At 41.1% G+C, this 231,303-nt stretch overlaps 8 protein-coding genes and 1 pseudogene across 11 annotated transcripts; 8 read left to right on the top strand and 1 right to left on the bottom strand.

Moving 5' to 3' along the window:
* Positions 1 to 34,520: 34,520 nt before the first annotated feature.
* Positions 34,521 to 35,486, bottom strand: LOC133000476 (olfactory receptor class A-like protein 1). The gene has a single exon (XM_061070421.1). It carries the CDS (start codon positions 35,484 to 35,486, stop codon positions 34,521 to 34,523), a length of 966 nt encoding a protein of 321 aa, XP_060926404.1.
* Positions 35,487 to 40,388: 4,902 nt separating this feature from the next.
* Positions 40,389 to 41,330, top strand: LOC133000665 (olfactory receptor class A-like protein 1). Its single transcript, XM_061070617.1, has one exon. The coding sequence runs from the start codon at positions 40,389 to 40,391 to the stop codon at positions 41,328 to 41,330; it is 942 nt and encodes a 313-aa protein (XP_060926600.1).
* A 1,180-nt stretch (positions 41,331 to 42,510) lies between these two features.
* On the top strand, positions 42,511 to 49,739 carry phtf1 (putative homeodomain transcription factor 1). 3 transcript variants are annotated; one of them, XM_061069368.1, is made up of 17 exons: positions 42,511 to 42,682; positions 42,914 to 43,062; positions 43,782 to 43,838; positions 43,920 to 43,989; positions 44,177 to 44,335; positions 44,713 to 44,893; positions 45,072 to 45,192; positions 45,879 to 46,067; positions 46,171 to 46,416; positions 46,715 to 46,843; positions 46,955 to 47,224; positions 47,612 to 47,743; positions 47,843 to 47,929; positions 48,031 to 48,186; positions 48,344 to 48,439; positions 48,749 to 48,874; positions 49,068 to 49,739. In XM_061069368.1, exons 2-17 carry the CDS (start codon positions 43,033 to 43,035, stop codon positions 49,086 to 49,088), a joined length of 2,070 nt encoding a protein of 689 aa, XP_060925351.1. In that variant the 5' UTR covers positions 42,511 to 42,682; positions 42,914 to 43,032; the 3' UTR covers positions 49,089 to 49,739. The 3 variants fall into 3 exon arrangements, with proteins under 3 accessions (XP_060925351.1, XP_060925352.1, XP_060925350.1); XM_061069369.1 differs by having other exon boundaries at positions 42,511 to 42,800; positions 45,882 to 46,067; XM_061069367.1 differs by having other exon boundaries at positions 42,511 to 42,800.
* A 926-nt stretch (positions 49,740 to 50,665) lies between these two features.
* On the top strand, positions 50,666 to 66,642 carry pfkfb2b (6-phosphofructo-2-kinase/fructose-2,6-biphosphatase 2b). Its single transcript, XM_061070479.1, has 16 exons — positions 50,666 to 50,762; positions 58,028 to 58,153; positions 58,812 to 58,908; positions 59,843 to 59,909; positions 60,056 to 60,130; positions 60,374 to 60,430; positions 60,539 to 60,663; positions 60,838 to 61,045; positions 61,893 to 62,039; positions 62,255 to 62,359; positions 62,450 to 62,579; positions 62,661 to 62,723; positions 62,805 to 62,873; positions 65,109 to 65,275; positions 65,874 to 65,896; positions 66,573 to 66,642. The coding sequence occupies exons 1-16, from the start codon at positions 50,666 to 50,668 to the stop codon at positions 66,640 to 66,642; spliced, it is 1,626 nt and encodes a 541-aa protein (XP_060926462.1).
* Positions 66,643 to 69,999: 3,357 nt separating this feature from the next.
* On the top strand, positions 70,000 to 84,435 carry LOC132999441 (6-phosphofructo-2-kinase/fructose-2,6-bisphosphatase 2-like; annotated as a pseudogene).
* An 8,956-nt stretch (positions 84,436 to 93,391) lies between these two features.
* Positions 93,392 to 165,562, top strand: cntn2 (contactin 2). The gene is made up of 23 exons (XM_061070418.1): positions 93,392 to 93,590; positions 101,257 to 101,408; positions 117,578 to 117,719; positions 118,463 to 118,638; positions 118,871 to 118,966; positions 119,335 to 119,547; positions 120,535 to 120,637; positions 120,870 to 121,051; positions 121,190 to 121,326; positions 123,773 to 123,902; positions 124,890 to 125,040; positions 131,718 to 131,845; positions 142,733 to 142,908; positions 144,368 to 144,488; positions 145,651 to 145,809; positions 146,147 to 146,296; positions 148,861 to 148,931; positions 155,018 to 155,252; positions 158,863 to 158,978; positions 159,282 to 159,468; positions 161,803 to 161,915; positions 162,895 to 163,063; positions 164,425 to 165,562. Exons 2-23 carry the CDS (start codon positions 101,351 to 101,353, stop codon positions 164,529 to 164,531), a joined length of 3,120 nt encoding a protein of 1,039 aa, XP_060926401.1. The 5' UTR covers positions 93,392 to 93,590; positions 101,257 to 101,350; the 3' UTR covers positions 164,532 to 165,562.
* A 5,741-nt stretch (positions 165,563 to 171,303) lies between these two features.
* chia.1 (chitinase, acidic.1) lies at positions 171,304 to 175,660 on the top strand (the record flags this gene model as incomplete). The annotated part of the gene is made up of 10 exons (XM_061070419.1): positions 171,304 to 171,367; positions 171,470 to 171,674; positions 172,380 to 172,436; positions 172,575 to 172,740; positions 173,383 to 173,507; positions 173,797 to 173,920; positions 174,351 to 174,533; positions 174,832 to 174,948; positions 175,117 to 175,243; positions 175,452 to 175,660. Coding segments are annotated over 10 exons (1,377 nt in total), but the record flags the coding sequence as incomplete, so codon positions are not given.
* Positions 175,661 to 184,883: 9,223 nt separating this feature from the next.
* LOC133000209 (acidic mammalian chitinase-like) lies at positions 184,884 to 188,198 on the top strand. The gene is made up of 11 exons (XM_061070078.1): positions 184,884 to 184,908; positions 184,997 to 185,023; positions 185,132 to 185,336; positions 185,634 to 185,690; positions 186,475 to 186,640; positions 186,720 to 186,844; positions 186,931 to 187,054; positions 187,140 to 187,322; positions 187,426 to 187,542; positions 187,629 to 187,761; positions 187,951 to 188,198. Exons 1-11 carry the CDS (start codon positions 184,884 to 184,886, stop codon positions 188,196 to 188,198), a joined length of 1,410 nt encoding a protein of 469 aa, XP_060926061.1.
* Positions 188,199 to 200,460: 12,262 nt separating this feature from the next.
* Positions 200,461 to 217,503, top strand: arfrp1 (ADP-ribosylation factor related protein 1). Of its 2 annotated transcripts, XM_061070182.1 has the most exons (8): positions 200,461 to 200,813; positions 207,797 to 207,884; positions 209,477 to 209,559; positions 213,960 to 214,046; positions 214,868 to 214,949; positions 215,243 to 215,313; positions 216,676 to 216,776; positions 217,106 to 217,503. In XM_061070182.1, the coding sequence occupies exons 1-8, from the start codon at positions 200,721 to 200,723 to the stop codon at positions 217,191 to 217,193; spliced, it is 693 nt and encodes a 230-aa protein (XP_060926165.1). In that variant the 5' UTR covers positions 200,461 to 200,720; the 3' UTR covers positions 217,194 to 217,503. The 2 variants fall into 2 exon arrangements, with proteins under 2 accessions (XP_060926165.1, XP_060926166.1); XM_061070183.1 differs by lacking the exon at positions 213,960 to 214,046.
* The last annotated feature ends 13,800 nt before the right edge of the window (positions 217,504 to 231,303 follow it).

Raw genomic sequence — 231,303 nt, 5'->3', positions numbered from 1 at the left:
ACAACAGAAGCATTGTGTTAAAGTGGCCTCACATGCGTTCTTACTGCACCGAAGTCTGTTAATGGAGTAATAAAACTGCCTGCATAGGAGGACAGACCATAAATTAAGACAGCAACATCATCCTAGATCCTGTGTGCGTGCCGCTGGGAGTTTCTCCAATCCGCCTCCCAAAGGTTGTTTCCATCTCCCCCTTTGTTCTCAACTGTGCCAGAAGCTCCTTCACACTCTTTTAATGATATTTAAAAAACAAATAAATAGTATTCCTCTCTGAGTCAAATGTCTTAAAATGGCCTTTCATGGATTCCCTGCCAAACGCAAGACGACTTTAGCTCAAAGGCAACTGGGTTTTTGGCGGCAGCTAACGCAAACAGGGTGTTTTCTCAGTGAGACTTCCTGGTGTAAGTAGAGGTTAAATGAAGACAGCCATGTCAGAGCCTAGCGCCGGGGTCATGAAGCGGTGGGTGCTCTGCACTGGCTCGCTGACAAAACGTCCGGCTGGTTTGAGCAGGAGCCAGGGATGAAGCGGATGGACTGACACTGAGCCGGCTGGGTCGACTCCAGCTCCCACTACAGCGTCTCCAGTCCATCTGTCCCCACCGCACTCACACCGGGGGAGAAGTCGCTCGAGTGCCTCGACCTACTCTGCTCAGTTTGGCCGACTCAGTGTGTGAGCAGCTCCCCCAGTAATTGGACACCGAAGAGTAATATGTTTCACACACTGTTTTGCTGCGTCTAAATCTGAATTTGCTTTTCTTCATTTTACAGCCAACAAACACTCCTGCACTCCGACATGAATCAATCTCAGGGATGCTCAGATCCACCGTCTGTATCCGTCTCTGCCGGTAATGTTGGATGAAAGCTTCTTCATTTTTTTTCTTGAATGGACACAGAAAAATCTGTTTCCTTTTATTAGTTCTCTGAAAGCTGAGATTTGGCAGAACACATTGGATCTAATGGATTCTGTATTTTTGGCGATGTCCAGTAAATTCCTCCTTAAAATCCCTCAACTCATCTGCTTTGCAGGCTGATGAGTTCCCTGAACCAGTTTCTGTGTCGACGTTGCCACAATTCATTCATTTGTCCTTTAATATGCAGATGAAAAGGGTATTCAGACATTTCAGAAATGCTCTCAGAGGAGGCAGTGACATCTGAATGCCGTGACGGCTTCTGGGTGAACTGAAATATAAATTCTTTGAGGTAATCACGCACTTGTTTTTAAATAAAACAAATAGATGAAATTACTGGTCACTGGGTTCCTTTCCTGTGGTGGAGTGCAAACCTTTTCTCCTCAGCTTTTTGATGCAGAATGTTTCTGTGTGAACGGCGATGCTGGAATGAGATGCAAGTCAACAGAGTTGTTTAAAAGTGGGCGTGTTAGAACACAGAAATCTGACTCAACCCTTTGTGCGTTTTCTCGTTCTGCCGCAAAAAGAAGTAGAGAAGTGAACTTTCTGTTTGTTAAATCAACCCGGACTGTCATTCCTGAAATAACACAGCATGTTTCCAGGTGATGTGCATTGTAGCCTCGTCACAACCTGCAGCTCTGTCCTGTTCCCGACTAGAAATAATAAATAGGACGCTGCACTTGAGGTGCAACAGCAAATAGCAGAAGAAATTATATTTGGGGAGGCAGGCTTGAGTCTGGCATGACCTTAAACAACAGACACCAGAATTGCCACCCAGAGGTTAATTCAGTGCTGAGAGTCTCCAGTCGAACCCTCAGAGGAATTACAAAAAGCAGGGAGAAAAACAAGAAGATGAAATAGGAAGTGCTGGTGGCAAACGGCGCCGGGCGAACCTGCAGGCGAGCAGCAGCAGCCTCGTCCTTTCATTCATTTCGGTTCTCCCGGCATTGGTCACGTCTAAGGCGTGCAGTCATGCTGCTCAGTGTTTACCCTGGATTATAGAGACAGCTCTTCGCCCTGCACAGTCCTCCCCGCTGAATTCTACGCCTCGCCACTCAGACACGCTCCAGCCAAGACATGACTCATTCACACTCGCGCACAGGAACAGGGTTTGCCGGGGCCTCTGGGGACACCAATCACAATCGCAGGGCGCAGACGAGAGGAGAAGCCGGCCTCTTGTGCTGCACAGACTCGACCCCTTGACCTGGATCTTGATCAGTGGAACCAAATCCATCCCATGGGCTCAGCTGTTATTGGGGTGAAATGCTGTCAAAGCGACTGCAGAGCCCGGTTAGCCATGATTCATGGGACAGAAGTTTTTTTTGTTTTTTTTACATCTCTGTTTGGTTTGACCCATCTGTCATCAGAGATTATCTGAATTGTACATATGGGGATATTTCTATTTTAAACTGTCCATGCATCACTGTCTCTGTTGACTCGAATTTGTTTGTGCGGAGCTCTGCAAAACATTTTCTTATGGTAAATTTAACAAATTTTAAATAACACTAATGAGCACTCGTGGTATTTTTGGATTATTTGCACATTTTCTGGTTCAGAGATGACTTCAGAGGAATGGGTTCATAATAAACTCAGTGCAGAATAAAAAAAATATATATATCTTTAAATTAAAACTGTCTTGACATTTTTTGGATATTATATTTTGCAACAGCACAAAGACGACTCTGTAAAAGAAAGATGGAAGATTTAGCACAAACATCCCAGCTCATCGAGTGTTCAACTTCAACTTGTTTGCGTTTTGGATTATAGATTCATGTGCGAGTTCTCTGGAGCTGTGTCGGCAGATGATCTTTCTAAAGGTCAGAAGAAAAACGACTCTGTTCTCACACTTAGTCGACAATAGTTGTCGACTCTGTTCTCACACTTAGTCGACAATAGTTGTCGACTCTGTTCTCACACTTAGTCGACAATAGTTGTCGACTAAGTGCACATCCACGTCAGAGGTGATAGAAAACTTTTTTGTTGCTGTTGTTTGATTTTCTCATTTTTTTTTGGTGGCCTAGATTTATCGAAAAGCAATAACGCTGTCGGACAGTGGGGTTGGGAAGGTGAAGTACAATGGTTATAACAGCATCTGTCCTCATAATTACAAGCACAGACAAGTGTATTTTTTGACACACGGCTGCTAATGGAAGTTAATAAAGTTCCTCCTCTGGGGGGATTTCAGATTCGTTGATGGAGCTTTTTGGCTGAAACTCTCCTTCTCGCTCTCCTGTAGGTTTTTATTAGCACTCACAGCGTGTGAACTCCCAGGGCCTGATGGGATACTTTTGGCTGGGGGGGGGGGTTTCTGCAAATCTACCCGGACGAGTCAACGTTTGGGGGGGAGGGGCGGCATTGTAGGCATTACAGATGAATGAGTTCGGAGGGCGCCAGCCGCAACAGAACTTGACTTCCAAATGAATAAATGAAGGCAATTAGTGGAACTGTTTACAATGTTGTGGAGACAGAAGTAGGTCAAACGTGGCAGAGACGAGCGGGAGGGGGATGGGGGGGGTGGCGAGCCAGAGCCAGGGGCTGTCGCTGGTACCTACAGTGATGAGTCGGGGAATTAGGACACGAAAATGCCGTCTTTATCAACGATGACTTTTAAGTGAATGTCATATTGGATCTCCAGGGAGTGGTGTAGGGTTTATTAGTAAAAGCAACATTTTATAATCATTCCAGCGTGTTTTATCTGTGGCTGTGTTGTGGAAGGGCTGCCCGCGGGGGGGGGCAGCCCTCCGACACGAACACGGGCCTCTGAGGCCACGATGTGCAGCGTGGATGCTCATTCTGCACACACCCACAGGATATCAGTGGAAGTCTGTTGGCCTGTGGTTAATTCTCATCATTATGTTCTACAATGTAAATTCAAACAGCAGTGCATCCTCCGGGCAACCCCCCCCCCCCCCGTCAGGGAGAAACCATCCTACATTTGTTTGGATAAATGAGACAATTTCTTTCATATGAGTACGCTCCTCTGGAATGATCCATGTGTGTGTCGGTATGGTTTCATATTAACAGAAACAAACCGTAATTGCTTTTTTTCCCCCAGTCTTGTTGTTTGGTTTATTGGTCAGTGCAGATATTGCAGCCTTTAGGACTCTCCAGCCAGCCACTAATTCTGACGGCGGAGTAGCAGAGGCCGTCTGCAGGGAACGGTGAAACGATGAAACGCCACGATGTCATCGCAGCACGCTCTGCTTCTAATAACTGCAGGATGCTAAGAGGGACCAGGGCGGAGGGAAATGTGACATCGGGGACCAATACCAACACGTCACCACAACACAGCCAGCAGCCTCCTCCTCCTCCTCCGCGCATGCCATTATCTCAGGGCAGATGCATTATACATGCAGATACAGAACCATATATCTGAAATTGCTGTTAAGAGCAGCGACCACATGAAGGGCACTGCTGCCACAGTCAGATTTAACCATGCATGGTTTTCTCCTCCCATCCCTCTCCACAGCTCTCTCTGCTCGTCCATAAATCTCATTGTCGTTCCTCCCCGCTTAATGGTGACCTCAAGCAGGCTACCCCCCCTCAACCAGCCGAAGCCCTCATGTTGCATATATGATGAGCGCAGAGAGGGAGAGTCAAAGTGACCCCCAGCACCGTGATGAAAACCCATGCAGCTCGAGTGCAATAGAGGGGTCTTCTATAATTCAGCAGCCGCAGAAGAAGACAGAGCGAGCTGCGTTTCCTTCGGAGCCAAACAGAAAGTGAGCGAGAGCTGCAGCGGCCGCCCGGCGCCACTCGTCCTTAACGTCACTTAAGTGCAAAAAAGTAAAAGAACAAGGCATAAACAGAGGAGCCCAACTGTGGCTCAGAGTGATCCGTGGACGGTGCGGCTGGAAAGAATAGAGAATTAGGTTGGTGAAATGTGAGCTCTCATCTCAAGCCTTGGGACGAGCAGAGAACACCTCTCCAGTTGTGCTTTTTCGTACCGAGGAGAATCTCTCAGCCTTCAGACTAACAGCCTGCTATTCACTCTCTATTGCTGTAATTTCACTGTGTGCTGCCATCTTCTGAGTGGCTGTCATTTTATTTTTTTTTTCATCTGAGCTGACATTGCTCTTTGTGGAGAAGAAAGCTATATTCCTGCTCCCACTGATTCAGTTACAGATGTGTAAGGCTGAATTGCCTTTGCATGCACAAATCATGGAGACCCGACAGAGAAAATGCATTGCATTTGGCAGACACTATAGACTGAATGAGAAAAAGAATCAAACACAGCGAAGCAGAGGATCCACGTGAGGCTGTGAAGCACATATGTCCGTATTTCCCAGACCACTGCACACAGAAATCAAAGAACCCGCTCCAGAGAAGCATGTTCTCGCCTAACTCCCTATTTGCCCATATGGCTTCGTCGGATGGAGGACGCCAAGGTTGGAGGAAGCTGGCACGAATAATTACGATCAAAGAAATTACGGTGCAAAAGGAACAGCTGCTGCATCCACTGCTGACAAATCACTGTGAGCGAGAGGAGACGCCGGTTGACAACGGGCGAAGGGGGAGAGGAACAGGAAAGAGGAGGAGAGACGGCCCATGTTCCACGATACAACAACTTTCCCTCTAAGTATCCGCGGCTCCAAAACCCATTTCACATTTAATCCGCAGTGCAGATAAGGCCTTTGGTGGCCATTCACCCAAAAGCTGTGCAAATACAAGGATCTGCCCAGATTATCTCAGCGCGCCTCCACCGTCGGGCCCAGTGCGGCCCTAGTTTTAACCTCAACTCTGAAACTCAACCCCTCTTCCTAAATCTCTGATTGTGATTTGGGGTAAATGCATTGAAATGTCCACAATGCTCAGAAGTAGAAATCGCCTGGTTGAAAGGAACAGTACCCCTGTGGGCCAGAGGTCTATCAGGACTGCAAACACAGGTGAATGTCTTCAAATAGAAATTCACTGGAGGGCAAATGGGACCAAAAAAAGCTCTTTCGGGTTTAAGACGTATTGGGCAAAATCTACAGTGAATGGGACTTGATCCTCAAATTAAAATGTAATTCTCCAAACTATTAAATACCGTCCCAGGTGGTTTGCGGCTGCAGGGCGGAACGCGTCGGCAGAGTCAGATGTAGTCCAGGTGCTGTGGGATCGTTGGAGGTAGAATCTGATGGGAACCATTTTGCAGATGTTCCCACTAAGCAGAGACACTAAGGGCGAAGTGATGGCTCGTATTTGGAAGACGAGCCTACGAGCAGCTCGTACTGCAGATGTTTGCTGAGTTGTTTACATTTCCACTTTGTGAAAATGTATATGTTCTGTCATTATAGCTTCCAGGTGATGGAGGCAGGGGTATGGATTCCACCTTTTCCATCTGTTCAGTTGTTTGCTGGGTTGTTGACAAAAACAAGAGTAAAGGGCTCAGATATTTTCTGTGAAACTCCACATTTTGCTCGAAGGTTGTAGTTAAATAAACACCACAGAATGTATTTGGAGTCATGGATCGTCACAGTAAAGCGCCTGCTTAGCCTCTTAGCAGCATTTTTCATGGACAGTAGTTGCTACTCTCTCTGTAGTGCCAAGTCAAAAGGGAAAAGCAATTATAAAGATTTCTCTTATCTATTAAGTTGAAATTGCATAAACCCAACATTCTTTAAAAAAGCCTCTGTGCTCAAATTCACCATTTTAGGGAAGTTAACAGTCTTAATGGCTGAATAGGATGGTTTGTGAAGGGAACTACTGGTTTTATTATCCACTGGAGATTCCACCTTCTTCACCTACTAACATGCAATGAAGTAAGTATGAATCTTTCATTTTCTACAAATGAAAATTGGTTTGAGTTAGAGGCGCTTGCTGAAATTGAGGGAAAGAGTTTTGAAGCGATGAGATAGATTTGCCCTCACTCCACCACATTAAAAACGATTTCCATCCATGTTTTATAACATATTACATGACCAGTATTTTCATTTCTCTTTCAAATTGTCCCATGATTCAAATCTTTTACATCATGAGATGTATGAATTCTAACTACACCAATAACCAGAGCGATGACGATTTTAATGGGCAGCCTTCAAAGACCATAAATAAAGATGCATCGCCACTTCCTCCCACCGTCCAGAAATTAACCTAAATACCCCTGATACCTTCACTGCCATCTTTCACATTTACAATAGAGGGATGGAGCTGTTGTCTCACAAATCACAAGCCGGTATCTGCTGTCAATCAGGACGTTTCATCACGTATTTAGAAATCAAACTTACTACAAAAATTACACTTAAACAAACCTATGTTTAAGAGCTTCCTAAAATGACCGAGACCAAGATTCGAATGGCAGGGGAGCTGAGGGGAGTTCGGTTCCCATGAAAAGGACACGGGTTCTAAACAATTGTTCACTTTAGTGACACAGATTATATTTTCTTTTACGTACATTAAGGTTCTTGAAAAATATGTAAATGTTTTTGTGTTCACTTATCGCATTGCATTTTCAGAACATCTGTCTCCACTAATCACTGACTACTACTAAATGACTACAGTTAACCCGGAGATGATTTGAGTTCAGTTTTTGGAAGCTGTCATGTCGTCCATCTTTCTCTAAAGGTTTTGATTTTGTAGTAAAAAGGTCCAGTGAGAAACGTGATATCCTCACTTTCCTGATTCATAACATGAGTCCCGCTTTGAAAACACTGAAACCTTTATTTCCCATGTTCAACTTAAAAGCATCTGTCTGTAAGCCCCCCCCCCCCGCTGCCTTATTAAAAACAGTGTCGTGAATCACATCCCTGAAGTTTGCAGATCGGTTTCCCCAAATCCCGATGGCATCATCTGGGCTTTTTTCTCAAGCCTCCTCCATAACCGCAGCTGACATTGTTACATCTGTTCTCATGAGCCGAGTCGTGATGAGAAAACTGCTCTTCGTGTATAAAAACACTTTGGAGGCTCTTCGAGAAAAAAAAAAGCAAGTTCTGCAAACTTAAATATGATGTGTCAATACTTTCCCAAGAAAAAAAAGAAAAACTTCATGTGACGTCCCTCAGCTCTGTCAGCTTTTCTCTGGGACCATATGCCGTCTGCCCGGAAGAAAGTCAAGCAAAACACACACATCAGCAAAGTTATCGCACTGTTTGTATCAACGCCGGTGTGACAATCTGGAGGCGCTGCACCATATTGCATGGTGAGCGCTGCCAAAGCTGCCATCTGGTAGGTGAGCTGCACACTTTCCACTTGTACCTCTCCTCCCTGTCACTCCTCTCCTCCACCGCCACCTCTCTCTCTCTCTCTCCTTCCCTCTGTCTGCTCCTGTCTTTATTAGTCTCTCTCACTCCCGCCTCATTTCCCATTTCCACCTCTCACTCCCCATTCCACCTCTGCACCGTCCCTGTTCTCCACCTTCCTCCTCTCTACCTGCACCTCCGCCTCCCTCCGGGCCCGGATCGCATGCTGAAACAAGCCAAAGTGTGAAGATTGAAAGAGGGATGAAGGGGGGGGGGGATGAGTTGGGACAGCAGCGTATCGCCAGTGATTGATGATACGCAGCATTTTGGTGTCTCTTTGTTTCTTCCTCTCTTGTCAGTGTCAGTTTAATTTGGCATTTGTTGTCTCTTTTCTTTCCGCCTATCGTATTTAATAAATACACTCCGATGCACAAACAAACCAAATGCTCACACGTACAGTACGACACATGTGTATGAAGACACAGACGTACAGTAGAGGCGCACACACACAGGACACACACACACACAGGGGTCTCTCCTCCTCCTTCCTCCTCGGGCTGTAGCATCTGAGCAGTCGTGTTTAATCAGCTTCTCCGTGGGCAGCCGGGGTAGCAGCTGGGGGGGAAGGGGGGTGGCGATTGGAGGTGGGGTCTCGGGCTATGGGTAGTAGCAGAGAGCTGCTGTGCACTCACACGCCGTGTAATTGTGTTACATACACTAATTCGCCTGTTGTACTATCACAGTGAGCGCGAGCGGCCCCGGCCCCTGACCCACATCCTGCTCCCTGATATTCAAATGACCCCAGAATCAACCTCAAGGAATTGAACTGGAGATCATTTCAATCCAAAAATCTGTTATTTGCAATGTAGTGTTGTGTTCCTGATTCCATCCTTTTTTCTTTCTTTCCCATATATATTCACATACAAACAGTAGAGCCCATTAATCTCCTCTGAAACTCTGAGATAGCACTTAAATCACGGCGCGAAAAATGTGCCTGAAAATGACAGAGACAGATGTTCTGAATTATTTCACCTACACTGGTTTTGGAATCGCCTCCAGGATCAAGAGACTCCAAAAATAATGCTGCAAATAAACCTGCAATCACTCTATATTCAAAGTAATCTCGAAAAAAGGGAGTACAAATAGCAGTGTTCTTTTTTTCCTCAATTCAAATCTGCTGGTATTTGATGTTTGCCTCTGGAATATAAGTCACCACCAATGACGCATGGATTTTTTCTTGTGTCCCTCGAAGCCTTGAAAAATCCGCATTTTAAAACCTTGTGCACAACTTTTCTTTCTTTTAAATCAAAGTTATGGATGATTCACAGACTTCAGATTCCATTATACTGATTGCCTTTAAAGCAGTTCCAGGGGAAAGTCACCACAGCTCCGTCTGTTACTGTTACACAAAACACAGCCGTCATCCAAACAGGTTCTATTGTGTTTGTATCAGAGACGGATATCTTAAAAAGCCTCAGCATGAAAGATCAAAATCAATCTGTGTGTATCCTCGAACCTAAGATGGAACATATGACTTTTTTTCATTTTGGATAAAGTGACTCTTTAAGAACCGGTCTACTTCAGAGTCTGCTGTGGTTAACTCTCTGCTTTACCAACAGGAAACCATCACATGACCAGGAACCATCACAGCCTCGAACCTCAGTTTCGTTTACAGTCAAATGCTGCACAAAAAGAGCCACTGAATTAATGTGGAGATTCATTTAAATTCTATAATTAGCAGGCAAGTGGTTAAGTGCTGGAGCGCCTGACTGGCATGGACCAGAACAGAGAGAAGCCAGCCCATCTCTCTCTCTCCCTCTCCCTCTCTTTCTCCCCCTCTTTCTCTCTATCTCTGTTAGAGGCTTTACCCACTTTGGAGGGGCCAGGAGAATAAAAGCTCGTCCAACTGGCCCAGCCAGATAAGCCAGAGCACACAGAGAGGAGAGGGCTTCATCTGGTCTGCATGAGTGGTGAGAGGCAGAGACGGTCCAGCAGACAGCCCTCCACCACCCGGCCTCCAGACCGGAGCTCCAAACAAAGATTCACTCTGTCAGCAGCATTGTTGCAGCTGGCATTGAAACAACATATGTGTGTGTGTGTGTGTGTGTGCTTTAGTTTCTCCATCTGGGAGCTCCAGCCCAGTCTTATCAGGGTCCCAGTGGCTCCTGCTCTGCCAAGGCTGCTGAGCTTCAGCTGCAGGAGGCAGGAGGTAGGAGGCAGGAGGCAAGAGGCAGGAGGCAGGAGGCAGCAGGAGCAGCAGCAGAGGACAGACTCTCTCCAGGCTCAGTTCTTCACTCTGCTATTCTCCCAGTGGCCAGTTACCTGGTGGCTGCCACATAGAAAACCCCACATGTGTCCAGACTTCTGCAGAAATCTGCATATGCAGGCGAGTGGATTCATCCCACTGATGATGAAATGATTTGTTGGCACACCTACAGAGCAGCAGCTGCCTGTGGATCAGATTGGCACTGAGGCTGAGGCGTTTTCTATTCGCTCTCTATTCGGCAGCATCTGGACACATCTGCAGGTTGCTGCAGGTGACCAGTAGATATGATAAAAACACACAAACACCGCGTCTTCCCGTGGGCACCGTCCCCGGTGCGTAAAGTCTCATCCAACTTTACGCTCGTGCTGCACGCTGCCTCTCAGGCGGATGCTGCTGCTGCTGCTGCTGTAAAACGACAGTGTGCTCACCTTGAAACAAGAGGAGACTCGTCCAGGAGGAGAAGAAGCAGATCCCGGGTCAGTCAGCGGATGCGTGCGGACTCCGGATGCCAGATGCAGCGAGACGAGCTGCCGGTTAATTCATCTCTCAGGGCGCTGCAGCCCGTGAAGACCCCCGGACACTGTGAGCATCCCCCCGTCAGCCGCTGAGAAGGAGCCGGTGTCAAGTGACCCTCCCGCCTCGTTTAGGGATTGATCATCTTTCAGTAACTGGCTGCCACATAACCTCCCTCCCTCCTCTCTCTCTCTCTCTCTCTCTCTCTCTCTCTCTCTCTCTCTCTCTCTCTCTCTCTCTCTCTCTCTCTCTCTCTCTCTCTCTCTCTCTCTCTCTCTCTCTCTCTCTCTCTCTCTCTCTCTCTCTCTGTGTGTGTGTGTGTGTGTGTGGATGCCGGTGCTACACATGAAGTCACCCATCAGTTCACTTGCACCTCACGTAGCCTTTTCAGACCCAACCTCCATCCATCGCGTCATCCCCTTTGGCACAACTTGCGCGCACTGCAATAGATTCTATGGGTCCTTTTTAAGGAATGAACGTGTTTGTAGATTTTTATACAATGAGGGAAAATACACATGGATAATTAATGACAAATAACCAATACAGTCACAAGAGAAATATTCTGGACTTTGAAGTGAATATGTATATGAATAGAAATGGGACCTAGTCTGTTTGTGCTATCAGCTGCTCACAGGATGAAGATGGTGTGTGGAACAGAGCTATTTGTCAAATTGATCGTTATCGTCATGTGCTGACTGACCTGCACATGTGCAAATAGAATGTGTGGTCTTAAAAAAGGAATCCTCAAATCTTCTGAAACAAAAATGATGACGAATGACATTCATTCATGAATGTTTTATTTCCATCCAGAGTCCAGATGAATGCGCACAGGCTGCGTGCAGAAGTTTCCTTTGAAACACTGCCATCTATAGGCGGAGTCATGCAGCTACACACTGAAGCAGAGCGATAAAAAGTCATGTTTTGTTTCTTTCCACCTCAGGTGAAGGATGAAATATGATTCTGACTGAGATGTAGGAAGTTGTGTTGTATGATTGTCTTCAGAGGAACACATGCACAGTCAATAATGTGTCTCTGAAAGTGCTGACATATTTGAAATCCCCTTCTACAACACTTATGACAGTTTTCTGGGTGTTGGTGTGTGTAGGTGGGGGGGGTACACTGGGTCCATCGCCCAGCTGTGTGCTCCTCCCTATCTGCCGTTTGGTGATTTCAGAGATGAGTAGGAGATGTCAGAGCATCCTACCTGTGTGAGCCGAGCAGCTCCGGGTGGCCGGCGGACCCCCTCAAGACCGACCAGATGGCAGCCACTCTTCACCGGCCCACGTGTCAGGTGCCGTGGTCATGAATCCCCCTGTCATACACAAACACTTAACATGAGCCTGCAGACACACAAACAAACACTGAGGCTGTGAACGTGCACATTTACAGTGCTGGAAATAGGTATGAAGATGTGTAGAGAGCTGGAGGGACGTGCAGCTTCAGGTGAGAAAGCAGAAAAGCTGAGAATAAAGACTATTCCAGACGTACTCTGTAAGTGTTCAAGAGGCTTATGGCACATAGTGGTTTTATTCAATGTTGGTCAAGGCTGGGACGTAGACTGAGAGTTGTAGGAGTTTGTTATGTTCATATCACGGTTGATTCAAGGGCAGGTGTAATTTAGTTTTCAAGCAAACTCATGTTTCTTTCTCCAAGAGCAGCAAATGTATGTTGACAACCCTGGAGAGAGCTCAGGAGAAGCCACAGGTTTTTCTGTTCAAACTCAAAACATCTGAAGGTGCAGAGGCAGAATATAGACGCTTATTAAAAGTTATGTGTGGATCTTGTTAAATGTTGTGTTTAGTTTTCCCATGTTGGTCTCAGTACCAGTTACAATGTTCAGGATGTCTCCTTGATTTTTGAACTTAGCAATTTAGGTTTCCAACAAGAAGAGGTCATCACAGTAAGAACCTGACTAATAATGTTATTACCTTGACCGAGGAGGTTACATTTCCGACCCCATTTTGTTTGTTTATGAGCAAGATTTCACAAAAGCTACCGGACAGATTATCACAAAACTTGGTGTAAGGATGTGAAATGGTTCAGGGAACAACTCATGACATTTTGGTGAGGATGTGGACCAGGGAACGGGTCTACCAGGGTCTGTGTGGGTTAGGCATAAGCGATTTAGACAATGGATGTATGGATGGACTTTAATGACAATTTTTAATCTGTTCTGTTGTAAAGTTTTGATCATTAGCTTGGCCGCCTCTTGGAAATGAACCCTGACCTTACACAAATGCAGGATCTCTGCACACCAGTGGGTGTGAGTGAATCAAGTACAAACTGAAAGAAAACTGCACCTGAGGGCAAACAGGGCTTCGTCCGTGTTTTATAATTAGTAACGTAGGTGACCACAGTGGTCATCGAATTGGCTCTAGTGTGTGATGTGCTGGCGTGCATGATATTTTGCTCTGGCATTGTTCTGATGGGTTTATTATGATTATTATGCTGTTGCTTCGGGCTCCTCTCTCAGACAAGACCCAAGTGGAGCAGCCAGCTAGATGCAATCTACTTCATGAGAATTACCATAACAACACAAAGCTGTGGAAGGAGGCAAAGAGAGGTGCATGCAAATGGAACAGCAATGAAAGAAGACCGCAGGCCCAATCAAGCTGTCATAACACATAGAATAATAACAAGTGAAAGCCATTAAAACCTTTCACTCCGAACCGTTACACCTCAGCGTGTAAAGAATAGGATTGAGAGACCCTCGTATCTCTCATTTTGCCTAAACAGTCAAATATAAACACCCGGCTTTATTCCTCTCACATCCATCATCTCCAGAATGTAATGAGACATTCATCAAAAGGAGTCGTGTGCTGCAAAAACAATTATCTATCCCCTTGTCACTTGTTCTTGTTTAGACTTTTCATTGAAACGCCTCCTTCCTTTTGTCTATATAAACATTTTTAGACATGTTTTCCATCCAAAGGGAAACTCGAGCCAGGAGCTTTTTCAGGTTTGACTGGTGTTTTTTGTAAGTGTGTCTTTGTGTGTGTGTGTGTGTGTGTGTGTGTGTGTGTGTGTGTGTGTATGGTGTGTGTGTGTGTGTGTGTGTGTGTGTGTGTGTGTGTGTGTGTGTGTGTGTGTGTGTGTGTGTGTGTGTGTGTGTGTGTGTGTGTGTGTGTTTGTGTGTGTGTGTGGATGGTGTGTGTGTGTGTGTGTGTGTGTGTGTGTGTGTGTGTGTGTGTGTGTGTGTGTGAGGGGTGGTGTTAATGTGTTTGTGTGACAGCTTAAAATCTCCACTGGATCTAGGAACATGCCAACGAAAATGTGAGGCTTCCACCTGCCTTGGTTAGTTGTTTTGTTTGATTGGTTGGTTGGTTAGTTGGTTGGTTAGTTGTTTGGTTGGCTAGTTGGTTAGTTGTTTGGTTGGTTGGTTAGTTGTTTGGTTGGCTAGTTGGTTAGTTGTTTGGTTTGTTGGTTAGTTGTTTGGTTGGTTGGTTGGTTAGTTGTTTGGTTGGCTAGTTGGTTAGTTGTTTGGTTGGTTAGTCGGTGGTTGGTGGTTGGTTGTTTGTTTATTGTTTGGATGGTTGGTTGGATGGTTGTTTGGTTGGTTGGTTAGTTGTTTGGTATGGTTGTCCATCTGTAGGATTTGGTAGTATGTAGCAGTGAGGTTGCAAATTGAAGCCAACTGAATACCCCTCCCCTCACCTTCCCTTTTCCAAGAAAATAGGAGAATCTAGTTTGTTACTCAGGTCTTGTGGAAAATATGGAAGGTCCTTTATCGTGCCACTGCTTGATTTGTCTGGTCTGGAGTAGAGAAATGCTTCCCTATTACAAAGGTAATCGTTTTAAAAACGTATAATCAGACTGTGTAGTGAACCTGCCCACGTTTCACTATTTACTATGCAGTGTGAGAATGTGTTGCAACAGTGACAGGGCAAAATAAAATCATCCGGAATTCTCTTTGACTCAAAAACCAAAAGCTTGGTTATACCTAGAACACTAGTCGTAGCCTGAGCAGCCATGACGTGGGGTTCACAAACTATCACAGTTAAGGAGGATGACAAGACCAGATGCACAACACAATCATGCTCCCAGATGATAAAGCTCTTCAAAGCAGAATAAGGTTTGTTTTACAAATATGACTCACAACTCAAATCAACTCCAGATGTAGCTGGAAGCACTTTATCCGACAATAATGACCCGAAGTTTAAAGGAGACATATTATGCCTATTTTACCACAAGTTGATATGGTTCCTTGGGGTCTTAATGAAATGTCTGTAACATTTTTTGGTCAAAATACCACAAGGATCATTTAAAACAGCAGCCTTCTTACCCTGTCTAAAACAGCCCCCCTCAGATTGACCTGTTTTGAGTGCCCGCCCGCCCCCTCTCTCACCGCCCCGCCCCCCTCTCACCGACCCGCCCCCCCCTGTCACTCACACACACACACATCCACTTTCACGTCTTAAATCTCCCCTTAGCATATTCATGGTTGTTAAAATCATTTTAAGTCACTGTCCTACACATATATTTCTGTATCAGTTTGTTGTGCTTCTTCATTGAAGCTACAATTTTCAAAACTACTACACCTTATGATAAAGATGTACATTTATTTAAATACATGCTTTAGATATGTGTGTATACAGTATATAATTGTATGTGTATATTTATTCATACAGGGCATATATTCTGAGCGCGCACACACACACACACACAGACACACTCACACACGCACACACAGACACACACACACACACAGACACACACACACACACAGACACACACACACACACACAGACACACGCACACACACACACAGACACATGCACACACACAGATAGACACAGACACACACACAGACAGACAAAGGGATGTGGGGGCTATAGACACGTTCCCGGCTGCCTCGCTCTCCCTCTCCTCGCTCTCCCTCTCCTCGCGCACCTGGGCACCTCCACCTCTCCCGGTGCAGCGAGCACCTCGGCCGGGCTCCCTAGTCTGTCAGCCGGGGGAGCGCGAGGCAGCCGGGGGAGAGTGAGGCAGCGAGAGCGAGGCAGCCAGTGCGAGGCAGCGAGTGCGAGGCAGCGAGTGCGAGGCAGCGAGAGCGAGGCAGCAAGTGCGAGCCGGAGCGCGGAGCGGAGGTCCGGTCTGAGTTCCGGCCGGCCGGAGCTCCCCGGCGTAAACAAACACATCCACCAGAAGCGAGCAGCTGACATGGAGCCAGCAGCCCCCCAGCGAGCCCGAGCTGAGGAGGGAGCTGTGGCAGGTAAATCGCCCCAACCGCAGGCTCTGTTTCCACCGCCTCTCACCCAGCTCCCTGGTTGGTTAGCTCCCCAGCTAAGCCCCATGAGTAACTGTATTCCGTTACAGTTACAAAATAAATAGATGGTATTCAGAATACAGTTACATTGTTGAAATCAGTGGATTACATGACGGTACTTCTCGAGTTTATTCACTCTCTCGTAAATCCACCGGCGGCAAAGCCCCCAGGAAGCAGCTGGAGACCAGGGCTGCCGTAAGAGCGCCCCGGCGGCGTGAAGGAGCCTCACCGCTACCGGCTCGGGACCGTTACAGGCCCGGGACCGAGGCTCTGAGAGAGTTCCGTCGCTACCAGAAATCTACGGAGCTGCTGATCCGCAAGCTGCCCTTCCAGCACCTGGTGAGAGAAGACCGACCTGCGCTTCCAGAGCTCTGCTGTCATGGCTCTGCAGGAGACCAGCGAGGCACGCCGGTTCACACTGGACGCTGAAGCGCCGGGCAGCGCTAATAATATCACCCGTTGACCCAGAAGTATAAAAGCATATAGTCACTTGTTGCTCCAACATTAACTGCAACAGCGTCCCAATTTAATGTCATCTATCTTCAAGAACTTCTCCGCTGTTCGCTCCGTTCAATGTCGGGTGTCGAGGGTAAATTACGTATTCTCCGCCCCCCCCTCTCTTTTTATCTTTATGACTATCACTGTCTGCCCCCTCCCTCCTGCAGCAGCCTGTGAAACACCCTCAGACTCACTGAGGGTAATAAACTGATGATAAACACTGTGCTCACGTACAAGCAGATCAGAGAAGTTCCCTTACACATGGCTGTAACTGAGGAGAGGATCAATTTACTCTCAATTCAGTGAGGAGGAGGCGGATTGTTCACAATAGTATGTAAGGTGGAAATCTTTTGAAATATTTCTCATCTGTCAACAATCTGTGAATGGGGACCTTGTCATTAGTTTATAATTTGGACATTTAATTCAATTTGTGAATTGAGTGAGCTGAATATAAATAGAACAAAGACCTTTGAGAGTGTAACAAACAAATGTGATGGTTCTTTTTCATTTCACTACTTTGTTTTACCGTCAAAATCACAGACTGTATATAAAGATGGATGACGCATTATTCCCGTAGTCAGGGTCTGCACAGTAGTTATTCTGCGCTTTGGTTTTTTATTGTGGTCCATGTCCGATCCATCAATATGGAGGAGGCTTGATTTATTGATCTTTACTGCAGCCAGCCACCAGGAGGCAATGAGGCAACCTAGGGGATCTGTAACATTTTCCATTTCTATCTACAGTCTATAGTTTACACTGATACACAAGTATCAGTCAAAAAAAACAAATAATACTGATACAACAATCAATAAGTATAATTTATGTGCAGGTGGTTTAACAATGGAGCAATTTCCATGTTCAAATTGTGAGTTGTGCAAATGAGCTCATTGTGCTAAATTTCAGCGGAGTCAGCTTTGATTGTTAAGCTCCTGCTTCCATTACAAAGAGAAAAGGCAGTCTCGGAAGCAGGCGTTCAGATGGTTCTGTAGTGTTTGGTTTAGTGGTGAGAAGAGGGAATGAGCTGAGTGTTTATGTATCTGATGATTGGACAATGTCCTGAAGGAGAGTGGAGATCTGCACCACTGATTTTAGTGGATAATCCTTAGAATTCAGGTTATTACCCAACTGCATTGTGATGCCTGCAGTTATCGTGCTCTCCACACTGCAGCAGTCAATTAAGTCGTAGAAGCCCTTCAGCCTCCTCAGTGAGAACTCTGCTGAGCTGCAGCCGGTGAGATGGAGTCGGTGAGTTGGTGACTCTGGAACTTGACGCCGCTCACGGACTAGACGGATGAACCTGGACACCCAGGGCTTTGAGGTGTGGGCCTCTGTTTCATAAGAGGTCACTGATAATTGCCGCTGTTTTATCAGTGTTGACAGAAAGGTTGTTGACCCCGGCACCATGTTGTCAGGTCAACAACCTCTCCCCTATACGCTGGATAATCACAGTCCCTGAAGAGATTGATTGCGGTTGTATTGTCTGTGAACTTCACCTCATTGTTACCCTTGAACCTGTAAGTGTTCACTGTGTACAGGTGGGGCGGCTGACGGCTGTGTTGGGGAGTAAAAGAATACAAGTGACAGAATCATGTATCAGTTTCTCTATTTAGTTACAGTAGGTGGTGATCAGAATGCAGATGAAATCAATAGACTACATGTACATCATTATTCCCTCCACTAGGGAGGTTATGCTTTTACCACTGTCCATTTGCTTGTTTGTTGGTTGGTCAGTCAGTAGATTGGTTTTGATTTGTTAGCAGTAGTATGCAAAAAACACTGAACTGATTTCCATGAAACTTGGTGGAAAGCTCGGACAGGAAGCAAGACAGAATCTCTCAAATGTATTCATGGATCCAGGTATGTTTCTGTAATAGCATGTGAGATTGAAATTTTTTGCTTTACCTCGAACAAATTTCCTACCTAGTGAACTACCTACTCTAAAGCTACTCGATAGAAGATTAGCCTGTAAGCATTGTCATATAGTTGCCAGCTCAGTTGTTGAGTACAGACCAGCCAATTTACGACATGATGACATTTACAAAATCTACTATGTTTTTTTAGCTTCCTCGCTCTGTGAGATTCATGTTAATGTTATATATATATAATTTTCATCCATTTGATGGCGTGTGGCAACAGAGAAAGTGAAAAGCTGCCTTTTCTGGTGCTGAATTTTATTTTAAGAGATTTGGTTGCAAGGCAACAAAGTAGAGACAATATGTTCTATGAAACATTCAGCTTATTTTTCATTGTGTTTACTGGTTTTCATTCGGACAAAATGATGTGCAAAATAAAAATGTTTTGTCCTGTTTGCCAGAGGAAACATCAGCGTCACAGTGACTCATGGGTTCAGTCAACTTTGTGCAGCAGCAGTGTGTGAATGCATCATTCATTCACATTCAGATAATTTAATGATAATTTAATACATCATTAAAATGTATGAGGTATTGGGGGGAAAACCTGCTGTAACTTTGGACTAAAAGCAACATCATAGCAAATATTAAATACAAACTGTATTCAATTTTTTTCTCCAAGTTGGAGTCATGGGTCAACACATGGTTTGTGATTTGAGTGAATAGTGAATAACGTGAATAGAAAAACCTAACGATCAACATTTGAATAAATATTTGGTGAATTTAATGCAGCCTCCTCAATGGACAACATACAAACAAGTGTGACGGCATATTAATCATGAAGACGATCAATAATCAATCAATAATAAGCTGATAGAGAAACAACAAATGACCGTCCTCTTAGTTGTTACTGCTTCATCAGTCAAGCTTTCCCGCTCAGTGCAGCACATAATGCAGTCGACAGTCCAATGCTAAGGCATTTGTCACTGGAACTCTGCTGTTATTCTTTGACTCCAATGAGACTTTGATTTCAGACAGAGATAAACAAATTGAGATTTCTAATTTGTAGCAAGGGCCAGTGGATTTATCCAGGTGAAACCTTACCTGCACGCTTGGCTTGAGCATGAACTTATCCTGCTGCGACGACTACCTGCTCCTGGATTTCATTTCCTCAGCGAACAGGTGGACAGAACTTGATGGTCTCACTCAGCATATTCCCAATGTATATCCTGTGGAGCAGGATGCACTTTTCCAGCCAAATGGCTCTGGTGCCCTGCCCACTGCACACGTCTGAGCCCCGTGCACACGCATGAGCTCCTCGTAAAAATGTCAACCCCTTTTTTTTCCTGAAGTGCATGAATTAGATTTGTATTCATTTATAGTAAATATAAGAGAAACCATATTTTGTCAAAGGCTATTAAGAATGTGTTACAAGCCAGCACTCGTGCATCGTATTTTAAGAGCACTTCAATATTTAGACCATCATCCGACCCTGTTTATTAAAGAGGGCTTGAAAGATCCTGAATATGTTTGACCTTCTTTACTGGAAGTCATTTGCATTTGGCTTATTGAACCAAAAACAGTTTTTTCTGCCACATAAATTGGCCTTTCGTGTTCGGGTGAAGATACTGCATGTGTGAATATTCAGCAGGAGCAAACAGAAACCTTCTCTGGGCTGCAAATGAATGTGGCTAAGTTTAAAAATTGGGTTCTTGAGTGTAAGATGGAGTTAGTTGAGGGGGTAGAGGTGCGTTTTGGCAGAGTTGAGAGGGGAAATGAAGAAAAATGTCTCTCATTGCCATTTAACCACCAGCTCAGCGAGATTTATGAATTGCCCGTGTGCAAAAGTTCTGGGGGTCGCCTATTGAAACCTCAGCATTAAAGTCAGAGGTGATCTGGTTTAATTGGTGCTATAATAACTGAATCTCAGACCTGGAGTGATGATAATTCTTAAATTGGCCTGTGAAGATGTCTGCTGATGAGCCCGGTTCAGGCACACACGGACCCTCTAGTCACAATACACAGGGAGGAGGAAGCCTGTGAACAGAATCCAGTTTAATGTTTGAAGCCTCTACCTTGGCACAGGAAATCATTGCACAGTGGTTGAGCAAATAGAAGGAAGCGAGGCAGAGCGAGGGGATGTGCAGCAGCATCCAGCCCTGCTTTCGTTTGGAGAGGATTTGTGCGATTCATCAATAGATTTATTACATAAAATAAAGCCGAGCGGACGTATCAGGTGGTATGTTAAATTTTCAGTCTATAAACTTTTTAGATTGGCTTGTCTTTGTTTTTTTTATTACAGAGCCGCAGTGTAGATGTTAATATTGTTTTTAATAGTCTGTGTGCTCTGAATTTCAAATGAGCCCATATTTATCGTTGCATAAATATTTCTCCATGCCTGTTCATCCAAACACTGATGGCAGGGGGCTATTCATCACTATTCATCTCACTGTGGCACAGTGGGGCTGGAACGAGCTGCTTACATCAGCAAGTTGACATGTTCACAATGATCAATGTGCTGATGTGTGCCATGTATGTTATCCATCAGTTTAGGCGTAGCATGCTAACCTTAGCTATTCAACTAAATACAAAATACAGTACAGTCTGATGGAGATTTCATAGCAGTGCGAATAATTTGTGACAAAGCAAAGAATTGGTCAAATTAAATTGATCGTACAGATCCTGGACTGTACAGATCCTCAAAGGAAAGAAAAGATAGAGTGAGAAATTCTCCACGTGTATCTCCGGGTGCTGATAAATCTCACAACCTCCAACGAACAATAAAACTAATGAAAGTAATAGAAATACATTAAAACCAAGCATGTTCCCAGTGTCTTTTCATCAGGCTGCAGTTGTGTAGACGCTTTTAACGCTGCAGCCCTCTCATCTGCTTATTGGGCACTTTGCCATGAATGCACTTACACAGATAAACCTGTTTTTATTAATCAAACCACACCAGAGTCCCATTTTCATATGATTTAATGCACACGGGCTGTCAGCGTCGGACCTGTTGATCGGGACACGCACGTCAATTTCAGCACCACGGACAGCTGCACTCACTCATCTTCCTCCGCACTGCATTTTGAAATTGCCAGACCAAAGCAATCACAAAGTTCGGATGAGTGTATATATATATTTATATCTGCTGCAACAAAGTTCTGGTGTGACGCACACAGAAACAAGGGAACTCACACACCAGAGGCCAAATCCATATTTCCTCTAATAAATAAATAATTACGGCTCTGACAGTCCTCTGCGGCCCTCATATCACACCAGCATCCCAGCGGTTCCTTATCTGGTTTGGTGATGCGACGGCTTCATTTTCAGAGGATAGGTGAGGCTCGGGTTTGCTGTCACGGCGGGAGAGATGATGACCTGTGCATCGCGCTCCACCGACAGTCCTAATAAGAGCAGCCCGGCAACCAAGACCTGCAATATCAACCAGCTGATCAACAGGTCAGCCGGGGATTTGTATCCTGAGCCTCGTCTGATGAATGAATCATTTCCTCCCGTCTGTCTCTGGAAACACAACGTGTCCAAAGGCTGCATTGCGAAGGACATCATATCCAGATGGGGATGTGAAGAGCGGACGTAGATGTGGTGCTGTCGTGAATGTGTGGAATAAAAAGTCTTCAGGGAGGATCAGGTTGAGGCAAAGAAAAATGAATTCATGTAGGTTGTCTTCAGATATTTATCTCCTGAGATTGATACGAGACTGCAAACATTATTTCAAGCAAAATTAGAATTTACTGTAGTAACACTCTTCCCTCTGCTTCTCGTTCCCCGTATCACTTTTCATGTAATTGATTTTTATTAGCACCTTGAAGTAATTGCATCTTGTTCCTTTGCGAGCAGGCTGATTTGATTATTGCCCGTGACTGTGGCTCCCTGTTTGACTTCACAACTCAGGAAATTCAAACCTCCAAGGAGAACGAGAATTTAATCCATAACAATTATTACAGTTTGAGAAATGTCTTGGAAAGTGGTAAGCCTTTTTTTGTGAAATATTAAATTATATATTTATTAACTTTATTAAAATAATGATTTAATAAGCACTAATAGGTTTTGAGTTAAGAGGTTGGAGGAAGAGAAGTTGGAAAATAAGACTCTGGTACATTAATGGTTTTGGTCTTTACGTGAGATTTGTTGATGAAAAAGAAAATAAAGAAAAACACCAGACATATAATTTAAAGCAAATTTATTCCATCACATTTGTCCCAATGAGTCATCACCATTTAAAACATATGCTTCTCTTCTACAATTAACAAAGGATAACATGTCTTAAATGCAGGATTTCAAGCTTCAACCTCCTTTAGCTTGAATTAATCCACATTCATATTCCTCATGCTAAACAATGAGCAACTTAAGATGCCGCTTTTCCACAGCAATAACTTCCACGAGTCGGCTAATCCCAGGTTTTCTCTCTGAAGACATTTTATCAAAGGTAGAGCTGCCGCACAGAAACAGGTGGAGCACGTAGAATTCAAAATTTCTCTTCGGGTTGTGTGCGGATGCTAGTGAGAGCTGAGGGATTATCTGGCCATGATCGGGGCAATTGGAAGGTGTAGCCAAGCATCTTGAGGCAGAGTCGGGCTGTGATGTCGGCCGGAGGGAAGGACGGCTGGAGGAGAGGAGGGGGAAACAGCAGCAGGGGAAACAGCAGAAGCCCGACACATCTCAGTGACAAGCTGAAACGCTCTGGGTCACGCAGAAGTGGTAATTCCCACAAAGGTCAGAAAATGGCAGTGACCAGCATTAAGCCTGGCACAGCTCTCTCTTCAGAGCTATAATCTGTCTGCCTCATTTTTCTAGCACTGCTTGTGTCATCCCTCACGCTGCCGTCACCCCCACTGAAAGCACCTCCGACAACAAGAGGGCAGAAAGGGCCGATCGGTGTCACATCCCTCAGATGTAACGTTTCTCCAGCTGACTTAAAGGTGCAGCCCGGTGGCGCGTGTAACACCGGCCAAATCAATGAAAATTGATTCTGCGGTGAACGAATATAACTTTCTATTATTTTTTATATTACCTCAGGAGGAACAGTATATCAAGGATTTATTGAGGCCTTAGTATTACAATGCTGAAGCAATTTGGTCAACTCCCCCTGTAAATTGGCTTGTCACAAAAGATAGCATTAGCGAGATGAACGCAAAATGCCACGGTGCACATAAAATTATGAATGATGGGAATTATATTAACATTTAAATGAGATAGTCACAGTCCAGTGGGAGAACAAGTTTTCAGTGTTTATGGAGCGGATTGATGTATCGCGAGGAAATCAGAAATGAAATTTAGTTTTCTATTACATGCCTGTGGTTGTTCTTTACACAACAGCAGTTTGTGTCTAAATAGCGTCCTTATGAAACTGATGTGATAACTAAATATCGTGATAGGCCCATTAACAACTGGTGTGGTGCAGGATGTAAATGAGAGGAAGGAGAACAGCAGCGGAGACTCCACAAGTTCACATGTCCTCTCATTCCATCATATCTGCTCCTCCTTGTTATCGTGTGGGTGTTTCTGTGAAATCGCCGCCGCAGATTCCCCAACACTGCAGCTCCGGCTTGCTCTGAGCAATCACAGCAAAACATATCCATGTGGGGGGGGACGGAGAGGGAAAACGTAAGCAGAAAGTAAAGGCAATGACCTTTGCAGACGCCTAGCATGATAAATGTCAAAGGTTTTCTGTTTTTAATTTGTCAGAGTTTCCAGAGAAGCCTGACCTATGCCTACATGCAGCCACGGCGTTTCCATCACAGCAGTCACTGAAGCGGCGCCTCAGAACCTATTACTACCCGCCTTCGCTGAGGCTGCCGCTGTCAAAGCTGCAAATTAGCCCATTTGCAACCTTTCATAATGCACTGTAGCAGGGAACAGTACGTTTTTCTCAGGGAGGGCCGGCGCTGAACGATGTCGTGTATTGCAAATGTGACACATTACCGACAGATGAGAGAATGTACATTCAAATTTGGCAGGTGTCACATTTGTGCTGCTTTGCAACCCATTGTGCTTCGTAAGTAGATTCTGACATTTTTTGTGTTTTCAGAATGTAGAATGTTAATACAGAAAAACTGCAGCATTGTGAGATTGGTTATTAAAAGTAAAGACATCTTCAAAAGTCTTCTGAACTTCTCTTAATTCTGTGTAGAATACAAGTATTATACAGCGTTGTCTGTATCCATTAGAACTTCTCCAGAGGAGCTGTACCTTGAACTCACTCTAGGCTGATATATATTAAAATATTTCAGTTCTTCTGATTATATTGCTGCTTTCAGTTTTGGAATATTATTTTGAAAAAGAAGTTCCAGGAACAAAACAAGTCCTGAGGTCAAATACAAAGACGCAAAGCAACACAAGAATCCAAGGGAGAGAGATATTTTCAAATCAATATCATTCCTCTGGTGCTGCTGCATGAATACATTTTTATTAAACACTTTGTTATGGCAACCTGGCGAAAAATATTATTTCCTTGATTGTATAACTGTGCCGGCGCAATGAGCTCAGAAACTAGATTTTTTGGCAGCAGTCTGTCTCATCTTAATGTATGATTGAGCTTTAACACATATATAATATCATGATTATCCAACATCGATGTGTTTTTGGACACAGAAAAACTCTCACTATCACTATATTGTTAGTATTTCTTAACTTCTCTTATCTCTCTGTTTGGTCTCCTCCACCCCCTGAGTAAAGTAAAGTAACTGCGGCTCACACAGTTTATTTATTGTTAAGTTAAATGTTGATTATAGGAATTTTAAAGGAAACACTCACTTAATGTGAAGACCAGAAAACAACCCTCAACAGGTAAAATGCATTAAAATATGAAAAATATTAAAAATTTTCAGATCGATGAGGCTAAATGCTAACATGCTCATGTTCAGTGGATATAATCATCTAACATGTTCACTGTCCTAGTCTTAGCATGCTAACATTTGTGAACTAGTTTTAACTCTAAGCCTAAATGAACAGGGAGGTTTTTGGGACTGAACTAAAACCGTTTGATGAACATACATTCTTGCCATGAGGAGGAATCCTCTGGGGACCATGACTGACAGCAAAATTATGCTGCTGAAGAAAATTTAATTCACCATCTCCCCCCTGCTTGCATCTTAAAGACATTTAAAATGGACCAAATCATACGATGAATGGATTTTCGAGTACAGTTCCAATTGAGATTCATATGAGAGACTTTTTTAAACCCAGAAGAGACGTCCGAGTACCTTTGGTTTTCTCCCTGATTGTTGAAGAAGAGGCAGGAGCCGAGGATTCGTCACCCTCACAGCTTCCTCTGTTCCTGCCTCAGAGTTCTTAATCAATGAACAGCCAATAATCAGTAAAAGAAGCTCTGGTTGATTCCACAGTAGACTCCAGTTTCCTTACTAATGAACTTTTCTCTCACTGCCTCCACCCGCTAACTGAGAAAGTGTAATTTTAATGGTCGTCAGCCTTTATATTCCAACTGCTGCTCGTAGGTCTGCTTCAGCTGTTGGATCCAGTCTCAGCCAAATACCATTAATTTTTTTAAATAATAGCTCTGGAGGTGACATAACACGTCCGATAATATTTCATAAACATAGAATCATTTATGAACCCGGGCTGAAACCGAAGCCTTAAAAATTTCGAACGCAGAAAGTCAGAGTGTCAGAGGGATTCATGCCCAGGTGCTGTCTTTTCCATCAAACATAGAAAGGGAGAGATCATAGAAAACTCCTCCTGTCTAGAAAGCAGCAGAGCTCCTCAGCATGCACGAGGCCGCGGCACGCTGACCTTCATCCCATAACCTTAACCTCGCTCCCCTCCTGAGGCCTGATGCGCTGCCGGCTTGGACGCTTTCCAAGGTGATGTGGAGTGACTCAGTCCTGCAGGGAGGTGCCGAGCCGATGTGTCCAATGCCCTCCACTGTTAATGAGTGTATCTTGAAGGACCACAGGGGGCAGAGGTGCGGCGAGGAGCTCGAGGTAAAAAGGGTCTCACACAATCCGATGAAATGAGCCAGATGTGTGAGCTGCTGATGGAAAAATAACGTACAGAAAAATGAGCCGTTTTTTTCTCTGTCTCATTTTCTTTCGGCTGCACAGCTGCGAGAGAATCACAACAGTTTAAATGAAATTTTGAGAAAAAGATCACTGCTGTGTAATTATCCATGAGGGCAAACCTGCCAGCAATTATTTCTACGCTCATTGATTTTCACGGAGCGGGATGGATAGTTTTTTCTTTTTTGTAATCATGTCTTCTCTTCTCCTCTGTCACCTGTCTGAGCTTCTAGTTTTTAACCAGACACTGTATGTACAGATGGACAACCTGCCTTCACCTGCTTTCACTATCCAGGGATTAAGTAAAATATCCCTGAAACCAAAACCATCAATCCATCATCTATACTGCCAAATCTTTGGGACTGTGGGAGGAAGTTGGAATACAAGAAGATAACCAATTGCAGACAAGTGGCAAACTCCACATATAAAGGCCATCAGGTTTGGGCCCAGAACCTTGAACCAGAAACCACTGCATCATCATGCTGCCCCAGCAGAAACCATAAAATACAGAACTCAATCCCAGTAGAAGAGGACCTCTCTGGTGTCACAGGTTTTGTCGAAGTCTCATCTGAATAATGTTTTGACCGATGTCTGGGGAGGCACCACGGTCTCAATCAATCGCACAGCAGCAACTTTCTCATATGCTCGAACAGTCTTCTTTGTTGTCCCAGTATTCGATAATGTAGTATTTTATTTTGTATTATTATTCATGTCCTGTAAGCGAAGTGATGGACAAGTGAAGGTGCAGGGGAAAACATCTAAAAAAGTATTTTCGAGAGTTGTGCCAGATGTAAAAAATTCCAAGAATTCAGCACATTGTCAATCACTCGTACTTTAAAGTCAGAATCTAATCAAGTAGAACTCGTATAAAATCACAGCCCAGGAAAAAGAAAACGATAAAAGGGTGATTTATATAGCGGGTTCCTGAAATTGTATTTTATTATTGCCCAGAACCATCCATCCTCTCAGAACTACAGCAGCATTTATCAATCTGCCCCTTTATTGTAATACCTTAAAGAATCAAGAGGTGGTGCCCTCTCCTGCCCCATCCTCACATACTTGAAGGTGGCATTGTCAGATTTTGTCAAAGCGCCCAAAGGCAACTCTTAAAAATGTTCTCATTAGAGGTTAGAGTTTTGAAAGTCAAGACAAAAGCGAGCTGGTCGGACATTTTCAGATTTACGAGCACTGTGAGGCAGCTACATCAAAACCAGCGGTTGTGTCTTTAATTTGGAAAGTGGTCTACCTCAGCTGACCGTGGACAACAAATTCATTCCACCCTTTGATGCAGTGACACACACTGGATACATATGAAGTTTCTAAATGTCTGTGTGGATGCTGCCCTCGTGCCTTTTTACAATGACTCTTACAGCAGCTGTATGATGCACAGAAGATCCTTCATATCTGCTGTATTATTCAGATTGAAGTGGTGGGAATGACACCGCTCGGTCTGCAGAAGCACAGGGACACTGAATTTTTCATAGTGTGCTGTGGAGAGACGCTTCTTATCATCACACGGCAACAACTCCCCACCGAAGGCAATTTGTCATCTAATGTACTTCCCATTAAAAATGTAACGCTGTGATGTACATTAAGTGGTGTGTACATGTGCTGTATGTGCAGTATGTGGAGGAATGATTTCTGCTCCTTCCTGTCACAGGCCACCACAGATGGTAATTCTGTCTCCGACGGAACTCGATGTTTCAATCATTTTTCTCCAGGTATTATTCTTCACTTCCCTCACCTGTGTGAGGGGCGGTAATAGCGAGATGAGATATGTGCGGCTGTTATGTCAGCACATGCCCCTGTTGTATAACTTAACAAGGTCTGTTGCTCCGAGGCACAGATGGCAATCTACCACTCTTTAATAGAGCAGTCGTAAACATCTCCAGCAGCTTTGAATCGGGTTGAAACATCCTGCCGCTTTCAGGACTTTTTTGCAAGAGTTCCTCAGACATAGAAACATAGTGGATGGTGCATTTAGATAACAAATCACTAAATGATAACACAATCAGAGAATGTGCAGCGAGTACAGGATTTGGACCAGGAATCTCATGAAATCCAACAGCAACAGGGGCAACCGCCCACAGGACAGATCAGGGCAGGGCCACACAGTGCTGTAGCAAACTCCCTGAAGGGAGAATTAAAGAGGTGGACATGATGTGCAGGAGCTAAGCACCTCAACGTGCTGTTACTGCCGAGATGCCGCGGCTCGGCAGGCTTGCTCCATCTTGTCTGCATTCCACAGCGAACACACTGGAAGTGGCTCGTGGAAAATTCCACCTTTGTGGCATTTAGAAGGGAAGATTGGAACGATAAAGGGCAGGAACCTGGTAACTGCTGCAGTGAAGTGTTGACATGAAGAGGCTTGTGTTGCTTTTTAATTAAAGGTCTTTGTTGGATCTGCCCCTGAATTTATGACCAATGTTGTATCAGCGAGTGGTGGAGGTACTTGTGGACAAACACATTTTGGAAATTACAGCCAAGAGACCTTAAGCCATGAGGCATAACACAAAGACTGAAGACAGTGGGGAAATCCTGCAATATATATTGGTTGTCTGACTTAAGATTTAATGAGAACAGGATTTAACATGCTAATTAGTTTACTATCCTCATGCTACACTAGGCTACACAGCTAAGCTGCTGGTGGAAGGAACCTTACTGTTGTGGTGAAAAGTTGTCAAGAGGTTTGTTGCTTTTTAATGAAAATGTCGGTTTTGTCTGTGCTTGTAATTGTGAAAATACAGATGTACAGATTTTAGAAATCAACACTTGCCTGACATACCACTCACATATCGTTGTGGTTTATGAGGCTAGACAGCCAAGAAGCCGTTAGCTTAGCATAAAAGAAAGGCAAAAAAAACGAAACAAAAAAGGAAACTAATAGCCTGGAGGCTCAAGTCACAAAAAGGTTTTGTACAGATTGAACAAGAACAACATGCAAATTAGTGTTCAAACTTGACAGTAAGGTAAGGTAAGGAAATTCGACTCTGAAGGTCAGAGGAACCGCACTAACCACCTAACAATGGCTAGCTGTCTAACATAAATATTGCTCCGGATCTATACTGGAACACTATCAACTCGGTTATTTGGGTGTGATGTCATTCTGAGGGCCGAGCTCCGAGGTATAATGGAACGCGGCTTTGACATGAAAAAGGTTATGTTTTCTTAAATGTCTTTGTTGGATCTGATGGTAAATGTTATAACAGCAAAAGTTCATGTGAGTAATCCCATTTCAGAAATCACACAAATCCTTGATACCACATCCTAGTCAAGCCCGTCTGGTGAATATGAATCTCTACAGCCAAGAGACCATTAGCTTAGCATAACCAGAAAGCGGTTAGCTTGAAGTCTCAGTTGGTCGTTCTGTTTACCTCAAGGCAACTACAATGTTGTTGTACAGCTTGAACGTAAAATAAGTTTTGCCATGCTAATGAGTTTGTGATCTTTGCACTACACGCCCAGCTAAATATAAAACATCCCATGAATCTTCAAAGTTAATCCTGAGCTTTTGTTTTGATTATATAGGATTTCAGTTTCATTTACATGGGACATTTTTGGCTGAGAAACATCTCAACTTCATATCAGATCGAGTGTTACGTATAAGATCTAGAATGTCACCGCGGTTTTCGAGTGAAGAACGAACCCTAGATTCTGCATCTTGCTTTTCATTTTTAAAGTTTTTCATTCACAATAAAGCACTAATAGTATTTAACTTGCAGATGCAGCGTCACTGTTTTTCCTGGAGTTGAATTAATCTTTCAAAGCCCCAGTTTGAGAATCGCCATGTTAGCTGCCTTTGAACTGCAACCATTTAAAGAGATTAAAATCTGGGCCTTGAGCTAATGCATTCACACAGTGTTCAGCATGAGTCAGTGTCCCTTGGGGGGGCGGGCTCTGGATTGGCTCATCAAAGCATAAATCTCTGCAAACTGACATGTCAACGAAGCCCTTTTCCTCCCTGATACATTCATTCCTCTCTTGAAATGTTTCTTTTCCTATAAAAATATAAAGATCTCAGTGAGTCTACCTTAATAAGGATAAGACAAAACCTGATTCACCCCTGAGTAATAAATCCTGAGCCGTACATCGAGAGAGCTCCGACGTGCTGATACTTGGTTCACGTCAGGGCAGGTCTCCGCCAATTCAAACTGTAACCCTCATCATTTCTGTGGAATGATTATTAATATTTCATTATTTCACAGAAGCTCATGTGACAGCACTTCCATTCCTGTCTGGACCGTTTTCTCTCCCTTCCGCTCCTCATTCCCTTTTTCCTCTGTAACCTACAGTGAGGCTCTCCGCTGGATACGCAGCAACATCATCCGTGTCTTCAAGTCTCGGCACAGCTTTGCATATCTCGGGTTGAAATTGCAGGAGGCTGCTGCCCCCGGGGCCTCTGAGGCTGAACCACACCCCAAACCCTGCACCCCCCACCCGCTCGGTGGGGTCCCTGTCCTCAGTAGCTCAATGGTAATGGGCGTCAAATGCCTCCCTCCCGTAGATTACACAGATATCACTGTGTTTCTCTTTTGTATCATTTTTTTTCTCTTGAGATGATACTGATTGAAAAGGGCTTTGACTTGTATCTTTTCAATAAGCAACATTGATTGTTGACATTTTGGGAAACACACTTATTTGCTTTCTTGAGGCAGCTTTGATTAGACCATTGATTCCACTCGTTTGTTTTTGTACAGTGAACATGAAGCTGCAGTAGGTTCGCTTACAGCTCAGCTTGGAAACTGGAAACAGGAAACTAACAACTTGTAAAACTAGATTTTCTCTTTTACACTTTGGTCATTATAATGAAAAGCATATGACGTGTTAATGAGGACGATCAAGCGATGCTGTAACAGGGATTTTGTTGTCAGGGGATTACGGGAGGCTAGCGTCCCCCCATTACTCCTCATTGTGCTAACCAGCTGCTGGCTCCAACAACATAATCAGAGTAGAATAATAAGGAGATCAATCTTCTCATTTAACTCTATGCAAGAAAGAAAAGAAGCTTATTTCCAGCAATGTCTGAAAACGTTTTTATATTCTGCCACTATATCAAAATCAAGTTTTCAGAACCTGCTGTTTTAAATCCAGCTGCCTTTTTCAACACAGCAGCTTCTAATCAGTTCTCTCAAGACAGAACAGGTCTAACTTTCGCCCCAGTTGAGTGAATTTTCTTCCCACCATCTTGCTCCCGCGCTGACGTGCAGCGCAGCATTCCAGGCGAGTCGAAACACATCCGTGCACGCTCCCTGTCCGAGGGAATCAGTTAAACTGGGTGGATGCAGGGAGAAGAGTGACCCACATACAACTCCAGGACTTAAGAGTTGCAGAAAATGAAATAAAGAACATGTGAAACTCAGGTAACCTCCCGGCAGGTTCTCCGAGGTAGAGTTTAGAGCATGAAGCTTCCTCGTAAACAGGATTCTTTTTCTTTTTATTATTGCTCAGGAGAAAAACTAAACTGGCCCTGCACTGGATTCAAAATGCTTCTGCGGTGGAATTTTTCTTTCTGTCCTGCACTTTTAAAATATTGAATAAGTTGACTTACATAAAGGTACAGCTAATTTCTCTGGCGTTCTCCATCAGCAGCTCCACTCAAACAGGGAATAAATCCTCTAAACAACGCGCCTGAAGAAACATCCCTTTGAAGAAAAAGCAAAGACAGTATCAGCAAACTAAAAAGGGCTTATTATGTCTGTCATTTCCATAAAGTTTGGGGTTTGAAAGTGCCACAGGATGTGCTTATTACTGATACATTTTCACCACAGTGAAAAATAACAATTTTCCAGTAGCCACAGTCACTCAAAGCGCTTCTTTACTGGAAAGAAACGTGACAGAGAAGATTTTTTGATGGGATTAATAACTTTGTTGTAGTTTGGTCATGAAAAGTAAGCTTCAGCGTGACTGGATTAATAGATTATTTTACAGTGAATCATCATGGAGTCATTTACAATAATCACTTGTGCTTTTCTGTACATTACCACATCACTTGTCAACTTTCCCCTTTAATCAGTATAAACAGAACAAATTTCTACACACGTTGGCTGTTGTGATTTAGATGCTGGTGTAATTTGAAAAGTTTTCTGTGGGGGAGGAGAGGGTTGTGGCCTAACAAGCATTTACTGAGTTTTTAAAAAAAAGCCTATATTAGGGTGTGGACTGGCTCCAAGGCAGAAAAGGGGGCAAGGTTTAACCCGGCTGCTGCATTGCCATTGGTGGAACCCGAGGACAAAAATACCTGTACCTGCTGCAGGTAAACAGACTGACATCAGGCACTGCAGGGATGGACTACTCCGGAAGGCTCCTCGGCTTTCTGTGCACTCCACTGCAGACTACAAGAGTTTGTGGGTTTGTTGAGTTGGTTCATTTCAGTTGCCGGTTCCGGATTGTGCATTTGGTGAATCTCCCCTTCTGACACAGGTGAGTTGAGGTTGAATTTATTACGAGTTCTGTCTTATGTGCAGAATTAAGTCTTGAGTTGGGGGGTGAATGTGTGAGCTGAAGGTTGGTGGGGATGTGAGAGCGAGGCAGTAACGGTCAGTTGTGTTTCTGTGAGTTTTGGTCTCTACATGTTCCGCAGCACCCTGTATTCACCGGGCTCAAAAGACTCCAGAAGGATGGAACCAGTGAGAACAGGTCCTGTCTTGTGCAGGGAGAGGCCGGCCTGGCACGCCCTTCACGCCCTTCACACCCTTCACGCTCCGATGACAGAGACAGGAGCATGTGCACCGCTGGAACCCGTCTTTCATGTATTTGTGTCTTTTAACTAATCTGCTACATCTCTTCCCGACAGAAGTTGAGGGAGACAGCCCGTCAAAGGGAATCATCCGTGTCAAGCATCCCAGCGACTCCTCACCGGCGGCAACCAGCGCGCTCGCTGCTCTCATCAGACCATCCATGTATTCTATCCTTCATTCCACCGGAGTCTGAGTAATGTGCCAATCAGATTTCAGTGGTGTGAAGAGTAAGACACATGGAATTTGTCATCTGGAGGAAAAACCACGTTACCTTTTAAGCTTTACTTTTTAAAATAAAGATGATTGTTGCTCTGTGAGAAAACGTATTGGACTCTATTGTCTTGTCATGTCGACCTGGTGTTGTTGAATGCAACGGTTCTACACAAGCACAGACGGAGGGACTTGTCCTCACCTGCATTGCGACAGCAGTTGAATACCGCTGCACTGATTGCACTTAAGAGTTACTGCAAGATCACAGAGTGCTGCCAGCCCCACTTTAAGTCTTTTAGGCTGTCACTCAGAGACGTTCTCGTGTCCTCACTCCGTCTTTCTGCCCTTGCCTCGCCAAGACACGGCAATTACATAATCACTCCTAAATTCCCATGTTTCCAAACCCACTGCAAATCGTGTTGGTGTCCCTCAAGTCTCCTCATTCTGTGACTGCACCCGTACATATATATATTGTCTGAACTGTAATGAGAAATTTTGAATAATTAATTTGTTTTACATCTTTTCCTCTCTAAAAATAAAATGCAGTTTTTAGCCAACACCCAGAGGGGAAATTAACCTGTGACATTAGCACGGGACATTTCCAAGATTCTTTTCAAACCCGTAATTATCTTGAATGGGGGCAGCTGGAGATCATTTGACAGCTACACTGGGCCCTGAGTCACCCCCGCTATAAATCATCCACCCAATTAAGGTGGAGGGAAACATAACGAATAAACAAATTAAGCAAGATGGTGCCAGATAAGCAGAGATTCACACAGAGTAGTGTTAAGTAACCGGGTTGTTATGACAGTTTTTCTGCTTAATTATAGTCAGTGAGACAATAGGTTTCCTCCTGCACACAGGCACAACACGTCATCCTAAACTACAGGTGATTACAGGTTATTTCTCAATCTGTCAGGAGAGTCTCATAAGGGAAATGTTTTAATAGCTCAGAAGAAAAAGCATCATTGTTATGAGCTACATTACAGATGAAAACATAATTTAACCTGTACAATATACAGACAGAAGGCTCAGGTTTCAGTCTTTATCATCTCCCCTGCAGCTCTGGGCGTGAGCAGGCTTCACATGGTAGACAGACTCGTGGCTCTCTCTTGCACTGGCTTCTCCTGCACCCCACACCTCAGCCTGCCGTTCACCTTTCTGTTGGATGCAATTATGACCACGGGGCTTAGCGCTGCGTAGAGCGACGAGAAGAATATCCGCAGGTCAGAGATCAGCGAGGACTCCATGGTCTGTCTCACAGTGAGAGTGTACACCCAAAACCCATTATCTACCCCATAGAGGACCACATACAGGGTCACCAGCGCCACCACGGCTTTGGCGGCCCGCTGCTCGGCCCCACCGCTCCCTCCACCTCCGCCTCTGCTGCTGCGCAGTCCTTTCACCTGCTGGCTGTGCTTGTAAAGAAACACCAGGATGGTCAGACTGGCAAGGGTCATGAGGGCCATGGGCACCACGTCTCTGCCCAACTGCGCTGCCCCGTTGGCTTCTTTGGACAGTTTTGAGGGGAAGTGCACGTAACAGAATTGTACATTAATGCCGTGGTTTGTGATGCTGGAGTTACTCTGTTTGCCAAAGGAGAAGAGAATGGCTGCCGAGCTCATGCAGGTGTTGACAAGCCAGATGAAGAAGAACAGCCAGCCCAGATAGCGGGCGACCAAGGCACGGGCGGAAGCCCAGTGTGACCCGGGAGGGGCGATGCTCAGGCACTGGTAGGCGCTCAGGACGAAGGTGAGCCAGATGGAGAGGGAGCGTGACGTCCTGTAGACAAAGATCACAGCTTTACAGCCTGTATCGCTGAAGACGCTGGCCAGGGAAAAGGAGGCCAGGGTCTCCAGCAGACAGCGGACGCCCACCACCAGCAGGTTCACACAGGCCAGATGCAGGACGATGGCGTCTGCCGGGAGGAGCCGGTTCTCCTGATGCAGCAGCAGGAGTAATGCCAGGATGACTGCAGCGTTCCCCGGGACGCCAACGACAGTGAGGGATAGATAGAGCATCCCACGAACAAAGATTTCTGATGACATTCCTGCAGGGACAGAGCGAAGATAATAAAAGATTAAATCAATAACTACATAAACCAAGGGCCAACTGTCCCCTTAAATTCAGCCAAGCGGAAATCTTCCACACTTTTGTTCCCTAAATGTGAAGATTTTTAAAAATCAAGATCCAAAAACATTTCCTTGGGAAAATGGTGAAAATGTTGAAAAACATCTAAATATATTAATAATAAATGCAAAAAATGCTATGAGTATATCTATGTGTGTGTGCGTGCGTGCGTGTGTGTGCGTGTGTGTGTGTGTGCGTGTGTGTGTGTGTGTGTGTGTGTGTGTGTGTGTGCGTGTGTGTGTGTATGTGTGTAGTAATAATAGTAAAGATACAGACAGTCAATAGAAAAATGTACAAATGCAAATAACTATGATGCAACCTACACGCTAGGCCTTTACTACCACCTGTGGTAGTGCAGTCAAGTTATCATTTCTTATGTTCTTGAATATTAAATGATACCTCACATTCAAAATGACATAAGAGTTATAAACGTCACCCACTCACCTGCAGTCGAGAGGTCTGAGCTGGACCTTGTCCCCGATCCCTCTCTCCTGGTGCCGTCAACTTGTTTGTGCTCTTATACCTGCAAACAGGTGACGGCTGTTGGATCTGCTTTGTACGGTCCATTGACTTCTCTTCCCTCAGCCTCCAATTACTTGAGATCAATTCAGATGACTGCCTCTGTCCCCTCGCTGGGTTTCACACCGACGGGATAACACAGAGAAAGCTGTGTGTGGATTTACCAACAGCGAGAAACATAGATTCAACCAGAGGACGGAGAAAAAAGGTGTTAATTAACAGATGATATCAATTAGTTCCATGTTTATTCCCCGAAAAAAAGAGATTAAAACCATTTCTCAGTGTCACTGTTTCACCAAGTGGAGACTTTTAAAAGTTTTTTCTTCCTCCAATTAAGCACTAAAGTTTTTATTTATTTCTGAAATCAATTTTCGAACGCCAGCCATTAAAGAGAGCGGCCCGTCAGATACCAACACCACAGTGTCCTCCAGTGGAGAAGTCTGACACACAGTAAAACACAGAGGACATCGGGTGTGATCGATCACCTGCAGTTTCATCTGTAGAGCCCGACAGAGCATCCGATTTATGATTGCATAATTCATCCGCACCAATAAAAGTCCTTAAAATGGAAATAAAGCTAAACCGTGAGGATGTTGTAAGGGTGAATCAGTGTGGGTGGGCCGTGTGATTTAACTGCAACATGTCCCACAGCAGGGGACTCTGTAATGAGTATTAAGACCATTTCTCACAGGAGCATAGCGAGACACGTCCTCCACTGAAATTAACGGCAACCTCTCTTATAATTCTACAATATGACCATAATGAGATTAGCTGCATGTACAATAGGCTCATCAGGCCGAGCTCTGTATGTTGGTACTGATAGTGATGCTGGTTCAGTTACCACTTATCTTGCATTTTCACATTTGTACTTGCATTTGTTTTACATAACGATGCATTGGTTTTATGTCTGTTTAGTTTAGTGGGATTTTGCTGTTATGTTATGTTTTGTTTGTGTGTGTTTCAGCAGGATTATGCTACTGAATGTAATCCTGCAAAACTTGGCGGAAGGATTTAAAATTGCTCAAGAAAGAACTCATCAAACTTTGGTGCTGATCCAAACAAAGAGGTTGATAAATGTTTTTACATTGTTGTTCTTTTTGCTGTTGCTGTTGCTGTTATTTTCAACAATTCCAGAGGGAATCATTCATGGATCTTTATGAAACATATATGTGCAATGTGGTGCAGCTTGAGTGAATTTAAGGGGGGTGGTTGGGCCTTGGCGGAGGTATGCGCTCTACTGAGTGCAATTCCAGTTTAAGTGGATATATGACCTTTAGTTCAGAAGAGGGATAACTCTCTCTGCTGCTCTTCATAGGTTGTTTTATCTCCTTGTACAAATCAGTTTTTTAAGGACATAGGCTACATCGTATAAAGATTGTGATTTGACTTTTTTTTTGCTGTATAAGTGAAACCGAGATGTGCAGACAGGTTCCTAAATGTCTCTCTCGACTTGATGTCATCTGCAAAAGGAATGAAGGTGCATCCATTGAGCGTTATGAATGAAACCTTTATTTTGTCTGCATGTTTGAATGATATCAGGATACCTAAGTTGTCAGGTGGTGCAGCAGTTAGTTGCCTCACAGCAGAAAGGTTCCTGGTTTGAATCCTGGTTTGACTTCCTCCCACGGTCCAAACACATGCAGATTGGTGTAAGGGTTAACTGGAGACTCTCTCGGGGGGAAAAGATAAGCAGTTTAGATAATGGACGGATAAGTTGTCTCCGAGTTTGAAGTGAACTTATCACAGTCGAAGCCCAAAGACAAATAAAATCTAGTCGTGAGACGTCACGTTTCCCCCAAACCCCCCCTCCTCCTCCTCCTCCTCCTCCTCCTCTCCTCAGAAGCAGATGAAGAGAGTGAGGCCTGTCAGCGTCAGAGTGAGCGTCTGCTGAGCCAAAAGCTTCTTAAATCACACATTTTGCTGTGGGACAGCTTAACTGGCACAGTGACAAGTGAACTGAATATTCTCTCCTCAGCAGCCAGAGACGTTTAACATATTTAAAGTTGCAAAAGGTTGAAAAGTGAAATTTATCTGAGCTCATTTAAGTTGCATATAAACAGCAAACTGAATTGAATATTATAGTTGTAGTTTCGTAGTTGTAGTGTCCTAATGTAAGATAAATATTATTATAATTGTTAATTTTGATTGAATCAGTATATAAATTAAATAAGTGTAATGTGGGTAAAACTATTTACATCTTCCATTCGTAACAAATAGAATGAATAGTGTCCAGAGGGGGAAGTCTCCTTTAAGAATCTTGCAGCACATTGTACATGATGACTTCCCCTGAGCAGGACATGCTTGAACTTGCCTTTTTAATGAGCTCTCTGAACTTGTAAACATGTTATAAACACACAGGGAAATAACACGTCTCATGATGCTTATCAAACACTAATGCACACGCTCACAATCTGAGTTTTGCCACAAAATAGAGGATTCCTGACCGGTAGGTTGATTTTTAACTTGACATTTACAGTAGATGCTGCAGTGTACATGTTCCAAAGTTCTGCTCGAGCACACGTCAGCACCAATGGTGAAGAACATTAATGAATAATAGCCACTCGTCCCTGTGCCCCCAATTAGTACAGACACGTTTGTTATATTGCTAATTGTCTCGCTCCTCTGTGTCTGTTAACAGCTCCCAGGACATGGAGGAGGCAGGGAGCGTGCACTAGAAGCACCAGCTGTGCACGTAAAAGCCTCCTGATGACTCATTCAAGGCATCATCAGGCCCATTGTGCATCAATATTAACCTCACACTGTCATCTCCGTAGGGGTTGTCTAATTCTTTTTTTTTTTTTTTTTTTTATGTAACTCCACGGGGGAATTAAGCATTTATAACAATTCAGAAGACTGACTTGTTGTTTCTCTGTCCAAAGAAACGTAACAGCTGGAAGGAAGTTTAGAGTTCACTTGTGTTTTCTCGTTTTTTATGTCAGTAACTTTTTTATGACTGATGAAAGTTTTCCCAACATTAAAAACTAATCTGAAATGCTGGGTCGGGAGCATCGTGATTCATATTGGAAAAAAAAAGAGGGCGCTCTGCAAACTCACGCCACATTTGTTTGAACGTTTCCCATCACACTTGTGCTTCTGCGTCTGACTCTAAACCAGAACCCACTCTAATTTATTATACTTATTAAGCTGGTCCATGGGGTGTGACATAGTTCTCTCCCTTGAAATAAAAGGGAATATTTTCAAGTTAATTAGGATGTCACATTAAAACTTAAAGGTTGGTTCACTTTTTAAGAAACGGTTGCTTACTGTAATTATTTCTTCTGTTCACACTGGTCCTGAAAATGTCTCATCCTGACATGTTTCGAGAGTTTGGTCTGCAGATTATCGTGAGAGGGTGGAAATCTGTTGATTCACCTCCAGCACATGTACGGTTCTCTCAGCTGGGAGTTGTAACAGCACGTGTATATATAGATTTGTTTTGTTTCCTTATTGTGTTGCTTAAGTTCCTCTCTGCGTTTCTACACTTTCCTGTTGTGACTTTTACCGTTTAAAACCAAATAGGGTATTAATCATAGCAGTGGAGGTGATGGAGGACAAACTCCACAGCCCTCGCCCTGTGCAAAACTAAATGTTCCTAAGCTTTTCCTAAGTTCGGCATTCTGAGTTCATCAAATCAAGTCATTTTTTAGCACCTGTGTTACAAACCATCTGCTGCAGCTCAGCACAGAAACATTGTCAAGGAAACACAAAGAGGGAATTTCATAATTTAACTGCTGTAGCTGTGGAGGACGCTGAAGTGATTTATTCAACCCAGATGTCTGAAGCCTCACATCATATTAAAATATGATATGAGGCCATCAAATGAACTTTGCAGAACAAGGACTGCAGATTTTTTCCCCCCATCCTCTGTTGAAGAGGAATGTTTACAGCATGCAAAAAGGTTTCCATGCATATGTGTGCACCTGATTATTGTTGTATTGGTTTAAGTCAGACTTGAAAAGTTGTGTGTATTTTGCAGTGGTACTGAATTCCCTGGCAGCTCTTGCCCTCTGAGACCAGCTCAGATTTAATAGGTAATTTAATTTGCCAAACTGGTCTGTACTCTGCAATGTTGGCCAATGGTCTCAAGGGGCAACATAGACTATAAATCGTAATTACACAGGGTATTAAACAGGTAACACTCAACAGGCTTTACTTTTCTTCCGCAACTTCAGGTGAGCATCATTTTCTCAGCGAGAACATCTTGTCAGGTCAAGGTTTTTAGTTTTTGTTGCTGCCTGTTTGTAACAGATTTGATTCTCTGTCTACTTTGCCGATAACGGCCGCTGCAGGCGTGTGATGTCATGGATCTGTGTGTGACCATCAAAGGGGTTTCCTTCCTCTTGCAAACAGGGATGGGCATCCTGGGGAACGCCGTGGTGCTGCTGGCTTACGGCCACATCATCTACGCCGAACCCAAGCTCCTTCCCGTGGACATGATCCTGTGCCACCTGGCCTTTGCCAACCTGATGCTGCTGCTGACCCGCTGCGTCCCTCAGACCATGACCGTGTTCGGGCTGAGGCATTTGCTGAACGACGGCGGCTGCAAGGTGGTGATCTACGCCTACCGCATCGGACGGGCTCTGTCGGTGTGCATCACCTGCATGCTCAGTGTGTTCCAGGCAGTGACCCTCGCCCCCGCTGGGCCCCGTTTGTCCAGGTTGAAGCCTGCCCTTCCCTCCCTGGTCCTCCCAACCTTTGCAGGGCTGTGGCTCCTCAACATGGCTGTATGCATCGCAGCGCCATTCTTCTCCATGGCGCCACGTAACGGCACTGTGCCCGCATTTACCCTCAACCTGGGCTTCTGTCACGTGGACTTCAGAGACCACCTGTCCTACGTGATCAACGGGGTGGCTGTCTCTGTGAGGGATTTTGCGTTTGTCGCCCTGATGTTGGGCTCCAGCGGCTACATCCTGGTACTTCTCCATCACCACAGCCGCAAGGTGAGAGGGATCCGTCGTACTCACGGCGGTGGAGCGGAGACCCGAGCGGCCAAAACGGTGATCACCCTGGTGGTTCTGTACGTGGTCTTCTTCGGGATTGATAACGTGATCTGGATCTACATGCTGACGGTGGCCAAGGTGTCACCGGTGGTGGCTGACATGAGGGTGTTCTTCTCCTCCTCCTACGCCTTTCTCAGCCCCTACTTCATCATGTCTTCCAACAAGAAGGTCAAGGCCAAGATCATGTGTGCATCTGAGCAGGAGCAGCCATCAGTGGACACTCAGGAGTCGAATGACAAATGACTCCACTTCTCTGTCCTGACAGGCTGTTGACGCACCTGCAGGGCAGCGGCAGAGTTGTTCTCTCAGACGTTATCATTTTGAGCACTGGTGCACAGATGACTGTCATTTAGTTGAGTGGTGGACCTTTTAGAAAGTAACAGAGACAAGTGTCTGCAGTGTTGTCGTCTCTTGAGTGTATATTTTCATCTGAATCATAAATACACAGGTGTCTGAATTGAACTCTCTGACGTTTGTGGTCATTTCGTTGTTTCTTAGTTGTGAGAAACTGTTGCTTTTCTTTGTCTTTATTTGTGACAGTATGATTGTGCAAAATGCTATTTGAGGAAAGATAAAACCACAAGCACTGATGTCTCAAGAATCAGTTTTTATATTGTACAATGTCCGTAAGCTTTAAATTCTGGTTATGTTATTTACAAACCTTAAGATTTGACTGAAATCAGGCAGTTAAGTGTGGAGCAAATATGTTCCAGAATTATGTTTAAGAAGTTAAATACAACATTGGCTATGTGAAGGCAAGAAATTGTTCTCTAAATTGTATTAGGGTTGCTGTTGCAATGGGGCAAATTGTTGGAACACGACATCACTGAGCCCATTAAATAGAATCGAATAAAATAAAATAAAGATAAAATATAATTACAAGGAAAATATTCTCTATTAAGGTAGATGAAAATTAAAATAAAGGGTTAAGAAATTGCAAGGAAATTATAAAGGATCACATTGAGTGAATATGCAATTAATTTTTATAAAATTATATTAAAAAACGAATAAAACCTGTAAATTATAAGACAAAAAGTACTGTCTACATTTCAAAAGCAATATAGTTATATGGGATAAAAAAATATATAAAAATATAATAATAAATCTACTAATAAAGACAAGATAATAGTCAGTGACAGTCCATTGTTTCAATGTCTTTCTCTTGCTGCGCTCTGATTGGTTGAATAAGTTATATGGGTATTTTATGCTCTGGGATTAGCCTGTCAGGCGGCCCCTTCCATCTGCTTTAACCCATTTACATAAAATAAATCAGTGATCGAGTTAGAATATGAACTTTTGATTCAATCAAGCTTTTAAACATTAATTTTCGGATAATCTTACCCACACTGAACGATGAAGTCCCGTCTGAGAGACAAAACCCAGGGACGAAACAAACCCATTTTCAACACAACAAACTCCGGAAATGAAAAGCGGAAAAACGAGCTTCAACAAACAAACTGGAAGTTCAGCGAAGTGAAACAAATGAGGAACAAACGTGTCTGCGAACAACAACACGCGCGGGAGAGGAAAACACGTTTTTAAATGTAGCCTCGAGGCTGCGAGGCTGTTTTGAATGTCGCCGGGTTAGCTCACAGGTTAGCAGTTAGCCTTTAGCTCAGCATGCTAACAGCTGGAGCTCAATCTGACTCGTGTTTACAGTTTGTGATGCTTCCAGTTGCCTCTGGTTTGTGAAGAGTGTTGTGTCTGCTGCAGGTGAGTGTGGTTGTGTAGCTGCTGCTGTTCGCTAACTGTGTTGTTTACCTCCACGTTTGTTTACAGATGCTACACACCTCAATGTGACCTGTTGTTGTGTCTGTGTGTGTCAGGTTCAGTGTGGAGGAGTCGCTGCTGAGTTTAATGACAGATCCTGGATCAAAGCCCGGTTCCTCCGCCCGAGAGATCTGAGTGACATGACCTGACTCTGGGTTCACTGCTCCGCACCAGAATGGCCAGAATCGCCTGGTACCAAGAGAAGGTACAACAAACTGATGGAACCAAGATATAAAGTATTAAATCTAAAGAATATAATGTTATCAGTGCATTGAAAGTCTTTGACATCATTTCTGACTAGAAGCTTTGGAGGGTAATAAAGAATAGACTAGAATAAAATGAGTTTAATTATGAATATGGCAAACGTGATATCAAACACATTTGACAAACATTGTTTTTAGTGTAGTATTTATTCTTATAAAGTGTTTGTATGTGTTTGCATAGTGTTTGTACATATTTGCATTCAGTGTTTATATTGCGTGAGTTTGTATATATTTGTATATTATGCTTACGTAATGGTTTTGTATGTTTATCAAAATAATGTGTTGATCTTTATTTGCACATTATCTTTCTGCAATGTCTTTGAATGAATAGTGTTTTTATCAAGTTTTTGCATATATTTGTACATGAGGTCTATGTAAAATGTCAGTCTGTAGCTTCACATTAATATACAAAGAACTGTTTTTATAAACATTATATGAAAACACAATATATATTTACATTTGTTTATATTCTCCTTCCACTCACATAGATTCACACACACACACACACACACACACACACACACACACACACACACACACACACACACACAGGGCATCCATGCTTGTGTAGTGGGGTAGATGCCAAACCTTATTTGACCCTAACCTTAAATGTATTTTATATTTATTCGTAGAATTTATTTATATTTTGTTGTTGTTACAGATTGGTGCCTACGATCAACAAGTCTGGGAGAAATCTCTTGAGAAGGCAGATCTAAATGTGAGACTCCTACAAATCAAATGAATAGATGGATTTATTTATATGTGAATTACCACTAAATTGAAGTGTCCTTTCATTTAGGGTTTAGACCGCAAACCAAAGAAGACCTGTTACATCAAACAAGACCTCATCGATGTTGATTTAGTAAGAGGTAAGAATAAACAATGAGATGTTTGTTGTTATTGTTGTTACTTAACCTGCAACTCTCTGCTCACCTACGTAGTCGTTTGTTCCTCTAACTTTAACTCTTCACCAAATACAGAGAAGAAGCTGCAAATATACAATTCATTTGATTGTCTACTGTGTAGTGAGTTACCCATATTTCTCATTACCCTCAGGATCCACATTCGGAAAAGCCAAACCCGAGAGTCCGTGGGCAGCGTTGACTCGAAAAGGTCTAGTCCGAGTTCTGCTGTTCCCCTTCTTCTTCCAGTGGTGGATCCAGGTGACCTCCAGGTCCATCTCCTCATGCATCCTTGTCCTCTACTTCATGCAAGGTTAGAATCACTCTGACCAGTCACATTCATATTTGGGCTGTGGTTTTATTGGAAAAAGGCTCGAAATCTGAATGTTAAACATTGACATTATGATATGAAAACCTCTATTTTACAGGCTTCATACACAGTGACTCTTTTTTTTAAAGACTCTGACATTTATATAATATTGAACCTGAACCTCTTGAAATCCACTGACTTGTTGATAATTTACTTTTATTTTAAATCTATTACAGCTGAAAGTCAGTGTCTGCATTTGTGGCTCTCTGGGCCCCGCTACACCTGAGCAGCAGGAAGATCTCATTAGTGAGCATTCTGTTATAATGTCTCCCTTAAGAGACCATTTTGTTTATTGTTTCCAAATGCTTTGCTCCCCTCAGTGGCAGCGGTGGTGCTGTACTTGGAGGTCCCCGGGGCGAGTGCCAGCGAGGTGTTTGGACCCATTTGTCTGATGCTGCTGCTGGGCACTGTGCATTGCCAGATTGTGTCGACTGAGTCCAGCCGGTGGCCCTCGGGCAGTCCAGCTGCCAGCAGCACCACCAGCCCTGTGCGCAGACGGAGGTGATTTTTCTCATTGTTAGGCAGTGCACACTCTCACCTCTCGGCATAAACCCACACATTATGCAGACAGATAGACTCTGCCGTGCTGTGGCATGCTCTCACTCCTGTGGTTGTATACTCGATCGGCTCCATTCACCAACTCCTGTCTCGAATTTTATTTTTGTTCTGTCTCTATTAGGCCGAAGAAAAGCAGAGGGTCGAAAAAATCGGAAGAAAAGAACAACATAGCGGACACTCCACAGCCGGGGCCCTGGCCCTTTGAAGAGAGTCAACGTCTATACGGGAATGAGGAGAGGAGGGTACTGTCTTTAACTGAGCTGAGCTAATATTTCATTTTTAGAAAGTTTAATCTTCTAGTCTCAAAATTGGCAGATTAATGAGACAAGTCATTAATGATACAAATGAACACCTGCATGATCAATGCAATTAATGACCCTCCTCAACCGCGACTAGAGTATCTGATCAATGTTAGAACCCTTGTTAATGTCGTATTTACTCCTGGGTAATATCAATCATGTTCATTAGATTGTTGGATGGGCTTGTTATGTTGTTTATCTCTGTAAAGGATGGTTTTCAAAGGAACTGCAGTTTCAAAAATAATATCATGTCTTCTGATGCATTCGAAGAAAAACTAGCAGCAGAAGATAAAATGAGAAAAAGACGAAACTTGAGCTGAGAAAACTAGAGCCATAAAATATCTGATAACATATATATAAATGAGAAGTAGTAGTCGCTGTTAAGAGGAGCCAATGTCGTGTATTTGTAAAAGGATTTACTGAAATGAAAGTTTTAAACATTTAAAAGAAGTTCTGAAGCACGATTTTTCATTATCAATCATTATAAAATGTGTTTCTACTTCAGGAATGATGCTTCAGTGATTTAGTAAATGAATAAAAAATGAAACAAGAAAATGTAATTTGTATTTATGCATTTTTCTCTTGGAATACATTGTTAAGATTCTGTGTTGTGTCTTCATGTTCTCTAGCAGAACGTAAGAAGGTCTGGCTTTGGGGCATCTGATGAGTTCTCCAGTGAGGAAGAGGAGGAGGAGGAGGAGGGGATACAACCTGTTGAACAGATTCATGATCCAGCTCATCCAGAGAGACTCCCTGCTGCATCTGCACTCGGGTCTTCTGTTAGAAAGAGAAAGCTGAAGTCCAACCCCAAACCTCAGGTAGACGTATCATTTCACTCTCTGTCAATGAAAGTCGAGGTACATTTAATGTTCAACAATTAAATGTCTTGTTTTTAATATGCACTGTTTGATTTGAGAGCAGGAAGGAACTGTAGCCTCCGTATTGGCGCAACCTCGAGAGGTGGAGCGTCTCAGGCCGAGCGTTGGCTCTCGTCCCGCCTCCGACACCGACGACACAATGTGGGAGGAGCTTCTCCAAGACCCCGACTCTGCCAGCACAGGTAGCAGTGACAGTGAGGGGAACGGGAGGTACAACGCTGGCCTGGCACTGCCACAAGCCACCACTCTGAGCAGTGATGATGAGAGCCTGCAGCAGGGGATCACCGGAGTAAGTCAATATCTGTCAATTGATTAATCAAGTCATCGTTTTTACTGCCTAAATTCTAAAGATGTTTACTTTAGGTGAGAAAATTTGAAAAGGCAAACATTGACCATTTAATAACAAGTCACTGAAAATGTTCTGTCAATTGACTGAATGGTTAATCAACATTTTTTAGCAGCTCAATTTAGCTCAAATAAAACTCACGCTGTACACTACATATAATACATAGAGTACATACATTCATGGTTTTGCACACTAGAAACCATCTTTTAACAGGATGTTATCTGTTGTTTTCCTTTTTTAGAGCCAGCTCTCCTGGCTTCAGGCCTGCCATCCATCCAAGGACCGTGTCAGTGCCATAATATGGGAGCAGGGCGAGTGTAAGAAAGCCGATATGTCTGTGCTGGAGATCAGTGGGATCATCCTCACACGGGTAAACATTTATCTTTTTGTGCTGATTTAAACCAACAGTCTTGTCTGTCTGAGGTGCTGCAGCTTTTTATCAGTAAACAACATGTCTCCTGATTCTCTCTCCTGGAAACAGGTGAAGTTAGTGGAGCAGGGCATGGGTTACCTTGTCTTCGGTGGCCTCATGACTGCCACACTGGCACTGCTTCCAATCGCTTTCCACTTGGCTCAGCATCTGGACATGTCGAGCCTTGGCTCCCTGGCTCTGACAGAACTGGCACAGAAGGTGGTCGGGCAGCATGGTGTCAAGGCCTACGCCTTTTTCTGCATCACAACAGTGCAAAGAGTCTGCCTCACCGGACTGTTTTTCTTCATGATGTGCGTGGCGGAGAGAACGTACAAGCAGGTGAGTGGTCACTTTGTTTGAAGAATCTACTGTGCTCTGTCCATCCTCTGTGGCTTCTGTAAAAAAGCTGTAACAATAATAATCTATATAAGAATATATTAATCTACTAAAAGCCTTTACATAAAGAGAGTGATAAAGCCTCAGGATTTGAACCTTAATCCCTGATCATTTGCATTGTGACGGCTTATTGTACCTTTTAAAATTATTGTTCTTAATCCAGATTGTGTCAAACACATTGATCCATCTTTTTATACACCCATGCCTCCCTCTAGTGGCATTTAGCAGGTAGTGTCTGCAGACGACACGATTGCCTACTTTCCTCTTTGCAGGACTGTGAAATTCTATCTCTTTCTCAGTATCTCTTACTGTTTGTCCACATTTCAACAGAGACTTGTATTTGCCAAATACTTCAGCCACATCACGTCAGGTCGCAAGGCCAAGAAATCTGAGATCCCTCATTTCCGGCTGAAGAAAGTCCAGAACATAAAGATGTGGTTGTCTCTTCGCTCGTTTCTCAGGGTTTGTATTCTCCTATTCTTTTATGACTTTTACCACTAGAGGGCACTGACTGGCCTTTTGTTTCTAGTGGCTCATCACTAAGTTTCTTATTCTTTGCAGAGACGAGGGCCGCAGCGCTCCGTTGATGTTATCGTCTCCACCATTTTCCTTTTGGCGCTTTCAATTTCATTCATCATTTGTGCCCAGGTCAGCCATCTATGAACACATTTAATAATGCTCAGCAAACTTCTCACAAAGTGCTGTGGACTGCAAATATCAACTATGCTGCTGCTTCTGCTCTTGTTCAGCTCCTGAGAAGCCACAAAACTTTCCTGGAGTCTCAGACAAACTGGGAGCTGATGGTGTGGGGCTCCTCCCTCATCCTCTTTCTGCTGCGGCTGGCCACACTGGGCTCAGAGACCAACTGCAAATACAGCAACTCGTCAGTGCTGCTCACTGAGCAGGTAAAGAGCAGAGGCTGCAGAACGTGCAGAATTAAAGGTTATATGGGTTCTAGGAGTGACACTCTGATGAGTCAGCTAATTTATTATTTATATCAAAGTGTGGGTCAGTGCCGGGTTAAATAAATCACCTGGTCAAACAGTCTCCTCTTGGTTTCAGATCAACTTGTATCTCAAGATGGAGAAAAAGCCCAATAAGAAAGAAGAACTCGGGATCGTGAACAATGTTTTGAAACTGGCTACAAAGCTGATGAAGGTGAGCATGAGTTTGTCGGTTCTGTTTTGCAGCCTTGATTTACTGTTGAATATTAAATTGGTGTTCATTGACAACTAAGTCGTTTTCCATGATGAACAAAATCCATTTTTGAATGTTTTTCTTTTATGTGTAAGAAAATGATACAAAATGAAAAATGTTACTCTTACAAACATTAAAAACTAAGAATCATTTGGCCAGACAGAAAATAGTTAGTTCTCGGTTTGAACACCACTGGGAGGAACCTATGGTGCTTTTTTACTTTTCTATATGTGACCTCAGATTGATATGATCCCTGCTTCTCTTCATCAGGAGCTGGATACTCCGTTCAGACTTCTGGGTCTGACAGTGAACCCTCTGATCTATAACATCACCCGAGTGGTCATCCTGTCCGCTGTGTCTGCTGTGGTCAGTGACCTGCTCGGCTTCAACATCAGAGTGAGTGGACTCCTTCCTCTAAGTTTTAAAAAAGCAGCTCCTGGGTTTCTGTTTAACATCTTAATGTTTTCATGACACTTGTTTTGTGAATACATGTTTTGTGAATTTCTGCTGGTTTGACTTGTTCTATAAAATGTCTCTGAGGTGCCGGTAAAACTTCTTTCTCTAACGAAAGTGTCTTTCTCATTTTCAGCTGTGGAAAATCAAGCCTTAATGTGAAAACAGCCAAACCACTAAACGTCGGACACTGGAGACCAGAGATCTTTGTCTCAGCTACAGAAAGCGTGCAAACCTACTGACAGTATATTCATCGTCTGTGCCTTCCAACTCCAGCATCTGTCTGCGTTCCATCAGTTCCACAGCCTGAGACGCTCTGACAATCGCTCTCACGCCGTCGCTGGCTCCTCACCTGGTGTTTCCCACTAACCCACTGCCTAACCTTTGACCCTTGAATGTTCTGAGTCGAGCTCTGACGTCATTTCCGGCTTTTGTTGCTTCAAACATTTTCAAGTTAGTTTTGTACAGATGTGTGAGATGTAAATGATTAAATACAGATAACGGATAGTTTATTCATCAGTATAATAATATAATTAACTATAAAACAAGCTGTGGTCTTTCTAGACTTTCTTTGGTGTCAGCTTTGATTTTAACCTTTTGTACTTAACAAGGAAATATTGTAACTGTAAGTAGGGTTTATTTATTTGGGGGTTTCTGCTTTAGCACTTACACTTGTACTGGTACCTGTAAGTCATGACTCTGTGACCACTATCTGCCTTTTGTATCGAGGACCATTGTTGAACAAAATAACTATGCAAAGAGGGTTAAGGAATTCTTTGATAGAAGTGAATAAAATGTTTTTCATCCACGGAGGCTGGCGTCAGGTTTTCACTGGTGGTGCTCCGTCCAGGGCCGTGGCAGCATGGTGGGCAAAGCAGGCAGCTGTACTCGGGGGGCTTGAGCTGAGAGAGGGGCCCCCAGGAATGCCTCATAAAGTTAGTCCACAGTACATATTATGTGAGAACCCTCTTAAATTATATGTCCAGCTGTGTACAGAAGAACGAATGACACCATGGTCAGGAACAAACAATATAAAAAACTTCTGAGATGTGGTTGAAGACTAGAACGTCTTATTCTTAATCTAAACTTTATTTATATTGATTGATTTCAAAAAGACAGACGTAGACAAAAGCAATTAAAAACAACTTAGGGCTAATGCAGTAAGATACAGATAAAAATGAAAAGATAAATAAAAAATGGAAGATAATGAAGGGGATCAATATTTAAATTATTATTTAAAGTGCTTTAAGATAAAGTATGTTGTGATTTGTTGCTGTTCTAACAAAATATGAATAGAATTTGAATTATTAAACGTGATCTACGCCACTGACGCATCCTGCTCTGGATCTTTTACGAACATTACGGCGGCGGAGGGACATGTGACGCACGGAGACACACCTCCAGCTCCAGCTGACGGAGCCGAGGTGGAGGACAAGGACAGGCCGACCGGAGAGGCTCCTCCGCCCGCTGCGGTGCGTGCAAACTCCCGGTGCGGCAGACCCACGTGCCCCCTGGTGTCCAGATGTGTCTCCGTCCAGCTGTGCTCGTTACATTCACCCAGCGATCAGGTAAAAACTAAAAATCATTATAGACACTGAATGTGATGCTGATAGAAAACATGTCTCAGTGTCTCCGTTTGACACACAGACTCACACGTTCGATTCCCTTGGTGTTCCCTCTGCAGGAACTGCCCACTGAGACAACATCATGTCCAGCTCTCAGAGGGACAACACCATGTCCAGCTCTCAGAGGGACAACACCATGTCCAGCTCTCAGAGGGACAACGACTCTGCAGAGGCCAAGAAATCCGACCTGCGGGAGAAGAAATGCTGTAAGTGAACTGCTCCATTAGATTCTGCTGCATGACCGCGGGTCCACAGGTGCTCTTGTAATTCAAGTCCGTGTGTTGCTCCCTTTGGACTCAATTCACTGATAGTCTCTCAAGCTCCTCCAGCTAGACGCCAACCCATAATCTCAGTAGGAAAGAAAAATAGTCTTGGTTATAATAAGTGATGTAAAAATACTGCTGTCGCCCTTAAGAAAGAAAATTACCTTTTCTCTCCCAGGACGTTTTTTCTTCCTCTAATTTCTCCACATGCTGCTATTTTTTTAATCCCAGTCCACAAATGGTGTTTGTGTCCAGAGAGACACAATTATTTTTGTCCAGCAGACACACAACCTAAATGTTGACTTAAATTGGTGGGAGGTGGGATAATGGAATAGAGGGATTTACTTTATCGATCCTGTAATGGAAAATTATTACATATCATGACACAACAAGCAATTATCAATTCTGGATGTTTAATTCAAACCGTCTGCGGACGGTTTACAAAGGTCAAGTCACGACAACAGACTTGACCTCAATGGCACAGAGCTCAAACATCACGGTGACAGATATGAGGGCAATGGCAATGAGCTCTCAAAAGTACACTCCATTTATACAATCAGATCCCTCCTCTCCACAGTAAAATACATTTGTCCAATCAGCTTCTCTCCATGTCGTTACAGGAAGACCAGACATTGGTCTCTGGCGGTCTCTTTGAAGTTTGAACAAGATGCTAAACGCATCTTGTTCCAGACCCTGTGAGTTTCTCAGAGATCTCCTGTCTCTGCAGGTCACACCTATTAGCCTTTGAAGCTCCCTGCTGCAGAAGACTTAATTGGCCCCTGTTGAGAAACCTTTTGTTCACACTAGACTGAGAAGGCCACGTCTATAAGGCCCTTGTAGTAGAAAATTAACTCAGCAAGGTTGAAAAAGTATTTTGTATAAGTGTTTAAAGACTTCTCAAGACTTTTATGACTTGTATTTACATACAACAGATTATTGATGACTTGAGCTGTTTTATGGTCGGAACTGTTTATGACGTCAATATAGTAAGACCTTGTGCGACTTAATTACCCATCAAAGGAAGGAGTGTATCTATTCTTATCACCTCAGGGAACACATGTGAATCAGCTGTTATGTTTAGTTTCCTGTCCTTCCCCCACCTATGGGAACCTGTCTGGATTGGCTCAGAGAGACAGCCCTATCCCCTGGTATATAAGATCTGTGTATCTGACTGTTCTGCATCTTCACTCTGAGACCCTTGCGGTTTCCCTGTGTTGATCCTTTCTGCAGAAAGCCCCTTATTAAATACACGTAGATAACTTTGTTGTTTCCAGCCTCTTGTATCTCCAGATTTCCATCACACCCTTCAAGAGTATTATGCATAGTGTTAACTTGAGCTAAACTCTGACTATGAGTCTTAAACACAGAAATACATCTTTCAGTAAACTTCTTTCTATATAAATGTAATCTGTTACATTTGAACATGTCTAAATACAAAATTCCCATCACAATTCCTCCCTTTTTATCCATCTGGGATCAACATCTTTATAACATCTCATCATTTAGATTGGGAATTTTCCAGGATATGTGAATTAAAGAAGTAACACTAGTCTTAGTGCAAAAACAATACAACAGAGTTACACAATTGAAAATGATCAGTTTCTACAAACTTCAATAACGTATTTTACAATTATTAAAATGATGATCATCATATTATCAAAATGTTCACTGTATTGGTGCCACACTTCGTCCTGATCGTGTGTCGAACACCTCCTTGTTGAAGAACATCTTGTTTCAGAGACATCTTGTATGCTCTGACTTTGATGATCAGAAATTTGATGTTGTTCCTGCCAAGCATTCGTGAGCAGGGAAACCATCTCTTTTCCCTTGAATGCTTCTCAGTCGTATAATCATGTGTTGCTGATCTCCTGTTGGTGCGGTTGTGTTCAGCGTGTAGCTCTTCAAATGTGTTGACTCTCCTTGCAACACCTAAAAATTTCAGACTGAAGCTCACACACTGGCACAAAGCACTTCCCGTCCTGTAGATCCACCCCTGGCTCTGGAAATCCTCCTGCGTTGGCCCTCATCTCCAGGTTGACCTCTGCGACCTTCCTGTCATCTGTGTTGAGAGGCATTTGGCTTGCACTCGTTCCATCGACGTCGTCTTCTTCTTCCATCCGCACGTCCTTAAGCACAATCCAGTCTCCTGGATTCAGGTCACGCAGTCCTGTCTCCATGGATTTAGATAGAATCTCCTCGTCTGCCTGTGGATTTTAAAGAGTACAGGAAACAGTTTAAAACAATATCTACCAGTTTGTTTTTCAATGTGTTTTTCAATGTGTTTGCTATGTTTGTTTTTTACTTCCTTCTCTCTCCACTGTCCCATCCCTGGCGGGATGTGGCATGATGTTGCCTTGTGTTGATACTCATACTCACCAGTATCCATAATGCTATACTTATGAATATGTTACCCTTGTCAGCGGACATCCTTTTGAAATCTTCCATCATGGAATGAGTTCTCCGAACAGTATCTGTTTCACCGCTGGAGAATCCTGTTTAGATGTTTGGGAAACACTTCTGCTTGCATAGAAATCATGTCATAAAACAAAACAGTATTTATTTATTTCCCTAACCTACTTTATTTAACTTAATCTTTATTAAACCTCTCTATAAATGATTAAACCGTTTGTTTTGAGGTGGATGTCAATCTTGTAGAATCTGGATGTCTCTATTTTATTTGTAACTCAAATTACATAACTCTGTTAAAAAAGTTTTATTGAATATTATTTAGAGTGTTTCTTGTGTACACCCAATAACCCAATTCATCTATATCCAGCATATGTTACTCCTCTCTCTTGACACACTGACTCCAGTCATGTGTCAATCCAACCTAATGAGAAAACATACACAGGTTGAACAAAATCATCCATATCCCACATCAAAAGTCCATCGACCACCAAACAAAACACAGTCTATCAAGACTACTTAATTCCTAAACTAATAAACCCAAATCTGCATTCTAAAAAAAATTTAGTTCGATGTAGTCTTGCTAACCGCTCCTGTAACCCACATTAAATGTCAGTGTTAAGAATCATTCAAATGCCTTCCATGTCCTCTACAGACTGCATACTGTTTGCAACCAGTAACACAGTCAAGGCAAGACAATGGTGTGAAGTCAATCTCATGAATTTCTTCTTCAGCCCAAATTACATGCAGAACCCCCATGCAAACAAGCTATCAGTGTAAATCTTGACACTCTCGCCACTAGCATATTTGCATCTCTTTGGTTCATGCATGTAATGATGGGGACGGTTTTCCTTTGTTTCAAACAGAGTCGTAAAACCCCTCTGTCATTCGTTATCACACTGTGATGCTGAAAACCTGTCATCAAACACTTCAGTTTCACAGTAATCAGCTGTTAACCATTTAAATCTTAATTTGTTCTACTGATAAAGTTAAGAATTTCCTAGTTAAAAACTTTCTATTTGTAAATAGTAATGTCTATCATCCAAAACAATACTGTATCATAGCTGAACCTCCTAGCTGTTGAAAAGTGAACGTTATTTTCTCCAGCAAATATCATTGTTACAGCATATGACACTAGTAGAGTCTTATTTCAAAGTATCACACATATCACATTATTCTGTTCTCTCAGAAAATCGTTTGCGATTAACTTTAAACCTTCCTTTTTAAAATCTTTTCATTTGATTAAATGTATTTTCTTTTCTTATAGCCAATGTATCTATCAAAAACTACTGAGACAACACCGTATTTACTATTCTAAATGCAACCAAACTTATTTTATCCTTAATTTACTTACTATATAACCTTTAAACTAAATTTGTCTTACTAAGTGTTTAGATAAATCTAAGTAAATACCATTTGTGCTCTAATTTGATCTCTCCCCTTGCTCTTTGCAAGAGGATGTTAATTTAGAGGTGAGAAAGGTGTCTCGGATCCTCCATTGATATGCTTGTGTCAGATCCCCCTTTCTCGTTTAAATAAATGCAGATGTTATTCAACTCTGTCTTCCACTACTGCCCTGCTGTTTTAAAATTTAGCATACTATTCTATCTTCCCCCTAAATTTTATCAAGCAGATAGGTAACAACAAAGATAAATGTTTGTCTTGAATTTAGCCTCTAACCACATTATAAAACCCCAATGATAAAAATGGATCTATCTACAACTTTTGCATATGTTTTTCTATCATTATGAGCTATATAACATTCATTCTAAGAGTAATATCACACTCTTCACACATATTTACTGGTGCTTTTAGTTCCTGAACCTAAAAATAGATTTAATTTGTGTGTTTTTAGCAATTAGTTTTATTGATTTCTAATTTAACTATAATAATGTTAACCATATGCTTTATGTGTAACATTAATTCACATGGTGTCTGCAGCTGTGTTCTTACTTATATGAAGTTTTGTTGAACTTCTCTCTCTCCATCATGGTCTGCTCTTGATGGCATTTTCTACTGTTCCCAGCTCAACTGCTGGTCAGTAACACTGTTGTGTGGATTCTCAGGGCAATTTCTTGCCCAGTGTCCTGCTTCAGCGCATATGAAACAAGTCCCATCTCTCCCACGTCCTCTCTCTCTCCCACGTCCGCGGGCTTGGCTTTTCCAAGCATTTGGCTGGGCAGCTTTCAGCGTCCCTGTAAAATTAGCACATCTTCCACATGCAAAATGGTGGAAACTGAAAGCCTGCTCACCTTCACCTCCACAACAAAGCTGAATTCTGGAAGTGTCGATTGGGACGTTTGAGGCCGACGCCTGCTCTGTCTGCAACGATCTCCCTCTCAGTGGAAATGTATCCAGATCAGAACCTATTTGGAGAGACTGATACCTGGAGATTATTTCGGTTACTTCCTTCTGTATACTGTCTCTTATGTTGACTTCAGTCAACCAACACTCAAATGCTCTCCAGTCTGGCACAAATAGCTCCACATCTCTCCCTCTTGTTGCTTCTTTGCTTCGTTCTTGTTCAATGAGCAATTTGATCTTAAGTTGCTTCAACTGATTTAAAGTTATGTTCCCTGTGTTTGGAAAATCATAGTTTTTTACCCACAAGCCAAACTGTGTAACACTATAATGACCATACTTCAGAACCATATCTTGAACTGTAGGAGAAGAAATCTGTGGTAAATTCATCTCTGTAATGGTTGTTTATCAATTTAAACTCTGATTTATTCAGTAGAATACGAATCTTTTGGGAATTTAAGTTCTACTGATATGGAAAAGACCCTAATGTTTCTGAGATTTTTTCTAAAGCCAATTATTTCCTAATTCTTAAAACCGTCTATTTTCAAATTAGTTTTAAGATTGATCTGAATCTTTTTCTCTTTCTTTTGATATAAGCCTTTAAAACTTACACATATATCCCAAATATGATTGAAATTATACTCACCTTATTCCAGTGTTGAGAATTCCAAGAAATCCTCTCTCACTCACTCCTCACTTTTTCTTTTTCAGCTGTAATTCTCAGATTAGTCTCATCAAATCATGCATGTTACTTGTATCAAATCATCAACATTTGTGTAACGTTGACAGTAACCTTTCACCTTCAAAACACTTTTTAAGAGACAATGAGAAAAACCCCTTCAGTTATAATATTGCCACTGTAATCACCTCTTGTAATTACTAAGTTTTAATTTTAATTCCTCTAATACAATTCTAAAACTCTGCATGAATCAAATCGCCTTAGAGAAAACTTAATTTCACATTTCTCTTAAACAAGACACATGCAGGTATAAAATGTATGGGAATTTATCAGATTTTTCAACAGATAGCTATGCTGAGACGATACAGACCTGGCCTAGGTCTCTCTGTCACAGCTTTTCCTCCATTTCAAAATAATAATACTATGATATATTTATATTCTACTCTTCTGCTTGTTTACAATAACTATGAGCATGCCGCAGCGCCCAATATTAAAGTAATTTAGCATTAAACTCTTTCGCTAAACCCTGTTTAACATTTTGATCTTTTTTTGAAAAGAATCTTAACCTATTAAGCTTATTGTGAATCCTACACCGGTCTCTAAGACCTCCTTAGTATATACACGTCTGTAACTCACTTCCCTGAATGAGTGAATTTCTTTGGACCTTTTTCCTTAAAAGATCTAAAAACAAGAATTATACTTTACCAGAATGAAACTGCTTGCCTGTCCCACTCGGTTCTTTAGCCCACCTCAGTGAGCACTCCGGATTCTCAGAACATCAGGCCCACTGAAATAATAAAGGTTTAGTTCCAAACGTACTGCCCCGGCGCAATTACCTACCCTCAGCACCGAGAGCCAGAGTCGCTCACGTGGATGTCACTGCCAACAACAGCCAAATGTAATGGAAAATTATTACATATCATGACACAACAAGCAATTATCAATTCTGGATGTTTAATTCAAACCGTCTGCGGACGGTTTACAAAGGTCAAGTCACGACAACAGACTTGACCTCAATGGCACAGAGCTCAAACATCACGGTGACAGATATGAGGGCAATGGCAATGAGCTCTCAAAAGTACACTCCATTTATACAATCAGATCCCTCCTCTCCACAGTAAAATACATTTGTCCAATCAGCTTCTCTCCATGTCGTTACAGGAAGACCAGACATTGGTCTCTGGCGGTCTCTTTGAAGTTTGAACAAGATGCTAAACGCATCTTGTTCCAGACCCTGTGAGTTTCTCAGAGATCTCCTGTCTCTGCAGGTCACACCTATTAGCCTTTGAAGCTCCCTGCTGCAGAAGACTTAATTGGCCCCTGTTGAGAAACCTTTTGTTCACACTAGACTGAGAAGGCCACGTCTATAAGGCCCTTCAAGAGTATTATGCATAGTGTTAACTTGAGCTAAACTCTGACTATGAGTCTTAAACACAGAAATACATCTTTCAGTAAACTTCTTTCTATATAAATGTAATCTGTTACATTTGAACATGTCTAAATACAAAATTCCCATCACAATCCAAAACTGGGGAAATCATTTATTACTCCAGCAAAGTATCACAAAAAGATATGAAACCTAAACTATGCCAAATAAAGTATGAAAATATGAAGTATATATGTAGAGAGAGAGGTTACAACTTGTTTAACACAACATAATTTTTTAATAGATGAAAATCTGCTTCTGAGAAAGGTGTAAATTAGCTGTTTTACTTAATTTCTCCTCATTATAAAGCTTTATTTTGGTTTAAATAATACATTGTAGCACTTTAATAAATGTGCATGACCATAATATAATATAATATATCTGTGTCCTGTGCAGCTTGGGCCTCCTACATGACAAACTCCCCGACGGTGATCGTCATGATCGGCCTGCCTGCGAGAGGGAAGACGTACATGTCAAAGAAACTCACACGGTACCTCAACTGGATCGGCGTCCCAACCAAAGGTCCAACAGCACTCCAGACAAAAGCCTCTTTTTACTTCTCTTTAACTTCTTTTTTTAAAGTGCACTGCTCATATTTCAAGTCAGAGAGGATTTGACCCTACCTGTTTTCAGGTGTAGTACATGGATCCCATGTTCAACTTTTTAGGACGGTGTGTATTGTAGTTAAATCACTATACTTCCTTTTTATTTTTAACTGTATACGCAGCTACACATTTTTAAAAATTGTGGCTGGAATCAAATGCTGGAGTTATCAACCAGTCAAGGATTTGCTGCAAGAAACGAAACGTGCTGGTTAAGTATTACAGTAATGGATTACGTTTTGTAGGTAAAAAGATTTACCTAGAACTTTATTCAGACTCTGAACCCTGCGATGGAAACGTTCCTGGTTCCCACTTGGTGGAGGGGTGGGACGCGGCCCCAGGAAGAACTCGAGGGGAAGATTCAGGATTTGTTTTTATACTTAACTCGGCAAAATAGGGCATTTGGGAACATTTTAATTGTGAGGCTAAAAAATGGCAAACTGTTTAAAACTGTTAGAGCATAAGTGTGATAAAAGACAGATATGTTCTGTATGACAGAGTTTAGCCTCAGTTGAGTTGTAATAGTTCAAATGAACTCGGCAATGACTTGAGTGTGAATGTCGTTTGTTCCTCGGCAGTGTTTAACTTGGGCGTGTACCGCAGGGAGGCCGTCAGAGCGTACAAGTCCTACGACTTCTTCCGCCACGACAACGAGGCAGCCATGAAAATAAGGAAGTAAGTTCCCCTTCCACCGGTGTGTTCATCATGTGCTCTGGTCCGGTCGTTAACTGGAACATTAACATATCATGTGTGTCACAGTGAGAGAAACTGGAGCATCTCCAGTCTGGATGATCACATTTCTCTCAGCCAACAGGAGTCTGTTTGGCATTCTGCAGCCTCCCCTGCTGCATTAGTGACTAAGCCCTTTTCTTGAAAGGCAGGCAGTCGATATCGAGTCGGCGTCAGCTCAGTGTTCATGTTATCAGACTGTACGCAGATAAACACTAAAATCACTGCTGATTTCCACAGAGCACAGCTGCCTCTCTCCCCTCACGGTCGTATCTGGTGGAAATGGGGTTTGTCTCTTGGAAACATGACGGGCTCCTGGCAGCATCCCACTGCTGAATCGTGACCTAGATATCAAACAGGCTGCTGCTGTCACTCTGAAGCTGACACCGCCCCCCCCCCCCCCCCCCCCTTTTTTTAATCTTCTGGGTCTCAGGCACGTGGGTTAAAGGAATACGATTTAGTTAAATATGTTTACTGGCTGAAAGTGAGATGAAAAGATTGATAATCTTGTGTCTGTATAATATGAAGCCTCAGACAGCAGCTGGTTACTTTAGTGTAGAAAGAGGTCAAAGACGTTGGCCTGGTTTTGACCATAGATTTAAAGATACACGACATGAAGCAAAATTATCTTGATCGCCACCTGGTGGCTGGTTGCAGTATTGGTCATAAACCTGGCATTTTAGGCTCGTTCCTATGACACTGATATATGTACATGTGCTCATTTTGTCTTTTTTATTGTCTTATCTTGCTTTAACAATTTGTCAAGATGCCTTTGATATCTTAAATTCTCTCTCTCTCTCTCTCTCTCTCTCTCTCTCTCTCTCTCTCTCTCTCTCTCTCTCTCTCTCTCTCTCTCTCTCTCTCTCTCTCTCTCGCGCAGGCAGTGTGCCATGGTAGCTCTGCAGGATGTGGGGGCTTACCTGACGGAGGAAGGAGGTCAGATCGCGGTGAGGACTCATCTGTCCATCCGACTCTGTCTGCGTCGGCTCATTTCCTAAAGCTCTGAAATGTCTATGACAGCAACACATCTGACATCAGGACAGATTTAATCCTGAAAGACGTCCAAGTTATACATATTTCCTTGTTTTTTCAGGTTTTTGATGCAACAAACACAACTAGAGAACGTAGAGACCTCATTCAAGGCTTTGTGAAGGAGAATGCATTCAAGGTAACATTGGAAGTGTTTTTATTATATTTTGCTGTTATCTTGTCTTTGAAATTGGACTTAATTTAAATTCACATTCAAACATTCACAGTTCATGTGCGTTGAACGTGAAGTGATGAACGTGAGACTATTAAATGTTAACAAGAACCCTCCACAGGGCCCTTTCAATGTTTAATTTTAAAATCTGGATGATTTTGTGTTGATTGCGTATTAGTCGTATATTGACCTCTGACATCTCTCCAACAGGTGTTCTTCGTGGAGTCGGTGTGTGACGACCCTGAGGTGATAGCTGCTAATATTCTGGTACGTCACTCAAACCCATAATCTATAAATATTCCGGGTGTCTGCTTTGTTATGTAAGAACCATGCTGCTTGCTCACATGGTCTGACTGTGCTGCATACCTGCCACAGGAAGTGAAGGTGTCCAGTCCCGACTACCCTGAGAGACACAGAGAGAGAGTAATGGACGACTTCCTCAAACGCATCGATTGCTACAAGGTCACTTATCAACCGTTAGATCCTGACATTTACGACAAGTAAGAGCTGATCACATCTGCTTCTCTCTATCTCAATAGGTCATTACATTTAATATCTGGATTACGCTCCTGTGAACCTAAAAGGTTTTATAGCAGTTTGCAACAAATAAACACTAGATGGCGACAGTAAACAGATTTCGAGTTCAGCCCCCCATGATCCTTCACCACCTGCAGGGACCTGTCATTTATCAAGGTGATAAACGTGGGCCGGCGTTTCCTGGTGAACCGGGTGCAGGACTACATCCAGAGCAAGATCGTGTATTACCTCATGAACATCCACGTGCACTCTCACTCCATTTACCTGTGCCGCCACGGAGAGAGCAACCACAACGTGGAGGGCCGCATCGGGGGGGACTCTGAGCTTTCTCCTCGAGGGAAACAGGTACGATGACACAGAAAGAACCAATCACAAGACTCATTAGTTCACTTGGATAAGATTTACTTTAATTCTCTCCATTGGCTTTTTCATGAGCATTAATCTAATGAAACAGACAGGAACCCTTCGAAAAGAATTGATGATATCTAGACCAGAGGTCTTCAACAGTGGGTCCGTGACCCCTAGGGGGTCCGCGGAGGTACTGCAGGGGAGTCGCGAAATCTTTGGTTGATTAGTCAATTTTTAAATTTTTTTATAATTTTTGATTTATTTTCGAACCAATTTTTTTCCACAAATTGAAATGTCTTTAAATACACATTAACATGCATCCAACATATTGTGAGGCTGATTTGACCCTCTGCCTGACAACCTCCATCCGTCCAAGGTTAGATAAGTTGTGTGCTGCCCATCAGGGTCCGACGTCTCACTAATGTGGGAGTATGTGTGCCTTCCACAGATGGCTTGAGGATTCACTGTCTCTTCTAAATGCATGTTTAAAATAAAACCATGAATCTGTGAATTACTTTAAAAGCTCAGTGTTGTATGCAAGATGTATGTTTATAAATGGCAGTGGCATGGCCACCCTGTACCTTGCACATGTTTAAATTAAAAACATGAATATATGAACCCATGTTATATTTGAATAGCTTAGTATTGAATGCACAATAACAGGGTAGCTATGTTTATACATGGCACTAGGCCCAGTTTAATATAAAACACAATTTTATACAATATATATAGTAGGGGGTCCCTGTTCCATCTCTCCACCAGTTTGGGGATCCTTGGCCTGAAAAACGTTGAAGACCCCTGATCTAGACGATGATTGTCGATTTGTGTTTCTCTCGTTTCCCAGTTCGCCCACGCCCTGAGAGACTTCATCAAGGAGCACCAACTGTCGAATTTGAAGGTTTGGACGAGTCAACTGAGAAGAACCATCCAGACGGCGGAGGAGCTCGGGGTTCCTTATGAACAGTGGAAGATTCTCAACGAGATCGACGCTGTCAGTACCGATCTATGAGAGGAAACTCTCTCATAAAGCATATTTATGAATTAAAATATTCTGCTACTGTCTTTAAACAATCCCTATGTATAATATGTGGAATTGAAGCACATCTTTCTTTGTATAATGTGCAGTGAAAGTGCTTCTGCTTAATTTACTTTGGTGTGTGATATTAGAATGAATATTCTTTTCTTTTTTTGAATATCCCTCCTCAGGGTGTGTGTGAGGAGATGAGCTATGAGATGATCGAGAACACTTTCCCAGAGGAGTTTGCTTTGAGAGACCAGGACAAGTATCACTATCGCTACCAAGGAGGAGAGGTAACCTGGCCCACTCCTTCCATCCCCTCGTGTTTCACAGATGTTAATCAGGTTGATGTTTTGTTAAAATCATCTTCTCTGGCTCTGTAGTCCTACCAGGATCTGGTTCAGCGACTGGAGCCGGTCATCATGGAGCTGGAGAGACAGGGCAACGTGCTGGTCGTCTGCCACCAGGCCGTGATGCGATGTTTGTTGGCGTACTTCCTGGATAAAAGTGCAGGTAGAAGAATGATCACAAAACACACACAGGACACACGGACACACAGATATTGACTTTATGCTTTTTTTAATCATCCTACAGAAGATCTACCGTACATGAAGTGTCCGCTCCACACTGTGCTCAAACTCACACCTGTGGCGTATGGTAGGTCCTTCCCCCCCAGGACACACAACTTTACCCTATGACCCTTTCTTCTATTGAAATATTCTGTTTCCTATCTTCCAGGTTGCAAAGTGGAACTGTTTTATCTGAACGTGGAGGCAGTGAACACACATCGAGACCGGCCCCTTGTAAGTTTCTCTCATTCAAGCTGAATAAACATATTTTTTAAAACGGATGTGATTTCACCATTGTTGAATTAAAGGCACAGAAGTTGTCATGTTTAAAGTATGTGTGTGTGTTGTTGACTTTCATCAAAAATAATTCACAATTAATCAGCGAAACCACAACATTTAATCCAGAGACTAACAGGCTCTTGTTTGTTGTATCCACTTGTTTAATGCTTGCATGTGAGGCCTTGCTTCTTTAACTCCATCTTTTTAATCCCTGTCCCTTAAATCTTGAACCTGCCTGCAGCTCAGCTAATGAAATGAAATGTTTTATATGTTATGGACTGAAGCCCTGGCTGATCATGCTGCCCTACTTGGCTGAAATAATCATTATTACCATCGATCTGGTTATGGATGAATGAAAAGCTGTATTTGAGCTTATTTAAATTATTTTAAAGGTTTACACCCTTAAATGAAGAGAAGGTGTGTGAGGGTTGTGCTTGACTTATTCTATCCTTAAAAGGAGACATATTCAGTGTCATAATTTGAATTTGTGTTTTGATTTGAAAAGGTTTACTTGCTCTAATCTTCAGAAAACACATCACTTTCTTCAGACTGTCCTTTGCTGCAGCTCCTCTGCAGCTTCAGGAGCTTCTGGAGCTTCGGGTGCTTGAGGAGCTTCAGGAGCTTCAGGTGCTTGATGAGCTACAGGAGCTATGTTGTCTGTGGGGGAGAGGAGCTGCCTTCACAGAGGACTTTGGGCTTTTTAACTGCAGGTTTTTTACACGCACAAACTAGAATGACACTTATTAACAATCCCCTTAAATTCTCCAATTCAATTCAAAGTCTCCTGACCTCTGTTGTTGAACCTGTTACAGTTTTTTTCGATTGCTTAAACACTAAAATCAAAAGTATTACACAATTATCAAAACCTTACACTCAAGGAGCATAACATTGGCCCAGATCTGCACCACTATAAGCACAATGTCAGCTTCACACTTTTCGCAAAACAATACACACAGTGCTTTGCAAAACACTAAACACACTTGTATGCATTAGACACAGAAGTATATGAAGATGTCACTTCCTTGCAATTCCTAAGCACTGACTGTCAAATGACCACCCTATGAGCCAATTGGTTAAACACAACCACCAGGTGCAAAACACATGACTGCTTAATTAATTGAAGACACACCAATCAGGTTTATACTATACAAATGCAGCAGCTGACGTCACCTGACTTCAACAAGAATGGAGCTTGTGCACAAAAAAGAAGAGTGAGGGTGAAAGGGGGAATCCACTGAGGATGAGAAGGCTGCAGCATTAGTATGTGGAGGGATGTATTGTTCACTTTAGCACTGTGGTGTTGCATACTGCACACGTAACTTTTATCATGTAAATGTACTGTGTACCAGACCTATGCTGAACTACACAATCTTGTCTTTCACTGTATTTCAGAGAGTTTTACAGATGGATGCTGAGGAAATCCCGCATGAATTCATATATATAGATGAGGCAGGGTTCAACCTGACAAAAGCAAGAAGGAGAAGCAGAAATATCATTGGCCACGGGGCTATAATCAGTGTCCCAGGGCAACGTGGGGGTAACATCACCCTTTGCGCTGCCATTACACAGAATGGGGTCCTCCTCCATCACGCCAGTAGGTGCCCTTACAACACACCTCACATTCTCACAGTTTTGGAGCGATTGCACAACATCGTCACAGCAGTAAATCCACATGCTCCAGATGCAATACACTGGCATCTGGGACAATGTGTCATTCCACCTCTCTGCTCTGGTCCAGAACTGGTTTCAACATCATCCACAGTTTACAGTACTATACCTTCCACCGTACTCTCCGTTTCTAAACCCAATCAAAGAGTTTTTCTCTGCATGGGGGTGGAAGTTTTACGATCTCAGACCCCAGGCTCAGGTAGTCCTCATTGAAACCTGAACTGGATACAGAATTTTCTGTATTGTCTGATATTTGCTGAGCTTACAGTGTTATGCACACTACTGTAGTAGCATGAAAACTGGGACAGGATCTGAGGTGTTCTGCTGATTGGGTGTGTGGTTGTGCTAGATGTGTGTAGTGTTTTGAAACACCGGGCCCTGGTTTGAAAATCGTGCTTAGGCAATCGAGAAAAACTGTAACAAGAGTCAATGTGGAGAGGATGGTTACTCTGCTCGGCTGTGATCAGGAGTCCCCAGATCTTTTGTTTTGTCCTTTTCACCTTGCAGCATCTCATCTCCTACCAAGATGAAACCCTGAGGGACTCTGCTCTCGTACCTCGGCGGAATAGTTACACTCCCTTGTCCAGTCACGACCAGGTCAAGCGTCCCAGGCTCTACAGTGCGGGCAACCCGCCCTGGCTACCGCTTGCCCCCACGCCATCAGCTCTGATGCCAGATGGACGGCAAAGCCAAGTTAGTGAAAGAGTTACAGCCCCCCCCCCTTCAAATATGTCTCCATCTCCACGTTGACATGGGACTCGTCTTTGTGTGTCTGTCACGTGTCGGGTCTCGAAGGAAAGTTCTCTTTCTTGAATGTTTCTTGGCCGTCTGATGTTTGTCTTGCTTGACCTTTGCTTCACCACTGGTCTGTTTCCAGCGTGAATATGCAGAACAGCATGTCTCTTTGTGAGAAATACTCCTGATGAGTTCAGCCTCTGCTGAAATAAAACTTAAATTAAACGTTATGTGGAGATGAGGTGGTTTAAGAGTAGTAATCACTTGCCTCTTCTACAAAACGATCATTTATATCAGCATCAATTTTTTATCTTAAATTTAAGATTTACACTCTTTTCTAGATGGACAATTCTTTTTTACTGAAATCCATTTGAGAACATTTAACTGCAATTGGAAATTAATAAAAAATGTAAATTATTGATTTTAAACCCATAAAAATTGGGTATATTTGTTGTGTATGTGTTGTGTATGTGTTGCCTTGTGGGTACAGTGCTTCAGCCCATCTCCACATCTCTCTCTCTCTCTCTCTCTCTCTCCGTCTGAACCCGTCTTTCAGCCCCGAATAGGAAGCAGATGTCTGTGAGTATTTTTTGTGAAGACTTGGTAAAAAAAAACTTTAGCCAACGTTTCTATTTCTTTCCAATAATTCAACCCATTGTTCATGTCATGTTATCTGAATATACGTTATCATAGTGTTTCATGTTTTTTATGGTTTTCCAGCACTTTGGTTTCTTCAACCTTCCATCACCTTTGCACTCAGAAAGCTGCTGTCGATATGTTTCATCTCAGCAACGTTATCAAGAACGACTATCGAACCCTGATTCTTTGGAAAATGAATAAATGGCTGCGACAGTAAAAGGCAGCTTCTTTAAAAGCATTTGATTATCACATTTGTTAGACTCCTAGATATGTTTTAAAGAGGTAAAATGATAGAGAAGTAACTATACTTTGCTGTGCACATATATAATGTATTAATAATTATAAGATGGTTATTTAAGAGTGTCTCAGTATTGATTAAAGTGAAGCAATCACACGTAAGTTCAGAAAAGTGATTCATAATTTATAACTTCTTCTTAGACAATGTTCTAATGAACAGTCTCCAGTGCTGCAGCCGTTTAACAGCAATCAACATAAATGACCCAATTTTCCAAATAGGAACTTAAGACTCCTGGGACGCTATTAGTTTCCTCTAATAGTATTTTCTGCTGTGAGGCATTAATCTGTGAGTGTCAGTGATGTCTCCTCTCTCTTCAAGGAGTCCCTGTGCGAAGGAATCGACTTTGACAGCTCCGAGGAAACTAGTGGCTGTGTCCGCTTCTGAGTGAAGATGAAAAGTCTTGTTCTTCACAACTTGGACACAGGGTCATTTTTGTTTCTGTATATCTGCATTTTCTGTCTTTGTCTTTATTCTGCATGCTGAGGCTTTGACCTGGAGGCATTATCATGAGTATCATAAACTCTTCTGCATGTGCACTACAAGAAATCTATCAACAAAAAAACACAACACAGTGTTTTACACAACTGCCAACTAATCCTTATTGTACTGTAAATAATACAAAGCCTTAGTGATCATTACATACACTGAGTATCAGCTCCTCTATTCTTCTGAATACAAGCACATTAGTAGATGCTGTAAAAACTTTTTTGAATATAAATTTGCTCATCTTATAGACAGACATTTGCACTTGTGATTCATATCTGAAGCCATCATGTGTTGTCTCATCTTATAGATTTGGGAGATTGTACTGAACAGGGTTCTGAAGGAAGATTCAAATGCTGTACAAAGATTTATCCCTCTTGTTATAGAAGCATTGTTAGAAAATACTTCACATTACTTGACATATTGTCCCGGCAGTAGGTAACAGATTGAACTTTCTGTCTTGAGCTGCTGTTCACAATGTTTTTAATGTGTCTGAATCAGCTCTTAATGATACATATTCATTATGTGTTCTTTGAAGGGATTTGTAGGTATTATTGCTATTTTGTTCATGTTATCAAACAAAGAATTTGCCTTATTTGCTTCTTGCAAATGTTTATTTTCTTCTTAACTTTTCCTCTACATCAGCCTTTTTATTTACTAATGCAGAGCTTCATTGGATGACTGTGTAATGTCTGATCAATGATAAGTTATTGCAGTGCTCCAATCAGCCTCCTTGTGCCTTTTTAGCAGACGATAAAAGTGAGTTTCAATGAGTCTTGTTTGTTCTCAAAGAAATATCAGAGACAAATGAATCTGTACATCAACTCTGTTATTGATAATTTTTGACTTTCATCGTATTGCCCCTTGTTATAAGAAAAACGTTGTCAATATTATTAAAGAACTAAATGAAATTAGATTTTGTGGCTAATTTGCTTTGTTTTACCTTGTTTTATCAGCACAAGGCCCAAAGTGTCACGGAATGGAGAGGTTGAATGGAGAAGCTAAATGACTCAGCAGGTTGAATAGCAAATAGGAAAAAGGGAAAGTAATTATTCCTTTATTCATTCAGTTGCTTATTTCTCCTATTAAGATTCATTATCAAATGGATTTTTAGACCCCCCCCCCCAATTAATACACAAGATAAGGGTGAAGGGCAATTAGCACTATGTGGCTGTGGAGTTAGACAGCTCATTGGCTTTCCGTTGACTCTGAGAACATATTAAAAGAAGCATTTATGGGGTTTTTTAATTATCCGAGAAAAAGAAAAATATTGAAATAAGTAAGACAATAAAACCTGATGTGACCACTGATACATAATCCTCAGTTAAACAGACACCACCACTGCACAGTTCCTTTTCATACATGTCTTGAAAATAAGATATTTCATCATTATTATCATTCTCCTAGAGTTGCAACTACAAATTAACTGATCTATGATGACCAGAAAACAAAAAAGTCTCAAGGGGCATTATGAAAAACACAAAAGGAAGGCAGCCATTTTGCATTTAGTGGCCATTTTGGCCACATTCCACATTTTTCCTTTGAGGAACTTGTACCAGGGCTTACATCAGATCAACTTCAAATTGAGATGAAAACAAAAACAATTAAACATTAAAATTACAATTACAATTTCTAGGACTGCAAAGCATCACTGAACGGGCCCGAGCACATGCATTTTGAAGCGTGACATGCGTTTTGCGCATTGCGGCAAAGATAAACGCTTCACTTCCTGCGTAAGTCACATGACGTCAATCCTTGCCTGCTAATTGCTCATTAGATTAAATATGTTTGTTTTGAATCACTGCCCTATTATCTATGTTGTTTTATATAGATCTGTGATCTACTGAGTCCAGTATCACACAGATTGACCGACGGAACCAAAACATCTCAGCACAAACATAAAAATAATTATCTTCAAATTTGATAGATTGGGGACATCACAGCTGTCTCTGAATTTAACAATCCTGCTGTTTGACATTTACCATCATTCATGCGTGAGTGTAATGCTGCGTTCCAGACGACTCATATGTCAGATATTCTGACCTGAAATTGCCCAGTTCCGACTTAACATCAAACGTAAACAAACATGTCTGACTGTGAGAAGCTGATTAATTTGTCTCATGATAAGACAATTCAACTGTAGCCAGTGCAGACTCCGTTTCATACAGAAACAAAGAGGAGGAGGCGAAGACGCCATTATCTTTTTATTAGACTTTTATTCTTGGAAACACATTGAATACATAGAGAACACAAACTGTCATTGAATTTCACGAACCAAGAAACCATTGTTTTAAAACAAACCTATTTAATCATATGAACAAGTTAAGAACACACATACAAACTGTGCAAGGAACACACTTTAACCTTAAAATTACACAAAGAAATTTATGAAAAATAGATAAAGTATGTAGAAATCTGTAGAAATAAGATATATAAACACAAATCTTTTGTGTTATTCAATGAGTTATATTTTCTAGGGACATAAAAACTGTTAATAGACTATTTAAAACAGTGAACTATGAAAATGTATACTATGAATATCTGCTGATAAATCCTAATAAATCTTTTGTTGAAAAGGCTGCAATTGAATCACATCTCTCCTTTATGAATCCTCACATGTCTCGTACAATAGGACTGAATCTTAAATCTTTCACCACTCTCAGATCAACTAAATCTTTTCTCTCTTGTATGAATCCTCATATGTCTATTTAGATGGCCCCTATGGTTAAATCCTTTACCACACTCAGAGCAGATATACGGGTTCTCTCCTGTATGAATCCTCATATGTGTATTTAGACTGCTCCTACGACTAAATCTTTTACCACACTCAGAGCAACTAAGGGTGGAACATGAATCCATGAATCTTCCTCCTCACTCTGAGTCTCTGAGGGGACAAAGAGACAAAGACAGGAAACAGAGACTCCGAAAGTTGTAAAACAAAGCTTATTTCTTGTTGCCAGTAGGTGGCGCCATCGGTATTATTTCATACAGACTAATAGATGTGTTCAAGTAGGGAGTGTTCATGTTATTAGACTGTACGCCGATACATAATAAAATCACTGCTAATTTCCACAGAGCACAGCTGCCTCTCTTCCCTCACGGTCGTATCTGGTGGAAATGGGGTTTGTCTCGTGAAAACGTGACGGGCTCCTGACAGCATCTCACTGCTGAATTGTGACCTAGATATCAAACAGGCTGCTGCTGTCACTCTGAAGCTGACACTTTCCAAATTATACATATTTTCCTGTTTTCTCAGGTTTTTGATGCAACAAACACAACAAGAGAACGTAGAGACCTCATTCAAGGCTTTGTGAAGGAGAATGCATTCAAGGTAACATTGGAAGTGTTTTTATTATATTCTGCTGTTATTTTGTCTTTGGAAATCGGACTTTATTGAAATTCACATTTAAACATTCACAGTTTATGTAGCATTGAACGAGAAATGATGAATGTGTGACTTTTAAATGTTAACAAGAAAACTCCACAGGGCCCCTTCTAATGTCTAATTTAAAAACTGGATGATCTTGTGTTGATTGCGTGTTAGTCGTACGTTGACCTCTGACCTCTCTCCAACAGGTGTTCTTCATGGAGTCGGTGTGTGACGACCCTGAGGTGATAGCTGCTAATATTCTGGTACGTCACTCAAACCCATAATCTATAAATATTCCCGGTGTCTGCTTAGTTATGTAAGAACCATGCAGCCTGCTCACATGGTCTGACTGTGCTGCATACCTGCCACAGGAAGTGAAGGTGTCCAGTCCCGACTACCCTGAGAGACACAGAGAGAGAGTAATGGACGACTTCCTCAAACGCATCAAGTGCTACAAGGTCACTTATCAACCGTTAGATCCTAACAACTACGACAAGTAAGAGCTGATCACATCTGCTTCTCTCTATCTCAATAGGTCATTACATCTAATATCTGGATTACGCTCCTGTGAACCTAAAAGGTTTTATAGCAGTTTGCAACAAGTAAACACTAGATGGCGACAGTAAACAGATTTTAAGTTCAGCCCCCCATGATCCTTCACCACCTATGGGACCTGCTGTTTATCAAGGTGATAAATGTGGGCCGGTGTTTCCTGGTGAACCGGGTGCAGGACTACATCCAAGGCAAGATCGTGTATTACCTCATGAACATCCACGTGCACTCTCACTCCATCTACCTGTGCCGCCACGGAGAGAGCAACCACAACGTGGAGGGCCGCATCGGGGGGGCCCCCTAAGTTTTCTCCTCGAGGGAAACAGGTACGATGACACAGAAAGAACCAATCACGAGACTCATTAGTTCACTTGGATAAGATTTAATTTAATTCTCTCCATTGGCTTTTTCATGAGCATTAATCTAATGAAACAGACAGGAACCCTTAGAAAAGAATTGATGATATCTAGACCAGAGGTCTTCAACAGGGGGTCTGCGACCCCTAGGGGGTCCACGGAGGTACTGCAAGTGAGTCCCGAAATCTTTGGTTGATTAGACAATTTTTAAAAATTGTTATAATATTTATTTATTTTCGAACCAATTTTTTTCCACAAATTTAAATGTCTTTAAATACACATTAACATGCATCCAACATATTGTGAGGCTGATTTGACCCTCTGCCTGACAACCTCCATCCGTCCAAGATGAGATAAGTTTTGTGCTGCCCATCAGGGTCCGACATCTCACTAATGTGGGAGTATGTGTGCCTTCCACAGATAGCTTGAGGATTCACTGTCTCTTTTACATGTTTAAAATAAAAACATGAATCTGTGAATTACTTTACAGTTTTTCTCAGTTGTTAACACACAAAAAGCAAAAATTCGGCACAATTTGCACAACATTCACTTCATGTACCAATAGCTTGACCCAATTTGGCACTACTTCACACTCCCTTATCTCATTAGACTCTGACTTTCCTTCTTTACACTCTGATGTAAATTACACATCACCTTGTTGTCAAAACACTACACACAATGTTCAGTTGTTGCACACACTTCTCAAGTAAAATATCAAAGCATCAACCTACAACACACAAATACTCAAATCTCTAAACATTCAGGTCTATTGAGCAATTTGCAATCAGGACTGCAGCATAAAAGTGTCTTCAGCCTCTGTTTTGTTTGATGAACAATGGAATAGAATAGAATAGAGTGTGCTCACATTATTTATATTTTGCAGGACTTACAGTTTTTCACAATTGTTAACACACGTTTTTCAAAACAATAACGGCTTTCTCAAAAATGCACACAGAAAACTCAAAACCTCACACACAAAATGCTAAACCTGACACTCCCTTTGCAAGATGACTCTTTGCCATCAAATCTCTTCACCGTTAACAAAATGGAACTCGTGTTTTCATTTGGTACACACAGCCATATTTTCAAATGACACACACATACCATTTATTGAGTACACACAACTAAGCATTTGCTTGCACACTTCCAAGCATTTACAGCACACTGAAGTGCAAAATTGAAAACACAATCATCGAAATGGAACACACCATATGAATGACAATGACTCTGGAGAATTAGCCATTTCTCCTTTTGTAAACTGTCTCAGTGTAGACCTACTTTTTTCATAGTCAAACATAAAACAGCACACAAATATGCAGCAAAAACGAACCACACCGTGGAGGAAGAACACGCATTTTCACAGCCGAACAGGAGACTGAAATTGTAGATATGGTTCGTGAGAACAACTCTATCACACTCAGACAAATAAAAACAAAGATCCTGGCTGACCATGCTACATTTAGAAACGTCCATACCGTCAGTTCCTCTACATTGGACCGTATTCTTCATAGAAGAATGTGGATGAAACATGTGTACAGGGTCCCATTCGAACGGAACATTAGATAGATAGAAGCATCAAGGAGTTACGGCGAGAGTTTGTGCTTGTTAGTACCAAACATTCAGCACTGACACATGCATGTATTGTTCCTGTAATCCAATATTGTTCCTTTTCTACAGTGTCTCACTGTAGCCCACTGTGTTGACCTCTCTGTGTCCATACTGTAACTTGCATTCTCATGCTGTCTGTGTCAGTACTGTACTGTTCTCTGTGTGTACTGAAATAAACCTTTTTTTGCTGCATATTTGTGTGCTGTTTTATGTTTGACTATGAAAAAAGTAGGCCTACACTGAGACAGTTTACAAAAGGAGAAATGGCTAATTCTCCAGAGTCATTGTCATTCATATGGTGTGTTCCATTTCGATGATTGTGTTTTCAATTTTGCACTTCAGTGTGCTGTAAATTCTTGGAAGTGTGCAAGCAAATGCTTAGTTGTGTGTTCTCAATACAGTTTTTCACAATTGTTAACACACGTTTTTCAAAACAATAACGGCTTTCTCAAAACTGCACACAGAAAACTGAAAACCTCACACACAAAATGCTAAACCTGACACTCCCTTTGCAAGATGACTCATTGCCATCAAAATGGAACTCGTGTTTTCATTTGGTACACACAGCCATGTTTTCAAATGACACACACATACCATTTATTGAGAACACACAACTAAGCATTTGCTTACACACTTCCAAGCATTTACAGCACACTGAAGTGCAAAATTGAAAACACAATCATCAAAATGGAACACACCATATGAATGACTGACTCTGGAGAATTAGCCATTTCTCCTTTTGTAAACTGTCTCAGTGTAGGCCCACTTTTTTCATAGTCAAACATAAAACAGCACACAAAAAGGTTTATTTCAGTACACACAGAGAACAGTACAGTACTGACACAGACAGCATGATAATGCAAGTTACAGTATGGACACAGAGAGGTCAACACAGTGGGCTACAGTGAGACACTGTAGAAAAGGAACAATATTGGATTACAGGTACAATACATGCATGTGTCAGTGCTGAATGTTTGGTACTAACAAGCACAAACTCTCTCCGTAACTCCTCGATGCGTCTGGGTTCTGTTTGAATGTGACCCTGTTCACTTGTTTCCTCCGCATGGCATTCCTGTGAAGAATACCGTCCAATGTAGAGAGGCTGACGGTCTGGACGTTTCTAAATGTAGCATGGTCAGCCAGGATCCTAGTTTTTATTTGTCTGAGTGTGATAGCGTTGTTCTCATGAACCATATCTACAATTTCAGTCTCCTGTTCGGCTGTGAACATGCGTGTTCTTCCTCCACGGTGTGGTTCTCTTTCAGTCCTGCAAAATATAAATACTGTGAGCACACTGTATTCTATTCTATTCCATTGTTCATCAAACAAAACAAAGGCTCAAGGCACTTTTATGCCGCAGTCCTGATTGCAAATCGTTCAACAGACCTGAATGTTTAGAGATTTGAGTATTTGTGTGTTGTAGGTTGATGCTTTGATGCTTTTTCTTGAGAAGTGTGTGCAGCAACTGAACATTGTGTGTAGTGTTTTGACAACAAGGTGATGTGTAATTTACATCAGAGTGTAAAGAAGGAAAGCCAGAGTCTAATGAGATAAGGGAGTGTGAAGTAGTGCCAAATTGGGTCAAGCTATTGGTACATGAAGTGAATGTTGTGCAAATTGTGCCGAATTTTTGCTTTTTGTGTGTTAACAATTGTGAAAAACTGTAACACACATTTTTCAAAACAATAACGGCGGAAAATGCGTGTTCTTCCTCCACTGTGTGGTTCTCTTTCAGTCCTGCAAAATATAAATACTGTGAGCACACTGTATTCTATTCTATTCCATTGTTCATCAAACAAAACAGAGGCTGAAGGCACTTTTTTGCTGCAGTCCTGATTGCAAATTGCTCAACAGACCTGAATGTTTAGAGATTTGAGGATTTGTGTGTTGTAGGTTGATGCTTTGAGATTTTACTTGAGAAGTGTGTGCAACAACTGGACATTGTGTGTAGTGTTTTGACAACAAGGTGATGTGTAATTTACATCAGAGTGTAAAGAAGGAAAGTCAGAGTCTAATGAGATAAGGGAGTGTGAAGTAGTGCCAAATTGGGTCAGGCTATTGGTACATGAAGTAAATGTTGTGCAAATTGTGCCGAATTTTTGCTTTTTGTGTGTTAACAACTGAGAAAAACTGTAATAGCTCAGTGTTGTATGCAAGATGTATGTTTATAAATGGCAGTGGCATGGCCACCCTGTACCTTGCACATGTTTAAATTAAAAACATGAATATATGAACCCATGTTATATTTGAATAGCTTAGTATTGAATGCACAATAACAGGGTAGCTATGTTTATACATGGCACTAGTCCCAGTTTAATATAAAACACAATTTTATACAATATATATATTAGGGGGTCCCTGCTCCATCTCTCCACCAGTTTGGGGATCCTTGGCCTGAAAAACGTTGAAGACCCCTGATCTAGACGATGATTGTCGATTTGTGTTTCTCTCGTTTCCCAGTTCGCACACGCCCTGAGAGACTTCATCAAGGAGCACCAACTGTCGGATTTGAAGGTTTGGACGAGTCAACTGAGAAGAACCATCCAGACGGCAGAGGAGCTCGGGGTTCCTTATGAACAGTGGAAGATTCTCAACGAGATCGACGCTGTCAGTACCGATCTATGAGAGGAAACTCTCTCTTAAAGCATCTTTATGAATTAAAATATTCTGCTACTGTCTTTAAACAATCCCTATGTATAATATGTGGAATTAAAGCACATCTTTCTTTGTATTGTTTGCAGTGAAAGTGCTTCTGCTTACTTTACTTTGGTGCGTGATATTAGAATGAATATTCTTTTCTTTTTTTGAATATCCCTCCTCAGTGTGTGTGTGTGAGGAGATGAGCTATGAGATGATCGAGAACACTTTCCCAGAGGAGTTTGCTTTGAGAGACCGGGACAAGTATCACTATCGCTACCAAGGAGGAGAGGTAACCTGGCCCACTCCTTCCATCCCCTCGTGTTTCCCAGATGTTAATCAGTTTGATGTTTTGTTATAATCGTCCTCTCTGGCTCTGTAGTCCTACCAGGATCTGGTTCAGCGACTGGAGCCGGTCATCATGGAGCTGGAGAGACAAGGCAACGTGCTGGTTGTCTGCCACCAGGCCGTGATGTGATGTTTGTTGGCGTACTTCCTGGATAAAAGTGCAGGTAGAAGAATGATCACAAAACACACACAGGACACACGAACACAGAGATACTGACTTTGTGCTTTTTTTAATCATCCTAAAGAAGATCTGCTGTACATGAATTGTTCGCTCCACACTGTGCTCAAACTCACACCTGTGGTCCTTCCCCCCCAGGACACATGACTTTACTCTATGACCCTTTCTTCTATTGAAATATTCTGTTTCCTATCTTGCAGGTTGCAAAGTGGAACAGTTTTATCTAAACGTGGAGGCAGCGAACACACATCGTGACCGGCCCCTTGTAAGTTCCTCTTATTCAAACTGAATAATCACATTTTTTACATGAATGGGATTTCAACATTGTTGAATAAAAGCCACAGACGTTGTCACTTGTGTAAAGTAAGTGTGTTGTTGACTTTCATCAAAAATAATTCACAATTAATCAAAAAACACAACATCTAATCCAAAGTCTAACAGGCTCTTGTTTGTTGTATCCACTAGTTTAGTGCTGGTTGTCCCTTGAATCTTGAACCTGCCTGCAGCTCAGCTAATGAAATTAAATTATTTATATGTTATGGACTGAAGCCCTGGCTGAAATAATCATTATTACCATCGATCTGGTTATGGATGAATGAAAAGCTGTATTTGAGCTTCTTTGAATTATTTTAAAGGTTTACACCCTTAAATGAAGAGAAGGTGTGTGAGGGTTGTGTTTTACTTATTCTATCATTAAAAGGAGACATATTCATGGTCATAATTTGAATTTGTGTTTTGATTTGAAAAGGTTTACTTGCTCTAATCTTCAGAAAACACATCACTTTCTTCAGACTGTCCTTTGCTGCAGCTCCTCTGCAGCTTCAGGAGCTTCAGGAGCTTCTGGAGCTTCGGTTGCTTGAGGAGCTTCAGGAGCTTCAGGTGCTTCAGGTGCTTGAGGAGCTTCATGTGCTTCAGGTGCTAGAGGAGCTTCAGGAGCTTCATGGGCCCCAGGTGCTTGAGGAGCTTCTGAAGCTTCAGGAGCATCTGGAGCTTCGGGCACTTGAGGAGCTTCATGTGCTTCAGGTGCTTGAAGAGCTTCAGGAGCTTCATGTACTTCAGGTGCTTGAGGAGCTTCAGGAGCTTTAGGAGCTTCAGTAGCTTCAGGTGCTTGAGGAGCTTCATGTGTTTCAGGTGCTTGAGGAGCTTCAGGAGCTATGTTGTTTGTGGGGGAGAGGAGCTTCCTTCACTGAGGACTTTGGACTTTTTAACTGCAGGTTTTTTACATGCACAAACTAGAATGACACTCAGTAAAAATCCCAATAAATTCTCCAATTCAATTCAAAGTCTCCTTTGAATTGGCTTCTGTTGTTGAACCTGTTAACACGAGTCAAGGTGGAGAGGATGGTTACTCTGCTCGGCTGTTATCAGGAGTCCGCAGGGGCCTCATTTATAACCGTTGCGTACGCACAAAACGGGCCTGAAACGTGCGTACGCCACTTCTCACGCCAACGTTGGGATTTATAAAAACAAACTTGACGGGAAAATGTGCGTATTTCTACGCAAACTTAGACCCTCCCTTACGAGCGTTTTGGGGAGACGGTAAAACGGCAACACAGACGTGGGGTGGTGAACTGCAGCAGATTATTGATCCAATTCATCATTTACATTAAAACCAACAGTTTTTGTCGCGCGACGTACCTGCTCCACACGAGCCTTTTAGTATGAATCCTACGCACTCTTTTATAAATGAGGCCCCAGATCTTTTGTTTTGTCCTTTAACACCTTGCAGCATTACGGACATCTCATCTCCTACCAGGATGAAACCCTGAGGGACTCTGCTCTCGTACCTCGGCGGAATAGTTACACTCCCTTGTCCAGTCACGACCAGGTCAAGCGTCCCAGGTTCTACAGTGCAGGCAACCCGCCCTGGCTACCGCTTGCCCCCACGCCATCAGCTCTGATGCCAGAGGGACGGCAAAGCAAAGTTAGTGAAAGAGTTACAGCCCCCCCCCCCCCCCTTCAAATATGTCTCCGTCAGCTTCAATCAGTCACCTCCCACCAGTTGTGTGTTTGGCATCTGTCTCCCTTCAGTCTTGTATCCTCTCTATGATTTAGGGTCTCGAAGGAAAGTTCTCTTTCTTGAATGTTTCTTGGCCGTCTGATGTTTGTCTTGCTTGACCTTTGCTTCACCACTGGTCTGTTTCCAGCTTGAATATGCAGAACAGCATGTCTCTTTGTGAGAAAATCCCGATGAATTGAGCCTCTGCTGAAATAAAATTGTATTAAAACTTTGTAGGGTGAAGTGGTTTAAGAGTAGTAATTACTTCACGAGCCTCTTCTATAAGACAATCATTTATATCAGCATCAATTTTTTTTTATCTTAAATTTTAGATTTACGCTCTTTTGTAGAGTGACAATTTTTTTGAACTGAAATCCATTTGAGAACATTGAACTGCAATTGGAAATTAATAAAAAATGTAAATTATTGATTTTAAACCCATAAAAATTGGGTATATTTGTTGTGTATTTGTTGTGTATGTGTTGGCCTTTCCTTGTGGGTACAGTGCTTCAGCCCATCTCCACATCTCTCTCTCTCTCTCTCTCTCTCTCTCTCTCTCTCTCTCTCTCTCTCTCTCTCTCTCTCTCTCTCTCTCTCTCTCTCTCTCTCTCTCTCTCTCTCTCTCTCTCTCTCTCTCTCTCTCTCTCTCTCTCTCTCTCTCTCTCTCCTTCTGAACCCGTCTTTCAGCCCCGAATAGGAAGCAGATGTCTGTGAGTATTTTTTGTGAAGACTTGGAAAAAAAACCTTTAGCCCACGTTTCATTTTCTTTCCAATAATTCAACCCATTGTTCATGTCATGTTATCTGAATGTACGTTATCACAGTGTTTTTTGTTATTTTTTATGGTTTTCCAGCACTTTGGTTTCTTCAACCTTCCATCACCTTTGCATTCAGAAAGCTGCTGTCGATACGTTTCATCTCAGCGACGTTATCAAGAACGACTATCGCACCCTGATTCTTTGGAAAATTAATTATTGGCTGCGACAGTAAAAAGCAGCTTCTTTAAAAGCATTTGATTATCACATTTGTAAGACACCTAGATATGTTTTAAAGAGGTAAAATGATAGACAAGTAACTATACTTTGCTGTGCACATATATAATGTATTAATCATTATAAGATGGTTATTTAAGAGTGTCTTAGTATTGATTAAAGTGAAGCAATAACACGTAGGTTCAGAAAAGTGATTAATAATTAATAACTTCTTCTTCGACAATGTTCTAATGAACAGTCTCCAGTGCTGCAGCTGTTTACAGTTTTTCTCAGTTGTTAACACACAAAAAGCAAAAATTCGGCACAATTTGCACAACATTCACTTCATGTACCAATAGCTTGACCCAATTTGGCACTACTTCACACTCCCTTATCTCATTAGACTCTGACTTTCCTTCTTCCAACCAGAGAAGGAGAGGGGTAAGAGTGAGAGGAGGAGGAGGAGGTAGAGGAGGAAGAGGAGGTCAAGCAGGAGGAGGGAGAGGAAGAGGAGGCAGAGGAGGACGAGGAGGTAGAGGAGGACAAGCAGGAGGAAGGAGAGGAAGAGGAGGCAGAGGAGGACGAGGAGGTAGAGGAGTAGGAGGACAGAGACAAGTAAGAGGAGGAAGAGGAGGACAAGGAGGAGGAGAAGGACAAGGAGAAGGAGGATGAAGAAGAAGGAGAATGGTCATCTCTAATGAGATTCGGGCCACTGTGGTAGACCATGACCTCAACCATGGTTTGAGCATGAGGGAGGCTGGCCAGAGGGTCCAACCAAACCTCAGCCGCCAGGAGATAGTTTAAAAGGAGAAGAGAGGTGCATTGAATTTCTCGGAAAGCAGAGAAGGAAACTGAGTCCCTGGAAACTTCAAGCTTGGTAACTTAATAGTGGTGCTTGAAGTTTTTCTTTGGAAAGAAGGACAACGAGTTATCTGGTGATAATCAATGCACAATACCCAGAATAAACTGGAGACTGCTTTACCAAAAAATACAGATTTTATTTACAGTGTACAAAATAAAGGCTTGTATCCATTTAACTAGATAACAGCAATAGAAGGCCACAATAAAAGAGAGATGGGGTCAAATTTCCGAAACAACATAAAATAAACAAACTCCCAAAATTAGTTGGGCCAGACTGCACTTTTAGGAAGGCTGGGGTATAGTTATGCTTTCTAAAACAAAAGGGTCTGTTCGCAGATTTCTCCTCCTTTCTTGGATTTACACTACCGTTCAAAAGTTGGAGGATCCTTTGTCGCGTTGGCATCGGATGATGAGGGACCACGACCGAGGCGGCAGCTGATAATGGATTCTAACTGGCGGCGGTGGACAATGACTATGGATTATAGTGGATCCCATCCTGATGCTGGATCGTGGTCTTGCTGGCTGCTGGCCAGAGACTGTGATTGCAGCGGGACTGCCTGACACATAGTATTGAAAAATGTTTACCCTCATCGATGCTGCTAAAAATCCTGATGATGTTTTCTTACACCTGACATCTATTGCACTTCTGTCCGTCCTGAGAGAGGGATCCCTCACATGTGGCTCTCTCTGAGGTTTCTACATATTTTTACCTGTGAAAAGGGTTTTTAGTAGTTTTTCCTTACTCTTGTTGAGGGTTAAGGACAGAGGATGTCACACAATGTTAAAGCCCTATGAGACGAATTGTTATTTGTGAATGTGGGCTATACAAATAAAACTTGATTGATTGATTGATTGATTGAAAACTGGCCTTCCTTTGAGCTCGTTGAGTATCTGGAGCATCACATTTGTAGGTTCTATTATACTCTCAAAATGGCCAGAAAAAGAGAACTTTCATTTGAAACTCGCCAGTCTATTCCATGCGAGAAATTGCGAAGAAACTGAAAATTTTTCTACAACGGTGTGTACTACTACCTTCAGAGAACAGCACAAACGGGCTCTAACCAGAGTAGAAAGAGAAGTGGGAGGCCCAGGTGCACAACTCAGCAAGAAGACAAGTATATCAGAGTCTCTAGTTTGAGAAATAGATGCCTCACAGGTCCTCAACTGGCAGCTTCTTTAAATGGTACCCGCAAAACGGCAGTGTCAACGTCTACAGTGAAAAGGCGACTCCGGGATGCTGGCCTTCTAGGCAGAGTGGCAAAGAAAAAGCCATATCTGAGACTGGCCAATAAAAAGAAAAGATTGATATGGGCAAAAGAACACAGACATTGGACAGAGGAAGATTGGAAAAATGTGTTATGGACACAGGGCCGGCCCTAGCACATTTGGCGCTCTAGGCAAGCTTCACTCCTGGCGCCCCCCCCCCCCCCCCAAAAAAAAAAATATTTTTTCAAAACGATTTTCCACGAAAACTTATAAAATTATTTCTTTCTTCGTCGAAGTTGCTTGGACACGCACACTCTAACCATAAGCCTCAATGTGCTAGCATGTTCTGACAACACCGTTTTCGATTTAAGACTAATGTTAATACCACAGCAACAAAGTATATCTGTAGAATACAGCATGAATGGAGCAGCAATAACGACATGGAGCCTTCAGTTCCTCATCCAGACTGCATCTTATTCGAATTAAACACAATTTCAAGTACAAGCATTTCTCTGAGTGTAACTGCATTTTAAAGTGCATAAAACATACATTCAATTATTATGGTGTCTCATTACTTCAAACATTATCACTCATAAAGAAATATAAACATTTACAATATAGACCTATTGAACATTGCCTTATAACTGGTCTTTATAAGGCACAATAACAATACATGACTTAATTACAGAGTCTGTTTGTGTCGGAGCTGAACTACACCCTGTCTAAAGTAAACAATATACTATCTCGACCCGCCTGCAAGACGACGCGCAGGTAAAATAAACACCTATACAGGCGAATGTATTCCCGCCCACCTATGGGCGCAAGTGTCCCACTGCACAGCGGAGTTTCTAAGTTTTTACCAGTCTAAGTAGACGATCAAAACAATATCAATATGTCTCAATGACACTCGTGGTGATCAAGCGAAGCTTTAGGAGCTAACGTAGGTGACTCTCACCCACTACTAACCCGTAGAATACAGGATGAATGCAGCAGCAATTAAGGCACGGAGCATTCAGTTCCTCATCCAGACTGCATCTGGCATGTGGGAGGACGTTACCCCCAGAGAGACAGTCCGGGATGCAACTCCTCCGGTGCCAAACGTGCCACCTGAGTGCTGCGGTCGTTTACTGATTTCTCTAATGAAACATAAACCCACGTGACTATCACGTATATTAGTAGGAATAATCTTTAATTACTGTTAAAGTCATTAAATACAATATTTTGGGCCATACCACATATAGAAGGGGGCGCAAACATTTTTTTTTTTTTTATATATATATATTTTTTTTTTGCTGGGCGCAGTTTTTGGCGCCCCCCTCTGAGTGGCGCCCTAGGCAACCGCCTATGTCGCCTGTAGGAAAGACTGGCCATGTATGGACAGACGAATCAAAGTTGGAGGTGTTTTGATCACACAGAAGAACATTTGTGTGATGCAGAACAGGTGAAAAGATGCTGGGAGAGTGCCTAACGCCGTCTGTCAAGCATGGTGGAGGTAATGTGATGGTCTGGGGCTGCTTTGATGCTGGTAAAGTGGGAGATTTGTACAAGGTAAAAGGGATTTAAAAAAAGGAAGGCTATAACTCCATTTTGCAATGCCATGCCATAGCCTGTGGACAGCGCTTGATTGGAGCCAATTTCCTCCTACAACAGGACAATGACCCAAAGCACACCTCCAAATTATGCAAGAACTATTTAGGGAAGAAGCAGGCAGCTGGGATGCTGTCTGTAATGACGTGGCCAGCGCAGTCACCAGATCTCAACCCCATTCAGCTGTTGTGGGAGCAGCTTGACCGTATGGTACGCAAGAAGTGCCCATCAAGCCAATCCAACTTGGGGGAGGTGCTTCAAGAAGCGTTGGGTGAAATTTCTACAGATTACCTCAACAAATGAACAGCTAGAATGCCAAAGGTCTGCAATGCTGTAATTGCTGCAAATGGAGCATTCTTTGACAAAAGCAAAGTTTGAAGAACAAAATTAATATTTCAAATAAGAATCATTATTTCTAACCTTGTCAATGTCTTGACTATATTTTCTATTCATTTTGCAACTCATTTGATATATAAAAGTGTGAGTTTTCATGGAAAACACGAAATTGTCTGGGTGACCCCAAACTTCTGAATGGTAGTGTATTGTCACTGTTTGTTGAAGGGAGAGATGGACCCAGATGGAGAGGTGATAAATAAAAGGTAATTTAATATAACAAAAGTCTTTTAACAAGACATAAACAAAACATAAAACACTAAAATGGAACACTGGAGGGAAACAGGAACACGAGGATAACAACCCTAGCGACAAGGCGCACGGAAAACACAAAGGATCCAGGACTGGAAAGCTGGGCGAGACAGTAGAACAAGACAAACCAGACATGACTACGTGTAAACACGAGTACAACCCGACAAGGGACAAAGGGGAACACAGAGGCTTAAATACAAAGGAGGAAGGCAGGGGCAATTAGACACAGGTGAAACACATGAGGAATGGGCAAGACAATCACCGACAGGAAGTGAAGACAGAGACAACACACAAGGAACACAAGACTACAAAATAAAACAGGAAACAGAAAACCTAGAGACTGAAATAACAAACTAAAATGACACAACATCACAGTACCCCCCCCTCAAGGATCGGATCCCAGACGGTCCAAAACGAGAACCGAGACGGGAGGGAGGAGGGGGGAACCGGAGGAGGCACTCCGGGACGTGTCCATGGTCCCGGGCCGACGGCTCCGCAGCCGCTCAGGAACCGGGCACAATGTCCCAGGTGGACGGCCCGGAGGCCAGTCAGGGACAGAGTACATAGTCACGGGAGGCCGGCAGCGCGGCCGACCAGGGATGGAGTAAAAAAAGTCTCACGTTGACGGCACCGTGGTCGCTCAGTAATCGGGAACAAGGGCTCCGGCAGACGGGGCCGTGGCCGCTCAAGCGCAGAGTTCCGAGGCTCAGGAGGACAGCACCGTGGCCGCTCAGGAACAGAGTTCTGAGGCTCAGGAGGACGGCGACGTGGCCGCTCAAGGACAGAGTCCCGAAGCTCTGGAGGACAGCACCGTGGCCGCACAGGGACAGAGTTCTGAGGCTCCTCAGGCGGGCGAAGACCGGTCAGGGGCAGAGGGCAAGGGCTGCGACCTCCCCCCTGGACAAAGAGCAGGAACAGGTGCTGGCACCGCGAGGACCTCTGCCTCCGGAACCAGAGTGATGTCCGCCGGGGCCCTCCGGCGTGGGGCAGGGACTGGAGCTGGCACCGCGAAGACCTCCGACGCCGGAACCAGAGTGGTGTCTGCCGGGACCCTCCGGCGCGGGACAGGGACTGGAGCAGGGACTGCAGCTGACACCGCTATAGCCTCCGACGCCGGAACCAGAGTGGCGTCTGCCGGGACCCTCGGGCGCGGGACAGGGACTGGAGCGGGGACTGGAGCAGGGACCAGAGCAGGTGACGCGAGGACCCCGGCCACCCGAAGAGGGGAGACGTCGGCCAGGACCGGAGGCTGGTTCCCGGGAGCCCGCTGTGGAGAGGAGAGGATCCTGCTGTGGACGACCCACTCCAAAGTCCACAACCTGCCGCTGGAAACCTCTTGAGGTTGCGGGGTCCCCAAAAGGTCCCGCCGCTCCAAGAGTAAAGGACTACGGCTGGGGCTGGAGGGTGGTGTCTACGAGCTGGCCTTAGAGATGCGGGGGCACTGCTCCGACATCTGCCAACAACGGCAGAACTCCACTGCAAGCTGCGGGGTCCACCCAGGGCCAGGCGGGATCCCTCAAAAGGTTAAGAGATGGGACTGCCGTGTTGCGCCACGTCCTCAGCCTCTCCTGCACCTCCGGGAGGTATGGCACGGTGTGGACCACCCAGGGGGGATCCTGAAGCCAGGCCTCCATCACCACGATCTCCTCAATGGTCTGGTCAATGTCTGGGCCTCCCCACTCCAGCTCAGACACCTGACAATCAAAATAATAAACTCTTTCAAAAAATAAACTAACCTCTGCTGGGTCCATGTTTAGGTCGGGTTGTTCTGTTACGGTTTGTTGAAGAGAGAGATGGACCCAGATGCAGAGGTGATAAATAAAAGGTAATTTAATATAACAAAAGTCTTCAAACAAGACACAAACAAAACATAAAACACTAACATGGCGGGAAACAGGAACATGAGGATCATAATCCTAGCGACAAGGCACAGGGAAAATACATAGGAGCCAGGACGGGAAAGCTGGGCGAGACAGCAGAACAAGACAAACCACATATGACTATGTGTAAACACGAGCAGTGTTTGGAAGGATACTTTCAAAACGTATTCCGTTACAGAATACATGCCCAAAAATGTAATCTGTAACGTATTCCATTACATTAACTCATCTGAGTAACGTATTCTGAATACTTGGAATACTTCCACATCGTATTGCATTTTTTAAGTGTATGATTGCGGCGTTATTATAGTCAGTGGAGCAGCAGCAGTTTAAACTCTCTCTCCGCCGATGCGGCGGGCCAGCTGGATGTCCGGCTCCCATCCACTCCCACCTCTGTGCGGGTCCCACCGGAGGCTGAAGCCCCGCGCTGCGCCAAGGCTGCCTCGCGCCGTGCAGCGATCGTTTCGGCGCCGAGTCTATTATTGTTTGCGCTTGACGCAAGCGTATCGCGCCAGGAAACACAGTGAAAAATGATTTTAAACGATATTGATGACATATTTTATATGATATAAATGATAAAGTATGCATCCCATAGTTTGTATTCCCCTTCTGTTGTCCTGGAGTTTTAATTTTACCAATTTTACCAATCACATTATTAAATGCCACCCTCTGCCCATTCATACAGACACACAAGCAGTCATAAAGATAAAAAGAGAGGGGGGGGCTCCCCATTGGCTTGAGTGGAGAATACGTAATTTACCCTCGACACCCGACAATGAACAGAGCAAACAGCGGAGAAGTTCTTGAAGATGGATGACATTAAATTGGGACGCTGTTGCAGTTAATGTTGGAGCAACAAGTGACCATATGCTTTTATACTACTGGGTCAACGGGTTATATTATTAGCGCTGCCCGGCGCTTCAGCGTCCGGTGTGAACCCGGCGTGCCTCGCTGGCCTCCTGCAGAGCCATAACAGCGGAGCTCTGGAAGCGCAGGTCGGTCTTCTCTCACCAGGTGCTGAGAGGGCAGCTTGCAGATCAGCAGCTCCGTAGATTTCTGGTAGCGACGGAACTCTAGAGCCGGTAGCGGTGAGGCTTCTTCACGCCGCCGGGGGCCGGGGCGCTCTTACGGCAGCCCTGGTCTCCAGCTGCTTCCTGGGGGCTCTGCCTCCGGTGGATTTATGAGAGTGAATAAACTTGTGAAACAGAGAAGTGCCGTCATGTAATCCACTGATTTCCACAATGTAACTGTGTTCTGAATACCATCTATTTAATTTGTAACTGTAACGGAATAAAGTTACTCATAATTTGTATTCTAAATACGTAACGCCGTTACATGTATTCCGTTACTCCCCAACACTGAACACGAGTACAACCCGACAAGGGACAAAGGGGAATACAGAGGCTTAAATAGGATGGAGGAAGGAAGGGGCAATTAGAAATGAGGAATGAGCAAGACAATCACCGACAGAAAGTGAAGACAGAGACAACACACTAGGAGACTACAAAATAAAACAGGAAAAAGAAAACCTAGAGACTGAAATAACAAACTAAAATGACAGAACATCACATGTATATCAAGATTCAGTTGACCCAAAATAGAAGGTATACCACACCTGACAACTATGCTAAATCAAAGAGGCAGACAAAAGTAAAATACAGCACATTCAGTCATGGAGGTGCTTTGGCTCTTTCACTCACTCGATCACTCAGGCTCACTGTAAGTGGTGTGTATTACATTAACTGCAGTTATCTGTGCTATTTCGCATGACAATCACACCCTTAGTTTTAGTCTGTTAGAAGGACAAATAAATTAGAGAGTGAACTGTGATCCTATAGCATTGGTCTTACCTGGTCTAAAATTTTGTATGATTGACCGGATAGGGAAATACTCAGGACCCAGCATTTCTGGTCTCTGATCACAACTGACGCCGGGTTTACACCGGACGCTGAAGCTGGTCACACTGGACACCCTTAACTCCGCGGCGGTCATCCTGCGATTCCCCTCCGTGATCACACATACAGCTGATATTTGTCATTAACTGCAACGGCGTCCCAGCATTTGTCCTTTTTAATGTTGTCTTTATACAACATGCGCCGAGGATCATACAGCTCACTGTACTTTTCCACTTCAATTATTAATTTAATGTCATCCATCTTCAAGAACTTCTCCGCTGTTTGCTCCGTTCAATGTCGGGTGTCAAGGGTAAATTACGTATTATCCACTCAAGGCTATGGGGAGAGTACGTAGACACCAGCCCCCCCCCCCTCTTTTATCTTTATGACTGCTTGTGTTTCTGTAGCGGGGGCAGAGGGGGACATTTAATAATGTGATCGGTAAAATTGGTAAAATTAAAACTCCAGGACAACAGAAGGGGAATACAAACTATGGGATGCATATTTGATCATTTATATCATATAAAATATGTCATCAATATCGTTTAAAATCATTTTTCACTGTGTTTCTCCTGGAGCGATACGCTCGCGTCAAGCGCAAAAAATAGACTCGACAATGAAACGATCGCTGCACGGCACGAGGCAGCCTTGGCGCAGCGCGGCTCCAGTGGGGACTGCACAAAGTATTAACATGGGAGTGGATGGGAGTCAGCTGTTATTTAAGGCTTGGTGCTGCGCTTACGCGACGCTTCAGCGTCCGGTGTAAACCCGGCGTGAGGTTCCACGAGCACAGGGCATCATCAGTGAATAAACAGCCCAGTTAGGATGATGATGTGCTGAGAGCTTATCTTGAGAGCAGGAGAAATGTGTTTTGAAGATGTGGCTGCAACATGTGTAGTTCTGTTTACACTGATTCAATTCAACTTAATTTGTATAGCGCAGAATCCTAATGTACATTATCTCAAGGTACTTTACAAAGAAGCTCAATACGAATGAGACAGTTGGATAGAGGCTTTGGAAACACTATATATTAAATGTTCTGTGTGATGATGGAGGATGTTTACATTGCACATTCCTGGTGTGAATGATGCAGTATAGATCCTCAATAAAGATTAGTTATTGAACTAAAAGTCACTAAAATTCCTTAATTTTCCATTGACATTATTGCTGATGTGTTCAATTTAGGGGCACTTCCAGGCATGTATGGACATAATAGTCTGCTGTTTGTGTGCACCTGTTTCAGAAATCATCTGTTTCTTTGGATTGGAGTTTGTATGTTGAAGACTGTTAAGGACATAATTAAATCTTCCAAAGAAGAACCTTTTTTCAGAACCAGCACAGCTTCTCTCCTCACTTCCTGCCTAGATTCATCCTGCTGGTTCAACTCTCAGGTCTCAAAATCATTCCACGTTAGACTAACAATAAATATTGACAACTTAAATCCCAAGCCCACTTGGTCTCGGATGATGACTGAGATACAGCTATGCCACACAAGTACATCACAGTACTCCAATTCATTACAAAATAACCTTTGCCTGTAAAATGATCAACAGGATCTTGTGGATGTTGATGTTTTTCAACATGGTGCAGCCTGGCTTGGACCTCAGCAATTACAGAATTACAAAAGTTATTTGTTACCATGCTGATTAAAATGTTGTCAATGTCCCATTGTTTGTTCTCTTCATGGTGTGTTCAACAGGCAATGTAGCATTGGCCCCCCAAAGCCTCCATGGTCAATTTGTGTCTGGTGTATGATTGGGTTGATAGGGAATATGCAAAAATAAACTACCATTTCAGGAAATTGTGACCATAACTGCTGAATTAACGGAGCAAACATTGTCCAAAACTAGCTTGTATATTGTGCAAGCATACATGACTGTGCGCATGAATGCACGCAATTATGTGTAGACGCGACAAACTTATCGGTTATACTGCATTTGTGAGGATCGGGGATAGAGGGTGCATTTGGTGAGAGGCTTACACCTTGACAATCAAATAAATGCTTAAAATGTAAAAAATAATTTTACATGAGTGGCACTTAATCCTCTGGAGCAAAATCTCAGCCAACATGGATATTCCATCATGAAACCTCTTTGGGTTTGCCAAATCTGTCTTCAAAGACTGGGCTAAAATAGCCTCTCAAGTTTCTTAGTGGGTTTTTATCCGCCATTATTATCCGCAGTATTGATTCTTTTGCCCTGAGCAACAGATGGACGCAGCCTGAGGGGTCATTAGATCCTGGCCAGTCTGTCATTCACCTCTTCAGAGTTTATTATACAGTAAATCATAAACAATTGTGTATTTGTCTAATCAGTAACAGGTAATGATGGTGATAGTTCATGTGAGAACAGTTAATGGATAACAAGAAACTATGAAAGTCAATTTTTATCATTAAAGCATTTAAAAAGGCAGACATATCTAGAAACCCTTAGAATAGATGTAAAACTAACCTAATGACCAGACTCCAGTCTATTCGTCCTGATTTTGTTGTTGGTTTATGGAAAATCTGAATGATCGTTAGATGTTATTAGATGTGCCCAGGGGTCAATAGTCATTGGTAGCGCAGGTGCATCTCATAGAGAAGCCAACTTGAATCCTCCTGCAGCGCCTACAGGTTTGGTTCCGGCTCCTGTGTCTTTCGCACTTCTCTCTTAATTTCATGCTTGAACTGTCCTTTCTATAAAGATAAAATGCCCAAAAAGCAACTTTGAAAAAAGGTCTTTAACAAGTAACTATCTTTCCCTATATAGAAATAGTCAGATTTTACCTTACTGCAATGTAACGTCTATAAGAGAGATAACAGATGATGTGGTTTGATCACTGGTTACTCCAGTCAACATGGCTAAGTGTTTTTAGCCAAGTCACAGAGCCCCAAATACCCACTGACAGCTGTTCGGTTAGTCTGTGAACTTTTACTCCCTATATTTAACACAAATCTATTTTCTTTTTACACCATACTTTACTAAAAGGCTTGTTACTTTTCATTTATTGCATTTGAGGTGAATGATAAGTAATTTTTGTATTTTGCATCATCGAGCTCCACCTTTGCAACATCAAGACAGATTCATGTAACACGGCATAAAACATAAAAGACATTTCAAGACGAAACAGACAAAACAGGGAAACAAGTGCAGAGAAGAGGCGGAGTGCATTTGTTCGTGATAACCATCATTGATGATATTGTGGATAATGCTCTGACTAAACAGAGAAACACATTTTCCATTACTGGCCTTATTTAAATTAAACTTCATTCAATACATTGCACATATTTCCTCATGGAAAGTTTTTCATGTCACAAATAATTTCTTGCTTTAACCCATGTATAGTGAATTATTTTTTTATTTTATTAGAAGAAAGAATGGTTTAAGTTACTAGGCTCCATTGTTTCAGTGTCATAATATATATATATATTTGTCACTGTGGGTTTTCATTAGACGACACTGAATTAACTTACTCTTGCTGGTGGTGGTTGGGTGAGGTGGATAAACTAAGACACAGACAGGCATGACGCTATGTCTGAGTGATGTCATCAAAAACCCAAAGGAGAAGGAGACAGATTTTCTTTGTCACATTTAATTACAAAATGGCCTATATTATAGACGTTTTTTTTCCAGCTTTATTTAATCAATTATCTTATTCTCATATAAAGCAGCCTCATTCTAAAAACCAAATACATTATATCATTACTACATCAGTACACTCAATTAGTTTTAAACTAATTAACATATACATGTGTGTTTGTGTGTATATATACATACATATAACAAGGAGAGGCAACCAAATGTACAAATATATAAATGCAGTATAAGGTTTTCATTACAGCTGACATGCTAAAACGATTAAGGCATACTTTATTTGGTATTTTAGTTTTTGCATGCTAAATAAGACTTTAAATTAAATTAAATCCTAGTATAATTACGGACGAGTGGTGTAATAGCATCCCAAGCTGTCAGCAGGCGTTTAATTAGAGCAGTCTGGTCACCATGGAGCAGGAGGAGGAGGAGGAGGAGGAGGAGGAGGAGGAGGAGGGAGGAGGAGGAGGATGAGGAGGAAACACCTGCCTTCTTGGCAGAGCGGCGACAACAAAAGGAAACTGCAGCCGCTTCATCTGACTACCGACACGCTGCGTCAAGTTTGCTTTGCTCAGCCGGAACACTGTCAATATATTCTTTAAATTAAAATGTTTGGCTTGATGGTGCTGAGACTGTTACATTGTACTTGGGACACATTTATTCTGAAATACAGAGACCGGTGTTCCAGTTTAACTGGCGATCATGGCTTCTGGCGATTTGTTTACATTTTTCCAGATGTTGATTTTCTGTTGCAGAGCTGGTCGCAGATTCGTCATTTTCACAAAGCGCATGTGTGTGAAGTGCGGTGATCTACTGAAGGTCTCGCTGAAATAAAAATCCTACAAAAACCCTTCCCGAGTTCATGTGTCCGTGTCAGAATCACGTTGAGACTTCAATATAAATTAAATGGTTAAAAAAAAAGAAAATAGTACAAAAAACTTGACCGGGACTCGAAACAGCGAGACGAAGCACTAATAACTTCCGGCCCGATGGCGATCTCACTTCGCCACTGAGCCGCTGAAATTTCCATCGCGCAATAGATAAATGTCTCGTTCTTTGCTTTGTCAGCTGTATAACAACAGATGTGCTTTAAAGTAACGCCCATGTCATCTGGTGATAGTCCCAACACAGAATAAACGCATATATACTTAATACCAGGCTTCACAATCTGATGCTCCTCTTCATGGGAGACACAGGGAGTTCTGAAGAACACACACGCGTGACCAGCTCCACGCAAAGTGCTTGTGTTTGACGCTGGTGATCATTACAACGCGCACACACCAAAGCAGTGTCAGATGTAAACATCGCCTCACAACAAGGCGGAAGCTCCAGCGGTGTTTTTATGAGTAAAGTTGGTGAACGTGCTTCTAATGGACGAGTGAAGCTTCACGTGTCCTCCTGTCGCTGCTGGTTAAAGTCAGCAGACGTGATTTTAAAACACAAATTATAATAGTGATAAATAATAATAATAAAACTATTTATATTTTGTTGTATTTTCACAAACAATGTGATGTGGTGATACAAGCAATTGTGGACGCTTCATGAAACATCATCATTAAAAATAAAGTGCATTTTGTTTTGTGTCAGTATCATCATATCTGTGGTCCACACCAACCATGATATCAACGAGCACATGAAACGCCCACTCATAGTAAGCAGGCGAACTATTTGTGGCTTTTGCTTTGTCTGTGCGCAGGATATAGCAGTTTTTCATGATGTCGTATATACGTGTGGTAGGCACACGGGCGCAGCGGTGTCCAAATGTGTCAAGTATGAATGATAACTCCGAGTTTTTGGGGAAATTGTGACTGTCACAAGTTAACCTGGGCGTGTTCCTTGAAACAATAATTCAGGGTAAGATGTGCACAGGCTTCACAGTCACCTGACCATAAACGTGACTCAGCAAATCTCCCGATCAGTGGCGCAGTGGGCAGTGCCATTGTCACTACGTTAATTTTTATGTGGACCACACTGCATCGATTCCCGTGGTGGGAATTCTTTCACATTTATATTTAGTCAGAAGATGATACTGACACAAAATGCACTTTATTTTTTTTAATGATGATGTTACATGAAGCGTCCACAATTGCTTGTATCACCACATCACATTGTTTGTGAAAATACAACAAAATATAAATAGTTTTATTATTATTATTTATCACTATTATAATTTGTGTTTTAAAATCACGTCTGCTGACTTTAACCAGCAGCGACAGGAGGACACGTGAAGCTTCACCCATCCATTAGAAGCACGTTCACCAACTTTACTCATAAAAACACCGCTGGAGCTTCCGCCTTGTTGTGAGGCGATGTTTACATCTGACACTGCTTTGGTGTGTGCGCGTTGTAATGATCACCAGCGTCAAACACAAGCACTTTGCGTGGAGCTGGTCACGCGTGTGTGTTCTTCAGAACTCCCTGTGTCTCCCATGAAGAGGAGCATCAGATTGTGAAGCCTGGTATTAAGTATATATGCGTTTATTCTGTGTTGGGACTATCACCAGATGACATGGGCGTTACTTTAAAGCACATCTGTTGTTATACAGCTGACAAAGCAAAGAACGAGACATTTATCTATTGCGCGATGGAAATTTCAGCGGCTCAGTGGCGAAGTGAGATCGTCATCGGGCCAGAAGTTATTAGTGCTTCGGCTCGCTGTTTCGAGTCCCGGTCAAGTTTTTTATACTATTTTCTTTTTTTTTAACCATTTAATTTATATTGAAGTCCCAACGTGATTCTGACACGGACACATGAACTCGGGAAGGGTTTTTGTAGGATTTTTATTTCAGCGAGACCTTCAGTAGATCACCGCACTTCACACACATGCGCTTTGTGAAAATGACGAATCTGCGACCAGCTCTGCAACAGACAATCAACATCTGGAAAAATGTAAACAAATCGCCAGAAGCCATGATCGCCAGTTAAACTGGAACACCGGAAATGAAAGAGAGAGCGAGAGAGAGAGAGAGAGACAGAGAGAGAGACTGGCCTACCCTTGCATGCGCCTTGTCTAACATGTAGACGCGTAGAGAGGGAAAGAGAGGGAAGACACAGGATTTAAGAGGAGAGGAGAACAGGATAGTATCAAATTGTGAGAGCAGCCTCTATCATCTGATTCACCGAGCAGCATCACGTCGCCTCCTGCTCAACACCCGCGACTCCGCTACGCCACTGCTGCATCTCAGTAAGGTAAACAAACCTCTACCTCTAACCTTTCCTTTGTCCATCCATCCCCCTCTCCCATCATAGTTGGGGCAAAAAACAGCCGCAGATGTGGGGTTTCAGGCTATAATTGAAAGCTCTCCTTTAGGCTCAGTGATCTACTACAGCACAACGAAGATCCTTTCCATTTGTATTTTTGACGCAATATCATAAGTGGGCTTTGGACACCGTCAGTTTTACTAAACGTGTTAATTGCTTGCACAAATACAATCACACCCAATTAGTTTTAATAAGGAAGGGTATTTCTGTTTCTTGGGATAGTCGAATCCAAGCATTCTTAACTGTGGTGGGACGTTTTTATGTTGAGCTCATTTGGGGCGCTGAATTAGTTTGAGCAATTTTATCAGAAATGCTCTTTGTGTGGGTGTATACAAGTCATAGTCAGGAGGACCATATGAAAAATGCTTGAAAAATGTATTTCACCATCGCTGATTCCAAAATAGAACCTAAGAATGAGACGATGGCTGATTAGAGGCACAGATTATAGTTTTCTATTTTATGCCTTCCTACAAGTGAACGTTTTTGTAAAGATACATGAATTTCATCAATGATGGATCTTGAGAACATGGGGATTGATTGTGAATACTCTTTTGTACAGAGATAAATCTGTGTTGAAGTGATAATTGTCACCATCACAAGCATCACGTTTGCAGCTACTACATCCACCATATGTTGTCCTCAGTGATCTAACAAAAAATGCCACTTAAACAAACTCTTAAGACTAAACTGGATCTTAAACAAGTCTGTAGTTCTGAGTTAAATGACTGGATCACTAAATTGTGTTTTGTATGTCTGCCGTAATGCTGTTTTACTGAAAATCATGGTCCTCTACAGTCACATCCTCTCCCAGTATAGCGTGCTTGTGATACAGTGTAATAGTGCATATTGTTCATTATATCTGAAAATACTCATCTGGAGTTTTTTACATCTCAGTAATTGTACATACAGTTTGGGTTTTGGAATTTTTTACTTTTAGCTTGAATTTCATGTTTCAACTATTATGCTCATGACCTTATTTGTGTCTGCGACAATAGTGTGGCTGATACAGGTTTAGCTCACGAGCTAACATAAAAAAGCTAATTCTGAGGCAACTGTTTATAATAGGGGTGCAACGATTAGTCGACGTCGTCGACAAAAATAGTCGCTGACGAATTTACTCGTCGATGAATCGTTGGTTACGTCATAGCGCGTGTTTCTCGTGCCGCGCAGCGGAACTAAACGTTGTTTTACCGGAGGTGCTGATAGAAGTAGCTGAGGAGTGAGCCATCTCGCTCCCTTCCTATCTCTGAAAGTTGCGCATGTGCAATAGCGACAAAACATGGACCTATGGCGGCGTCCGCTGCCGCGCGCACCGGGAAGTAAAACGTTCAGGAGAACTTCACACTTAACAGCCCGAAAAAAACTACCTGCAATATCTGTGCGGCGGACCTGCTCTCCATGGAAGCAGGACACACGCATGTGAGAAAGAGGCACGTGTGACATCGTAACGGAGACGATGCGGACTCGCCTGTCAGATGTTATATATACACGTATTTACCTGCGCGGAGTATTCTAGAATCCATTACAAAAATATGGTTTAAACTTTTTTTTAACGAGTTTAAAAGCAAAATGTTATCCTATTGCCTGACAAACGTCTTTTTTTAATCACAATTATTTAGTCTGAAGAAGACTGTAGTTTCGTTTGTTGAAATTTTTTATTATTGTTATTTTCCCTGTCCTTTTTGTTAACTGGAAAAATGGATACTTGATTTTTAATTTATTTTTAGTACCAGCACTTGGCCTGTTCTTGGTTAACAGTAAAAAGGGAAACTTGAATTTAAATTAATTTTTTTTATTAGCACTTTGCCTGTCCTTGGTTTTAAATGGACAAAAACTTGATTTTTCTTTGCTTTTGTGTCAACAGTACCCTTATATGCAGCAAAGTTTATTAAAAGACATTTTTTTTAGAATGAAGTATCTATCTTTATTGTCTTTACTTTCAGTCACCTAATGCCTCAAACAACCTCAAGCTAAATTTAAAAGCTGCTTGCTAAATAATAGCAATTGAGAGTTTGTGTCATACATAATCCGATTAGTCGATTAATCGTTTTAATAATCGGTGACTAATCGACTATCAGAACAGTCGTTAGTTGCAGCCCTAGTTTATAATAGTATTGGAGATTTTAAAGAGAAAAAACATTACCTCATCCAGGGATAGTGGAGTGTACTCTACATAGAGCACCAGTGGTTTAAAGGGCCACTAGAAAAGATATTTGATTATCAAAATATCATATAAGACAATATTAGATCATGTTTGCTTTGTACAACAAACACATGACGGAAAGATTTTGATCAGAATATAAAAGGTTCCCACTTGAATCCTGGCTCAGCTGTGAGAAGTTTGCATGTGCTCAATGTTTGCGTGGGCTTTCTCCAGGTACTCTGACATCTCTCACAGTTCAAAGACGTGCAGATAAGGGTTAGCTAATTGCAGCTGCGGCTTTTCACGCAGCTGTAAATGGTAAATGGATTTGTATTTATATAGCGCTTTTCTAGTCTGATGAAGACCACTCAAAGCTCTTTACAGTACAGTTTCACATTCACCCATTCACACACACATTCATACAGTGCATCTACTTGCAGCACTTTGTTATTCTATGGGGGGCTATTGAGGGTTCAGCATCTTGCCCAAGGACACTTCGGCATGCAGATGGTTCAGACTGGGGATAGAACCGCCGACCTTCAGGTTGGAGGACGACCACTCTACCCCTCAGCCACAGCCACAGCTGTGTCAAAGGACTTGTTTTAATTTATGGTTCTCCAAGGGTTGCGCAAAGCAATTTATCGCCAGAACAGTAGACGGAGTAACGTTTTTTGTCGAAGACGGCTTTAGAGACGCCTTCTTTGTGTGTGGCAGTCGTCGTCAACTGTTTATTTACATCGCCACTGCTGCTTCTCATAGCCTTCAATGACGGGTTATACAAATGGTCATACTTTCGGATCTCTTCTGCCAAACGCTCTTCTATTTGGTCCATATTCGTTCTTCTAAATCTTCTGTGGTTTCTGCCGGTATTATGGGGTATGAAATCGGAAATTTGACTCTGGGAAGGATGTAGTTAGCAAACCAATCACAGCCCTGCGGGCTGCCTGAGGCTTGCGTAGCTTTGTCAAATAGTCAGAAAAATTGGCCGACTCACGCAAGCACGCAAGAAGGGGTACGCAAACACGCAAGGGGCTCCTGCGCTTGCGTGTGACTGAAAATGCAGAAGCATGCGCCAGCCTAAAAATGACCATAGGTTTGAATTGAGAGTGAAACCTTGTCTCTGTATATTGGCACTGTGATGTGATGTACTAGCAACTTAGTCATTGGCAGGACCTCTATGCCGTGGCTCTGTTTCCCAGTCACAACTGGCTCCAAATGACATCACCAGTGCGAGATGGCCTTATATGACATACTTTATATAAAGATGATACATTTCTCTGCAAAAATCTACACTTACATAGAGGCTAATCACAACAATAATTATCAACAGTTGGTTTAAACAGATTGCTGACTCCTGCACATCAGTCATACATGATCTGCCAATACGATCACAATCTCAGATTTGCGATCCACCATCATGATCCACGATTTGGCCACAGGTGCGGTCCTGGATCTGCAAACAATAAAGCACAAGGACTCCACAAAGGGAAGAAGTCATGTCTAGGGCTGCACTTATTGATTCCTTTTTTATCGATTAATCTAAGGTTACATTTTTTTCAATTAATCGAACGATTTGTTTTTATAATTATATAATGAATTTATCAAAAATAAAAATTTGAAAACTTGTCAATTATATATATTTAATAATTTAACTTCTCTTAAATAACTAAGTAAAATTCAAGTAAATTTCTGGAAGATTATCAAAACATTGTAATTGTGTAATTTTTACACCATTAGACCACCATTACATTTTTCCTCTCGCGCACCCCCTAGAGCAGGAGTCGGCAACCCGCGGCTCTCGAGACACATGCAGCTCTTCAGCCCACTGCAGTGGCTCCCTGTACAGTGTTGTGCATGTTGCGCATATTTTTCGCGAACGGTGAACTTAACTAATCAGTTTTCATATGATGAACGTGAGTGAACGTCACGTTCATTTTTTAAATCATCATAGTATCAGTTCAACATGAAATACCACCAGCGGGCAGATGTGTGTGTGTGTGTGCTCCCAGATAGCGGACAACCACAAAGGCCCTGGGGCTACGCCCCCCCCCGCCCAGCCCCGCTCACTTGCTCAGAGACGTGCACAGTGCGATCAGAGCTTGTTCACGTGAAACTGCTTCTTAACAGTGGAAACAGTGAAAACACAGAGTTTCTCTGGGCACAGCTGCTCAGAGAACAGCGTCGCAGTTTCTTGATCAGAGCAGAAGCTGCAGGTGGTTTGTACCGAGCTTCAGTTTCTGTGTCCGCCTCCAATCTGACAAGCTCTCACGTTTTGTTTTAATATTTCGTCAACTAAAATATGCGTCACATCATATTACTTCTACGGCCCGGCGCTTTTCCCTGCAGGTCGCTAATCTATAATTTACGACCCCAGGCATCGGTGAACTAACCATGGATCCCTAAAAAGAAAAGTCTGGGAAGAAAATAGAGTTTAATTCTGCGTCGACAGTAGGGATGGGCATAATTAATCAACGATCGATTAATTGATCATTAAGAATTTCATCGATGAAATAATTTTTTCATCGATAAATTCGGTAATTACATAATTGACCACGGGGGGCAGTGTTTGAAAAAAACGCCACAGACCTACTCAGTTACCTGCGAGTTACCGTAGTACCATTTCCAAAGTAAACACGAAGAAGTCACGGCGAAGTTTAGCTTGGGACCATTTAGAATTAAAAAATGACTTGGTTCACTGCAAACACTGCGAAGCTGTGTTTAAGTACAACTCGGCCACTACTCAAATGATGTACCACTTGAAGAACGCACATCCGACCCTGGTTAATGGCGGCGCATCCTGCTCTCGGTCTCACTCTCAACCTAGCATCAACTCGGTGTTAGCACGGAGGAGCTACGATGCACAACGATCAGAGAAAATGACTCAACAGGTGGAAAGTGAATGGAATAAGGTTCCCCAGGCTAGCCAAGTTAGCACGGAGCTACCTGTGTATCACGCATAGACTGTATGGTATCACGGCGACGTCAGTCCTCTCAGAGCGAGTTGTTTCGACGGCTGGACCGACGGTCACCAGGCTGCGTTCGCGTCTGTCCCCAGAGCATGTTAACATGTCATCTTTCTCAACAAAAAGCAGTAGGCTGGTGATGAAGTTGTATGTGAGTTACTGGTTATTTTTATGAAGCTTTCTCGACTCGGTGCCTTGTTTGATAGTTTTGAGTTACATGTGGCAAAAACAGAGCAAGCACACAGCATTTGCTGAAAAGTACCAAGCTGGAAATGAGCAAAAAAAACATAGATCTGTGTTTCATTTATTTCAAAGTAGGCCTACACATGTATTTTGTTCTCCTCTTCATAAGAGTTTGGCGTTTTCCTTTGTTGTAACAGGTAAAAGTAGCAATAAAATGTCAATAGTTTTTTTTAATGTCGTTCTATAATTTAATAAATGCAACAAACTTTAGTATATACACTACCGTTCAAAAGTTTGGGGTCACTTAGAAATGACGATGTTAGAAGATAACATTAAACTTATCAGAAATACACTCTATACATTGTTTATGTGTTAAATGACTATTCTAGGTGGAAACGTCTGGTTTTCAGTGTTCTAATGGTACATTGTGTCTAATTGCCTAAGAAGACTAATGGATGATTAGAAAACCCTTGAAAACCCTTGTGCAATTATGTTAGCACAGCTGAAAACTGTTTAGCTGGTGAGAGAAGCTATAAAACTGGCCTTACTTTGAGCTAGTTGAGTATCTGGAGCATCACATTTGTGGGTTCGATTATACTCTCAAAATGGCCAGAAAAAGAGAACTTTCATGTGAAACTTGCCAGTCTATTCTTGTTCTTAGAAATTAAGGCTATTCCATGCGAGAAATTGCGAAGAAACTGAAAATGTTCTACAACGGTGTGTACTACTCCCTTCAGAGAACAGCACAAATGGGCTCTAACCAGAGTAGAAAGAGAAGTGGGAGGCCCAGGTGCACAACTCAACAAGAAGACAAGTATATTAGAGTCTCTAGTTTGAGAAATAGATGCCTCACAGGTCCTCAACTGGTAGCTTCTTTAAATGGTACCCGCAAAATGCCAGAGTCAACGTCTAAAGTGAAGAGGCGACTCCGGGATGCTGGCCTTCTAGGCAGGGTGGCAAAGAAAAAGCCATATCTGAGACTGGCCAATAAAAGAAAAGATTGATATGGGCAAAAGAACACAGACATGGACAGACGAAGATTGGAAAAAGTGTTATGGACAGACTAATCAAAGTTTGAGGTGTTTGGATAACACAGAAGAACATTTGTGTGATGCAGAACAGGTGAAAAGATGCTGGGATAGTGCCTGACGCCGTCTGTCAAGCATGGTGGAGGTAATGTGATGGTCTGGGGCTGCTTTGGTGCTGGTTAAGTGGGAGATTTGTACAAGGTAAAAGGGATTTTAAATAAGGAAGGCTATAACTCCATTTTGCAATGCCATGTCATAGCCTGTGGACAGCGCTTGATTGGAGCCAATTTCCTCCTACAACAGGACAATGACCCAAAGCACACCTCCAAATTATGCAAGAACTATTTAGGGAAGAAGCAGGCAGCTGGGATGCTGTCTGTAATGACGTGGCCAGCGCAGTCACCAGATCTCAACCCCATTCAGCTGTTGTGGGAGCAGCTTGACCGTATGGTACGCAAGAAGTGCTCATCAAGCCAATCCAACTTGTGGGAGGTGCTTCAGGAAGCGTAGGGTGAAATTTCTACAAATTACCTCAACAAATGAACAGCTAGAATGCCAAAGGTCTGCAATTCTGTAATTGCTGCAAATGGAGCATTCTTTGACTAAAGCAAAGTTTGAAGAACAAAATTAATATTTCAAATAAAAATCATTATTTCTAACCTTGTCAATGTCTTGACTATTTTCTATTAATTTTGCAACTCATTTGATAAATAAAAGTGTGAGTTTTCATGGAAAACACGAATTTGTCTGGGTGACCCCAAACCTAGAGGCACCACACTTTGGGAATCCCTGCTCTAGAAGAACCAGACTCACTGTGGCCTGCCATCTGCCTGGACCGGTTACACTGCTTGCACTGCCATCAGGGGCAATTTGGGGTTCAGTATCTTCACACAGGACACTTTGGCGTGTGGATTGGGGGAGACAGGGATTCAATTGCCAACCTTCTGGTAATTGGAGGCCCCGCTCTATCTCCTGAGCCACAACTGCCCAATATGTGTCCACAAATGTCTTTTCACAAAATAAATTTTGAGTTCAATGTTATGAATAAATTTGAAGTGTGTGTATTTGTTTGTGTGTGTTTTTACTCTACCAATGATTGTGCATAAAGTAGTAGGAGCAATACATCATGTAATCGATACCATTTGATAAATGCATGATTAGGGATGAGGAATAAAAATTACAAGTTTAAAGGGAACAAATATTTTGGAGCATCATTATTCACAGAAATATGTTATGTGTTATTAAATGATTACTCTCTTGTTCTCTTTTCTGAAAAGGCCTGTTCTTCCTGTGAGATAAGGGGAACCCATCTTAAGCCATCTGCTCCTGATCTGATTGTGATCCTGTTGAAATCCAGCTGGGTCCAGGAAAATGGAGTGTTTGATGTGTCTGCTGGTCCTCAGCTCAGTGGCTCTAAAGGAAGCTGCTGGTAAGTTACACTTGAATACACATGAATGTCTGTGTGGTTATTATTGGTTTCAGAATCAGTGCTGGATGTAAGAATTAGTGTTAGAACCACGATTACTGCGACCAGTCTCTGTATTTTCCAAAGATTCTTTATTTGGCCAGCCAATGTCAATGGCTGATGGTAACACTACCAGCCAGAAAACAGCCAATGCCCAACACAACAAAGAGCCTCAGACTTTGAATTCAAACTTACCATTTTGCTAGTCTGCTTCTACACTACTACTAGAATTTGGTGTTTGTGTCAGAATCAGAATCAGAATTATTTTTATTGCCAAGTATATTTGCACATCCAGGAAATTGCCTTGGTGTGGTTGGTGCTGTGTACATTAGGGCTGCAACTAACGATTATTCTGATAGTCGATTAGTCATCGATTATTGAAACGATTAATCGATTAATCGACTAATCGGATTATGAATCACACAAATACTCTGGGTCTTATTTAGCCATTAACTTTTTCATTCGTGGCATGTGATGAATGACAATAAAGACAATAAAGAACTATTCTTCATTAAAAAATGTCTTTTAATAAACTTTAATAAAGAAAAATCAAGTTTGTGTCCATTTAAAACAAAGGACAGGCAAAGTGCAAATATAAAAATAATAATTTAAATTCAAGTTTGAATCAAAAACAGGCAAGGTGCCTACACTAATAATAAATACAGAAATCAAGTATCCATTTTTAACAGCAATTAAAACGACAACAAACAAAACTACAGGCATTCTTTGGTCTTCAAAATCTGTTGCACGTTGCAACTAGATGAGGTATACATGTCCATCACAGTGTATTGAAACTGAGGAAAGTCAGCATCTCAACATGTTCTCGTGTGAGACTTGCTCTCTTCTGAGAGCAGATATTGCCGGCTGCAGAGAATATTCGCTCTGATGGGGTGGATGTTGCAGGAATGCACAGAAAAGATCTGGCCAGCTTTGAAAGAGTAGGAAAATGCCCCTCATTTCCACTCCACCATCTGAGAGGGTCTTCCTTTTTGGAAATGGCTGGCTCTGCAAAATACATCCAAACTTCATTCTTCACCCTTTCGATCTGTTGGTCTTCTTGAGTTTCCTCTTCCACCTCACTCGGACTGTCTGTGTCAGATTGAAGGAGGTTATCCAGAGCTGACTTTTCCTGTGGAACATTTACTTTCTTCTGCTGTTGCTCGCAGCCATGTATGCCAGTCTCCTTTGCTTCTTTGACAGCAAGATATTCAATGGTCCCTTGCACCCTTGTGCCAGCCTCAGCTGCTAAAAACCTAAGCTTTCTGAACCTAGACCCACACAGTGTATACAGTAAACAAACAGCGTATTGGTTTTAGTGTTTTTTTTTTTTTTACATGATTGTGGCTGTTTTAGGATTTAGTTTATATCAACTGATTAATATATGAAAAAATTCATGAATTATGTTATATAAAATATATTATTGCTGACATCGAATATATAATAGCTATTATGTGTGTGTGTTTTTGTGACTTACCTTCAGAAAAGTTGCCTCGTATTTCTTTTCCATCAAGTGGGTGAAATGGGTTCTGGATGGCAGGTTGTATTCGGGGTTGAACTGGCGTATCATTTTTTTAAACCCTTCACCAACAACCATGGAGAGTGGCCTCATATCGGTGACCAGCATGTCAAGTATTGGCTCCGTGAGGGCAGTCGCCTGGTACAAGTCTGCTTCTTTTGCAGAACGTTATCCAACCTAGCTTTACTCTTCTTTGGAGTGCATAACTGTACGTTTTTCAGGCAAATGGATAACATTACACTTTTAAACTCTACATTCAAAACATATTTTTTAAAGAATTCTGGAATCCTGCACAGGTATTGAGGGAGTTGCCAAAACATGTCGGCTATCTTACCGAGGCGAGTCCGCATCGGCTTTGTAACAATGTCCAACGTGCTTCCTCTTTAAATGTGCTTTACGGACGTGCTTCCATGGAATGCTAGCGCCGCCTTACAAATATTGCAGGTCGTTTTTTTTCTGTCTAAGTTGAGGGTGAAGTTATCCCATACTTTGGACTTTCGCGAACGTGATGTTGATGGAAGGGATGCCGCCATTGGTCTCTATTTTCTCTCTACTGCAAATGCTCGACTTTCAGAGATGGGAAGGGAGCGAGATGGCTCACTCCTCAGCTTCTTCCGTCAGCACCTCCGGTAAAACGACATTTAGTTCAGCTGCGCGGCACGAAAAGCACGCGCTATTACGTAACCAACGAATCATTGACGAGTAAATTCGTCGGCGACTATTTTTGTCGACGTCGTTGACTAATCGTTGCACTCCTACTGTACATAAAACATAAATCAGACATTAAACAACAATATAAAATAACAATATATACAGTAAGAGGGTTATGATCTTGCCCGCTCTCTTACTGGTCCTGGAGATCCTGCTTCCTGTCAGTCAGGAAATCAGTGATCCATCTGCAGGTGGGCTCAGGCACGCTCAGCTGTGTCATCTTGTCACGGAGAAGAGCTGGGGCGATGGTGTTGAATGGGGAGCTGAAGTCCACAAACAGGATTCCTGGCATAGGTGCCGGGGGAGTCGAGGTGCTGGAGGATGAAGTGGTGTCCCATGTTGACTGCGTCGTCTACGGACCTGTTGGCTCTGTAGGCAAACTTCAGTGGGTCGAGGAGGTGGTTGGTTATGGTCTTGAGGTGGGTCATCACGAGGCGTGTGCACCTCTGATTTTTCTAACTATACGTCGTCATGGCAGAGAGCCTAGGGACAGCCCTTGGCTGTGATTGGTCCGCTAACGACAGCATTTCTGAACGACATCATTTCTGGAGCTCAAACTTCCTGTTTAATTCCCTATATCACAATACCCAAACACAACTACGAGTCTACGATTAATGTGACAAGAGTTGTCCTGCTGACGGTGGCTGGTTAGAGCACTCACGGCATGTGTGTGCGGTCACATACCGTTATAACAAACTTTCATAACGGCGCTAGCGGGCTAGCCACCATGCTAACTGCGGTGGTAACAGTGCAACAACCTGCTGTCACGACTTTAATTCCATTCAAACTTCAAGATTTTTATTGTCAAATGCACAGAGATAACATGAAGCCGTTGCTGGCAATGAAATACTTGGGTCACAGGCTCTCTTTAAGCAATGCTCAGTAATTTCAACCAAAAAAAATTAAATAAAAATAGAAATAGTATAAAATTGAATATCAATAAAATTTGAAATAGAAAATAAAATATATATATCTAAATATATATCTTTACAGATGAAAATAAAAATAAAACAACAATAGTTCAATTTGTGCAGTAGTGCAAATATTCAAATATGCTTATTACGGTGCTGGTGCAAATATGCCAGGGTGCTGGTTTGGTGGAGTTATTGCAGTTCAGAGGATTTAAAAAGTCTTATGGCCTGGGGGATGAAACTGTCTCTGAGCCTGGTGGTGCGGGCCCGGATGCTGCGGTACCGTCGGCCAGACGGCAGCAGGCAAAAATGTTTATGGCTGGGGTGAAGGGGGTCTTTAATAATCCTGTTGCTCTTCCTCCTGCATAGTGTGTAGAGGTCCTCCATGAATGGCAGCTCTGTCCTGGTGATGTGCTGGGCAGACTTTACCACCCTCTGTAAAGCCTTACGGTTGAGGGCGGTGCAGCTGCCATACCAGGCAGTGATGCAGCCAGTCAGGATGCTCTCTATGGTGCACCTGTAGAAGTTGCATAGGATCCTGGAGTCCATGTGGAGCCTCCGCAGCCTGCGGAGGAAGAAGAGCCGCTGTCTGGCCGTTTTCCTGATGGAGTCTTTGTGATGGTTCCAGGTCAGGTCATCACTGATGTGGACCCCGAGGAACTTGAAGCTGCTGACTCGTTCCACCGGGGTCCCATTGATGAAGAGAGGGGCGTGTTCCCCTCCTTGTCTCTTCCTGTAGTCCACGATCAGCTCCTTAGTTTTGCCGACGTTGAGAAGGAGGTTGTTTGTCCTGGCACCAAGATGTCAGGGCTCTGACCTCCCCTCTGTATGCCTTCTCATCGTCGCCGGTGATCAGGCCTATGACAGTGTTGTCATCAGCAAACTTGACAATGGTGATGGAGCTGAAGGTGGCTACACAGTCATGCCTGAACAGGGAGTACAGGAGAGGACTGAGCATGCAGCCCTGTGGGGCACCGGTGTTGAGAGTCAGGGTGGAGGATGTGGTGCTGCCGATCCGCACCGCCTGTGGTCTGCCCGTCAGGAAGTTCAGGATCAACTCACGGAGGGCAATGTTGAGCCCAAGGTCTCTGAGCTTGGTGACAAGCTGCAGGGGCACGATGGTGTTGAATGCTGAACTGTAGTCGATGAACAGCATTCTCACATATGTGTCCCTCTGGTCCAGATGGGAGAGGGCAGTGTGAAGGGTGAATGAGATGGCATCTGCAGTCTACCTATTTGGCCTGTAGGCAAACTGCAGAGGGTCCAGAGCGCTCAAAGCACTGCATTATGATGGAAGTGAGTGCTACTGGGCAGTAGTCACTCCTCTATCATGACACTGTTTCTCAAATACCGTCAGGTTAGAAGCAAACACTGGGTAGTAGTTAGTATCGGGAGTCCCTGCTGACTGTGTGTGGAAGCTGAGGGGGAAGCTAGCTACCTCTGTGTAGCTTCAAGCTGTGGGATTAGCAACGCAGTTCGGAAACAAGACCGGGGAACCGATAACATCAGCATTTTGACCCGCTGGGTGTCACTTTATTTTATTTAGTTGCGATCATACACTGTGTGTGAGGAAACCCGGGAGGAGGAAAATAAACAACGTGGACTTCTTCTGAGAACTCCTGAGGTAGGCTTCTCTAAGGCCTTTAGGGTTAGATCTGGTCCATTGTTCGTTGAATCTGCAGTAAAAGTCATCCAGGTCGTTTGCCAGTTTGAAGTCTTCCACGGAGTGGGGGAATTTGGTTTTGCAGCCGGTGATCACCCGAAGCCCTTTCCAGACTGACGAGGAGTCGTTGGCTGCAAACTGTTGTTCCAGCTTCTTTGAATACTGTCGTTTGGCCTCCTTAATCTTCTTGCCAAACGAGTATTTAATCAGTCTGAACTTATCCATGTCCTCGCTCTTGAAGGCCACCTCTTTCTCCAAACGAAGCTGTTTGAGTTTTGCTGTGAACCAGGGCTTGTTGTTGTTGTAGCTCACCCTGGTGCGTGTTGGAATACATCTGTCTTCACAGAAGCTGATGTAGGACGTCACAGCATCTGTGTATTCGTCCAGGCTGTTAGAAGCAAAAATGTCCAAGTCTGTGTTATCCAGGCAGTCACGCAGCTCCTCTACAGCTTCTCTGCTGCTCCAGTTCTTTGATCTCAGCACAGCAGGTTTAGAAAGTTTGAGTATCTGTCTGTAAGCCGGGATCAGATGAATAAGAACGTGGTCGGATAGGCCCAGAGCAGCACGGGAAACTGCATGATACGCATTAGACGAAAAGCAGTTTTATTGTCACAGGAAATCTCTTGGGACAGACCTAATCCCCTGCATTTACCTACGGTTTCCATGACGTGACTTCGGCGTTCGCTAGTGACAATAAGCTGAGAGAAACGACTTGAACATCCCATATGGGGGATATGGAGAACAAAGGAGAGAGCCACGGGGGGGCTAGCTGAGCCTTGCGGAGCGATCGCGACGTGTGATCCAATTAGCATATGAATTGGAGTCAAGCCGCTGGCAAGAGCCTCTCTCTACTCACCATTGGAGGAAACCACAGACCCTTGAAACGAAATGTCACTCGTGATTGGCTGGTAGAAGTGTTGCTATTGGTCACCTTATGGGTCTTTGCAGTGCACACATGGGGTCATTGCATTCCACACGTGGGGTAAGCCCCTCCCACACAATATTAATAATAAAAATGTATATATAGTGGTTACTAATTATGTATATATTAATATTTATTATTACTTATTAGTAAGCCTTTACCAAAAGCACTGCAGTTAATTAAAACTATACATTCATGTGATGCTTGATATTATAGGTGAACATATTGTACAGGGAACAAATGTGAACAAGGTATATGTGGAGTCAAAGCTTTATTTACATACAGCACAAATATTGTACAAACACAATTGGCCTAGCCAGTGAAAAACTCAGGTGAAGCTTGAAATGTTTCTCTGCAGCCTCTGGGTCATGACTTCTTTGTGGGACTCTGTCTGAATCTTCTCCAGTGTGTAGACGTCTGTGGTGTGTAGCTGTGAGATCCAGTGTAGCTTCCAGTCTTATATGAAGTGTGGCACACAGGTCGGTGAGCTCCTGGCTGTGGAAGGATGGATCCAGGTCATCTGTCTTGCTTCAATCAGTTGTAAACACAATCAGTAAAATTAGCACAGTTCAATGACAAAATACACCTTTACATGTAACTGGAAAATTATTTAATGAATATAACCTTACCCTCTTTTTTCTCTGACAACTCCTGAACTCCTCAATGCTGATGTAAGGTCTTGTTGGATCATACTGGCTCATAGTGTGTCTTACTACGTCATGGACAGGCAGCTGGAAAACAAAATGAGTAACATGAGTTTATTATTAATAAACGGAAATAGCCGCGCTGCATCACCGTTGGAAGATCCACAGCAAAAAAACACCAAAACAATTCATAAACAGTTACTTACATTCAATGGCTTAATTTTCCGCACTTTAAATCCGGACTTTCAGCGTCTCGGCCTCACGCGCATTGACCGCCTCGTTGTTTGTGTGTGTGTATGGGTGTGTGTGAGGCTGAGAAAACAGAGAAAAAAGTCACGTTGATGAAAAAACTTAACGAGAACAAACTGTTACATCTAAGTAATTCATACATATTTACACATGCATTAGTTCTGCTCAAGCACTCGATGCTGTATTCGTATCGTAGCAACTTTCTCGCTATCCCAAAGTGGCGGACATGCTTTCAGATGCACGAGTTAGCTTAGTAGCAGCTAGCAATGGCGGCTCCGTCTAGCTTAGCTCTCACCTTAACTCAGGGACTGTCTTCTCCGCCTATACTCGGCCACAGCGGGCCCGCAGCTCTGCTTACACACGCACTCCTCTTCTCCTCCAGGGAAAGCGTCGTGTCGACTTCAGCAAGTTATTTAACCCGAAAACAGAGTCACTCGTGCGGTACAAGCTTAACACGAGCCAGAGGTTTCATGTCTGCGGGACACTCGATGCTGCACTGCATTAAGGAGGCTGTGATTGGACGAGCCCATCAGCTGATGACGCAAGCGAGTGACGTGTGGTTTTCAGAGTAACTCTTCACAACTGTCCTTGTCATCTTAAAGCAGCGGTTAAATCAGCTTTTAAATTGCAACTTCATATGGGATGAGTATGTGACTGAGGCCCAGTTTATTCTTTCTGGTGTTTAGTAAATTTACATACATGATTCTCGCTGTTCTGTGTTGGTAACCTCATAGTTGAATGCACTTATTGTAAGGTGCTTTGGATAAAAGTGTTGACTGTTTTAATGGAATACTGAGAAAGTTTAATAACAACAATAAGACAATTTAAGTTCAAATTATGAAGGAATTTCAGCTCTATATTGTGTCTTCTTTATATTTAAAATAATAATCAAACTGAGTGGAGATGTATGTTGTAGCCAAACAGACGGCTGCTGTGTTTTGTCACTGTGCAGTCCACGGGGGATTAAATATTACACTGAAAAAATAAATCATTAAATCAATGAATGTTTCGTAGCAATTTTGAAAGTAGTGGTGAAAAGGTAGCATTTATAATTCATGGAAAACAGCTTAGTTTGCCATTGGCATGTGAATATGATGCCAGTATTTTGGGAGGACAGATATTTTTATGGAAAGCCAGTAGAATTTTGGAGCTTACAGGACACAGACACATCATACCCAGCATCATTTCTTCCTGTTGAGCGGATTGCTGGTAGAGGTGTGGTTAACAAATCCTCTGTGCATTTAACCAGCACAATTGAAAAAGTGACTGTAATCATGCCACTCTGTACAGTGGTTGAGATTCAGGATTGTTTTGGATGACAATAAAAATTTGAAATAAAGTGCCTTGTTTCGTTTGACAGCATTGACCTTTGTTCGTGGTATACAATGTAATTCATTATAGCACACTTACTTATTTAAGCTGTGGCCGCACCATGGATTATGATTGTGGATCGCGAATCAGAGGTCGCAATGGTGGATCCAGTTTGGTGGATTCTGTATCGTGCCGGCTGTTCACAGGGATAATGGAGGATCCTTTGTCGTGTTGGCATCAGATGGTTGTGGACCACGACCGAGACGGTGGCTGATGATGGATCCTAACTGGCGCCAGTGGACAATGACTATGGACTATAGTGGATCCCATCTTGATGGTGGATCATGATCTTGCTGGCTGCTGACCAGAGACTATGATTGCAGCAGGACTGCGTGACACATAGTATTGAAAAATGTTTACCCTCATCGATGCTGCTAAAATCTTTAATCCTGATGATGCTTTCCTACACTTGACATCTATTTCACTTCTGTCCGTCCTGGGAGAGGGATCCCTCACATGTGGCTCTCTCTGAGGTTTCTACATATTTTAACCTGTTAAAAGGGTTTTTAGTAGTTTTCCTAACTCTTGCTGAGGGTTAAGGACAGAGGATGTCACACCATGTTAAAGCCCTATGAGACGAATTGTGATTTGTGAATATGGGCTATACAAATAAAATTTGATTGATTTGAAGCTCACAAGGTCTCCAGCGTGCTTTCCTCTATGTCTCCGCCTCAGTCTCGCTCCGTGTCCGAGGACCACGACACCTTTGATGAGTAAGTCAATCCGTGTAGGGTCGCAGTAAACAGAATTAAATACTAAAAACAAACACAGGTTTGCAGTTTTTTTCCTCACAGGAAAGGAGACACAGGCATTGTTCAGCTCCAGTCGTATTATTTGTGTCTATCTCTTCATCTAACAGCTAAAAGCATTTGCATACTGTCAACACAGTACCTTTTAATAACATGCTTTTACAGTAGTTTAAGATGCACATCCAGATCAGATTATAATATTGGCTATTAATTGATATACCTTTTTATTTTCTAAAAATTCATTACATAAAAAAATAAGCATTGTCATTGTCCATCTATCTGGACATCCACTTAAGCGCCATCACTCATAGGTTTTCTAACACTGTTGTTCAGGGGGATTGTGGGTGTTGGACTCAAATGGTATATGGTCTCTATTTTCTAGTCTTGATGGCCTCTCAAAGGGCTTTACAGTACAGTTTTGCACCGATTCATCCATTCCCACACAGTTCATAGTGTGCATATTTGTGAAGCACTTTCAGACATTATTTATAGCCGTCAGGTGCAATTTGGGGTTCAGTATCTTACACTTTGGCACACGTAATAGGGGAGACAAGGATTGAACTGACGACCTTCTGGTTAGTGGACATCACGCTCTATCTCCGAAGCAAAATCACCCGTTTCAATGGTTCCTGCAACAAAATACTCAAGTCTTCTTTCACTCATTAAAATGATCCAAAGGAACAACAGCTACAAATAATTTAACCTGCCAGTTATTCAATTCAGTTATTTATTTTAAAGAATTAAAGATTAAAGATCAAAGATCATTAAAAAGAAATGTCTATGTTGATTGTCAGCTCAATATTATGTTCATTATAATGTGAGACAAAAAAAGTTTTTTAATCTGCTTATTACAAATATAATTTACAGTAGGGCTGCAACTATCGATTATTCTTTTATTGATTAATCTAACAATTATTTTGTATTGCTCGATTTATACAATAATGAATTCATCAAAAACAAAAATTAAAAGTTGTCATTTGAACTTATTTAATCATCTTCTCTTTAATACAAACAAATATGACAAAAAACTAAGTCTGCACTTGAAGGCATTGTTCCCCTCCAAAAAAATATTCCAGCCTGAACTGCTAATCTGCCTTTAACACAAAATCTCACCAAAATAAAATTAGCTTAAATTGCTTAATTTAAGAAGAAAATTTAAGAAGTCATTTTCTTCTTTTTTCTTAACTACACTTCACATATGAACAGACCACATTTACATTTTTCATTTTTCATGTAGCACATGCTTTTATCCAAAGCGACAATAAGTGCCTTCAACCACGATGGTAGAAACGTTATGCAAATCAACATATTTACACAATCGATGATGTTGATTACGTAGATTGTGTCGAAGCGTGTTGACGCCTGTCTACAAACTTGTTGATCGTGATCAAAGTTATTAAGGCATAATGTTTCATTCACAAAGACTGAATGACATTTTACAACTCACAGACATTTAAATATTAGTGTTGACTGTAAAATTGCATTGCAACTGTTGGTGGAGTGTCACATTAGTCCCTTCACATTATCTTATCTGAGGCACGCTTTTAAATCGAGCAAGCTGGATAACTGTAATGCTCTCCTATCTGGTCCACCAAAAATTTTAAATCAACTACAGTTTATTCAGAAATCTACGGCCCTAGTGCTGACCAGGACCAGAAGAAGAGAACATATTACACCTGTCTTAATATCCCTTCATTAGCTGCCTGTCAGTTTCTGTATTGATTTTGAGTTTCCTTTACTTGTTTACGAAGCACTTCATGGTCTTGCACCGGCATTTATGACTCACATGCTGACATTATATGAACCAGTTTAGTCCCTCAGGTTCTCTAGCACAAGTTTTGTAGTTCCAGACTAAAACTTTTATGCTCCGAAGCGCAGAGAATCAGAGAGCAATAAGAGAAATGTTGACATTTTTAATCATGACCTTAAAACCTACCTCTTCAGTCCTGCTTTTGAGTAAGAATTGTTTTATTTATTAACATGTTTTTCTTACAGTTTAACTCCCTTTCATCATTATTTACTTATTTTACTTATTCCTGCTATATTTTAGCCTGACGTTGTCATACTCATTATTCTAGTCAGAATATGAGTCTGAGACCGCTCCATTGGGCTGTGATTATGGGGCGTGTTTCAACGGAACCAGGAAACAAAATGCCTCTTCGCTCAATTGGATAGACCTACAACCAATCAGAGCAACGTAGTATGTGACGTATGTCAAGCGACGCATAGTTGTTAGTTGTCTGTTTCACGAGTTTGTTCACTCTATAAATAAATCAATGGAAATGCTGCAAATGCCGCTCGTATCTCCACCGGAGGCAAAGCCCCCAGGAAGCAGCTGGAGACCAGGGCTTCTTGTGAGAGACCCGGCCGGCGGCGGCGTGAAGAAGCCCCACCGCTACCGGGACCCGGGACCTTCCCGGTCCCGGTCGCGAGGCTCTGAGAGAGATCCGTCGCTACCAGAACTCTACGGAGCTGCTGATCCGCAAGCTGCAAGCTGGCTCTGCAGGAGATCAGCGAGGAGAAACAGCAGCTAATCGTTTTTTTCAAGCATTCACTTCCTTGTTGCTCCAACAGTAACAGCGTCCCAACATGTGTGTTTTTTGTCTCATATGTGCTGAGGAGCGTAGCGCCCCCCCCCCCCCCCCCCCACTCTCTTTTTATTTATATGACTGCTTGTGTGGCTGCAGCATCGGGGCCAGCTGATAAATTAAACTTTTTATGAATCCCGTAGGAGGACGGCAAAAACATCTGTTCGATCTACAAATGCCTTGATCGCGTTCCTCTGTTCCTCTTTCAAAATGAATGCGCTGTCGATGTCTCTGAAACAGACTCGATGGCAGCATCGACACATCTCAGCTCATAGATATAAACACTATATATGTCTAAATATGTCTCAGCTCTCCAGCGGCAGGCAGCGCTCTTTGCTGACGTGGTTGACTACGTCACTGTAGATCATCTGTCAATCATCGTATAAAGCCCGCCCTGACGATTTGATTGGTCCGTACAGCTTCTGTACGAGCATAGTTTCTCCCCAACGGAGCGACTCCAGACCGAACTTCCCGAACAATAAATGTTGTGGGCGGGGCTGAGTTCGTCTGGCACCCAGGCTAGCTATATTTCTTTTGGTCTCAACATTTATTATTTTCATTTTTCTTTTTTGATTATTTTAGCTTTATTACAGTATTTTACTTTAAAAAAAAGATATGTCTGCATTATTATCATATAGTCAATCATATGTGAAGGACCTTGAACTGCATTAACTTGCATGTGTTGTAGATTAGTGCAAATGTGCTATTTAAAATAAAGTTTGATTGATTGATCGATTGTTGAAGCTAGATGTTGTAATGTTTGCAGACCTAGAATTAGCAAGGCAAATAAGCCTCAAGTTGAATCAGCTGACTTCTGCGCGTATACTTAGTGGGGGAGAAAGTATATACAAATAACTACAATGTGTAAAGTTATTTGAAACAAAGTTTCATTGTCCCATTAGCTTGTCATTAATGTATGCTTTTTTTTATTTATTCATTTTATGTCTGCCAATGACTGATAGCAATTGAGAGATGTGGTTTATATTTCACTTAGAGCTAAAACAACTAGTCAACAAACAGAAATTAAGCTACATGATAATTGCAAAACAGGATAATATAAAAATTTGCTACATTTTCAGATGGTTATTCATAAATAGTGCATTTTGTATTGTGGGTTCTGGACTGTTGGTCAGACCGAACATCATAATATGAGACTTCAAAGTAGGATCTGCCAAATTATGATTGGTACATTTTTTGCAAATTGCAATCCTACAGTCACTCTCAGAAAATGTAAAAAACGTTCACAATGGCATGCCAGGTCTCCGTTCCGACATAAACACATTAGGCTGGTATGGACAGGCAGGGATGAATCAATCAAATATTATTAGTAAAGACAAATCACAATTTGTCTCATAGGGCTTTATGAATGACATCATAAGCGCTGTGTTAATCGGAAGTTTTATCGTCTATAACTTCTGATTCAGATAAATAAATAATATAAAATTCCCATTATTAGTCCGATAATATATCATACCGATATATATCGTGTTCCCTAGTTTCAGCCTTATCTTTATGCTGTTTCTCACCATAAATTAACTAAATTTAAGAAACCATATAAAATAGGCAATAGCTATTATGAGGCCATTACATTCATGAAAACTGTATACTTTGAAAATTACCCTGTGGAAATTGAGAATAACAATCAGGTTATTTATGTGTGATATGTGCATATGTGAAAATGCTATATGATCCCCTAGTAGTAGGAGCATTAGGGGCTGAAACCCACAAACTGGGAGAGTGGCTCCGGCAGGTCCCAAGGAAAAAAACCTGAAGCCTCTGTCCAGAAGAGTGCATACCTAGGAACAGCTAAGATACTTTGCAGAACCCTAAAACTCCCAGGCCTAAGGTAGAGGACCTGATCGTGAGGAAGAAAAACCCCGGCACGTACCATGTGTGGGTTGCGTAAAAAATAATATATATATTTAAGGACTTATATAAGGATAACCTGATTTGATTTTGGTAGAGAAAGGTCAAAGGTTAAGGTCACCGTCTGTTCTTGCGATTTTTTGTTTTTTTTACTTACACCGCGTTCCACATTATTATGCAAATTGGATATAAGGGTCAAAAACATTCAATTTTTAGTTTTTGAATTAAACTCATGGATGGTATTGTGTCTCAGGGCTATTTGGATGATTGAAATCAATCTCAGACACCTGTGATAATTAGTTTGCCAGGTGAGCCCAATCAAAGGAAAACTACTTAAGAAGGATGTTCCACATTATTAAGCAAGCTACATGTTTCAGGCAAAATGGGGAAGAAAAAGGATCTCTCTGCTGCTGAAAAGCAGCAAATAGTGCAATACCTTGGTCAAGGTATCACAACATTGGATATTTCCAAAAGAATTGCGCGTGATCATCGGACGGTGAAGAAATTTGTCACTGATTCACAGCACAAGCGGGTTCGTTCAGACAAAGGCAAAATAAGGAAGATTTCTGCCAAACAAATTCGTAGGGTTAAAAGAGCAGCCACTAAAATGCCATTGAATAGCAGCAAACAGGTGTTTGAAGCCGCTGGTGCCTCTGGAGTCTCGCGAACTTCAAGATGTAGGATGCATAAGAGGTTTGCAAGTGTCCTTAAACCTGTTATTCGTTCCTCTAAACCAAGCTCACAAAGGTTGCAGTGGGCTCAGGACTACATGAAGACTAAGTTCCAAACTGTTTTGTTAACGGATGAGTGCCGTGCAACCCTTGATGGTCCTGATGGATGGAGTAGAGGATGGTTGGTGAATGGCCACCATGTCCCAACAAGGCTGAGACATCAACAACGAGGTGGCGGAGTCATGTTTTGGGGCGGAATCATGGGGAGAGAGCTGGTCGGCCCCTTCAGGGTCCCTGACGGTGTGAAAATGACCCCGGCAAAGTACGTAGAGTTTCTGACTGACCACTTTCTTCCGTGGTACAAAAAGAAGAACCGTGCCTTCCGAAGCAAAATCATATTCATGCATGACAATGCACCATCTCATGCTGCAAAGAATACCTCTGGGGCATTGGCTGCTATGGGCATAAAAGGAGAGAAACTCATGGTGTGGCGCCCATCTTCCCTTGACCTTAACCCTATTGAGAACCTTTGGAGCATCCTCAAGCAAAATATCTAATTTTTAGTTCTTTACAACCTATAAAATATCTTGAAACTCAGAAACTCAGAAACTCTGCATAATAATTTGGAACACTGCATTTTGAGTTTTTTATTTTTGAAAAAAATACTGTTATCATTGGGAGGTTTGTTCAATAAAATTTGAATTATACTCTAACAGTTGATGACTTGAAAAATATACTGACTGGCTGTGCATTACTATTTAGGAAAATCTGAGCAAAGTGTAATCTGCATAATAATGTGGAACGCGGTGTATTTTTTATTTAGTTTTCAACAAAACAATATGCATTTTCAGACAGTTACTTTCTTTGTCCATTTTTCAACTATATGTAGTCTCGTTATACATGGTGTTCAGGTACAGTGTGCAATGCATAGAAAGAACAACAAACATCTAATAGTGCTCACTCCAAGAGAAAAAGAGGGCGCTATATTTTTTCAGAGGGGGTGGTGTATAATGTGTGTGAATAGGAAAAGTTAACAGATAACCGCTCAACCAGAGGCCCGAGCAACATAAATTAGTAACCCTCATTTTATTAATAACGCAGAGACAGGACCCCATAATTTATTAAATATATACTTTTGGAGCCGTAATGAATATGTGATTTGCTCCATTTGGTAGATGTCCCATACTTTTTGGGTCCATATATTGTATGTGTGGGGGGGGGGTCTGGTTTTAGCCATTTGATGGTTATACACTTCAATGGGTGGCTGTGGCTGAGGGGTAGAGTGGTCGTCCTTCAACCTGAAGGTCGGCGGTTTGATCCCCAGTCTGAACCATCTGCATGCCGAAGTGTCCTTGGGCAAGATGCTGAACCCTCAATAGCCCCCCATAGAATAACAAAGTGCTGCAAGTAGATGCACTGTATGAATGTGTGTGTGAATGGGTGAATGTGAAACTGTACTGTAAAGAGCTTTGAGTGGTCTTCATCAGACTAGAAAAGCGTTATATAAATACAAATCCATTTACCATTTAACAATGCTGCTGTGAGTGGCATGTTTAGCAGGTATTTTTTGGCCTTCCCGTCCAGGCCTTCAGGCATCGCTCCCAGTAGTGCTACTGTGGGGTCTTGTGGGATGTCCTGTTGGAACACTCTTTGAGGGCATCAAAGACTTCTCTCCAGTACGTTGTTCTTGCGTTTTTTGAACAAGATATTTTAAGATCAGCTTGAGGTAAAGTCTTCAAATTTTGTACAAAAATTCACTTGGTCTCAAAGATGAACTGATTAGATTATGGTGCCTGGAGGTCAATATCAAGGTCACATTGACCTAACATTCCTGTGAATATAATATATCAGGACTAGGAACTTTCTTTAGATCTGGCACAATTCACTTTGACTCATGGACAACCCCGATTCGAATTTGGCAGTCAAAGGTCACTGTGAAAGGTCACTGCCTTGTGAATGTTATATCTCAGGAACATCACAACGAAACTTCTTCAAATTTAGCACACATGTTCACTTGGACTCACTGAGTAACTGATTCGATTTTGTAGGTCAAAGGTCATGGTCATGGTCACCTCAAAAAAAATGTTTGGCATCTTGAATGTGATATCTCAACATCGAGTTGAGGGAATTTCTTCAACTTTGATCTGTTGTCATTTTTACTCAAGATAAATGATTATGTTGCAGGGGTCAAACTTAACGGTCACAGCAACCTATTATGAATCTGTGGTAAATTTGGTAATTGTAGTTCTGTACATTGTGCAAATCTGTCCAGGTGGCGATGTGTGTGTGTCGGGTCATGACACTGGGCCAGTGTTTGAAGAACAGCCAAGCAGTTCAATTTACCCAGAGGGCCTGAGTGAAGGGAAAGTTACCCTCAGCTGTCAAGCCAGAGCAAGTCCAGCTGCTTCCTACAGGTGGCACACACACACACACCCCCACACACACAAACACACGCACACGCCTTATTTACTCAAGGCTTAAATATCTCTCTTAAATATAATAAATGTCTCTCAGGATGTTAGGAAACATAACTCACAAATAAACTACAAATTGAATTGTTGATATATTCAATGGAACTGATGGACCCTTCAGTCCTTTTGTATCCAGTCCCAAGTAAGAATTTTTGGAAAAGCCTAGATTTACATAAAATAAGGAATTATTAGTCGTATAATTATTACAATAAAATTAATACAAAAGAAGTATTATAAGCACATTCTGGACCCTTGTGATTACCTCTGCCAAGAAGGTCATTTTTTTTTTTTTTTTTTTTTGTCGGTTATTCAGTAGGATTAGTAAAACTAATATAAAAACTACTGGATGAATTAACCCTAAACTTGGTGGAAGGATGTAATATGGGTCCGGAAAGAACCCACTAAGTTTTGATGTGCATAAAGATCAGGGGGCCGATCCAGATAGGGCATTTGGCAACATTTTCGTTAATTTCTCATAGATCTTGATTACAAAATTGGGCATTTTAGGGGACTAATATATGAATGTGTGCAATATTGTGCAGATCCAATAAAAAATCAGATTCTGTGAATTTAACCGTAGTTTCATAAGGAGATTTTGGCAGAGGTCTGTGCTCCTTGAGTACCATTCTAGTTGTGTTATGTTTATGATATTTTGCTTGTAATTGTGCTATCATTTTATCCCGTAGATGGCTTGTGAATGGCACGGATGTCCCACTTGGTTTGGACCTGCGATATACCCTTGTGGCTGGTAACCTGGTGATCAGCAGCCCTGAGTCTTTTCGAGACACAGGCTCCTACCAATGTCTGGCCATCAACCGTTGTGGAATTATCATCAGCAGAGCAGCAAACCTCAAATTTGGCTGTGAGAATGCAAGGGGCTTACAACCTTTAATACAGTTTGAGCTGTTTAAATGGGTCACTGAGGCAGAGATAAAAGGCATTAAAAGCAATACAGAATTTAACTGAACTCTTCTTGTTTTTTGGTTACTTCCAATTCTGTTATATTGGTTCCAATGTGTATATGATATTAATCTTATGTAATGTTAATCTTTTTTCCAATTCTTACTTTTTTCTACTTTTGCATCTTTCTCCAGACGTCCATGACTTCCCTCCTGACAGCAGGAGTCCGCAGACAGCATATGAGGGTATGGGAACTTTCTTGGCCTGCCAGCCACCTCCACATTACCCAGGTATTCCCTTTTCCTACTACTGTTGGGGGATCTAAACAGTGTTACTTTACTGTTTTGAATGACAGAAATGTGGAAATAGCACAGAAGCTATGTTCAGGCAGGTGGAAATTAGTTGTAACATTCTTGAGAAAGAGCTTTTATATAACAGAGACAAGATACAGCTGACAGGTGGGTTTTAAGTCAAATGCTGGTTCACATGTCAGGGGCTTTTGAATTGGCAGGATTATTAACCAGGTGCATATGAAATCAAGTGTTTCCAGGAAATAAATATATGCATTCAACTGACTCTACTGACTAATATTCATTAAGTAAAACCCTACTATTTTCCCACTGGATTATAAGCATTATTTGTACCAATTTCTCTCTAGCTCTGTCCTACCGCTGGTACATCAATGAGTTTCCCAACTTCATCAAGAAAGAAAATAGCCGTTGGTTTGTGTCGCAGCTCACGGGGAACCTGTATGTGGCTAAAGCAGAGCCAAATGACACAGGGAACTACTTCTGCTTCACCACTATCAACATGGAAATCAGCACCAAGAGCACTTTCAGCAAAGCCAACCAGCTCACTGTGCTACCTGATGGTATGACATTGAGTGTGTAGCACAATCAATTCAACAACTTGTTATAAGTTAGGCTTGCTTGTGTAATTTATATTATTGTTTATAATCAGCCATACACAAAGTTAAGACATTTTATGATACAATTTGCTTTGATTTTGATTAATAGATTTTTATAGAAATATTTTATAGATTAGGAACCACTAGACCACTGTCAATAATCTATAATAATTAAGTGAAATTTATTCAAAATTTATCTCATTGATGAAGGTTGTCAGACCCTTTGCTGTTGCACTCAAATACTTGAGATGTGTCCTGAACTTGACTGAAGACTGAAGAAACTGAATTATACACTGTTCAAAAAGACACACAGTTTTATCAGGTTCCACAATTCCCTTTGCATGTCAAGTTGTTAGATCTAACAAACTCTGTTGACCTCTGCGATACAATTATATATTAGATCAGGGTGATGACATAAAAGCATATTTAAAACTTTGGTTGTTTCCAGGAACACAGTGGCCTCAATAATTGTGAAATGGAAGAAGTCCAAAACCGGCCATATTGAATAACCAGGCAAGAAAGACAGTTTAAGGCAAGTGACCAAAACATAATGGTCACTCAATAAGAGCTTCAGAAGTCTTCTGCAGAGATGTTCGAGTGACCAGATGGAAACCACTTTGAGTAAACGAACGCTGCTGCCTATTGTCATTTTAAGGAAACAGAGAGTAGAGGACAAAGATTCTCTTGTTTGTGAAGCATGCATGGGAGCAGCAACAAGCTATGAGGCACTTAACAAACAGGGAGACTGGTCAGAATTGAGGCAAGGATAATTGCAGACAAATACAGAGAGGTCGTGCTGTATGGGTCCACAATACCTTACATCATACAGTACAAAATGTACATATACTGTACATTAAAGTAGCAGTAGTAGTGGGCTACTTTATCCAGGTCTTAGATGAGAATACGATTTGAATAGAATTTATTGTATAACAATATTTACTTTTTTTTCAGCCAATTCCAGGAAGTCAGCTCCAAGCATTAAAGTGCGCTTCCCAGCAGAGACTTATGCTCTGGCAGGACACACCGCCCAATTAGAGTGCTTTGCCTATGGAAAGTAAGCTTCCAACTTGAAAATCTTTCAATGATGTGTCTGCAAACTATTCTCAGTTGTGCTTTGTTCAACTTTTGGTCCGTCAAACTTTTTAAATCATACTCAACTCTGTCTCATAACCGTTTTCTTTCTTTTGATTAACCAGCTCAGGTCCCTTTGCTGTTTATTTTCTAAAAAACATAATATTACTTTACATTACTTCAAATGTTCATATTACCTCTACTTTTTTAAACAGTCCAGTACCGAAACTGCGATGGAAGAAGGTGGACGGACTGATGCCCTCCAAGGCTGGCTCCTCTGCAGAGGGTCCCACCCTCATCCTGCCAGAGCTGTCCTTCGATGATGAGGGTGTTTACGAGTGTGAAGCCTACAACTCAGAAGGAAGTGATACATACCAGGGACGCATCAATGTGCAAGGTGAGGATGTGCTGTGGACATCTGTTTTTATTGAAGCTAAGAATTATTTTTATAAGGCTTTATGAGGTTTTTCCTCATTTCACTTAATTTACATGTCCAGATTTCCAAATCTCTCCTAACTTTTCTCCAACTCTCCAGCTCAGCCAGAGTGGTTGATGGTGATGAGTGACTCAGAGGTGGAGATCAGTTCAGAGCTGCATTGGAGTTGTGTTGCTGCTGGTAAACCACGACCCTCTATACACTGGCTACGCAATGGACAGCCTCTCAGCACACAGGTAACAAATGCAGACCAACAATTCCAATATTTACCATTTCTTAGTCCTCTCCATCATCTTCCTCCACATCCACTAATGTTCAGTTAACCAAATTGTATTATTAGGGCCCGAGCACCGAATGGTGAGAGGCCCTATTGAATCTGTAAGGATTATTCTTATTCTCTGCCAAATGAATTGGCTTTTTGAGGCCTTTAACATGCTTAACTTCTTACCAAACTTTGCAGGAAATTCAAAAGTCAGAGAAATTTACGTATTCTGGAGTAATTTGAAATGGGCGTGGCAAAATGGCTCAACAGCGCCACCTATACATAGCCCCCGAGTTCACTTTGACCGATCTTCACGAAAAATTGATACACAGGTGTATAATGTTCAGACGCACAAAAAAGTCTCAAGGAGCATTATGAAAAATGCCATTTTGGATTTAGTGGCCATTTTGGCCATATTCCACATTTTTACTTTGATGTACTTATCCCAGTGCTTTCATCAGATCAACTTAAAATTGAGATGAGTGTCATCACAACAAGATGGAGAAAAAAACTGACTTAAAAAATAGATTTTTCGTCACACCGTGTGACCGTGGCGTGGCGTCAAAGTTTGATTAAACGCCATCAAAACACGAGGTTCTGTATATCGGACATATTTGGTCCAATCGGGTCCAAACTAGACACATAAGACAAGAGTCGCGGCCTGATGATATCTACACAGAAATCATGACTTTAAATCACAGTGCCCCCTGGTGGCTACAGGAAATGTCTTGTTTTTTCCACTCTTACTCTTGGATTTATTCCTCCTCATCCACTGACCACAACCATGTCAAACTGTATCAAATGGGTCTCAAGACATTGATAATGAAGATATAATATTACTGTGACTTTTCGTCAGACGCCATATTAATGGCGTGGCATCAAAGTTCATCAACTCCCCGTGAAACACGAAATTGCTCTAACTTCCGTGTTCATGGTTCCATCTCCCTCAAACTACATGTGTGTATCAACAGCCCCCCCCTGAAGATATTCATATGGTTGTAAGGAATGGGCGTGGCAACATAACTGACTAGCGCCCCCTAAAGGGCAGCCCCGGCACCACGTTTGGCCGACATGTACAAAAATCGTTGGGGACATGTGTCTTTTCATTACAAACAAATAAGTCTCTTGGATATATATGCTAGACCAAACAGGAAGTCCGCCATTTTTAATTTAGTGGCCATTTTGACCATATTCACCATTTTTACTTTGACATACTTGTCCCAGGGCTTTCATCAGTTCAACTTTGAATTCAGATGAGTGTCATCACAACAAGATGGAGATTAAAACTGATTTAGGGATTGATTTTTCGTCACACCGTGTGACTGTGGCGTGGCGTCAAAGTTCATCAACTCTCCGTGAAACACGAAATTGCTGTAACTTCAGTGTTCATGGTTCTATCTCACTCAAACTACATGTGTGTATCAACAGCCCCCCCCCCCCCCCCCGAAGATCTTCATATGGTTTTAAGGCCGTGTGACTGTGGCGTTAAAGTTTTATTAAACGTCAAAACACGAGGTTCTGTATCTCGGACATATATTGTCCAATCAAGTCCAAACTAGACATGTAAGACAAGAGTCCCGGCCTGATGACATCTACACAGAAATTATGACTTGAAATCACAGTGCCCCCTGGTGGCTACAGGAAGTGAAGCGTTTATCCTTGCCGCAGAGCGCAAAACGCATGCAACGCTGATACGTGCGCATGGTCATCGATCGCTCTCTCCCCCTACCGCAACAGGCGTCAACGTGCAGGTGCTCGGGCCCGCAAGTGCTACAACGTAGCCCTAGTTGTCTAATGTTTTTGTCATTATCATTGCCATTTAACATGAAACTTCCACTCAGAGCAAATGCATTTATTTTATATAAGGTGATTAATTAAACCCAGAACAGGTAAGAAAGTATAGGAAAATGATTACATGAAAATAAACAAGAGATCATATGCACAATCAGAATCAGAACAAAAATAGTTTTTTCTTTTCTGTCTCTGGGGTAAAACTGTGATCTGCTTAAATGTCTCAGTGGTTTCTCAGTGCTTGCTAGTGGTTGGTTCAAAGGATTCTTGTATAAGACGACAAAATTACGACTCCACCATAATTTTTATTGACCATAAATATGTTTAGATATTATCATTATCATTATTATTATTAATAATAATATAAGTATTGTTATTATTATTATTATTATTATTGCATCTGTGAGTAACAGCTGGAAGGATAATGAGACAAGGTAACTTTTTAGCAGGCTTAATACAACGAACAATATTGTGTTTTTTCTTGACTTATTAAACATTTACTGGGTGTACATATACCGTGTAAATATGCTTCATTTTACATGTCAGACATCCTTTCACTTCACCCAACTCCCTTAATTTGCTTTTGTCTTTTCCAACTCCGACATAACCTCTCCTGTTAACCCCCACAGGACAGAGTGGAGGTGAATGGAGCTCGTCTCAAGATTAGTAACCTGGCCCTGGAGGATTCTGGAATGTACCAGTGTGTGGCTGAAAACAAGCATGGCACCATCTACTCCACTGCTGAGCTCAGAGTCCAGGGTAGGAGGAGGCTCAATAGTGCCACTTTTCATTTTCTGGGATTGAATCAATGTATGGAATATAGTTCTCTTCTTAAATAACAACATGCTGCATATTTTAAACTGTTTCATTTCAAGATTTTTTTCAATATCCATGCCATCCAGTGACACATTCAATGAAAACCTCCTGTTATGCCTAGTAAAAATATGATCGATTAGATCTTGTATATGAGTTAAGTGAAGGCAAGCATTTGTAGTTTTCAAATTATGGTTTTCTTTCTCATCATTTATTTATTGTGTGTTTTCTTTTCCTGTGATATTTAATATCTCCATTACTCTTAGGTACAAGGTCATAAAGTTATATGCATTTTCTGTCATGCAAATGTGTTGGAGTAGTTAAGGCATTTTACAACATCTAAAAGTAAAACTATCTTGCTTGCCTTTTAGGGATTTCGTAGGAGAGTTTTTTCCATTTTCTTTCTGTATTTATGCAAATACAAGTCACATTTTATGACACTCTCTGCTCAAATGAACAACATTCTGTCTTTCAATAACATATTTCCTCCATCTTCCTTAAATGGATAGTTCAACTAAAATTCACTTATTATCTACTCACCACTATGCCAATGGAGGGGTTGGTGAAGTGTTTTGAGTCCATATTCCTAGTTGTCTTTTAGGCTTAAAACACGGTGTAAAAGGCGCTGTTACGAGTCAAATATGAATGTTGGGGCTTGTGGACACTTGGATGTCACCACACGAGCAGTATGGTTGCATGTTGTGTATTTTTTCTGTTGTTTTTACTTCGTCTGAAGAAGAGGTCACTTTGGCTGAAACACTGTTTACCACTGAGACTCCTAGCAGGTAATGGGTTAATTAAAAAATTCAGGTGAACTATCCCTTTAAGCTAACTCCTTACCGTCCTCTGTCTGTCTTCCTTTTTGTGTCTCTTCCATCAATCTTCTCCTTTCAACTCCCTGTGCTGTGCTGCTCTCGAACTTTATTCATCCAGTTCAGGCCCCAGACTTCAGATTGAATCCAGTACGAAGGCTTATTCCAGCAGCCAGAGGAGGACAGGTGATGATTGAGTGTCGCCCTCGAGCTGCCCCAAAGCCTAGTCTGTTCTGGAGCCGTGGCACAGAGCTACTCACCAACAGCAGCAGGTAGTACAGTAACTGGGTCACTGACTATGTGATCATAGAAAGAAATATTCATTCTATTGACCTTATTCTAAATTAGACATTATTTCAATTATGATGTTTACATCAGTTGCTAATAGAATATTCTATTCATATTCCCGGTTCTATATTACAGAGCATAGTCTCATTATGACTCATGTCAACGTTATGTCCTACAACTGGTTAAGACTCGGAATCATGCATTGTCAAGCAGATGGTTACGGTGTCGGATCATGTTTCCGGATCGCTCCGGTCACTTTTACACAGAGTCCTGACATTTTGTCTGCCTCAGTATAACACGAGACTAGACATGCACAAAATTTTGACAACTCTTTGCTCATAATGTTGCATAGACATGATGGTTGACTGTACAGTCACTCTCATGGTTTTTTCCCACATAAAAACAACCTTTGTGGAGTTATACCCTTGGAATTGAGCTGTGTCCAGGTAAGACAGATGTCAAATTTTACAAAACAGAAAATCATAACAAATTATCTCAGGGTACTTTGTATATAAAGCAGCTTTGGTGCAACTTGGACACATCATCGGTGATGAACCGAGGCTCATGGAGAATTCTACAAGGGCCAGAAGTGTTCAACGTTCAACTTCAAACAACAGCCAAAAATAATTTACTTCAAAGAAAAATCAAATGTCCTGTAGTATCAAGAGAGAAAAAATGCAAAAATTAAACTGCATTAAAAACTGAAAATGCGTCAAAGCATTGTTTGCTGCTCCGTGAACAGTCAAGGACCAGAAGGGTTCAACGTTTATTGAAAACTTATTGAAAGAACCTTAGTGCATATATTGATCCGGGAACTAACAAGGCCTACAGAGTATTGCAGATAAAACAACATTAATGATAAAATAAATGAAATAAAAATAGTTAATAATACATAAGTAAATATAAAAGTAATAAGAAAAACGTATGGCTCTATCTGCATTATTTACAGAGTAATTTCAAGTGAAAACATTTTCTAAAGGCAAACAACAGCCAAAAATAATTTACTTCAAAGAAAAATCAAATGTCCTGTAGTATCAAGAGAAAAAAATGCAAAAATGAAACTGCATTAAAAACTGAAAATGCGTCAAAGCATTGTTTGCTGCTCCGTGAGCAGTCAAGGACCAGAAAGGTTCAACGTTTATTGAGAACTTATTGAAAGAACCTTAGTGCATATATTGAACCTGGAACTAACAACAGGCTTAAGTCCACTCCACGGATGAAAATTGACAGCTGGGCAGTATCAGAAGTGTCGGTGCTCTCATCCGCAAGGGAGTATGCGATGAAATCTTTTCCCTTTCCCACAAGCTGTTGTTGGAGATTGGCAGCCAGGTGACGCACACGGTCAGCAACGGTGTTTCGGCTTAGGCTCACGTTTAAAAATGCTTGCCTTTTTTCTGGGCACACGGCGTCGCAAACTTTCATCATGCAGTTTTTGACAAATTCCCCCTTGGTAAGCCGGGCTGATTTTAAAACCTCTGCTGCCACAATAAAACTGGCCTTAACAGCAGCCTCGCTTTGTGATTTGGCTTCAGTGAACATAGCCTGCTGTGACATCCGACTTCTACTCCTCTACCTTCTGTAGCCTCTGTGTCGTGTCCAGATGTTTGTATCGGTCTTGGTGCTTCGTTTAATGGTGTCTTCTCATGATGTGTTCTTTCATTACAGCCACACCGTCGCCGCACAGAAGACACACAGCTTTGCCCTTTACACCCACAAACATATACTGTGCCTCCCACCTGTCTTGAAAACTCCTGTTTTCAAATTCCACCTTTCGTTTAGCCATTTTTTGGGGAGAGGGATTGCTTTCGCGGGCCCGAGATTGACGTGCCGACACACGGGCAGTGCCTTGTGGGATTTGTCATTCACCCTTGACCCGCCCATTCATCAGCCAATGAGAGCCTGCCATCCCACACAATCCCCCAGCTATTTGTCTAGAACTGTCACGTGCCCCATCCCGACCTGTTCACTGACCCTTAGGAATTCTCAATACTTATTTGTATTGAGAACTTGCAAATAGGGCTGCAACTAACGACTATTCTGATAGTCGATTAGTCACCGATTATTGAAACGATTAATCGACTAATCGGATTATGAATGACACAAATTCTCAATTGCTCTTATTTAGCAAACAGCTTTTAAATTTAGCTTGAGGTTGTTCGAGGCATGTGATGACTGAAAATAAAGGCAATAAAAATTGATACTTCATTCAAAAAAAATGTCTTTTAATAAACTTTGTTGCATATAAGGGTACTGCTGACACAAAAGCAAAGACAAATCAAGTTTTTGTCCATTTAAAACCAAGGACAGGCAAAGTGCTAATAAAACAAATAAATTAAAAATCAAGTATTCATTTTTCCTGTTAACAAAAATGACAGGGAAAGTAACAGCAATAAAAACATCAACAAACTAAACTACAGTCTTCTTCTGACTAAATAATTGTGATTAAAAAAAGACGTTTGTCAGGCAATAGGATAACATAACGCTTTTAAACTCGTTAATAAAAAGTTTAAACCATATTATTGTAATGGATGCTAGAATCCTGCGCGCAGGTATATACGTGTATATATAACATCTGACAGAGGCGAGTCTGCATCGTCTCCGTTACGAAGTCACACGTGACTCCTCCTCCTCAAGTGCGCGTGTCCTGCTTACATGGAGAGCAGGTCCGCTGCAACAGATACTGCAGGTAGTTTTTTTCGGGCTGTTACGGGTGAAGTTCTCCGGAACTTTTTACTTTCTGGTGCGCGATGCTGCTGCAGCGGAGGCCGCCATCGGACCGTGTTTTGACGCTATTGCACATGCGCAAGTTTCAGAAATAGGAAGGGAGCGAGATGGCTCACTCCTCAGGTGCTTGCATCAGCACCTCCGGTAAAACGACGTTTAGTTCCGCTGCGCGGCACGAAAAACATGTGCTATGACGTAACCAACGAATCATCGACTAGTAAATTCGTCGGCGACTATTCCTGTCATCGATTTTTGTCGACAACGTCGACTAATCGTTGCACCCCTACTTGCAAAACACTGCCGGCGGGCCAGCTCTAATAGTAAATAGATTTTATCATGCGGGCCAAAGATAATTCATTAGATAGATAGATAGATAGATAGATAGATAGATAGATAGATAGATAGATAGATAGATAGATAGATAGATAGATAGATAGATAGATAGATAGATAGATAGATAGATAGATAGATAGATAGATAGATAGATAGATAGATAGATAGATAGATAGATAGATAGATTACTTTATTCATCCCCAAAGGGAAATTAAGTCGTCATAGCAGCTGGTATATTTTAATACAATAAAATACAATACAATAGAATGAAATAAAAAATATTGAGGTAGAAAGAATAAAAACAGAAACACAAGATAAATAGGTGGATAAGGTGCAGTGGCAAGATGATGGTAATAGTACTGATGATATGATGGTAATGTTATTGTTAGACAGTATATAAAAATAGTACAGTATATATATATAGTATATAACATAATATATATTTATATATGATAGTAATTATACCAATATAATAGCAGTATATAGTAATAATGGCAGACACAATATATAATAATAATAGTAAATATAATAATAATAACATCTACACATGTATATATATGTGTATATAGACTTATATATACAAAGAATATACAGAGAGTATGATATAATATATGATATATAGTAGAGGTATAAATATAAGTATTTGACTATACAATAGATAATATAATATACTATGAGTGTAAGAATATGTAGACAGCGTGTGCAAGAGACAATATTATTGTATAAAATGATATATAATATCAATATGGTTTATATTAACACATATCACATATGATGTGAAGTAAGTGTATATGGAGCGGACTGTTGTACAGGGTACACAGTGCAAGGAGACAGGTATATTTAGTGCAGTTCTGTTATGGTGGCTCTGACAGAGGTAGATGAGTTGTACAGTCTTATTGCGGTTGGGAGGAACGATTTCCTGTATCGTTCCTTAGAGCAGCGGGGTTGAATGAGTCTGTGGCTGAAGCTGCTCCTTAGCTTGTCCAGTGTTTTGTGGAGGGGGTGAGAGGGATTGTCCATGATTGCCAGCAGTTTTGCCAGCATCCTGTCCTCCACCACCTCCTCCAGAGTGACAAGCTTAGAGCCAACCACAGACTCTGCCTTCCTGATGAGTTTTTTCAGTCTGTTGGCGTCCTTTGCCTTGATGCCCGCACCCCAGGACACCACAGCAAAGAAGATGGTGCTCGCCACAACAGACGTATAGAACATTGAAGGACCTGAGCCTCCTCAGGAAGAAAAGCCGGCTCAGGCCCTTCTTGTAGATGGCCTGTGTGTTGGTGGACCAGTCCAGTTTATTGTCCAGTGTGACACCCAGGTACCTGTATGCAGATACCACCTCCACATCCGTCCCACCGATGCAGACAGGAGAGGGCAGGGGCTTGTTCCTCCTGAAGTCCACCACCATCTCCCTCGTCTTCGCCACGTTGAGCTGCATGCAGTTCTCCCCACACCACTTCACAAAGCGGTCAACCAGGTCCCTGTACTCAGCCTCCCTCCCGCCCTCAACACACCCCACAATGGCCGTGTCATCAGAGAACTTCTGCAGATGACACGACTCAGTGCAGTGCTTAAAGTCAGCAGTGTATGTGGTGAAGAGGAAGGGGGACAGTACAGTTCCCTGGGGGGCCCCAATGTTACTGATCAGACGATCAGACACACAGTTCTGTAATCTCACAAACTGCGGTCTGCCCGTCAGATAGTCATCGACCTAAGTGATGAGGGGAGCACTCACCTGCATGCCCTCCAGTTTGGCCATCAGCAGTCTGGCCTGGATGGTGTTGAAGGCGCTGGAGAAGTCGAAGAACATGATCCAGACTGAGGTGTTGGGACTGTCCAGGGAGGAATAAGCCTTCTGCAGCAGGTAGATGATTGCATCATCAACCCCAACATGGGGCTGATATGCAAACTGCAGGGGGTCTTGATGGGCACACCAGCGGTCTGAGGTGTGCCAGGACCAGTCTTTCCATGACCTTCATGATGTGAGAGGTCAGTGCCACCGGCCTGTAGTCCTCCAGTGCAGCAGGACATCCTTTTTTGGGCACTGGGACCAGGCAGGATGTTTTCCAGAGCACTGGCACTCTCTGAATGTGTAGGCTCAGTTTGAAGAGGTGCTGGAGAACTCCACAGAACTGGCTTGAACATGCCTTCAGCACACGAGGGCTGATGCGGTCCGGTCCCGCAGCTTTCCTCTGTTTGAGCCTCTCCAGCTCTCTCCTCACCTGATTGGCTGTGATGTGGAGTCCAGACTGGGGGGTGGGGGATGTCAACGGTGGGTTTGAGGGTGGAGGTGATGAGGATGGTGGTTGGGGGCTGTGGGTGATGTGAGGATGTCCTGGGGGTGGGAGGTGTGAAAAGGTCTGTGGTGAAAGCCAGCGGGGGAGTGGGGGGAGGTGGTGACGGGGCAGGGGGTGATGGGGGGAGGTGGGGGGTTGTTGCTCGGAGAAGCAGAGGAGGCAGTGGAGGGTTGAGTTTGACACATGTGGCATAGAGTATATCTGCAAAACATTGCTGGATATGATAAGGCTGTGTCCGACTGATAATATTGTGTAGTTTAAATATGACACAGCACAAACTTTTATATATACAGTATCTATGTGTATATATGGTTATATATTCTGTGTGCGTGAATGATTGTGTTGTATTGATGTGCACGTCTGCATGTCATTTTTATGTCATTGTTCACTATGTTGTGAAACACCCTTAAATGTGTCTGTATTATTCTTGTCTTGTAGTCTTCCTGTTATCATCACTCTTAAGTCTCTCTCTGTTTGCTCCTCACTGTATGACGCAGAGAGTGACAAGGTCACATACTAATCTAACTCTACCCTTTGTGTCGGTTGTTCTGAGATGATTTAGTCAACATCCCTAAATGGACATACAGCATTAAATCCTAACTTTAATGATTTACTTATTTTATCATCTCCAAAGGATGGGTTTCAAATTGTGGTGTGTCTTGTCTTGGTCACTCCAGGTATAGAGCTCAGTCTTGAAACTTTGACGCATCCCCAGAATTAACTTTAGGAATCACTATTCAAGAATAAAACTAATAATAAACAGTAAATAAACATCATTTTCCTTATAGTATAGTTTTGAGATGAGCAGATGATAATTATTTCAGCAGGTAAATGGTAGAGCAACCTGTTGAACCTGTTTCTGAAAATCAGCACATCAGCTTGATTAAGTTGCTGGGAAGGGTAAATTAATCTCTAGCATTAACCATGTTAAAGTTGAGTAGAATTAATGAGCTGTAGAATACAGCTTGAATGGATGTACATCTAAATGCAGGGGTATATTGCAAAGTGAGCGTCATAACATTACTTGGACACTGCTCTGTCGCATGAAGGTAAATCATACAGGTGTACGAAGGGTAGACATAATAGCAGGAGATATAAATACTCACTTTTTGTCTCTTTGAATTGCAAAGTATTCATGTTTTTTCATGAATACTGATTATATTATGTCACAGTTTGGGAATTTGTATTTGTTTGCATTACCTGACAGTTACTGTGTATTATATTTTGTCCATCCACAAGCATGCACTAAGTGGGTTGCAGTACCGTAATCAGCTAACTACAGATGTTCTTCACTGTTTGTGTGTTCTCAGAGTCACAGTAACTTCAGATGGAATCTTGTGGATCCACAACATCAGCAGAGCAGATGAAGGGAAATACACCTGTTTCGCCGAAAACTATCTAGGCAAAGCCAACAGCACTGGTCACCTGTCTGTCAGAGGTACACACACACAGTCTGGCACAAAAATTGGAACCAGATAACAATTAAAATCCCTAGTATACACCTGCTGTTTCTGATATGTCATGCATCAAACGTCACATGAGCTGATTTTCTATGGAATGTTTCAACTCTGGTAGCTGGAATAGCTAGAATAAGGCTGACAATTAACTAATTGTCAGCATTATTTTTCTAAACTAGTGCCTGCAATGTAATATTTTATAGGAACATAGTTACTGTTACAAAGGAACAATTAGATATTTGTCAAGAGTAAGGTCCATGCCACTCAATCAATCAATCAAATTTTATTTGTATAGCCAATATTCACAAATCACAATTTGTCTCATAGGGCTTTAACATGGTGTGACATCCTTGTCCTTAACCCTCAACAAGAGTAAAGAAAAACTACTAAAAACCCTTTTAACAGGGTAAAAAGATAGTAGAAACCTCAGAGAGCCACATATGAGGGAAACCTCTCCCAGGAGGGGCAGATGTGCAATAGATGTCAAGTGTAGAGGGGAGAACATCATCAGGATAAAGGTTTTAGCAGCATTGATAAGGGTAAACATTTTGAAGGATAACTGAGGGTCAATGAATTGATGGATTATTGTCAGTAATGGTCAAGTATCTGAGGAGAAATACTCGTATCAAGTAGTCCTGCTGCAATCATAGTCTATGGTCAGCAGCCAGCAAGATCATGATCCACCATCAATATCGGATGCCACTATAGTCCACATAGTGGACAGGGAAGGGGTCAAGTCAGTAATATGTTTTGATGAGATATGAATTACTTTGATGTGATAATGATTTGAGAAGAGAAAGGAGAAGCTGGAAAGAAAAGCTCCGTGTGTCATGTGTCCCCCAACCTTCTAGACCTATAGCAGCATAACTAAGAGCAGGTCTAAGACAAGCCTGGACCAGCTCTAACTATAAGCTTTATCAAAAAGGAAGGTTTTAAGCCTACTCTTAAACGTACTGTGATGGAAATTTGGAAATACAAGAGGCTGGTATCATATATTCTGAGCAGCCGAGATGTCCATGATGGTGAAGTTGAAGGAAGGATTCCGTGGACCCAGAACTAGCTTGTATAGTTAAAGTTTATTTACAAAGAAGTTCACAGATCAGGAGGGGCATCTTGATACCCGGAGACGTTCCCACACTGCAAAAAAGGCCACTCCAAAAATAAGCCCAAAAAAATTAATTCAAGTTATTTTTTGCATAATAAGCCAAAAAAATCTGCCAATGGAACAAGTCATAATTCGCTTGGTAAGATTTCTTGAAATAAGACTTTATGTGATCCTGAAATTAGCTGGGAAAACTCATTTTTAGCTATATTTTACTAGTATTGTGATGTTTTGTGTCTCATAATAAGCTTGTGATGCTCAAAAATAGTATTTTCCCCTCAAAAGTAGCATCTTTTTTTTGTCAACCTGCTTGTTTCACGCGATTTTAACTAATTTTTAGTTTTATAATTGTGACACTGTTCTAGATTTAAGTCCACCACCTACTTGAAATAATATTAGAAACTGGCATTTTGAGACAAAATGTCTTGAAGTTAGTATTCCTGACTCTTATTAGGCAGTGCTCTTTTGCCATAATAAGCCGTAATTTACCATCCTGTCATCATCTCAAGTGGTATTTAACTTAATGTAAGCTCTACAAAATCAATACTGTTCTAGATTCAAGACATTAACTACTTCTTATAAGACAGAAAAAATGAAAACTAGTCTTGCATTTAACCAGCTTTTTTTGTATTTAAACAGCAAAAAGTCCCAGAGGACTGCATAAACGGGAAACAGCTTCATTTTTAACACGTAACACACAATACACATACAAAATCTGTGCTTTGCACAGGCACACTCAAAGCATATTAACACACAAGTTATTCTTAAAACAAAAGCTTTATATTTTAACATTCAAATAAAAGGTTCTGGGCTTACAATGAACAACTCAATATTAACTGAAAAGTAAAAATAAATTTAATTCCGACCAAGAATCAACAGCAATGACATGGACTGTAGTACCCTTGGAGGGAGAGAGGAAGTGCTATCCTACACCATATCTGACCACTGGTTTTTAACACATAACACAGACATCCTTCTGTCAGGATAATGCATTTTGGTCATTTGGAACCTAGGCTAGAGGGTTGTTTACAAACACATAACTTTACAAAGCAAAATTCTGACAAAAGTTACAGTACTGAGAAAGCTCCATCTGACAGTGCTGTTTTTAACTATCCCCAATGCATTTACCGTTTACATACGCCTAGCCTTCCAAAAGAACTAAAAACCAAGGCTACTCTTGCTTGGTTATCATTAGGGTGATAAAACCTGCTACAATGTAATGGACCCATTTTTGTACATACTGTGACATAGCCAAGACATTTACCCAGTGAAAATCCTCTTTCTAAAACCAATGTTTTTTTTGTCTTTGAAGGATTAGAACATACAGTATGTGAATAGGAAATACATTGGGAGTCGTCAGAGGCAGCACCTTCAGTTATAATTTTCTCCGATACTGCAGTCAAAATGATCCTGCAACATTTTACACAGCTCACCTCGAGGACATGCACCAGAGCGTCACTCGCATCTCGCACCCTCTTTGGAGGAGCAGACGTGGAGGGGAACAGTGATGGCAGCACACGTAGAATCTCAAGAGCCTGTTCAGCTGTACAGGAAAAGATTCATTACTTAAACACAAAGTGCACAAGGACAAATCTTATCAAAAGTTATACAACAGACACAATGGTTAAAAAAAAAAAAAAAAATTCAGCAACTAATGGGATAGCCATCATCATTCCCTACCTTTGTCCATTCCCAGTGGGGGTTTCAGCGCCTTTTTCCATACACCAAAAAACTGCACCTTCTGGCAGAAGTCATGCCATCTTCCCTTCAGTTCATCGATGAAGTTGGTATTATCCTTATCCAAAATGCGTTGAAGCTCCTCCATCACTTATGAAATATCAAATATACCAATACAGACATTTGAATATATCATTTAAGAGGAAATTGGTATTTTAAACATTGTGTGTGATACCATGGTTTTAATCATGCACAGTCAATAATGACTTACATGTCCAATGTCCTTGAAAAGAGGATATAGAACCTTCTCGTGTCTGTCCTCCTCGCGAAAAATGAAAACTAGTCTTGCATTTAACCAGCTTTTTTTGTATTTAAACAGCAAAAAGTCCCAGAGGACTGCATAAACGGGAAACAGCTTCATTTTTAACACGTAACACACAATACACATACAAAATCTGTGCTTTGCACAGGCACACTCAAAGCATATTAACACACAAGTTATTCTTAAAACAAAAGCTTTATATTTTAACATTCAAATAAAAGGTTCTGGGCTTACAATGAACAACTCAATATTAACTGAAAAGTAAAAATAAACTTAATTCCGACCAAGAATCATCGATGAAGTTGGTATTATCCTTATCCAAAATGCGTTGAAGCTCCTCCATCACTTATGAAATATCAAATATACCAATACAGACATTTGAATATATCATTTAAGAGGAAATTGGTATTTTAAACATTGTGTGTGATACCATGGTTTTAATCATGCACAGTCAATAATGACTTACATGTCCAATGTCCTTGAAACAAGGATATAGAACCTTCTCGTGTCTGTCCTCCTCGCGAACGGTATTTGAATCAATGAATGTTCTTCTGGGTACAAATTCCAAATCCAAGAGATGAGAGACATCCTGGTGGTTTGGATTTTTTCTTTTATACAAAGTTTGTAGGGTCTTGTAGTGCTTGGCCAAGGTTGCTGGACTGTAGGTGTCTGGACTGTCAACATCTGCAGACTTGTTAGCTGTAAGACACAAAAATACATAATTAATATGCCTGTTTAAAAAAAGTTCATCTCATGTTGTTGCATGACAAAACTGCCATAAAAATCATAAATTAATAATAGATTAAACTTTCATTGAATTAAATCTTTTAACAAATATCCCAACTAACAAATACCTATTAATTTTTGGAATTTTAACCATTTAAATGCCATTTAACAAAAGCATATCAATTTGTATAATGAATGCATGAGAACTATTTGATCGAAACTCATATGGTCATGCAATCACATGCAATTGCATGTAGGCACACAAGTACACCCCTACAAAGATGCGCACACCCCCACTACACACAGTCATGAGGCAACGCTGTCTCCTCTCCTCCGCTCCGTGTGTGTGTGGGGGTTAGCTTAAAAACCTTATGACATGTCAAAAAAGCTTGTTTCATCTGAGATATGACTCAAAACAAGATGTTTTCAAGACTGTTTCGCTTAACAAGATATTCAAGATGCACTGTCTTAAAACAAGCTCCTTTATCTGGTTTAGATCTTACTCTTTAGGCGATTTTGTCTTATATTAAGTGTGATGAGATATTTTGACTCGAAATTAGACAAATATACTTGGCAAGATTTTGAGTTTTTGCAGTGCAGCCAATGCAGAAGTCTAAATTTGCAGGAGTCGAGCACACATTATATAGAGAGGTTGCGACCCAAGGCAAAACAACGTCCCACATCCCGTGGTTTAGCAGGACATGACTGCATGTGTCTGAGCATATAATATGTAAATTTAATGATGAATTAATTAGGACATGCCTCGTGATTAAAGAAGACCCATGTTCTGTACTCATACATTAACAGGTCAGATCATTTATACCTATGTTAAAGGGATCAATTAGCAGAATATACTACACTGGAAACAACAAAGTTATCTACGTGTATTTAATAAGGGGCTTTCTGCAGAAAGGATCAACACACTGAGAGTCCTAAGGTTCTCAGAGTGAAGATAGAGAACAGTCAAATACAAGCGTCTTATATAGGAGAACTGAGAGCTGTCTCTCTGAACCAATCCAAACTGGTTCTGTAGGGAAGGAGAGGAATTTAAACATTAACCGCTGATTCACATGTGTTTCTTAAGGAGATAAACAGACATACACTCCTTCCTGTGGTGGGTAAACAAGTGGCAAAGGTTCTGGCAGTTAAACAGCAATACACAGTTCAGACCATATAACAGCTTAGGTCATAAAACTCTTTAGACAAGGCTCCAAAAGCTTTCTTTCCAAATACAAAATAGTTTCAACCACACTTTTTCCAATACAGTACAGATGGTGTCTGCTTCCCGAACTGAAAGTGAAATATTATTATAGGAGAGGGGATTGATAGCTGAAAGCTCTGGCTCTACTCTACTTTTAGAGTCTTTAGGGACGACAATTAAGCCTGAATTCTGGGAGCGGAGTGCTCTAGTGGGTTGATAAGGCACTAACAGCTCTTTAAGTTAAAATGGCTCCATATCATTAAGGGCCTTGGAAGTAAGGAGGAGAATTTTAAATTATATTCTAGATTTAACAGGAAGCCAGGATAGCGACGCTAATACTGGAGAAATGTGGTCTCTTTTCTTGGTTATTGTCAAGACACGTGCTGCGGCATTTTGGACAAGCTGCAGAGTCTTTAACGACTTACTGCTAGAGCCTGATAATAATGAATTACAATAATCCAGTCTGAATGTAACAAAGGCGTGGATTAGTTTTTCCTGCATCTTTTTGCAAAAGGACATGTCTGATTTTTGAGATATTACGCAAGTGGAAAAAGGCCGTCCTAGAAATTTGTTTTAAGTGTGAATTAAAGGAAAAATCAGGATCGATAATCACTCCCATGTTCCTGACTGTTTCATTGGAAGCAAGGGCAATGTCGTCTAGCACAGCTATATCATTAGATAATGTATCTCTAAGGTGTTTAGGGCCATGTATTATAACCTCTGTTTTATCTGAGTTTAATAAGAGAAAATTGCGGGTCATCCAGGTTTTTATGTCCTTGAGACATGCTTGAAGTTTAGTTAATTGATTACTTTGTTCAGGTTTTATTGACAAGTATAACTGGGTGTCATCCGCATAGCAGTGGAAATTTACCGAGTCTGTCCTGATAATGTTTCCTAGTAGAAGCTTATATAATGAGAATAAAATTGGGCCGAGCACAGAGCCCTGTGGAACACCATGGTTAACTTTGGTGCGCACAGATGACTCATCATTAATTTGCACGAATTGGAAGCGATCAGAAAAATAAGATTTAAAGCAGTTTAGGGCGGTTCTTTCAATGCTAATTAACTGTTCTAGTCTCTGTAATAAAGTGTGATGGTCAATTGTGTCGAATGCTGCACTAAGATCTAACAGAACGAGGACAGACACAAATCCATGATCTGAAGCTATTAGAAGGTCAACATTAGTTACTTTTGCCAAGGCTGTCTCTGTGTCTCTGATTAGCTCTGAAACCCGACTTAAAGTCTTCATATATATTGTTTTCTTGGAGAAACTCACACAGCTGATTGGCTACAACTTTTTCTAAGATTTTAGACAGGAAGGGGAGGTTGGATCTAGGTCTGAAATTGGTTAAAACCTCTGGGTCTAGGGTGGTTTTTTGGAGAAGGGGTTTGATTACTGCTATTTTAAAGGACTTTGGTACATATCCTGATGATTATGACAGATTGATTGTGTTCAGTGACAAACTATCAATTAGGGGCAGAATTTCTTTAAGTCATTTTGTAGGAATGGGATCTAAGATACAGGTTGTTGGTTTAGAAACTTTAGAAAATTAGTTAACTGATCACGGGTGATCAGAGAAAAGCTGTCTAAATAATGGAAAGGATTCTCAGCCATTTCTGAGATTTCTGTTATTGGTAGGGTATTAGTGCCAAATGAGGGCAGAAGATGGTCGATGTTAATTCTAATAGCTTTTGATCATTAAAAAAGGTCATAAAGATATTGCTATTTAGAGATCGAGGAATACTGGGTTCGTTGGAGGTGTGACTCTCTGTCAGCCTGGCTACAGTGCTGAAGAGAAACCTGGGGTTATTTTTATTCTCTTCTATTAGTTTTGAATAGTAGGCAGCTCTTGCTTTGTGGAGGGCCTTTTTATATGCTTTAACACTACTCTTCCAGTCTAGGAGATTTTCAACACGGTTGCTGGAACGCCACTTCCTGTCTAGTTTTCTTGATACTTGTTTTAACTCATGTGTCTTGGAATTATACCTTGGAGATAATTTACTATGTTTTACATGTTTTTTTAGAGGCGCTATTGAGTCTAATGTTATTCGTAATGAGTCTGCAGAGCTATCAACGAGATGTTCAATTTCATTGGAGCTAGGGTTTTTAATGAATTTGTTGTTTATATCGACTGATATTACGGGTTTAACTGTAATTAGGGCCCGAGCACCGAAGCGGTGGGAGGCCCTATTGAAATTGTAAGGATTCTTATTATTATTATTCTCTGCCAAATGAATTGGCTTTTTGAGGGCTTTTAACATGCTCAACTTCTTACCAAACTTTGCAGGAAATTCAAAAGTCTGAGAAATTATTTGAAATGAGCGTGGCAAAATGCCTCAACAGCGCCACCTATACACAGCCCCTGAGTTCACTTGACCGATCTTCACGAAAAATTGATGCACAGTTGTTTAATGTTCAGACGCACAAAAAAGCCTCAAGGGGCATTATGAAAAACGCAACAGGAAGCCTGCCATTTTGGATTTAGTGCCCATTTTGGCCATATTCCACATTCTACATTTTGACGTACTTGTCGTAGAGCTTTCATCAGAGCAACTTAAAATTGAACTGATTTAAAAAAATCGATTTTTCGTCACACCATGTGACCGTGGCGTGGCGTCAAAGTTTAATTAAACGCCATCAAAACACAAGCTTCTGTATCTTGCACATACATGGTCCAATCAAGGCCAAACTAGACAGGTGAGACAAGAGTCCCAGCTTGATGACATCTTTACAGAAATCATGACTTTAAAGCACAGCGCCCCCTGGTGGCAACAGGAAATGTCTTGTTTTTTGCATGTCTTACAGTTGGATGTATTTCTCCTTATCCACTGACCTCAACCATGTCAAACTGTATCAAATGGGTCTCAAGACATTGATAATGAAGATATAAGATTACTGTGACTTTTCGTCAAACGCCATATTAATGGCTTGGCATCGAAGTTCATCAACTCGCCGTGAAACATGAAATTGCTCTAACTTCCGTGTTCATGGTTCTATCTCACTCAAACTATATGTGTGTATTAACATCTCCCCCTGAAGACATTCAGATGGTTTTAAGGAATGGGTGTGGCAAAAAAACTGACTAGCGCCCCCTAAAGGGCAGCCCAGCACTACGATTGGCCGACATCTACAAAAATCGATTGTGTCATGTGTCTTTTCAATACAAACAAATAAGTCTCTTGGATCGATAAGCTAGACCAAACAGGAAGCCTGCCATTTTGGATTTAGTGGCCATTTTGGCCATATTCCACATTTTTCATCAAGTTCATCAACTCGCCGTGAAACACGAAATTGCTGTAACTTCAGTGTTCATGGTTCTACCTCACTCAAACTACATGTATGTATCAATAGCCCCCCTGTAAATATTCATATTGTTGAAAGGCTGATGCGTGGCATCAAAGTTTGATTAAACGCCATCAAAACACAAGGTTTTGTATCTCGGACATACATTGTCCAATCGAGTTCAAACTACACATGTAAGACAAGAGTCCCGGCCTGATGACATCTACACAGAGATTATTACTTAAAATCATAGCGCCACCTGTTGGCTACAGGAAGTGATGGTTTATCCTTGCTGCAGAGTGCAAAACACATGCAACGCTGAGACGTGCGCTTGGTCATCGATCGCTCTCTCCCCCGACCGCAACAGGCTTCAACGTGCGAGTGCTTGGGCCCGCCAGTGCTACAACGTAGCCCTAGTTGGAATTATTTCCTTAAATTTAGCTACAGCACTATCAGGTAGACATCTAGAAAATTAGTTTTTTTATAAGTGCCATATATTCAGATAATGAAAAATCGAAGGTTATTAAATTATGATCTCATAGAATTGGATTGCGCGGAAGTACTGTTAAATGTTCAATTTTGACACCGTATGATAATACAAGGTCAAGTGTGTGGTTACAACAATGAGCAGGTTGGCGTACACACTGACTGAAACCAATTGAGTCTAGATTCGAAATAAATGCTACGCTAAGGCTATCTTTATTATTGTCAACATGAATATTAAAGTCACCAACAATAATAATTGTATCTGTCTTTAGGACTAGGTTTGATAAAAACTCAGGGAATTCCATTAAAAATTCAGTATAAGCCCCAGGAGCACGGTAAACTACAGCAAGTATGATTGGCTGTTGGTGTTTCTTGGATTGGTGTGGAAGTCTAAGAACAAGACATTCAAATGAGTTGTAGCTGATTTTAGGTTTAGGATTAATTGATAGACTGGAGTTAAAAATAGCAGCAACTCCACCTCCTCGGCTGAATTCTCTGGGAACGTGTGAATTTATATGACTGGGGGGAGTAGATTCATTTAGGGCAGACATGGGCAAAGTACAGTATACGGCCCGCGGGCTTTTTAATCAGGCCCGCCGAACTTGTCCAAAAAAAAAAAAAAAAATGTAATTTTTTTTTCAAACTAACAATTTTGTAGCACTTAATCGGCACGTACTTATAGAACTTTGTAGTTTTGCTTTATTTTTGAAGAAATCGTACTTTCTTGATTCTTGTTCTGGTTTAAATTCTCGGGGTTGAATGCACTTATTGTAAGTTGCTTTGGATAAAAGCGTCAGCTAAATTAAATTTGCCAGGGAGTGTGGTGTATAGGGCTTGAAAAGGCACATGATCTCCCTTCACTTTTTCCCTTTGCCTGTGAGCTCTTCTGTAAAATGAGAGGATCAAGGAAACAAAAAGTGGACAATGAGTGCCAAGTGTTTAACACGGAGTCGACAACAAAATACTTTTTCACTGAAGTCCAATCGAAGGCTGTATGCCTGATATGCCGAGAAACTGTCGCAGTTTTCAGGGAGTACAACATCAGCCGTCACTTTGCTACGAAGTCAGTCAACGCAAGAACGGGTGGCTGCAGCTCAGAGGTTGGCGACTTATTTACAGACTCAGCAAAAAAAATTTTCACAGACAAACTGCGATTAAAGAGTCATCTACCAAGGCATGTTTTTTGGGGGGCATTTGAAATAGCAAAGGCTAGCAAGCCTTTCTCTGAAGGCGAGTTTTTGTTAAATGTCCTTGCAAATAAGTGCTTTGCTACTTGGTAAAGGCCAAATCCTTTCATGTTATGATTTTTCCATGTCATTTATATTAGTTCACAAAAACACTCCATCCATCTGTTCCTGGCCCGGCCCCTCTGTCAAATTTTGGAACCCATTGTGGCCCGCGAGTCAAAAAGTTTGCCCACCCCTGATTTAGGGTGACATATTCATCAGGATGCACCCACATCTCAGTTAGGGACAATAAATCAATGATCTAATCTTAGACTAGTTCATTAACTAAAATATTCTTTGATGACAGTGAACTTATGTTTAAAAGACCACATTTAAAAGTCTTTGTTTCCTGAGTTGTTGCAGAGGTTGTGTTAATTTGTATTCGATTTTTGTGTGGAATTCTCGCTCTGTTATTGTTTAATTTAAATAATTTAATCGGACGGTGGACAGACACAATCTCTGGGGTTGTGGTTGTGTGACTGATCCAGAGGGCTCACAGAGAAGTGTTTAGCACTGCAGCTCTGGTGCCAGTCTGTTCTTTACGAGTTTAAATACGTTGTTTTTGGTTTAAGGAGTTATGCTCTGTAACTGTTAAGACTTTAAATTCTTCTAATTGTATGGATTAAACAATAGATACAGCACTTAGATTAGGGAGATTTTAAGGCACTGCTTAGTTTGAACAATGACATAGAGTGAGATGGGCTATAATTTTCCCTATAATGTCTTCTAGTTTTAGTTCTACAAAGAGTAGTATTGATCCACTCATACCACAGCAAGCAAAGAGCATTTTTTTTTGTATCTTAAGAAGCTGCTAGCTTTCATCTGAACCAGTTCTCTTTTTGCAGATGCTACAAAGATCACGCTGGCTCCTTCCAACGCTGACATCAATCAGGGGGAGAATGTGACCCTGCAGTGTCATGCCTCCCACGACCCAACCATGGATCTGACTTTCACCTGGGCCCTCTACGGGGTCCTGCTGGATGTGGAGAATACTGCCGGGCCATTCCACCGGGTGGACGGGGTTAGTCCTGTAGTGGATAATATGGCTGTTTTCAACATGGATAATTTTGTCTCTGAGATTCGGGGCCTCATTTATATCTGTAGCATACTCACCCTTTTAGAGCCCATTTAGTGCTGACGGTACTCGGGATGTATAAAAACAAACTTGGCAGGAAATTTGAGTACAAACTTCTAATTCCAAATGGTGTCCTCTGGGTGAAGGTTAGGATATCTAACTTGATCAATTTGTTAAGGTGTCTAAACATATGATTGATTTTTTTTGCCTCCACCTTTAAATTGGATTGATTTTTTTACTTCACACAATTGGCACTATCCTCTTCTCACTCTTACTCGCTGCATTAACGCAGAAGCAACACATTAACACTTTATACATGTGTTACATTTTCTTTAATAAGGGATATAACTACTGTGGTCATCAAATCTGTCGTTCTTTACCTCAGCTTCACTTACATTCTGTGACAAAAAGGTTGTGCTTCTTACTCAATTTTTTTATTACAGTGTTTCACTATGAAAACCCGTTGGTCAGCAGAATCATTTAATATTCATGAGGTGTTTTGCATTGACCATTCATTGTTGAATGAGAGTGTGTAGAGAGTGGAAAATTAGGCCAGATCCACGTATGCACATTTCTAGGTGTATTGTGTTATAAAGGGAAATATTGCATTTAGGTGTGCGTGCACACAGATTTATACATCGTAATCATTTTTGAGCAGGCCTTTTTTAATATTTGTGCACACATAAACTTTTAATATGAATCTTAAGCACTGTTCTATAAATTAAGCTCCTGCTCATTAGTTCCATCAATGTTTAAAAAATTCAAACAACAGATATTGTCCAACCTTGACCCTCAGCTTTGGTGTGTTGTTAGTTTCTAAATAAAAAAATGTTTAAACTGTGAAAACCTTGCTAAGTCTTTGATCAAAGGATTTCTCTCTAACACGATGAACACACATCGATTTTTGGGATTCTATGTTTATACCCTCTCTCTATATATAAATATAAATATGTGTTAAAGAAAGAAACTAAGCATTTTTAATGAGAATTTTCAGTGGCAGATTAATCTACATTAGGTGCTTAAGTGAGCATTTTGGGCAGCAGGACAGCATGTAGGACTGAGCAAAAATTTGACTGTATATTAAGAGGTCAAATTATTCAGTGGCTTATTTCTAATACCAACATAGAAAACTGAGGTCTGTCTCTTTTCTAAATAGAAAGACAAAATTGCTCACAGCAATACACTATATGCAAGCAATATTTCATGTTTCCTATCCACAGGGTCAGAGAGAAATTAGCTCCTGAATTAGATTAATTGTGCATGTCCTGATTTTCTTTGTCTATGGTAAAGTTCTCCTGCAGCAAATTTGATCCATTCTGATGAAATGATTGACAGGTATACTCCTGATTTTCAGTGTTGGTTGGTCAACTTGGTTATCTTCATCCCTCTACTTGTACTCTTTCAGAAAGAAAACATTGGGGATCTGTTGATTGTGAACACTCAGCTGAGTCAAGCAGGGTTATACACCTGTACAGCTCAGACTGTGGTGGACAGCGCCTTAGCCTCGGCTAAACTAGTGGTACGAGGTAAGAGGAGTTTATTTTTATGTCATATCATAACTATAGAAATATGGAAAGAGAAACCTTTATCACATTCCAGTTCAGTCATGCAGACCTGCAGCACAATGATTAAAAACAGAAGTAAACGTGAAAACCGAAAAGATGAGACATCATTGATTCCAGCTTTTCTTATTATGGATCCAATTTCCCTATTATTTTCTCTCTTGTTGACAGATTCTGAAACACTTTTTCTTGGTTTTCTTACACATAAAAAAATACAATATTTTGGTAAAGAAACATGATGTGGGTAAGATGTAAGATTAACTAGGAAGCTGATAACTCAACCCTTGTTGACTCCTGACACAAGATACAGTTTTTGCTTTAATTGTTGCTGCTTGTAGTGGTGGCATACAAAGTATGGCAATAAGCTTTGCCTGTTAAGACAACTACAGGGAAAATAATTAAACATCATGTTTTAAGGGCAAACACCAGCTCTGAATTGGTTTATTTTACGTTGATAAAGTGATCAGTGACTTCATTCTAGTGTAGTTTATTCTAGTTGTAGTTAAACCATCATTTTATATAAGTTATGTCATAATTAGGGTTTTGAATACGGAAACAAGTGTATCACATGGCAGTGTTATTACTGCCAAAAGAAGAAGTCAGGCATACAGGAGCAGTAGATTAATAGCATTAAAGGAAAAATATAATTTCAAATAATTTAAATCCTCATATCAAGTTCATGATGTAAAATGTGGTCAGGTTAAAACCATAGCAGTTCAATAGTTTCCATTTATACAATGGGTCAATTTTAACGAGTCTCTGGTATAATTAACAGAGGACTCTGCATCTCCCTGTTGCTTGATGGAGCTTTACAATGGCATAATATGGGTATATATGTCAATATTGTGTTCACAACTGGTTTACATCAGGAAATCATTCCAGGTTTCCACTACAGCAATACAGCACAGAGTTAAGGTAGAGTTAGCCCGAGAGGAAAGAGCGTTTGTTGAGTTTCAAAGCAGTCTTAATTCAAAACCATCATCAGGAACAGGTAGACGTGTCAGATAACAGTTTCAGATTTTGCGTAAATTGTAAATACAGCTGTTTAATAAGTGTACTGTAGTTAAAAACAGTACTGCACTATATTTACTATACTGCTAACTAACTTTCCTCTGCTTGTTTCAAGGACCCCCAGGACCTCCTGGAGGTTTACTAGTGAAGAATGTTGCTGAGACATCGGTGGAGCTGAGGTGGAGTCGTGGCTACGATAATCACAGTCCCATTGGCAAATATATCATCATGGGCCAATCATCATTGTCAACACAGTGGAAGAACATGAGGACAGGTGTGTGTGTGTGTGTGTGTGTGTGTGTGTGTGTGTGTGTGTGTGTGTGTGTGTGTGTGTGTGTGTGTGTGTGTGTGTGTGTGTGTGTGTGTGTGTGTGTGTGTGTGTGTGTGTGTGTGTGTGTAAAACAACAAATCTTTAACCAATAATAAAGTAAATAAAGTCATACACATAACTTTATTTGACAACAGCAATAAAAACATACACAAGATTTTGACAGACACAATTTTGACACAAAATGTGTTATTTTGTGAAGGACATTTGTCATTATTTTTGATATTTACAGACTATGAATAGAATATTGATTATTCATATGTTTTAACTCCTCCCGGTACAGAGCCAGTAAACATCGAGGGGAACGCAGAATCAGCTCGTGTGATGGGACTGATGCCCTGGATGGATTATGAATTTCAGGTCATCGCCAGCAACATCCTGGGAAGTGGAGAGCCCAGTGTGCCTTCACAGATTATTCGCACACAGCAAGCAGGTCAGAGGCTACAGGTCCTTTCCAGAAGGCTACACAAGCTCTTTAAAAACCAATGGAAAAAGTACCTGGTAGATTCTTCATCTTTGACAAAACTTTTTCCTTGACTTCAGCAGGATGATTTAAATACTTGACAAGGCATAAACAAGCGTCGCACGTTTTTTCTGATGCCTGTTAGAGTGGCATTATAGAAAAAACCCTTTCATGACATTAAGTGTAGAAATAAATTACAGTAAATCTTTCTGGTAAAATACTGTCTGTGTAGCTCAGCGGGCAATTTAGGTATAACTTGATTAAGTGTTGCAGTCATTGTGATTGTACTTATTGTACAAATTCCACTGATCCACGTAAGAGGGATAATTTGACCAGAAAACACTTTAATATTAAATATTAAAAGTAGGGCAACATTTCCCTAATATATCAGTACAGTAACGAAAACTGCACACTACATAGGTCGACATCCCCTTATGTTTTACACATCAACAACTGGGCATATATAACATGGTCTACCAGGTTATCGAGTTCAGTTCAATATTCGTTGTTTGAGAGGCAACAAAGATAACACACATTCATCCATTTTTTTATTCTACTTTTTATCTTTTTTATCAACAACTCTCTTTTACCGATGCTTTATCATTTTACAGGTACAAGGTTCATTCACCTACTATTTATGGATATTGGAAGGTTACTTCAGTTTGCTAACACCCACAACCATACATCAATAACCCAAATTATTGATTACCTTTTTTTAATGGTGCAGAAGGTGGTCTTCCGTTCCGCTGTGTGCTGCACGCAGATTTTGATCAAAGGCTCGATTTCCAACCAGTCCAAAATGTCTTGAAGGACGTGCTGTAAAGTCGTGTGATGGGCACCAATCTTATCCAAGCCTGAACAGTTGCTTGCACTTTGACGATTCCCCTATCCCAACAGAAAGTTACATTACATCTGTTATGTCCTTTGCAACCTCTTGTAGGATCAAATCCAGGACGTGGTTGCTCAAATTAATGTTCAGTGCAGTCTGACATTGTGGCCTCAGTTTTGCCTGGACACCTGACAAACAGACCAACATGTTGCTTGCGCCATCAAAACAAAAGCATTGAAGGCATCCATGGGCAGGTCCAGACACATAAAGATCTCTCTGATGCAAGACGAAAGTGTATCTGCCATGGTGTCAGGAACACTGTATAACGTGAGAAAAATATTTGACAAGTTTTTGTCCACATATTGGAGGCTGCAGAACAACTGTTCGGATAGGCTTAAATCGGTCGTACCATCAGCCGTTAAAAAAAATGCTTGCTCGCTCACCTCAGACACAATTTCTGTCTGGATTGCATGAGCCAAATATTTTAATATTTAATTTTGAATTATGTGCACATTGAGTGGTATATTCTCTCAAGCCAATTACGTGCCCTTGACATATCATATGTCCGCTCCATCATTAGCTGCCACAAAATCCTGATTGCCGTGTCCCAACAGTGGAAGTCCCTCATGTCCAAGAAATTTGATTGATCTAAAAATCTGCTCCAAAACTGTCGCTGTAAATGTTCTGGTCTTTGTCGACCTGTTCAGAAAGCAAGGTGGTTATTGGTGTGTGACTGCGTTTGGTGGGAAAATTTACCCCGACTTAAAAGTCCTCCACTCGTGAAGGAACTGAACTTTCCTTCAACATGGCGGAACCCCTTCTCCCTTGCCTTGTAGCATACAAAGCAAAAGACAGCAAAAAAAATCCAATACTCTTTTCTGCATCATTGGACTCACTGTCTCTTCATCTCTCTCAAGTCTAACTTGCTGGCCAAGCTGTGACCTAACGCGATGACGTTGTCACGCTCAGATTGATGGAATTAATTATATTCATATATTCACACAACTTTCATATGTTTTCAGACAGGCACCTTCCCATATACTGTTTAAAATGTATTAATTTATTTATACATTTTCAGGTGCCCATTATAGTTATGGGTTAAATAGCCAATTATACACTGTGCACTCCTTGTCAGTTGGAGATGGAGACAGACTCTGAGACCAGCAAATTAATTATTTACAATAGGGATTTTTTTAGAGAAACCGTTTGAGAATGGTTAGGAGGGCTCAATGAGGTGCGCGTGGCGTGGCCAGACACGTGGTGAATGGCGTTTAGTGTCCAAACAGAACAAGAATCATCTGTGTCTGGGCAGTGTATAAATGCTTGCTAGCTCTGGAAAGCGGACAACGTGACAGGCAGGCAGACCTTAGATCTGGAGACAGAGATCTGGAATTGAAGGCAAACAAAGATCACAAGTTGCAAAAAAATTACAAACTAATACTGAGGCTGGATTGAGTTATGGCAGTGGTAGTTTAACTATCTGGCGACAGGTAGGAGAGCCACCAGCCTTAGATGTACTGCTGCTGATGCACTGTAATGCTCTGCAGGTGTGCTGGGTCAGGGGGACGAGATAGACAGACACAGAGGGCAGCCACGACGGAGACCATAAAATATAGACATTGCAATAGTTTCAATGTAATCAAGAAATGGCAACAAGGATAAAAGACACTCGTGATTATTTTGTGTATGTGTATTTGGCCCTCAGCTCCCACAGTGGCCCCCAGTGGACTTGCAGGAGGAGGAGGAGACCACAATGAACTCATTGTTACGTGGACGGTGAGTGGATTGCGCCTGTGTGTGTTCTACATTGCACATGTGCATGCACAAGATACAGCATTACAGCATAATAAAGTTCAGTTTCAGTTCATACCATTGTCTAATCTGGTGCATGCTGTTGAATTTTTTTTTCCAAAAAGCACAACTTTTCAATGTCAAGTGTTATTTGTTTGCACAAACCAAATTGAAGCATACATTATTAGTCTGTAAGAGGAGGTTAATTAAAGTAGAATGGCTGCAAATAGCAAAAACTTTGCAAAAATTGTAGATTACAATCAACAGCGCCAACTTGCTGTTTAATTTAGGGTATGGTTCCAGGACACTTTTGTATATACATATATCTACTGATTTTCATACATTTTGGTTAAACATGCCGCAGAGGCTTCATTATAATTTTGTAGGGGTTGCTTTTGAATAATTTCGCCAATATAATATGCAACACCCATATTGCAAGTAAATGTTTGTAATTTCCAACTTATTTGAAGAGTTTTCTGACTTTTCGAGCATGTTTAGCCCCCTAAAAATGTCACCAGTTATAGATACTACACATAAAACTCACAAGACTCTTAACCTATCATCAACCATGTCTAAAGGGTCATCTGACCATATTTCAGATGGATGTGGTCAACCTGCTTGGAGGAGTACATCACATTATAAAAACATGTAATTTCTTGTTGCCAGTAGGGGGCACCATGACTGAATTTTGACATATAGATGTTTGCAAGAAGTGACTCTTGTCAAACATGTGAAGTTGGTGCCAATTGGATATTCTACACTGAAGTTGCAAGTACTTCCTGTTTCACAGCGAAACATTGAAATTCAAAGCCACACCAAGGACAAAAACTCAGGAGACTACTTTTTTATTATTAAGGTGCTTAAACTGCAACACAATTTGAAGTCGATCTGATGTACCATCTGTATGACTTCACCAAAACGTATAACTTTTTGTATGTCTGGGCATGATACATTTGCCGATCTTCATACATTTTGGTGAGGAATGGGGGAGAGAGACCAGGAACAGTTGTGTAACCATCATAATTAATCTCTGTCTCAATGTTTTTTATAATGACAATAAGTGTGATAATAACGATGCCATATAACAATAATAATGGTGATGATGCTAAATAATATGTTATATAAATTGTTGTTGTCATCTGTATCCTGTAGCTCTGGGGTCAGGGATATCAGCAGACCATGAGAGAGAGAGAGACTGGGAGGGAAAAAACACAAATTTAGTTGAACTAAATTTTATGTAGTAAACTAAATAAATGTGGGGGGGGGGGGCAGAGAGATAGAGAGAGAGAAAAGTGCTGAAGGCATGATGGGTGTTCCCCCGGCAGTCTAGGCCCACAGCAGCATAACTAAGGGATGGTTAAGAACTCACCTGATCCACCCTAACTAAAGGCTTTATCAAAAAGGAATGTAGAGATGGTGTCTGCCACCAGTACCGAAAAGAGAGGAGAGGAGCAAGGCTCTACCTTCCACTCTATTCTTACATAGTCGCCCTCTGTTTTTGGTGATCTATTGAGACAATACGGTGTTATGAGCTCTTTGATATATGAACGGGCTTGTTTGTTAAGGGCTTTGTGTGTTGAGGAGCAGGATCTTGAATTATTTTCTGAATTATACAGGGAGCCAATGAATAGAAGCTAAAACAGGAGTAATATGGATGTAACAAAAGCAAGGACAAGATTTTTCTAATTTGAATGATAATACGCAGGTGGGAGAAGGCAGGGGCGGCCCTGGCGATGTTGGAGCCCTATTGGCGAGATTTCATAATGGCAACTGACAAATGTGTAGAATAAGTACATAATTAAATATTTCATCAAAGCGGGATAGAAAAAATATAATATATCACTTATATCCTTAAATAGGGATTTTAGTTTGTTTTCTGGCCTGATTCGCTTTGCTTTGAGCGAAAATAATAGAAAAGACCCCGAAACCATTGTTGCAGATTGCGAGCCGGCCGCTTCGCTTCCTTGCGCTTCACTGCTGGTGAAAGGCCCAATTAATGTGCAAGGTTATTGTGATGTAAACAAATGAGACAAAGATAAATCCTGTCTGAACTTTTTCCACCATTTAATGTGACCTTTAACGTGAACAATTCAATTGAAAAAACAAACTGAAATCTTTTAGGGGGAAAAATTAAAATAAAAAACTAAAATAATGTGGTTGCATAAGTGTGCACACCCTCTTATAACTGGGGATGTGGCTGTATTCAATATTAACCAATCACATTCAAACTCATGTTTAATAGTACACACCTGCCATAATTTAAAGTGACTGATTAATCCCAAATAAAGTTCAGCTGTTCTAGTAGGATTTTCCTGACATTCTCTTAGTTGCAACTTACAGCAAGAGCCATGGTCCACAGAGTGCTTCCCAAGCATCAGAGGAATCTCATTGTTGAAAGGTATCGGTCAGGAGAAGGGTACAAAATAATTTCCAAGGCATTAGATAAACCATGGAACCGAGTGAAGACAGCCATCATGTAGTGGAGAAAAAATGGCACAACAGTGACATTACCAAGAACTGGACATCCCTCCAAAATTAATGAAAAGACAAGAAGAAAACTGTCAGGGAGGCTTCCAAGAGGCCTACATTAAAGGAGCTGCAGGAATTTCTGGCAAGGGCTGGCTGTGTACTACATGTGACAACAATCTTCCGTATTCTTCGTATGTTTGGGCTATGGGGTAGGGTGGCAAGACAGAAGCCTTTTCTTACCAAGAAAAACATCCAAGCCCGGCTAAATTTTGCAAAAACATACACAAAGTCCCCAAAAAGCATGTGGGAAAATGTGTTATGGTCTGGCCATAATTGCAAAAGGCATGTTTAGCGCAAAAACAACACTGCACATCACCCAAAGAACACCATACCCACATTGAAGCATGGTGGTGGCAGCATCATGCTTTGGGGCTCTTTTACTTCAGCTGGAACAGGGGCCTTAGTCCAGGTGGAGGGAATTATGAACAGTTAAAAAATACCAAGTTACTTGTGGGACAAAACCTTCAGGCTTCCGTTAGAAAGATGAAGATGAAGAGGAATTTCACCTATCAGCATGACAACGACCCAAAGAATACATCCAAATCAACAAAAGCATGGCTTCACCAGAAGAAGATTAATGTTTTGAAATGACCCAGCCAGACCCCTGACCTGATTTCAATTGAACATATGTGGGGTGATCTGAAGAGGGCTGTGCACAGGAGATGCCCTGGCGATCTGACAGATTTGGAGCCCTTTTGCAAAGAAGAGTGGGCAAATATTGCCAAGTCAAGATGTGCCATGCTAATAGACTCCTTACCCAAAAGACTGAGTGCTGTAATCAAATCAAAAGGTGCTTCAACAAAGTATTAGGTTAAGGGTGTGCACACTTATGCAACCAGGTTATTGTTTTTTATTTTTCCGCCTAAAAGATTTCAGTTTTCAACTGAATTGTTTACGTTATAGGTCACATTAAAGGCGGGAAAAGTTCGGACAGGATTTATCTTTGTCTCATTTGAAAAAAACCTTGCATTTTAACAGGGGTGTGTAGACTTTTTATATCCACTGTATGTCGCCTTTGCCAGGAGCCGCCCCTGGAAGAAGGCATGCTCTGATCAAACATAACTCCAAGGTTTCTAAGAGTAGAGATTGGGGCCAAGTTAATACCATTAAAGGTGACTACCTGGTTCCACAATATTTTGCTGCAGTGTTTAGGGCCAAGGCCAATGACCTCAGTTTTGTGTGAATATAGAAGTATAAAGTTCTGGTTAAGCCAGGCCTTGATGTTCTTGAGACATTCCTGAAGTTGAATTAAGTTATTAGATTCACCAGACTTCATTACTGACAATAATCCATCAATTCATTGACCTTCAGTTATCCTTCAAAATGTTTACCCTTATCAATGCTGCTAAAACCTTTATCTTGATGATGTTCTCCTCTACGCTTGACATATATTGCACTTCTGTCCGTCCTGGGAGAGGGATCCCTCACATGTGGCACTCGCTGAGGTTTCTATGTTCTTTTTACCCTGTTAAAATGGTTTTTAGTAGTTTTTCCTTACTCTTGTTGAGGGTTTAGGGCAGAGGATGTCACGCCATGTTAAAGCTCTATGAGACAAATTTTCTGATTTGTGAATATGGGCTATACAAATAAAATTTGATTGATTGATTGATGATATGTTGATATGTACAGCCGGGTGTCATCTGCATAACAATGGAAGTGTAAGTTGTGCTTTCTGATGATGTTGCATAAAGGGAGTGAAAAGTATTGGTCCAAGTACAGCACCTTGTGGAACTCCATGACTAACTTGTGTGTGCAAGAAGGAGCCATTGTTAACATTAACACATTTAAATCTGATAAGTACTACTTAAACCAGCCAAATGCTGTTCCTTTAATACCTACATGTTCCACTCTCTGTAATATCTTTCTTATGATTTATGTGTCAAATGCTGCACTGAGATCCAGCAGGAAAAGTATAGAGACAAGTCCATTATCTGAGGCCATGAAAAGGTCATTAGTAACTTTTAATAGTTGTTTCTGTTTCTGTGCTGTGATGGATGCTAAATCCTGACTGAAAGTCTTCCAACAGACCATTACTGTATAAGTAATCACACAGCTGGTTAGCAACAGCTTTTTCTAGGATTTTGCAAATGAAGGGCAGGTTTGATATGGGTCTATAATTAGCTAAAACCTCTGGATCAAGATTGGGCTTTTTAAGCAGAGGGTTAATTACAGCTACCTTAAACGCTTGTGCTGCGTAGCTGGTTAACAAAAACATATTAATCTGATTTAATATGGAACTGTCAATTAGAGGAAAAACTTCCTTAACAAATCTAGTTGTAATAGGATCTTATAGACTGGTTGATGGTTTAGACTCTAAAACTCTTCAACTTGTGTCAGCTCATAAAGATTTATTAAAGAAACATCTTCTAATTCGTTGCTGTAGTATGGTTTAAGGTTTCTGTAATGTGGGCGGCCGTGGCTGAGGGGTAGAGTGGTCGTCCTCCAACCTGAAGGTCGGTGGTTCGATCCCCAGTCTTAACCATCTGCATGCCGAAGTGTCCTTGGGCAAGATGCTGAACCTGAATAGCCCCCCATAGAATAACAAAGTGCTGCAAGTAGATGCACTGTATGAATGTGTGTGTGAATGTGAAACTGTGCTGTAAAGCGCTCTGAGTGGTCATCATCAGACTAGAAAAGCGCTATATAAATACAAATCCATTTACCATTACCATTTAATGGACATGTATCTTTGCTATTCATAGGTTAGGGTTAGTGCTGAAGAGAAACCTGGGATTGTTCTTATTTTCTTCTATTGATAATGAATAATAATATGTTCTGGCACTTGGGAGAACTTTCTTTCTTTCTAATTTATCAGGCTATAAATTGATGGTGTTATCAAGGAGGCAGAGGAGTAACTGAACATCAAACACACACTTAGCATGGGAGAGCACGGGAATGAGAGGGAGAAAGAAATGCCATCATTAGCTGCTAAAGCTAAGTTACTGAGCTAACACTAGACAAGAATAGTGTGCAAACCACCGTGAATTAGCGTGTGAGTGACGGAGAGATATACGAGTGTGAAAAACAGTGTTACACAGAGTGTAACTGTTGCTCGAAATTAGCTGCAGTGGACAAGATAATAGCAAAATTAGGAAAGATGAGAAGAGCAGAAGTCGGTACATAAACACCAGCGTGAAACCCATTTGAAGCGTACCTTTCTTGTGAATCTGAATTTTGTAAAGTTTGGACAAACGTTATGCATGTTTTCGGCCGCCAAATATGGGATTCATTGCTAGGAAGCAGAACAATTATTCCTTGAATTTTTATTGCAGCAGTTGCTGCTCATGCCCTAATTATTACAACTGTTCATGTTGTTGTCATCTTGATCCTGTAGCTCTGGAGTTAACCCTAACCCTACCTGCAGAATATGAATATATAAGAATAAGAATATATGCACACACACACAAACACAATTTATATTGGGGGGAGAGTGAGAAGTTCTTAGTGCATGTTGGTGCTGTGTAATGATTTTAGTAATGATATTAACACCAGATTATAATAATTATTATAATAAGATGAATTTTTCTCTTGAATCCCTCCAGACTATGGCTAGAGAGTACCAGAACGGGGACAGCTTTGGCTACATCCTGGCATTTAGGAAGAAAGAGGTATTATCATGGACCGTGGTGCGTATTCCTCATGCGGAGTCATCCCGCTATGTTTACTACAATGAAAGCCTGACACCCTACAGTCCCTTTGAGGTGAAGATCAAAGCTTATAACCGCAGAGGAGAAGGTCCGTTCAGCCAGATTGCAGTGGTGCACTCTGCAGAGGAAGGTAAGGTAAACCATTCCAATCAAGGTTCATGTTGCAACTGCACATAATATCTACTGCTACTACTTTGTTAACTTTTGCTTCACAAAACAAACCTACTCATATCACTGGTGTTATAAAAATTACTGTTACTATATTGAACTATATTGGTATATCCACAGTCTTCATCATCTGACATAACCATACAGTAGATATATAAGGTATTTTACCAGCCATTAAACAGTTTCTGGTTTCTAGGAAGACAACACATCGGAAAATGGAAAACGGATAATCTGAAACAACCAATTAAAGAGCCTCCGTGGTTGCTGAAACTTTAATCAATCAATCAATCAATCAATCAAATTTTATTTGTATAGCCCATATTCACAAATCACAATTTGTCTCATAGGGCTTTAACATGGTGTGACATCCTCTGTCCTTAACCCTCAGCAAGAGTAAGGAAAAACTACTAAAAACCCTTTTAACAGGTAAAAATACATAGAAACCTCAGAGAGAGCCACATGTGAGGGATCCCTCTCCCAGGACGGACAGAAGTGCAATAGATGTCAAGTGTAGGAAAACATTATCGGGATTAAAGCGTTTAGCAGCATCGATGAGGGAAAACATTTTGAAGGATAACTTCAATACTATATGTCAAGCAGTCCTGCTACATCATAGTCTCTGGTCAGCAGCCAGCAGGATCATGATCCACCATCAAGATGGGATCCACTATGGTCCACAGTCATTGTCCACTGCCGCCAGTTAGGATCCATCATCAGCTGCCGCCTCGGTCGTGGTCCACCACCATTATCTGATGCCAACGTGATAAAGGATCCTCCATTACCACTACGATCAGCCCGCACGATATAGAATCCACCAAACTGGATCCACCACCGCGACCTCTGATGCGCGATCCACAAATCGTAAACCATGGTGCGGCCACAGCTGTGGCCCTGCATCTGCTGGCGATAAGGCACAGAAACTCCGGGGAAGGGGTGAAGTTAGTAACATGTACTGATGAGATAAGAATTACTTTGATGTGATAAGGATGGAGAAGAGGAAGGAGAAGCTGGAAAGAGAAGCTCCATGTGTCATTTGTCATAAATTCCCTTTGCGCCTTAGCGTCATCAGGGGTTTTTGCCATGTAATCAATGATACAATGATACAGGCCGAACTTGAGGGTACACTGAGGCTCAAGGTACATCTGACTGGCTACTGGTTTGTATGGTAGTACGATGAACACCTTTGTGGTATTTCTTGAAGGACCCTCATTCACGTGTACTAAATGTATTTAGACAGAAACTGAATACAACTAAATACCATCCTAAAACAAGTTATTTTGAATATTGCCATTCGCTAACAGTCTACCTGGGGTCACATTTATAAAAGAGTGCGTAGGATTCATACTGAAAGAGTAAGTACATACAAAAGCCGGAAATGGCGTACGCAAAAGATAATTCCGATTTATAAAACCGTGCGCACGCTCACCTGAACGCAATGTTCGCTTAATAAATCACAGTCCACCTGGAAACATTCGTACATGGATCTGCCTCCAAATCCGCCCTCCACACGCCCACTTTCCACCATAAATGGTCAATGCAAAGCACGGTGTGAATATTAAATGATGCTGCTGACCAATGGGTTTCCACCGTGAGTCCTGATGGAATCACGGTATCAAGCGATGTGAAGAGGAAGTGAAACTTTCTGACACTGACATCGAGGTGTTTGTTAGTGAGGTGGATGTGAAGAGCGACTTTATGGGACAACAGTGATGTCACTAATAAAGAAAAAAAACTGATCCTCTGCCGCTGCTGCTGTGGATAACACAATGTGTGAGATCAGAAATCGCTGAACCCTCGCTTCCTCCTCGTCCTTCTATTCACGTGCACACATCAGGCAGATCCCCGCTCCACTGTCAAGGCAGTATTTATTTATTTAGAGCATCGGACCGATTCCCTCACATCAGTGAAACCTCACCTCCTCTGGGAAATTATTTGGAAAGTTGCTCATTTCTTGGAAGTGATCTCCTGTGTGCTCTGTGCTCTGTGCGCCTGATGGCACAGTCCCGTTCACTGCAGCGATCTGATGATGCACAGTGTTAGAAGATATAATTAATGACTCGGCTCCGTAAATCCACTGTTAAATCGAATCTGAACGTAATTTGCTGTAAGTTGTTTCATATATTTTTTAATTAAAAGGCTCGTGTGGAGCAGATATGTCTCGCGAGCAAAACTAAGCTGTTGGTTTTAATGAAAATTATGAATTGGATCAATAATCTGCTTCAGTTCACCACCTCACGTCTGCATCGCCACTTTCCCGTCTCCAAAACGTTCGTACGCATGGGTCAGAGTTTGCGTGGAAATACGCAAATTCTCCGGTATGCACATTTCAGGCCCCGTTTTGTGCGTATGCAACGGTTATAAATGAGACCCCAGGTCATTGTACAAGTAAACTATTATTAAATATTTTAATTATATTTTACATATATATGTTTAATAACATTTGTGTATAGGCTTTATTGTGTTAGGATGTTGGAGGGGGCGGTGCCCAGGCACCCCAGCGCCCTTTATTAACCAGTCTCCACATGAGTTGACACTGAAAGTAACAGAGTTGATATTCTTCACCACCCGCAGTTAAAAGATCAAATATTTTGTGCCTGACTTTGAAACTCAAATCAATTTTTAAATGTGAAAATTATTTAATCCTAACAAATACATCTAAATTAAAGATGTTTATGAACTTGAATAATAAATTCATGTGTCTCATGCTTTACTGATCTGGAAAATAGAATAGCAAACATTTTGTTCTAATTGGCATCATATTATAGCAAATTCAGGGGCACTGACAACAATATCTGTCAATATTTCTACTTGATGTCCTGTCACTGAGGTTAATTGAGAAATGATTCTGAGGACATCATCAAAGAAATACCACAAAGTTTCCTCACCTATATACCCTCGCTTTGTGCCTTTGTTCCCTTTCAGGTCATATGGGTTTTTTTTAAAGTCTACATTTTTATGCAGTTTTATAATGGAGGTAACCGAGTTTACAGGAAACTTGGGACAGGCACAAAATATTTTTTTATTTCTGAAATTCTATATTATATGGAAAAAATATTCTAAACAATTGATTTTATAACAGTGACCAGAGTAGGCATAAGAAAACAAAAAATTAAACTGAAATATTTCATCTACATTGAAGTTAAATGTATGACTCAGGACTCGAAGACAGTCAATAATGTGTGGGGTGAGAGTTATTTATTTAGTTATTATTTTATGTATAAATTGTGCCTAAAATATGCATCAAGCATTGTTATTAGTGAAAGTTTAATGTAATTCGTATTATTACTTAAACATTTTTTTGAGTTTTGTTGTTTTAAATAACATGAGGTTTATTTAGGAGACAGGAATTGTATCGTGAATTCGAGAACTACCCAGTTATCGCTAAATAAACTTTGTCTACCTGCAGTATTTAATATAACCACCAGAGAGCTCCACAACATTCACTAGCCTCACCACGGTACTTGCACTGACAGTAGAGTGGACATGAACATGGCAGTTTGTAACTCTGAAAGTAAATATTACATTATATGTTGCATTTTCTGATGCCTTCGCCTCTTATTTGTTCCACATAGAGCCAACAGTGGGACCATCAAACATTAATGCTTCAGCACTGACCGCCTTTGACATCCAAGTTTCATGGGAGCCTGTCCAGCAGCTGGGTGCCAATGGCATCCTCAGAGGATACGAGGTGAAGTACTGCATAAATACACCTGGATGTTTTGCAACCACAACACATTGTAACAGAAGTAACGTGTAACCTGGGTGTAAAAAGCATGTACAGCCCACATATTCGACAAAGAGAATTCTTGTTTTTATATAATATAATAAGATATAAGAATACAGACACTAATATTGGCATATTTTGAGCAACTGCTAATGTGATTACAAAGAGATTCACAAATGTGATGGGTGTTCATGTGCAGTGTAAGGTTTATGTGCAGTTTTTCAGTTTTTTTTGGAAAGGGTTTTTTATGTTTTGTGTTGTGCTCAGATCCGTTACTGGCGACAGCATGAACGGGAAGCAGCAGCAGACCGGGTGAGGACAGCAGGATTGGAAACAACAGCCAGAGTATCTGGACTTCGACCCAGCACCCGATACCACGTCGCAGTACTGGCATACAACAGTGCTGGCACAGGGCCACCCTCGCCACGCACCACCGTCACCACCAGGAAACCACGTATGGCTGTGGCATTCACACACGTTGGACGTTTATTATGAACAGAGCAACTAAGAAAAATGCAAACACATTACGCTTGAGCCCAGTGGTGCTTAAGAGGTTTTGAGGGGAAAAACCTGATTGGGTTTGTGTTCATTTAGAAATTATCTCTTTGTGTTAAGCTTCTGACATTGAGAGTGTAAGACCAAACCAAATGATCTGTCTTTCATATCAGTTTAACCTGTATGGTGTGGTTCAAACAAACTCAACTGCATTTCTCATTTCACTGACTTTATTTTGCCTGGTGTGATAATTATGCAAGATCATTTGGTGGCAATGGATACATCTCATCACAGGGTGCTGTATTGCTAATGATGCAGGACTATTGTAGGACAACACACAAAACTGCTCTGCCTATAAAGAAATTGTACATAATCATAATTAAAAGTAAGGGCACCAATGTTAGCAAGTAGCTGATATGCATCTTTCGTCCCTCAGCAGGTTTACAAATAATCACAGAGCAGGAAAGGCAATTTAGCAAATACTTGGCTAAATAAAATGTTACAATGTAACAATATGATAAATACTGTAAATACAAGACTATTCTTGGTGGTGAGACATTTGTGCTGACCGAAGTCAAACCTTGAGACTGCCATAACCACAGCAAATCTTGTTTCTTATTTTGTGGGTATATTTGGAAATCCGCTAACCCACAATTTTAAGCAAGAAAGCACTAACCAAAGGCTGTCTTTCTAAACGATAGTGCCGAGTCACCCTGAGTAGATGCTCCAGTCCTACTGGTACAGCCTGGGCTGGTTTGCATCAATACTGTCATTACTTGACTTCCAAAAGAAAAGACTCAAACACACCCAGACATGGGTGTTGTCCCCTCAGGCTGCATCTGTCCTCATGATCCCATGAGTAATACCAATGTAGTCCCCTTCTCATCCACCCCTCCTCATGGCAGAAATGGATATCTCTCTTAGCTGCAAAACCCAATTGGTCTTCTTAGTACCTAGGAATGACAGATGGTACTTTGTACCCCCTGGGCCTCGACCATAAAGTGCTGCAAATAGATGCACCCTATGAAGTGGGTGTGAGTGGGTGAACGGCAAAAAAACTGTACTGTAAAGAGCTTTGAGTTTTTATCAAGAAGATAAAAGCGCTATATAAATGCAGAACATTTACCAAGTTCACTATTTAGTCAGTAAATCATTTGAGTGTTTAGGTTGGGAATGTTGAGATTCCCTTTTCATAGGTGTGAATGGATTTAAGTACCACCTGCACTGTTTCATAGTCTCTGCAAAGTGCTCGGCGTTTGTTACCATCTGTATAGTTGACAATAACTCTGAAATGTATGAACATTATAATGCATTTAGGTGTGCCATGTGTCTTCTCTGTCATGTCGTTCGGCCTCATGCAAAAAATGTTTGTCTTCTTACTGTTAATTTGGCGTACAATTGTTCGTAGGGGGAGTTCGGTCCAATCAGATTCAGCAAAAATAGTTCTTACTTCAGAAAAGTGTTAAATGACCTTGACATGATGAATGCCACTTGTACGTATTTCTGTGAAAATACACAAGGATAGCAAATCAGCACCATTTACAACCTAATAATAAGGCTACGCCTCCTACCCCATATGTCAAAAGTGATCATTCATATAAAAGTCATCAGAGTGTAGAAAGAAGAACTTTTTGGAGATTGAAGCCTTGCTTTTTGAGATCTAGAAAGGAAAGTCTTGGCTGCTTGTCACTGGCACTGTGGACTGTGAAGGCACATCCACCTGACCTGCAAAACCCCAACTGTGTGCTGTACCATAACACAAGTGCACATATGACACTCATTGTACAGTTGCTCCTGTCTTGTCTGTTTACTATGTGGTAATGAGCCAGTGAGTTAACGCTTCTCTGTGAATTTTAGATAAATGATCTAAGATTAGCATGCAGGGAGACAATTGACAATTTACAAGCCAAGCCAGTCATCTTCATGCACACACACAAGATGCATGCTGACAGCACTATTCTGCTGAACTAAGAAGTTTTGCCTGCCTCTGTCCATCATGCAATGACATTTAGCAGAAACGTGACACATTCATCTGAATTGCAGAGTTAAACAGAATGTCAACATTATTCTTGTAGTTGTAGTTTATCCAAACTAATGAAAGTCACTTGTGAAAAAAAGGATTTGACTAGTAGCTGGCTAATGTCAAATGACTTCTACCATAAAAATGTGTTTCTACAAATGCTTCTTCAATGAGGCCAATTGTTTTCTATCTCTTTCTCTCTGCATTATTTCCCCATATTTTTCCTACTGTAACAAATTTTATATGTAATTTTTATAACTTGTCTTTGTCCAGCTCCTAATCGTTCTCCAGGCAACATTTCATGGAAGGCAGATGACTCATGGGTAATGGTGCAGTGGGACCATGTGAAGGCCCTGCACAACGAGTCAGCTGTGCTGGGCTACAAAGTGAGTGACAAAAGTCTGTGTATTTTCTTTTTATCTACACATATTGCATTACCAGCACTGTACTCAGGTTTCTTTCATAAATTATTGCTTTAGAAGAGTGATGACTTCTTAGTGAACTTCTCCCATTAGTAATTGGATTTTATGTAAAAGCTGCCAAAGTTTTGTTAATTGCAAGTAACATATTTGAAACCACATCTACACAGTCCTGAAGAGGCTGGTTGGCGATGAGCCTTTACTTGGTCTTGTATGCTGTGAGACTTTACTTATTTGAGACTGTACTCCATAAAGACATAACACTGGGAGCAAAACATTGAAATCTGACAGATTGTATGAAGTCTGGGAACAAAACACAGGGGATAAGACAATGCAAGCGTGTCTGGCACTGCACACCTAAACCAAACATGTTATAAGGTTAAAGTATATGCCCTGCAGGACAATGTAAAACCTTAACAAAGACTTTTACATTTTTATATCTTGCATTCAGAAATTTTAAAGAATAAACGTTGACTTGGCATTCGTATGATTGCTTTTGACTTGGCCAAACTACTGAAAATATCCTTTTGTGTTTTATGAATGGACACTTACAACCACTTAAATCAAACTGCATGAACCATTTAAGCTGAGTCCTATATTGTTTTCAGCTGGCTCGATCATGTTCTGAGGCTAGATTACAATTACATAATTATTTGCAGGTTACTGGGTTTGATTGGTACTAGCACTTTAATCTCCTTTTATTTGAGATATGAGAAGCAGTAAAAATGCTGCATAACAATATCAAAGATCATGTTTATAAGCCTTAAATCTGCTTATGCATGAGGAAAAGATGACCATCAGAAGATAAGTGCCGCAACAACAGTCCTTTGATTTCAACATGTGTGTGTGTGGGGGGGGTGTATATACATATTTATGTACATATGTAAGTATATGTTTTTTCCCCCACTTTTAATTATGTGTATATGATTATGTATTGTAATGTCAGGTCCTGTACAAACATGAGGGCCAGACAGCGCTGAAAGTTTTCGACAAAGCGAAATCATCAGTGAGTCTGCCGCTGCCAAAAGACAATGGTTATGTTGTGCTGGAGATTCGGTCCTGGGGAGAAGGCGGGGATGGGCCAGCACATGAGATCATTGTGTCCAGGGACTCAGGTGAGCCACTAAGTAACACACTCCAGAGCCTTCTTTGGATAGTAATATCCTGAAAGTGACATAATCATTGGTGAAGAAAACTAACTGGCAGAGCTTAAATTGGATGACCTTTACGCCTTTGGTTTGATAAAAATGTATCTGTACTGCAGTCTTTGGAACTACAGCACAGTCCCTTAGTCCCTAAGTTCTCCTCGGTGTAGGCTTATTTATACTTATTACTCAGTGGTTTTATATAGAACTAGCTTATAAGTTATTAGTGTACATACAAACACACTTAGAATGAGTCAGTGTTGAGGCTTCAAAAAGGGTGTGTGTGTGTTTAAATCCTGGTCAGAAAGTGAGATTTAAAAAGCAGAAAAAGAGGCAAAGGTACCTCCTCAGAGACTGAAGGCTTTCTTGTTCAAAGACCATTTTATCTTAGAGACATATCAGTTGTCATAAAGATGTAAGCATATTTTAATATGATCTTATATGGTTCAATATTTAGGGCTTTGACAAAATGTAGGTCAAACCCATTATTCTATGTGAGGTTGGAAGAAAGTTCAGTATGAATACTGTACTGTACTTTTAGTTCAACTTATATCATAAACTGAAGCCATTGAAGGCATGTGAAGATACAATTACAAAGTTAACAGATGGTCTGTATTTACAGTTTGTGACTTCTCTATTGTCACTGTGAATCATTAGAACAAGAAAAACAGTTCACTAACTACAGCCTGGAGTTTATTTTTAAAACAACTCTGCAAATCAAGAGACAAAATGGTGCAGAAACACCTGGGTCAAAGGCAGATGTTGATGAATCAAAACATTATGACCTGCATGGATAATGTGAGCAGTTACAATTAGATTTTCCCTACTATAGGGACTTGCTGTGTCTCCCCTGCTTATTGTTTGTGTGTTTGTGTAACCTCGTCACTCATCATGATCCACTGAATTTACTGCACAGGTATAGACCTAAATTTCAGATTGGATTTTTGTCATGTTGATTAATTTTACAGTTTTACAATGTTTGATAAAAACTACTAACCTTTGAGCTGTTACACTACTGCTGAATAGGAGCACCCCACAATCCGTGATCTTTTCCCTTGACTATTAACCTTCTGGTTTCTTATTGCTCTTTGTGTCTGATACTCTATACACCACACCTTGACATTATCATTGCTATGGAATAATCATTTGCTTTATCTCTTGAGTGGCCATAAATTTTTATCTCATCCGTGTGTTTGAACCTAATTGTGTACTTATTAACAGTCTGAGATGCTGACTATCAAAACTGTGAATATTTATGTCAAAGTCAGCGGCACTACACCTTGTAAAATCGATTTCCCTAATCTCTATCTCTATCTCTCTTTATTTCACAGGAACTGGTATGATGGTACAGAACGAGGCCTCCTCTATACTTTCCATTCCTCTTTGCTTCCTCATGGGCTTGGTTTTCCTCACCCTTATGTCTTTGTCAGGCCTGTAATCTCACCCTGTCATAGGACTTTTTTCTTTTGAATGGCTTCCAACTAATGCCCTTCTGTGTTTCCCAGCCTGTATTTTGGCTTGGGTTGCCTTCTTGCATTTGGGAAAGGTTGTACCACTGCATGGATGAGAAGAATGGGGAGGAACTTCGGAATTCATTTTTTTGTAATAAAAACAAAGAGGGTTACAGGGAGCAGGGGAAGCAGTGCGGCCCTGTCTGATTTTGTGTACCAGTGTCAATAAAAACCATGGGGACTGTCACATTTGACCCCAATAATTTACAATTGAATGGGGCCAAAGTTTCAAATATATGTATGCAAAAGTCATCCCTTTGAAATGGCTGGGCAGACCCAAAGACTTTAAAACAGATTTTTCACGAGGAAGTGGCAGATTTCTTCATTTGGTCATCCATTCCAAGCATAGTTCCTTCTCCAAAAACAGTCTAGTTGAGTAGTATTTTAGGAATATAATATATCATGTACATACAGTTAACATTTAGCAAGCAACTTTAGGTACAGCAGACATTCCCCCCTTTGCTAATTTCCCACATGTACAACTTTTAAAAGGAGAACGAAGTTAGGCTTTTCCAGGCATTGTGCAAGCTTCAAACACAGCCATGAAAGAAACCATGTTAAGTATATTTTCCAAAATGTCAAACAGAACACATGCTCCTGCTCTATATCCGTTAACTCATTTGAAAAGCAGCACTTAAACATCACAATACTGTATCGTAGCACCTATTTCTAATACTTGATGACATCTTAAGAAAAACCATTTCAAAAATGAACCTACATTCCGGTGATGGATCCCGCTACATAGATTTATGAACCTACAATTTCTGTTCTACATTATCACACTTGCTTGTATTAGTGACAGCCATGTGAATGTCTGGCTCTCTTTTCTCTGTAAACACACCGTTAAAGTATCTACCCAACTGAACTTGTTTTGGTCCCTGCTGGTCTTGTTGCTCAGCCTGTGAACAAAAGCTACTTAGCACATATTGTGATGATATTAAACAATGTCTGTATGTTTGCTTGTTTGTGTTTTTGCCTCACCTGTAATTATTAGTAAACTACAGGGCTGGTCCAAATGAATATAATTTTTTTTTAATGTATTTTTCCTTTTGGGAGAAATTAAATTGGAGGGATAAATGGGTTTGTAATTATGTGTTTACTTTTGCTGTTCCTACATAGTTTTAGATGACAATGATATAATGCTTCTATTCAGTGTTTATTGGGTTTATTGCAGCTGATTTTTACTGATAGGTTGATCTGAAATATCCAGGGCAGCTGGTATGAGTCACTGAAATAAGTTAAGGAGTCAGTTACCAAATGTGTCATATCAGTACAGTTAATAGTGTTATATATCATCTTCATTATAAACCTTTCAACATCTATTAGCTTGTATGTAACATGTCTGCTTTAGTACTGTTAAGGAAGAACATGTGATTATTGGCCAAGCTTGCGGAAGAGCTGATTTTGGTTTTGTATAACTCCCAACAAAACAACGAAATTCAGATTTCTGTTGCTGGTTTATATTCACTGTCAAAAACCAACACCAGTGCATAAAGTAGTTAATTATTGTGTATTAAAATAGGAATGTGATGGTCCTGGATGAGTTCCTATGTGTTCTTTTGTTTTAGATCTGTCGATCTAGTGTTGATATTTCTGATTATATGGCATCATCTTTCCTTAACCTCATCTGTATTTAAGTTGCTATGACCTGAGAATTTCCCAAATCTTAACAAAGTAGACTATGAGAGTTCATCGTTGAACCTGCAAACACTAGATTGACTTTTTCTATCTTTCAACGGCATCACATAGTTCTGTTAAGCTTTATTGAGATAGAAAAGATGTGTGTTAGCTGTTGAACACACAGAGCGCACTCAGCCAACTCGATCTCTTGGGAAAATGTGGCATGGTTGAAAGTCAGAGAAAAAGGTCTGGTGTTATTTGACAAAGGGACAAAACAGTGAATGATACCAAAAAATGAAACTCCTACAATTTTACAAGCAACCAAACATCCGAACATCATAGTTAAGTATTTTTATGCAAGTTGTAGCCCTCACTTAGCCTTGTTGATTCACATAAGAAAGTAATTGAAGGAGGATAGAACCAGAAACCATGTGTGAACAAGCTGGTGCATTAAACTGGAAGATTCTTCTGTAGCCCTTTAATTCCTGACATAACATCGAAATAAACCTGTTTTCTTTTATTTATTATTATTAATATTATTATTAAAAAAAATATATGTGTGATGGCTTATTAAAAATTTTCATTATTTTTTTCACTTTGCAAGTGGTTGAATGATTAAACTACTTGATTGTATTATGCTGTGCTTTATTTTGGCAGGAAAAGAGTAACTTTTCATAATGTGCTTCAATATTTAAAACAAAAAAGCAAACATTATGTGTACCCTGAATTTCACTTTTTAGTTTGTAGAGCTGCAATAATTTTCACTATCATCCACATCTTCTTTGATTAATTCCACAAGTGTACTGATATTGTTATCCAACAAATCTTAGGTCTTATCAGGTCCTCCTCTTGGCCTATAAGCACTTAAACCCAATATACTTTTTGTTATATTATCTCATAATGCTATGAATACTGACCTGGATTAGTTTTCAGCTTCAGTGATAAATTAGAACTGTCAGTTTTCTATTCGAATTGTTCTCAAATTAAATTTAAAGCTCCTTCACTGTCTATCATTCAGATAGGTTGAACCTCACACAGCTGCTTCATCTTTGCACTATATTGTTCACAAGTTAAAAATGGTTTTAGAACCGTTAGATGATGTCCAGGTTTTGTGTTATTTTGCTTTACTCTGAAATGTAATTCAAAACCTTAAGTTCTCATTGAAGAGCCATAAAGTAATTTCTCCATATCAGAGGGCTCAGTCATGGATGGAATGTTCTGGCTTAATGTTAAAGGTTACTAGTGGACTGACTGGTTTCAAGAATGTGGTATCAGCAAGTCTGTGTTTAATATGGTTGGGTTGATGCATTAGCTACAGTTGGCTTTGGATCTTTTCATACTAGTTGGAGGGGTGCAACTTGTAAATATAATTAACAATAAACACAATGGAATTCTATTGTAGAGATGTGTGCATTTACTACAGTAACAATACTACATAATACTGCTTAACAACTCTTTGGTAATTCCATATGTTGTCTACAGGTACTATTTTCTTTCACAATTTGATTAAGGTACTTTATAAACGTTTGTAACCTATTTAAAGACATTTCTTAAGGTGTGCCTATGGCGTTGGCATTTACATAACCAAAAGCCACAGTGACCTTGAACTTTGACCACCAAAATCTGACACGCTTCCTGTGTGAACAACTGACAAACGTGACAAGCAGCAGATCCAAGGAGCAGCAATTTCACTGTTGGGAAATCGCTGTGTCGGCTCAGCTGAGTGTAAAGATTTATAAATCAAAAACATGGAAAAGTAGCAAGAAGTGTCTGGCCCAATGAATTATTTTCATCATAAATGTAACTATAAAGTATTCTGCAAAACAACTACTCTCAGAAGTACAATTTATTTAAATAACTACTCAGGTATGGAGCAAATGTTACGAGTTACTGCCCTCCTCTGCCCTTTACCTTTAACAACTGAAATCAAATCAGTTCAAGTGGCAACTAATCAAAAGTTAAAGAATTCCCTCGAGGCGAGTTGAGGTATCACGTTCAAGAGGCCAAATCATGTTTCTTGAGGCGACCTTGACCTTGCCTGTTGACCGGGAAAATCTAGTCAATTAATCTGTGAGTCGAAGAGAATATGTGTGCAAAAGTTTTGAAAATACACATGAGATGCTCCTAAGATAATATTATTACATTCACAAGGCAAAACATTTTTTTTTGAGAGGTCACAGTGAATTTGAACTTAAACCATTGACCACCAAATTCTCATCCCATCAGTGTGCCAGATTTTATTAAATTCTTAAATACCCTATGGGCAGTTGTGATATAACACATTTACCTCCAGGCACCCAAATCTATTCAGTTCATGTTTGAGTCCAAATGACGGTTCATTGCAAATCTGAAGAGATTCCCTGAAGCAAATCTTAAGATATCATGTTCAAGAGGCCAACAAAGTGTTTTGGGAGTTCATTGTGACCCAACAATTTTATGACTCTAATCTAGCTGTTCGTCAGATGTTGTGTTCAAAGACCTTGACTTTTGACCATCAAAACAAATAGGTGTGGGGCAGTGGTGGAAAGTAAAGAAGTAGAAATACTTTGTTACTGTACTTAAGTAGATTTTTCACATATCTGTACCGTACTTGAGTATTTATTTTCCTGACGACTTTTTACTTTTACTCGTTACATTTGAGTACAAATATCTGTACTTTCTACTTCTTATATTCTCAAAACTGGCTCGTTACTTGAGCAGCGGAGGTTGGCGCTGCACGCCTCTACGCACGGCGCATCTCTCTCTCTCTCTCACTCTCGCTCTCTCTCTCTCTCTCTGAAACATTTTGGGTTGTTTTGTGTCTGTATAGGACTACTATAAAAAGCACTTTGCATTTTTTATTTAGGTACTTTGTACTTTTACTTTTGATACTTAAGTACATTTCAACACCAGATACTTTCGATACTTAAGTACTTTTAATATGAGCTACTTTAAGACTTTTACTCAAGTCGTTTTCGGACGGGTGACTTTTACTTTTACCGAAGTCACCTACAGGTAAGATATCTGTACTTTTACTCAAGTATGGCTTTCAAGTACTTTATACACCACTGGTGTGGGGTAATAATTACAAAATTTGCACTTGCCACTGACTTCAGGGGACAAGCATGTGGCCAAACATAGTGTCTTAAGCAGTTTGTATGATAACAGCTGTCCTCTGCTGAGAAAGCCATAAGACGTTTCCTTCTTTTTCAGTTCCACCTTGCTACACAACAACATAATTCAACGTGTTTACATTTGTGTGCGGCTTCGTCTCTTCCAGCAGAGTGCTTTCAGCTTTGCTCAAAGTGTTCAACATCACTCTCATGGAAAGTTCAAACAATCCATGTTCCCAAATGTTTGTTGTCCCCCACTGTGACACACCACCAGAAAGAACTGTTGATTGTTGAGGCCAATGACGATTGATCGTTTCCTCACCCAGGTTAGGCAATAATTCATCATGTAGTCTGACCCTGCATAATGTTCACCACATTAACCATTTCTGTTTATCTTGTTAACATGCTAACAGGGGTGGGATGGAGCGGTTGACATTGTATCCCCTGTAGTAGCTTTAATATTTAAAGTATCTAATAGCCTGACTGTTATATTGTATTCTGTGTATTTCTGTATCAGCTTGTCCAGCTCTATTTGTTAGCGCTGTAGACAATCAAATTAAATCTTGCTCAACTGTTATTAAACCTAATGCACCAACCAATTAGGTGGTCTGCACTATGTCTCAAAATTCACAAGGGAGTGCAGAAGGATACTAAGTGCAGAACGTCTCTGCTATTTGCTGTGGTGTTAAAACCTGAACTCATAGCTCATCACCCACCAAGTCAAACTCTATGAAGGCTTGTCCTAGTCTCACCTGGAAGTGAGGTTATTAGGCGCGCCAGCCAGACTCCCAACATAATGAGCTCTTATCTGCTGCACTTTGCCACCAGCTATTAGTCATTAATTTGAAAAATATAAATCCAGCCCAACTCCACCAAGCACTGGTCCTGCTTCCATTCCTCCAGAAAAAGGTAATGAAATCATCTCCATGTCTATATTTGTGTCATATACTAGCTACTAATTGTAGGTTGTTGCATGTTATAACATAAATTATTATATTTAAAAAAGGAACCTTTTTACATTTTAATAATTAGGAATTTGTCGAAGTACATGAGATTAAATCTGTATCTTAAAATAGATTATTTTGTATGAGAAAAAGTATCAAATTTACAACTACATAAAATACAAAAAAACATTATCCAGTTATCATAATATTGTAATTATTTCAACAGGATCTTATTCTATTTAAGGCCATCACTGCTGCAGCAAATTGTTGGACTGCCAAGAAGAACAATGTTGAGACTCCTCACAGGTAAAAACATTCATATATTTATTCATCATCGTCATCATAATAATAATAAACAAAATAAGAAAGAGAGAGTTGTGATCTGAAGGAAATATGTGAAAGGATTTTGTAAGGAAAACATACAAACCCAATTCATATCCATACTTTGTACCCAGATTGGTACATGCGTATGAAGTGGACAGTAAGGATCATGCCTAATTAACATGCAAACAGAGTAGTGATTTGCATGAACCAGTTGAGAATTGGATTAAGTTTTGTAGAAGCAGTATGGATTCAGGTCAAAGAGTATATTTTAGTAATATCAAATTATACCTAGACAAAATAATAATGATAGCAACAATAAAACATTTATTATTATATATTTGTATACATCGTTAGATTATATACTTGTATTTTACAATGGAATTTTACAGTAATATATTATTTTATATTGTTTTGAATTAACTATTAACTTTATTTTCATAGTAGTCTTCCCTGCTGATTGTGTGGTTACATGTGAGCACTTGATGATTGTTAATAAAAAAAAATCTGTTTTCATATAAATGAAATGTATTTTATTTGTAGTACTGCTATAAATAAAAAAGTAGAAGTGTGAGGTTAACTTTACAGTGCATATATTTAAACAAAGATGGATTAAATGTTTATAATAATTGTAACAATGACAGTACCATTGTGCAAACAATACAAGTTTTTAGTAGTATATTTCATACATAAATCGCCAGTAACAAATAGTATAACTTCTTAATTTTTCTTTCACATTGTTATTCTGTTTTACAGCAGTGGGTGTTCTGCTCGCTCTGCACACCGGTAAGCATTTATTTTATGACAGGTGTTGACTGCTCCTTATCAAACTTTCAGTCCAACTGCACGTAGATTCAAGTGTCACTGATTCTGTGCCTCTTTGTTTAGTGTCATCCAATAGGCTGGTGTGCCATATGACCAATTGGGCCCAGTACAGGCCCAGCATTGCCAAATTCACTCCAGACAACATTGACCCCTTCCTGTGCACCCATGTCATTTATACTATGGCCACCATCAACAGCTTCAACCAGATCAGCCCTGTCGAGTGGAATGATGAGCAGCAGTACAATCGACTAAACAGCCTTAAGAATGTGTGAGTTTACAACAGTCTTTATAGCCAGCCAGCATGGACAGCAACATTTAGCTGATATAGTTTATTTAAGAATAAAGCACACAAAATTCATTGGCAGTATTCAATATTTGCTGTCAATTTCTCACATAAAATGTGGCATACATTTGTTGTCTTTACTTGAAAGCATGAAGGGAATTTCAAATTGTTTATATGGAAATCATTTGACATCATTAATGCAAATGTCTCTGTTTGATCATTTTCTCAACTTTGAAGTAACTAGTTATTAAGACCACCATGAGACGCAGCCTATCCTGAGCCCACATGTATCTGTGTGTTGTAACTTGCTCACAGTCAACAAGCGTATATATGCAATATATGAATTGAGAACAATAAAGGAGTGGGGTAATATTTCATCATGACTGTTCTACAAACTTAACTGTGTATATAGCATTGTAACCATGACCACAAAGGTCCTTGGACCTTAACAGTAGTACTTATTTTGAACCCAAAACAATCTTTTCAAATACCTGTCTATTATTCATACCATGACGAAAATGGTCCAGTGAGCCAAAGTAAAGCGAGCTATATGGCCATTTAGGTTGGGTTAGGGTTTTTTCACTATTGAAGAGGAATGTTGTTGATATATGTTCTGGGGCAAAAGGTTAAGTAAATAAGTGAAATTTTGTCATCAGCATAACTCTGTGATGTAATAATGTCTGTTTTTAGCAATCCAGCACTGAAAACTCTGCTGTCAGTTGGAGGCACAGTCAATGGAATGAGCCCGTAAGTTTAAATGTGACGCCAGTCTCCTACACAAATTCCCAATGTAATTGAAACGTATTCAGCTCCGACATCTTATCCCTTCCTCTGCTACTGTGTTGCAAGAATGGATGTCACTGTTTATTTTCTAAATCCCACTAGATTCATTGCCATGGTCACCAAGTCTGAAAGTCGTGCAGCCTTTATCAAATCTGCCATCAGCTTCCTGCACACCCATAACTTTGATGGGTTAAACCTTGCTTGGGAATATCCAGGACACAATGGCGGCTCACAGGAAGACAAGGAGAGGTTCACTCTGCTGGTCATGGTATGCATAGTCCCCATTTGACAATCAGACCTCCATTTAAATTGATTTATAACAACCAATCAAGGTATCATGCATGTCAACTTGCTAAAAAACAGTGATTATATGATTTCTGATTTTAGCAGTCATTCGATTATTGTAATTGCAAAGGACTTTGTTTGTAGAAAGTTAGACAATTCTGGTGCCTTACTTTGAGCCCATTATTGTGCTTATCTTTAGAGGAGAATCCATCTTGATTACTGATCACCACTGTAGCCTGTTTTGATCTGCAAGCAGATGGATCGACATGGAGCTTTTTTCAAATCCTACACATAAAGTAGTGGTGTTGAAGACCTTATTCCAAAATAATAATTTTACTGCTCATATTTTAGAACTCACAATAAAAATATAAAACAAAATGTAAAATTCATAATGAAAAACACACAGAACTAAATATGGGTCAGCCATTGATAAATATCCAGTAATAAAAAATATTATTTTAGCGTTGTGATGCATTGGAAAGGACTGGAATGTCAATTTGCTGGCCCATCATCCTCGTCCTGACTGAAATATTTCAAAAGTCATTCACATTCCACAGCCGCCCCTGCATAAGCATAAGCAATTAGATGTGAAGGATCTGAGGTATTTTGTTCATTGTGCCGACAGGAGCTGTCCAAGGCATTTGAGGCTGATGCCAAAGAAAACAGGAAGACAAAGCTGCTGCTGTCAGCCAACGTTGCTGCATTACGTCCCACCATTGACAAAGCTTATGAAGTCAGCAAGATTTCTCTGTAAGTTTGATTCCATCTGACTGAATTTTGGTATAAGATGTAAAATATAGTAATTCAATGGATACTAATACATTCGGGCAGACCAGTTCTGCTTATAGTGAATTACAGTTTGTAGTAAATATGATAAGAAATAAATGGGAGCCCAGTATTCACTGAATGGACAGATATCCAATATACCAATTTTACTCTTATTCTAAGTAGGTAGAAAGATTTGTCGTTTGCATTTTACACAATGTTCCACATCAATGATGACAAATCTTCTAAAAAGAAAATCTCTATAAACCAACAGGTACCTTGACTTCATCAATGTCATGAGCTATGATTACCATGGAGACTGGGAGGCAGCTACTGGACACAACAGCCCATTGTACAGGAGCTCTGTGGACTCTGGCTCACACATTCACCATAATATTGTATGATGCACACAAACTACACTAACTCTTTGACTTTAGTGTTCATGGTCGAGAGTTTGTGTATTTGTTGTCTATTGGTCGAAGTACACTGTATCTAGTGGATAAAAGGGTTAGGGGTTTGTTTTTGAAAAAAATAATTATAAGACTTAAAACGGATTTTGACCTTTCAGAAGCAGCATGTGTCAAAAAATGTTTGACAATAATGTTCAACATATAGTTGTGTGATTCACTCCCCTCTCAGCCCTGATTTAGTCACCATTCCAGTTTTTTTGCTACTAAACCTATAAAGAATAAATGAAATTCTACAAATTGGATTCATAGTTAAATCAATAGCACTAGCAAATATTTTACTTTACAGCAAGGCATTTGATTCAATGTAAATATAGAAAAATAAATATACTATTAATCTAATTTGTCCTTTCCTTAATAGAATTCGTCTGTTTCCCACTGGTTGGCTCAGGGAGCACCAGCTGAGAAGCTTCTGTTGGGTTTCCCCACCTACGGGCGAACTTACCGCCTTAGGAGTATTGCTACTGGACTTGGAGCACTAGCAAATGGCCCTGCGGATGCTGGGCCCTACACTCGCACTGCTGGCTTCTGGGCCTACTATGAGGTTCAGTACATTCAAATGATACTCAGCTAAGTTTGTACCGGAAATCAATAATTCCTCAATATTAGCTCCTGTGTCTTTGGGCACTGAGGTGTGCTCATTGATGCAATAAGCATGACTTGTGGTCAGCTACATAAATGGCAACAAGAAAAAAGAATCCCCTGAACAACTAAATGATTCCAAATTTAACCATAAAAATAAAGTGACATGTTACATTGTGGGTAAACATAACTTAATTAGTCTTACTCCATCTGAAATCCTGCCCATTCTGTTGTAACTCTTTATGTTCCTGTGGCACTAGATCTGTGACTTCATCTCTAGTGCTACTGTGTCATGGATCTCTGAACAAGAGGTTCCATATGCCACCTTTGGCAGTTCCTGGGTGGGCTATGATGACAAGAAAAGCTATTCTTCTAAGGTAACCAGGTGCCCAATGTTAAAATAATGTCAATTCTCACTCCTGTGAATGTGATCAAAGATCAAAGGTTCTGTCGTATTTTTAAAAAAAAAGTATTATAAACCTAGATCTAGGTCTATTAAAGGTGCTGTTCTTCTTATCGTTGTAACTGAGTTGGTCGTCCTGTAGGTCCAGTGGATGACTGCCAACAACCTTGGAGGTGCTCATGTTTGGAGTATGGACATGGATGACTTTGATGGATCGTTTTGTTCAGCTGGGGCATATCCTCTCATCAACCATCTCAGAATGTCAATGGGTATATACTGTCGCTCAACTTGCTCAGAAAGCCATTTCTGCTCACTAGGATGCCTTTGACTATGATTGAATAGATCGCAATCCATGAAAACCTAATTGCTCACGTACTACTAGGGTTATTTCATCATTCTGCCAAAAAGAGAAGACATCAAAACAATTTTTTGCACAATGTGTTTATAACATTTCCTTTCACACATCTGTCTCTGCAGGCTTTCCCCCAAAACCCACAACCACCCCATCCCCCACCACTACCAGGGATGCCGTGGTTGACTTTTGTCGTGGCCGCCCTGATGGGCTTTATGAGAACTCTGCTGATAAGACCACCTACTTCCAGTGCTTCCTGGGAAACACCTACCTGCACCGCTGCCAGCCCGGACTCATCTACTGGGACTCCTGCAAGTGCTGCAACTGGCCCTGAGCCAAAGAAACGTGAACTGCATGTTTCAAGTTATGTTTCAATAAAAATGTTTCACCTTTGGTTTGTCAGTTTACATTGATTCTCCTCATGGTGCAACAGGAATATAATATAAACCATTGAGCAAATGCCTATCTCATGGTAATATTTGTCTTTGGGGTTGATTGACCTCAACAAAATAAACAGAACCTTTTGGCCTTTTGGAAAGATTGGCCTTATTTTTGTCATTCTTGTGAAATAGCTAATTTTGCTTGCATTATACAATTTATAATTCTCCAAATTATTTATTAATGGTACTGGTGTATCTCCATTTATAGTAACCACTCGACAATAAAAAATTTAATTTAACTGAATGTGTCACCTCTCCCTACATTGCTGCAACAACCCATTCCTGTAGATCAGGGGTGGGCAAACATTTTGACTCACGGGCCACAATGGGTTCTAAAATTTGACAGAGCCAGGAACAGATGGATGTAGTGTTTTTGTGAACTAATATAAATGACATGGAAAAATCATTACATGAAAGGATTTGGCCTTTACCAAGTAGCAAAGCACTTATTTGCAAGGCCATTTAACAAAAACTCGCCTTCAGAGAAAGGCTTGCTAGCCTTTGCTATTTCGAATGCCCCCCAAAAAACATGCCTTGGTAGATAACTCTTTAATCGCAGTTTGTTTGTGAAAAAAAATGTTGCTGAGTCTGTAAATTAGACGCCAACCTCTGAGCTGCAGCCACCCGTTCTTGCGTTGACTACTTGCTAGCGTTAGCATGCTTCGTAGCAAAGTGACGGCTGATGTTGTACTCCATGAAAACTGCGACAGTTTCTCGGCATATCAACTTCAGTGAAAAAGTATTTTGTTGTCGACTCCGTGTTAAACACTCTGCACTCATTGTCCACTTTTCTTTTCCTTGATCCTCTCATTTTACAGAAGGGCTCAAAGGGCAAAGCTAAAAAGTGAAGGGAGATCATATGCCCTTTCGAGCCCTATACTCCACACTCCCGGGCAAATTTAATTTAGCTGACGCTTTTGTCCAAAGCGACATACAATAAGTGCATTCAACCCCGAGGGTTCAAACCAAGAACAACAAGAATCAAGAAAGTACGATTTCCTAAAAAAATAAAGCAAAACTACAAAGTGCTATAAGTATGTGTCATTTAAGTGCTACTAAATTGTTAGTTTAAAAAAATAAAATTAAAAAAAATTCAATTTTCTTTTTTTTTTAATTATTTGGACAAGTTCGGTGGGCTGGATTAAAAAGCCCAACGGGCCGTATACGGCCCGCGGGCCTTACTTTGCCCATGTCTGCTGTAGATACACGTTCCACAACATCAGGAGACTTCCCTTTCTCTCTCAGAAGGCAGCTCAGGTTCTGGTCCAGGCTCTGGTCATCTCATGCCTACACTACTGCAACTCCTTCCTGGCTGGTCTACCTGCTAGTGCCATCCAACCTCTGCAGCTCATCCAGAATGCAGCAGCTTGACTGGTCTTTAACCAACCTAAGTTCTCTTACATTACTCCATTTCAAAGCATTAGTACTTTCGTACCGTCCTGTGATCAGATTGGGTCCAGTCTTCATCCAGAACATGTTCAAACCTTACACCCCAGCTGTTTAACTCCGCTCTGCATCTACCAATCGGCTTGCTGCTCCCTCACTGCGAACTAGCCACTCAACAAAATCACGACTGTTTGGTGTCCTGGCTTCCAAATCGTGGAACGAGCTCCCCAATGACATCAGGACAGCAGAAAGTCTATACATCTTCCGCCGCAAAATTAAGACACATCTCTTCTGACTACACGTTGGTTAATAAAAAAATAAATATTCAGTTTAGTTGCACCTAGGGTTGCAAAGGGGCGGAAAGTTTCCATGGGAAGTGAAGCTCGGGAATTTTGGGAATTAAAAAAAAAAAAAAAAACTGCGCAAATTAAACGCTGAGCAATAAAAACATCATTCAAAATTCTATTTTAAAGATGTATGGAATGCAGCACACGCTGAACGTTGAATTTCAACCCTCTACTGTGCATTCTTCCATCACATGCACAGATAATTCCCAGCATCCTGCACACTACAGCAGGGCTATTGAGGCCTGCTGTAGTGTAAAATCTCCAGCAGCTGATCTTCTTGGACAGACATGCTGGATTCACCTGGTTTGTTGACAAATGAGTCCGACAAATACCATGTTTGTGTTTTGCAAAAAAGTCACGTGACCGAGACAAGCGTCTTGACATGCGTAAAGATGAGTCATAACGGGGAGGATCGGGTCATGTTTCAAAATAAAACACCGTTCAGAATCAGATAATAAATAAAACGGAAATAATGTAAGTTGTTTATTCTTTCTGTGCGGCCCGCTACTAAATGACCCATGGCCCGGTACCGGTCCATGGCCCAGGGGTTGGGGACCGCTGGTGTATATGACACAGATGTGCTATGGGTAAGGAAGATTTTAAACACTTTCAGTTGATACATGTCTTACTTATGGTACTGCCATACATGTTGATTATTTTCTCTACACTGTGTGACAGCCAAGGGGCCACATCCTGATCTGAGCTATGAGGCTAACACGGAATTCTAAAAAAGCTGCAGTTCCATGGGAAGCCATTACGCCTGGCTGTAAGAGACGGAAAGTCCCATTGACTCCCATGTTAAAAAGCCCGACTTTAGAGCAGAATTAAACCTGTTTACAGCATGGTTCAAAATTTGGTTTTAGTCTCAATCACGAGGTTCTTCCTTCAAGACAACTCTTGAGGGGGGTAAATTTTATTCTAACTCCCTCGTTTAAGCGATATAGATGTTTGAAATTCACGTGACGTCACAGTAGGCGCGCCGACTGCAACTCCTAGCCTGGTGCCGGCTTGGCTCTAACGGAGCTAACAGGCTAATCCTTGTTAGAGTGAACACAGCCTGATACTGTGGACAAGCTTCCACCCACACATCAGATGAGAGTAACACGATTTGAAGTTCTGCTGGTTCTCCTGACGGAGCAACTAGAGGTGTCTGCGCTGCCGTTTCTGTGGTAAGTGAAGTTTAGTCTTTTATTTAGATGTGTAAGTAGTATAAGCAGGTAGGCTACCGGTGTCTCTGTAGCAGGCTCCTTAGCTTAGCTACGCTAACCAGCAGTCAAGAGACCACCATTAATAGCGATGCTAACCGGACGGGACCGGACAGGAGTTTTTACCTACACACACCGGGATGCGCAGATCCCCCCAGCAGAGAGAAGCGGTAGAGTTTGGTGATGAATCTTTTAAACTGAGAGAGGAGACTGTGTGTTTCCGGAGCTAGTGTGTCCGGAGAATTAGCTCCACCACGTAAGATATCTGATGTTATGTAAAGTTGTTTCACTCACCATACCATTTGACTTGACTGAAGCTGAGGCTGATGTCCACAACCTATTTCCTAAGCTGAAATGACTATGATCTGATGAACTTTGAAGTAATAAACTTTTATTTTTACCATGTAAAAGTTGTTAAGGAGTTAACCTGGCACATGTATGACTTATGACTTATGTATGACATATCTGTGTATTTGTTTTAAATGTTCCTCTAGGATGTCCAACATGAGACACAACTTGAATCCAACCAGACTGAACACCGAGTCATCACTTCAACACTGACTCCAGTTACAGACCTGTTTTCATTACTTACAAGCAATCAAAGCATTGCACATAATACATAATGTATTAAATAATATATGCACTACTTTTAATGTGAAAGAACTCCATACTGTACATTCATTGTCTTGGTAGTGCACAGTTTAATCCAACAGCATATTCAAATACATAGTTGAATATGCACAGAAAATAAGGACACAAACTTTGTTCATAAGTAGCACTTCCTCGACAATAATGCCATACTTTTATGTTTCCTTTCATTTTATTAGGGACGGACTAGCCTGAAGGACATAGCTATGCTGACCTTGTTCTGTCTCTTATGGCAAAGAAGACAAATAAAACACTGGGTTCTTATCTAAAGTGTATCAAATCAGAAAGCAAAAGATAAACATTGTTCTAATAAGTGTTAATTTTTTTATCCAACCATAATGAATATAGAAATTATCTCCATTATCCATGACACTTAGCAGTGAGCCAACTCTACACAGGTGCAGGCCATCTTTAGTTAAGGGAGGAAAACATGAAGCTGGTGCAGGTCGTCCTCATGTTGACCAGCCTGAAGCTGCAGATCTCCACCATGTTGCTGCTTAGGACAGATCAGGGGCTGCAGTGCCTGATCTGTAGCCCCTGAAAGAAAGAAATAATACATTTTACAAACAGATAAAATGTCTTTCTACCTCATCTGTAATATTCAAGGTGATAATCTCCCACAGAGCTGTTGATAACATCCCACATCCTATAATTAATATAACTGTTTACAACATTGGTGTTATATTAACTTATTAAAATAAAAAATCAAGTCACAACCAAACACACGACTGACGTTAACTTGCTTAAATCTGTTAATTAGACTTGTTAAATAAACGGTAACTTACAAAAATTACACATTAAAAACCACTTGAGGCATGTAAGCATATGATTATGATGATATATAAATAAATAGGTTTTGTTGTTGTATAGTTTCAAGGTTACTTACTGCTCGTTCATGGTAAAGTTTGCGACCATCCGGTAACAGCACAGCACAGTGCTAGCCGTTAGCTCCGCCGGTTAGCATGTCTCGGCTAGCCGTTAGCCGTAGCCTGAGCTAACCAGTAAACTAGAGCTCGTCTGGCGTCGCTAAGCTGTGAGTCGGCACTCACGCTGCTCATCCTTGCCCATTGATTGGTTAGCGAGGAACAAGGAGGAGTAGGCACCGGCAAGATGGCCCAGGGGGAGGCCTCCTACTAGCCTCATTCACCCTCTGCATAAACCAATGGGTGACGTCACGGACCCTTCGTCCATTTATATATACAGTCTATGGTTACAGCTGGTTCCCCTGCAGCTGTGTTGGGCAGCCACCAGTGGATGGTCAATTGTATTGCCCACTGGGCATTTAAACATATAAGTGTCTAACCGGTTTCTATTAATTTAACGTTAATTGTAGCTGAAACCCCACAAATGAAAGCAACCAACAATGCTGCTTAACAATAAACACCAAACAAGATCCAGCCATGGCAATTTGAAGTTTGTCAAGATGAGTGTGCAGGATGTGCTGTGTCTATACACTAAATAAAACGGCTATCACCAAACCAGCAACCCATGAAACATGTTCCTTCAGGTGAAAAGTTCTAAAATATTTGTGGACCATATAGCAGTTTTTTATGATGTCGTACCTCTGTTAAACACACAGGCTTAGTGGTGTCCAAATGTTTATGAATGATAATTCCGAGTTTACGGTTAAGTTGTTACTGTCACAAGTTAACATGGGCGTATTCCCTAAAACAATAACACATGGGGAGTGGTTCACAGGCTTCACAATCATCGGAATGTAAAGGTGACGCTCCTCTTCAACCCCATCAGTAGCTTAGTGGGTAGTGTCATCGCCACTACGCTCAACAGTTTAAAGTGTATGATCCCCCTGGTGGGATTTTACTCACATTTATATTCAAACCCATAACTAAGTGGTTTTAATTGAAGATGATACTGTCACAAAAATGTACTTTACATTTAACTATGATGTTTTCCGAAGTGGCCCCAATTGCATGTATCACCACACCACATTGGTCATGAAAATGACAATTCTGTGAGCTGCCACACTAGATCTTCCACTGAAAACATCTGGAGTACAGAGAGTGTAAACAAATGTCACCAGTTGCCATGATCCTCAGTTACACTGGAACACCGGCTCTTCAGTGTTGCTTACATCACATGCAGGGGAGAATTCTTGCATTCATAAGGTTAAGTGCAGATTTCATTCGAGCAGAGAGGACAGGATGGAATCTTCTGCGGATCCAGGTAAGTTTCTTCTTCCTTTGAGGGTTAATATCTTCAGGTGTGGGAGAAGTTGGTAGAGCAGCAAAGCTTCTTTGCCAGAGCTTCAGCTTTGGGAGGAAAGCTGTCGCTAATGCTGTTACTAGCATTTGAATTACAATGTTCGGCCGTATTTTGTCTTGAGTTTGGAAGTATTTGAAGGCTTCCTTGTGTTTAAGGCCTGATAAATTAATAATGCAGGTGCACAGCTCTGAGGCTTCATTTAGACTCGGAGTTAATCTCGAGGGACTGAGCCCCGGGTTTCGGGAATAAAGCAGACTTCTTCCCTTGAGGACCCTGACTCATTCAGATTGAGAAACAAGTGACCCGCGGAGCCCAGAGGCACAACGATCACATGGTCAACAGCTGAGATGCTGAAGCAACTGGCAGGAATACTCGAGCAGCAGGGGGGCAAGCGAAGGGAGTGATAGGAAATTATATCTTCTGAAATAGACCGCCTAATAGAGTGGGTGTGTGTTATAGATGATTATAGAGAGTGAGGTATGTCACTTCATATATGTCACGTGATTGGAGCAGCGCAACATGAGTTGGAGAGAGACTGATCCGGGTGGTGTGGCTCACTTGAGGTGCCAGAGAGGTGTAGACTGATAGGCGCAAATGGTAGATGAAGAGATAATTCAGTTAATTTCCCAGTTGAATGGTGCAGGAGAGAGTTATACTTATACTCCTTCAGTATGAATAATATAATACTAAAAGACGTGTTAGTAAAAACAGAGGAACGTGCTTCCATGTTGCCTTCATGGGTCTGAGATTAAGGTAGAGAACAAGAGTTTTTGACGAAACACAAGAAAGTACTAGTAACAGTAAAGGCTCCATTATGCTACTCCGTAATCCGTTACGGACGGACGAACGGACAGGTCGGACGGACACTTTTTCATTTTTACTTCTCCTTGTTGAAAACAATTCACCGCCAGAACAGTAGGTGGCGCAACAAAAGACAAGCTTGGAGAAGCCTACCTCACGAGTAATCAGAAGAAGTCCACTCTGTTTATTTACTTACTCCCCACTTGCACACAGTGTAGGCTACGATGGCAACTAAATAAAATAAAGTGACACCCAGCAGGTCAAAATGCTGATGTAATCGTTTCTTAGCGCAGCGGTTCCCAGGTCTTGTTTCCGAACTGTGTTGCTTATTCCACAGCTTGAAGCTCCGTGTAGCTTGAAGCTAGACGGAGCTAGCTAGCTCCCCTCCCAGCTAGCTTCAACCCCAGCTTCCACACACAGTCAGCAGGGACTCCTGACACTAACTACTACCCAGTGTTTGCTTCTAACCTGGCGGTATTGTAGAAACAGTGTTATGATAGAAGTGGAATTAAAGTCGTGACGGCGGGTTTTTGCACTGTTTCCACCGCAGTTAGCATGGTGGCTAGCCCGCTAGCGCCGTTTTGAAAGCTCGTTATAACCGTATGTGACCGTGCACACATGCCGTTAGTACTCTAACGAGCCATCGGTAGCAGGACAACTTCGCTGGCTTAACACACACGTCACATTAATCGTAGAATCGTAGTTGTGTTTGTGTTTATTTTGAAGCAGAAGGTTTGAGGTCCGGAAATGTGAAATCCGGAAATGACGTCGTAGGGAAATGATGTCGTTAGCGGATCAACAGGCAAGGGGTGTCCGTGGGGTCTCCGAAATATACACGGACAGTTAGAAAAATCAGAGGTGCACGAAAAGCTGTCCGAGGCGCTCGGAGAGGGCGTTCCACGACGGATAGGGCGGTCTTATCTTTCCGTTTTTTCTTAAACAGAGAAGTATAAAGGAGCCTTAAGAGATATCTGAAAGTTGAGGGTTTTATAGCATTTTATGTTCATTCTATGTAGACTTATGGAAAACAAAACATATTTACCTGCACACACACTGTACCCTGCATGAATATGATAATAAATAATTAAATAATAAGACCTATTGGGTTTAATCAGCTCACTTTAACTGAAACAGAACTTCTAAGAATAAAGGTTGATGCTCTCCACTGTTACAAAGTGTTTGCTAATTGTGGGAGATGTTGGGTTTCTCTTCACACTATTCTAAGGTCTTGACCTTATTATGTGAAGTGCCTTGATATTTTAATTTATAAAATGTCCTAATTTTACCCATGTCATCCTACTGTAAACATAAAATGTTTGAGGTTTACTGATAGTTGAAGTGTTCACATTGAGGTGTCCTTCCTCTTCTTTGAGAGTGTGTGTCACACTACTTTGAGTGTTCTAAGGTCTACCAGCCAGCTCCACTCTTATCTCATTGTCAGCCATGGAATATTGTGGACCATAAAGCCAAATGGACAGCTGCGGAACATCTTGATGTTCAATGGTCATGGCCGTTGGGCCACAAACTACAGAGATAAAGTGATCAAACTGTTAATCTGCTGTACGGACTACAACAAGAGAGCCTTGTTTAAGTTATTTCATAATGTATCTTCATATTTTTTTGAATTTCATTGTGTCACAGTAGTTACTTCAGTGGAAAGTATTTATACCATTACTGTATGAAAAAGTTTAAATTATTTGAAATACAGCACTATTTTATTTTGAAAGTCATAAATAAAATTTTTTAACTTAATTTATAAATTAATAATTACTTGCTTACTAAATAAAATAATTGTCATTCTGTTACAATAAGATTGTATTTTTTACTTTTATAAAATACTAATATTATGTTGACCTGATGTAAGATACCATGTAAGTACAATATCTCTGGTTCATTTCTGTTGCAGAAACATTGTCTAACACCATTTCCCTCCATCTCTCCAAGTCATTGCCAACACACACTCATTGCTCAGTTTCAAATGATGAACTTTTACATACTTTAAATTACAGTTTAATCTCGAGTCAAGCTACCATAACAACGGTGATAACAATTTACTCATCAGGGAATATGATCCACAGTATTCTAAGGTCATTTGGCTGATTAATGATATGATAATGAGTGATACATCCACTGACCTAAATTACAAACTGATAATGTGTGTACAGAGTGCTGCATTGAGTAAATTATTACCTACATATGTTTCAGACTTAGCAGGATCTTATCAAAACATGTTCTAATAGTCATTGGGTTTATTACCCCAATTTATCAAAGGCTGCTACACCTCCTACTTTCTCTGTGCACACTCAATGATATAAAAGCCCAAACTTAGCTGCTGTTGCTTGGCTCTCACATCTCGTCCCAAGGTTTGTTTACAGAGGAAAATCCCGTGAATATATCATTTAAATTGTGATTATGTTGAGAATTGCATCTTCCTTGTGTCTCTTGACCCTGGTTAATTTTTTTTTCAATCTTATTTTACTTAGCATCCAGAGAAGATCAAGCTCAAGATGACCAGGCTCACAATTGTAGCAGGTACCTATCCTCCTCATTTTCTCACACACACACAAACATCCACACGTGTGCTTCATTTCTTAAACTCATACCTTTGTATATTATTCAGGGTTATGTCTGGTGATGTGCCACCTGGGTAAGTCCTAATTGTTAACTTGCTTTGATAAACCAGAATATGACTTAATTTTTCATTTGAATTTCATTACTGAAATCAAAGCTTCAGTGCAGCTCTGCTCCAACACAGGGTCTGCCAACCAGATGGTGTGCTACTTCACCAACTGGTCCCAGTACAGACCTGGTGAAGGCAAGTATATGCCACAAGATGTGGACCCCTTCCTTTGCACCACCCTGATCTATGCCTTCTCCATCATCAACCATAACAATGAGCTGGTTACCTATGAGTGGAATGATGATGTCCTCTACAAGTCCTTCAATGCTCTAAAGACCAAGTAAGTTGCCAGTGTTGAGGTACACTTGTATTGCAAAGAGGGTAAAGGTCAGACTAATACAAAGTATACATAGACTTGCAAAAGTGAAGTTACCCCAAAAGAACTCTTCGGTGGGTTAATGTTTGCTCAATGAGAGATTTTTGCTGACTCAATAATCTTGTTTCCTAATCGCTAAATGCAAATGCACTAGTTTTAATTAAGCCTCAATTATACATTGTTCATGTAACCTGTTAAAGGCAAAAACATGCTTGGCTTAAGTGTGATAGAAATGTAATCTAACCTCTCTGTTGTTTGAAGGAATCCTCATCTGAAGACTCTATTGGCTGTTGGTGGGTGGAACTTTGGTTCAAAACAGTGAGTAACAGTCAAAACAAGACATAAAGATTCCTTTGATCTTTGACCACTGACACTGCAGGAGTGGAGTTGTTTGTTTACGGCTCAGCATCAAAGGATTCATGGTCCATGTATGTCCGTGTTACAGACAATCGTGTTTTAATGGCGTGTAATCAAATTTTACGCCACGTCACGGTCACACCGTGTGACCGTGGAATCGATCTTTAAATAAGTCTCCGTCTTGTTGTGATGACACTCATCTCAATTTGAAGTTGATCTGATGTAAGCCCTGGTACAAGTACCTCAAAGTAAAAATGTGGAATATGGCCAAAATTCCCACTAAATGCAAAATAGCAGGCTTCCTGTAGCGTTTTTCAAATTGCTCCTAAGACTTTTTTGTTTGTCTGGTCATGATACACCTATGTATTGATTTTTGTGAAGATCGGTCAATGTGAACATGTTCCGTGGGGTCTCGGGGGGCACTGCTTAGCCATTTTAGCGACGCCCATTGAAAATTCCTCCAGAGTTATGTCCATGCCCTATAAGCTTTACTGTGGAAACATTCTGAAAGCCTCCCAAAGTTTTAAGTGTGACCGGTCAAATTCAGTTTTCTGTAAGATCACATAGTCCCTTCTAATTCTTAAATATTTTACTGCATGCTTAGAACAGCAATACATAACTAACAACAGAATATGGCTTGGCAGCCATCAAGCTGACACATAAAAATGGAAGAAATGCTACTGAAGGCTGTAAAATGGGTTTACATCATGCCTCATTTGATAACAAAGCTCAATGTTCCCTGCAGGTTCTCCATCATGGTATCCACTCCTGCCAACCGTCAGTCATTCATCCAGTCTTCAATCAAATTTCTGAGGACTCATGGATTTGATGGTCTGGATCTCGATTGGGAGTACCCTGGTGCTCGTGGAAGTCCTCCAGAGGACAAACAGAGGTTCACTTTACTCTGCAGGGTGAGTGTAGATCTCTTTTGCTTCAGTTTTAAGCAGAAACCCACAGCAAAAGTTGAATGGTTTGTTTGTGAATTTGCAGGAAATTGTTGAAGCCTATGCAGCTGATGCAAAGGCCACTAGCAATCGTCAGCTCATGCTGACTGCTGCAGTGTCTGCTGGAAAGGGAACCATCGATGCTGGATATGAGATTGCTGAGATTGCAAAGTGAGTGTCCTTTCTCAAGTAACTATTTAAAGGGAAAAGTGAGGGTTCAGCAAAGGTTTTTGAAAATGTTTTTTTCATTTTATTAGGGAACTGGACTTCATCAATGTAATGACCTATGACTTCCATGGAACATGGGAGACGTTCACAGGACACAACAGCCCTCTGTACCGTGGCTCCCAGGATTTTGGAGACCTAATCTACTTCAACGCAGTGAGTAGAAATTCAGGACTGAAAAAAAGAACTCAAAAGAAACCATTTCAACAAATTTCACTGCACCTGCCACCAACCTTTGTAGGACTTTGCTATGAAGTACTGGAGAGATAATGGCACCCCAGTGGAGAAGCTGAGGATGGGATTTGCTGCTTACGGTCGCACCTTCCGTCTAACGACATCAAGCACTGGAGTTGGAGCCCAAGCCAGTGGCCCTGCTTCAGCTGGTCCATTCACACGTGAAGCTGGATTCTGGTCCTATTATGAGGTGTCATTCATATAGATAGGGGGGAAGTTAACATTTTGTGATGTATGGAATATATTGGTTACACTGGCATTAAATGGTTTTAATCACTCATCATACTGTCTAGATCTGTGGTTTTGTGAAAGACACAACCATTCAGTGGATAGAGGACCAGAAAGTGCCCTATGCTACTAAGAACAATGAGTGGGTTGGATTTGACACCAGAGAGAGCTATGAAATCAAGGTATGTTGAATGTCAATACTATAACTTAAACACATTTACAAATCCAGGGTAATGACACCAATTTCTATTCAATTTTGCCCCAATAGGTCCGATACCTGCAGGAGCAGAAGTTTGGTGGTGCCTTCGTGTGGGCCCTGGATTTGGATGACTTTGCTGGACGATTCTGCGGAGAGGGAAAACACCCTCTGCTGGCTCACCTCCGCAAGCTTCTTGATATTGGTGAGTTTATTGTATGTTTCTCCAGATTTTTTTATAAAGTTATGTTTTTTTTTACATTTCTGTAATTTTCCCTCAAGATATTTATATCCTTTTATGATTTAAGTTTCATTTGTACTGAAATCTGGTACTTCAGATGCCTATAATTGCCAACAATCATTACATCAAATGTAACATAAATTTCTCCTCTAGAGCTGCCACCACTGCCCCCAACCACCACTCCCAAACCTGGTGCTACCACCACTACCCAAACCACCACCACCACCACCACCACCCATGCCCCAGGACCTGGCTTCTGCAATGGCAAACCTGACGGTCTGCATGCCAACCCAGATGACAATAACAGCTTCTACATGTGTGCTGGTGGCATTACTCACGTGAGGTACTGTGGAACTGGAACTATCTTTAATGAGAGCTGCAAGTGCTGCACTTGGCCCTGAACCACGAATGAAAACCAAATGTATAACTGATGCAAATCTATTAAACATCTATTAAACAAAATATAAACAACATGTTTACAGTCATTTACATGAATCACTATCATTGATGTATAGATACAATATATAGTTTCTTGTGAAATGTTAAACATTTAAAAAGCATTGAAGTATATTCATTATTTCAGTCTGCTCATTTATTTTTTAATTTGAATCAACTAGTTTCCCCCTGCACACAGTTTAGCTGTAACGCTAGGTATATTTCTTCAGCACTGGTGTCAGCACGATACCCTTGTATTTGTGCTTATATACAGATTTAATTTGATTTTTATATCATATAGTCATTATTATTACTCTATAGTATCTTTCACAATGAGGGGTAAAGTGAGACAGGAAAAAGAGTAGAGGAATGACGTTCAGTAAATAGTGGTAGTCAAACCAGCATTTCACTGCTCTCAAAAGGTCTTCACCAATGTCGGTGCGTCCATACTAGGCAACTCCCTAGGACGGAACTTTGACAAGGGCGGCGAAATGTTAATGTTGAGGAACGTGTCAAAACACGCTGCACCTGCACCTGCGTCTTTCATCACATCCTGTCCCCAGCTCTCAAGAGCCAGTGGTCCTCAACATACACAAGCACACAAACAGGCCCCCACTCACCTACTCAGAGCAACACACAGTGAGATGAGAGGAGCATTAACATTAAGCAGCCAGTAAGTGACTTTGTTGAAGAACAGTGAAAACAAACTGAAAATACTGAGTTTCCACTACGGTCCACAGCTGCTCAATGATAAGAAGGTCGGTTTGTATTGAGCTGGAGTTTCCTGTGTCCTCCTTCACACTTCTGCTGACCTGCTCTCACTTTAACTAATAAACACATTCAGAATATATGCCACTATTAAAAAAACTACTTTTCTAGATGCCTACCTTATAGTGCTGTAGCTAAATTTAAGGAAATAATTCCAATTACATTTAAACCTGTATTATCTGTCGATATAACCAACAAATTCTTTAAAAACCCTTGCTCCACTGAGATTGACATTCTTGTCTATAGCTTTGTTTTTATCTTAATGACTTTTCATTATGATCAACATTAGACTCAATAGCGCCTCTAAAAAAGAATTGTGTGAAACACAGTAAATTAACTATTAATTAAAAAAAAGTGTCAAGAACACTAGAAAGGAAGTGGCGCTAAAACATATAAGAAGGCTCTCCACAAAGCAAGAACCGCCCACTACTTCACTGTGGCTGAGGGGTAGAGTGGTCGTCATCCAACCTGAAAGTCGTCTGTTCGATCCCTAGTCTGACCCATCTGCATGCCGAAGTGTCCTTGGGCAAGATGCGGAACCCCCAAAGAAAAACAAAGTGGTGCGAATAGATGCACTGTATGAATGTGTGTGTGAAGGGGTGAATGTAAAATTATACTGTAAAGCGCTTTGAGTGGTCATCAAGACTAGAAAAGCGTTATATAAATACAAAACCATTTAACCATTTACATTAATAGAAGAAATTAAAAACAACCCCAGGTTTCTCTTCAGCACTGTAGCCAGGCTGACAGAGAGTCACGCCTCCACCGAACCCAGTATTCCTCAATCCCTGAATAGCAATATCTTAATGAACTTCTTTAATGATACAATTCTAACTGTTAGAAATTAAATCAACTATCTCCTGCCCTCAGTTGGCACTAATATCCTATCAAGAATAGAAATCTCAGAAACAGCTGAAAATCGTATCAATTATGTAGACAGCTTCTCTCGGATCAACCTTGAACAGCGGATCAAAATAATCTCATTTTCTAAACCCACAACTTGTATCTTAGATTCCATTCCTACAAAATTACATTCTAGTTATGTGATCATATTGTAAACATGTAGCCCTGTTGTCACCATTGTCTGTCATTGTTCCTGAGTTTAATAATTGTAATAAGAAAATGTTTCTGTATAACACCTTTCTAAAAGTGTTGTACAGAAAGTGGAGATGAAAATACAAGCATGTTAAAATGTACAATAGATTTTAGAACATGTTAAAATTGTTTAAAATTAAATTTAATGAAATGAAAATTCACAAAACAGAAAAGAAAGAAAATGATTTGAAAAAATACAGGCAAGTGCAAGATCTAGTTAAAGGCTTAAGCAGAGACATGTAAGGCTTTAGACATTTACTGAACTAGCTTCTCTGAAATCTAGTGGCAGTCTGTTCCACTACCTTGGAGGGTATAAACAAAAGATGTATTTACAAATGTTCTTTCCAAATAGACTTGCTGCAGATGATCTCAGTTAGGGCTATCGAAAATCTACCGTCATCGCGATATCAACGTGGGGGATAGTCCTATCTCATAACACGGCCAAAACTGCAATAAATGGTGTTCCATGTGACATTTGGCCAATCAGACAGATACCTGCTGCCCTAGATAGATACTAAAGACATTCAGATCATTTACAGGCTTTTCGATCAATGAATCATTGTCAGAAAAAGAGAATAAGAAGAGAATAGAGAGAAAACAGAGCATTCAACCACAGAGATTTGACGGAGCGACACGGCTCAAATATCACATGCCTATCTTAACCTGTCCGCCCGTAAATAGGACACATGGAGCGAGCGAGCAGTCCTCTCCATTCCACTCACTCAGCTCCAGCGTTCCAGAGATCCCAGTGCCTCCCCCGTCAAGTTCACAGTTTCTCTCAGGCTTATCCCTCTCTCTTTTTCCTTTCCATCTCGCTCCGGCCAGAGAGCCACGCGGAGTGCACAGGCTCCACTGAACGAGCCACGGTGCGCACACTAGACGCACACGGAGCGAGCGCCCCTCCTAACCTGCCGAGCAATTGGTGTTATTAAATTATTTTTCCAGCGTTCCAGAGATCCCAGTGCCTGCATCGTCAAGTTCACCCAAACGCTTTTCTCTGTGATGAAGATGAACAAAAACCCACACTGGAGTAGTCTCACTGATGCACACGTTCACTCCATCTTTAGGGTTTCAACAGTACAGAACCTAACCCCAAACATTCATGAACTGGCAGGGAAGAAAAGATACCAAACATCTGGCTCTGGCACATGAACATAAAAGAAGAATGTAACTATATTTAGGGCCCGAGCACCGAAAGGTGAGCGGCCCTATTGAAATTGTAAGGATTATTAGGCCCGAGCACTGAATGGTGAGAGGCCCTATTGAAACTGTAAGGATTATTATTGTGACTATTCTGAATTGGCTTTTTGAGGGCTTTAACATGCTGAACTTCTTACCAAACTTTGCAGAAAATTAGAGAGTGGTGAAAATTTGCGTATTCTTGAGTATTTGGAAATGGGCGTGGCAAAATGGCTCAACAGCGCCCCCTGGAACCCAGCCCCTAGGTTTCCAAATAACCGATTTTCACCAAAATCGGGTGTATCGTGACTAATCATGAAAAAAAGCCTCAAGGAGCATTATGAAAATACTCATATTTTTACTTTGACATACTTGTCCTAGGGCTTTCATCAGATCAACTTAAAATTTAGATGAGTGTCATCACAACAAGATGTTGATAAAAACTGATTTAGAGATTGATTTTTCCTCACACCGTGTGACCGCGGCTTGGTGTCAAAGTTTGATTAAACTCCATCAAAACAAGAGGTTCTGTATCTCGGACAAACACGGTACAATCGGGTCCAAACTACACACATAAGACAAGATTCCTGCCCTGATGACATCTACACAGAAATCATGACAGTGCCCCCTGGAGGGAACAGGAAATGTCTTGTTTTTTGCATGTCTTACACTTGGATTTATTCCTCCTCATCCACTGACCTCAACCGTGTCAAAACTGTATCAAATGGGTCTCAAGACATTAATAATGAAGACATAAGATTACTGTGACTTTTCGTCAAACACAGATAAATGGCGTGGCATCAAAGTTCATCAACTCGCCGTGAAGCACGAAATTGCTGTAACTTCCGTGTTCATGGTTCCATCTCACTCAAACTACTTGTGTGTATCAATAGGCCCCCCCTGAAGATATTCATATGGTTTTAAGGAATGGGTGTGGCAAAATAACTGACTAGCGCCCCCTAAAGGGCAGCCCCGGCACCACATTTGGCAGACATCTACAAAAAATGATTGTGGCATGTGTCTTTTCAATACAAACAAAGTCTCTTGGATCGATAAGCTAAACCAACCAGGTAGCCCACCATTTTGGATTTAGTGGCCATTTTGGCCATATTCAACATTTTTACTTTGACATACTTGTCCCAGGGCTTTCATCAGATCAACTTCAAATTCAGATGAGTGACATCACAACAAAATGGAGATAAAAAATGATTTAGGGATTGATTTTTCGTCACACCGTGTGACCGTGGCGTGGCGTCAAAGTTCATCAACTCGCCGTGAAACACGAAATTGCTGTTACTTCAGTGTTCATGGTTCTATCTCACTCAAACTACATGTGTGTATCAACCCCCCCCCCCCCCCTCCCCCGAAGATCTTCATATGGTTTCAAGGCCGCGTGACTGTGGCGTCGAAGTTTGATTAAACGCCATCAAAACACGAGGTTCTGTATCTCGGACATATATTGTCCAATAAGTCCAAACTAGACATGTAAGACAAGAGTCCCGGCCTGATGACATCTACACAGAAATTATGACTTGAAATCACAGTGCCCCCTGGCGGCTACAGGAAGTGAAGCGTTTATCTTTGCCACAGAGAGGAAAACGCATCCAACGCGGAGACGTGCGCTTGGTCATAGACCGCTCTCTCCCTCGACTGCAACAGGCTTCAACGTGCGGGTGCTCGGGCCCGCAAGTGCTACAACGTAGCCCTAGTTATTGTTGTTTTTTTTAGGGAGGAGGGAAATTTTATTAACTTGCTTGCTGTGTGATTCCTGTAAGTTTCTCTTTTTATTTTTTTAGAATTCAACTTTTTATTTGCAGCCACAAATTACACTGGCAACAAGCCTCTTTTTGTTTTCGAACAACTAAAAGAAAAGGGGAAGACAAAAGAAAGTGAACAAATCTTTATTAAATTTCATAATAAAAAGTGTGTGTGTGTGTTAAGTTAGATAAGTAAATGAAATAATAAAACAATATAATAGATACATCAGCAGCAAGCACCTCAATTGTAGATAAAATTGGTAAAAGGAATGTGTTTACCATTCTTGGTGTTGTATCATTGCCCATAAAGTAAAGTAACATAATCATAATGAAGTTTTCATATTATCGTTTTTAGTCCATTTCTGATACAAAACGTTAACTATGTACAACATAAAGCAAAACAACTGGTATGAATGGTCATATCCAAGTTACATCAATATACAGTTTCTTATGTAAAGTCCTATCTCAGGGGCCTGATGAATTTGATCCACCTCAATCATGTTCTGTTAAATATGTCTTGACGTAGTCTGAGACAGTATCTTGGTTTCTCCATCGTATTTATTTATGGACAATGTCTATCCAGTCCTAAGTCAAGGGAGCTTGGGGTTTTAGCCGCTTGCAGGTTATTACTTTTTTACCTGCAGCCAACATAGTTACCTATCCAGGGAACTATCCAGGGAACACAGCCTTTGTGGGTATTTTCTAGATATATAACATCAAATCTATAAGGGATATCAATTCTTCCAATAGGTGGAAAGAATAGGGCAGGACCAAAGTATATGATAGTGGTCTGCATTGTTGACCTGACATTGTCTCCAACAGTCTGAGTTACTCATCCTGTCCACCTTTTGCAGAGGAAAGGGAACTTTTAGTTTTCCACTGTATTTTGCAAATTGTATGCCACTCCTCTCCAGAAAGAGCTCTGACACTTTCCATATCCCATTTTTTCTTAATATATAATGCCCCTTGTAATTTTCTATTCTATCCAATAAATAATTGTATATCCTTGAAATAAGTTTAGCATTGGACTCAGATTTGTATGCAGATAAAAATATTTTCATTAATTCATCTTCTAAATCTTCCAAGTCAATTTCATTCATGATTGTTCTAAAATAATGCCGCATTTGGAGGAATCTGTAGAAATCTCTTTTGGTCAAATTGATATTTTTCTCTCAAAGCCTGGAAACTCTTTAGAGACCCCTTTACTATCAGAGTACAGTAAGCTGTCACCCCCTTTCCTGCCTGTGTACCAATCACTTATCAATCACATTGGGGGGAAAGTCGCTATCAAAGGCACACCAACTTAATAATTTAGCTATTTTCTGTATATTGCACAGTTTTTGAGTTTCCTTCCAAATCTTTAGGGACAGACTCAAAAAAGGATTTGTTCCATCCAATAGATGTTTGATTAGTGTTAGATCAGAGATAATTGATTGAAGTGGGATCTTGTCTGCCATTGCTAGTTCCGTCGACCTAGCGGAATAAATTCTTGAAGTTAAAAATAGGAGAGGAATAACACCACCTTCTTATATCAGCCTTTAGTTTAGGGGTCAAAGGTCCAATATTAATGTTAAACAGATTTGCTAGGTTTTTTGGTGAGTACACCCCCAAATATTTTATTGAGTCAGCTTCCCATTTTAGGCAATATTTTTGGATAATATCCTTTGTAGGCGTATAATTCAAGGTGAGGACTTGTGTCTTCAATACATTAAATTTATAGCCAGACATCAAGCCAAATTCTTAGGATAGGGGCTGGGTGGGTTGTTCTAATTCTAAATATATCAAAACATCATCCACAAATATAGCCAATTTTTGTTTCCACCCGAAGGTTGAAATACCTTGTATATTTTGGTACTGGCGGATCCATTGAAATCAAATTTGTAGGACTGCCTTCTTTCACTTGCGTAATTTCTCAAAAATCAGACAGGTCCTTTCTCATAAAGATGCAGAAAAACTAGTCTAGCCTTTGTGTCATCCAGACTTGATTATTGTAATTCCTTATTATCAGGCTCCAGCAGTAAGTCGATAAAGACTTATCATCTCCCTCTTTCAGTTCGGGAAGCAGACACCATCTGTATGTTTAAGAGTGGGCTTAAAACCTTCCTTTACGATAAAGCTTATAGTTAGAGCCAGTCAAGGCTTGTCTTGGACCTGCTCTTAGTTCTGCTGCTCTAAGTCTAGAATGTTGTGGGACACATGACACACTGAGCTTCTCTTCCTAGCTTCTTCTTCCTCTTCTCCCTCCTTATCACATTAAAGAAATGAATATCTCATCAATACATGTTATTGACTTGACTTCTTCCCTGGAGTCCCTTTGCCTTATCGTCCGCAGATCAAGGCCACATCGAGGATTATGATGGTGAATAGTGTATCAGAAATCGTAATGGTGGATCCTGTATGGCGCTGGCTAAACGTGATAATAATGACAGATCCTGTATCAAGGTGCTGACCTTGGCTCCCCATCAAATTGTGTGCCACCTGGATTGTTAAAGTAATTTGTCAGCCGATGCTCTGTTGTTTACCTGATAATGAATTGGTTATATGTTCCAACAGTGTAAGCTAATAGAAACTATGCACAGTGATGGCAACTCTGGTCACCTACGGATGCAAGCTGATGGCCCCCTCCAGATTCCTGCTGGCACTACAGTTATGGTCTCAGCCACTGGCCCAAAAGGTAACAAAAACCACATACAAACACTCCTATTAGAACCGGATAACAACACAAATAAACTTCCTGTAGGCCTTCTGATCTGCACAGCATTGGTAGCTCTCAAAAATGGTTTGGCCAGGGCACAGTGGAATGTTCCCAGGCCGCAGCTGGGGAAGCACTTGACTTAAAGCCGATACATGCTTCTCCGTTTTGACTGACACGGACTGACACGGACCGAGGAACGCCCTCTCCGAGCACCTCGGTTTTCGTGCACCTCTGATTTTTCTACTATCCGTGGGCATTTCGGATTGTCTAAGGACAGCCCTTGGCTGTGATTGGTCCGCTAACGACATCATTTCCGCAAGACGTAATTTCTGGAATGTCATATTTCCGGATCTCAAACTTGTTTCATAAAATAAGTTACAAGCAAGTCCTCTTCCATGTCAAGCAGCTCCAGCTCCACCAACAGCCTTTGTCTGATAGTTGCCATCGTTCCCTGTGTATGAGGAAAGCCGGCAGGAGGGAAATAAACAAACGTGGACTTCTTCTACTTACAAATGAGGTAGGCTTCTCTAAGCTTGTCTTCCGTTGTGCCACCTACTGTTCTGGCGGTGAATTGTTTTCAGAACCTCAGCCTTCGGAGAAGCATAAATGAAAAAGAGTCTGTGCGTCCCCCCGTGCGCAACGGAGTCGGAGTAGCATATTTCGGCCTTTAGAGTTGGAATCTGTAGACCTGTCCAATTTGACACTCCCAGACCAAGCTGCTGCAGAGATAGTGTTAAGGAAATATGGAGATATATTCTCAAAAGGTGACACTGATCAAGGCTGTACTAAAAAGCCCTATCGGCGCATCCCTCCTTCTCAGTTTAAGAGTGTGAAAACCCACATTAGAAAACTACTAGAGGCCTCTTGTTCTCGTCCGAAATAAGGATGTGTGTTGACTATAGACAGTTGAATGCTAAAACACGGAAGGAGGACTATCCGTTACCCAGGATAGAGGAATCTCAGGAGCTAAATGGTTTTCCACTACAGTTGCAGAGGTAGTCAAACATAAAACAGCCTTTTGTACACCTTTTGGCCTGATTGAATTCAACCGGATGGCTTTTGGCCTTTGCAACGCTACAGACGCCAATCTCTCTGTGTTGCCCGCAGAGGACCCTGTAATCAGGGAGTTCTGCAGATTTTGGGACAGACAAAGACCACCAAATATGGAGGAGAGAACAACTGCATCCCTTATGGTTATGAAGTTGGTGAGACAATGTTAGGTTTAGGTGTGCGTTTTACTATCCTAGGGTTAATCAAATTTACGTGAGTGTTCTAGCTAACTATTTACCTTGAGTTACGTTAGCAGACCTCACAGCTAATGTTAGGGTGCTACTTTCAGCCCATGTTAAGTTTTCGTTGGTTGCATACAGGAAAAATACTATAAAGCGTTTAAGAGTTGTTGAACTAAATTGCTTTCTAATGCCACAAGACAGTTTAACTTAAGCTGCTTTCAGACATACTTTTACATTCTTCCATATTTTCTCCAAAGGAGCTGCATGTTGAACACAAATGTCAGAGTGAGACACTTTCTTTACCTGTCTTCCTGATATAAAGTCCGTCGAAATCCAGGAGAAGTTGACGTGTGAACACAGCGGAGAATCTCCACTGGATTCCCTGATTCAACGCAAGATGGTGGGGGCAATGATGAAGCTTCTAACACATGACAGAAGCAAACAATGAAAAAAACAAATAGAAAACAAATATCTCCCAGTAAGAACACACAGGGAAGAACCTCATGCTGTGTTGTGTATGTGTGAAAGGCAAACTTTGGGTAAACTCTGTGGTCAATCTCCGGATTTTACCCACTGGTCATGTCTGAAAACAGCTATAATAAATGCAGACGTGTTGTGTACCATATTGTTATTAACAACGTGCTGCAGAGCCATGACACATCAGGTCATTGTAGCTCCCGAATTCTCTGAGTCAAAGTGTATAACTTAATCGGGGCTGTTTTGTATTTAGAGAGAATTAGTCTCAAATACAACTATTAAACTTGTTGCTATGGATAAAGGTGCTATCAGTTGTCTGCTTATGAATGACTTGTTTGTAATTATCATCAGTGTTGCAGGTGCAAGGTAGGCCCTTCATGACCAAACAGGTACTGTAAGTCAGATCTGTGGACTATCTGTTAACAATTGCATGTCCGATTTATGGCTTGTCTGCCTCGTTAGATGTACATGTGGCTTGCAATGTGATTTCAGGCTGGTTTGTGATGTGATTATGTGCTCCCTTGTGTAATTATTTTTATGGATTTTTAAAATACAAAAGTACAATAGCTTATTTTGCCACATGCCATGGCTGGTGTATTTTGTTGTTTGTTATAATACACTAAGGTTATTTGATCTTTTGTACATCCCATATATATATATATACACTACCGTTCAAAAGTTTGGGGTCACTTAGAAATTTCCTTATTTTTCAAAGAAAAGCACAGTTTTTTTCAATGAAGATAACATTGAATTAATTAGAAATACACTCTATACATTGTTAATGTGGTAAATGACTATTCTAGGTGGAAACGTCTGGTTTTTAATGAAATATCTACATAGGTGTATAGAGGCCAATTTCCAGCAACGATCACTCCAGTGTTCTAATGGTACATTGTGTTTGCTAATCGCCTTAAAAGACTTATGGATGATTAGAAAACCCTTGTGCAATAATGTTAGCACAGCTGGAAACTGTTTAGCTGGTGAGAGAAGCTATAAAACTGGCCTTACTTTGAACTAGTTGAGTATCTGGAGCATAACATTTGTGGGTTTGATTATACTCTCAAAATGGCCAGAAAAAGAGCACTTTCATGTGAAACTCGCCAGTCTATTCTTGTTCTTCGAAATAAAGGCAATTCCATGCGAGAAATTGCGAAGAAACTGAAAATTTCCTACAACGGTGTGTACTACTAAGAGAAGTGGGAGGCCCCGGTGCACAACTCAGCAAGAAGACAAGTATATTAGAGTCTCTAGTTTGAGAAATAGATGCCTCACAGGTCCTCAACTGGCAGCTTCTTTAAATGGTACCCGCAAAACAAAAGTGTCAACATCTACAGTGAAGAGGCGACTCCGGGATGCTGGCCTTCTAAGCAGAGTGGCAAAGAAAAAGTCATATCTGAGACTGGCCAATAAAAAGAAAAGATTGATATGGGCAAAAGAACACAGACATTGGACAGAGGAAGATTGGACAAAAGTGTTATGGACAGACAAATCAAAGTTTGAGGTGTTTGGATCACACAGAAGAACATTTGTGAGACGCAGAACAGGTGAAAAGATGCTGGAAGAGTGCCTGACGCCGTCTGTCAAGCATGGTGGAGGTAATGTGATGGTCTGGGGCTGCTTTGGTGCTGGTAAAGTGGGAGATTTGTACAAGGTAAAAGGGATTTTAAATAAGGAAGGCTATAACTCCATTTTGCAACGCCATGCCATACCCTGTGGACAGCGCTTGAGAACAAGCACAAGAACAAAATTAATATTTCTAATAACAATCATTATTTCTAACCTTGTCAATGTCTTGACTATATTTTCTATTCATTTTGCAACTCATTTGATAAATAAAAGTGTGAGTTTTCATGGAAAACAAGAAATTGTCTGGGTGACCCCAAACTTTTGAACGGTAGTGTATATAGTTCTTACGGTTTTATATGTATGTATTTAGGTTCCAGATCGACACCTCGTTAGTGGCGGCACCATAACGTTGTTTGCCAACGATCATGAAAAACAACCAAAAAGAGGAAGACGTTTTAGAGCAGTGGTTCTTAACCTGGGTTTGATCGAACCCCGGGGGTTCGGTGAGTCACTCTCGGGGGTTCGGCAGGGGTCAAGACACACACAGTATAGCCCGGTTCACACTGGCAATATCTGGCCGTTTTTGTCAGCCGTCAAAAAATTGGCTGCAGACAATTTTTCTTCGCCGTGTCAGATTACAAATATTTTGTTGCTTAGTAAAAATTAGTTACACAAAAGAAATTCAGCCCACTCGTATTATTCGTGAAGTCCCCCTCCGCTTGGCTTTCATTGGCTGCAGCTGATCACGCCACATTGCTTAGCTTTGATATCTGTGCTGCAGGGAACTTGGTGCGCTCAGTAGTCGACTTGTGGCTGTTGTGATTGTGCGTCATTCAGCAGAGCCAGCTTCAACAGCAACTCTTCAGAACAACAACGCTCTCAACGTTTTGGTGTCACCAAATCGTACCACACCCCCTTATTGCCCTTGAGATACTCACACCGTTTGTTATAACTTATTTTTGCGAGCGATGCTTTTCGGGGATGGTAGACATGAAAATTAAGAAAAGGAACAGACTTTGTTGTGAAAATGATATAAGAGTCGCACTTGCCAAGGTGAAGCCGGGCATTTCTGACGTTGTATCTGTAAGGCAACAGCAAAAGTCGCATTGATTTGAAATAAATATTATTTATTATATTAGTTATGTTTTTGTGTGAAATTCCTGTTTGTTGGTTTTGTTCTTTGAACACAGTGATTTTGTGTGCACCTGATGCATGGTTAATTTTGTGCACTAACAAACTATATACCTATGTTTTGAAGAAATAATATTTTATTTGTCCAATTACGAAGGGTTCGGTGAATGCACTGATGAAGCTTGCAGGGTTCAGTACCTCCAATGAGGTTAAGAACCACTGTTTTAGAGGCTTCTATCCAGAGGGTGGCGGTAATGCGCCAATAAGTTGTTTGTCAACCTCCATTAAACATCAGAAGAAGAAGGAAAAAGAAGAAGTAGAAGAAGAAGTTTTGCAGAGTCTACTTCCGGGTTTTGTTACGCGTAGCGTTTGAGCTGTGTATATGATAAAACCGTCTGTCATTTACTTTATTGATTGAGCGCAGCCCTGTATGTGCGTCTCTCTCGGTTTTATCATGTTTGTTTAGCTGCCTCGTAATGACGCCACAGAGGGCGCACTCGCTGTGCTGGCCCTGATATGCACGTTAGGCTAAGTTAACAAGCTAACATTGGCAGGACTTAGTACTTGTTTGTTTACATTTTTTCAAAGATGTATACTTTATTATCTGGTTTGTATAAATACATGTTCCAAAAGGACGAATACTGCGTTTTGATTCTTGGACTGGACAACGCCGGGAAAACTGTGAGTTGCCTTAAAACCTGTACTTAATGTATGTAATCCTCATTAGAGAAGTCTGGATTAACTGATTTTACGACAACTGCGATTTCATAACCGTAAGAACTGTAAAAACTACGGTGCCCTGCCTCTCGCAAGTCACGTAATCTATGTGTGCTTTGCGGTGAAATCTCACGCCAGTCCCGTTTTCCGTGTGAGAGCCACTGAAACAGCCTTATTTCCACCATAACTGGCCGAAAAACTGAAGCGGAGGAGTTCACAGCGAAAGGAGAAATCCTCGTTTAGTTTCGGATTCTGACCAGCCTCGAAGAAACGGCTCTCTCTTTCTATTAACCATTTAAATGTAAAAAGAGTTTACTTCACTTGTACTGAGTGGCCATAGTATAAAAAAGACATGAAGAATGTCTACTTGAACCAGGATACGCTCCGTAATCAGAACAACTTCCGTCGGTGACCCTTCACAATATACGTCCCATACAGGTATACTGCTTATGATAACAGGAAACACACATTTTATTTGATTAGCCTATATTCACAAATCACAATTTGTCTCATAGGGCTTTAACAAGGTCTGACATCTTCTGCCCTTAACCCTCTAAAAGAGTAAGGAAAAACTACAAAAGAAAACCTTTTAGCAGGGTAAATAGAACTGAGAAACCTCAGAGAGAGCAACATGTGAGTGATCCCTCTCCCAGGACAGACAGAAGTGCAATAGATGCCACGCGTAATGGAGATCAGAAATTTACAGCATTGATTAGAATAAACACTTTGTTCTATAATGGAAGGTAAATTAATTGATGGGCTATTCACTAACCAACCTACCACAATAAAGTCACTTAATACCATAGCTCACATGATTTACTTTTAAATAGCCAAACGTTACACTATAAAAACTAACTGGATAAAGTTGATGATGATACAAAATATTATAGTTCAGTGGCTATATTATTAGCTATATATTGCTTGTTGTCTGTCCTTTTCCTTCTATAGTATCGATAACTGTGAAACCGTGGTATTTCCTCTAACAATACATCTTGGCCTCCCTTCCGCTGACTATGTTTGTCAGCAGGATTACATTAAAAGTACGGATCCCACTTTTACTTAACCTAGTGGCGCTGGGGAGTTGTTTGGGTGCAGTTCAGTCCAGAGATATCTCATATTCATTTAATATGTTTGACGTTTATGTGAGTCACTGCTCTATCAAAGGTTTGGTCCGTTGTAGTCTTCACAACAGGAGATACAAATATAAATGGGAGATGTGACATTGATGAAGTAGTAATTTAATAAAATAAATGTTACACAGCATATTGTTTTCTCCTAGAGGGTTGGAAATGTCTCCATTCTTAGATGCATCGCGATGAGTATTTGGACAACCCTGCATCAATGCAGTGACTGAACATAATCGATTCATATTTTCCGCTACTTTCATTGTTTTAGCGATGTCTTGCTGCATAATTATAACCAGCGCTCCTTCAGGACAGACGCTCATTTAAGGTCTGGTCGTCCTGTGTTGGAGTCTCTGTCAAAGTCTGTTTCCTCCTCACTCCCTCTCTGACCAGTGCTCACTTTACACTTTAACAATAAACCCAGGACACCATAGTGAGATTTGTTTTTTTACGGTTATGAAACCATGACGTTATGAAACTGTGGTTTATCATAAAATTGCTTCATCCGACATCTAAGGATGCAACGATTAGTCGACAAAAAATCGATGACAAAAATAGTCCCCGACGAATTTAATCGTCGATGATTCGTTGGTTACGTCATATCGGGTTTTTCGTGCCGTGCAGCTGCACTAAACGTTGATTTACCGGAGGTGCTGATGGAAGTAGCTGAGGAGTGAGCCATCTCGCTCCCTTCCTATCTCTTAAAGTCGTGCATGTGCAATAGCGACAAAACATGGACCGATGGTGGTGTCCGTTGCAACACCATCACGTACCAGAAAGTCAAAAGTATGGGAGAACTTCACCATTAACATAGCCCGAAAAAAACTACCTGCAATATTTGTAAAACGGACCTTGCTTTCCATGGAGGCAGGACACAACATTTGAAGAGGAGGCACGTTTGACATCGTAACGTAGATGATGCAGACTCGCCTCGGTAAGATGTCCTGTTATCTAGCTTGCTATATAAAAGTATATACCTGTGCGCAGGATTCTACCATTCATTACCAAAATATGGTTTAAACTTTTTTTTAACGTGTTTAAAAGCGTAATATTATCCTATTGCCTGCCAAACATCTTCTTTAATCACAATCATGCAGTCGAAAAAAGTCTGTAGTTTCGTCGTGCGAAAAATGTGCGCGACACGCATAACACTGTACAGAGAGCCACTGCAGAGGGCTCTTCAGCCGATCCCTGAGCTAGTGACTTTAAGTTGCACACATGCTCTGGAAGCGCAGGTCGGTCTTAAAATCCTGAGTGATTTCTCTCACCAGGTGCTGGAAGGGCAGCTTGCGGATCAGCAGCTCCGTAGATTTCTGGTAGCGACGGATCTCTGTCAGAGCCTCGGTACCGGGCCTGTAACGGTACCGGTGAGGTTTCTTAACGCGGCCGCCGGCCGGGGCTCTCATGAGCAGCCCTGGTCTCCAGCTGCTTCCTGGGGGCTTTGCCTCCAGGGGATTCACGAGCGGCATTTGCATAATTTCCATAGATTTATTTAGAGAGTGAATAAACTCTTGAAACAGAGAAGTCCGTCATGTAATCCATTGATTTCAACAATGTAACTATTCTGAATACCATCTACTTAAATTTTAACTGTAACGGAATACAGTTACTCATAATTTTCCGGTACATGTATTCCATTACTCCCCAACACTGTCGCTTAGGGGTGCAATGATTAGTCGACGTCGTCGACAAAAATCGATGACCAAAATAGTCGCCGACGAATTTACTCGTCGATGATTCGTTGGTGACGTCATAGCGCGTGTTTCTCGTGCCGCGCAGCGGAACTAAACGTCGTTTTACCGGAGGTGCTGATGGAAGTAGCTGAGGAGTGAGCCATCTCGCTCCCTTCCTATCTCTGAAAGTCGCACATGTGCAATAGCGACGAAACATGGACCAATGTCGGCGTCCGCTGCCGCGCACAGTCGCGCACCAGGAAGTAAAAAGTTCGGGAGAACTTCACCCGTAACATGGCCCGAGAAAAACTACCTGCAGTATCTGTACAGCGGACCTTCTCTCCAGGGCAGCAGGACACGCGCATGTGAGGAGGAGGCACGTTTGACTTCGTAACGGAGACGATGCGGACTCGCCTCTGTCAGACGTTATATATAAACGTATATACCTGCGCGCAGGATTCTAGCATCCATTACAAAAATATGGTTTAAACTTTTTATTAACCGGAAGTTGATATTTTAAGCCTGACATAGGGCTGGGCGATTTTTCGATCCCGATTCGGGATCGAGATAAAATTTTGATCGATTTCGATTATCTCCTCGTGACATGTATTCGATCTCACGTGGCAAAAGTAAGCGCAACAACAGTGTCGGAGTCTGCCGGCTGCCGTCTGCAGTTAGGACACGACACGCCCCCTTCCCATCGTGAGAGCTGCTGCAGTTGCGAGAGAGAGAACAAGAGAGAACGAAGTTGAAAAAATGAGTGAAACTGAAGTCGAGGACAGCGAAAATAATGCCGAATGTGAGAGCGACATCCCTACATCACCCGGAACCGAAGACATTTTCGAAAAAAAGCGTAACGCGACGTCAGTTGTGTGGACGTGGTTTGGATACGGCTAAAAGGACGAGGAGCAGACGAAGCCGGTCTGCAAAATATGCGGCCGGTCGGTACCAGCCAGGACGGGAAACACCACAAACCTTTTCAATCACCTGAGACGGCACCATCCGTGTGATTACACAGAGAGTTTGACTCTGCGGGCTCAAGTTTGCACGACACCAAACAAAGAGACAGGCAAGACCACTACGTCTCCCGTTAGCATCGCTAACGTTAGCGATGCTATGTTAGCAAAACAACAGTCCATCCAGTCGTGTTTTGCATATGAAAACAATCGAAGCGGGGAAAAAATATAACGAGCGCTATTACTTATTGCTTAGCTACAGATATGATGCCCCTGAGCACAGTGGAGAGGGACGGCTTCAGGAAACTGATCAAAAACTACATATCGTGTTAAGAATCGAGATCGATCAATATGGAAAAACATATCGTGATAACATTTTTTCCCATATCGCCCAGCCCTAGCCTGACATGGATATCAGAAGTTGAACACAACAAATGCAGTATTAAGAAATATTGAGTAAAATGCAGGTTTCATACTCGACATACTCAGAGAGAGAGAGAGACATAGACTTAATGTTGTAGTCTGAGTTTTTTATTTTGTAATTTGTTTTAAATTAAATTATTGTAACAGTTAGAGTCTATAACACTTTCTAAATAACAACAATGTTTATCTGACTGATTGTATTAATTGAACAAAAATGAGCCACGTGCAGTAATATAGAAAATTGTGGATGTGAGACAACGATGCATCGTTGTGAACCGAATCGTTATCAAATCGTGAGGCTAGTCAAGATGCACACCTCTTTTTCCATTTACAAAACATTAATATTTAGAATGTAGAATCCATGTGCACCACCTACATGTGCATGCTCTATTTCACAATGAAATAGTCTTTTTCATTCATGCAGAATCCAAAGATCATAAATGTTCAGAATTGTTTCGCTTTGCAGTATAGGCACTGTATCTGCACCCCCCCCCCCCCGCCAATGTGTTGATTTGCATCTTTGATTATTCATATATCTGTATAAAAACATCCATGTAGTGTATGTTATTGTTTAAGCCAGGTGGAATTCTTTAAAACATTTAGGGCCGTATCCTTGGACGTACAGGCCTAACAGCACCTATTTGGTGAAGGGACAGGGTATAGCCAAGAGAAGAACCCCTTGCATTTCATTGCATATCAGTATGATTGGGCAGAACCTTAAAATCATGCCCCTTAACATTGCAATATTGGGAATAGTCAACATTTTCGTAGATTTTTAAGGAAATTATGTCTGGGTGTTCGTGTTAATGTTTTTTCAATGTTTGGTCGTCTTGTGACTTTCAAGTTACTCAGGCCCTGTACTACAAATGTGCTCATCGGTGTAACTTCAGGTTAAAATTCATGGTTTCCGGTTCTACAAAGTTTGTTCACTTCTTATCAGGGTAAATCACCATGGTAACTTATGCTGAACGGCTTACCTGCTTCAGAGCAGTTTAATTTGGAGATAAGAGCTCAAGCAGTATGAAAGCTCCGCCCTCTGACTAATCAATTCCTTTCAAACATGACATCACCGTTCTTAGAGGATCCTTTGGCGCCAGGGGTGGACTGTTAGAGGGTCTCTGTAGAGAACAAGGGTCTTCAGAATCTGTAGACCCAATATAGATTCTCATCAGATGGAAGAAGTTAGCTGAGCATAAGCAACCTCACAATAAGTGGAAATGTGCTTACTGAACCGCAGACTGTCTGCATCGGTCTACGTTTCTTTACTTGTGGGACTTACTTATATTGATGAATGGGTGTGTTGTGTTAGCAGTAGGATAACCAGACATAGTTTTATAATTCTTTGATTCCCTTTAAGTAGGCTTATCCTATGAAAGTTAATATTTATTTGGAATGGGGGGTAAATAATTTACAGATTTACCTCTCTCTCTCTCGTCACAGAGTTAATTACGCTATCAGTAGTGTGTAGGCAAATCTGCTGTTTGAGCTTCATCACCATGAAATGCCAGACTTACAAAGTCACACAAAACAGCAAAAATACTCAGTGATAAACATTATAATTAAATCTGTGATGCTGACCCTTAAATGATCTCATGTTTATTTTCTATTCTAGTCATGTGATCATTTTGTACAAATGTTGCCACGTTGTAACTGTTGCCTGTCATTGTTATTGAGTTTAATCATAATAAGAAAAGGTTTCTGTATAACACCTTTGTTTAAGTGTTTTACAGACAGTGGAGATGAAAATACAATCATGTTAAAAAGTAGAATACATTTTAATAATACATTAGAACATTTTAAAATTGAATGAAATGAAAATTCACAAAACAGGAAAGAAAGAAAATGATTATAAGATATATTCTAAGAAAAAATATAAGCGTGCAGGAGTACAGGCAAGTGCCAGATCTCTGCTTAAGGCTTAAGCAGAGAAATGTAAGGTTTTAGACCTTCACTGAACTAGCTTCTCTGATATCTAGTGGCAGTCTGTTCCACAACCTTGGAGGGTATTAACAAAAGATGGATGACTAATTTTCTTTTCAAATAGACTTGATGCAGATGATCTCAGTTAGGGCTGAACGATATATCAAAAATCTATCGTCATCGCGATATCAACGTGGGGGATAGACCATCTCAAAACACGGCCAAAACTACGATAAATGGTGTTCCATGTCCCATTTGGCCAATCAGATGGAGCCCTGCTGCCCTAGATAGATACTAAAGACATTCAGATCATTTACAGGCTTTTCCATCAATGAATCATTGTCAGAAAAAGAAAATAAGAAGAGAATAGAGAGAAAACAGAGCATTTGTCCACAGAGATTTGACGGAGCGACAGACCGTGTCACTCAATCTCCAACTAAATTCGACTGTGAAAACTTCTAGTGATCACGTTTGTCCCGAGTCAGATTCATCACTAGCGGTTGATTTTAAAGAAAAATTGTGTAGCTTATTTATGATCCCAGAACCTGAGGGAAAAGTAACAGCGCAAATACACACACAGTGTGATCTGACGCACTTGTAAAGTCAGACTGGGTAAAAACAACAGACTTTGTAAACTTAGTAAATGTATGGAAAGCTGTAGGAGATGGTGTCTAGTTACGTTTGGTTTGAAGACACGTTTGAGACACAATAGGAGTGACCCAATGTGTCATGTATATGATGTGATCTAATGACCTTTCTGAATATCTTAGCTTGTGCAATTATATGTAACTTGTTACACAACATGCATGGTCTGACTTATCCTCTTGACTAACTGTTGTCTCTTTCTGCAGACCTTTCTGGAACAAACCAAAACAAAGTTCAGTAAGAACTACAAAGGAATGAATTTATCAAAGATCACAACTACAGTTGGTCTTAATAGTAAGTGAATGTTTCAATGAGTGTTTTTCATGATGAGTGATACGCTTGTGACTACCCTGGGTGCATCACTGTTCGGTTAGACCCTCAAAATTGTGTACAGGTGTACTTACACTGCATTCGGAAAGTATTCACAGCGCTTCACTTTTTCCACATTTTGTTATGTTACAGCCTTATTCTTAAATGTATTAAATTCATTTGTGTCCTCAAAAGTCTACAAACAATACCCCATGATGACAAAGTGGAAAAGGTTTTTTAGAAATGTTTGCAAATTTATTAAAAATAAAAAACGAACAAAAATCACATGTACATAAGTGTTCACAGCCTTTGCTCAATACTTTGTTGAAGCACCTTTGGGAGCAATAACAGCCTCAAGTCTTTGAGTATGATGCTACAAGATTGGCACACCTATTTTTGTGCAGTTTTGCCCATCCTTATTTGCAAGACCTCTCAAGCTTCATTAGGTTGGATGGGGAGCGTTGGTCCCCATGCATTTTCAGATCTCTCCAGAGATGATCGCTCAGGTTCAATTCTGGGCTCTGGCTGGGCCACTCAAGGACATTCACAGAATTGTCCTGAAGCCAACGACGAAAGTCATCGTCGTTGTCCTGTTGGAAGATGAACCTTCGCCCCAGTCTGAGGTCCAGAGTGCTCTCTGGAGCAGGTTTTCGTCACAGATGTCTCTGTACATTGCTACTTTCATCTTTCCCTCGATCCCGACTAGTCTCCAAGTTCCTGCCCCTGAAAAACATCCCCACAACACGATGCTGCCACCACCATGCTTCACTGTAGGGATGGTATTGGCCAGCTGATGAGCGTTGGCTGGTTTCCTCCAGACATGACGCTTGGCATTCAGGCCAAAGAGTTCAATGACGGATGATGGAGGCTACTGTGCTTATTGGGACCTTCAATGCTGCAGAATTTTTTCTGTGCCTCAATACAATCCTGTCTCGGAGGTCTACAGACAATTCCTTGGACCTCATGGCTTGGGTTGTGCTCTGACATGCGCTGTCAACTGTGGGACCTTATATAGACAGGTGTGTGCCTTTCCAAATCGTGTCTAATCAACTGAATTTACCACAGGTGGACTACAATCAAGTTGTACAAACATCTCAAGAATGATCAGTGGATACATTGATCATTCTTGCTCAATGCACCTGAGCTAAATTTTGAGTGTCATGGCAAAGGCTGTGAATACGTATGTACATGCGTTTTGTTCGTTTCTTATTTTTAAAAAATTTGCTGAAATTTCTGAAAAACATTTTTCACTTTTTCATCATGGGTTATTGTGTGTAGAATTTTGAGGAATAAATGAATTTAATCCATTTTGGCATAAGGCTCTAACATAACAAAATGTGGATGGGCTGTGATTACTTTCCGGATGCACTGTATGTATGCGTCGACATGTACAACTCCTGAAGATGTAGTGATTAATAATTTGCAATAGTTATCATAACTTTGGAAAGTCATTTATATGTCTCCTTTCTGAAAGAATTTGTATAGCACTTAACTCGTATGCTGTGATCACCTGATGCTGCTTATCTTATAGTTTACAATTGGTGCTTGATTTTCACTTGTCTCACTGTCCTCCCTAGTTGGTACAATTGACATGGGCAAGGCTCGTCTTATGTTCTGGGATCTGGGAGGTCAGGATGAGCTTCAGTCTCTGTGGGACAAGGTGAGTTAAAAATTACCACCAACAATATCCTGAGAGGAATTCTTCAGTAGCCACACACTTTTTAGATTTCCTGTAACATGTTTTAAATACCCTGACCAAACCAACATCAAACTGATGGCATTATGTTATGTAATGAATTTTTCTAAAATATAAATATATATATACATTCATAGTCAGGGTGCTAAATGAATGCTACATCCACATTACTGTGTTTTCGGTTTAAAATGCATCTCTTTTGCTATGGTTATTCCTGGTATCAACATAACTCCTGAGTTTTCCAGCCCCCAAAATAAAGAGATTTGGAAAAACTGCTTGCCCAATTTAAAGGTCCAGTGTGTAAGATTTATGTGACAGGGATCTATTGACATAGGTTTTATATAAAATAATCCTAGTGATGTTTTCACGAGTGTGTTCATCTAAATTATACAAATTGTTGTTTTATTTGCCCGAGAATGGGCCATTTATATTTAAATTAGTGCTGTTAACCGATTAAAAAAAATGAATAAAGTTAATGGATTTGTATTTATATAGCGCTTTTCTAGTCTGATGAAGACCACTCAAAGCACTTTACAGTACAGTTTCACCCATTCACACACACATTCATACAGTGCATCTACTTGCAGCACTTTGTTATTCTATGGGGGGCTATTGAGGGTTCAGCATCTTGCCCAAGGACACTTTGGCATGCAGATGGTTCAGACTGGGGATCGAACCGCCGACCTTCAGGTTGGAGGACGACCACTCTACCCCTCAGCCACGGCCGCCCGCCTATTGACTTAATCAAGTCAATAGGCTGTGATTAATCATGATTAATCACACAATTAAAATACTACTATTTACAAGTACAGTGTTTGAATAAAGAAATGTATGACAAACTGGATAGGGCTTTTTAAAAGTTTATTTTACATCTCAGCCAATTATAATATCTTAATTCACAGAGCAACAACACCCATAAAATGCAAACTTAATTAGCAGACAACCAGATCGAGTACAAAAATAACTGCTTGTTAACCTGTTAATAATTTGTAAAATGATGTTTTTTTACCCACATGAATTTTACATTGAGTAGGCTTAAGGTTTAAAAAGAAAATGAATGCCATGGTGTCTTTGAAGAGACAAAGTAAACAATCCCTTTTCAAACTCTACAATGAATAACATTACTTGATACTTGTGAACTTGTGTCAAATTACTCCAGTCATGAAGTCTTCCTTTTCTTTTAACCTGCTCATCACGGGCACCTGTGTGCCACTGTAGTAAACATGCCTCTGAAATTGGGCTCTACTCTATGACTGATTAAAGTGCCTCATCATTAGAATGAATACAAAGTCTCATGGAGTGTTTGGCATTGCCCACAACATCCATAATGAACTGCCAACTTAAACAGAAGACAAGCATATAAAGTCAACATTACATTGAGTGGGCTGAAAGCTGAATTATAAACTGAATGTCATAAGTGTCTTAAAAGAAACAAAGTGAACAGTACTTTTCGCACACTTAGTTCTATAACAATAACTGTGAGTAAACGTGTTGTGTGACATGACTTCAGTCAACCAATTCATCGTCTACTTTCCTTCTAACCAGTCAGAGACTCTGACTCTGACCCCAACAGTAGGAGCACTTTCTTCTTTGGTGGCTCTGGTTCCATTTCATCGCTGCAGGGCTGTGATTCAGTTTCTCTGTCCTTCGGCACCTGACTCAGCTTTTGCCACACCTCTTCCCTCTCTGCCCTCTTTGGGCAGGCACCTGAGGTCCTTGAATCTGGGATCTAGAGCTGTTGCTACCTTTAACCATGACAGGTTTGTGTTCTCCTTTCGTGTGTTGAGGTCCCCTTTGAATGCAGCCTTGAAGCGCCCTATGTAGGCAGGGTCAACATCGGAAATCTCCATTGTACGCAGAAGGTGGCAGGGTGCAGGCAGGACCACAGAGCAGGACACATATTTGTCACCCCCCAAGAGCTCAGTAACATACCTTCAAACACACAAACAAGACAGAATTATAGACTACTTTTTTCATTCATAACACCCATATAGTGGAAAGGCCTAAAATTATTTCTAAAAGAAAATATATTGGAGAAAATAAATGAGTTGAGACTAGGAAAATCACTTTACCTACATGGCTCCAGCAGTCTTTCCAAGTTTGCTAGCCTGTCCTATTCAGCTGAGGTTAGCGTGGCCAAGTTGTGCTTCTGCTGGGCAAGTGTTGCCTTCAGTGGCTCTTTGTTGTGCTGGATACGCTTTATCATCTCCAGTGTTGAATTCCAGCGTGTGGCTACATCCTGGATGAGTGACTCTTCTGTCTGTTCATGGGAAGCTTACTGAACTTTCAGCTCTGCTGTGTTTGCAGAACTGTGTTTAAAAATGTCCGACGATTTTGCGGCACTTGGCTAATGCACCATCAAACCCGCTGTCACGGAGAGACACTGTGATCTTCCGCTGTATAATGTGAGCTACACAAGGCATATGCTCGAATAATAGACTCCTGGCTGCCGCTACCATATTACGAGCACTATCTGTTCCAATAGTGATGACCCTGTCCGTTATCCCCCACTCTTTAGCAACGTCAAGAAACTGGCGAGCGCATGCTTCAGCGAAATGCCTTTCCTCTGTTTTCACTACACCTAACGCAAACGAGTGCAGCTGCCAATTATCATCTATTAGATGAGCTGTCATGCCGAGGTAGTTATGGTTGCCTATGGTTGTCCAGTGGTCTTCTGTCAGTGCAATAAATGAAGCTCGTGCCAGCTGCTCCACTTTCGTTGCCTTTTCACTTCCATATAGTTCATGGATTCTTGTGACAATAGTTCCTCTCAAAGGTGTTTAGTAGGATGAGTCCCCTGAGGCGATCTGGATAATGTCTCGAAGCCCCTTGTCTTCATCTATGTTGATGGGTCTGCAGTCTATTGCGATAGCATTAGTTAGCTTAGTTGTTGTCGTTTTGTTGACAGAGCTGGCTCTGCTGCACTCCGCCAGTGTAGCTTGACGAGCACGGCTTGATCTCGTCTCGGTGTTAGCGTCTGTGTTAGCAATGACCTGCTTTGCACGAAGATGTTACTTCAGACTCATTGTACTACGGTGGAAAGACAGTTCATCACTGCAGTATGTACACACAACTTTGGTTTTATCTAAACTCCCATTCCGAAGCTTTTAAAATCTAAATTTGCCGTTAAGCACACAGGGGTCCGTCTCCTCACTCCTCACTTCACTACTTCTGCAACCACAGGCAGGTAAACATCGGCGATGGAGGACTACGGCAGGAAATGTGGTCAGACTTTGTGATTAATTTGCGTTAAAAAAAAATTGTACGCGTTAAAGTTTCCTGATTAATTGAACGCTTTAACGCATTAACATTGACAGCCTTAATTGAATACTTTATATTTACATGGGGGGGGGGGGTCCCCTATATGGAGGCTGCCAAGTTTATTGTAGTAGCCCAGACTGGACAAACTAAACACCCTTTGAGTTTTTATGAAAACTGAAGGTTACCACAGGTATTCTTTCATGTTTGGAAGGGGAGGATGAGGTGAGGGGTATTCAGCTGCTGAATGCAACTTCACCGCTTTATTTCACTAAATTCTACACACTGCAACTTTAAGTCTAAAATCTGTTTTGCTGTATGGATGGGCAGAAGAGACATTTGGAAATGAGTGGTGTGACATAAAATTAATATTACTTTATTATTATTAGTTATAATAATCATAATAATCTATGATACCGGTGTACTTCCCACCCCTAAAATCTGCACTCACTCCCGGCTTGGTTTGTGTAAGTCATGACTTAAATCCCAGCCATGAATGCAGAGCACTGTTAACGCCTACTGTCAGTAACAGTTTCACCTTGTGGAATCCCTGCGCTTATTTTTCACCATTGTATTTTCTGTAACTAACTACCGCCTGAAGAGATGACATCTGCTTAATTGACAAAATGTATGACTAAAACTGTTCCTTGGTCCTACCGGTGTGCCAAACATTTAGCTGTTGCATCGTGTCGCTTCTCTCATCTCCATCCCTTTCAGTCTGAGAGTTGAGTTTACACTCACACACAGGCCCCGGGCCAGGCCTTTCCCCACTCAATCACACACAAGAACGCTACTGTCAATGAGGTTGATTGTCTAATTTGTTTAAGAAAAATGGCAAAAAGAACACCAACACAGTGTTTCCAATATCGACTGACATTGTAAAACGATTTGCACCACTGGTTCAGGATCAGAGCAGCGGCTGGTTTATGAAACACTTATTTGAACACATAAAAAAAAGTCCTGCATTATGCGCCGAGCGGTTCACTTGCCACACACAAGACAAGACATGCACGGCCAGGACATCAGGGTTAAAATTACTGGAACGATCCGGATTCATGATCCAACACCATTGATTAATAACTAAATGCATGTATTATTTTTGTTAGTGTGAAATGCGACAGAGACATCCAGACACGAACACACTGCTGCAGACAGGAGACAAGTTCCTCCTGAAAATATTAACGCAACAATGTGTAAGTTAACTTCATTTTTGTAGAAGAAGCAATGCTCCGTTTATTCAGGAACATCACCATCATAAATGAATTCGGCAGGGTTTTGTAATTACACTTCTACGTGTGAGTAGAACATTCACTGAATTACTTCCTGTTTGTCAATTCTTTAAAGTAAGAGCACAACATAAATTCTGTTGCTGCAATGTTTGTGTGGCTGTGAGGGTTGGCGGTTTGATTCCAGTCTTCCCCATTATTATTATATATTCATAGAGAAAGATGCATTGATGTACTGTAAAGACAAGAAAGGTTATGCATAAATACCAATAATTTACCACAAATCACCTGAATTACAGAGCTTTTGTTCTGAAAAGTTGTAAACTTGAATCTGAAGATTGTGTTGATCACTTAACAGACTTCTGAAATAGCTTGCACACATTGTGTGCCAGCAGTTTGGTAAATTCTTTAATTCTATATTTAAGCCACACACAATTCTATTTAATTTTATGAAAAACATTAACTATATTATCTTAATTGCAGACAAACCAGGTATGATGAGCACAAAATGATCTTACTGTAGACTGTATATAAAAAGCTCTACACATAATGTCCAGCACACAAACAATAAAATAGTGCCAGTATATTGTAAGACTGTTTTGAGGGGGAATCACTAAGGAATGATTCTGTAGTAGCTCCGGAGCATCAACAGGGGTCAGCATGGTTAGAATCGGCACTGCACTAGTTTTATATAGGTACTTCACTTCTGCCTTCATACCAATGCTGTTGGTTCTTTAAGGACAGGACCCTGCTCTAACATCCAGTGTCTCTCTCATATGTATTTGTAGTACTATGCTGAGTCACATGGAATCATCTATGTGATAGACTCAACTGATGAAGAGCGCCTGACAGAATCAAAGGAGGCCTTTGGTGAGTTACCCTCTGTCCTCCAGTATACTTCAATTTGTATCTGTGTCTGAAACAGCTGTAGTCAAACCTTCAATGCTTATTTCCTGGATATAATGGCCTGTTGATGGTTTTTATTTGCCGTAACATTTAAAACTTCAACAGACCAGTGTTGTTGTTCAGTGTAACATAACATAAAATGCTTTATAATATTTTATAAAACAATATGTGCAATATAAGGGATCTGAGAAAGGTATGTGATGATAGATGTTTTTTTTGTTTTTTTGTTGTGAATATTTGCATTTTGTCTCCTACAGAGAAAATGATCAACAGTGAGGTATTAGATGGTGTTCCTCTCCTTGTGCTGGCTAACAAGCAGGATGTTGCGGTACTCTATGATGTTTTTAATCATTAAGACCATGACCATATGATGATCATTTCAAAAATATGATTCATTATGATTTTACCCTTTGGCCACATTCCATTATGCCTCTGTTGTGGCCAGAGGGGTTTTGTTTTCAGTTTGTCTCCGTCTCCTTTTGTCCATCCTATCCTCGAGATAGTCCAGGATGAAGTGATTAGACATTTTGTGGTTTAAACGTCAGGGCCCCTGTGACCTCACATATCACATTAATTCATTAATTTCATGTTTGAACACATACAAGGGGCCAGAGTGATTGTTTTTCTTAATAATCTTATTTAATAATAGGCATACAGCAGAGCAAGAAGATCAGAGCCAAATCAATTAAATTTACTTATCCATATATCACAGATCTACAAATATACCAAAGGTGCTCTAAGTTAGCTCTTAGTTTTCATAAATATGAGTTTGAACAGACATTTATGTAAAGTTCAACTTGACTGGTTGGTGGAGGTATACAACCATAAGGCAGTAACTAGTTGTGAACTTGTTTGACTCATATCAAGTGAAAATGTACAATTCTTTGCTTCCAGCAGTTCTTCTCTGTTTTTTATCATTGTAAATTAAAAACCTTTGTGGTTTTTGACTCTTGGTCAGATAGGCAGGGGGAACACATCATCTTGAGGCATGTGATCTACCTTGTTTATCATTTCAATCTATTTTATAGACTATTTTATGCAAAAATATTTCAATAATGAAAATAATCATCAGTTTCATTAGCATCTACCCTATTATAAAGGTGACCCAGGTCATCCTTAGCTAAATTTGTATTTGAGATTTTGTTTTACCATAGTAGAGCCTGCACACTGAGGCCACTCTTTGCCGCAGGGAGTTTAATCAATCAACGTTTCGATCCAAAGAGGGATCTTGGTCTGTTTTTTTTTAGTGGTTGAAAGAGAACCACCCATATTTATAGGGAATACCAATGGGCTGATAGGCTGATGTGGTTAACTATTTCAACCACTTCAAGTGAAACACATACCAGTAAACACACACAAAGTGGAGTGACATAAGTATGCAGGCTCTAGTTTGTTTTTGTTGAATTTCCTTAGACCGCCTTGCACCTTTTGAACCATGCCACTAGCAGTCATTCTGCCTTTTATCTTCTCAGTTAAAAAGGAAAAATGTAAAAAATGTCTAAGTTAACATTGTCAGATATGTTGTTTTATCCAACTGACAGTAGATGTATATTTAGGAAAGAAAAGCATCAGTCACATCTGAGAACCTGAAACCAAGGTACTTTTTGTGTCAGCTTGATTGACTGGTTTTGACAGCTTTATCTTTGCAGTTGTAGCCTTCAGTCACATCTTGTGTTTCCTCTTTTTTCAGAACTGTTTGTCTGTACCGGACATTAAAACAGCCTTCAGTGACTGTGCCCCGAAAATTGGAAAGAGAGACTGTTTAGTCCAGCCTTGTACTGCCCTCACAGGGTAAGATGCTACTCTATGATAGACTGTACATAACTTGGGATGGGAAGTGTATATTATTAACACCGTGTCACTAGTATAACAAAATTATAATTATCATCATAACCAGGATATCACAATAGCCCTAGCATGATTTTTATGGGTTCCCTTATTAAATGTTTTTACAATTCTTTGAACAAGAATCATGAAGTCGTTTTCCTGCATCAAGTTTTATTATTTCTCACTGTGACACTGAGTCTGTGACTCAATTTCTGGAGACTTGGGCTGCTTTCAGACATTCATGGAACTGTTCAGGATAATGCGTAACTAACTTAAGACTTGTTCTCTTGCAGGGACGGAGTAAACGAAGGCATAGAATGGATGGTGAAATGTGTGGTCAGGAACATTCACAAACCTCCCAGACAGAAGGACATAACATAAGAAGTCATCAGAACTCTTTACCCTCATTTGGAAGTGAGGGTTTCTCCTTGTGGACATTCCATTAAAACCCTTTAGCTGATGAAAACTCCACTCTTTAGTCGGCTGTGACTTTTTGTTTTCCTTTAGGAGTTCATTAAAAATTTGTGGCAGTATTTTTATCATGAAAAATAATTGAAGACATGTTTTGGACCGCTGTCTCTTTTCCACTTGTTCTTGTTATAATGTGGTTCACTGTTCTCCCTTAATCAAATTAACTTAAGCTTATTTGTAAAAAAAAATTTAAGTTGATTAAAGTAAAATGTTACAGCTATTGTGCCTGTTTTAAACCTTTTTTTAACATATTTATGGGAACAACAATTTACACTTGAGGGCTCTAGTTGTGTGGTTTCCTTAAACGGTTAAGTTGACAGAGCCAGCATTGCAACATCTTCAAGCGTGCTTTTCAATCATCATTCATACTAAAACCGTTTTAAGATATGACCTGAGTGTAATGGTTTGGAAGTCTTGAAAGTTGCGTATTCAATCCGCTGCAGATATGAGTCGGTGTTCGAACCTGACCTCTGAATCACTTATTGATCTACACTTTTTTAGAATTAACTTTTGGTAATCTGATATTTTGCCAAGACATGACGGATGGTTTGGTAAATGGCCATGATATCCGTAACAACTACACCCAAAAAGAGTACTGAACACACAGGAACCTGCTGACCTCTGCTGAATAACTGTATACCAGCATGTGTGCTTTGGTTAAAAGGTGATCACACATGACTATAGTCATATAGTAACTGACTGCCCAGCTGGGGAGCAATGATGTCACGTGCTTGGCTATTTTCAACCCAAATAAAATGGAATTTTCTTGTAACTCCAGCAGACATAAAACATATTCAATAATAAATGTATTTCCCGTATAAAGACAGATTAGATACAAAAATCAAGGATTGCCATTATGTAAGCATTTTAATACCAGATCATGCTCCGATATCTGTTACATACTAATTGTTACATAGAGATGTTCCATATGAATTGGCTACAGGACCCTGATTTTATAGAGGCCATTGGCAAACAAATAGATATGTTTTTTTAATTAAACAAAACAGACCTCAGCCAGTATTCGATGGGAGGCTTTTAAAGTTTTCGTAAGAGGGCAAATTCTAGGTTTTAGCTCCCCTAGCTTAAAACATTCATCAAAAACTAAGAAGTCCATATTCAAAAATGAAAACCCTAGAGAAAACCAATATTTTGTACAGTTAAAAACACATCAGGAACTGTTACTGCTTAAGGCTGACTACAATATCTACGGAAAGAGATGCAAATTACTTGCTTATCCTGCAGTTGACATTTAAAATGAACTAGTTCACGTTGATAATTCATTTTTGAAAATGTTTAAGTTCATGGTTCCAAAAATGAACTAGTTCACAATCATTTGTTCCATTTTTTATTTGGATGATTTAGATGACAAACTTCCGATCATTTGTATAGTTATGAATCGTTGGTGTCGGATATTGTATGTGTAAGCTATTATATTTACTTGCTTTATTGTGGAAGGTTGGTGTGCGTTTCCTGTTATAAGCAGTGTGTCTGTTGGGACTTGTGTTGTGAAGGGTTTCTAATGGAAGTGGTTCTGTGCTGCGTGGTGAGATGACAAGTGGAGGAAAATAAATAATTGAGATGTTGCCTCCTTGTTCGACTGATACCTTCCATTATAAGCGAAGTAAACCTTATATGCGTGTCACTCCGGTCACTTAAACAGCGAGTCCTGACTGTTAGCGTTTAAATTAAGCGTCATAAATTCTGGAGCGATTCAAACAAACACTAAGTAACTTCATGTACTGATCAGGTCCTGATAACCAGTGATGAGAGTTTATTAGTTCCAGTGAGAGCAAAGTGGAGGAGGACACAGAAACTCCAGCTCGGTACAAACCAAGTGCAGCTTCTGCTCTAATCATGACGCTGCGGTGCTGATCCCTGAGCAGCTGTGACCAGAGAAACTCTGTGTTTCACTGTTCTAAAAAGTCACTCACCGGCTGCTTCACGTGAACGAACTCTGATCTCACTGCGTGTGTCTCTTAGAGAGTGAGTGGAGGCGCGCGTGACTGCACCCACACACACACACACTTTGTCTCGCTTCTGGTATTTCACATGATGGTCTGATATGAATATGATGATTAAAAAAATTGAGAGAACGTGGCTCCAGTTCACGTTCATCATTTGAAAACTGATTCGTTCAGTTCATCGTTCACTATGCGGCCATTTAAGATAAGACATAAGATATTTTATAGCGGCCCCGATACAATTCCTTGAGTTTGTCTGCCTTACACTATTGGGCTGCGTGGTATCGTCCTAAAATGACATACAATGGGGATGAGGCAATCAGGGCGGAGATGGTTCCACCAGGAGGTGGGAGAGCTGGGAGAGGAGGTGGAAATGGTCAACTCCTTCCTCTCCAGGACTGCCATTAACACAAAGTTTATGGGCAGAGGAGGTTGATTGCGGTTTCTAACTTAATATTGTACATCCAAGATAATCAATCAATAGCATTACATACACTGATTGCATTGTTGTTAATTTGACTTGTTAGGTGAGCACAACCTGATACTAAAACAGTTATAAAAACAGGTATTAATGTTAAACCAACAGGCATTGATGGGATGAAAGGAAGTACTGAAGGGTATTTGGTTCATGTCGACGTACTGTAAAATAAATGTTTGTAACAGCCTGCACGGACATGATGACTGTCTAGGTTATGGACTGGAACAAAAGATGTGCAATACCTCGTGCTCAATATTTCATAAGGTTTTGATTAAATTGAAGAGTATTCACAGGGTTAAAGACAGCGTACAGCACGCCTTTACAGTCAAACAGGTACACACGTCGTGGAATACACTCAATCTTTCTAAATGTTTTAACAATGGAATATTTAATATGTTATGTAATGTGTCTTTTGTAATGTATCGCAGACACCAACTCAGGACACTTGGTGATCCTTAGCCACAGAGGGAATGGATCAGCTTGAGGTCTATGTGGCTCAGCATGACAAAATGGTGCATGACAAAATGGTTCACCCACAACAGCAAATTGGTGCTGTTGATCACATTTTAAAAGCTGGCTACTTATTTCCTTGGCTTTTGCTGCCAAGTGGTATATTACATATTTAATTATTTGTCCTTTGCAAATCAAACCATCTTGTTTGATCAGCTTCTGCTGCTGCATTACACTGACCAGATTGACAAACACATTTCATGTCTGGTCCAGGAATTAATTTACACATTACGTTGTCAATGCACACATTTCACTGGAAATATTCCAAGATATCAGGTTTTGGAGGAAACCAGACAGTGTTAACATGCATTGTAGTAATCAGATTAAACATGCGGATTTCTCCCCTACCCAATCATATTACACAAGAGGGTGCTATCAGATTTAGTTTTTTCTCAGCAATTCCAGACATTTCCATAAGAGACCCTGCATCTTGTGAATACCGGGTCTCACATGCAGACAAACTCTCAAACTCTTATTTTTCTCTTGTCCCTGCAGACACGTGTTGCTACCTGGAGCTTCTAGAGCAGTGAGGGTCTCCCTGTGTTGATATAAAGCCTGAAAAAGAAAGTGGTAAATGGCTGTCCACACCAAGAATGATAACTACATATAATAAATAAATCGTACTAAGAATTATTTTACTCAAGAGATTTTCAGAGTTCATACCACAACTATACCAACAGTGTTTTGCTTCATTGTTGGGATCACCTTGTTAGTGATTTGATGAATTAAAGAAACAATGAGAATGCATCTGAATTTAAACAGTGTCATGTTGAACGAGGCAAATGACACTTTGGAGGGAGTCATTGTGACTGCCGAAAACCAAATCCATGTGAAATGAAATCAAAATTATAAAGAAGTTACCTTGAATAAGGTCATGTGCAAAAGAGGCTCATGCATGGAGTTAGTGTTTGGTTTTATAACAGATGTTTGAAGCTCAGACACAGCTGGAGCATGCAGTGAGTACTCGGCCAGCAGTACACAGATCAACATCATCAACATCATCCACATTGTTATCTTTGTCCCTGTCTTAGTTTGGGCGGCCTTGAAACCTGCATATTTGATGCTGAATGGGATTATTTTTGTTGCAAAGTTGTTGACAACTAGGCCATTTGTCAGTTCTGATAGATTGTCCTAACTTTAATATTCTAATAAAATGAAACATTGCATCTACTAGTAGGACACTTCATCTGATGTAACCAAATCATTATTTAGACATCTGGAGACATTCAGAAAACAGGGGACAGTGGCACTATGTCGAATCAGGAGCAGCTTCATTCTAAAAAGGAGCTAGTGTATGTTTGTGAATGTGTGTGTTCACAGGGATTTGGGCCTCCACATGGCTAGCACTTTAATAGAACTACTGGAAACCATATTTTTTTATTTTCCGTATTTTTTATAAAACTTATAAAAAATAACTCTGGTTTTGTTTTTGATGTTTCATATGCTGACAGTAGCTGTTTTATTTTAGTGAATTTTGAGTTGATAGGTTGTTGTTACAACAGTGATCTGGTAAGCATCAGTACAATGTGTGGCCCCAGAGAGATTTGACAGTTTTACCTGATGACAACAGTAAACACAGTCCCTCTTCCTGTTTATATTTCTCCAGACAACTTGGTTTACACAGATGTACGCTACATATGATTCATTGTCAGTTAAAACAAGTGAACAGTTTGTATAAAACCCTCTGTCATGGTACGTGTCATATTGGATAAAGTCAAACTAAAAAAATCAAAGAAGACAAAAAAATGTATATTGAATATTGTCTTAATAATAACTTCATAGATTCACAGCATTGCCTTAAATTCCCAGATGCCAACCATACTTTTAAATTAAATTGATAGTTTTCTTTTTATAAACAGTATGGCAGAATTTCTAATGTCCCACTTTAAAAGGCATATTAGCCAGTAGATAATTGAAAGTATAAACACATCCTTACCTAGAGGCCTGACAGGGTGGATGTTATGTTTATGAAGTAGTTTACCTGACAGATATTCCCAATTTCAATTTAGCCCAATTCTTTGCTGCTGACATGGACTCTGGCTGCCTGTCATATAAATCAGTGGTCCCCAACCTTTTTTGCGCTACTGACCGGTTGGACGTCAGACAGTATTTTCACGGATCAGCCTTGAAAGTGTGGCTACGGAGCCTCACTACGGAGGCCCTGTGGTAAGGCCTCTGGTGACATCGGTATATTTTTTTATTTAACGGAATTAACGAATTGTTAATACGCTGCCTCGAATTAATTAAGGCCGATATATGCTTCTCCGTTTTGACTGACACGGACAGATAGGACCGCCCTCTCCGCCGTGGAACACTCTCTCCGAGCACCTCGGAGAGCTGTTCGTGCACATCTGATTTTTCTAACTACACGTCGGCATGGCGGAGAGCGTACAGATAGCCCTTGGCTGTGATTGGTCCGCTAACAACTACAGGTAGCCCTTGGCTGTGATTGGTCCACTAACAACAGCATTTCGGAACGACATCATTTCCGGACCTCAAACTTCCCGTACTTCCCTATATCACAATAAACCCAAACACAACTACGATTCTACGATTAATGTGACAAGTGTGTTAAGCCAGCGTAGTTGTCCGGCTGACGGTGGCACTAACGGCATGTGTGTACGGTCACATACGGTTATAACGAATTTTCATAACGCCGCTAGCGGGCTAGCCACCATGCTAACTGCGGCGGTAACAGCGCAACAACCCGCTGTCACGACTTTAATTCCACTCCTCTATCATGACACTGTTTCTCAAATACCGACAGGTTAGAAGCAAACACTGGGTAGTAGTTAGTATCGGGAGTCCCTGCTGACTGTGTGTGGAAGCTTAAGGCTAGCTGCCTCCATGTAGCTTCAAGCTGTGGAAATAGCAACACAGTTCGGAAACAAGACCGGGGAAGCGCTGCGCTTAGAAACGATAACATCAGCATTTTGACCCACTGGTTGTCACTTTATTTTATGTAGTTGCCATCGTACACTGTGTGTGAGGAAAGCCGGGGGGAGGTAAATAAACAACGTGGACTTCTTCTGAGAACTCATGAGGTAGGCTTCTCTAAGCTCGTCTTCCACTGCGCCAACCACTGTTCTGGCGGTGAATTGTTGTCAGCACCAACAGCCTTTCGGAGAACTATAAATTAAAAAGTGTCCGTCGGGTACGTCCGTAACGGATTCGGAGTAGCATACTGGAGCCTTTATTGCGTGGTAATGTAGCAGGATGCGCCTTTAATTAGTGCTGCAGTACCGGCCTATCACGGTTGGTTGCGCTGTCTATAAAGGTGAGTGGTTGTGCACTGGGAGCCCTCTTGCCTTGGGGCTACAGACTGCCCCGCCTCCTGTTATCACCGCACCTGGCCGCCTCTCCTGATCGCCTTTTCAGCTGAGTCGTGCAGCTCGCCGTTGTTTGGTATGTAGTAGTTGTTTGCGTCTGTGTACCTTCTAAACTTTGCACAAGTCCTCAACATTGGCTTCTATCCCTCAGGCAGTTCATTGGCCGGGTCTTCCTTCTCCCGTATCGGCCCCAATTGTAGGGCATGCGAGTGTTTTCCTCCTCTGCCGGTTGCAGCGGGGAGTGATCAGCTGATCGATCGAGTGCACGTAATTGTGCTGCTCGACGCAAGTGATCCCCTTCCTCTCCTTTGATGTTCATTCAACTCCTGACGGTATGTGGATAAGATGACGCTAACTCAAGTTACCACAGTTGTTGTTCAGCCTCTAGAATAAATGTATTTTTCTATGGCAGGGTTGACGTGTGTGTGTGCGGTTTCTGCCAGCACGTTTCCCCCCCCCCTCTTCACGCTGCTGTTGGCCGGCTGCTGTTTTGCCCACTGGCTTATATAGCCAACACATCCATCCTACTCTGCATCTCCTACTGTGCTGTACCTGCCACCGAGTATGGTGACTGCTGCCTCATCTTTAGTCTCATCTTAATCTATTCAGTTAACCGACTTTTAACTGATCTTATTGATGATATTATTTGTGTGTGGTGGTTTGCTCTGCATGTTTTTGACCGACTTCTAACTGATCTTATTGATGATATTATTTGTGTGTGGTGGTTTGCTCTGCATGTTTTTGACCGACTTCTAACTGATCTTATTGATGATATTATTTGTGTGTTGTGGTTTGCTTTGCATGTTTTTGGTTTAATTCGTTTCCTTAGTTATTTTGGTTTGGCTAAATTGCTTTACTTAATTATTTGGATTTATCAGTTTGGATAAATCTCCATTACTTTTGATTTAATTTCTCTGTTAGTTTTCTTTTGTTTGTTGTGGTTTGCTTTGCATGTTTTTGGTTTAATTCGTTTTCTTAGTTATTTTAGTTTGGCTAAATTGCTTTACTTAATTATTTGGATTTATCAGTTTGGATAAATCTCCATTACTTTTGATTTAATTTCTCCGTTAGTTTTCTTTTGTTTGCATTTATTGAGTTTGTTTAAGTTGAACACATTTTATTGTGAAGTCATGTTTAAAGATTATATATATATTAATTAAAAGGAATTGAAATTGTACGCTGGACCCAGTCTCAAGCTTTCATTAGTAGTGAACTTGTGTGCTTTAACTTTAAGGTTAATCTAACTCTCCAGGTGAAATTCCTGGGGTGGCGTTGCTGGCAACTTGTCACTAGTTCAACTAAAACTTCATCTTATTGGTCCCTCAAAACGTCGAGTGCCACAGTAAGTTACCAGCAAGACGGAGACGGACAGATACCAAAGCACCAACACGCACACGCTGCGCTTCAGTGCACTTCGTTAATTAAGAAAAATTCCACCGATTTCACTATAGATATGATGTCGGAAATGGCAACAGGATTTCAGGGATAACAAATGTGATGTGAAAGACCATTGTTAAATGTTGTTAATCAGTTGATTGTTCTTTTGAAGTCTGAGGACTTCTTCTGAATGAGTGTGTAATAGTGTATCATGTTTTGAATTCAGCTGGGACCCTGAATCATTTCAGTCTGTTTTTTCTTTACTGAGACATTGTTGAATTTTTCCAACAAAGACAGAAATGAAACCTGCAACTGCTTTTTTGTTTATTGTCATTTTAGCATCTGTTAGATGTGTGCAGTTTTCTTTTTGTGTGGTTATAAAGTATTGGATTGTATAAGCTCCACAGCTGATTGTTTCTTTCTGTTTTAATGCTTCATTGTTAGAAAAAAAGTTCACACTTATAAAGATGTCTACACATCTCAACACAGGCCATGATTTACTTTGGTTAACTGCTTGAAAGTATGACCACCACCTTAACATCACTACTTTATTAATATTTTAGCTGGGTTTAAATTTTGAACTGAATATGAGCACATGGTGATGGGCTGTTAGGGTTTTGTTCGGATTTTAAAGGAATTGCTTTATTTTTTTTAAGTTTACAATCCAGGTCTTGATGATTTTAATTTAGTCATTTGTTCATCCTGACAGAAACTCCATGAATGACTTCCCCCTATCTAAACAGAATATACGGACCTTGGTTGTACACATAATTAATGCCATTTGTTGGAATGGAAATCTGTTCTTTTTACTTCTTACGTGCAGAGCTGTGTTTCAATAAAGGTTGAGGTACCTCTCACCTATATGCATGTGCACTATTTGTATTAGAGGGACATGGAAAAGAATTTAGTCAAGCTCCAGTGTTAAAGAATCTGTAGGCAAACAGAAAAAAAAGAAGAGAAAAAAAAGGAAATGCACCACAGGGGCAAACCGTGACTCGTTGCGAAGTGCTTTCTATTGTGTGTGTAATTTATGTAATGAAGATGGAGATTTCCTGCAGATCTTATAGATATCAAGTCAATGTTCATTGCAGTGTTAAAGCTCAGAGGTGAGTTCTTAGTCTTAAAACCTGTCACGGACTGGAAAGTGTGTTTGAGACAAGAGACAATTTACTTACTGTATAATGTGACAATTCCAATATCCACAGATTTGCAATTTTATAAATTGGAAAAATCATGTTATTATTATTTATTTTTTTATTTTTATTTTTTCTCAACACATTAACTGTGATTATGCCTGCAATTGAAATGTGATGCATACTACGCTGCTCTTCTAATTTACTTTATGATGAAATGTATGTTCAGCAAAAAAAGAATCTTTAGGCATATTGTTTCCATGATGGTTACCTGTGTGCCTATACTACCCTGTGCTCACATGATGAACACTAGGTAACTTTAAACAACATCTTATTGGCTTTTGCCATTCTATTGTAAGAAGTAGAGCTGTAGAATTACTCTTGTGTAGTTTATACGTGTCAATAATACCTGAACAATCTAATCAATTAACTATGCTCCAAGCATGTCTCAAGACATGAAGACCTGGATGACCCGCAATTTTCTCTTATTAAACTCAGATAAAACAGAGGTTCTAATACTTGTTCCTAAACACCTTAGAGGTACATTATCTAATGATATATTGTAGCTGCACTAGACGACATTGCCCTTGCTTCCAATGAAACAGTCAGGAACAGGGGAGTGATCTTCCATCCCGATTTGTCCTTTAATTCTCACTTAAAATAAATTTGAGGACCACCTTCTTCTACTTGCATAATATCTAAAAAATGTCCTTTCTCATAAAGATGCAGTTGAACGAGTCCACGCCTTTGTTACATCCAGACTGGATTATGTGATTCATTATTATTAGGCTCCAGCAGTAAGTCGTTAAAGACTCTGCAGCTTGTCCAAATGCTGCAGCATGTGTCCTGACAAGAACCAAGAAGAGAGACCACATTTCTCCTGTATTAGCTTCACTACACTGGCTTCAAGTTATATCTAGAATAGAATTTAAAATTCTCCTCCTCATCTTCAAGGTCCTTAATAATATGGCACCATTATACCTTAAAGAGCTGATAGTACCTTAACACACTAGGGCACTGCGCTCCCAGAATTCATGCCTACTCGTCTTCCCAAAAGTCTCTAAAAGTAGAGTAGGGGCCAGAGCTTTCAGCTATCAAGCTCCTCTCCTGTGGAATCATCTCCCACTTTCAGTTTGAGAGGCAGACACCATATGTTTGTTTAAGAGAAGGCTTAAAACCTTTCTTTACGATAAAGCTTATAGTAAGAGCCGGTCCAGGCTTGTCTTAGACCTGCTCTAAGTTATGCTATTCTACAATTTCGGGGGACACATGACACACGGAGCTTCTCTTCCCAGCTTATCCTTCCTCTTCTCCATCCTTATCACATTAAAGAAATTAATATCTCATCAATACATGTTACTGACTTGTCTTCCTCCCCGGAGTCCCAATGCTTTATCGTCCGCAGATCCAGGGCCGCGTATGCGGCAACAGCGTGGATTATGATCTGTGGATCGCCTATCAGAGATCGTGAACATAACGGTGGATCCTGTATCGCGCTGGCATATTGTGATAATAATGGCGGGTCCTGTATCGTGTGGGCATCTGATAGTGGTGGTGGACCACAATTGAGGTGGCAGCTGATGGTGAATCCTGATGTCGGCAGTGAACAATGACTTTGGCATCCGTGCTTGATTGTGGATTATGTTCATGGTGGCTGCTGACCATGGACTAGGATCACAACAAGACTGCTTGATATATAATATTTCTCCTCAGATACTCGACCATTACTGACAATAATCCATCAATTCATTGACTTTCAGTTATGCTACAAAGTGTGCATGTGGTGACCACAGACAATTGCTCTCTCCTTATCCTTCCTGACTGATTATTTTCAATTTTTTTATTTTGCTAGTGTCCTTGTCACTACTGGTAGCATGAGGCGGTACCTGCAGCCCAGTCAGGTTGCACAGGTCGTCCAGTTCCTCCAGGATGGCACATCCATACGTGTGGTCACAAGAAGGTTTTCTGTGTCTCCCAGCACAGTCTCAAGAGCATGGGGGAGATACCAGGAGATTGGCTGTTACACGAGGAGAGTTGGATGGGGCCGGAGAAATGCATCAACACAGCAGCAGGACCGGTATCGGCTCCTTTGTGCGAGGAGGAACAGGAGGAGCAGTGACAGAGCTCCACAAAATGATCTACAGCAGGCCACTGGTGTGCATGTTTCTGATCAAACTGTGAGCAACAGACTCTATGAGGGTGGCAAGAGGGCCGGACGTCCTCTTGTGGGGCCTGTGTTCACAGCCCAGCAACGTGCAGCTCGATTGAGAGAGAGACAACACCAGCATTTACAGATCCGACTGGTGCCCTGTTCCCTTAACTGATGAGAGCAGGTTCACACTGACAGATTTTGGTTTTCATTGAAAATTGCTTTTTCATTTGCTCTCAACAAATAATACATTAAAAAATGATTTTTTTTTAATTGAATAATTTGTTTATTAAATAAAAAAATTTGAGCAGTGTATGTTCCTTCTTTCAAATGTATAACTCAATGTGAAAAAGGGTGCTTTCTCCACCTTTTTCGCTAGGCTTTATCTCCCTAGATTGACAGTTTTGGGTTATTTGATTAATATTTGCACATGTTGTATTGTTTTACAGCAATTATGTGTTGACAGTTTTGTGATGTTCTGGTTTGTTGTTTTTCTTGTGATGTGGGGTGGGGTCAGCAGGTCATCAGGGAGAGTGGGAACAGGTTCTGTAAGAAAGGATGGACTGGGCATACTTAAGGTGACAGAAGATTTGTGAAATGTGCTGCATTAGATTACATTTTAGTCAAGAATCAGGCCAGCCAGGTAGAGCCCACTGGTTTCCTCCTCCAGACCCCTCCGCTACCCCAGCTCATTGATGAAGACCCTGTAGTTACCTGCTACTCCCTAATGTGTTGCACCCTTGTCCAATTGTCTCCCCTCCCTTGTGTATTTAAACCCTGTGATCCCCTCGTTTATGCCAGGTTGTCTGTTCTGTTTGTGTGATTTGGCGAGCCTAAACGGAGAGTATACTGGACCATCCTCATATTTGACCATTAATGTATCTAACTCAGATGCGGCAGACAGAGAGGCACTAACTTCAACTCTCACTAACTCTTGCGTATTTCCCCAGTGGCAAGACGCAAGGACACAATGTGATTTAGTTATGCTTACTTTAGGCTTAACTATCCAATAGGATGCAAACGCCTACATGTAACATAGAGAGTGACAGCAATTCTAGCCATTCTTGGATGTGCTGTTGGAATGGGTGAAGCAAGTATAGGGAAATATATGGGGATGCTGTGGGAGACATCTTCAGACTTGGGGGTAACAATTGCTCATGTGACTCTGTTAGCACTTGTATATTGTTCCACCTTCTGGTATCCTTGATGCATCAAGTCTACATTAAAACCCTCTGCACAAGACATCAGCTGCTGCCCGAGTTCTCCTTTCACCAGCTTCCAGAAAACTTCCATAACAACCCTGAGTAACCAGCCTTGACCTAGGGACAGCTAACAAGGACAGGCTGGCCAATCTCAGGTTGCGATTTGGATTGTAGGGAGTCAAGAGCAGTGAAATGTAATTAGGGGCCAGCCCATGTTGAGCTTGGATAGCTACTAAAAGAATCTTAAAACCAATCCTGAATTTAACTCGCTCACACTACTCTGCTCCTCCGCTCCCTTCACTGGTTACCAGTGGCTACCTGCATCCGTTTCAAAACATTGGTACTTGTGTACCGTGCTACCAGTCTACATCCAGGACATGGTCAAACCTTGCACCCCAGCCCATTCACTCCGCTCTGCATCTGCCAATCGGCTTGTTGCTCTCTCACTGCAAGCTAAACACGCAACAAAATCATGACTGTTTGCTCTCCTGGCTCCTAAATGGTTTAATGAGCTCCCAAACAACATCAGGACAGCATAAAGTCAACACATCTTAAGCCGCAAACTAAAAACACACCTCTTCCGACTATACCTTGAATAAAAAGAAAGAAATAAAATATAATAAAAAAAAGGAGCCATTTAGTAGCACTTACCTATAGCACTTTGTAGCTTGGCTTTCTTGAAGAAAAGTGTACTTTCTTGATTGTTGTTGTTCTGCGTTTGTACCCTCATGGCTGAATGCACTTATTGTAAGTCACTTTGGATAAAAGGGTCAGCTAAATGAAATGTAATGTAATGTAACTGAAAGGAGGTAAGAGCTGGATTGACCTACGGCATAGCTCTGACACAGATGCAACAATCAGCCTTAAGGCGGGGTAAAGTTAGGAAACTTCCATGGGCCCAGCACAGAGAGGGGCCCTCAGAGAACACTGTTATTGTTATTATTATTAGTTAGTTAATGTTTTTAGCAAAATTGTAAGGATAGCCTTTATATTTCACCCCTCTCTGTTCACTGCATGTTTCAGTCTTGCTTAGTTTCCAGTAGGTGCTACAAGCAAAAAAGAAGGGGAACTGTCAGGCCCTGAACAAACTGGCTGTGGTTGCGTCGCGTAAACGCTGTATGTTGCGGTTGTCTGTTGTTCATGCCACCAGCGTTGGTCATAGAGGTCGGGCTTTATGTCATCAATCCTTTATGAAAGGTTTGTGACAGAGACTACTGCCCATCATCTGAAGTTCTCTTCAATAACTTTTAACAGCATATAACTACAACCTTTGTGCGGTTTCTGGTGTGACTAATGTGTTTCCTTGTATTAAACTGGACCTTGATACTGAAATAAATACCAGTACTTTACAGTATGAAGCCGTGCATCTCCTCAAATATTTTAGAATAAAACTGTTAAAAAAACAAATTAATGGAATCAGTCAACAGAACAGCTTGAGAGCTTTTATTTTGAAACGGGTACAAGAAGTGTTGTTAATGTTATGTTTGGCTTTTGATTCATTGGCACAACCGATGGGAGAAAAAAAAAATAGCACCCTGCCGAAATAAGGATTCATTGGCAGGTATAATAACCATTTTTTATGCATCCATCTCCACGCAGCACATTAGGACTAATTTATTGATGTAAAATGAACTATTGTGATTAAAAAAACGTTTTTTTGTATGTTGTCCATCTCTATTGCACAAAAAAAGTCCCTAAGTCTCTTTGAAAATGTATACAGTGATTATTTAGCTCATTTTGGGCAGACGAAGAGTGCTTATGTAGCTCATGTACGGTTCTAGCTTTTTGTTTAGTTTCTTTAATTTTCACTATTATTGAACTATGGAACTATAGGTTTCCCTGTTCACACATACAGTCCCTGCGGAGAAACGCATCTCTAGT

This window comes from Limanda limanda, chromosome 4 (assembly GCF_963576545.1).
Source record: "Limanda limanda chromosome 4, fLimLim1.1, whole genome shotgun sequence".
NCBI lineage: Eukaryota > Metazoa > Chordata > Actinopteri > Pleuronectiformes > Pleuronectidae > Limanda > Limanda limanda.
This window is presented reverse-complemented; position numbering and strand designations above follow the sequence as displayed.

Coding starts and splice junctions, on each gene's coding strand:
- cntn2 (XM_061070418.1), top strand. CDS start 101,351: ATGGAGTGTTTGATGTGTCTGCTGGTCCTCAGCTCAGTGGCTCTAAAG. Junction 101,409..117,577: donor GGCTCTAAAGGAAGCTGCTG/GTAAGTTACACT, acceptor AAATCTGTCCAG/GTGGCGATGTGTGTGTGTCG. Junction 118,967..119,334: donor GCCACCTCCACATTACCCAG/GTATTCCCTTTT, acceptor ATTTCTCTCTAG/CTCTGTCCTACCGCTGGTAC.
- LOC133000209 (XM_061070078.1), top strand. CDS start 184,884: ATGACCAGGCTCACAATTGTAGCAG. Junction 185,337..185,633: donor TTCAATGCTCTAAAGACCAA/GTAAGTTGCCAG, acceptor TGTTGTTTGAAG/GAATCCTCATCTGAAGACTC. Junction 187,323..187,425: donor GATTCTGGTCCTATTATGAG/GTGTCATTCATA, acceptor CATACTGTCTAG/ATCTGTGGTTTTGTGAAAGA.
- pfkfb2b (XM_061070479.1), top strand. CDS start 50,666: ATGTCCAGCTCTCAGAGGGACAACACCATGTCCAGCTCTCAGAGGGAC. Junction 59,910..60,055: donor AGGAAGGAGGTCAGATCGCG/GTGAGGACTCAT, acceptor TTGTTTTTTCAG/GTTTTTGATGCAACAAACAC. Junction 60,131..60,373: donor TGAAGGAGAATGCATTCAAG/GTAACATTGGAA, acceptor TCTCTCCAACAG/GTGTTCTTCGTGGAGTCGGT.
- LOC133000665 (XM_061070617.1), top strand. CDS start 40,389: ATGGATCTGTGTGTGACCATCAAAGGGGTTTCCTTCCTCTTGCAAACA.
- phtf1 (XM_061069368.1), top strand. CDS start 43,033: ATGGCCAGAATCGCCTGGTACCAAGAGAAG. Junction 47,744..47,842: donor CTCTTCGCTCGTTTCTCAGG/GTTTGTATTCTC, acceptor TATTCTTTGCAG/AGACGAGGGCCGCAGCGCTC. Junction 47,930..48,030: donor CATTCATCATTTGTGCCCAG/GTCAGCCATCTA, acceptor GCTCTTGTTCAG/CTCCTGAGAAGCCACAAAAC.
- LOC133000476 (XM_061070421.1), bottom strand. CDS start 35,486: ATGTCATCAGAAATCTTTGTTCGTGGGATGCTCTATCTATCCCTCACT.
- arfrp1 (XM_061070182.1), top strand. CDS start 200,721: ATGTATACTTTATTATCTGGTTTGTATAAATACATGTTCCAAAAGGAC. Junction 207,885..209,476: donor AACTACAGTTGGTCTTAATA/GTAAGTGAATGT, acceptor TGTCCTCCCTAG/TTGGTACAATTGACATGGGC. Junction 214,950..215,242: donor AGAATCAAAGGAGGCCTTTG/GTGAGTTACCCT, acceptor TGTCTCCTACAG/AGAAAATGATCAACAGTGAG.